The sequence below is a fragment of the Marmota flaviventris genome, chromosome 7, assembly GCF_047511675.1.
Source record: "Marmota flaviventris isolate mMarFla1 chromosome 7, mMarFla1.hap1, whole genome shotgun sequence".
NCBI classification, from domain to species: Eukaryota; Metazoa; Chordata; class Mammalia; order Rodentia; family Sciuridae; genus Marmota; species Marmota flaviventris.
Window position 1 is genome coordinate 125,070,779 of NC_092504.1, and position 288,358 is coordinate 125,359,136.

General features: G+C 37.7%; 3 protein-coding genes, 2 long non-coding RNA genes and 1 pseudogene across 6 annotated transcripts; 3 read left to right on the top strand and 3 right to left on the bottom strand.

Moving 5' to 3' along the window:
* The first annotated feature begins 54,159 nt into the window (after positions 1–54,159).
* Gypa (glycophorin A (MNS blood group)) lies at positions 54,160–82,853 on the top strand. 2 transcript variants are annotated; one of them, XM_027926762.2, is made up of 8 exons: positions 54,160–54,333; positions 56,155–56,232; positions 57,271–57,345; positions 74,505–74,594; positions 76,130–76,165; positions 77,592–77,677; positions 79,039–79,117; positions 82,365–82,853. In XM_027926762.2, exons 1-8 carry the CDS (start codon positions 54,291–54,293, stop codon positions 82,391–82,393), a joined length of 516 nt encoding a protein of 171 aa, XP_027782563.2. In that variant the 5' UTR covers positions 54,160–54,290; the 3' UTR covers positions 82,394–82,853. The 2 variants fall into 2 exon arrangements, with proteins under 2 accessions (XP_027782563.2, XP_027782564.2); XM_027926763.2 differs by lacking the exon at positions 57,271–57,345 and having other exon boundaries at positions 54,164–54,333.
* Positions 82,854–82,980: 127 nt separating this feature from the next.
* On the bottom strand, positions 82,981–87,475 carry LOC114085572 (uncharacterized). The gene is made up of 3 exons (XR_003581494.2): positions 87,403–87,475; positions 87,193–87,298; positions 82,981–83,145 (listed from the first exon to the last, which is right to left on the bottom strand). It is a non-coding gene; the product is annotated as an uncharacterized lncRNA (long non-coding RNA).
* Positions 87,476–100,287: 12,812 nt separating this feature from the next.
* On the bottom strand, positions 100,288–149,845 carry LOC114085539 (uncharacterized). The gene is made up of 4 exons (XR_003581491.3): positions 149,609–149,845; positions 108,541–108,618; positions 101,121–101,209; positions 100,288–100,710 (listed from the first exon to the last, which is right to left on the bottom strand). It is a non-coding gene; the product is annotated as an uncharacterized lncRNA (long non-coding RNA).
* Frem3 (FRAS1 related extracellular matrix 3) lies at positions 149,159–214,554 on the top strand. Its single transcript, XM_027926726.2, has 8 exons — positions 149,159–154,334; positions 155,694–155,783; positions 189,164–189,310; positions 193,201–193,431; positions 196,374–196,499; positions 202,898–203,149; positions 212,432–212,581; positions 214,343–214,554. The coding sequence occupies exons 1-8, from the start codon at positions 149,159–149,161 to the stop codon at positions 214,552–214,554; spliced, it is 6,384 nt and encodes a 2,127-aa protein (XP_027782527.2).
* Positions 214,555–221,218: 6,664 nt separating this feature from the next.
* Smarca5 (SNF2 related chromatin remodeling ATPase 5) lies at positions 221,219–254,271 on the bottom strand. Its single transcript, XM_027926636.2, has 24 exons — positions 253,640–254,271; positions 250,048–250,122; positions 245,914–246,080; positions 243,398–243,498; positions 241,976–242,076; positions 241,064–241,243; positions 239,895–240,050; positions 239,683–239,814; positions 238,723–238,791; positions 236,951–237,060; positions 234,648–234,874; positions 232,690–232,811; positions 232,457–232,609; positions 231,489–231,621; positions 230,042–230,190; positions 229,718–229,837; positions 228,707–228,817; positions 228,329–228,442; positions 227,859–227,981; positions 227,150–227,282; positions 226,198–226,316; positions 225,589–225,801; positions 223,112–223,219; positions 221,219–222,501 (listed from the first exon to the last, which is right to left on the bottom strand). Exons 1-24 carry the CDS (start codon positions 253,817–253,819, stop codon positions 222,436–222,438), a joined length of 3,162 nt encoding a protein of 1,053 aa, XP_027782437.1. The 5' UTR covers positions 253,820–254,271; the 3' UTR covers positions 221,219–222,435.
* A 29,487-nt stretch (positions 254,272–283,758) lies between these two features.
* Positions 283,759–284,078, top strand: LOC114085426 (transcription initiation factor IIA subunit 2 pseudogene; annotated as a pseudogene).
* Positions 284,079–288,358: the final 4,280 nt, after the last annotated feature.

Below are 288,358 nucleotides of genomic sequence, written 5' to 3' on the forward strand. Positions count from 1 at the left end.
AGTCTCCAAAACTATGAGCCAGTAGATTTCTGTTCACTATTATAAATTACTTAGTCTGTGGTATTCTGTTATAGCAACACAAAACAGATAAAAATGACCTCCAAAGAGGAGATACAGGCTACACAGGTACAGATTAATTAAAGAGACAGATCATTTAAACTCCCATGTTAACACATACCCAGGTGTTTATAAAGCCTAAACACAGATGTGACTTCAGAACAAGGTCAAATACCCAGGCAACCATGGAAGTCAGAGTCTGATATTCTAGCCCATAGCCCTCTTCTTCCCACTACCTCCATCCCACACCCACACAGGCTACCTTCAGCCTTGAAACAAAGAACACTTAAAGAGGTCACTTCTTCTCTAGGTTAGCAGAGGAGTGGTATATGTTGAATGTCTAGAATTTTTTTTTTTTTAGAGAGAGAGAGAGAGAATTTTAATATTTATTTTTTAGTTTTTTGGCGGACACAACATCTTTGTTTGTATGTGGTGCTGAGGATCGAACCCGGGCCGCACGCATGCCAGGCGAGCACGCTACCGCTTGAGCCACATCTCCAGCCCTAATGTCTAGAATTTTATAAACAACAATATATTTATCATTCTGGAAAGACTATCCTTGCAACCAAACTGTGCTCATATTTGTTCTTCCATGAGTGATCTTTTCATGACTGGACTATTTCTATGAATTACTGAATGCAAATGAACCAAAGGCTAAACATCACGAGACATATACATGCAAGTTTTTGCCTACTTCTTTACCTCCTTGTTAGAAGGCAATGACAGCATATAACATCATTTTCCTATGTGCTCTACTATAAATCCTTCTGTCCTACATGGGTGGTCAGGACAACCTATTCTTAGGAAGATTTATATCAAAGAAAAAAAAACATGAGAGAAGTTAAAAAAAAGGCTTAAGTTATCTGTCTTTTTAATTCAATATGTCATGGAATAATAGGAGTAGACAAACCCTAAAACTTTCCTCTGGTCCTGAGGTTTTCATTAGAAGGAGGCAAACTAGGGAAATATGAGTTTTTGCAAAAATTCCATTTCCCCTGATTTTTAACATCTTACTATTAGGCAGTAAAAAATGTCATTTCATTTAGGAAATCAGGAAGATTAAAACATAGCAAAACCATTGTTCATATTACACTTGGCAAAATAAAATACCAATTTTTCTATTTAATAGTGATTTAACTCCTCTTAATTTCCTAATCATAAATGTAATAATAATTTCCCTGCCAAACTCAGGGGTGCTGTATGGTTCAATTAAGATCATGAATATATAAGTAATGCAAATAAATATAAATATTTAACTTAATATATTGTTGTCAATTTTCATTGTTATTATGGAAAATAATTGGCTGTGTACTATAATCAAGAGGAAGCATGTTCGAGTGGAGAAGTATGGAATATATTTAACTCCATTAGTAGGATAAGTGTTGTTGAAGTTTTTAATAGGGGGCACTATTAATTCAACTTCAATCCAGAAAAGCTTCATGGGGGCTAGCTAATCTGGGAATGTTTGGGATTTATTTACAGAGACAAGGGTGGGGGGTGGGCTTTTCCATTGAGTAGAATTAACACGTGTTTAAAAAAAAAAGAAACAGAAGTAAGCAAACTTTCAATGTAGCATGGTGAAGGACCCACCCCGCTAAGGGGAGAAATATTAGGAGAAGTACTCAATGTCAACACATTAGGTGAAGCCAATTTGTGATGGGCAATGGAGGTCAAACTGGGCATTTTTACTTGCTTTGAAAAACAAAAAGGATCCATAGACTATTCTTAAGTTGAGGGGAAAGGAGTGGCATGTAGCAAGAGGTATATCTGCTTTATCATATAGGATGTATCCCAAAAGCATACATCAAGAAACCGTGGAGATTCTGTGAAGTCTCACTTTTTTAGGATGAGAAATGTTTTGAGCAAAAGTATACAGGAATGAATTAACTTGTCAAGAGAACACAAGAGAACTAGAGAATTTCAAAAAGAGATTAGAACATACTTTAAATTGTATGAGAATTTTTTAAAAGGCCATGAGAACTTGCACAGCTTTTTCAAGATAAGATTTCTATGCCTTATCATCATGTATAAACTAAGCTAACAAACTCTTGACATACGGCCTTCGATGTGTTTTTGCAATAAAGTTGGATCATATCTTCTACACCAGCGTGCATTACTAGTATCTTTCTTACTGGAAGATCATTTGGAGAACAATGACTAAGCAAAAAACTAAATAATCATTTTAAAAATTTTCTTTTCATCTCATTTAATCCTTTTTGTTTTGACCGATGAGAAACAGTGGGTACACCAGCCAAAGCACTGGGCTAGGAAGCAGGACACCATAGTCCCTGTCCTAGTTCTGCCACTGAGTAGCTGAGATGGAAAATCATTTCATCTCCTTGTGTCAGTTTCCATCTCCTTAAAAAATGATGTGGTTCAACAAGTTAATTTCGAAGTTTTCACTTTTACATTATGGGGTTACACAAGTTAACTTCCAGGAGTTTTTCCGGCTTTGAGATTCCCTAGTTTCATGACATTGCAGTGAATTTTTTTCCATGTGGTCTAAGACTGTCATAGATAAAAGTACTTTGAGGGAAAATTGAATCTGTCTGTAAGACTCTGGGAAACAGGATTTGTTTTTACACTTTTGTTTAAAACTGTGTTTTATGGGTGAGTTTCAACTTTATTCAGGAGATGAAAGCCATGGAATTAACTATTCTAAATAAAATTAAATACTAAATCACATTTGAATCTACGGGGAAAAATGCTAAAGGAAGGAAAGAATATTTAAAATAAGGTTCATTTTATAAGTTCCAATCTCTATGAAACCTAGAATTAGAGTCTGTGTTCCAACAAGTTCTGCTTGGAGAATATATTTCCATTAAAGATATAGTGTAAATATGGATGAATGGTATATGCACACATAGGTGCACATAAATGTGCAAAATAATTCATATTCCTTTGGGGGGGTAAGGAGGAAGAATGAGAGTATGCTCTGCATATTTTATAGAAAATACAATTGGATAGAGAACCTTTCATACTTGGAAATATGAAGCCTCCTGAACTGGCAAGTAAAGAGAGAATTGTAGTCACAAATAGATTTCATTCTACTAAAAAAAAAAATCAGAAGTTCGCATATTGAAGTTATTATATTTTGATGTCAAATATCTAATTGATGGTTTGCCTTACTTTTATAGAGAATTTAATATATTTCCCAAATTTAGACTCTTAAGAATATATCTAATATTTATTGGTTCTTAGAAAATTGTTTTAGGGCTATGACCTAACCTAAGATTCTGAGTTTATTGTGGATAACAGACTGAATTAAAAGATGTAATTCTGTTGTTATTTGGTTGGTTCTTGTGGTTATTTAAGGAAAGAAACAGTATGCTAAAATGTTTGACTTAGAGCTATAGTTTGTAGGAATTAGAAGGTAAATATCTAATCAGATTTATAACTTTACTATCCTAACATTGGATGCAGTTCTAAGCTGTACTATTTAAGCTGATTGGGGGGTTTAGATTAGACTCAGAGGGAAGAGCTGCAGGCATCAATGGGAGACACAGAGTGTGGATCAGAGTGTCCCACTCCTTCAGCCAGGGCACTCTCAGGGGCCACAGGTTATATGTGCTACAAGATATGGACTATCCCAGTCCTCCCAGCATTGGAGAGGGCCTGGAGACTTCTGCCTCAAGAAACTTCCTTCACCTATGCCAATGTACTGTACAAAATATTAGCATTTTCTTTCTGTTCCTTTTGAAAAAGATTGGGAAGTACTGGGTTAGCCTATATTTGAGAAATCAAAGGAACAACTTTAAAAGTCCATATGTGGAAGATAACTATAAAATATCAATCAAAGAAACATTTGTTCCACCTCCTTTCAAACACCAGGATGTTCTGAGTTTCTATTGATATCAGGTCCACGTGCTTTGGGGTTAGACCCCAGGTGCCCACAGACACCAAATGTCACATAGTGGGGGTCAGTTGCATCATCACTCAACAGCACAGACACAATAAACCCATCTCCCGAATGCATTTTGCAAATTCACACAGACATCAAGTTAAGCAAGACTTGACTGAATCTACCCCAAGGTACATTATGAAATAGCAGTTGGAGGAAGTCAGGAGAGATGGTGGGACTCACACTGAAGTCCAGCCCTCCCATTTTACTTCAGGAGAGCCATGATCCAGAATGCATCCCTGCTTGTTCCTGGGGTCTACACACCTGATCATTTAATAATTGGAGCCCTGATAGGGACTTGTTAGAATAGCAGTCAGAAGGGCAAAGCTTTGAGTTGTTTTCTAATTATGAAGTGGTATCCCGAGAATGTAGAACACTTATTAATAATGATCACATTATAAGAGCAAATTTTCCATTTCTCACATCAGAAAGATTTATGAATCTGTGTGGTCATGCCTTGTAACTGATGTTTCCAATGAAGGATAATTTAATTTCCCAGTGAAAATCATGCTGATGTGACCTAGAGACATTTCTGTTTTGTCACAACAGCATTTAATTTGAGCTGAAATTAGCCAGAATTACACCATGTTCCTGGCAAACAGTATGCTCCCAAAATGTCACCATGGTAACAGTGTAATCCATCAACAATCCCCTCTTGCTATTTTTTAAGGTCTCATTCTATTAATAATTCCAAAATGGATGAAACACTTGTTTTGTATCACCAACCTGTTGCTACAAGGTATTTGCAACTGAATTTAAATAGCATATAGGGTTTAAAAAAATATATTTCCTTTTACTTAAGGAAACATTTACTTGTTCCTTAGGCCAGATCAACTTCACAGATGTAGTGAGAGCTTCCAGAGATGTTTTATATGACCAAGTGCTGAAATTCATTTTCTTTTTACTGTTTCTTTCATCACCTTCTAAGAAATTATATGTTCACTCCAAGGAGTTAGGTCTCAACTGACCATGGAAAGGTAATTTTTAAAAAAATTTGCTTCTTTCAGCTAAGAGAAATCATAGAGGAAACACTGAACGTTCTCATTCTCAAAGAGGTCTTAGTTCTCACTTCAGCAAATGAAGGAGAAATGTCTTTTGATTATGTGTATGAAGCAGTTATAACTGGCCCTTGCTAAGTTTAAAGCCGTTCATTTCCTCTCTTCATCAGCTGGAGTTCCGAAATATTTGTGGAGGTAACCACGTGCACAGGGATGGATTTGAAAAATGATAATTAAATTTATTAAAATGCCCCAGGTTGATGAGGAGAAGAGAGAGAACAGTAAGAGAGGAAATTATATTTCAACACCACTGGTTCTTAGACACATGACAATTGGATTTTGAAGGGAAAAAAAAATCTCTTATTGGTTATCTTGAAAAATGAGTCAAAATTATGTGATACTAAACACAGTTTCTAGAGTTAAAAAAATAATGACAATAGAAGATGGGAAGTGACTTCAAAAAATTGAAGTTGGGTGAAGGACTGAGATGCTCTCATCTGAAGAAGCAGCCTGTTGTGAGAAGATCATGTGTGAACACTTTAGCTTTTGTGTCTAATAAGCTTCAGCTTGATGCTGTTAGGGATGAAAAAGATTGTTTTGTATGAAAAGATTACATTTGATAAATCAAGCTCTGGGTACAGCTGATAAATGATGAACTTGCCAAAGATGTTAGCTTTATCTTTATGTTTTTGTCACTGTCAGTAGATTAATGACCTTGAAAGTCAAACATTCCATGTAAAGTCATTTATTTTTCAGTTTGACTTGAACTGCTGAACCACATTGCAATTCTGTGTTGGGATTTTTACTTATAACAACATACTTCTTGTGCTCTGTTGGCCTCATTTGAAATAATTTTTGTTTGTTTTCCTCTATGTTGTTATCTTTCTGGTTGCTTGTATCTCATTCTATTAAGTTTATAGCAATGCGGACAGTGACCCATATTTTATTTCCTTTAGTACAATCCTTCTTCGTTACTTGATAAACAATCATTCATAACTTGTGGGAAACTTTGAAACAAACAAACAGTACTGTTTTTTGTTTAAACTCTGATAAGAGAAAGACTTTCTTTGATATAATGTCCATTTATTCAGCAACTGTTTAATAACTATGCAATGATAGGTCTTATGCATGTCAATGGGTAGACATTGTCTCTGCCCACTGAGGCAGATGTCAAACAAGTACATAGCGACATTTCCAGTGATTAATATTAAAATATTGTAATCATAATATCATAAATAGGGCCTGGGGCTAGAGAATAAGAGGATGGGGTATAATTTAGTTGGGAGAAGTAGGAAAGATCACCTTAAAATTTAATCTAATGCCTGAAGATTAGTCAAAACTTAACAAAAAAAAAAAAAAAAGAGTGGGCATGATACTAGTTGGTGAATTGGGCGTGGGGGGGGGGGCAGGAGTGTGCATCATAAGGAGGTAAGTCAGATGAGGTCAGAGATGGGTGGGGGTCAGAAACAGCAGGGTCCCCCAAGTCCCATAAAGAAGTATGGGTTTTATTCTAAGGTTGATGGGACAGAACTGGAGAATCTCCAGAGTAATGTGTGATGTTATCAAAAAATCATTCTGTGTGCTCTCTGAAGAATGGGTCAGAGGAAAGCAAGAATAGACTTAGGAAACCAGTTAGAAATAATAGTCCAAGAAAGCTATTATGGTGGATTTGATTAGAGACATGACAGTGAAGTCAGAAATGGGGAAAAGTGAGATGGTTTTTGTAGATAAATCAATAGGACTTGATGAGGCGATAAATCTGGGAAGAAGGCCACTCTTAGGTGCCTTATAATGGTATGCAGCCTCTGTGATGGCCCTTAATTATCTCCACCTCCTGTAATTCACCCTCACTGTCACAGAAAGGGTTTGTGGTCAGTAGGATGTGGCAGAAGTGATGCAGGTGGTTCCCCAGATCAGGTCACTTGCTATGGGGAAAGCAGACAAGGAAGAGGCCCACAGATTGGTCCCTGAGGACTCTTGCTAACAGTTCCATTAAGAAATTGCTTCCTACCAAAATCCATGTGAGTGGCCAGCTTCTAGAAGCAATCTGCCAGCTCTCCTCAGGCTTTCAGACGGTTGGAGCCCCAGCCTGTACCTGCAGGAGAGGCCCTGCGCCCTTCATCTGCTTCTGATGAAGGGCAAACATCAGACAAACTGTGAGATAGTGCATTGCTATTTTAAGTCAATCAATTTTGTAGTAATTTGTCACATAATGATAGATAAGTAATGCACTTGCTTAAACAATTGGAGGTACTGTTTTCTAAACTTCTCAAAACTAGGGATGAAATAGGAAAATATCTACAATTAGGTTTTTCAATTTATTTGAATTAAATTTATTTTAAACTGATAAATAAAAACAAAAATTTTGCATATTAATGGGGTACCATGTGATGACATCATGTAATGTTTAAATCAGGCTAAGCACATCTATCTCCCGAAACATTTACCATTTCTTTATGGCGAAAGCATTCAAATCCCTTTGTTCCAGCCTTTTGAAACATACAGGACATGATTGCTATCTCGAGTCACCTTCCTGTGCAAGAGCACACCATAACTAACACCTTACCCTTATAAAAGTTAGATTTGCACATGGAAAACTGCCCTTGAAAACATTCCTTGAAATATTCTAAAGTCAATGCCTCACAGAGAATAGAAGAAAGAAATATGGAGTTCAGAAACGTGATGTGAGCTGACAATATAAATTGGGGAATTATAAGCCTGTAGATGATAATTTATAAGGATAAATGCATTCACCAAGGAAGGGTGTGACCTAAGAAAGAAGAGGGCCCAGGGAACCCCAACTTCAGATATTTGTATATTTGCATTTCTTTTGCACCACTTTAGTCCATTTGACCTCTCTCTTATTCCAGCCACGGTCATGGAGGCCAGTCCTCTGTGCTCTTCAACAACCTTGGCATAGTTGAAACCAGACAAGGCTACTTGTGACCCAAACTGGGGCTTCTCTGGTGTGCTGCCTGGGACACTCTCAGGAACAATTCAGCACTCCGGCATGTGTCATCAGGAAGTGAGGAGCACTGACTGCCCATGCAATCACCATGGGAGATCAAGGTGTGAAGGCAAATGCTTCCTGTTTCCAACTCCAGGCAGACAGTTCTGAGAGGCATTTTGAGGAGTCCTCAAAAGCTCCTCCAGGACCTAGAACTAATTGCCCAAAATAGAGGCCAACTCATTATCACATTGGTTTCCCTCTTTTATTTCATTCCTCCTATTTCTCAACCCTGCTTCCTGGGATCACTGCCTAAATAAACTAATTACCTGCAAACTTTTATCTGCTTTCTGGAAAACCTAGACTAAGATGGTCTGGTAGAAAGGGACCAACTGAGCCCGTTCAGAGATGTAAAAGAAGTCAACATGGTGGGAGAGAAGCAGAAAATAATTGCTCTGAATGATTAAGGGGGGGGGGGATGGGTCATGTATTTGCATGATAAGATTAGACAGAAGGGAACTGGCCCCCTGCTTTACTTCTCTGGTGTGCTGCCTGGGACACTCTCAGGAACAACTCAGCACTCCTGCATGTGACTACATCATTAATCCATATCATGTGACCTTCACAGCAGTCTTATCAGGTGGGGAAGACAGATGTTATTAATATGAAGGATCAGGTAAGGTCATTATGTTCAGAATAGCTAAGTGATGTGTCCAAGTTCATGTGTTAGGTAGGGCTCCATGTGTCCTGACACTAGATCATTTACTTCCCAAGCCATTACTTACACCATGGTGGTCCAAAATCAGCTTCACTAAGTACAGACACAGGCCATCATTTATAATCTAATCACAGGCACATGTTGGCAAGATATAGTTTTAATCCTAGAAGTATTTTGAGAAATTTTATATAATGAAATGGGATGTTTTTTTAAAAAAAAAATTAATGACTAACAATCATAGAGTATTATAAACTGGAACTATTTTTTGGCTCCAAAAAAAGACTCCTAATGAAATGACAGGAAAGCAAAAGGATACACTTCATTCTTACTGAACATTGAAGACTGAGGCCACGTCAATTTGAGATTGATTTGAGTACTCGATTTTCCTAAAATAATTCTAAGCTAAATAAATCAGAGAGAGAACTTGAAAATCTGGGTTAGAGTAATCGTTGAGATTTGAGGATGCTCAAATCAATGATACCCCTTTTTCCCTGCCTAGGTTCCAGATGTGTGAAAGAGGAGCCAGATGGAAAAGAAACAGCCAACTTTAAGCAAGAACTAGATTAAAGAACATGCCTGATAAAATGCAGTCAGTGGGTTTTTGCCATTCAGTACCCCACAGTCCAGACCTAGGCCTTGTGAAAGTATATATCAGCCACACCCAGGATTGTGCACCAGACTGTTTAGTCAGGAAAGAAAAGTGAGGAAATCCCTGTATGCACAGCATTTTAATGTACTTTCCTTCCCTATTAAGAAATGTTAACTAATAGATGTTCCATACCAATCAAAGGGAGGAGGGGATAAGGAAAAGAAGTTAGCAGGGGTGAAACAAAAAGCCAGAATTATAACTCTGTTAAATGGCATTGCTCTTTAAACTAATGACAACTGAGGGTCCCAGGCTTGTCCACATCACCTAGAGCTTTATCCTACAATGAGAATGTTGGGGTAGAAACAAATACGTGACTGGACAGAAATAAGTTACATGCAGAATCCTACATAGCCTCTAAAGGATGCATAATTTTGGATGCACACAATGACACACAGAGAAACACAGAATTGGTGAACCAGGAGCCTCCTAGGAATATATAGTTCATTTGCTACCTGGTGGCGTGGCTTCCCATCAAACCCAGCATACCAGGTGTTTCTTTTTTCATGACATTAAACATCATCAGGAGATGATACCAAAATTTTCAATCCCATGAAGCACATCAGAAAGAACCATGTTTGCAAAACTCTTCTTTCATGTAATGAGTCCTGATACTCCAAAACAAACAACGATTTCATCCTACTAAACATGGGTTTCTCGGAACAAGAACTTGATTTTTTTTTTCTCCTTGACAGTAAGAAGTTCAGTCTTTTACCTGATTCTAGAAAATACAGTGTTCCTCGAAACAACACAACATAAAATTACCATTAAAAAATGACTGAAGCAAATGTAAAGGAAATAACAGAACACATAGTCAAAATAAAGAAAATCAAAGGAAAAATCCACTTTTCATTTTTCCTAATAGTAAAGCCTATATGGACTGAAAACAGTCTATCATTTTATCTATGCAACAAAACACAAAAGAAACAAACTATTTCTTCCTGTAGAACTTACATTGTTGTTACTCAAACTTCATGAGCAAAATTCAAGTCCAAAGAATACAGACTAATTAGTATCATTTTCTGAGGCTAATGACATATTCAAGTCCTCTAAATTTTTAGTAACAAAATTGAGACTGTGCTTAATAGTTTTAATTTTACTTTCAATGACTGTATAGCAAAGTACCCTGTACAGATTATGAAAGTTGATTTAGTTTAAAGATTAGAAGAAACACACACAATTGGATGCCTAAATGCAAATGAGGGAAAAGTACCAGTATAAATTTCTAAGTCAGTAAAAATTGAGAATCTGTCCCTGGGACTTTTTCCTGCCTTTAGAATCTGCCTAGCCACTAAGCAATACCCCAGCTCTTTTTATATTTTGTGTTTGAGATAGGGTCTCCCTAAGTTGCTGAGGGCCTCATTAAGTTGCTAAAGCTGGATTTGAACTTGTGATCCTCCTCCCTTAGCCTCCCAAACAGCTGAGATTACAGGCATGTGCTACCATGTCAGGCCTTCCTTTTCAATTTTTTTTTTTTTTTGCTATTACATTTTTTTTATTTGTCTGCTTATTAATTTTTTTTAAAAATTTTATTCTAATTTGTTATATATGATAGCAGAATGCATTACAATTCATGTTACACATAGAGAGCACAATTTTTCATATCTCTGATTGTGGGACTTAAAAACAACATACTAAAGAGACACAGCCACATCAATGTTTATTGCTGCACAATTCACAATAGCTAAACTGTGGAACCAACCTAGATGCCCTTTATTAGATGAATGGATAAAGAAAATGTGGTATATATACACAATGGAATATTACTCAGCAATAAAAGAGAATAAAATCATGGCATTTGCAGGTAAATGGATGAAGTTGGAGAATATCATGCTAAGTGAAGTTAGCCAATCCCCAAAAAACAAATGCTGAATGTTTTCTCTGATATAAGGTTGCTAATTCATAGTAGGGTTGGGAGGGGGAGCTTGGGAATTCTAGATGAACTCTAGACAGGGCAAAGGGGAGGGAGTGAAAGGGAGGGGGCAAGGGATATAAAAAAGATGGTGAAATAAGATGGACATTATTACCCTAAGTACATGTATGAAGAATCGAATAGTGTGAATATACTTTATATACTTACTTTTCAATTTTAACACTCAATGATAGAATGTATTTCAAGTCTGCATTGTTCATTGGCAAAAGAAAAGATTTCAAAATCTGTTAATTAACCACATTATGTTTAAACAAAAAAAACTTCCCTTGCCCATGAACACCTACAGGGTTGCTTTTTGCTGTTGCTGATGGATGGGTGCTACTTTCCCTACTCCTGTCTTACTGGTAAGAAATGCCCTCCCCTGAATGCTGTTTTCTAGTGACTACCTGATAGAGACAAACGTATGCCTTTTGGGTTTTTACAATTGCTCTCTGGTTTAACAAATAATTAGGAGTCAATATGATGGGACAGAATGTTTTACAGGAACCATGTTGGAGACTACTTGTGTAAACTGGGCACTTGTCTTTGAGTGCCGAAGCTGACTGCTTGTGCCCAGTTTCAGGGCAAGCTTCTACACAGAGTGTTGGTCACTGAGGGTCAACGGGTGGCCTACTCCTGCTCTTGCAGCTGATGTGGCCCTGGACATGTGATTACATGTGTGATGGTATTCCACATTGAGTGGGCTCACAACTCCTGCTTTCTGAATAGTAGTTTATTGTGCATTTTCATCATGTAAAAAGATTCAATCTGAGCTCCAGCAATAAGACATTTTATAACCTGTGAGGATTTCAAATCAATCAAAAACTCTACCAAACCCTACACATACTCTGAATTTGCCTCCATTCTGAAGGAAGTCTGAAAACCCTTTTAATCATAGTCCTTGACCTTAAAAAATAATCAACCCAGTCTGGAAGAAAGATGCATATGTAAATGAAGTAATGAGCAATAGAATTGCTGAATTTTGTACATTTTGTTGATCTCATTAATTTCTTAAATTTATCAAACAGCTTTTATGTATCTGTACTAAGCAAGTCACATAATGCAATGGTTTGGATAACTTTCCCCTAGTGGCCCATGTGTTAAAGGATTAGTCACTAAACCTTGGTGCTATTAGAAAGAAGTAGAACTTTTCAGGGCTGAGGTGCTATGATGAGGTTGTGATACCTTTAATAGGTAGGGGATCGTGGAAGGCCTTACGTCCTTTTGGGGATGCCCTTGCAATGAATAGTGGAATTTAGTCTCTTCCTTTCTCTCTGTTTCACATCCCATGCATGAGCTGGGTGTTTTCTATACCACATGTTCCCGCCATGATGTATTTTCCCCTCTACACACATATATACCACAAGTCTAAAAATAATGGGTCTACCCGAATGCAGACTAAATCTCCAAAGCCATGAGCCAAAATAAGCCTTTTTTCATTATAAGTTCATTATCTCAGGTATTTTTTATATTTAACAGAAAGCTAACACACATGCAATATCTCATTGACTCCTCATACCGACTGTCTGAGAGAGATTTTATTATTGGCTTTATATAATGGCCATGTTACTAAATGTGATCTCTAGATTCAATGCAATATCCATCAAAATACGAACGACATTCTTAATAATACTGAAAAAAGCAGTCTTAAAATTCACATGGAAGAATAAAAGACCCAGAATAGCCAAAGAAACTCTGAGAGAAAAAAAATGTTGGAAGAATCACAATACCCCATTCTAAATTATACTACAGAGCCATAGTTTCAAAAACAACATGGTATCAGCATAAAAACAGACACATCAATGAGTAAAGTAGAATAAAAGACACAGAGGCAAACCCACACAGTCATCTGATCCTTGACAAAGGTGCAAAATAAAAATATGGGAGAAAAGACAGTGCTGGGAAAACTGGATATCTGTATGTAGAAAAATGAAACTAGATTCCTATCTCTCATCATGCACACACACACACACACACACAAAAAAAAAAAAAAAAAAAAAAACTCAAAATGGATCAAAGACCTAGGAATTAGAACAGAAACTTTGCAACTGTTGGAAGAAACCCTAGGGAGAACACTCCAACACTCCAACATATACGTGCAGGCAACAACATCCTCATTAGGACTCTTAAAGCTCAGGAAATAAAACCAAGAATTAATTCTTATTAATTCAGTTTTCAATTCAAAAGCTTGTGCACAGCAAAGGAAAAAATAAAGAGCATGAAGATAGAGCTTATGGAATGGAAGAAAAACAAACAACCCAATCAATAAATGGATGAATGAACTAAATAGTCACTTCTCAGAAGAAGAAATGTCTAACAAATATATGAAACAAAGTTCAACATCTGTAGCAATCAGAGAAATGTAAATCAAAAATACACCGAGATTTTATCTCACTTCAGTTAGAATGGTAATCATCAAGCATACAAATAATAATAAATGCCAGCAAGGTTCTGAGATGAAAGAAATACCTATACACTCTTGGTGGGATTATAAATTAGTACGAACACTGTGGAAATCAGTATGGAGTTTCCTCAAAGATCAGGTGTGGAAGCACTAAATGAGCCCGGTATACTCCTCTTCGATATTTATCCAAAAGAATTGAAGTCAGCATTCTATAGCAACACATGCATACCCATGTTTATGGCAGTGCAGTTCACGATAGCCTAGGTGTCCCTTGACAGATAGGTGAAGAAAGTGTGGTACATGTGCATAATGGAGTTTTATTTAGCTATAAAGAAGAACAAACTTATGTCATTTACAGGAAAATGGAGGGACTTGAGATCATGTTGTGTTCAGTGAAATAAACCAGATCGAGTAAGCCAATGGTTATATGTTCTCTCTCATGTGGGGAAGTTAAAGAGAAAAAAAGGGGGAGAAGTGCGGATCTCATGAAAATAGAAGGGAGACCAGTAGAATAGAGGAAGGGGACCAGGGGTGAGGAAGGAGGGAAGAGAAAGGGGAAGGGCTAGGGAATGAAATTAACCCAATTATGTTTTGTGTAGTACAAATATGTCGAAATGAATCCTCAATTACACTCAATTACAATACACCAAGGAAAACAACTTCAATACATCTGCCTAATGTCAGTCAGCTACTACACATAAAGCTAAGACTAGAACACGGGTGTCTTCAGCCCTATCTGCTCATACCCTCAGCAACTGGCAGGAGAAAAGCAGGTTCTGGAGCTAAACAAAACCCACAGAGTTCATGTTCTGGATTCAAGTTCATGTTCTGGAGAAGCCAATGCCAGGCCAGAGTGTACTAAGGCACAATTCTAAGCTGTTTTGGTCAAAAGTAATAACAACTCCTGAGGAGGCAATACTGAGCCTGGTAGAGGAGATAATTGATCCCCAAAACATGTGGAAAGGAGGGAGACAGAAGCCAGGAAAGGCAGGGTATTTTCACGGAGTGTATTTTCTCAGGATCCCAGGGCTGTGGTACACACAGGCCACTAGGAACTCATACTGGACGATCACTCAATGAAACTCAAAGCAGTACTAACCCTAGTGGATGACCACTGAGGTCATGACTGTTTCTCTCCCAACAGTGCAGTAGGTGTGAAGTGTACCTGGAGTGGATAACAGGCGAAACGAGCGAGTCCTTTCCATATGTGGCTGAGCTCCTTACGATGACCAAAGTCCTCTTGGGACTTGGGGCTTTCCAAAGCCCCAGTAAGGCAGACCATCTTCACAAACTGCTCTGGAGGAAGGTGCCCGAGGGAACCCCAGGTCTGTGTGCCAGGTGCCTCTCTCTATATCATCACTGACCTGAGCCTATGGATGCTGTGTTTTACGTCACATTAGAAACCCCTAAATAGCCAAAGGACTAAATGCCTTTTAAGTCACAATCTCTTACCTCTCAACCTTCCTTTAGCAAGTCTCAGCTATTTTTGTACAATCTAATTCCCATCACTCTGAGACATTCACTTATTTTATATTGCAAATTAGTAAGACCATTTAGGATAATGCTTTTTATCCACTAATCCCAGTGATGGTCCTCTGAGCATGTTCAGGGTTTAAGGAGATCTTTTCTTCTTTGCAAGGGATTATTCTTTACATCCTGTGTTTGCTTGTAGATTGTGCTTCAGAGATGCTGTGGCAGGTGGGGTTCAGTAGCTAATCCTACCTGAATGCTAGAAATACCTGTGCGAGTTCCAGCACCTGTCCGTCATCACAGATCCTTATCAATGGGTGGCACTGACAATGGAGTGCTTTCAGTAGACATGGTCAGAGAAGAGAGAAGACCCAGTTTAGAAGACAAGGAACCTGCAGGTCATTCCCAGCCTACTGGCTCAGTATTTTCCTGGGAATCAGTGGCTTACCTGTGCTCAGATTCCTCAACCTCAAAGTCAGATGACAATAACAATTGACATATTTCAGTTTGTAAGTCTTTTCCTGACCTAGAAAATTGAAGTGATTTGTCCAAGGTGAAGAGTTCCTTAACACCCAGGCAGGGAAGGGGTCTCAGGACTCCTGTCTTGCAGCACAGTGCTCTATTGACAACACTGTCACCATGATGCTACCGCCAGACCTAGTTAGAGGAAAAAATTTGAAACAGTTTTAGCTTGCTTTGGCTGAATATTCAACTCAACATTTTATGAAATTACAGATCAATGTTTCTTTTAAAGGCAACTGTTTTTTAAAAAAAGTATAAATAATCTGCTTCAGGGTTGCAAGAAAGCTTTGTAAACTTGAACTTCATCCTTGTTTAGAAGCTGACTCAGACTGGATTTTACTCACACTCCTATTGCAGCTCAAAAGGAAAATGGTTCCTGAGTTAGCCTCTTAACACTTACACTTCACACTGGCCCGTGGGTCCTGGAATTACAGATATTCATTCAGTTCTGAAGTATAAAACAATACTCCAAATATAGGAAAGCATCCATCAGAGTTTGTGCAGCCATTGTTCGATACTGGCTCCCAGTGAACCACGCCTCTTCATATGCATGCTCTCCCATGGTCCCATCCCATGCTGACTCAGAGCTGGCCTGTTTGGTTTGCTTTTGGCAACAGAACTCTGGCAAATGGGAGCCATGCAGAGGCTTTAAAAATGCCTCTGAATTGGCATTTGCCTTTTCTCATGAAGAAGTCTAGGCTAGCATGCTGGAGACACAGGACTCAACAAACCAGCACCAACTTCCTGACTTGTAAGAGAGGCAAATGGGACCAGTCAGCTCCCATCCAACTCACCAAATGACCTTAAACCCTAGTCGGTTTCTTGACAAGAAAAGACAAGCCATTTCAGCTGAGCCCTGTCCAAACTGCTCAAACATGGAGTACTTTTTACCTTAAGGGGCCAGTTTCAAAGTCTTTTGTTATATAACTTAAGATTGCTTACAGCTGACTCACAGTTCTACAAGCAGTTAGAGCACCTTTGATGCCTTAACACAATGAATTTGTTGCTTGTGAAATCTCAGTCCATTGTTAAGTTGATGGTGGTGGAAGGAATCTCTATTCCACGTAGCCATTCAGGGATGCAGGCTCCTTTCTTGGTGTAATTTAGGTCTATGAAGTCCTACCCATTTCTGTGGCAGATGGGAAACAGAACGAATCATAGAATATATGTCTAGGGCAGGTCTGAAATAGGCATGAAATTTCCACTTTCATCCTGCCAGTTGGGATATGGTAAAGGAGATTAGAAAATGCTGTTCATCTGTGTGCCCTGAAAAAAAGAGAATGCATGTTAGTAGGACTGGATGCTCAATGGCTAAGGCAGAAATGTCTTATTCCACTGTATGTGTTCCCTGTGTGCAGCACAATGCCCTGCCTGTAGCAAACACTAAGTGAATGAAATAGTTGATGAAACTAAAGCATCATTTAAGATAAGGCCTGAGAACCATGCATGGAAGACATTTGTCTCATCTTGTAAATTTCTGAAGCACTAATTTTATGACAAAGCCCTTGCCAATTCAAAAGCCAAGGCAAGAAATAGAGGTCAATGTTTATTGTGGCTGGCTTCCTAATACTGAAGGGATGACATAATAGCTTTGTTTTATCCTGAAATCTGTAAGGATACCAAATTCAAAAGGACAAATTGGAAGTATTTTTAAAGCTAAATCTCTGAACCCTCAGTCTTCTTGCATATGTGTGTGTATACATACGTGTGTGTACATATTTGACAATAACACACTATTTAAAGAAGTTACCGGTAACCAGTAACATATGCACTTTTATATGAAATATCTTATAAGTAACATAGTTTCATCAATGTAGTGATATAAATTCCACAGCAAGTGGTATGGTATGTAAGCACCGTGAATTGAAAAGTCAAAGTCTTGGGTTGTAGTCTTTTTCTTATTATTAATCATTTAAATCTGGAGGTGGTATATTTCTCTCAGTTCCCTATCAGCTATGAAATCCTTTAATTCTCTATCATAGTGCATATATTATAGGTATCCATTTTTCTCTACAAACTCATTAAATCAAATAAATATAAATCAAGCCTGCTTAAGCTAACTTCAAAAATTATTTCTTTTTTGATTAATTTTACCTGAGAAAGGAGAGTGTGAGTAAATAGACTTAAGGTAGAGTCTCTAAACACCAAGAATCCAGGTGGGGAAGGTTCTAGGGACTCCAGGCAGCACATGGTGGACAACTGGGGCAGCTACTCCACCATGAGATAGGATTCCAGGGGACACTGGAAGCCTTCCTTTGCTCCCTAATAGCATCTTCACAGTGAGCCACTTATGATACATTCATATTTTTCAAGGTGTGGTCTCTCCAAGCATCCCATTGTGAATGCACACAAGAGGGCTTGAGTTAATTAATTATCATCGCTTTGGGTGATGGAGCACTGTTAGATTATCAAGTCCATTAGTAGGAGCTTCAGAGAAAGGAATGTGTTAGGAAAAGGGAGAAGACAAGGTATGTTATGGTAGTGTGCATTGCAGGTCACAGGTGTGATGGGCCTCCAGGGAGCAGGAAGAAAACCCTAGGCAACAAAGCAAAAGTACCAGGAACCCTGTGCTCCTGACTGCTCCCTGCACAGAAAGCAGAACACTAAGGACCAGGGAGCGAGTAGGAGGAGCCCATATATGAGACGCTCTTGGGCAAGTGGGAAGCCGGAAAAAAAGATAATGCTGCTGGCTGGGAGTAAGATGTATGTGGCGCAGAGATGAGAAAGGACACAGAGAGTGAGACGAAGGGAGTGGAGGTGGCTGGACTTATTCACCCATGCACTTGTCCTGCATGCAGATGGTACACCTTTCCCGCCAATATTGCCCTTTGTTGTGGTTTGGATCTGAATTGTCCCCCAAAAGTTCCTGTGTTAATGCAGGAGATGAGATGATTAGATTATGAGAATCACAACCTAATCCATGGATTAATATATTTGATTGATTAATGATTCAAGTGGATTACTGGCTAGTAACTGTAGGCAGGTGGCGTGTGACTGGAGGAAGTGGGTCACTGGGTGTGTCTTGGGGATCACATATTTTGTCCCTGGCTCTTCCTACTCTCCCTGTGCTTCCTGGTTTCCATGAGCTGAGTAGATTTCTTCTATCAGCCCCTTGTGCCATGATATTCCACCTCATCTTGGGCCCAGAGCAGTGGAGTAAGCCCACCATGGACTGAACCTCTCAAACCCATGAGCCCAAATAAACATTTCCTCTGGAAGTTGTTCTGGTCACGTAGTTTGGTCACAGCAACAGAAAGCTAAACTGCTTGAGAGAGTCCTTGTTCAACTTACTGCTAGACCATACCTATCACATTAACTTGTCAATTCAACGGAGCAAAAGTCACCCAGTTAATTCAAGGAAAAGAATTGTTTGCATCATGGTTATGTGGTTTGCATAAAGGTTTTACCTTTGATTGGTCACTTTGAAGTTGGTGGAAACAGTGATGATCCACTTCTGAAAACATTTGATGTTTGGAACTGTTTGGATGGTAGTGGCATTACTCCCTCATCTCCTCACTGTTCAGTGTGCTTTTCAAAAGAACTCTACAGAACAGATTAATGGGACGTTGTACTTCCGTAATTCTCCGGTTACTCTAACAGGATCGGGGTAAATTTAAAGAGAAAAAATGCAAACCAGCTTGAGGCAGCATTGCCCAATTTGATCAAAACTAAATGCAACCACCATGGGTTCGAGTTTGGTGGTCCAAAACATTGGAATGTTTCAAAGACATCTAAAATGCAATGCCAGTGTTGTTTTATTTGGTTTGGGGTTTTCTATCCCTTTATGTTAAACAGGAGTTTGGAGAAATTTGCACAAAAGACTCCCTGTCTATTTTCATGGATACCTACATACTAAGTAGCCAGTATTACTGATAAATGAAAACATCAAACAGGCCGTGAACAAAGTCTTCACTCACCTACCTCATGAACTTAGAGGAAGCTGAGGATGAATCACATCTGATCTTTATTTAGCATCCTACCGAACAACAGCCATTCTCTCAGGAACTCTGAGCCTCAGAACTGCACATAAAACAGACATTCACCTGCTGTGTGTCCCGTATGATACTAGTGATGAGTCGTTTTTGCATCAAGATCACTCTCTTTGAGTCTGGACCAGGGGTTGAATTTAACACCATGCAGATCTTCTTAAGGAAGATAAAGGAATTACATGCTGCCTTTGAACCCTGGAGAGATATTACACTATAATCCAGGACGAGGGGATTTTCAGTTCAGAATCCAGATCTGCAAATTATACCTTCGCAATTCACCAAAACATATTCTTCTAATAAACTATTTTTAAATGTTTTGTTTGTTTAGCACATATAGCAAAATACAGTCTTGTCAGTCAAGACAGACTTCAAACTGCCTGGTCCTGTTAGAAACGTTTCATTAATAACATGTGTTTACCATCGAAAGGAGCAGGCTTCGTGTGCTAAGATTTTGTTTGTCAGTCATTCATTGGAACCCCACTGTTAATAGCATACAATGGTTTGTGGTTATGCCACAATTTAACCCAGGTTTAAAAATACAAACTAGAGCCCTGGTGGTCTAAAGGAACAAGAGTGAGTGAAGGCATTGGCTCAACCTACTTTGTGGGCTGGTGGCTTGGAATGCTTTACAAACTAATCAAATTTATTGACTATGATCCTGAGGAGGGGGGAAAATCCCATGCCGGGGTGTGCATCCTGGGTTGACTGCAGTTTGGTGAGGTTCTGAATGTCTAAAGGGAGAAACAAGGCAACTATTTGGCATTCCTTTCCCCAAAGACAAATTAGAAACAGATATCACAGAATATGAGGTTTTTTTTTCCAGCAGCCTAATAAGAAAAAGAGGTTTTCCTCTATAGTTTTAATTCTACTGTATGTTAAAGATAAGTAAACAGAATTAATATTGCACCAGGCAGAATAGGCAGTGAAAATTCTATTGATTCAGTAGTTTGAGCAGCAAGAGTTCTGAGTGCAAGAGATAAAAGAGAACTGGTTTTACATGTAATATCAGCTTCCATTGATAGAGCTGTGTGAAGGGTATTTGCCATCAAACACTGCTAGCTATGTATGCATTTATTGTATATGTATATGTGTGTGTGTGTGTGTGTGTGTATATATATATATATATATATATATATATATATATAATTCAAGGGGAAATTTTACATTTTGCACAGATCTGTGTATAAAATGTTGAGTAAGAATACAAGAAAGCAAAGCATCTACAATAATGGGTAGAAAGTACTTTTGTGTTTAATTAAGCACCTCAGTTGTGCAGAAACACAGTGAACCACAAAGAGTAGTTGCTATAGAATGTGTTTATGAAATCTCATAGTCATGGAAATAACACCGTGATCCTAAACATTTGTGAAATCGTATATCACATGTGCTTAAAACCAATTTTCCAGTTGCTAGCAATTTATGCTTTAAAAATATTTATATTTCAAAATAAAACAGATCATATTTGGAGAAAATTTAACCCATAAGAATATTGTTTAGGCTGCCAGGAAATTATCTCCTTACACATTCCTAGAGGGAGATTTGACCTTTAAAACTTTTTAATGATTTGATCACTTTTTATATCAGAAAACAGAACATTTCTAGAGAGGAGAATTTAGTATTAATTGAGTCATTTTCCAAGTTCTGAGTAATTGGACATGTAGCATCATAAGAGACAATATCTGTTAAACTCATATCTTACATTTCAAAAGTTAAAGTTGACATTCACTTAAACCATTATAAATTACACATATATAAAATGGTAGGAATAAAGGCCTTAAGAAGAATGGAACCATTCTACCTTTGAGGGGATTGTGAATTCCCAAAATACAAACTTATTAGTTCCTAAATAAATTCTTGAAAGTAGGACAGAAAAATATTTTATTCTATTATTTTATATGATTCTCAGATATAATTTTTCTAATATTTCCCATGATATTTTTGTTGTTGTAATGGGACATTGCCTATAACCATTTTTCTCTAATTTACTACAATGGAAATATAAAAAAGGTACAAATAGTGTTTAGATAACTGGACCCTTCCCCAGGAAAGACAGTAGGCCTTGCACACCTGGATGATGAACTTGAAGGTCACTGGATGTATCAAGCAGCTGAATGATCTTTTATATCCAGGCTGAAGGAAAACCTTCTAGAAACGTTGCCCTCTGCTTCAACCCTCACCAGACCACAATACAGTTAGCTTTAATCCTAACTTCTAGCTCTTCTAACTGGTCTACTATAAAAGAGCATTTTGAGGTTGTAAAATGTTTAATAATATGACAAGAATTTATTTTGTGTTATGAGGAATATAATCATTTCACCAAATCACTCTAGAGCCAAGATTTTAAAATATGCCTTATATACCAGATTTCACATAGTAAATTGCATTTTTTCAGAGGAATGTGTTCTTCATTCATGTTATTAATCAGAGAGCTGTGTTTTTTCCAACACAGATCTTATGCTGGATTTAATTCTAGCATTGAATTCTATATGTTAAAATAATACCGTCTCATATCCTGACTTTTAAAAAATAAAAATATCACAATTATAGGATCATACAACTCCAGGGTCCTAGGAGATTCTTACAGGCAAATTTACAATTTAAAATATTAAACTTAATTGACATCTTCCCTGTGTTATTGGAAACTGGAAACTGATTTTTCAATTTATTATTTTCAGAAGAAAATAGTTTGAAGAAGTCTGTGGCTAGTGTCAACTTTTCAGGAAAAACTACAGTGTCTTGACTTTTCTAACCATCTTTACTAAGCTTTTTTCATGGTTCAAATATTCACATGGGAATTCTTTGGTGGTAATACAATTTTTAAAAGGTTACTCCTGTTATTCCTATGACACTCTGGGGGTAACTTGATTTCCCAACATAATGAATAGGAAGAGGAAAAAAGAAAAGTGGCTTCAAGAAGCTTGACAGGCAGCTCTACAGTGCTGGGAATCCCAGCCCTTCTTCCATTCATGGCCACGTCACTCCCTTTAACTAGTCTAGTATCATTCTTGCCTTAAAGCTGTGTCTAAGTATAATTAAAGTATATGTGCATCAAACTGCAATATTAAAGAATAAAAGGCCAACCCACAAAGTAGTAAAAGATAATGTGTGTGTATTCAAATAGGATTATATATATATGTGTGTGTGTGTGTGTGTGTGTGTGTGTGTGTATCAAAGGACTGTTATCTACAGCATATAAAGAACTCCAAAGCATCAATAAGACAAATGCAGACAACTCATAGAGAAAAAGGGTAAAAGGGCTGAATAGTGGCTTTATAAAGGATGGTATCCACCTGGTCAAGAAACATATTTCTGTATTCTCAAATTCATTAGTCATCAAGGAAATGCAAATTAAATCATAATATAATATCACTCCAGTCCAATCAAAACAATGAAGACAAAAATTTTCTAACTGTTGGCAAAGATATAAAGCAACTCAACTCCTACACACCTGGTAAAGTGTGAATGGGTACAACCACCTTGGAAAACTTTTTGACAGTATTGATTAATTCTTTCTAGTATGCATATGTATATATTCAACAAAAACACTTGTTTGCCCCAAGACTTAACCAGAATATGCATCATTGTATTGTGTGCATAGCTCCAAACCAACTGGTTACTGTGCAGATGTCTGTCAGAGGCAGAGCATAGAAATAAATTGTGGCATATTTATTCAATGGAATTTTTATACTGCAGCAAGAATGAATGGCCTACAAGTAGATGCAATGATAGTGTAAGTCTTACCAACAAAGCATTTAGGGAAAGATGTCGGACACAAAAAAGTATCTACTATATAATTCCATTCATAAAAATTCTAAAAAGAGACAGAACTAAGTGGTGCTGTTAGAAATCATAATAGCAATTAATTTTGCGACTAAAAAGGAGCATGGGAGGGTTTCCAGTGTGTGTGGGTTTTGCTGTATAAGTGCTATAGGTCTCTTCAGCTTGAAAAATACATCAAGGTATATACAATACACACAACACATATAATATATATGTTTATATGTACATCATGTGTGAATATGTGCATATATACACATACATGTATATACATAATACATATATATATATAATTTTTATATCAACTAATTTTTAAATACCTTATCTCTTCAGTTCACAGTGCTTAGGAAAACAATTATGATATATCTTCTACATATCAAAGTAATAATCATGAAAGATGAGTTTAATCACTGACAAAATGAAACACATGGACTTCTGTTTCATTCCTTCTCTATCTAGCTTACCTCCTTCCTTCCTTTAATTATTTAATCAGTGACTTTAAGCATACTTTGTGTAATTTGGAGAAATGACATTGTACTTGCCCCTTGATCTAGGTTAGTGTGATTAAGCTCTCCAGCCTACACTGGCTGCTTCTAAAGCCAGGGAAGAAATGACATTTAATCCTTGTGGTGGAGGATAGTACAGAGAAGCAGCAGAACTGGAGGATAAATATTTCTGTGTCCACTCCTTGATCAGGAGACAAGAATAAAACTCATATCCTATAAAAAGTCCCTCACGTATTAACACAGGAATCTACCAAATTAATTATTTTATAATGGACCTACTCAATCTGCAAAAAGATAAGCAAGAAATCACTGAGAGACAAGCATGAAGATAAAGAAGAAGTAATCTACTTCTTTTCAAGTGTTAATACAGCCATTGCAGCAAAACCAATTGTCACTGAATCTGACAGTAATTCCACAGGAACCCAAACAGCTGAGTCCAGGAAATCTCAGTTGCCTTTCAGGGAAAGGCAGTTGTATGTTCTTAATCCCCAGAAGCACAAGACACAATGAGAGGCAGATAAGAGTTGGTTTGACCTGATTAGAAATTTCCCACTACCTTTAAGTCTTTATTCACAAATTCCTCTTACTTGGCTCTTTTCAGTCACTAACCAGGGACCTGTTTCTACATCTAAAAGGCAAAATAGTAGTGATTCTCATTTAAAGAGTTATTTTCAAAAGAGTACTTTAAATCTAGAAGTTGAAAACTGGAAAAATAAGAAGTATCTCTGAAGTTTCTTCTCATTCACAGACTGCACAACTATTTCGAGATTTCCACCAAATCCTCTTCTACAATTTTCCTAGGCTGTTGTAATAAAATAGATGACACATATATGAAAATAAACAAATCGCCAAATTATAGAGGCTTGACCCAATATTTTTAAAAATTTTTTAGGCGCTGATAGACTTTTATTTTATTCATTTGTTTATATGTAGTGCAAAGAATGGAACCCAGTGCCTCACACAAGCTAGGCAAGTGCTCTACCACTGAGCCCCAATACAACCCCAGCCTCAGTAATTGATTTTCTATTTATTTAACATATTGGTGTTTCTCCTAAAGATAGCACATGATTTTCTTCCACATAGTGATTCAGAGATCCAGTTTCCTCCCGCCAACAGTATCCACCATGATAGGAGCTCATTTCTACTCTCTGAGAAAAAGAAAAAGGAAATATTGTGGAAAACGTACTTACTACTTCAAAAGTCATCCCTGAAATGAACCATACAACTGTTGTCCATTCTGAGAACAAATCATAGGGCTGCCCCACGATGAAAAGAGAGGAGTTTGGGATATAACCCTTCTCAGCTAAGAATTCACCTCAAAGCACTAATGCCCCATTATAGAAGAGTAAATGTGGCCATCTGTGCTACAACCATCTCCACCCAACATCAGTGATGAAAGTTAGCATTAGACACTGTGATGGTCAGCTCAGGCTTGATATTTCAGGTACACATGGACAGCCAAGGGCATTAGGCAAAGGGAAATGTTAAAAGAGAGAGTTGAGGCTGATTGTGATTTTTTTTTCCTTCTACTTCAGATTAAGTAAAATATTCTTAGTAACACATGTATTAATCTGAATCCAATATGTATTTATAGATTATCTTTTAAATGCTGGACACCAAGTCATCCCTGAAGTGCATGGAAGAGTAAACAAAACAGACAAAGTTCCTGCCACCACAAAGCATGCATAGTAAGGTAGAAGTCAAAAAATATGCTAATAGATATGGAGTGTTGTGTTGAAGTTAATGCTACGAAGAAAATTAAGGCCAGTGAAGGAATTGTGAGCAACAAAAGTCATAGTTTCAGAGGGGAGGTCAGGAAGGTCGTTTCTAGGGAGGAGAGTTAGAAACTGATTATAGAGTACAAAGGGAAAAAGCAAGATCCTCTGGTAAAAGCAAATTTGATCTTTCCAAGAACAGCAGAGTAGCTGATTCCATTTCAACCACGGAGCATAGGCCATTTCTTCCAGTACTGCTCAGGAAAGAAGCCTGGGAAGAGTAAAGAGAATGGGCTTTGGTGTACAAAGACATGTTTCAAAGATGGAGTCCATAATTCACAGTTATATTTGGCAAATCATTAACATATCTGACCTCTAACTTTTTTATTAGCAAAATGATACCTACTTCACTGAATTGCTATAAAGTTTATGTGAGATAATGCACACAAGTTACTGCTATAATATAATATGTTGCAAACATTCAATAAATATGAATTATTTCTTCTTTTACACATAGTGCAATGGTAGTGAGTGGGAGAAAACTCCTTTCTCTCTTTCCATTCTTCCTCATCATGCTGAACACATGCCTTGTCTTCTATGAGCTTACAAAATTATTTTCCCATCTCAGAGAATCTGCCTTCTTCACAATGATGAAGATGACAATAATAAGAGAGTACTTAACCATTTCAAAAAAAGATAGCACTTGCTGGGCATGATAGTACATGCCTGTAATCCCAATGGCTTGGGAGGCTGAGGCAGGAGGATTGCGAGTTCTAAGCCAGCCTCCGCAACTTAGCAGGGCCCTAAGTAACTTAGCGAGACCCTGTCTCTAAATAAAATTTTTAAAAAAGGACTGGGAAGTGGCTCAGTGGTTAAGCACCCTTGAGTTCAATGCCTGGTCCCCCGTCCCCAAATAAAAAGAAGAGAGAAAAGATAACATAATATCAAAGACATTGATAGTTGCCCATCTATATGCAGGCTCTTTCTTTGTAACTCATCTGTGTTTATACATTTAACGATTTGGTTGGACAAAGCCAGAGGTTTGTGGTTAAACTTGAAGATCCAGAGCTTGAAAGTTAAACTTCTGAGTTAGCCACCTCTCCATCTTCTTCTACGTGTGCTCATTATTCATTCATCTAATTTAAGCTCTCATCTAATTTAAACTCTGGGGCAGGTTGTCAGCATTTGGGGAGGTATGGGGAAAAGTGAGCTCTGTGAAGTTCTTTTTCGTCTCAGACTAATCTTTACATTGGCCTCATGACTTGAGCATGGCCAAGAAGTTTCTGCATTCCTTGGCACGTTGAGTTGGTCTGATTCAGTACAAATACAGACATAAAAGCCCTCTAGGCTTCCACTCAAATAGGCTTATATTAGTCCACAAACTAGAGTCTGAATTACTTTTTGTGCATTACTTTAAATGAAATTTTGAGTACACATGTCCTCTCTTTCAGGATGCATCCACTATCATAGCTTATACTGTACTAAATTTGACTTCTGACTTAGTTTGGTTTTTTTTGGTGGTGGTGGTGGTGGTGGTGCTGGGGATTGAACCCCAGAGCCTTGTGCACCAGAGGCAAGCACTCTATCAACTAAGCAATATCCCCAGTCCCTAACTTAGTCTTTTAACAGCACGATCTTCAAGGCATTTCTTCCTCTCTTGTAAGTCCTCAGATTTCTAAGGCCCAACTCAGTACTATCTATCTTCCAGGAAGTACCCAGAAACTCAAGGGTACACCACAAATTATTAAACATTTAACTATTTTATGTGTACCCATAGTCCCCTACAGCCTGGAGGTGCAAATCTCTTCCCAGTGGCAGTAGTTTTCTCATACAGGTAGCATTTTGAGACATGCTTATTAAGTTCTTTTGACAAGATTTGATAATTACTCATTCCTCTTACTTGCTTAGAGTTAAATCATTTCTTCCTTTTTCCACGGACCAACTTTTCGTACATCCAGGTCTCTTTATCTCAGACACTAAGTAATGCTCTGGTGACACTTCTTGAGAACAAACACATTATCTAAGAATGTCATCATCATGGGGACTTTTGGATTATGAAAAATTGAAAGAATACCAGAACTTTCCTGGCCTCTGGAACAGCAAGAGTCCCTTCTCAAAAGACAAAAGTGAAGTTGTTTCCTAGAGAACAGATCACGTTTCAGTAGCCTGCAAAGCCCTGCCCAGCTGCCTTCCTCTCTCTGCCCTGACAACTCCCCTTGAGCTCTGCCCCTTCTCTCGACATCTTGCTTCAAGTAAATCCATGCAAAGATGTTTTCAGGAACATCTGCACTCTCTCATGCGGGAAGACAAGCAGGGCGGACATCCTGCAGAAGGAAATACCAGTAAACATTAAAACACCAGGAAGGTCTTTGGTTGGGGTATCTACAGACACTGCTCAGGACTAAATGAAATGCAGATATGGTCCCCTCCAGGTAGCAGGCTACCGAAACTCTGTAAATGCTGCAGAAAACTTCTCTACAACTTTTTACATCTCAAGATGCCAACTTCTGGTGTGTTGGGGCAGGGCCTAGATTTCATGGTGCAAGTAAAAAATAAACATTTGCACCAACTTTTCTTTCCAAAAACACCGTCGAATCCTTCATGAATCTTGGGCTGTTGTACAGTTGACTAAGAAAGCACTATGCTTTAAATGCTTATTAAGCATTTAGTAAATATCTGATGAAAATTGATGAATTTTAGAGTTAGAAAGTTACCTTCGAGCATATTGAGCCTAGGCACAAAGTGCCCTTTTATAAAGCGAGAAAATTGAAAAACCAAAATAACTTAAGGGCCATCCACCAGAAGCTTAGTTATGATACTTAAATTCCTACAAAATACTTATGCTGGGGGAACATATGGAACAGCTCAAAAGGAAATCAAACTATAATCTCTTGATCCTTAGCTTAACTGATTGTATTAAATTAGTACACTACTTCAGTGTTTTTTAGGCAAGGACTTGAGTTTTATTGAACATCTTCACACCAAATGCAGAAATAATTAATATTAAAAGCTCCATGTGTTTTCTGAGCTTCTTTAACATTTGTGAAGACTATAAAGAGTCAAATAAATGTTAAGCCAAAATTGTTGCAAAATATCACAGACTAAAAAGAGGAAAATAAAAAAATCATAGCCATACAACAGAGATGAACACAGTTAATATTCTGAGTACATATTCAGTTAATATTCTGTTTTTTTCTTATTTTATCATTGTTTTACATTGTCTTCTTTCTCTGAATTTTTGAAGAAAGTAACTTTTTATGCCCTTTATTTCACTCAGTTGTTTCATCTTCAGCAATGCCCTACCTGCCATAGATGTCCTTGGATGATCCCTGCCTCCTGACATCCATCTTAGTCTCTTCCCTCATAGTATCAGGATTGGTCTATGTGATCAATGGCATTTGACAGAAATGGCAGATGTCACTTCTAAGATTAGATTAGCAATGTCTGTGGCTTCCGTATTGATTCTCTCCCTCTTTGTTCACTCTGAGGAAGCAAGGTGTCGTGCTGTGAGAATCCATACGACAGGGACCACATGGGGAGAAACCAAGGCCTCCAACCAGCAGCCAGAAGGTCTTCCAATAACCACATTGGAAAGCCTGGAAATGGCTTTCCCAGCCCCAGACAAACTTTTGGAAGACAACAACCCCAGGCCAACAGCTTAAAGAAAATCTCATTAGGCTCCTGGAGCCAGAACAACTAGATAAACCACTCCCAGATTCCCAATCTGAAAAATTGGGCAAGATAATGTGCGTTTGCTGTTTCAAGCTAATGTTTTGGTGTGATTAATTATGGCAGCCAAGGAAAAACTAATGGACTCACATTTTGAAAGATTCTTCAAGAAAACCAGGTTTCATGGTTGAATAATAGGCTGTTTATAGATATATTATGATTTATTTTACTACCTCAATGGATTTTTTTCAGGTGATGTCAATATTTTGCTCCTTTAATTGTTGAGGGATACATCACTGTGTGCATTTTTACATCTATGATTTGTTTTTAACCTTTCCATCGTAAAATTATTAAATAAAGTATCAATATTGTCAGTGTTCTTGACATTGATTACCATATTTTCCCCCAAATTTATTGTGCAAATAATGAGTAAGCTCACAAAGTTAAATTTTATTGATCATAAAAGACTGATCTATGTCAAAATTGAATTGAGTCTGTTTATAGTGCCAATCGTTCTTGGTGCATAGTGCTCTGTATTTGATTGCCTTTTATTTCAAATGCAATAAAATAAGTAAGTCTTCCTATCCACTTGCTTATTGGTTGTAATTCAGCCTGCCCCTCTACATCTGTTCTCTTCCTGATTTTTCTCATCTCAGGGAATAGCACCAACATCCTCCCAGTTCACCTAGACAGAAGCCTGGGAGGCACCTTAGCCCACCCCTGTATCTCACCCCTACAAATACTCTGCCCCTTTTCCTCAACCTCCCTCCCCTTTCCAGCCTCATGGTTACTGCCTTACTGCAAATCTTGGTCAACTCTCCACACACTGCCCTCTCCGGCTTATTTTTTAAATCTACTTTCACCCATGGCTTGATTTTGCCCTAATGGATTTGTTCTTGAAAGACCTTATGATAATTTGATTCTATTTTTTTATAATCACTTACTATTTTTTTCTTTTTAAAATTTGTTCCTTTTAGTATACATGACAGTGGAGTGATTTTAAAACATTATACAACATGGACTCTAACTTCCCATTCTTGTGATTGTACATGATGTGAAATTACACTGTGTATTCATATATGAACATAGAAGAGTTATGTCTGATTCATTCCACTGTCTTTCATATTCCTGTCCCCCCTCCTTTCCCTTCATTCCCCTTTATCTAATCCGATCAACTTCTATTCCCTCCTTTATTGTGCATTAGCATCCACATATCAGGGAGAACATTCAGCTTTTCAATTTGGGGTATTGGCTTATTTCACTTAGCATGATAGTCTCCAGGTCCATCTATCTGCCAGCAAATGCCATAGTTTCATTCTTCTCAACGGATGAGTAATATTCCATTGTGTATATGTACCACATTTTCTTTATTTTTCTGTTGAAGGGCACCTAGGTTGGTTTCATATCTTAGCTATTGTGAATTGAGCTGCTATAAACATCGATGTGGCCACATCTATAGTATGCTATAATCGCTTACTATTATCATCAATTTTTATGACTTCTTTACTGAACATTATGCTGTTAATATTTTATGTACCAAAGACATTTTTATTAAAAAAATGTCTGGATAAATTATACCTGTTGACTGTGAAGTCATGGACTTTGATAACCATGTCCATGAACCATCCAAGATGATTTGGTGATTGGGAATGTCAATCTCAGTGATGTCAAGACAGAATCTTCCCTGAGGGAGAAGACTCATTCCATTCTTTCTTCTACCTCTTCTACCTCCAGAGGTTTTGGATCCCCAGGGAACTCCTCACCTCCCAGGCAGATTTCACACAAGCACAGGCAGCAACAAAACATACACAGTAAGAAAAGTAGCATATTAAAGATAACGCCCCACTTTGCCATGTCTTTTCAGAGTTGCATGCTTTGCAACATTTTGGTGCTCAGAGGAAGAAAGATGACACATACTGTAAATAATAAAGTTTATTCTTTGTTATTATAAAATTTTTCTTGGAGAGAAAATAAATACTGTCTTAAATTTGACTTTGCTTATCTGTTAGAATTCTCAAGTTATCTATTTCATTGGCTGAAGCTTTCAGAGAACTGAATGTAGATCAAGTGCAGGCGTAAATGTATTTTACAGATATTTATTGGAATGCAGCATATTTAATATAGTGACTGTAGCTGATCAGTTTACAATAAAATTAAGTGTATTTTTAAGTGATGCCTTCTCCAGAGGTAAAAACAAATAGTTTGTTTAGGTTTTATGGGCACAAAGATAATTGTCACAGTTCAAATGATGAGACTTCTGTGCCGAGGTTGTTTCTATTTAATCTAACATGACTCTCATTTCAGGAGACATTTGAAGAGCATATTAGAATACAATTCCCATTTTGTTTGCTTGTTGTTATCTAAACCATCATTTTTCACTTTCAGTTAAAGATACAACAGAACATTCTTCTGGACAGCCCCCCTGCATTCCTAACATAGTTCCATAAAGGGCGCTTGATAGGCGATTTTTTCTTAATATTTTATTAAAAATATTATTTATCATCATAGCTACTTCTTGGGTCACAATGTCAAAACCTTTACATACATTTTCTTATTTCATCTTCCTTCCAAGGCCACAGGGTGTTTTATTATCGCCTTCTCCCTGATGAAGAAATTGAAGCTTGTCATTTCAGCAAGCTGACCAAAGTTACTAAGGAAGAGGCTGTAATGGGCTGGTTTTCATAGCAAGATCCCAGCTCCTTCTGTTCTTCTCTGTGACTCCTTGCTCAGTCATCCCATATCAGATTGACTTGTGACCTTGATTCTTCTAAGATAGCTTCTCAGACTTTGAACAAGTCTCTGTACATCAGGGCCCTGATTTATGAGGAAACACCCCTCCAGAGCATTAAGTTGGATTGGGTTAGTTCTAATTGCTTCCTGCTCACAGGAGAGGCCTCTTTGTTCTGTGCTCTAGTGACTTCTAAACCAGTTTCTATTTTTAGTGCCCTTCAGGGGTATACAACACTGCTTCTCCCAGGGGACTAAATTCTCAGGGCCTAATCCTCCAGGGGTATCAGTTTTTGCCAGGATCGATTCATCGAAACTTTTCTGACACCTAAGTGAAAACTTTAGGAATAACCTCCTGCTCCTCAAAAGTGTGCCTCCTCCCCAACAAACACCTTTTCCAAGCTTTTTTAGGGGTATGTGTCTAGCCATAAGTGTCAAATAAAAGTGTCCTTGAAACTAAATTACATTCTGACATGATTTTCCATTCCTTAAAGTGGTGACAAGTATAATCTATACTCACTCATCCTTCTTCTTCTTCTTTCTCTTTCTCCTCCTACCCCAATTCCCAACTCAATGTATTTTCTTATCTACTTCTGGAGCATTTTGGTGTCTAAAGAGAGGAAAATGGTAGCTATTCCAAATACTATAGTTCTTTGTTAATAATGTTTTCTCTCCTTGCAGGAAAATGAGTGCTCTCTCAAATTCGACTTTGAATTATCTGGTAGAACTTCTATATACGTTTTCAGACCATTTGTTTTGTTGGCTAAATTTCTCCCCAAAGAAATAAGTGCATATCAGCTATAAGTTTGATCTGGGCACGGTGGAACAAGCCTGGAATCCCAGGGATTTAGGAGGCTAGATAGGAGGTTCATGAGTTCAAAGCCAGCCTCAGCAACTTAGTGAGCCCTAAGAAATTCAGCAAGATTTAGCCTCTAAATAAAATACTTTTTAAAAGGGCTGGGGCTGTGGCTCAGTGATTAAGCACCCCTCAGTGGTTCAATCCCCAGTATCAAAAGCAGCAAAAATAACAACAACAACAACAACAAAACTATAGGTTTAAAATAATAATGTTAACAAGTGGAAATTTGATTAACAGTAGTTAACAGAGCATTTTTTTTTTTTTTTACAAATTATTAGTCATTTAACTGCCTAACAACTTCTGTGGAAGGAAAACAACTCCTATTAAATATTTTCATGAGCTAGATATTATGTTGGTGTTTTACATTTAGACTCTTGCTTAATTTTCATCACAGCCTTTCCAGGTACATATTATCTCCATTTAATAAATGATGAAATTGAGGGCTGGGGATGTGGCTCAAGCGGTAGCTCGCTCGCCTGGCATGCGTGCGGCCCGGGTTTGATCCTCAGCACCACATACAAACAAAGATGTTGTGTCCGCCAAAAAAATAAATAAATAAATAAATAAATATTAAAATTTTCTCTATCTCTTTAAAATAAATAAATAAATAATGAAATTGAGAGTCAGAGATGTTAAGTATAGGAAAGGGCATGGGGAAGTACTGGGGAATGAAATTTGCCAAATTAGGTCATGTCCATGTAGAAATATACCACAATAAGTTCCACTTATATATAAAATAATAACGCAATAATTAAAATAACAATAATAATAATAATAGAAGGGATATTAGTAAAGTAGAGGAAGTAGATAAGGGGGAGAGAAAAGGGGTGGAAAAGAGAAAGTTGTAGGGAAGAAGATTGAACAAATTATATTATGTGCTTATATGAATATGGCATAATGAATCCCACTTTTATGTATAATTATAATTCACCAATTTTGGCGGGTACCAGAGACTCAGGGGCACTTGACCACTAAGCCACAACCCCAGCCCTATTTTGTATTTTATTGAGAGACAGGGTGTCACTGAATTGCTTAGCATCTTGCTTTTGGTGAGGTTGGCTTTGAACTCATGATCCTCCTGCCTCAGCCTTCCGAGCTGCTGGGATTACAGGCGTGCAAAAACATGCCCGGCTCATAATTCACCAATCTGAAAAAAAGATGTTACATATCTCATCTAGTATCACACATTCTTAAGATTCCAACTAAGAGTGTAGAGATTGAAAAATCCAGGAGCGGCCCTTGACATTCCAACCTGCTAACATGGCTAACATGCCCCCAAGTCATTCCAAGGGACAAATCAAAGCCATGGGTGTCTCAGCCAGGTCTCATTCTACTAGCAACAATTTTCATGGAGCAGAATGAGCATAGAAGCTGACATATTTTTATCCGCATCACCACTACATCTCTAAATTCTCTTCTTTAAAGATTCTTCCTAACTTGCTCAATAATGCATAAACAAACAAATTTCTTTCTCTTTTTCTTACAGATATTCGAAGGAAGGGAAAGAACTGGGGCAGAAATGAGACCTTTTGTCTCCAGAGATATGAAGAGTTTTCAGTTTACTCCAAAAACTTTTTTTAAGCCCACGGTTGGTAACCGCACCGAGTTAGTGCATGCTTCACTGGTCAGGTTATATGTCTAATAACTACCTTGATTTGTAATTTGATAGGATCAGGTTTTCCTTGAAGAGATTTTAGCCCTTCTAGATGACCTGAAAGGTAACTCATAATTCTTTGCTGTTTTCTGGAATAAGGATGAGATAGTAACATGAATTGTCCCAGGACACCCTGCAAATGATCTAGCATACATAAATTTGCAGCTTTCTGTAGTAAAGGAAAGTTCCATTTTACACACTTAAGATGATAATGAAGTGAATGAAAGAGATAAATGATACTCAGGTGGACCAAATCTTAAAACTTCTCAATTAGTATCCTTTAAAGACAAATTTGTATAAACAATGCATAACTGATTCTATTTTTCCAGGTGATAAGTTCATAATACACTTATCATGTATATATGTGTACATTTATATATGAATCTCTTTGTTAAATATGACTGCCTTTATGATAATAAGAAAGTAGTCTCATAATGCAAGGTATAACAGTAAAATAAAAATTAGTGAGTGTTTGAGATATGGATCTGAATCACCTTATAAATATAAATGCAAACCCCAGTTTCTAGTAGAGTTTGAAATTCAGTCTATGAAATTTCATAAAGGACCTAAATTTAGATATAAGATCTCAAATATTAGAATTCCTATGTAAATGTTTTCTTTAGGTTAACAGCTATTTTGTGGTAATAGTTTTTAGTACATCATTAACTAGAATATGTAGTTTTGCATCTAACTAAATTTTTCACACAAATCTTACAACAGGTTCTCAAGATGTGTTCAACTGTGTCTCCTAAGATTCAGTGGAAAATGGGACTGTTATTTACAACTTAATAAATAACCCACTGATGTGAAGTGTTTTAAGTACAGCAATGTGCTACTTTAAACAAAGTAATGAAAATATATAACTGTCTAGTTGTTTTTACTTCTTTCAAGATTCAGATTTTCCTTGACTGCCTGTCTGATTTAACTTACAAATAAAAACAAAAAGGAAAGAAAAAAACATATGAAAAATGGGAACCTTAGATACTTCAAAGTTAACTTAGATCAAAATCAAATGAAGTCCACTGATGAAGCAACAAGACTGGATGCAAAGTGTGTCATATCTATACTGGCACATAGTAGCTTGGTGTATGGCTTGTACCAAAGTCTTAAGCTTGGATTTGTCAGGTATCTAAGCACTGGGAGTTCTTACAGAAAAGAATGATTTGCTTAGTTTCTTCAGGAGATCACACAAGCACAGGCTCATCCACATAACCTGGTAACTAATCTCATTATTGGTAACAAAATATTGGAAATGTGGGTGGCTTCTTGCCTCTTGCAGCCTGTTTTATTGTAATGGATGACAAATGTACACATTCTACACAGTTCATCTTGCTCAATTATAGAAACTTCATCTTTTAATATGAATCATACTCCCTTGGAATATCAGCATGCTAGGAACATGGAAACTAGTTTCTATATTTTTTCTGGCTCTGCTTGATGAACCCTTTGAAGTGAGGCGACTTTTCTGGATGTTTGCAAAATCCAATCTGGTTTTTGAATCTTTCCTTCTTCTTCATAATTGGGGGCTAATGTTGAGTTACAGAGAAAAAAAAATGCAGAATCGCCAACATGCAAAAAAGTAGTGTGGTCTGTTAGTCGAATGATCGAATGGGCGTTCTTGAACGTTCTGCTTCACTGAAGCCCTCTTTCACCACACGTTACCAGTAAAGGCACGATGCTTTCTCCTTGAAATGGCCCATGCTGTTTCATTTGAAACGGTGTGTGCTGCTGCTGGGTGTTTTGTGGTTCTGTCTCAACAAAGTTACTCAGAACTCACATTCAGCAGGTATCAGCCAATGGACCCTTTGGTATCGGAGCAGGAAATAAATCACATTCTCCAGAAACACCCATCTGTTTTGAATGGTCCCATAGATAGATGGCTGTCTGTTACAGGGAATATTTAATATGAGGGGGGAAAAGCTAGTCCAAACAGTTTACACTCTTTAAGTCTAAGCGGCAAGAGATATTCCAGTAAATGCTTAAAAGTGCATTAACAGGAGAGGCCAGAAACATCCCTCTGATTAAAAAAAAAAAAAAAAAAAAAACTCCATAATCTCTATGACTTTGGTGACCTCTAGCGATCAAAACGGAAAACAAACGCGATAAGTATGTAATTTTTTTGTAATTTTCTATTCCATCTTTAAATAAAACAACAGTAACTAGCTTATAAATATATCAATGTATCTATATATCTCAATATATTCTCAAGATAAATATTTAGTAATAGAAAGAAGAGAACAATCTTGCTTAAAAGTGTACTCTTTTAGTTTTATTTCTACACATTTGCACACAGGATTCCACAACACCAAAAGAAGGTCATTTCCACAGTAGGATCACACGAGACATAATATCTTTCAAGTTGTAGTGTTTTAACAGTATATTGTGAATAACTTTCTATGTTATTGTATATTCTTCTACCAAATTATTTTTATCCACTACCTAATATTACATAATAACTTATTTACATCTTTATTATTGATTATTTAGGTTGTTCTATTCCTGTCATATTAAATCTTTGCACACTTCCAGCATTATGGCTTTGAAGTAAAGTCTTAGAAATGAGATTTCTGCACAACATTATACATGTATCAAAACATCACAAGGTACCTTATTGATTAAAATGTACAACTCTGTATTTTTAAGTATCAGTTAAAAATAAATTTAATAAAACAGAAACAAAAATATATCCTCTGTATTAGATAATAAGTGGGAACCATCTCTATAACTAAAAAAAGAGAAAGAAATAAGATTTCTGGTTCAAAAATATGGAAAATGCAATGATTTCCAACACATGCTATTAAATTGCCAGGTAATGCTAAAGTAGAAATGATTGCCTAGATACCATTTCAGCATCTCCAAGGGAAGAACATGGCAAGCAGGAAACGCTTTGGCAGCCCATACACAGCTCTCCTTCAAGGGCCTGGGGCTAAAGAGGTTACCAAGAATAATAAAAAACGCTATAATATGCAAGCTGCATAATAACCACTGTAGTTAATTGAAGCGTAAGCCACTTGCAAAAAAGAAATAATTGAAGAGTTATCAAATTCCAAGGAACTTGATTTTGTAAATACATACAACATATGGTTCCCACATCAGCAACAGCCCCTCATTGTACATAAAGCCTCCATTCACTAGCTATCAGCCGAGAGTTGCATATGGAGAGTGTTTGCCGAAGGCTTAGTTATTTTTCTATGGTTTTTGTGTTCACTGATTAATGCACAGTTCCCCTTTTCTCATCTTAATTGCATAAATAACACCTGGCAAAGTTTGCAATAGAGGGATGAGAGGGAGAAGAGAACTACTGGGCATCTGCTTTTGCAATCGTCAAAGTAAAGCTAGCTCATTCTGAAATGCTTTGTGTGTATAAACTGGACTTCCTGGCTCTATTGTTTTATGAGTTTACACTGCAGGTGACGTATTATATTTAACACCTTCCCTTTCTCCTCTGTATATGTATCAGACTAGGGTGGCTGGGTAGTTTTTAAGAAGCATATTCATGTTCTCTGTTTTTCTTAATAACAGATACAGAAAGTAATGATCAATTTCAGGTGCTTTAAACCGAGGGTGGATAGCAAGGGCAAGTGGATGGGAGGGGCTAAGAAGATGGAAAGCCATTTATACAGACCATGTCTCAGGTAGGAGAGTCATTTGGTGAAGTTCAAGGATGTGGCCAAAAGTCAAGATGACTTGCCCTTGCTGTCCAGCCACACTCTAAGGGTACTGCGGACCCCCCCCCCCAACAGCTACAAATAGCCTCTCCCTGGCTACTCTCCCATGATTAACAAAAGCAGGAACATGAACTTCACATAGAGAAAGACTACCCAGCTTGTTAGTCTTCTCCCAAAAGCAAGAAGAAGATCTGAACACCATGAAATATCCATGCCTAGATGAGAAGATTCAGGCTGAACCTGAGCCTTACACTGCCAGCCACAATCTCACCTGTGAGACTCTGATTCTATGTCTCCTTCTCTGCGATGACCAGTGTCTTCAATTGCATTTATATTGGTTAGGGACGGAGGGTGGCAAGCAAAATAAATCAATGCTGGCTATTAGAAGACAAAATCAAAATAAACGAAAGAATAGCTCAGGGGTTCCAGATGATACAAAAGGTTCATCTTTCCAGAGCCTTGGAAAAACCAACTCAAGCCACATTCTGTGTTAAAACCCCCCTTTTCAAAATGCCCTGTGGGATGCACATAGGTATCTACTTCAACCCTACTCACTCAAGGGAAACTTCACATAGAGCCAGGGGGATTTTTTTTTTCTATTGCACAGTATGTATTATCAGAGGGGGACATTTATTCATGCTTTAAAGTTCTCCCCAGCTAAGTGATTACATCAACTAGGTGTCTCACTGCCCGTCTATGTCTTCTTAGAGAATATCTTTTAGCTTATTGCTGGATTCTAGTGTTTTTCTTTTTTACTAGACATGACATTTTGCAGAATCCTTAAAACAAATCTAGAAATATTAGACAGAAAACCCCCTCAAATTCCGTAGGAGCTACTGAAGTATTATGTTTCTGAAATCTTTCTTTCTTTCCTATGACATAATGTTGTCAACTCTTTAAACCTGTGCCTTGCATCTGTTTCACCCTGTATTAAAGACAGTCTATTAGATACATTACTTTATGACTCATTTATCAAATCAGAGATAAGGCCAGCAACGTAGAAATTAACTGGGTATTTGAAAAATCTCTTCTATCATTTCTTATTCTGAGACCCTTGACCTATAAGAAACAATATAAAAATTTTCAAGTAATTATTTTCTATTTCCTTGCTATATCCAGGATCTGGGGACAATGCCCAAATCAAAAGGGTGTTGCCTTCTGTTTTGTCACCCTCTTTGAGGATGACAAGTCACTGAAGACTAATACCGTCCCCTGACATAATTTAGGGCTGAAGGATAAGTGAGTCTCTTCTACCTAGAGAGATTGGAGGGAAGAAAAGAAAACAGCAGGATTTTCCAGGAAGAGACCAGTGAGGTTCACATGTCACCTAGGGGAGAGTGTGGCAGAGCTTCAGAGCACACTAAGGACAGTGCTAAACATCACCACTCGATTAGCCAGGCACAAAGGGGCCCCTTTAGTCATTTGAAACCAAATTATCTGCAGTGGCTTCAGCGAGGGCGGTCACCACAGTCTTTCCTTGTGTCATGGAGACTTGCAAAGTGGCTTATCTTGGTCCTTGGCCAGTTCAACTTGGCCTCAGCCTCTGCTTCATTCCATTCATGGGTCCCTAATTGAACACATCAGGGCCTGTCCCTGTGAAACTTTTTTTTGGTTACAAGTATCCCCAACCCACTTCAAAACAGTTTCCTGGAAAAAGAAAATTTGTTGGAAGGGTAGGCTACCACCCAGATTCCAGGCATCAGAAAGGGTGGGAACCCGGCAGTTTCATGAAGCTCGGAAGATTTTTATTGATATACACCTGAAAAAATTCCATTTATAGAGGTTACCTTCTGATTTCCAGCTCCCTGTTTTGTTCCAGGAAACAGATGGGCTCAAATTGTACCTGGTATTCTAGCATGCACCCATCAGCAATAGTCAAAATTAATGATCACATAATATATGACCACTGAGGGGGAAGGAAGTATAAGAAAATGGGTAGATTCTGGGTAAAAGATCTTTTAGAAGACCACTGGAGACTATTAAAAACCTGGTATTTAATTGACACAATATAGCCTAGGTCACCCCCTTGTTTCCAGTTCCTGGGACAAGGAAGAGAGAACTTCTGGGCCTGTTCATTCAGCCTGGAGACACTGCATACCTGGGTTTCCCCTGACTCCTATCAATTAGAATACAGTGAATGCTTCTATTCACTCTATGTATAGGTGGGTGGGTGACTGCCACATCACCACCTCCAGTCTAGATTACTCTTCTGAGTGCCAAAGTCAGTCATCCATCTTCCTCCTTTATCTCTTCATTAATGTGCTTCAGAGAGATTAAAATTCAACAAGTCCAAAATAAAATTCATGATTTTCCTTCAGAAACTCGGTTTGCTTCCAGAATTTCTCATCTTTATAATCAGGACCACTATTTACTTAGTAAAAAAAATAGAGGATGCAAACTTTAAGTTCCCTATGTTGGTCAGCTTTCTGTTACTGTGACAAAATACCTGAGATAAGCAACTTTAAGGATGAACCGTTTCTTTAGGCCTATGGTTTCCAGATTTCAATGCCCGATTCCTTGGCCCTCTTGCCTTTGTGCCTGTGGTGGCATTATGACAGGCAACATTATGTTGACAGGTACATTATGACAGGCAACCTATGGCAGAAGAGGCTGCTCATCTCAGAAGCCAGAACGCACAGAGATTAAAAAGAAGGAATCAGGGCCCTGATGTCCCTTTCAAGGCCATGCCTGCAATGATCTAACATCCTCCCAGTAGGCTGCATCTCTCAAAGGTCCCTACTGCCTCCCCATAATAACTTGGGATAGCTGTCAAGTCTTTAACACATGGCTTTTGAGTGACATTTAAGATCTAAATCACAACACTCCCTCTCTCGTCCCTCTTATCCACTTAAATACAAGATGATCCGATATTAAGTGCTAAAGTTGTTCAATCACTTCAACTGACTCTGCAAAGTCATATTGGATTTACTCCCGTTTCAACTTCTACAAGCTTCTTTCTGTTCTTGTCCCCAATCTCTCTTCTCCAACCTGTAGACAGCCCGGCTCTGCCCAGCTGCATGGCTGTCAGTGGCTCACCGGTTGTCATGACTTTTCCCACTTCTCATTCTTTGATCCATAGCCATAGTGAGCCAATATCACTCCTCTAAGCAGCATGTACCTGCCTGAGGATCCCGAGAGAGGCGTCTATCATTCAAAGCCTCTTCGCCCACCCCTGTACACAGCAGCGTCCTCATTCCAGTATTTGACCTATCCCTGCTGCTCTGAACAATGCTAACCGACTTTTTGTCACATGATCTCATTCAGCAGAAGGGAGTGCAGCTTACAAAGAATAAACCTGGGCTTGGATGACGAATGGCCTGGGTTCAAATCCTGGCTGTACCACATGCTGTGGGAATGGTCCCTACCACATAGAATGATGAGGAGGGATAATGTGTATCCCATAAGAAGTACTGAGGACAATGCCTGACATGTGGTTAATACTCAATGACATTTTTTTTTTTAATTATATGTTTGTCAGCAGCAAAAGTAACAGAGCCCACAGAGTAACGATGTGGTGAGCATTCCCTGCATTATAATCTAAAACTAAATGTATTACAATCTCTGGGCTCAGCAGAGTTTCAGGGTCTGGAGAGGCTCATTTGTATTTGTTGCCACCAGTTTCTGCCTTCTGACCCCAAAGCTGCAGTCAAGAAAGTGGAAGTAGGAAGGACATTGGGATCTATAGTCCTAGAATTTAATGAAGCATCACCAATTTCTTTGGGTCAGTTTTTAAAGCAACTGGCAGCCTGTCATTAAAAAATTACAGTAGATGGGATAGAGAGAGAAGATGAGAGGGGAGGGGAGGGGGGATAGTAGAGGACAGGAAAGGTAGCAGAATACAACAGTTACTAATATGACATTATGTAAAAATGTGGATGTATAACCGATGTCATTCTGCAATCTGTATTTGGGGTAAAAATGGGAGTTCATAACCCACTTGAATCTAATGTATGAAATATGATATGTCAAGAGCTTTGTAATGTTTTGAACAACCAATAAAAGTCAATTGAAAATTTAAAAAAAAATGAATAAAACTCCCACCAGAGACCTAAAAGCAGTTGATATACCCAATCATGTTCTGGAACTTCTAAAATTATGAGCCAAAATAAACCTTTTTTTTCATAAGTTAAAAAAAAAAACTGGAAATAGAAAAATGGAAAAAAAAATGACCCTTAACTATTTGCTGATTGATCATTGGAAACATAATATAACCACTCCTCTTTGGCATATTGACGAAAAAGGCAGGAATATCATCAGGAAAATTCCATCCCTTGCATCATAGAGAAGTCATAGGGAGGTTGCAGAGTGACATGGGGGACATTTCTCCTTTCCCTAGGGAGATTTCTCTTATTTGTCTCCCGTAGGAACTGAGTAGATTGTGAACAGAAGGACTTTTAGGGAGTGGGGCCAGGGGCTGGGGGGACAAACCACCAGAGAGCATTTGGTGAGTAACTGGAGCAGCACATCAGCTTAGGGACCAGAGCCCCAGCCACAAGGTTACTCTCCTCAAGGACACTTGCTGAGTGTTGGAATGGCACAGTAGGCTGGGAGGCGAAGTTGGAAAAACAGCAAATCCTACTAGAGGGGAGGGGCCTGCCGTATATCATGATGGATCTCTTCCCCACGACATTTCCTTTGAAGCTGCATGGTGGGGGGGGGGGGGCAAAAAAGAGAAGCTGGATGACCTACATGTGGGGCAAAAATCATTAGCCACTCAGAGACATAGAAAAGTCTGGCAAGTAGTCAAGATTTTTAAAAGTAGAAGCTGATAGTTGTACAACACTGTGAATACATGTAGTGTTGTTGATCTGTACACCTAAAAATTGTCAGAATGGGGCTGGGGATGTGGCTCAAGCGGTAGCGCGCTCGCCTGGCATGCGTGTGGCCCGGGTTCGATCCTCAGCACCACATACAAACGAAGATGTTGTGTCTACCGAAAACTAGAAAATAAATATTGAAAAATTCTCTTTCTCCCTCTCTCACACTCTCTCTTTAAAAAAAAAAAAAAAAATTGTCAGAATGGTAATTTTCATTATACACATTTTATCATAATGAAAACATGAGAATAAAATAAAAAGCTGAATTATAGGTATCTAGATTTTGGAATCAAAGACATTAAAATAGCTATAATGTATATGTTCAAAAAGGAGAGTAAAAGGTATCTAGGACAAATACGAAGAATTTCAAGTCTTAATTGGAACCTATAAAGTTCAATCTTCAATATCAAAAACCTCATGATATAACTTTAATAGCAGCTTAGACATAGTGGATAAGATTACTGGAGATCATTAAGAAGTACCCAAACTAAAAAACTATATGTAACAGTTTTAAAAGTTCTAAAATGTGTATAATTGAAGTCCCAAAAGGCAGTAAAAGACCTTACTTGAAAATATTTGAAAGGATAATGGTCAAAAATTTTTTGATGAACATATCAACCTACAAATTTAAGAGACTCAACAAATCCCAAAGAAAATTATCAGCAGACACATCATAATCATGCTCCTGAAAATTTAAAACAAAAAGAGAAATATTAAAGACAACCAAGGACAAGAACACACCTGGCCTTCCATGGAGGAACCAAAAGACTGAGTTATGTTTCAATCCAAATTGTGGAAGCCAGAAAATAAAGCACCAACGTCTCGTACCTAATGAAAAAAACTGAAAACCTAGAAATCTATACCTACTTCGGATATCCTTCAAAAATTCAAGAAAAGTAAATCTATATATTTAAAATGATAACATACTAGGTATAGCTTGTCTTATTCTAGGAATGGGTGGTTGTTTCAGAATTCAAAAGTAAATTTATGAAATTCATTCAAGTAAATAAATAAAAGAGAAAATCACATAACAGTTGCAATAGCTTCAGAAAAAAGCATTTGATAAAAGTTAATCTTTCATGAAAAAATGCTAAGATTAGAACTTCCTTGTTTGATAAAAGTCATCTACTAGCATCACTTTATGTGGGAGGCCGCCATATCATGTGACCAGCATCTTCCTTTCCTGATTGGTGAGGCTCTGTCGGTCACTTCCCATGATCTGGCCACATCAAAGTGGCCAGAGACAGTGGCCCTGACCCTGAAAGTCATAAAAATGTTGCCAAATGTGTCTTCATGCGTGGGCGTGCCTTCCTACAGCCCCAGGGGTTGAGTTACCTTACCTGTCCTTATAACCCGGCCCCTCTTGATCTTTATTGGATAGAAATTTCTAAAGAATGAGAGTCCCCCAAATAAAAGACCACTCCCGAACATGACATTCATCGCTCCCCCATTTGGAGGGCTTGAGGCCAAGGGCAGAGGAGCCCTCCTGGGGCTTGAATTAAAGGTAAATTGTGTGTCTGTGTTTTATTTGATGCCTTAGGAAATTCACTCCAGCGACCCTACTTTAGCTGCCCACGCTGGTAGGGGGCAGCAACTTTATTAAACATTTTACTGGTGGTCCTAGTGTTACGGAGCTGGGGCCTTCTAAGAAACTGAGGCAGCGTGAAGATCTCCTTTCAAACCCCAATTCTTGAGATCAAGTCAGAAAGATTTCAGACAAGTCACTCAGAGTAACAGGAATGAGTTAATTGAAAGGATAGGAAAAGGGAAAGGGGACACTCTCAAGGGAGAGAATGAGTCCTCTCAGAGAGGAAAGGGACAATGTGCCTCCCCCGCATTCCAGTTTTATTGGGGATCCCAGAGAAGTTTCCAGAGAGTCCCACCCAGGTCCACCTCTTGGCTTTTGGTTAACAGTAGGGTGACATCAGATTTTCAAATCCCCACTGTAATGACAACTCTAGGCCCATGCTGATTGGTTCTAATTGGATTCTTAACCATAAATTCATATATATATATCCTTATATCCCAGAGTCTCAGGATCTGGTCACAAAAGTCTCCTGGGTTCCTCCCATCAACATTATATCGAGCCTGCATTTCTCCTGCAGTAAATAGGAGGTTCGCTGAGGAATGTCACATATTCTTTCCATTTAAGCCAAGCAGGGCTGCAGGTAAATTCCTTCTTGGAAAAAGAAACAAAACATGTGGGGTCAGCACAGTGGGCACATTTGATAGAACTATTCTCTTCACCTCATGTTCCCACCATCCTCATCTATCTGTTATCTTAACACTAGGTAATGCAAAGTAGGCAACTACATGTGTATGTATAGGTGTGTGTGTGTGTGTGTGTGTGTGTGTGTGTGTGTGTTACATGATGTAAACTGGAAATATTGCAGATTGATAAGATTATGTATAGTGAACATACCAAAAAATCCATTAAAATTATTAGGATTAATAAGAGAATTTTAACAAGGTTGCTAGAAACAAAACTAAAATGAAAAATCATCATATTTCTTTCTATATACCTTTAACAAACATTTGAAAATTTAATGTTAAGCTCTTACAACAGCATAAGTTTAACAAAAACTGAGCAAGACTTCTATTCAAATAATTATTAAGCAATGATGAGAAAACTTAAAGAGGATCAAAATAAAAGGAGACAGTTACTATTTATAGATTGGAAAATTAATATTGTTTATGATTTCAATTCTTCCCCCAAAGATTTAATGATTTAATGCAATTCTCTAATAGATTCCTTTGGTGGAAATTGGCAAACTGACTTCTAAAGTTAATATGTGAAAGGACATCTTTGCCCCCTCCAAATAAAATATGTAAAATAAATAAGGCTATATCAAAAAAGAAAAGCAAAAGAAGGAGTCTGACTCTACAGTAAGGTAAGAAATCCAAACAATCCCATATGGGCACAAGAGCAGAACAAGAGTCAAGAAGACCCACCTGTTACAGGTCACCTGCTTTGCAACCATTAGCAATTCAGTGGGGAAAACAAAGGGTCTTAAGTTAGCTTGATAAACACAGGAATATAAAAGAAAGCCAAAAAAGCAACCCGAGTGAGTTTCTCAGGCCTTATATTAAGGAGGGAAAATGCCAGACACAAAGGGTTCATCCTGTACCCTTCAATTCCCATGAGGTTCAAAAAGAAGCAATGGTGTTAACAGAGGCAAGGGTTAAAAGGCAAAGAGCAAGAGAGAAGTTGCTGGGAGTACTAGAAATGTTCTGTTTTCTGATCTGAGTGATTGTATGTTGCTGAAGTTTCAGTCCTTGTCCCCAAGGCCAATCCAATAACAAGGACACAGTTTTGAGAAAAAGGAAAAAAAAAAAAAAAAAAAGGTTTATTGCTTTGCTAGCAAAGGAGAAACACAGGGGACTCCTGTCCTAAAGGATCTGATTCTTCCCATCAAGGGGGAACCGGAGGCTTTTAAAGAGATGATTTAAAGGCTACATTCAACTCTGTTGAAGTTGTAATTCACTTGTTAATTTGGAAGATAGTCATTTCTGAGCTCAACTGGTACCACCCCCAAAGTCTGAATTACTTCATTCCTATGGTGGGTGTGTACTCAAGAACAGATAAATTTGCCTAAAATGGGGAAGAAAAGTAATTGTGTTTCACCTGAGATTAGGGCCAGGGAGAGATTAGGGAGGAGAAACCAGAGAGGAAGAGAAAGAAACATGTCCATTTTAAAAATAAGTTGCATGGAGGAGCAGCAAAGACTGTATTCAAAGCATAAAGTCGACCACTGTTACATTTCCCACTGAAGATTTCTACATTCCATTTCTATGGAAAAATGGGAGACAGCATCTCCAAACTGCTTCCTGCTGAAAGGGGGCAAAGTTGGGGGAAGTGACTGTTGAGATCCACAGCCGAAGGGGCCCCAGCAAACTTCCAGCTGCCAGCAAACTTCCAGCTGCCAGCTGATGATTGGCTCACAGCGGCCCCAGCAAACTTCTAGCTGCCAACTGATTGGCTCCTCTGCAGTGATGCTCATTGGGCTGTTTCCCCGCCCTTTCAGACCACGGGGCTGCTCATTGGGGGACTTTTTTGGGGGCTCCGCCCATGCGACCCAGCCAATCGGCCTCAAGAGCAGGAGGAGTTGGGGAGGTTGAGAGGCTTATGGGAAGCCAGTGGTGGCAGTTGGGCTCTGAGGGGATTCCTGAAGAGCTGTGTGGTGCAGTGTGTGTGTGTTCTAAAAATAAAGTTCGTTTCTTTTGACAAGTGGCTCCTGAATTGTGCCCAGCCAGACTGCAGCAAGTGACCCAAAGTCCTTGTTCTCTATCAGGTGGAGCAATGGATAGTTAAGGGCATTCAGCATCAGAGCAGTTCAGAGGTCCACTGTGACTGATGGCAGGTGATTGGACAAAGGATACACGGTCAGGGATTATGCTTAACCAACAGTAAATAAGAGAGCAAAGCATTACTTTCTTGTGAACAATTAGCACAAAAGCAATTAGTATTTCAGTTAGTGTCTGAAAACCATGAGGACAGTAACTCTTAATCTTATCAGCTAAAAATAGGGATCAAGTTTATCAATGCAGGAGGTTAGGAAGGTGTGTAGATCCATGAGATCAGACTCAAATTAACTCCGGCCAAATTTGCAACTCTGGAGTCCTCTGAAATCATTATTATTAAGTACTCTCACACAAGAATTCTTCCTTTATAGCCTCCAGCTTTTGGTAGGGCTGAGACAAGTGTACCTCTAAGTTACATTAAGAAAACCATTGTTTTTCCTTTTAAATGTTCATGTAGGACTGTGCTTTTAAGTTGTACTCTCCTGCCAGGTGTTTAAGACCAAGTTGGTCAAAACTGACCTTGTTCCTATCTATTTTTAAGGGTCAACTGAGGGCTAGAATTGTGGCTCAGTGGTAGAGCACTCACCTTGCATGTGTGAGGCCCTAGGTTCAATCCTCAGCACCCCATAAAAAATAAATAAATAAATAAAGGTATTGTGTCCAACTACAACTAAAAAATAAAATATGTAAAAAAAAAAAAAAAAAAGAATCAACTGAGATTCCTCAGAGATCACTATTGCAAACATGTGTGAAGCCTCTCGGCTCCTTTAGCTTTCCTCTACCAGTGGTGCCATCTTCTAGGATGGATCAAGGTCCTGCTGACCACACGTGGTTTCTCTTGGAAGCATCCATTTCCAATGAACCTCCTCTTTGCAGAGTGTGCACTGATTGGCTTCCTGTTCTCTAGAGTCCTCTCGATCTCCCTGATCAGCAGATGGGGTGATTCATCAGAGTTGCAGAGCCCAGAGAGTCATCTGTCGTTCTCTGAGTCCTGGCTGACCTTAGAGGGTAAGGGCCAAAATGTTGGCTACTTTTTCCTTGGCCCTTTTACTTCCTTGACTTTGGTCTCCAAATTTTTGGTTTTAAAAGTCCAACAGGCCAGGTTCACCAGTTTTAAAGAGGGAATAACAGGTAATAACTTCAATATCTATAATTTTACAGTTACCACTTTCATTTAATTGGGGTTACTATTAGTACTGGAAGTATACTCCAGTTTTAGTACTGGAATTATATATTAGGTCCTGTAGGTGATGGCTTATTATTTCAAATTAACCCATGTTGTTTTATGATTGTTTGTTTGTTGTTTGAAGCAGTACCTCTGCAAAACAATAATAGGCAACAGTTATAAAGTTTACAAGGAAAATACAAAATGAAATTAATAGAGCAAAAACATATTCAGTTTGTGTAATCCCTATGAGCCAAGAAGAATGATTTTTATAATCTTGAACCTTTACTTAGTTATATATTACATCCCCTGTTTGAGATCACAGTAATCTTTACAACAAAAATCAATCTTTTGAACACAACTTTAACGTGCTGAAGTTTAGCCTATTTTGGAGCCATTCTAACATGGAGAGCCTTATCTCATGTAAGGTGAGGCTTTTCACAAATAACACAATACAACATTATACCCGAAACATGAACCGAAGAAAGGCTGAGAGCTTTTAACTTTCTTTTTGTGGAAAAAGTGGCAGAATGCTTCCATGTTTTACAATGTCACCTTTATACAGATCAGCTCTCATTATCTTCCAAAAATGCATTTAAATTCCAATTCCAGTGTGAATAGTAATACAAAATTTTACAAGGTATTTTTACCAGCTATGAAACATCAAATGACATAAATAAATCTCAACCATATTTGTTATTTCTATACAAGCTTGAGTCTTTTGCTACAGATACTTTTGGAGAACACCAAATTGGCAAAGTGCTTGTCTAAGCTTTTTATTTAAATAAGTTTAATATTTAAAGTACAAATTAGAATCCAGAGTGTATGGTAAAAATAATCACAAGTCTGCATGGGTTAATGAAAATCAAAGGATAGCCTTAAATCTTTTATACATTAGGAAACAGTGTTAATGATCAGAAATTGACTTAGTCAAAGCAAACAGATATAAAAGGTCTTCAAATGACAGTGTGGCCCTTCTATATAGATGCAATGTATAAAAGAGTGCAGTTATTGGTTATCTTGACTGTAAACTTACATAAGCTTTTGTTTTATAAACTTTTATATAACACTTAGACAAGGCTTAGACTGATACAGTTCTCAGATGCATACATACACATTTTCACATATACTTAGAGTGTCAACTATATTGTTATAACTTAAGTAACAGTTGTTTGTTTAACCAGTTACAAAGGAATAATTTATTACTTTAAACAGGTATAACCCTAATTCCTTTAAGACTTAGTTTCCCCAAGTAATAAAATGTAACATATACAAGAGAATTATCTTGATAAATAAGAGCAGATCAATGTTTCAGGCTTTGTTTTATATCAGTACATTAAAGTTCAAATAATTTTGACTGTGCTAATTACAGCCAATTGAATCACAAACACAAAGTTTTTGAGATTTACCTTGGACAAACCTTCTACAATTTGCTTCTTTCACAACTTGTTTTTGTTTCACATCTTTGTACTTTAGCTTGAACTTTAGCCCAAGAATACTTTACCAGACAAAATACTTTCTCATCCAGAAATATTTCTTTGACCTTATAATTTTCCATACTAAAATGTATTTATATACCTATAACCTTCTTTTATCTTTTCTAGTTTTGGATCCTTTCTTAAATTTATATTCTGAAACAATCCTTACAAATGTGACCTGTGAATCTAATTTCCCCAACAAATTTCATCCCAGGAGAGGAATCAAACAATCTGGAATATACATAAACTGTGTCTTCATCTTTTCTCTCTCAGGTGGCATTCAAGGGGTTGGCTGGAGTATAGAATATTTTTAAGCCTGGCCTGTTTGCCTTATCATTTTCACAATGCCATCAACTTAAGTGAGTTCCCCACTGTCGATTGTGCCCTGAGGTTCCTTTGGGGGCTTTTTCTTATATTAGGCATATTGATAATGCAACGGAGGAGGCCTTTCCATCCTTTTCTTTAAGGTTTCTTTAAAGATCCTTCTGCAAAGGCTACCTACAAAACACAGGTGGGCCTTAATTTCTGCCTTTTGCCTTTTCTGGGTGCAGTTATTTATTCTGCCAGTCTCCCCAGGCATTTAGTTTGATGGGACACTGTTATAGCTTCACCCCAATAATGAATACCCCTGGCCAAATGGGGTGTCCTATGAGATCTTAAAAGGGGAGACTATTCCTGACCCCAGGTCATAAACTAACAGTGCTGAAACCTACTAGCACATCCTTTGTGGCCACAGCCTCCACCTTCCATGGGCAAAAGGGGCTGGAAAGCAGGGCAGAGGCCAGGTTCTCTTTGGCCAGTTTTCTAGGCCCAGGCAGCTATTCTGGGATATTTTCCCCCCCAGTTTAGGACTCAAGTCCTTGACTCACAGTGAGATGATCTGGGGTTGCCTCAGGCAAGGCTGAGAAACAGTGCTGGGAGAGCCAGCTCTGGATTTAAAATAGTTAAATCTTTTTAAACGTTTCTTCAGGTGTCCTGCTCTCCTTACCCCATAGGTAGTACCTTTTGGCACCTTCAACTTAGTTCCTGATGGTTCAGACCCCTTATCCTGCAACTGCATCAATGCCTGTACATACAGAATCTCTTTCATATACTTTGCCCCAGACAGACAAATTTCAATGTCAAGATTGTATAATAATCCAGAAAAAAAAAACGACATTTAAAGACCATATTGTGTTGCTGTAAACCCTCCTTCTCTTAGACTTATCCCTGTAGGTGGCCCAGGCAGCCAAGATCTCTCTGTTCAACAGACTACTGGTAAGATCAATGCAGCATGGCCCACGTCTCAAAGGGCCAGTAACCGACAAGAACCCAGACAAGAGAGGACCACCAAAACCAGGGCTGACAGATGGGAACCTTTAAAACAGAGAGACCCACACAGACAAATTTCTTCCACTTACTTTACCTTTGACAGACCAACTCCAACTGCAAGATGGTACAATACTCCAGAAAGCTATTCAAAAGCCAGATCACTACAGTAGCACATTATCTTAGACAGGCTGATACCTATAGATGGCCCTCTCTTCAACTCACTTTACTGCTGGCAGATTCTTATTTCAAGATTGCACGAAAAGAAACAGAGAGAGAGACAACCAGAGAGGAGCCCCAAAACCATGACTGACAGATGGGAACCTTTAACTTGACAGTCAAGATCTTTCCCAAGAATACACATAGAATCAATACAGTGCTGGCCATGTCTTAAAAGGGGCAGTAACAGATACAAACAAAACAAACAACCAGAGGGAATTCCCAAGGCCAAGGAACAGATGAGAAACTAGAACGGATCAAAAGGGAGTAAATATCCCTACGTTCTCGAGCCATGCTTAACTGTGACTTCTATACCAGTGGCACTGCAGACATCCCTAGAAAGAGGGACTAAGTGTTCCCAAAAAGAAGAACCAGATGTGTGGAATCAAGAGTCTCAATGTGCACACCGGGGGACTTACCAAATGACCAAGTGTGGCAGGACTTTATTAAGTTCAGTTTCCTTTTTGTCAACGTGGACCATGATAGAGCAACCTGAACCATTCAGGGAGAGAAGGTGGTCTACTTTATGCTTTGAATTATAGTCCTTGCTGCTCTGCCACAGCAACTTATTCATATATATATATATATATATATATATATATATATATACACATATATATTCATATATAAATATATATATATGAATGAATGATAATATCTGTTCTACCTCTTTAACAGGGTTGTTTTGAGTGTCAGATTTGTCTAACTATAGAGTTGTAGATGGACACAATACCTTTATTTTATTTATTTATTTTTATGTGGTACTAGTGGAAGGACACTTGCAGAGTTGATACAAAGTCCAAAGACCAGTCCACACACCGGAATCTCACGCAAGAGGTTTATAGTCAGTAGAAGGAGACAAACCAACAAGGCTGTTCCTTTGGACTTTGAGTGGACTCTGAGAGTGTCCTTTCAGCTAAAGATCAAACCAACCCAGTGCCTCACAAGTGTGAGGCAAGTAAGTGTTCCACTACTGAGCTACAATCCCAGTCCTAACCTTATATATATTTTAAAACTTAAATGATATGCCAACAAAGAAGCTCAAAGGAAGTAATTAGACCACTCTGGCATAGCAAGATGGGCATTCCTAAAGACAAGATGGACATTCCTAAAGACAAGATGGACATTCCTAAGGTGATGAAGTACCAAGGAGGCTATTAATGAAAACCATTATGACTCAACTTTCCTACTCCTCCCTTGTTTCTGGGTCCTTCACACAAAAATAAAAAGCAGATTTCTCCAGTGGCGGATCAGATTAACAGACAATCGTCTTCAGGAATGACCTGGGTCTGAGCCTGAAATAGTTAGGAAATAAGTATAGGCAAAAATGAATGGTTGGGGGCCTGGAGTTGTATCTTGGCGGTAGAACACTTGCCTTGTACACGTGAGGTACTGCGTTCGATTCCCAGCACCACATAAAAATAAGCAAAATAAAATAAAGGACCATCAACAACTAAAAAAATAATATTTTAAAAAATGAATGGTTGGTCATGAAACAGGTGAGATATTATTCTGTGTTGGTCCATCCAAGTTGATTTTCTGGTATGATATTCTCCTCTTTCTGTTTGACCATGTCATAACAGTGACTCATCCAATGACAATAAGGAAAAAAATATCCTGAGGACATATAGTACCAAGAAATTTTTATGTGATTATCGTATTTGATTCAATGTTTCACAAGTATTTGCTGGTTTTGAGGCAGATTGAAAATTCTCTAAAGCTAGGCGGATTTGTCTAACACATTTGAATGATATATTTTATAGGCAGGATTTTATGATAATCCCGAACATGTGTTTTTGCAAGAATATAAAGGAGTCTGGGGAGATGTCTGAAAGTGAAAAGTGTCATCTGACCTGAATTTTTTCTTGTGTCTTTTCAGGCACACATTTTCCCTTGCATTATGCAACTATGCCACTAGAGGTCACTGTGCAGCTCTAGTCCACACCCCAGTGCCTGTTCTGGGTCTGACCTCTAATTTCCACAGAGAACCCAGCAGGGTTTGCCTTTCTTCAGTCCAGCCAGGCAGAGCCAAAATGCCCACTGGAAGGAGGCTACAAACCTGTGTTAAACCAAGGTTATTGAGAGTCGATTGGTCCTCCAGGGGACCTCCAGCAGAGCGTCCACTGCTGTCCTGGGCCCTATGCTCACGTAGGAGCTGCCTATGATCTATACTTTTTTATTCTCTCTTCCTTTAACAATGATCTTCTTAAGATTTCCACACCTGTGATTTAATGTGCTTTACAACAAGGTTTTCAGTTTGTCTGTTTTGGGTTTTGAGCATTTGCATGTATTGTGTCCGTATTAATTCATTTCTCTTGTGTTTCTTTTATTATTATTTGGCCTGTCATGAGTTTCATAAGTTTTTTAAACCTCAGAGCACTCAAATGGTAAATAAAGTTCTCAAACGACTTATTTCACATATAAGAAATCACTTCATCTTGGACCTCAAGGATCCCCACATATAAATGAGGAGATTCATAATTTCACAACAGCCTGGCTGGTACTCTGACCTCCGGCCTCTTCAGTCTGATCCTTTGTCCAATTGAGTGGGTTTTGGTGACTAATTCACCATGCCCACTTAACTTATGCAAAGTAAGTTTAACACATAGCAGCCAGTTTTTTGAAGATTTTTACTTACCACTTTTATAGTTACAGTTAAGCAGATATTTGTGTATCTTTATTAACAGGCACTTAACAACTATGCACTATTTAAAATGCCACCCACTACCTATCAACAGATGGTGGCCTCAGGATGGTGAGCAGGAAAGATAACAGAATCTAGGTGGGGCCAGATGCTGATACTTTCCGCCCTCATTGGTGGTTTTCTTGCTCTGACTTTGCAAGCCTGTTCATAATTCCAGTATGTTTTTGTATGAGAGAATAACAGTTGGATTACTATTGTCAGGTAAGAGACTTTTGTTTTAGCTTGATGCTTTTTTGGACAGGGCTCATGGATTAAATGTGAGATGCCCCCATTTTAGTTCTCTTACTTAAATAAGTTTAAGTGAATAGTATCTCAGATTCCGTTCTGGTAGATGGATTTTATTGGGATTCAACTGACCATGTGGGGCAGTGGCATAAGGGAACCCAGTACTGGGGGTGCTGATTCAGTATTTTTCAGATAGGAAAAGCTTTCTTCAATTCTTGCTGGAATGAAAAGCATTTTATCAGATATGAGAAATACCTTTGTGTGAATAAATTTGTGGCTTGGTTTGAGTTATGAAGAGATTCATTTCCAAATCAAGGAGTTATTAACAGAAATTATGGTCACCACATGGTTCTCTGTTTTTAGAAAGTGTAATTTCCTACTTCTCCTACCAAAAAATGGACAAGCCACGGGCTTAAACTCTGAAACCACAGGGAAGTCATTCCCTCTCTCTGTGGATCTGTTTATTGAGGTCTGATGCAGGAAAAATGAAAACAAAATACAAAATTTTTATTGACTTAAGTGTTATGTAGTTTGGTGAGAAATCTAAATCTATTCATTAAAATAAGGAAATTGCATGGAAGTATTATTAAATTCTATTAAATTAACCTTATTTGGGGCCTCTATCTGAGGACATTATAGGTAATGTCTGTTCAAATTCAGTGTATCTATGTTGGAAATACTAGCACTCAGCTTGTGAATAAGGAGCAGCCAGTTACTTGAAGTCTTTTTAGCCCATTGGCACATAGACATTGCCGTGACCTGTAAATATTAAGGATCTTTTGTAGACACAGGGAAGAGAGTCAGCATTGTCTAAGATATCCTAGGGGATGAAAGAGAGTAAGAGCACAGACAGAACTGCATTCAGATCTGCTTCCCCATTTGAATTGGGAAACCTTAAGGCACAATACTTACCCCTCTTTGCCTCAACATCCTCCTCTGTAAAATGCTGGCAATGTTGGTACCTGCCTCACAGCAATAGAAGAGGGATTGATCAAAGTATTTAGTGTAGTGCACTTAACTCCAGTGCTTCATATGAGGTCAAGTCCTATTTACTCACTGCATATTATCTACAGTAATTATCATAATTAACAAGTGTTAATAATATATATGTTATTAACACAGATATTGGTTTTGCTAATAACGATGGACTAGGGAGCAAATATGAGTGCATGGCTGAATAGTACTCTGTTAGGTACACTACCATGTTTTCTTTATCTATTCATCTCTTGATGGGCATCCAGGCTGATTCCATATCTCAGCTACTGTGAGGAGGGCTACAATAAACATGTGTGTTGAGGTATCTCTTTGGCATGCTGACTTCATTTCCTTTAGATGTATACCCAGCAGTGGGATTGCTGGATCACATACATGGTGGATCTAGCTTTAGTTTTTTAAGGAACTTATACTGTTCTTTATACTAGCTGTATCCATTTACATTCCCAACAATGTATAAGGAGTTACTTTTTGCCACATCCTTTCCAGCATTTATGTTATTTAAATAGCCATTCTAACCGGGGTGAGATGATATGTTGGGTTTTAATTTGAATTTCCCTGATTGGTAATGAGAGTGAGCATTCTTTCATATGCTTGTTGGCCATTTTTCTGAAAAGAAGAAATACATTTTGGATCATTTTCACATTTTTATTTGGACTACTGGGTTTGTTGTTGTTGTTGTTCTTGTTAAGTCTGTTGAGTTTCTTATATATTCTGGATATTAATCCTCTATCAAGTGAATAGTTAGACGGTATTCTCCCCCATTCTGTAGCTTTAAGTGATTTCTCCACCTCATCTTTACAGGTTACTTGTTAACAACAAGTGCCAATGCTGCACGTACAACCGAAGTTTCTTCAACTCATTCCCTACAAGCAAGAACAGGTGGGACCTATATTTTTACATAAAATTTTAGCCTTTGTTATCATATTCACATCTTTAAAATGTACTTTGTGCAGTTTTCTGATAAATGAGCTAAAACTAAAATATTGAAAAGAAATCCTCCAAAGTGATCTCTAGGTGATGGTATTGCAGGTAACTTTTTTCTCTTTTTTTTTGGGGGGGGGAAGGGAGGGATACCACGGGGATTGAACTGGGGCACTCAACCACTGAGCCATATCCCCAGCCCCTATTTTGTATATTTTAAAAAATAAACTGAAACAATTTCTGCTTGCTAAAAGGTCTATATCATCGAGCGCAGTGACAATGAACATAGAAAACACATTGCTAATAGTTTCCCCAGTTTCAGTTTTTGTAGGACTTGTTTCTATTATTCATTACCAAGCCTCACCTCCAGTAACAAAGACTATCAGGACATATTATTATCCAAGAAACTTCTACCACATCCCAGGAATCAGGCAGTGTTCCAGTCCAGCCTGCCTCAGCAGTGAATGACCCCCCTGGCATTCTGAATCGACAAAGCATAAAACATCATCCACCCTTCCCTCAATCTCCCGCCACCATGCTGGCCCCGGTGCAAAGGGTCATCTCTGCGGCTTTGTCTCTTTTGATGCTTTAGGCCAGAGTCAAATTCACCACTTTGTTTTGAGATTCCAAAGTAGAAGAGCTGAGTTTCTCTCCAAGGTGTGTGCAGCCCTCTGAGGGCGTCACTACATGTAAGCAATTAACCAGATAAAACAAGAAAGATTCATTGACCCAAGGAAGAAACGCTTAGATCCCTGGCAGTCAGCCTGGGGGACAATGAAGTTAAAGGTGTTTTCCAGTTTCTTCCAGTTCAATTTGAAAATGGACAACTGGGTTTTGTTGTTGTTGTTGTTGTTATTGTTGTTGTTATATCTGTTGAGTTCCTTATATATTCTAGATATTAATCCCCTATCAAGTGAATAGTTGGATGGTATTCTCCCCCATTCTGTAGCTTCAGGGAAGTACATTTTAAGTGATTTCTCCACCTCATCTTTCCAGGTTATTCTTTAAAAAGTACCAGTGCTATACAGGCAACCGAAGTTTCTCCAGCTCATTCCCTACAAACAAGCACAGGTGGGACCTATATTTTTACATAAAATTCCAGCCTTTGTATCTTATCCACATCTTTAAAATTTCATGTGGAACACTAGGCCTTTTAACTATCAGCCTCCTATAAACTCGGCTGGTCAAGGTTTCTTAACAGTTTTCATGCAGGTAGAAATTCCAGATCTTCCATTTTTACTTGTGAACCACCTGGGACCTTAGGCACTATGTATCCAGTGATTAAAAAAAAAAAAAAACAAGAAGAAGAAGAAAAAAAAGCATTCAGTGGTAGAGAAAATGAGTTCTCGACATCACAAACATCAGACATGAAGAAATTTGATTTTATTGCTTTTGTTTGGGAAGGGTTATGACCTATATCTTAAGATTTCATATATCTGTCTTGGAAAAATGAGAATTTACAGATATCAGTAGTTCTACCAGGTGCCATGCTAAGCCTTTTTACATGAATTATTTCATTTTATCCTGACAGTAACTCAATAAAGTGGCTATGTCCCCATTTGCACAGATGAAAACACAATTAAAAAAAAAAAAAACAGAAGTTCAAAAAGTTTTTTTAAAAAAACTTGTGTAAGGTCACAGAGCCAGTGAACAGTGAAACTGGAATACAAACCTAGACTGACTGGAGAACCCTTGTGCTTAACCAACAGCCTTCTCCAAAAGAGGATGACAATTATTTGGTATACTAGCTAGCAATAAGCCCTGTTGATATTATGGTACGACTTTCTCAGACACTTTTTCCTACATGTTTATTAATGTGTACTTACAATTACTCTTTGTAGTACTCTGAAACCTGCCTTTTCTTCATGCAACAATTTTTCAATATTACAAAATACACGTGTAGAACATTTTAACGGCTGTACCGCTGTAACATTAAAGCATTATGAATGTGTGCAGCTGCTGAATTTGGCAGGTCGGATTGGATAGACAATAAAGACATCCTCTTTATACAAGATGGCATTTATCTTAGTAATAATATGGAAGCAAGAGCAATAGTAAAAGTGATAGGTGAGCGCGGAGAAGAGAAGAAGCAGGGGTGGGGTGGGGGGGGGATATCCACCAGAACAGGAGGAGAAACACCTGATCATGTGTGTGGGGAGTCCCAGGGCAGCTATTCAGGGTCTTAATTAGGAAGTGCAGGGCAGAACATCCTCTTGGCAGTGAGACTCCAAAGGCTAATTGCCTAGTGGGGTTCCTTAAGTACAAATTAGAGTAAAGAAAGCCCAGCTCTAACAATCTGCATGACCTAGTGATCTCCTCAAGGATTGGCCACATCCTGAAGGGAGGGGGTGATAGCTTTGAGATAAGCGAATAACTGTGAGTTCTCCTGCATGAGCCAGTGAGTCAAACACACGGAGAAGTCAGCATTCTTTAGACACTCCTTTAAGGGTGGGTGAAGGTCATGGCAGGCATGTATTTCCCTTAGAACTTTAGCAGTATGACCTCTCACACACAAAACAAGTTGACTTTGCTTTTGAATATTTGTTTCTACTTCACTGTCTTTTAAACAACAGGGGGATGGGCACATTGGGTGACTCCTTTTTCTTCATCAGAGTCTGCACATTTTACAGGGTTTGATGATTACTACCAAATTTATTTCTAAAAAAAAAAAAAATCATCCTCACTTAGACACCCATCAGTGAATCATGAGAGTGTCCACCTCCGTATTCTTTTGACAAATTGTGAAAGACGTGTGTGCTTGCAATTCAATTTTTGATTTCCTTGATTATGAGTGAAAGTAAACCACAACTCTGTCGCTTTTTAACATTTAACATGCGGGCACTTGGATGCACTCATTCAGAGTGTAGCAGTCAGAACTGGGACCAGGTGGAGATGTGTTGTGCTCACTCAGGGTCCCGAATTCAAAGGGAAACCAAAAGCTTAATAAGGAATTGATGTTTTAATGCAATCATGCAGAAACCCAAAACTGATTTTTTAAATACTGGATACAATATTAAAAACTTCAAAACAGGATCCATCAGGGTCAGCTTAGAGTGAGGTAAGTCTAGCCAGGGCCAGCTCAGATCCTGGAAGAGGAAAGTGAAGGCAATCCATCAGCAACTGAGGGAGTTGCAGTCAGCATGCTGTCTTTTCAAGGGCTCATTCCTGCTTCCAGTCATCCCTCCTTCCAGGGATAGCGGAAAGCTGGTGGTGAATGCCAGGCTCCCCTCTCTCTGCTTCTCTCCACATGGGGTGCTTATTGTCCTGGGAACCTCTTTGACCCTCCCTGGGTTGTAGGTTCACCCAGAGTTTTCTCTTACTGTGAAAGGGGGACCTGTGTGCCATGGGCCAGCCAGCTCTCTCTAGAAACTAGGTTCTCTATTTCTCCAGTTTCAGAATCATTTGGGAAAGTTATTCTTTAGACACATGGTTGGTCCAGTGTTATCAGGATAGAAAAGACTTCAAGGAATTAATTATCATAATAAAATTATCACGATTTAAGTCTTCAAATCAGGAGCACGTCTTACCAGAGTCATGTCTTCCTAGATGTCCTCTGAAGAGTTTGACACTGTCTTCAGATAATTTTATGTATTTTCGTTTTTGAGATTTATTTCATCCATTTTGTTATTGTCTTAATTAAAACATCTTCTTTATCTTTTCAACCTGGTTGTTGATGACAGAAGATGAATCCATTACTCCACGTATGCTCATAACTAACCTTTATTTGTTATAATAGCAGTTTCTTTTCAGTTTCCCAACTAGACATTCATGTTCTTCATAAAGATGATAATGTGTTTCTTCCATTTAAATATTTATAGCCACTTCTTTTCTTATGTGACACTTGTTAAAACTCCTAAAACTATTATATAATGATATCATGATGATGATGTTAGTCATCCTTGTCCTGTCTGGAATATGAATGTCCTACCATTAGTTAGGTCTCTTACTGTGTGTGTGTGTGTGGTGCTGGGGATCAAATTCGTCTTATTTTCAGTAGGTAACCTTTATTATATACCAAGATTGCTCTAAAGTAAGAAATTTAATCAGGAAAGATATTGAGTTCTATAAAATAACAATATTACTACTTATTCTGTATCATAGTTGAAATGTCAAATGCTCAATCCTATGGTCCAATGGCATAATTAATGTTAACAATAAAGTTCCTGACAGCTACCGAGAGAGAGAGAGAGAGAGAGAGAGAGAGAGAATCTTTTATCCCCACTATATTAAAAACTCTTTCGAAGCTTTTGATTTATTTTCTACAAGAATATCTCTTAGCTTTGTGTTTATATTAGCCTCTATCAGTGTCACTATGTCTTCTTTAATATCTTATGAGTTCCATCAGTGGATATTTTAATATTGAACTATCCCTCCTATTCTGATTTAAATTACATGGCCACTTTACAATATTGTGCTGCAATCAATATTAGTTTTCTAAGATATTGCAGGGTTTAAATTTTTTTCCCTTTAACGATTTTTTTTCTTAACTTTTTTTTTCACATGAATTTCTCATTTTATTTATTGTACTATGGATTCGATTCTACTGTCTATGTGATTTCTACTTTGGGTTATTTATTAAAAATTTCTTTGTAACCCAAATTATTGTATGGAAGCACTGGAAAAGTAGGTGCAGCCTTTGTTTATAGTTTGACAAAGTTCTATAAATAGATATTTAATACACTTTGATATGCTCATGGCTGAGTCTGTTTGTGTTGGTATAACAAAATACTTGAGCCTGGGTAATTTATAAGCAATAGAAATTTATCACTCATGGTTCTGGAAGCTGAGAAGTCTAAGATCAAGGTGTGATGGGACTGGCGTGTGGTGAGAGTTGTTGTCTGCTTCAAGGTGTTGCCTTGTGGCTCTTCCTCCAGAGGGGAGGAGGGCTGTGTCCTCACATGGTGAAAAGAAACAAACCCAGTTCCTCAAGTCCTGCTATAAAGTCCCTAACCTAGAGCCCTCGTGAGTTAATCTCTCTTAAAGGCCCTGCTATCCAAGTAGCTAATGAATTTCAGTGGATGGATTTGGGGGTGCACAATCAGAGCCTAGCAGTTTTATGACAAGAGCCAGCACAAATGAAGCACTTACTTTGTGCCAGTGACTAACATACACTTACAGTTTTTAGTTAGAGTGAAAAGCGTATGACACAGTGTTCATCACTGTGACTACTTTTCAGTGTCTGGTTTGGTGGCATTTAGTAGTTCACTCTACACGTTTGTCAGCACTATCTTGTTTCAGAACATCTTCAGTATTCTAAAAAGGAAATCCCAAACCCATTATCAGTCTCTCACCATTCCTATTCCCACCAGCCCCTGGATCACCAATGATTTGCTTTCTACCTGGATAGATTTACCTGTTTTGAATATTTCATGTAATAGAACTGTGCAGTGGTAGCCTTTTGCACATGGCTTCTTTCACTTAGGATAATGTGTTTCAGGATCATTCATCCACATTGAAGCATACAGTATTCATTTGTTTTCATGGCTACGAATTGTCCCATTTTATGGATATACCAAATATGTTTATTCATTCATCATTGAGTAGAAATTCAGGTTATTTCTAACTTTGGGCTATTATGAATTGTGCTACTCTGAATATTCCTGTACTAATTTTATTGGAACACACATTTTCAATACTCCTGGATATGTACCTAGAGGTAGGATTGTTGGACCATAGTATTTTATGTTTAGCTTATTGAGAACCACCAAACTGTTTTCCACAGGAGTCTACTATTTTACATTCCCACCAATAGTGTATGAGGGCTCCAATTTCTCCACATATTTGCCAACCCTTGTCATTTTCCATTTTAAAAATTACAGATGCTGCTCTACTTACAATGGGAAACCTATTTTGACTTACAACGTTTTCAACTTACAATGGGAAACCCGTTATGAAAATAATACAAGTCAAAAATGCATTAATACATATAGAGCACAATTTTTCAAGTCAAGTCACTGATTGTACACAAAGTATTTTCACACCATTCGTATCTTCATGAATTGCATTCTTCCATCATGTATAATAAATTAGAATAAATAATTTAACTTTAAAAAGTATCTGAAAAGGGTAAAAAATATGCATTAATACAACTAAACTACTGAACATCATAGCTTAGCCTTTCCTACCTTAACACATACATTAGCCCATAGTTGGGCAAAACCATCTAACACAAAGCCTATTTTATATTATAAAGCATTTTGTATCTCTGTAATTTATTGAATACTGTACTGAAAGCAAAAAAAAAAAAAAAACCAAAAAACAAAAACAGGATTGTTCTATGGGGTGTGCTTTCACATCATCATTTGCTTAAAATCATAAGTCCACCCATCGTAAGTTGAGACTCTCTATAGCCATTCAATAGAGATTCTAACATGGAATTTCATTGTAATTTTAATTTGCATTTCTCTAATATTCATAGATGGTTCAGCTTTTCATATGGTTTTGTATTTTGAATATATTCTTTGGAGAAATGCTTGTTTAATTTCTTAGTCCATTTTTTTTAAAAAATGTGTCTTTTTGTTGTTGAGCCAAGAGAGTTCTTCCTGTGTTCTGGATATAGTCTATTGTCAGATATAGAATTTGCAAATATTTTTTTCCATTCTGTGGGTCATCTTGACTACTTTTGATGGCATCCTTTGATGCATAAAAGTTTTTGCTTTTGATAAAGTCCAATTTATCTCTTTTTTTACTGCTTATGCTTTTGATGTCATATCTAAAAAACTTTACCAAATTCAATGCCATGAAGATTATTCCTATGTTTCCTTCCAAGAATTTTATAGTTTTGATTCTTATATTTAGATTGTTGATTACTTTGAGTTAATTCTTGAACATGGTGTTAGGTAAATGTCCAACTTTATCCTTTTGTACACAAATATCCCAGTTGTCCCAAAACCACTTATCGAAAATTATGTTCTTTCCCCTCTTTATAGTCTTGGATTCTTTTTCAGAAATCAATTAATCATTGATTTCCTCTAGAACCTCAATCTTATCCCACTGAGCTTTAGTCTATCCATAGGGTGACAACAAACTTTTGATTACTGTTATTTCATTGTACATTTTGAAATCAGGAACTATGAGACTTCAAAGTTCATTCTTCAAGATTGTTTTGGGCCACTTGAGTTTCTAAAAGTTCTTTATGAATTTTAGGATTAGCTTTTCCATTTCTACAAAAATTTACATTCATTTTTAACTTGTTAGATCTCAGCTAGTCTTAGTTGGAGTAGTTTAAACCCAAGCAGTCTTAGGCTAGAGTCTGCACTCAGTGAATCCATTGTATTGAAAGTTGGCTCTTGTTTGTCTCACAACATTATCGCTTATTCTGCTTGTTTTCTCTAAGGTAATATCTTTCATAAGAGTTGATGGCCTGTCTTCCCCTTGAGGTATAGCTAATGGATTAAATATAATTACTATTTTAGGGGTTTTTTTTTTACATGAGCTAATTGCTTTTAAAATCTGGGGGCTTTGATGTTACCACTTATTTCCCTATGGTTATTATATTTGAAAATCAAAAGACAATAAACATAAAATGCAAAACATGAAAAGCACAACTACTCGAGATTCCTGGATCATGGCTCCATGAATGTATCATGGCATTGATATTGCCTCTTGTTAGGAGAAATACAGCGGAAATCCACCCCTTGTCTTCTTTCTGAACTATTCTGTCAGATACAGATCTCAAAGACATTTCATCAGGCAGTGCTGCCGTGTCCCTTCAAAATGCATATATGGGGTTGGGGGTGCTCAGTGGTACTGCACTTGCCCAGAATGGGTCAGGCCCTGCATTCAATTCCCAGTATTGAAGAGAAAAAAAAAAGGGACAAAGTGCATATATGTGAAATGTGGAAGGCATGATGAAGTCTACCCTCACTTATTCAGAAAGAAGTAGAAATAAGTAGCTTGTGATGGCAAGGCAGATATATTTCTGATCCTTTCAGTGGTTTTTTTTGTTTTGTTTTGTTTTGTTTTTTTAATCTGTCACAATTGGGGACATTTGTTAAAATTTCTTATTGTTATTATATTTCTGCCAATTTCTTTTTTCTTTCTTTTATTGTACCAGGGATTGAACCCAGGGTTGCTCAACCATTGAGCCACATCCCTAGATTTTTTTTTTATGTTTTATTTTGAGACAGGGTCTCACTAAGTTGTTTAGGGCCTTGCTAAATTGCTGAGGCTGGCCTCCTGCCTCAGCCTCCCAAACTGTTGGGATTACAGAAGTGCAGAACCATGTCCAGCCCAATTTCTTTTTTGCTTTCTTTTTTGTTATGGGGCTATAATAGGTCATATTTACCTGTGCAATGTCTCCTTTAACAATATAAATTTGTTCTCTTCTTCTTTCCAATGTCTTTGCCTTTAATCCTACTTTGTCTAATATTAACATTGTGATTTGTTGTTAAGTTCTCTACTTTTATTTATATAATATACCATTGCTCATTTTTAAAACACATTTAGCCTTCTTTTGTGTTCTTCATGACCTAGTATGCATCTACTGAGGGTTTTTTAACCTCTTTAACCTTAATCTAAAGGTTTATGTCTTTTAATACAGAGAATTATGAATTCATGAATGACACTTAGAATCCTGTTTATGTTATCTTTATTCCACATGTTAGTATATGGTTCCTCATTTCTAATCTTCATATATATACTCTAATTTATTTCTCTTAGCCTATAGTGTGCTTCGAAAGGTAATTAACATCACCATGTCAATTATCCCATTGTCTGACTTTATGTTTTTAAAAGCATCTATCTGAGAAATCCCAGACATTAATTTGCATCACACACACACACACACACACACACACACACACTTTACCTGCTCTCAGGATTCTGTACAGACTGGATAAAATTGTACATGTGCCATTTGGCCAATGGCTTGTGGAAGCCTTGGATGGATTTCAGGTGCATCATGAGCTATCAATTCTCTTAGCCAAATATTCAGATAGACTACACTCAGGCATATCAATCTCAACACATAAACAGGTATGGAGAAACAGTGAGTGAACACTACAAGTCATTAACACACATGCATATACATGTGCATGCACGAACCAAAGTCCCATGAAACGATACCTGTCCTTATGATGTGTAACATACTTTGATCTTGTCTGCTTTGTGCAACTTGATTTTTTTTTAGCAACAGCCCAGTGAACTTATCTCATGGCCCATTAGTGCAAGAATGCACTACCTTTTTATTTTTCATTAGAATTCTTTTCATCCTGTCCAACTTCCTTCAACTCAAAATGTGTGCAGAATTCAGCTACAGAAATGCCAATGTTGGAATCATCTCTGGAGATGCAAAAAGTACTGGGGATTAGCTTCCATATCCAGGGATTCTAATTGTACCACTGCAGGGCCCAGCAAACTATGGCCTGTGGGCCAAATCCAGCCCACCACCTGCTTTCGGACAGCTTTGCTAGTTAAGAATGATTTTTACATTTTAAAGTGCCTAAGAAAATATCAAAAAAAGGAATAATATTTTGTGGCACATGAATATTATGTGTTCATAATTCATCTTTGGGACATGGTCATACACATTCATGTGTGTTTTGGTTTGCATATCAGCTGTAGCTGCTTTTGTATAACAATTCAAAATGAAAACATTAACAATAGTTTATGAGTAGTCATAATAGAGAGCTTCTGGCCTGCCAAGCCTAGAATTTTTATTTTCTCTCCCTTTGCAGAAAAAGGTCCTATATATACTCTAATTTATTTCTCTTAGCCTATAGTGTGCCCTGCCCTAAGGGATTCCCCATCTATAATTTTAAAAGCTGAGTAGCAGGCTAAGGATTTCCAAGCAAGTTCCTGTGGAGATTCTTGAAGCTGCTCCCAGGTGGCAATGAGGCTCCAGGCTACATCCAGGTCAGCCTCCACCGAGCAAGTCAGCTTAGTCTGATAGCCACATTAAGGAGCTTATCCTTGAAAAGTGCTTAGTGTGAAATTGTGTGTGTGTGCGTGCATGTGTGTGTGTGTGTGTGTGTGTGTGTGTGTGAATATGCATGTGATGGGGGAGGATGTGATGAGGGAAGGGCTCTAGAACAAAACCACAAGAAATACCTTCATTTAAGATGACAAATGGTGGCCTGGGGATGTGGCTCAGTGGTTGAGTGCTCCTGAGTTCAATTCCTGGTACCAACAAAACAAAACAAAAAGATGGCAAATGGTGTTGTTTCTCCAAGTAAATCAGACCAATTGCACAATTGCATCCCAAAGCTGTTTAAGTTCTCAATAAAGGGAACATAAGAACCTTATCTTAGTTTATGTGAAGTTTCTTAACATAAGATTGGACCTTGAAGACCAGGGAAATAAAGTTTATGTATGCTAGTCTGGGCTGGAGCATCTGCTCTCATGACTGGCAACTCATTAGAACCCAATGCCTGGACAGCACAGCCAACTCCACTATGCAGGCAAGAGCAAGAATGTCTACCCTGGTTTCTATGTTGCTGTATGTCATTGTTCATCCAGCAGCAGGAAGTGTCCATTGGTGGTGTGAAGACTTTGGGATAAGTTTTTATTTTTCATTAAAATTCTTTTCATCCAGTCCAACTTCCTTCAACTCAAAACATGTGCAGAATTCAGCTACAGAAATGCCAACATCTTTTTAAAAAAAGCTGACACATCCCAAATAGGTGAAATCCCCTTTTGTTCTGAGGATCCTTTGATAGGCGGGAGGAACCAGAGTAGCATATGTTTGGCTGGAAAAAGGGAGATTCCAGTCAACAAATTACTGCTAACTAGAAATATCTGCCTTCCAATATGTGGCTTTACTACTCCAGGTCACCCTGTAATTCCGTGTTAGAGGCACGGCCCTCCCCTCTCTGGCTATGAAGAAGGTGAATTGTTTTATTTGTATCTTTTCAGTTATCCTTGACTTGCTGTAAGTGAAGCCTTGCTTGAGAGTTAGTTGCTTATCATCTGGGTACAATTTAAGCTACTTGTAAAAAAATATAGTTGGTGCCCTCATTCTTTTTATTCTGCATGAATCAGAGTAGATATTGGCAGATATTTTTTTCTTTAAACAGATCTGTATTCTGTCACTTAGCAGCTGCATGACCTTGAGCAAGTTAAGCAATGCTTCTGGTCTTTGTTTTTCTTTTCTACAAATAATAATTAATATTATTATTAAAAATAAACCCTCCACAGATTGCTTTGAAGGTGACAAGAGTGGGTATCTCCTGTGCACAATTAGTGTTAACTATATAATCTTTGTAGGCATACAGATTTTCACGGTTTTGAAATAGTGAGGTGCCTTAGAAGATCCATCCCATTATTCTCACATAAGTGGGGAGACAACTGAGGCCCAGATAAGTACAGCAACTTGCTCAGATCCTCTGGTCATTTGGTGACAACAGCAGAACTAGAAATCTGATCTCCTTTCTCCCTGGGACAGTGTACAAAAATCTCCCTTGCTTTCTCTCTCTGTACTGAAGGTGTACAGTTGCTGGGATTGCAGGCTGACTTTTCTCTCCAACCCTACTGCTCAGGTATGGTTTAGGACAATGAGGATGACCAGAAACTGGGCAGAACAGAGCCAAGATGTGAGGTTCAGGGTTTCATGAGGGGAGCTGCAGTCCTCCTAGGCCACAACAACCTCCAGCCAGTTTGGATAGAAAGTTATTCTTCCCCAAGTCAGGGAAGGCAGCAGTGTGATCAAATGGGTGCATGGAAACTGTCAACACATGCCAATCCATAGGTGAGCAGAAACTGGCTCACTGTATTTGGCAACTGTCCCACCAATTGCACCAATTAATAGGCCATGCTCTTCCTTAAAAGCTGTTGACTGGAGAGTTCATACAAAAGGTGCTGAGGGTGATCCAAAACCCATGGCTCCAATGCTAACACATGTACCACTTTATTCTTTAGAAAGTCCAATATTTCTAAAAAGCAATTGGCTGCTTCAGCTTAATAAAACCCTTCCTAAAAATAAAAATGAATGACAATGATATGGGCATCTACTATATTATTACAATTTGACCCAGACTGAGCTTGTCAATTTTGGGGCTCAAGAAAAAAAGATACCGCCCTTAAAATACTGCTTCCTGGCAATGATCTTCAAACATCTCTTGACACAGGCAAGATTCCATTTACACGCTCATTCTGTAGAAGGCAATGAGATCTGTCAGAAAAAGCATAAAGTTGGAAGTCAGTGGATACAAATTTTTGTCCCAGTTTTACCACAAATAAGCTGCCCAAAACTTCTACTGATAAAATTTGTGGTCAATTTTCATGGTCATCTTAATGTCAAGAAACTGTGACACTTTAGAACATAGAGTTATGTGACTTGGAAACTATGTATAGCATTTTCTACGCAGGGTGTATCCTTGGAAAGGTTTGCTTTTGCAAGATAAGACTTGTATCAAGTGCAAGTTGGGAAGGAACTAAAACTAAGCCAGCAGCTGTGTGACCTGACTTTATCATATTGTGACAGGAGCCCAGTCACTAGAATTATTGCCATGGAGAAAACTGCAGAACATTTGTCCAATAGTGCATTTGACTTCTATTCTTTCTAAATATATTTCACATTAGAAATGTCAATAGGGTGGGAAGGATGGGTGATCCAATGAATAGAGCATAAAACGGGGGGCTCAGAGTTGCACCACCGTTCTTAGTTGTATCCTTAATACAACTAATTCTGGGTCTACAATCACCCCATCCCCTCCTTGGTACCATGGAAATTGTGGCAGCAGCCTGCTCATGTTCCCTCCCCCACCATACAGACTTCACAGGGTGGTCAGTTTTTGTGAGCAAATGTGATTTCAGAGAAGTGAGGATAGACAACAGTAGAGGTGAGATATTCAGAAACACCTCTGATGTTATGCGCAGGAAAGTTGTAAGATGATGTAACTGTACACATTTGGAATATTTCATTTCCTGGGAGGTATACCAATTCATTTCACTCTTCCCAAACTCAAAATTTTATGATTCAGTTTAGGGCACAGATATGTAGTACTTTGTATAAAGTACCATAGCCAATGCCATTGCATTTGGGGACTGGGAATGTGATTTTAAACTAGGTGTTTGAGACCTTGCTAATCTGACCAAACCTACCCTTTTAATTTCTTTTTTTTTTTTCACTAATGTGTCTCTTGAGCCTTAAATTCTTACCAATCTCAAAAGGTTTTCTTGGCCTGATGGTTGCCTCCACATGAATGAATACACATTGTACTCTCCGGTCTCCTATTTTAGCCTGGGCTGTTTCTTTATCTAAATTCCACCCCCCCGCCCCCAGCCGCATGCACATCTCCATCTAAAACTCTAACCCTCCTTCAGTGTTCACTGACAGATATGCTGAAACATCTAAGAAATCTGGAAGGTGGGAATAACATTGGGAATCAGCAGGACTGAGTCTCAGTTCTGTCCTTACCTGCTAGAGAATCAGTTAATTTTTTTTATGATACCAAATGTCTTATTTGTAAAACCAAAGAGTTGGAGTAGGTGTTCTGTGAATAGCCTTCTAGCTGAAAGGTACATTCTGAATTCAGCAGGATAATATTTAAGCCAACCTTTAAACTGGGAACAATGGAAAGAAGTTTCTGAATGCTGTTTTAGGTACAGAAAGCTAGGAGCCCTGAGCACAAAAAATACCCAAAGGAAGAGAGAAATTCTTCAGGAAACCCAATATTTAAGAAGTTTAGGCAAACTACGTTTGTTTTTTAGTAGTTACAAATTTGCTTGGATGCTTCCTATGAGTTAGTAGAAATCCCTGTTCAAAATTTACATATTCATAAATATTTTTGAGCCATGCACAACTGAATATGTCCACAGATGTCTTTTAGTTCAGCAGAGACTTAGAACTTAGGACAGGCAGATGGAAGTGTGGTTGTTGCTATCAAGTGTAGTATTTGAACATAACTTGGTGATTATTGGGGGAACACATTGTAGGACTTGAGTTTCCTTCCTTACCTGCAATCTTGAAAGTAGCTTAAGCATCTGAGGTTGAATAAACAGATATTTCTTTTGTTTGTCCTTTCAGGTAAACTGTGGGTTTTTGTTGTTGATTTGTTTTTCCCAACCAGATGCTGGTTTACTTAATTTGAGGATTGTTGATAAAATTCTTTCAATTGTCCCAAGTGAATCTTATCTTGGAATACCTAGCAAGTTATTTAAGTTTTAATTAATTACTAAAAAAAAAATGTAAGCAGAAAGAAAAGCTTATTTTTGTGATTGGAGCTATTGTTCTTTCAAGCTGACAATGTTTTATAAAGTACAGATTTTCAATAACAAGTCTCTGTGCCCTCCTGTTACTGCTAAACCAAATAGGGGTATAATTCCTGTTGGAATGCTTATGAGGTTTTCTATCTTTCTCAGACAATGGAGGAAAAACTATGACCAAGATCATTTTATAGGTCAGCTACTGTTATTAGATTATTGAGAAAATGATATTAAAAATGATTAAAATAAGGAAATAAGCATTTGTGCATTTATTTCCTTACTGTGTTGACTTAGGTGACTATGGAAAGAAATTGTATCAAAGCAACTAAATCTAAAGAATTAATCAAAACAAGTATTTTTAGGACCATAAATGGTAAATTTCAGTCTCAAATTTGGCCACCGATCCATTTTGTTAAGTGCAAAGATAAAACATGACGTGCTCAGATGGGACTAACGTGTGTACAGTTCTTGGAAATTGCCTCAAGGACAGTGTTCCCCTAAAGAATGTGTTGCCTTCGATGTCAGAAAGTCCCCAGGTCTGACTAAAATTTAGAACCTTGCTAGAAGTTTGGGTGGAAGGTACCTCCATCTGAGTTGGAAAGACAGGCACTGTGGCCCACCACAGGACAGGTTTTAAAGCCAGTGTCAGAGTAGGAATTCTGCTCTGTAAACTTGGGCACAGTTTTTGATCTTTAGAACTTCAACTTCTACTTCTTTTGAACAAAATTTCCACTCAATGCTCTTTTTCCTCTGAAGAATATTCTACCTGTTTGCTAGGGGGTGAAAATTGTTTTGATAAAGTTCAAAACTTATTTAATGAGCTTTTTCTGTCTTTCTCCTGAACCATTTTCTCATTTTGTTACTGCCCCCCCCCCCAAAGTTACATATGCTTTGCTTATAAATGTAAAATATTCTTTTTACCTTCTTTGACTTTGTTTATACTTAAAAGTATAAAAGTGCTAGTTTTAAGAGATTTAGATTCTATTTGGGGGCATTGGCCATATTCCTTTTTATAAATGGCTATAATTTTCTGTCCTTCTAAGTCCCTAGGCTACAGGCCAGCTTCATGGAAGGCAACATCAGGTAGTGATAAGCACCCACTGTAAGGCCAGGGTGGTGGTGAGGTGATTTGTCCACACAGGGGCTGCTTATCTGGGCCACTCGTGATCACACGAGGGGTGCTCTTATGCAGATGTCTGGGCATGCTTTCCTTTGCCACACACTTGGTGGTTGTTGGGGGAACACATTGTAGGGTTTGAGTTTCCTTACCTTGAATTTTGAAAGTAGCTTAAGCAGCTGAGGTTGAATTCTTCTCTATGCTGTTGACCCTGGTCTTCTCCAAATGGAAATTTGATTTAAACCCCGATTGGCTTTTCATCGCTGAAGGATGAAGTCCACATTCCAAAGCCTGGTTCCTAACATGTGGTGCTTCACCTGCTTCAGCCTTGCTCTCTGCTGTGCGCCCACATCTCAGTTCTTTTTTGCCACACATCATGCCACAGCCACGAGGTCACTTGCAGTTCTCCCAGTTTCCAGTGATATCTCAAATTCCAGGACATTGCTGAAGATGCTGACTCTATATCTGCATGTCCAGAACAGTGAGCTTGGTGACATCCTACACCTCTTTCAAGATAAATTCAAAGAACATCTTTTTGAGGTCTTTCCATGGTTTCTCCATCAAATATTTAAGTGTTGTCTCCCTTGTGCCCCCACTTCTTTCACCATCCTAAAGCACTTTGGTAGACTTAAATACTTGTCCTCTACTGAGTTAGAATATCCTCGAAAAAAAAAAAAAAAACTTTTGTAAATGAATGGACAAATAAATGAACACAAAAGTTCTTCAATAGCCTTCAAGGCCTAAGAAACATACCTGGATTTGAAAGAGTCAGTCTTGAGACTTTATGGGGCCTTTTCCCTATCACCCTGAGCACTGAGGACTTCATGGAGATTTCAGATTAAATCTAATGAGGGGAGATCAGGGAAGTCCTTTTGAATGAAGTGATATTGAACCTAGACTTGAAAAACAGCTAGGCGAGGTTGGGGAGGGAAGGATTTCTGGTGCAACAAGAACAGGCACAAAGGTTTGGATATGGAAAGGACGTGAGGCTTGGAACATACAGCATGCTTCCACCCCCAGAGAGAGAGGAGCAGAGTGTCCAATCAAGCAGGTGTGGACTAGATAACACAAGGCCTCCTTGGTGTCCATGAAGAACAGTGAGGTTCCATTCCACAGACTGAATGCATCTCCCTAGTGGAGTCCCACAGAACCCCACTCGGGTGGTGCCCAAGGTCCTGTGGAACAGTTAGAAAACCTGGAAGAGGCATGTTCATAGTCACAGCCAGAACTCCTAGAGGGCCTCAGTTAAACGTTTAGCATTCAAACCGTTTAATACTCTGATCTTTATGTTTCATGCAAAGTTTTCATTAGATTTTTTTCCTTCTAGTTATAAAAGTGTGTGCTCATCATGGAAATGTTGAAAATGTTTTGTTCATCTTTTATGGACACAGATTTTTCTGATGGTTGCTCTCGTTTTCTATAACATACCCTTTGGCATTTGGCTTAATTCATTTTGTTCATTTGCAAACACAATCATTTCATCCTCTTATAATAATTTGATCACTTATAACTATTCATGTTTCACTGGACATCTTTCATGTTCCAGCACTGTTTAGTACTGAGGATATTCTAAACAAGCCAGCCCTGGAGTCTTGGGAACAAGTTTTATGTATTGGAAGAGTCCATTTGGTGTTCACAAGAGACTGTAGGTGTGTCCCCAGTGTGAATGACCTACACTGAATTGAAAGATCTACACCAGGAGTGGAGGCTCAAGGGCAGAAATCATAGAAGGGGGTGGTTGGGAATGGAAGGGCAGAGGAGGGAGCAAGCTTTATGTGCCTGTTTCAGTTGTATTCCTGTGCAGTCAGCCTGAGGCTGACCTTGAGTTCTTGTTAAAAGCCTGCCCGTTGCTTCTGACCTTCAACACATCTGATTTCTTTCTTCTGGTTATTTTGCTATCTGTTCTCATAACACTTTCATAGATAGATATAATTTCTCAAACTGCACACCTTTACAAAATACGATGGATAGCCCATATTCACCACTCTCTAGCAGTAGGTGGTAAGCTAAAGCTCATATCTAACTTTACTAAGAGATATAGTTTATTTTTCTTCATCCATTACTATTTTTATAATTTGGGCACTCTTTTATTGATTTTAAGGAAAATATTTCTTTTCATAATGATAATCTTAATATTTTCTGAACCTCAAAAATCCCTGTCACCAGGTTAGTAGTTAAAAAAAATATTTATATATTTATACCTGAATATTAAAGAAGAATTTAGAAACATTTAACAATTATTTTGCATGATATTTAGTTAATTTGTGTGGCAATTATTCATATATGTGCAGTGGAATCATGTGGAAAGCCTGATTTATATTCATTAGATAATGTGTCAGTCTTACCATTAGCAATTTCAGTATCTGCTTTTAATAACCCCGCAAGTATTCATGAGTAAGAAATTGGCAAAGCGTCCTACTAAGGGAAAAGGTGTGAGAAAGTGTTGAAAAGGCCACCTATCAACTTGCATAAGAAGCAGTGCATTTTTTTAAAAAATGTAGATCTTTTCCAAGTAAAAGAACAAGGTGAAGAAAAATGTTATAAGAAGAGAAAACATTGTGGACAGTTTGGGGACAATGAATCTTGTCTCCATGATTTGGGGGCAAACGGATTACTGGCAGCTGATTTGGGTACTCCGCCCTACAGAAGCAGAGGTGTCAAAGAAGAAGTGACAGTTGTCTGTGGATTTCCCAGGAAACTGAGCGTGCAGTGACACTGGTACATCCCAGGTGACACTGTCTCTGAGGAAGCCTGCAAAAAAAGCCTTCTGCCTCCAGGCTGAGGCAGGTGTTATCATTTTACAGCTGTTTAGAAAATGAGTCATACCTTATCTGTATGTCCCTGCTGGGTAGGGATTCTGGAGTTGGCCCTGGGAGGGATGTGGAATAAAACTGTCTTTGGCAATATGTTTTAGGGTTTACTCAGTCACCTCATTCTTGACCCCTTTCTCATTTTCTATTTCATACAGTAAATACTTCCCCAAAGGTCCCTCCTACAATGAGTGATGAAGAGGCTGCTGTCACCACCGTAGACCCCTCCTACCCAGGAGCAAAACAAGGTTTGTTTTTATTTTAAGGATTGGATCTGAAGTTCTTATGCTGATACAGTGCTACTTAATGGGACCTGACACTGAGAAGTACAGGCTAAGTAGACGCCTACTGCAGAGGAAGTCTCATGTTGTAGCTCCTCCAGGAAACTGTGCATCCAGCTAAGGAACCTAGGTAACGCTGAGATAGCAGTAGGGGTTAAAGAAATTAAAACTGTCTAACAAAACACAGAAATGACAAATGGGACCATTCATCCCGCACAAAGTGATCCCAGAGTGTGGTACTGAGAACACCTGTGGGCAGGTCCAGGGGCCTCAGAACTGGCTGGCCCTGTTCCCCTGTAGACCTTGAGTGAATAGTTTTGCAGGGCTTCCATCCCATAATGTTAAAAAGAAGCCAATAATGCTTGCCTCACAGTGTTTCCCGAAAGATTAAGTAGGACCTATGTCAAAGTGCATAGCTCACTGCCCTGTCACAGTGCCTCATAAGTGATAGCTGTAAACCAAGCTGCGTGCTGAGATAAGGGTTGGCAGGTGCCACAACTCTCTCCTGATGGATATTCATATGCAGTGCTATGCGCCATGTATTCTATAAGCAACGGCTAGCATGGCATTTTGCTAAATATTTTCAAGCATTAATTAATTTATCCTCACAGGAACCTGAAGAGATAGGCATCATAATCTTCTTTTTGTGGCAGGGGAATACTAAAGCACCCATAAATTAAGTGAGGCATCTACATTACTGAAAACCATCTGTTTTCCTCCAAAGCCTATATACTCTGCCACAAAGAAAGACAGGATAAGCTTCAATGAACCTGTATACAATGAACATGTACATGTGACTGCTAAAAAATGACAAAGCATAACCAAGTCCTTGTCCACATGATACAACATAGTGTGAAGTATGGTTTGTAATGGAATTCAAGAAAATTGTGTAGCTCTGGTAGTCAGAGGGCTTCATGGTGCCAAAGGGCATGTGGAGACAACAGAAAAAGAAATTCAAAATGTGGATGGATGGGGAAGGTTAAAGTGATTAGAATCCTCAGGCAGTTCTAGAAACTTCCACAGACAGGAAATCCAGGGAGTCCATTGGTAGAAGCTCCAGTGGGACACAATAAGGATTTGGATTCCGACAGCCCTGGGGCAGAGAGTTGGATAATTGACAGCCACAGGACCCCTCTTTGGGTTGAACTAGTGTGGAAGGCTGCTTGGTGTGTCTCCTTTCTTCTTGTCATTTTTACATTTGTTTAAAAGGCTCTGCTTCTTGTGGATGTTGATAGGTGGCTCTTTCAGTACTTTCTCACACCCTCTCTCTTAATTAAATAGTTTGCAAACTTCTCTACTTGTTAGTTAAAATTGCAAACTAAAATTACTAAGGTAAGACTGACACCTTCTAATAATTTTTATTAGCTTGATGTTAAAAATTGACCAAAAACCTGTAAAGCATGGTTAAGAAAAAGAACCCCCCCTAAACAATCTAATTTTAAAAAATGGTTTCTGAGACATATCTTACTTTTCTGATTTATGTTGAAATTTTGTCTTTTTAGGAAGAAATCAAATTATACACCCTTTCTCTGAACCAGGTACGTTTGCATTTGCTATGGAAAGATAAGAATTCCATTTTAAATTACATATTGCTGCTTTTAAATACCCAAGGAACAAGAAGTAGCCATATTAAAAAGCCAGAAGAGTCTATGTCCTTAACCTTAGCCACAGAAAGTTGTAAAAGCAAGTAAATCTTTTCATTTAAGAGTTAACAGAAGCACTTCTAATTTTTAAAACAATTTGGAAAACAATACATGACCTGATAATTTTCTCTTAAGAAAAACTTCTACTTGACCATGAGAAGAGTCTCCTCCCTTATAAAAACAATTGAACCTCCCTCTTCCCTAACATAAAGAAAGCAAGGAGCTTAAAAATCACCTAATCAATTGGCACTGTGTCAAAGCTAAACACACGCCCTTCATGCCTTAGTCATGATCCATCTTGGTCCTGGGCTCCCACACTGGGGGCTCCTTTTACCTCCACTGTAACTGGCGATGCTCCCTGCTCCTTAGGTGCTGCTATGGATCCAGCCAGTAAATTTATGTTCTCGTTTACTATTGTGCATTTCCAAGTCTTCCTTCACATTTGGCCCGTGTCCACATTTCACACGGGAAAAAAAAAAAAAAATGGAGGTAGAACTTCATCACCATTTCATTCATTAAAGCCAAGGGGGCTACACAGCATCAATGGGAGGACAGAACTTTTTTAAAAGCTGCTTTTGCTTTTCTAATCAAGAATAGACCTTTTCAAAATCAATTAGCCAAATAAGTACACCGTCTTCTCTTATATCCCCAGCCTTCAGTTGTCTTTACGAATATGGAGATTTCCTCTAACTTAATCGGTTTAAATTGCTTCATTCTCATAATGGATTTGAAAATATTTTTGGTCACTGTATCAGTGACTGTGCATAAAAATGCTATGGAAGAAACACAAGCTCAGAGTAGAGGTGACCTGGATTCCATAGCTTCCCTGGGCTTCATTTACTATTTGTAAACTGTTTCTGCCAGTTTCCTACCAAACTTATGATTCTGCAACCCATTGACCGACCTTGGATAGCCTTTGATACAGTAAAACATTGTTTTCTCTCGTAATGTTCAACTCATGAAAGTGTTTGTGGTTTTCCCCCTATCAAGGTAGATTTTCTACTTAGCACATCTATGATTATTCCTTTAAAGAGCACAGGACTTGAAATGAGAGCTCTGGGGTCTTGTTTCTGTCATTAACTAGTTGTGGCTTGGGTTAAAAAAAAAAAAGAATTTTATCACACAGAATTCTATTTTCCCAAAAGTTTATTGTAAAAAATCCCAATTTTTGAAAATAAAATATGCATAAAATTATGCTGTATTATGTATTTTTTCTGAACAGGCAAGGAGATATCACTCATTTTACCTGTTTGATTTTTCAATTGATATGTGGTAGTTCACTTCACACTTTTGTAATTTTCCTGCTCTTTTTCTCTCACAGTGATAATATTAATTATTTTTGCGGTAATGTTTGGTATCATTGGAACAATCCTTTTAATTTCTTTCTGTGTCAGGCGACTAGTCAAGGTAAGAATTCAGTTTTTAATTTTGCTTTATGTATTGATGTGAACAATTTTCGGTGGGCTTATTCTTCTGAATACAACTAAAACACATAGAGAAGCAAAACTGCATCAAACTCCAATTTTTTTCTCAATTGGACACATGAAGTCACTGAGTCACTCTAACAGAATTATTGCTTCTTCTTCCCCTCTGCCTCCTTCTCCCTTTCCCAATTTAAGGTAACCCCCATTTAGAAATCTATCCCCTATTTTCCCAAATATAGATAAAATAGTCATTTTTTTATTTATACTATTTACTTAGCCTACAAAATATTTAAAATAATATTATATATTTAGATGTGTTTAAAACTTTAATGCTTTACTATTCTCAAATTTCCCAAAGCAGATTTTTCAAAATCTACCCATGAATTTTTAGCCTGTGATTTTTAAAAATCTCTAAAGCTATTTTTAAATGCATGTGATACAGCTTCCCAAAATACATAACCTTCCACCTAAGACACAACATTTATCTGTGTAGTTTTGATGCTGTCCCTGGATCTGTATCCTACATCCTAAATTCCTAACTATATTAGATGGGTACAGTTGGGTGTGCATTCATCTTCTATTCTTAATCTCGCTCTGTGGTCTTTAGACCATAAGCACTATCTGAACTCTTTTTTAAAAAAGCTTATTCGCAGGGGTGACCACACAGCTGTGGTGGGGCCATATCAACATGAATGATGGCAAATCTACATACAGTGCTTCTTGTCTGCTTCCTTTTAAAGTCTTTCTCTAGGCAACTTTAATAATCACCCAACCCTATGATCTATGGTCATTTTCAAGTAAAGTTGTTTATTAACCTGAATTTTGAGAGATTTTTTAAAGTATTTGAATATGAGATGAATTCTCCTGTCTGAAGTATAAATATCAGAGGAAAATCATCTTCTATTTGAGAATACTTGCCAAAAGTATTCTCTTTTGGTCAGTGTTACAAAACCTGAAAAAAGTCAATGAAATAGTTGGCAAAATCTAGAGAATTTTCTACGTGTTTACAGAAGAATTTTGTTCTGGTTAACGTAACTAAGGAATCATACCCTCATTCTTTTTATTTCTATCTTCACTATTCATTACAACAAGGACATATGGAAGAGTCTGTATATGGGGTGCTATTGCACCTACTGAATATCAAACACATTTTATTTAGAAATGTAAATGTAAGTTTAAATCAATGTTTATTAATATCTATTAAAAAAAACTCTGCAAAGTGAATTTCAGCCAAAAGGAAAAAAATACTGTAGAAGAAATATTTTTAATCTGAGGTGTTTTAATTTTTATTGTCTTTGATTTTTAAATGTGATGCTAATGGTTTTCTGGTTTTTTTATTCATAGAAAAGTCCACCAGTCATAAAACCTGTCTCCTTGGAAGACACAGACTTGCCTTTAAATTCTGTTGAAATGGGACAGACAGGTATTTGTGTTGTCTTTTGCCTTTGGGGAGGGAAATTAATTAGTAAGCTATTTCTTTCTGAGCTGGGGAGGGGATAACCAATCAGAATTCATTTAGATTCTATTTTATTAATGTTACTTTTATAAGATTAATTTTTTGTAATGGGAATTAATTTTCTTGTAATGTGAAAATTGTCTTTATCTTAGTGAGATTCTTCCCTAGGCACAGAGTGTCTTTAAAAAAAGAAAGAAAGAAAGAAAAAGTAAATCAAATATAAGTGAAAGAGAAAAACCAAGTTCTTTTGTGTACTTCTTATTTCCCAAACTGCAGTGTTATGTATCTAGGAGACCCAACTGTGGATATAATTTGAATAATTCCAGACGTGAAGCTAGGAACTGAATTCAAATCCATATTCCAACATTTATGAGTGTTGCAACCTTAGGCAAGCTCCCAAGATAGTGAAGTATCAACCTTCTAGAGCTTAGTGAGGATTAAATGAGCTACCATAGGTAAATAAAGCCTTTAAAACTGTTCTCGGCCATTTTAAGTGCCCAGCCTGGGAGCTGCAGGCTCCGTTCCTCAGTGACCTCCTCTGCACAGCTGGCCCAGCTCTGGACCCTGTTGTCACTTCCACTCCAGGGTGTGAAGTCAATGTGGAGAATTGCAGGTACATTTTGTTCGTGCAGAACAGTATCGATCCACATAGTGTTTTTCAAAAAGAGAAGTTATTGCCAACCTTTAAAAAGTTGGAGATTTTTACATTTTGAAAACAAATCCAGATATTAGTATTCCCTTGGGGGAAAATGTACCCTCATATCATCATGACAGCAATTCATAAAAGCTGAGGAGTGGCTGCTGTTTCTCCTGCTTCTCTAAATCCCCAGTCCATTGCAATTATTTCATTGATTATGACCTGTCACTAAGAAACTGTATAGTGCGCAGCACATTTTGCCTGAAGTGTAAACCCAAGTAATATCTATTTTGGAAAAGGTCCACACCAAGAACAAATTTATGGAATGAGTTTGAGTGCTCAGCAAAAGGGATCTATTCTGCTTTCTACAAAATCAAGTCAAGTTTTTCCCATAATTATCAAAACTCATGCCAGATTGTGGATCCTGAAAACCTCCAGATTTCAGTTTCCACTCTGGATCAAGGACCGTCACCTTCTAAGAAATTGCTAGGTTTTCCAGACTTTGGGATCATAAAAAGTTAAAGTTTGAAAGATCTCTACCACACTACACAGTTACATGCAGGATTTGGCTCAGCAGAGTATCCTGTGAATTCTTAAAATTTAACAGTGATTATTACCTAATTCCACAGTCTTAGGAAGTTCCTGTTACTAGAATGAATGGAATAGCTGCGATTCTCAGTTAAAAGGATTAATTAAACTCCATCTGCAGATACTTAAAACAACAACAAAAGCTTTTGAGTCAGATGCCACATTCACTCTTGATTACCGTATAATAAGACCTGCAGCTGGAACAAATATCTGTAAAATAGCCCTCTTCTGTCTGCCTTATTAAAAAAGAAAAAAAAAAGTTTTGATGCAATTTTAAAAATGGAAGGATTGCCATCTAAATCCTAATATTTTGTTTCCTAAATTACTGTGCACTTTGAGCTACTTACTTATTATGGTGACATTATACCTTTTTATGTGGCGCTGAGGGTGGAACCTAGTGCCTCACGAGCGTGCTAGGTGAGCCGCTGTACCACAACCCAGCCCCGCCCCCCCCCCCCCCTTTTTAAAGGCAATCTTGACTTTCTGGGCAGTAGGCCATAAAAGTTGGGGCAATTAATACACCACAGTGTATTAGAATGCCCTTGTAAATTTAATTCAATTAAATACAACAAGCATGAATTAAATGCTTACTGTGGACTGGGTATTACACCCACATTATGTACTCATATGAATCTCTGTCTTAAGAAGTTGAGAGTCTAATGGAGGAAAGAGAAGTGGTTATTGAAGGGAGTCATTTTAAGATAGAAGAGTGACAGGCAGAGGTAGCTAAGGTTTCTGGAAATGGAATCACATGGGGTCATTCATGAAGAAGAGATGGATATGACCCAGGTCAGGTAGTTCTAGTGGAAGGGCAGCTTAGCAAAACCACAGAAGAAGACAGAATACAGTGTCCCCAGGAATCACATGCACTTCACATCAGTAGGATGAATGCTCTGATTCATTCTCTGTTTATGTCTCACATATGTGTAAAGGCAGTGCAAAGACAGGCGAACCAGTGTAGAATCATTTAACTTCCCTTAACTTCCCTGTATTTGTGTAAATGAAATTACCCGCAGCATCTTAGTAAGTTTGTGAAATGAGTTCTAAAACAGAATGCCCCCCCACAGGAAATGCCAGAGAACCCAAAATCATTGAAAATGTTTTTGTCCATTTATGAAATATTTTTCTAAACTGATTTACAAGTCAAAGGCATGAAAGGTGAGAGTGACTGTTCCTTCTCAACAAGAATCAATGTTAGGGAACAATTAAGGTAATGAACTACTTTAACCTCCTTGAACTTGCACGTGCTTTGTGCTTAGTGAGGAATGAGAGTAAGTCATCTGCCACATGTGACCCCAATGGACCATCTGTCATAGGGAATGTTTGGGGTATAGTTCCTATAGCACTCAAATAAGAGAAAAGTGGAAAATGCCCTGTTTCTATAATAGTAAAGACTCTCGCATCCCTTTAATGCGCTCTCTGGGACATAAAAATTAGTCCAACCTCCCAAAAAGAAGGTGAAGATTCTGGGTACAATGGGGAAGACCAGCTTATTTTTGCCCTTCTTTCATGCACTAGAATCAGAAAGGAACTCAGAAGTAAGTTTCCATGCAGGAAAAAAGAAAAAGAAAGAAAGAAAAAAAAAGCTATTCCTAAAAAAGATCTTATAGACTTGCGAGCTTGTCATTCAAACAGGCATATATAATTCAACCCAGTTACTTAGTAGCTTGGCATTCTGGTCTGCCTCATAGACCAGCTCTCTGTTACTTGTTAGCTTCCCAGCTCTTGAGACAGTAGGAGCAGAATAATTATATTTGTTTCTTATACAGGCTTCTAGAATAGATTTGCTAAAAAAAAAAAAAAAATCTGTGTTTTCTTTACCCCCACCCCCCAAAAAAACTCCAATACAGCTAAATTGCATGGAGATGCCTTTCATTTACTACTTATATTCAAAGACAACTGTAAGAATTTAGAATCCTGAAATTTATTTTGTGCAATGATTTCCTTATGTGTTTAAAAATAACCATGTCATGTACCACTCTTTTATAGCTCCTGCCTCTAATCCTTCTACAGAATAACCAAAGAGAATGTGCTCACCAAGCCAAATTTTGGAAGAATTCAAAGACATTAGTCAAGTGAAAAATGATCACAGAAATTGGAACCATCAGTAGATTATGTAGCTACCTACGTTGTACCATTTCAGGAAGCAAATTTCATCATAATGTGTTTCAGAGATTCAACCAAGAGGAAAAAAATCTTTGCTCATTAATACTTCAAGATAAAGAGTGTACATTTCCTTGCATGCTTGCTTTTGTGTTAGCATTATTTTTATAATTAATTGCTTTAGGATATCTGACCTAAAATTTCTGCTGAATTCATCTGCTATTTTTTAAGACTGACTTATTCTATCCTATTATAATCTTAATGATTGCACTGTCAAATGAAGGTCTTATAGCATCTCCTTTAAGTATAAGTTCTTCTCTTTCTAAACTCTTAGGTTCACTTTCATTGTTTTAAATAAACTACAGGGTCAATGAAGTCCTCATTGTTTTCCTTCATTGCTGAACAGACAAGATGTAGTATTGCATTAATGATGATAATAGTTTACTCACATGAATAAAGCTTGCACTGGAAAAATGCCATAAATTATGTAATAACACTCACATTTATACATTTATTGTTTAATGAATAAATCAATTAAAAAGACTTTTCCCATGAAAAACGCAAATGGCCCATGTAAAATAACTTGTCTGACAGCAGAGTCCAACAGAAGCTCTGGCTCTTGTGTTGTTCTCCACTGGAGGTGATTTGTGTGAGTGATCAGGGTGTCCTAAGAAAGAGAAGAATGAATAGAATTTTCTCATGAATGAAATTTAATAACTCTTAAGGGCAGCAAGATGTACAAACTTGACATGCTGTTTTAATAGCTGTCTCCATGTTTCCTCAATTAAATTCTTTAATCCATCCCATTCCCGTTTCTCTCATTAATAAAATGCTTTAAATTGCCTAAAAGAAGTTTCTAGATATAAGAGGCTAAGGCTTTGTGGCTATATAGCTGTCACTCATTTAGAGCCAAACTTAAAAAGTTCATATAAAGGTTAAGAAAGACCTTCCTGTGATAGTCTATTTTCCAAAAGAATAAGAATCAATGTTGCTTTACATTGCTGTGTGATAATTAAGTAAATAATTGTGTATTTATATCTGGGCCTGGAAACAAATTTATTTTTTAATAAATTTAAAAAAAAATCTAAATCTCATATTCTCAGAGAATGTTTTTGAATTAAATCACCTATTTAAAATAAAGAGTGAAAAGAGAAGACAACATGACTATTGGTATGTATTTTTGTGAAATAGCTTTAAGAATGTTATTAGGTTAATTTAATCCAATGAATGACCCAAGGGTCAAGGCACTTTCAAGTATACTTTGTAAAATAAACATAAAATGTTGAACTAAGAAAGGACATAAGACTAACCTTGTCTCTAAAGTAATTTATAAGTCACAGACAATAAGAGATGAGAGGACTGTACTGTCTCGACAAGAGCAACAGAATTCAGAGGATAATTAAAGTACAAATTGCTTTAACCTCCTTGAATTTTTCTGGCCAGTTTCTCTGTCCTTCTTGATGTGAACTTTTCACATCTAAATTTGGTGTTTGTGGGAAGAAATAACCTTTGCTCTCTTTGTATTTTTAATAATTAAATAAGAAAAAAAATATGTAAGACAGAAATCTTTCCTGGGAAGGCAGCGTGAGCCCATGAATGACTCCAGTTGAATTTCTTAAAACTGGGGACTGGGCTGGTGAAGTTGAGAGAACATCTTACTCTTGGGTGCAGGGTATTTTCTTGTATGGATGTGAGCAGAGGGTCTAATGAGTAGAGAAAAGTGAGGGACATTGAGAAGAAAAAAATATAAACAGCCAAAACAGTATGGTGACAGTGTCTCACTCACTGATACTGATATGAAGTGACTGAGCATTAGTCTTCTGGTTTATTCTAAGCATTTATCCTATCAAGCGTAGCAAATTTCTCACAAGTAATTCCCAAAAGCCTCATGTTGTCCAGATAAAAATAAACAATTCTGCCCAGCAGTCTGCCTAGGCCTGTGACTATCTTACACACTCTGGGGAACCTGGCTGATTGTGCTGGCCACCACAGCGTCACCTTCAGCTTTTAGAGTGAAACACGTCCTTGGGGCCTCACGTCACCCTACCCACGTTGTAGCCCGACTAGGATCTGAAGTTCACCCTCAGTTTAAGTGTGATTCATTAAGAGCAAGGACTTTAATTCATTATTTTTTAAATCCCTGAGAAGCTTAACAAAATTTGTTCCTTACTTCAGGAACCCTGTCCTAATATTTAAAATGGTCTTGTACATAACAATGTTATAAAAGGTTTAGTCAGGCAGGCAGGCATAGTGTAGAAAGAAAAGGAACTTTGGAGCCCAAGTTGGAATCTTGACTTTCTTTTTTGTTGGGGGTAGGGGTGAGGGTGAGCTAGGGATTGCACCCAGGGTCTTGCTCCTGACATACCCTACCACTTAGCGACATCCCCAGCCTCTGAACCTTCACTATTAATTCACGTAACTTCAGTTTCCTTATCTATAATACAAAGATTAATGTAGTTAAACTACCTTACAGAAGTGTCATGAGGTTTATATGAAATGAGGTCTGCAGGGTAAACCTGCACCACCCAAGTGTTCAGTAAATGGCAATTCTGATCATTGTCACCTGAGACCAATTCTTGCTTGTTACCCGTCAGGCAGCATACAGTTCTGCAGAGAGGTCACTCCGAATACGCCATGGAAATATTTAGCCTTGAAAGGCAATTCCTAGGATTCTTTTGGTCATCTCGTTTTTGTGCAAAATTGAGCAAATAATATTCTTTTATCATTATTATAATTATTACCTCATGTGAATCATACAAATTAATGGGTTTCACTGAATTGCTTACATCACCTTGTGATCATGTCCACGCCCTTTCTACCCTTTCTGTCTTCTCCCTCTGTTCCTCCTTTCCTTCCCTAACAGTCCTTTTTTACTATCAGGTAATTTTTTTTTTTGTTTGATTCCACAGATGAAAGAAAAATATGATACTTGTCTTTTCAGGTCAGGGTTGTTTCCTTAACATGATGCCCTCCAGTTCTACCCATTTTCCTGCTAATGACATAATTTCACTCTTCTTTATAGCTGATTAATATTCCATTGTGTATCTATATCACAACTTCTTTATCCATTGTCTGTTGATGGGCATCTAAGCAGATTCCATATCTTGGCATTTGCAAACAGGTCCACAAGAAACATGGACATGCAGGTGAATGCTGACCTCTTTTCTTCACAACCAACATTCTTTATCTATTGTCATCGGAATATTACCATATGCTCTTTAACTGAGTAGATGTACAAGAAGAAATGTCCACTCACTCTGGACATTTGCAATCTGATATATATATATATATATATATATATATATATATATATATATATATATATATATATATATCCTGCTCTCTAGAAAACCTAAGTGGCTCTCCTTTCACCTTAGAGAATTAATTAAAAAATATGTGGAGGTTCAGGGCTTTCATGAAAGAAATGCTTGCAATGTGTATATAACAGCTACTAATGGAACCAACACACAAATTAAGCACTGTGGAACTCCTAAATGCAACTGCAAGATACACAATTTTCCTTGAAAAAAAAAAACACTTAAAAAGTCAAGGCTGGGTGCAGTGGCGCAAGCCTGTAATCCCAGCAGCTCTGTAGGCAGAGGCAGGATGATCACGAGTTCAAAGCCAGGCGCTAAGCAAGTCAGTGAGACCCTGTCTCTAAATAAAATACGAAATAAGGCTGGGGATGTGGCTTAGCGGTCGAGGGTCCCTGGGTTCAACCTTCAGTAGTATAAATGAGTCTCCTCCCATTTCACTTCAGGTTGAGAGCTCTCGAGGTCTGTGGGTGAGCTTTCATGTGTCCTTTGAATGTAAGAGAAATTTGTCACTTGAGAAATCTGAAGGGGAAATAGGTAACCCTAGTCTTGCTCCGAAAGTGCATTAGGAGACATTATGAAGCTGGGAGTGACAAGAATTCTTGCAGGTTTGGGTGGTTATAGAGTTTCTTGTAGGCTTTATATGGTCCATGTGGGAAAAAAATCGCTGGTATGGGTTGTCTTTGGTCATGTTGAAAATGACTTGCTGGATTGGGGAACAGTTATTAATAGAAAGAAGAGTGTTGCCAGACACCTAAGGACAGAAGAACACAGGAGACACATGCATTTGCACAAGTCCAGAGAACTCACTGAGACGTGGGTTTGCACAAGCTCAGAGAATAGCAGGAAGGTCCCAGTGGTGGGAAAATTCTGAGCAACCCACAAAAGCACCTACAGAGGAAAGGTCTAGATAAAAATCTCTGCCAAGTGTAAAATGCTAGACCAACACCAAGATATCAGTCTAAACAGAACATTCTTCCTGTGTTCCAACTCCAGAGGGGTTAGAAGCTTTTTGGGTAACAAGAGGAAGAAAGAGGAGTTGACCACACTATCCACATCCTAAATCCAAGGAAGAACAAGAATAAAAACATTAATTTAAAATCAGAATAGAAATTTAGATTATGGTATTTATGTATATATTTTAATCAGAAATTGGTGGATCATTTGTATTGCCTAAGAGTAACCAGAATAATAGTGAAGTCTACTCTGGTTTTGACAGAGAAACAGTGAAAAGATCAGTTCTACAAAATACATTTTGAAGGACACAGGAAACATGACTAGAGTTATTTAGTTGTATTCTACAAGTCTTTTTCATTCAATATAACCAATATACTGTAGAACTATTAATGTAGAAAAATATTTTCTGATAAAATAATAAAGTATAATGGCAAAAAACTTACCTATGCATTGTTTGTAACTAAATTTACTCAGAAATAACAGAGCAATGTATTCCCAAATTCATATTTTGGCCCAGGAGTTCCATTTTGAAGAATATGCTTCACAAAACTGCAAAAAAACTTATAAATTATTATTTTGCAATTTATTTTATATATTAGTAGCAGAAAATAATAACAAAAAAATAGCCTTAATGTTCGAAAACTTAGTGTCACCTGTGTATTGTCATAATTAGTAGATTAACAAAATAGATAATTAGGCAGCCAGGAAAAATTACAAGTTTACATGTGAAAATGTGTGTATAAGTAGTATGTTTATCCTGAACTAAACAAAAATACAAGTGCATAAATTTAAAAGTTTGGAAAAAAATTGGTAGCATTATTCAATCATTTCTTCTTGTTTTTTAAGAACCAGCACTACTAATTTAAATGTAGTTCAACATCACTGGCTCCTGTTGAATATCCCAAAGCTAGGGCTCTACTTCCAAGCTGAAGACCAGGGACATCATATCTCACTAAGCATATGTTTTTTGGGGTGTGCTTAAAATGCACAGTGACTCTGCAAAATTAGCCTTTGAAAGCTGAAAAATGAATGTTTCTAAGAAAGGGGAATGGAAATATTTTTAAGTTTGCTCTAGGAAAAGGGTGATTTCTAGATAGGAACTAGACACCCATATTGCAATGACCATGGTTCCCATGGGGGCTTCTTAAGAAAAGAAAAGCAAATAGGTCTCACTGGGAACATTTGAGCAAAAGATGTGAGTTTTATGTTGCCTACATCCCCTGATGTAAGAGTCTTATTCACTTCTTAGGCTGACTCCAACCTTCTGAGAAATGATAACCATGTGATAATATTTTTTTCAATGCCAGGGGTGGAGCACAGGACTTGCTACCTGCTATGCAAGTGCTCTAACTCTGAGCTATTCCCTCATTCATTTGCAATTATTTTTCCAAAAAATCTTTAACAATTTGTTTTTTAGACACTGCCTTGAGGTTTTTATAAAATTTCCATCACATAGGCGCTCAAGGTCCAAGTATGCTTGCCTTATTCCTGATAAACAGCTAAAAATGTGACCCCAAGTAACATGTGAATGGTTTACTTTTCTCTTACTTCCCAGTGCTACCATGAGAGCCTTGGGGTGATGGCAAACATTTTCACAGCTCCTTCATGATGTCCAGAACAGAGGCCCCCTTTCTTATAAATCCTCCCCCAGAATTGGAAAGTGGACCTCAATTCTTACTCCTTTGCCTGGTTCCTGACCACCCAGGAAGCCCTCTTCTCCTAAGTAGGTTCTTCCCTGTATCCTTAGGTCCCCAACACAATCCCAAATACAAACCTGCTTGGCCTGTTTATTGCCACCCGTTTGAGTTTGGGCATGGTCATAACCTGAGAATACTGCTGCATTATCAGACCTACTTGATTGTATATAGTATTAATGAATGCAGATTAAGACCCAAAATGTAATTTTGCTAACACATAAATTTATTTCTTGCTCAGGTAATGGTGCAGGAATATTCCAGGACAGTGGGAAAGAGGAATTACCTTTTTATGAACATTTGTGGATCTTTATGATTCTAAGTTGAGAACATGTAGCTAGAAACCAGTATCTCTTGCTACTGAATAGTGTTCTCACTAGGTTGAAATCTAGTTCTTCATGGTTAGACAATATATAAACTAAGAAGACAAGTTATCCACCCCTTGCCATATCCAATACACAATGGTGGAACTGGGCTAATATATAGGCAAAAAAAAAAAAAAATCTGATTCAGTGGTGCATGCCTGTAATCCCAGCTACTAGAGAGGCCCAGGCAGGAAGATCCAAGTTTGAGACCAATCTGTGCAATTCAAGGAGAACTTGTCTCAAAATAAAAATTTTAAAAATGGCTGGAGATATAACTCAATGGTAGAGCCCTCCTGGGTCCAATATGCAGTAAAATATTTTAAAAAATTAAGATTCAAAAAGAGAGATGAATGTGAAAGACACATCAGTCATTGGATCATAGCAACGAGAGCCTCTATTGGACAAACATTGTGAAGACTCCTTCCCTGGGAGAAGAAGAAATACCCGCTGTTCTCCAGGCTTTTGGGCTTGCACTTGGAAAGTTTCTCTCTTGGTTGGTTTAATTCCATGGCCACATTTGTAGTGTTAGTGTGCTCTTTTAAGGAGCCATACAGATATTGCAACTCATTGTTTAATAGGGTTACAGTTGTTTTCTAGAGAAAATAGATAAAGACTTTTCAAACCAGACTCGTGGTTACATTGGCAATTCAAATTTCTTAGAAACTTCAGTGACTTCTAGTCAATTTGCTTTGTCCACTCCATTTGCCTATAGCTGCATGCAAAATTATTTCCAAAACACAGTTCTAAATCTCCTTATTTTTGTGTGTGTATTTGTATTCATCTTTGCCTCAAACAATGGCAGCTTCTCTGAGGCATCTGAAATAACTGGTCAGATTAAAAAATGATATATTCTGTGTCATCTTAGCCATAGGTTGAACGTTCCTTTGGTTCCTGAGAAGTTCTGGTATGTATTTTTCCTCTAAGCTTTCTTCAGTCTTATCTCCTACTGTTTTAGGTCCAGAAGCATTTTTGGTTTCTCCAACATTCTGAGATCTTTAATTTCTGAATATTTTTTCTTGAATTCATTTTTTTTTCTCAAAATATTGTTAAAAGCAGTAAATAACCATCAGCAAACACCAACACTTGGGCTCTTTCTAACTGCTCCTAAACTATAGGTACAAAAGACAAGTAGTGTTCCTTCCAAGCCATTGAGGACAAAACTCACTCTACAGCCTTCTCAGAAAAGCATGAATAGGCTGCTTTCCAGCATTTGAGACCAATTTTTTTGCTGATACCCAAATATTAGCCCAGTTCCACCATTGTGTATTGGATATGGCAAGGGTTGGATAACTTGTTTTCTTAGTTTATAGATTGTCTAACCTAGTGCCATATGTGGCAGGGTTTTGTTTCGGTGGCAACCCACTGTAACAAAAAGCCTGTTGTTTTCCAGGCTCTTGGGCAATAGGAAGGCTGAATGCTTAGGTTTGAAATTTAAGGATGCTGCACAATTAAAGTTGGTTGTTCTGCTTACATAATTCTCCAGTATGGACCCAGAAAGGGAAAAGGGAGATTTTGGCTCCACACAGTCACGTAAGGACCTGTTCTTATTGTGCCTCTTCAGGCTGCCAAAGTCACTTCGGACATCACCTTCCCAATTGGCTAGCAGTTGAGAGAAATAATGAAGAGGTGCTCATATGGGATTTTCTGGGTTGGACTGTGGTATGAGTATTAACCTTGGCTCCCATGCCTTGTGTGACAACATCAAACGGCCAAGGGCACTAGGAGCTGTTTTAGCCACTACCTCCAGTAATTACTTGAACAATAGCAGTGAGAGTTGGCATCCTTCTTTTCCCTTTTCTTAAAGGGATTATATCCAAACTAAAGTTTCTCCATTAAAAATGATGTTTACTGTAGATTTCTACTATAGAATTATTATTGCCTTAAGAAATTTCTTTTTAGTTGCTAATGGATTTTTTTCATCAGATGTAGTTATTGAACCCTATCATGATTTTTTTCCTGATGCTATGAAGAATTTATAAATTTAAGAATTCCTCTTGCAACTGTTATTTGAAGACAACTGTATTGAAGTCCAGAGTAGGTGTCCCCTCAACACACACACACAAAAAAATAACTTGGTAAAACTCATAAGAAACCTCTACGCAATATGGGAATGAAAGTATAATAGGAATAGTAATAATAAAAGCAAAAGCATGATGTCCACAGGGCTCTAGGAGTTGAGATAGGGAAGAGATCATACTCAACCGTGGATTTCAAGAAAGACTTGAAGTTTGCAGATGAGGGACAGGCATCCAGAATGAGGAAAATATGAGGCCTGCATAAGAAACTGAGTTCAAAAGCAGGGGTCAAGATTGGACAAGAAGGCTGAGATCAGGCCACAAGTCATACTACACAGACTCAGTGAAGGCCACACTGCTGTAGGTCCAGAGTAAAGGTGGGCATTTAGACCAAGAGGGCACCGTGAACAGGTGAGTTCCTATTCTCTCCTATGTGAAGTCTCCACCTTACAACAGCAAAGGATAAAAACAAAATGAAAAGAAGAGACGGAAGAATACAAGATGAATAGATTATAAGGATGTGGAAAACTGAAAGCAAACAAGAGGGTGTTGACAAAGGAGAAGGGGATGTGTACCTTCCAATTCCCCTTAAGATTGCATGCCCCATGGAGAACACCAAGCTGGCCTGTGGGGGTGTCGCCGTCTTGGCCTGGAGGGAGCAGCAGGAAGAGTTGGAACACGGAACTGTTGAGGAACAGTGGAGTGGTTAAAAAGACCATTTTTATGAGCTCTGCATACGGGTGGAAACCCAGGTTCTGCCACTTATTGGTTGTGAGGTCCTGGACAAATTATTCGACTTCTCTAGGACTCAGTTGTTCTTATTTGGAAAAAGGGATGATAATAACAGTAGTATCTTCTCAAAAGACTGTAGTGAGGCCTGAGTTAACACATGAAAAGCATTTAGAATGGTGCCTGGTGCACTGTTAGTGATCCATTAATATGGGCTGCTGTGATTGTAATGTAATTCCATGAAAAATACATTTGACTCAGAACAAAGATACTGCTTCTTTCCCCACCTCTCCCTCCTCATCGACCTCTGATAAATACCATTGTACTCTTGACTTCCAAATAAAAATAACAAAATAAAATACAAAATATTCACACGTACAGCAATCACGGTTTTGTTATTTCAATATTTTTTAAAACGTAGAGCCCATCACTGTAGGAGAGTCCTGAGCGAAGCAAACAACACAGGACAATGCAAAAGGGGAAGGAAGTCTTCAGGCTGGACACTGAGTGGCCCTACAGAATCAAAGGAAATCACATGTGAAGTATTTTGGAAAGGGAAGAACACAGAAAAACTAACACCTCTACAAGTAACCCAGAGGACTGGCAGCTGAAACTCTACTGTATTCTAAACAAGCCAAAGTCCAAGTTTATTATACTCTGAGATCTCCCAGGGCAAGGACTCAATTTCACTCTAATCTGTGTTTGAACCAGGGTTTTCAGTAAGACTTCCATTAATATCCACTGATCCTCTTTATAATTATTCACCTTCCTGGAGTTTAGAGTCTTCCCTCAAAAGAAAAAAAAAATGACTGGAAAGGGGTGAGAAAGGTCAGAAAGAGGCATGATCTTGAAATGCACTCACCCCCTCCAGCATAACAGATCCTGCTAAGAATGCTGGTCAGACATCTCTGAGGAAACTTAGGAGGCCCAGAATCTCAAGAACAGATCAAACCAAGGGACCCAGGGTCCCTTAATCACACTTTTCTGCCTTCCCACAGTCAGATACTCTGCCTGCCTTACCTTGCAAGTAAGGGTGTGGAGTCTTGAGGGTTATCCTCTCCCATCCTAAAATATAGGAAATGTGAGGCTCTAGCCTTTTGTCACATTCTTCCCCGCTTTTTGGAGGGTACTGGGAATTGAACTCAGGAGCACTCAGCCACTGAGCCACATCCCTAGCCCTAGTTTATATTTTATTTAGAAACAGGGTTTCACTAAGTTGCTTAATGTCTCGCTTTTGCTAAGGCTGGCTTTGAACTTGTGATCCTCCTGCCTCAGCCCCCCACCGAGCCTCTGAGATTACAGGCATGCGCCACTGTGCCTCACTACATCCCTTCCCTTAATTGACAATAAGAGGACTGTCACAAATCCATTCTGTTCAGCATCAACATGTGAATAAATGTATGTTATGACCACCAAAGTGACTGCTTTGGATGTAAAAGAGCATTACTTTACAGTGACCTCATGACAAAGTCTGCAAGTCCTGACGACAAGGAATGGTCCTTTCCATATGTTTAAAAGATTTCAAATGGGTTTTACATGGACAGCCTGTGTGTGTGTGTGTGTGTGTGTGTGTGTGAGAGAGAGAGAGAGAGAGAGAGAGAGAGAGAGAGAGAGAGAGAGAGAGAAAGAGGTGCACCAAAGTTTTCGCAGAGCTTAATTTTAGGTGGAGGATTATAGCTAATTTTAGTCTATTTGTTTTGCTTCTTTAAAGCCTCTTAATTTTCTATGGTAAGCCTGGATTACATTTTTATAGAGAAAAATATAATAGAGTCCATTGACTTTTTCAAAGTTAAAAAAATTATAACAAGATGGTTGCTAAGGGGATATATATCCCCAGGGGACAGTCTACATGGGGTCTTCCTTACAATGGACAACAATGGTCACCCAAAGCTCTGAACTGTTTGACTGTGTTCCACGTCTAACATTTCCAGCGACTGTGCAATTGTGGCTTATAGAGAACTAGGGCAGCTTAATTTAGGGATAGGAATTCCAGACTCTTATGAGGCATCCAAAGAGTTCTTCAATACAGAAGGAATTTTGGGAAGAACTACTGGGAATAGAACTTGAGATGATGAAAAGGTATTGGGTGTTTTCCATTATTCTTAGTGTGCTCTTGGTCTTGTCTGCCCCTTAGAGTCACTCTCTGAACTAATTTCATGCTCAGGTCAGTCATTTCACAATGAAGAACATACAGTTTCTCAGACTTCCTTGTTTCCAAGTTTGTGAGTGGAGTTCAACCCGAGTTCACATTATCAGTGGATGGGCATTACTCAAAGGAGCTTATTAACTCAGAGTGTTGTCTCCGTGTGGGTCTCTTCCAAGTGGTTCTGTCAAATGTGATCAGTGCATCATATATTAGGAGAATATGTTATTTCTGCCTCCACTTAAGTTACTCATAGATTGTCCTTGGCCCTTCTCTTGGGGATGGTTTTCTTATTACCATCATGCTCTGAAGACCTTTTTTATTCAACTGAATAAAACCGAAGTTGAGTAATGATTTCATATATTGCCAACCATGTGACAATGAATTCCATTCTCGGTTCAAAGATACCTTTAAATCGAAAGCAATCAGTATAATGTAAGTCTTATTTAATGTAAATCGATTAAATTCTCTCTCAGCCTACTAAGGCGTTAGGGCACTGAATATTTTAATTTGCTCAGATGAAAGTGTCCCTATCCCTGATTATTTTGAGATTAAGAAAAAGGTGACTACCATGATTCCTCCCTACTCTAGATGAGCTTGCCTGCAATAAAGAAAGAGCTCTGCACCTTGTCTCACTGCCTCTACCCTCCTTTTCTGTATTCCATCACAGGACAATCTGATCATTTTCCTAAAACATAAATGAGACCATACTTCCCCTCTGTGAACGCTCCAATGGGCTTCCATTGCATGAGGGTAGAATCCCGTCCCTGTGCTTATCAGAGATCAGATGTGACAGATCTGGGGCATGTGGACATGCCCAGCTTCACCTGAGCCACCCGCTACTCTCCCCAGCTCGCTCTCTCATGCACCAAGTTCCTGCCACTGAACTTCTTCCTGAAACTTCAGCATGTTCCTTGTTCCTTGTTCCCTTTTTCCAGAAGTTTGTTCTATTTTTTTTTTCCTCAGATCTCTTCTGAGCAGACTCCTTCATCTCATTCCCATCTCATACCTTCAAAGAAAACCATTGGGGATTTTATTTTTGTCTGCTTTATTCAAATGTGAATCCTCAAAGTCCCGAATCATGAGTGGATTACAGGAAATCTCAGGAAAATTCTGTGGAAGGAAATAGGTCTCTCTTGCCAACCCAAAGTAAAAGCAGCTTTATCTTTTCTGCCCTCATTAAATTCCACATTATTTCTTTTATTTTTTTTTCTTTATAGTGCTCAGTTCCTAGGGGTATTTTCTTTATTTGTACAACTAGTTATTGACATGCATCGGTTCAATTTTTTTTTCACTTAAGCTGTGTGGAATATACCTTTCATTTTCTGTATTCCTCTTCTTTTGAGAGGTAAATGACTTCCTGGAAGGCCTTGCCATGAAAACCCCAGTTCTGTTCTTCCCTTCTTGCTCAATTCAATTGTTTTCATCTGTGGACCCTATTGTCCAATTATGGAAGAACAGGAATAATCTTATATCCTGTTTTTCTAAAGTTTGATTTGTCTTAGTGGATGGCACTTAGCAGCTGTGGAGGACGAGTCACAGTCGGAAGAGGAAGAGGAGGTGTATGCAAAACTCTAAAGTCTACCTGGAAAGTGATCTTCCCTGAAGAGGTAGCAAGCTTCCACAGGAAAAAAAATTTCACTTGCTACCAAGGAAGATGATGATGATTAAGAAAAAGAAGAGATGATGATGATGATGATGATGATGATGATTTTTGATGGGGACAAAACTGTAGAAAAAACACCAGTGAAGAAAATTACATAGAACACTCCAGCCCAAGATGCACAAAAATCAAACAGAATGGAAAAGGCTCAAAGCCATCCACACCATTAAAAAGTCAATAACCCATCAATAAAAGTCAATAACCCATCAAAAGACAAGGAAAAAAAAAAAAAACCTCAAAGACCTAGTTCTGTAGAAAACATTAGACCAAAAATGTAAGCTAGTATGGGAATGGGGTTCTCATCTCGAAGTGGAAGCCAAGCTCATCAGTTATGCGAGGAATTGTTCCAGATGACTGATCAGGAGGCTACGCGAGATCCCTGGCAGTGGAGAAAGTCTCTTAAGAAAATAGTTTAAACCACTTGTTAAGATTTTCTCTAGTTTAATTTCTACAATAGCAGACATCTGGCTGTCCGTTTCACACAACGCAGGATGAGAACTTTCCCCGTCGTGCTGGGTAAATGCGGTCCAGGTTCCACTGCCAAGAATATGTTGTCCAAAATCCCGGTTCTGTTTTTAAAGATGCAACTCCACCCTTTGTTTGATTTTAATCATACAAGGATGTTAAGAAAAGTCATAGCAGCATAGGTCGGTAATCCCACATGGAAATGGCAGGAGGACAAGAATAACACATGGGGCATAAGCTCAGTATTTTAATGAAGTACTTTTTAAAAAAGAAAGCAACAAGTATTGGCAAAGATGGTGAGAAATTATGACACTTGTGTACTGTTAGTGGGAATATAAAATGATCTGGCCACTGTAGAACAGTATCGTGGATCCTTAAATATCAGATATAGAATTAAAATAGAACCACTTCATCCCACAATTCTACTTCTAGGTATACATGCCAAAGATTGAAAGTGGGGTCTCCAAGAGGCATTGCATGTCCACATTTATAGGAGCATTATTCACAGCAGCCACAAGTAGAAGCAACAAAAGTGTCCATCAATGGATGAATGGCTAAATAAAGTGTGGTAAACAGATAGAATGAGATATTATGTATGCAGCTGATGAAAAGAAATTCAGACACAAGTTACAACATGAAGGAACCAACGGGATATGACATCAAGTAAAATAAGTTGGTCACAAAAAGACAATTTCTGTATGATTCCCCTTATATGAGGCATCTAAAGTATTTAAATTATCAAATTCATAAAAACGGTGAATATAATAGTGGTAGCCAGAGGGATTAGTGGAAGGAGAAATGGAAAACTGTTTAATGGGTGTAGAGTTTCAGAGAAGTATTGGTATAGGGTGCAGGGTAGAAGGGTATAGGTTATAGAGAAGATGAAAAAGATCTGGAGATGAGTTGTGCAACAATACAAATATACTACTGAATTACATGCTCAAAAATGATTAAGATGGTCAATGTTATATATGTGACCCATCATTTTTTAAAAACTCTTAACATGGAAGAACTGAATAAATTGTGGATATGTGGATAGATGGAGAATATTTTATGGGATAGTCAGAAGGTCATGCATCGGGTAACCTGGCCTATCCTACTAGTTGTGTGGCCCTCAGCCTCACAGAAATTTCAGTCCCTGGTCTCCAAAAGAGATACCTTCCTCAGAGGTGTACTGCAAGGCCTCACTAAGCCATGTAGGCAAAACAAATGGCCCCTTGCTTAATTTTACTGCACATGAATCATGTAATCAATTACTCAATTATCATCTAATCTCTCACACACACACAGTCTTCTCATGAAGGTTAAATTTTCCAGAAATATCACATCTACTGTCAATATCAATTATCTGATTAGGAGCCAGAGTTCTAAATCACAATTACAGAATGACATGAATACAGAGAAGTGCCTTTCCATGCTCAGTAGTTTTTAATCTTTCATAAATGATTATGGAACAGTCATAGGTACATTATACAAAGACATAACTCTCTTCCTCTCCTGTAGGACACGAGTCTTTCCTGTCATTTCCCCATTAGTGTTCCCATGTCATCTGTTGAAGGCTGAAATCAATGTGTCTTGTAGGTGGTGGGAGCAGGAACTCAGATTTGATCCCTTGTGGCTCTGGAGGAAAGTATGTTTTGCCCTCTTTGCTTAGTGCAAAATGAAGCTCATGTACAGAGCAGTAATTCTAATTTGTTTTTGGCCATCTTTCTTCTAGGAAATTAAGCACATCGCAGTAGAACAACTTGGTACTAAATAACACTTTGTCTCAGTAGGAGTAGCTGGAGGCTCACTTCATCTTTTAATTTTTTTGAGACAGGACTCCCTCAGTTGCCCAGACTGGCCTTGAACTCAGCCTCCTAGGTAGCTGGGACTACACGCACGTGCTGTGGGGCTCACTCTGACTCCAGATGACTGCCGATTCAAACAGAAGTAAGAGCTATGGCTTCCTGGGACTGCCATTTGTTCACACTGTTGTAGGGACAAACGAGGCAAGGCACCAGAGTTAGCAGGTAACAGTTTTATTTGGCTGCAGCCAGGTTCAGAGGGTACAGCTTTTGCTATAATCAATTAATCCCCTGAACACCGAGTTCAGGGAGTTTCAGAGTTTTATACCCAGCATGTAGGGGGAGGGGCTCAGAAGTTCACAGTCTGCAGAAGTTCACATAAAAGCAGCTTTTTCTTTCACTGTTCTGGGCATGTTAACTCTTCAAGGACAACACCTGAGAAGGGGAGAGCTTCTTCTTCCCTTTCTTTCCTCCCCCTGCCAGCTGTTACCATGGAGCCCATTTGTAACTTATCTTAAAAATGTAGACATCTCTGTGAAGCTCAGCTCAAGGCCAGAGGCCTTGTTTGCACATTTCTTCAAAGTATTATACTGCATATGTTTGTGAAAACTAGGAAGGGAGTGTCCAGCACCTGGAGTGCTGGTATCTTCTCCGCCAGTGGCCAAGTAAAACAGGGTGACACGAAAATAGGAAGTTTATCTGCATTGAACTCTTTTGCAGAGACTCTTTTGCTGACAGTCCTAAAATCAGCCATGGTGAGGATGGCTTTTCTGTGGAGAAAGGGGGTGCCACTTCAACACCTCCTTGCTCCTTAGATATCCAAGGGGAAGTGAACCCAAGGGCATCAGTGGGATGTACCTGGTCATTAATATTGAGAATGTGTCAAATTCTGTCTGCATCTGCCAGCTTGTTCTGTTGTTTTAAATCAGTCAGCTTTGAGAAAACATTTTGGTCACAACAGCAAAAAATGCTGACTAAGATATCTGTTAAAATGCCAACAAATAAAAACAAGAGGACACTCCTGAGCTGACTCATTCTTGAATGAGCTATGAAGTTTCAAGGACAAAAAGACTAAAAATCCCCATGCTTCTCAAGACACCTCCTTTATGACCATAAAACAGACCAACAATAATACAAAGTTTGTTTTAAAAGTACCCAGACCTCCCTGTGAGTGGTCAGTGATTGAAACTGGAGTGGGGGGATGCCTTCTGCTTCCTGCTGCTTCCTCTGATCTAGACTCAGCTGCCTTCTTCCCAGAAGGAGCTTTCTTCCTTATTCCCTGTGTGGCGTGGCTCCCAGCCTCTTCACATCTGGGTAAGAGCTTGTCTGCAATGCCCCGCTGAAAATAAGGTGTCAAGTCGTGCTAAGTCTTGTTTCTATAGCTGGGACTCAGGTCATATTTGTATTTCGATGGTAGCCGGGTCATATGATTGGCACAGATTGGGATATATTTTAAATATTTGTATGTCGCTCCTAAAATACATGTGAAACAGTGGACGAGCCCCTCTCAGCACCTTTTCTGTTTCCCTCTGTGTATCACAGGTTTAAACTTACATACATTCTCTTAGATTTCATCAAGTATCTTGTGTATAAGTCTTTCCTAGCCATCATATAGATACCTTGAATACAAAGAATGTTAGATGCTCCCATATATTTTTCCCATGTTAAACGATGGTTTGGCACATAGCAAATTCTCAAAAACAAACAAAACCAAATCAGATTTGCTTAATTCCATGAATTTTACCTTACTTGTATGCAAACATATTTAAGACCTAAATATTCAACACACACAAAAAAAATAAGGCGGCTAAAGTAAACTAAGTTTTGCTCAATAAGAAAATGATCAAATAAATTGTGACACAGCTGTATGATTGTATACTCATTCAATAAAACTGCACCATAAACTATGCTCAATAACTTTAAAAGTTTAGGATATAATGCCATGTTTTAAAAACAATACACAAAAAATTAGGCATATATGTATTATTATTTACCCAACCAAGTTTGTTAATAATGGTTTCTAGATATAGTTGATGTATTTGTCCAAATTCTTGGGGGACTAAGCAAAAAGAAGAATTAAACAACATGGTAGTAGGCTATTTCATGTGACTTCATAGGAACAAGAAAGCATTGGGCTTCAGGAAAAACTGGAAAAATCAGTCGAGATGCTGCCAGGAGTCTCTCCTCTGCCTCCCTTTTCCTCTCTGCTAAATCTCTCAATAGCTTGTCAATTCTCTCCCCATACACTGAGCTTTCTCCACAAGTTGGCAAGCATGAATTACTGAGCACCCCATTGTCTAGCTCCTATTGAAGAGAGGGACTAGTAATCTAATAATTAAGATTTTAAATTTTCTTTTAAAATCAAATTTGCTTGACAAGAAAACTGTCAATCTGCTAAAGCCAGAAACCAGATATCAGTGATGCACAAAAAAAGATGGCCCCTGGGTCCATCTCTATGTATTAATGCTCTAATGCAACTTCCTGTCCATGGGGTTACACAGATTTTATATTGCAACAATGACGTTTCTAAGTATCCCACCATATCTACTAGGAGTATGCATTAGTGTCAGAAAGAAAAAGAAGAAGAAACCCACATTTTTAAAAAATACATTTTAAAAAGCTACTGTTTATGTTGTATGTAAAATATATACAACTAATTTATAACAAAATCAATAAATGTACAGGTGTATACGATTCATTAATCCAACATCAAAAACAGCAATATGAAGGTTTGCATGTTGACATTGGGCTTCAGGAAAAAAAATATTAAGATTTTTTGGCAGTTCTTAATTATCCAATTTTTAGCCTATTTACTTTATTGACTCAGTAATGCATGCCAATTGGTGTCATTTCTTTCTTAGAGCAAGGGAGTGGTTGTTGGAGACATTCCTGCTTTCTTGCACAGCCTCTTCTGTGCTCAGTGTCAGCCATTTGTAAGATGGGTGGTCATAGTCTCACATGAAGCATGGGGCAGGTGTGTGGCGTCATCTTTGATTTTCATGCAGTAGAAGCTTGATTCAATTTCAAGCTGTACTGAGACACTAGTTCAGGTCATGGAGCTTCAAGACAGTACCTTAGGGAAAAAGACTCTGCCCTAGAACTAAAAAAAAAAAAAAAATAGACACATCTTAGCAACATCTAAAACCAATTCTTGGCAAAAGACTTGACAATGTAACATTCACAATATGACTCAATAATAACAAAAAGCGTAAATGGGAGCAGAAACTGCAGATGACCCAGATATTGCAATTAGCAGAAGAGGACTGTAAAACAAATATTATTAAATGTTAAAAATGTTAAAAATTTAGTAAAAAGGGTGAACAGATGGTGACTGAATGGTGAATTAAGTCATTGGAAACTTGCAGACGGCTGCCTTCTCCCAGGGTGCTCAGATGGTCGTCCCTCTCTGCATGCATGTGTCTGGTGGCTCTGTGTGCACATTTCCTCTTTAACAACACCAGTCAGATTGGATTAGGGCCCACCCTAATGGCTTCATTTTAACTTCATTACCTTTTCAAGGCCTTATCTCCAAATATGGTCACATTCTGAGACTGAGGTTCAGAGAGTCAAAGCACAAATTCTAGGAGACAGGATGTATCCTGGAACACATCAGAAGAAATTAACAACAACAACAACAACAAGATGTAAACCTTCTCTAAAATATTACTGAGAGAACTTTTTAAAAAATAAATAGAAAGCTCTATCATATTCAAGATGGAAATGTTCAATCTTAAAGATTTCAGTTCTCCAAAGACTGAGTGCTAGTGATATCACAATCCCAGGGAAATTTGAAAATTCCAGTAAAATTTGAAACTTTGATTTATAAATTTATATGGAAAGCAGATATAGTCCAAAAAAGCCAGGTGTGGTGGCTCATGCCTGTAATCCCATCTGCTCAGGAGGTTGAGGCAGGAGGATCTCGAGTTCAAAGCCAGCCTCAGCAAAAGCGATGTGCTAAGCAACTCAGTGAGACCCTGTCTTTAAATAAAATACAAAATAGGGCTGGGGATGTGGCTCAGTGGTCGAAGTGCCCCTGAGTTCAATCCCCAGTACCCAAATAAATAAATAGATGTGTGAGTGTGTGTGTGTATGTGTGTGTGTGTTCAAAACAATCTTGAAGAGCAAAATTGTTGGATATGGACTACCTCATTTATGGTTAATTCACATTAATCAGTACAATGTGATATTAGCATTAGGACAGATCAGTAAATTAATAATAATAGACCCCAGAATTAAATACACACACATATATACGTGATACATTAACATATATTCTGATCATTTAAAGACATGTGGATTTTGAACTAAATTAATTCAGACTCAATACCTCTAAGGTAGACACCTCAAGAAGGGAAAGAACTCTGGAAAGAGACATCTGCATTTCTTTTTAAGTCCTTGAAGTGTATCTTTATCTGTATCTGTATAGTTACATGTGTGTGCCAGTCAGTTTTCCCTCACTATAACAAATGCCTGAGATAGTCAACTTAATAAGAGAAAAGGTTTATTTTGACTCAGAATTTCAGTGATTCCAGTCTACGGTTGATTGACTCCATTGCTTTTAGGTTTCAGGTAGGGGGCAGCACAACATGGCAGAAATATAATGTAGTAAAACTTCTTACCAGGTGGCCAGGAAGTGGAGAGAGAGAGAAGAGGGAGGAAGACGAAGAACCTGAATCCTACAGGACCCTTCAAGGGCACACTCACAATAACCTACAACCTCCCTCTAGGCCCCACCTCTTAAATCTTCCATCAACTCCCAGTGCCAAGTTGGGAATCAAGACTTTTAACACTTTTAAAGTCTTTTAATCAAGACTTTTAACTTTGGGGAAATTCTAGGTCCAAACTATATTAATATGTGTGTATGTAAATATTGTTTGATAAGTTAACTATCAATATCAAGATAAAGTCTTAATATAATTTAATATACAAAATAGGGAAATACACATAATTTCAATAGGTACCAATATCTTCTGCTCCAAAAATAGTCTTAGTAAATTAAAGAAGAAAATGCATTAACTTGTTGAAGACTGTATATTATTTCATCATTGATATTGTGCTTACTGATAAAATGTCACAAAGTAGTACTGTTAAAGCAAGGAATTGTGTCATTATCATCATTACTATAATCATTCAACATTGTATAAATATACAATGGAAAGAAGATGACACATAATTCTCATTATTTTAGTTGATATGATTGTATGTAGAATTGAAATTCTTAAATAATAAATTGCACAGTTTTAAGTTCTCTCTGGAGTAAGATTACAGATGATTCTTTATTTTTTGTTTATCTGTAGTTCAAATATTTATCATGAAAATTATTATTTTATAATTTTAAATATTTTAGAATTATAAATATTAAATACTTACCTGAAGTGCAGACATAAAAAAATCTATGTGTACATTTATAATTTCAAGTTTTCATGTTTCACTTAAGCATAAATTCTAAAGACCAAAATGTTAAGAGTTTAAGAAGTCAAAAAGAACAAATAAAAACATGTTACCATTAAAAAGAATTAGTTAAAAATAAAGAGTTAAAGAAGCATTTATAGAAAAATGTACATTGTATTACATTTATGTCATACATATAAAATTGAATTTCTCACCATTGGTTGAAAGTTTATTCTATCTCCCATTTTTGCAAAACACTAACATGATTTCTTCATGGTAAAAACAAAAATATTAGTGTTTGGGCTGCTGTCACAAAATACCATAGACTAAGTAGTTTATTAAAAAGAAGAAGGAGAAGGAGGAGGAGGAGGAGGAGGAGGAGAAGGAGGAGGAGGAGGAGGAGGAGGAGGAGGAGGAGAAGACAGAAATTTAATTCTTACTGTTCTGTGGACTAGGAAGTCCAAGATCAAGGTGTCAACAAATTTGGTGTCTGATAAGAGACCATTTCCTATTTATAAATGATACCTTCATACTATGGATGGGAAGCGGTCTCTCTGTGTTTTCTTTTATAAGGACACTAATATTATAAGAGCAAAAACCTCATGACCTAATCACCTCCCTGTGATACCATCACATTGTGATTAGATTTCAATGCATGCATTTGGTGGTGGTGCATAAATGTTCAGACCACAGCAATGAGGCTCTCTTACATTTCAAAAGATACAGTCCATTTAAAAGAAATGCAATTTTAAAAGATTATGAGGGAAAATGCACTGGTATAGTTGAGATTTTTAAATGTCTCCCAAATGTCTATGTGTTAAAGGTTTGGTCCCTAGGATGGTGTTTTTGCAAAACAGCAGAACATTTAAGAAGTAGAATCTAGTGAGAGGTATTTAGGTCATTTGGGATGTGCCCTTGAAGAGGATAGTGGGACCCTCTTCAACCTCTTCCTTCCCAATCATTTTCCACTTTCATCATAATGGGCTACCTCACCCAAAGCAATGAGAACAAAAGTATGGACTGGAACCTTTTAAACTATTAGCCAAAAACAACCTTTTCTTTTTGTAAGTTGATTATCTCAGGTATTTGTTATAGTTATGGAAAACTGACTAACACATTCACCAAGTATATCTTAAATTCAATAAATTTTGTCTCTGTAATTTAATAATAATTTATAACATTCTACATTCCTTCAAAATTCATCCCCTTCTGAATTAATGTGAGCAAAGGAGATATTTTTTGATTCCTGACTCCTCTTATTTCCCTTTTGGCCTGGGAAAGTGGTAAAACTATCTTTCATTCCCTTCAGACAAAGTAGTCTGATAAATTAATGATGTGTCTTTAGTGACATAAAACTTAAAGCAGTTGGCAGTATTGAGGTTTAGATAATTTAGATTCAGTGTGGTGAGGCTAATGAATGATGTCTCTCTGGTATTCAATGACATCTTTTATTCATGACACTTGATCTGTAAGGGCAGTTCACAATCTGAATATTTCTCTTTTGAAAGTAAATCAGCATATTATTTAATTTTGAAAATCCATGAAAGTTCCATAATAGAATATTTGTCATTATAGTTACAAATTGCATTTAAAAATAATATTTAAAGAAAAATGAACTAACTATGCTATAGTTCTCTAAAACCTTAAGATCAAGATTCAAGCATGGATAGGTATCTCTCCAAATCAATGTTGTTTTGCTTTTAAAGCACATCTAAAAGTCTTCCATAAGAAAGCCTTTAGTGGACTTTTTTGGTCTATAAACTTATTTCAAATTCTCCCTCAAATTTGAATGATTGCTATTTTGATATTAAGCGCTAGTCAACTTCTTATCCTTTAATGCCTCTTTCTAAAACAAGTGCAGATTTACAAGTGCGTTGAATGTATTTTTTATTGAAGTCCTTTGCTCAATAAGTTTTTTCATATTTCCATTTTTGAAAATCTCTTGACAGTGAGTGAGACTAACTCTAAAAAATAAATGCACACACAGTTCTTTTATAGCATAATCAAACCCTATCTCTGCACTCTGTAAATTTGGGGTCTTTTAATGTCACAGATGGGTCTATAAGGCCTCATGAACATCTAAAAATTTGGGGTTGAAAGCATATTTTTAACAAAAATAGTCCTTAATTTTCATCCAATTCAAAAATTATCAATGACACAAAAAATTGTAAAGATAATCATATTTTGGCCAAAAGAGTGATCTTTATTTTATACTAACACTTTTCTGACTCCCTAGAATAACAATTTTGACCAGTTCTATAATTTACTATATAATTTTATTGCTAATACAGGGACAAATTCATCGTGCATTTAGAATTTTGCTACAGTGTATGATAGTGTTTCAGATACAACAACAGTTCCTTTATGACTCTCTTTACAACTTTAAAACTATATTCTGTGTTATTCGTATTTGCATGATGCTTCTATCATCTCTAGCATGGATCTTATCCATATCATCATGAAAGATAATCAAATTTCATCCCCTGCCTAGATGTTTCCTGTATATAGAACTCTCTGGATTTTGAGTTCTTCCAATAAATTGTTGGTAGTTCGAATTATTAGGAAGGTATCTCTTCCATAGAACCCACGAATTCAAATTTTATTCTAAAAATGAAAGGAAATCATTAAAAGGTTTTAATCAAGAAAAAAAGACCAAATTTATATATTAAAATATACTCTCAAGTGCAGAGAGTGAAATGAAGCTTTAAAAAAACAGTCAGTGAAGAGGTCATTTCAGATACTCACGGAAAACATCAGTGTTGTATGGATAAGGTTGGCAATAGAGAAAGAAATTTTAGAAATTTTTTAGAGGCTAGAAAGTACCATATTTGGTAATTGGATATAATTAGAGGGGGAAAGACTAAAAAAAGATGACTTTCAGGTTTCAGAGTGAATAGTGGGATGATAACTGAGAAAGTCAAGCAGATTTGGAGAATCATGATGAATTTGTGGCAGCTATAGGACATACATGAAACTCAACCAACAAAACTGTATACAAAATATGTATTTCAGAGTCATAAGAACAAAAATATAACTCAAGTCTTAAAAGTGGTTGAGATTACAACTCAACCAGACAACTCAATTTACAAATAGGCAAAGATATAAATAGACATTTCTCCAAAGATGAAACACAAATGGTCAATAAGCTCATGAAAAAATGTTGACCATCACTAGCCATCAGAAAAATGAAAATCAAAGTAACAAAGAAATACTATTCCACCATTTTATGCTAAGATAATTATAATCAAAATACAGATGATAACAGGTATGGGAAGAATGTAGAAAAACTGGGACACTTGTACGCTGTTGGTAAGAATGAAATATTTCAGCCTATGGGCCATCAGTTTGGAAATTCACTAAGAAGTTAAACATAGAGTTAGCATACTACCTGGCAATTGCACTTCTGAACATATACTCAAGAAAATGCAAAAACATGTCCCCACAAAAGTCTTAGGAGTATTATTCATAATTGCCAAACTGTATAAACAACCTAACATAAGTAATCTGATGAAAGGATGAATAAAATGTGGTAGATGAGGACAGCAAATATTAATATTCTTCAGCAAAAGGAAGGAATGGAGTACTGGTACCTGATACAACATGGATTAACCTGGAAAATATTTTGCTATGTAAAAGAAGACAATATAGAGGACTGCATATTATATGGTTCCATTTATATGGAATGTCCAAAGGGCAAACATATGGAAACAGAAAGTTGATTAATAACTGGCTATGGTGGAGGAGGACAGGAAGTGGTGAATGGGCTCTAAGGAAGCTTACTCTGGCAATGATGAAAAATGTTCTGAAGTTGATCGTGCCAGTGGATGCACAACTCTGGAAAAACCACATTGAATTGTACCCTGTAAGTGAATGAATTGCATGAGAGGCAAATTACAAATCCCTTTAAAAGAATGAACAAGATTATTCAGGAAGATCTATCAAGTGAAAGAAAAGGAAAGCCTAGGGCAGATAACTGAAGAGAAATGATGTTTAAGAAATAGGCAGAGGAGGGGAGGCCACAATGCCTACTGAGCAAAGTGGATTAAGAAGCCAAGGGGAAACGCAGCTGTCCGTAGTTCACTGAAGGCAGCTCCGGGAGAACCAATTGTTACAGATTCATGAATGGTGGGAGTGTTTATACCAAAGAAATGGGCAAATAATACAAATATGGCTTCCATTTTTTAACAAGCCAGTTTACCAGCACACCCTTGGCTGTAACTTAAGTGGTTCTGAAGTGCCGAGCATTATGGAATCACCTTACATTCATTCCTTCATTGAATCCCCACTTTCTATAAGGAAATCAGGCTCCAGAGATGTTAAGTGACTTTACTGAAGGTCATAAAGGTAATGATGACAGAGCCAGGAGTTGAGGCAGACAGACTGACACACAGGAGAGTTCAGCAAGGACAGGAGAAGAGCTGTACTTAAGAGGGCCAAATGCTTTGAAAGGTCAAATAATTAAATATAAAAAGGTCAAATAACTAAAGGTCAGATAACTCAAGTCATCAGTCACCTTAGCCAGAACATTTTCAATGGCATTGAAAAGATGTATTTTCTATTAAATGAAAGAGGTTGAAGGATTAAAAAAATTGTGTTGCCTCCCTAATTACTTCCTTCAGAAACCCCGGGAAACATCCCCTCGTTGAAGACAGGTAGTTAAGGAAGCCTACAGGAGCAAGAAGCTCACAGTAACAATAGGGAAGTCGCCAATTTTGAAATCAATTTTGAAATTCGATTTTGAATTGAAGGAAGTAGAGTTAAAAAATAGTTTATGACCTTTTAGATCTCCTAAGCAATGCACTTATTTATGATAAGAAACCAGCATGTATCAAAGACACAGCTAAACAATTTAAACACGTTTGAAATGATTATCATATATTTAAAGTGGAACTATTTATCATGCTTTGGAAAACAGATTGGATCCATTATCTTTAGGGGAAATTTTATCTTAGTTAATAGACATGATTTGTTTATTCATTTTTGAATGAAAAAAATGTATGGATCCAATAATGTCAGAATATGTTTCAAATATTTAATTCCTTGCATCAGTCTTATGCCCAAATTAAACTAAAATTCCCATATGCCAATACTAGCGATTACCAATAAAAGAAGAACTTACTGCCTAGGGAAATTATAAAATTAATTATATACATAAATATGCACATATGTGTCTACACATAGATATATATGTATATATAGACAAAGATACTGAAGCAGAGAAATATAGCCACAAGGGCAAAATTTTAGATATTATTTATGTGGCATTCACAAATCTTTTAGCAGCTTTCAATTTTTCTTTTCTTTTTTTTTTTTTTGGGGGGGGGGGTCTAGTAATATCACTATTGGTAATAAAACCAAGGAAAAAATAATTCAAAATACCAACATAAAATTTTTGGGAAAAAAAAACAGTTAAAATTTAAAGAAACCAAAATATGCTTGATATTTTCTTTTGATCCACAAATGTGGCACACGTGCACACACACACACACACACAAACACACCAACTCCACTGGCCTGCTCTGCCCAGCGGGAAGCTGACCTGTTCCAGTTGTATCAACCGTCCCTTCTACTCCGAAATTCAGTTGTGTGAAGTCAATGGGAGGCACAGCAGGGGGACCTTCAGGAGCAAGCAGAAGAAAAGGTTAGAATATCTCTTGCCTGAATCTCTCCCTTTTAGGTCTCCAAACCTTGCCTGGGTTCCTGTGACCCTCTACCCAAGCCCTTAACTCCACAAGCAGCTCAATCCATAGAGCTGCTTCTCTTCAGTATAATTTTCCTTCACTTACCCCATCAATAGGTGCAGGGTATGATGCCAATCCTGGCTTGTTCTCTAAACCCTGCCCACATCATTATAATTCATACCTCCATAAAAATCTTCCAGTGGGCTGAGGTTGTGGCTCAATGGTAGAGTGTTTGCTTATCACATGTGAGGCACTAGGTTCAATCCTCAGCACCACATAAAAAAATAAATAAATAAAATAAAATTATTGTTGAAAAAATCTTCTGCTGAGGATAGGAACTCTCATTCATTACTGGCAATGTATATCATGGTATATCTAGTTTAGTTTTGCATCAAAGTAAGTGTATTCTTACTTATGTATGATCCAGGAATCATAATCTTAGATATTTATTTACTCAATTGATCTGAAAACATTGTCTACAGAAAAACCTGCAAATGAATGTTTATAGCAGCTTTATTTCTGTTTACCAGAAACTAGAAGCAATCAAGATGCCCTTCAATAAATGAATGGATAAACACAATATGGTACATTGTACAAGGGAATATTATTCAGCAATAAAAAGAAATGAGCTATCAAATCTCCCCCCAAATGAAGTAATCTCGTTTGCATACTGCTAAGTAGAGAAGACAGTCCAGAAAGTCTACAGACGATATGATTCCAATGATATAATTCTGTATTCTTCTTTAAAAAAGAAGATAAAATTACAGATAGAGTAAAAATGACCTGTGGTTCTAAGGGATTTGGCGTGAAGGAGGACGGCATAGATGAATCACAGAGGACTTTTAGACAGTGAAACTATTTGGCATGGTGCCATAATGGTAATTACGTTGTGTAATACATTTTCCAAAACTTCATAGAACTTGATAGCACAAAGAGTGAATCTAGTATGCACATCTTAAGACATTTGTTTAGGAGATCAGTGGATCCTAGGATGGAGTGCAGACTGTGACAAGAGATTGTATCTGATTGAAAATACATGAAATGACCTCAGTGAATGGAATGGGAGGGAGGGTGCTGGCTTAAGTAACTTTGTGAGTGGAGTGTTACGGTTTAGATGGGAGTTGCCCCCACCAAAAGCTCACGTGCCAGACAAGTTCAGAGGTGAAATGGTTGGGTTAGGAAAGCTTTCGACTGATCAGTGCTTTAATCCTCTGATAGAGATTAACTGGGTGGTAACTGTAGGCAGGCAGGGTGTGGCTAGAGGAAATGGGTCACTGGGGGCATGTCTTTGGGGTGTATATTTTGTCCCTGGTAATTGGAGTTCTCTCTGCTTCCTGATTGTCATATTCTGGGCTGACTTCCTCCCTCACTCCTTCCACCATGATGTTCTGCCTTACCTCAGGCCCAGGGCAATGGAGTCAGCCTATGGAATCATGAGCCCCAAATGAACTTTTCCTTCTTTAAAATTGTTCTTATTAGGTCTTTTGGTGAAAAAGCTGACTAAAAGAGTGGAGTCTATGAGACTAAAGGCAAAAAGAACTACTCATAAGCACTGCATTCTATTTGATAAGATTTCCTACATGGATATAGGTTAATAATTCTGATAATTAGAACAAATTAAAAAATTGCAGAACCTAAACAAATAATAATTCTGATACTGCTATATAGATCTGGAACTAACAGTAGAGTAAACAGATAGTAGATGCTGGAAACCATGTTCCTCATGGTTGGAGTGGGAATTTATAAACAAGGGGAAGAGTCTAAAATAAATCATGGGGTAATAGAGTTAAGACATTAGTACAAAGTCATGTTCAACTTAATAAAAATACAATTTACATAAAAAAATATGTATAGATATGTGCTTATGCATAAGTTGGCATGCCCCATGTTTCTTTGCTTTGTTAGTTGACTCAAAAAGAAACATCCCAATAATAAGGAGCATATATCTACAGATATACTATTAATTAACAACTATTATTAATCTTAGTTGCTAATACTATTCTCCAAAGAAAGGAATCAGGGTTCCTTGGGGAAATGACTGACTATACAACTGGGACAGGCAATCTGCAAGATGAACCCAGAGTATTTTGTGGTGTCCAAAATGAAGGAAGAGCTAAAAAACAAAACAACAACAACCAAAAAAACCTGACATTTAAGGGTATGTGTTACAAAAAAGCCATTCACTCAGGATTTTCAGATGCTCCAAGAGAGAATCCAAGCTCTCAGATTCATCAAGAAGAGATGACTTGTTTGAGAAAGAGTCTTCTCAACCCAAGTCTAGCCGTGGTGCTTTGCCAAAATGACCAACTGTGTAAGAACATGATCTTCAATGAGAAACAAGGTGACATACAGTTTATTGGTTGTGAATATTCTGGGTACTACTACCTGGCATATTGGAGGTCATTTCAATGAATTTGGAGGTGATTCTGGTAGTCTATAGGCTCTATTTATACAAAAAACACAGGGATTATGGCTGCATTTTTTCCTTGAGGCCTACACAGAGTATAAGAGCTTTGGCACTGACATAACTGAAAAGGAGGTAGAAATGTTCTTTATTCAAGTCAGCTTACATTGGCTTCTAATTTCTCTTGGAATTATGAACTTTGATTCAAACTAAGTACTCCACTAAAAAGTTAATTTCTTTGAGTTATGTTTTAGTCAGCTTTTTTGTTGCTGTGACCAAAAGACCTGACAAAAACAATAGGAGGGAGAAAAAGTTTATTTGGGGGCTTATGGTTTCAGAGGTCTTAGTACATACATAGCCAACTCCATTGCTCTGAGCCCAAGGTGAGGTAGAACATCACGGCAGAAGAGTGTAGTAGAGGAAAGCAGGTCAGGACATGCCCACCAAGAAGCAAAGAGAGAACTTCACTCAAGGACAAAATATATAGCCCAAAGGCATACCCCCAGGGACCTGCCTTCTCCATCCATCCCTACCTGCCTGAAGTTACCACCCCATTAATCCCCATTAGGGGATTAATGATTGGGTTAAGATTCTCATGACTTCATCATTTCATTTCTCAACTTTCTTGCATTGTTTCAACATGAGCATTTGGGAACACCTCATATCTAAACTGTGGGAGACCAACCTCGAAGTGACTGAATTAACTCCCCTGAGATGTGGCATCAGGTGGCAGCCATGCTGCTAGACTGCCCCGCTCTTCTAGGGTTCAAGGGACTGTGTCTTTGTGCAGGGGCGTGGCTTCCTACAGCCCCATGGGTGGAGCTATGCTCACCTGTTCCTTTGTAATATTACCCCTTATCTTGTTTGGGATAGAATGTTCCATGGAAACACCTTTTGTATGTCCCCTTCTCTTACTGTGCCCTTGGGTGTGGCCTACCTAGATGTCAGTCAACCTGTTGACAGTGGACATCATGAAGCTAGACTCAGCCCCTTGAAACCTGACCCCTTGCCTCATTTGAATAGCTTCTCCTCAATAAAAGGGGTCAGCCCTTTTGGGCTCTCTCACTCTCTTTCTGCAGACCCTTAAGGTCAGAGGAGCTGTCAGAGCAACCCCAAAGAAATAGGTATTTCTGTTTCTTTTGTGGTTATTTTGCGCACAGCCCAATTAGCCCAGTTCCCCTGGAGTAACCCCTGAGTGTTTTAGTCGTGAGCAACCCGGCACTAAACCATAACAGGTGTGCAGTTGTTTTAACCAGTACTTCAAAATAAATAAATAAAATGTGGTGAATATAGCTAATAGTTGAAGACTGTCCATTCCCACATTGCTGGGAGGGTGCCTCTTGAATGTTCTTATCACAGATGACTCAAATGTTTGAGGCTGTCAATATACAATATAAAAAATAAGTAAAAATGAAAATTCAATTATTGAAAAGTAGCTGGGAAATCCTTGTGTATCCTCTCTTAAGGAATACTGAAAAGCCAACATTATTATAATTCTATTATTTAATTTGATTATCTTGCTTTAAAAACCATGCCTCCAAATAACCAATCTGGCAGCCATTCTGAAGTCAAACAACAACAAGTGCTGGCGAGGATGTGGGGAAAAGGGTACTCTTGTACATTGCTGGTGGGACTGCAAATTGGTGGGGCCAATTTGGAAAGCAGTATGGAGATTCCTGGGAAAGCTGGGAATGGAACCATCATTTGACCCAGCTATTGCCCTTCTCGGACTATTCCCTGAAGACCTTAAAAGAGCGTACTACAGAGATACTGCCACATCGATGTTCATAGCAGCACAATTCACAATTGCTAGACTGTGGAACCAACCCAGATGCCCTTCGATAGATGAATGGATAAAAAAAAAGTGGCATTTATACACCATGGAGTATTACACAGCACTAAAAAATGACAAAATCATGGAATTTGCAGGGAAATAGATGGCACTAGAGTAGATTATGCTAAGTGAAGCTAGCCAATCCCTAAAAAACAAATGCCAAATGTCTTCTTTGATATAATGAGAGCAACTAAGAACAGAGCAGGGAGGAAGAGCAGGAGGATAAGATTAACGTTAAACAGAGACATGAGGTGGGAGGGAAAGGGAGAGAAAAGGGAAATTGCATGGAAATAGAAGGAGACCCTCATTGTTATACAAAATTACATATAAGAGGTTGTGAGGGGAATGGGAAAAAAAACAAGGAGAGAAATGAATTACAGTAGATGGGGTAGAGAGAGAAGATGGGAGGGGAGGGGAGGGGAGATAGTAGAGGATAGGAAAGGTAGCAGAATACAACAGTCACTAATATGGCATTATGTAAAAATGTGGATGTGTAACCGATGTGATTCTGCAATCTGTATTTGGGGTAAAAATGGGAGTTCATAACCCACTTGAATCTAATGTATGAAATATGATATGTCAAGAGCTCTGTAATGTTTTGAACAACAAATAATATAAAAAAAAACCAATCTGTTTTTAAATACATTGAATGATGTCAGGAAATATGCCTAATGCTGTCAGTATGTGACAGAGTAGAAAATTGTTACGTCTAAAAATCAATAAAAATGCCAGTTCAATTCTTTCTTTGGAAATTTCATCTGTTATATGTGAATATGTTGTTATAAAGTTACATGATTCTATGGCTGCTTTTACTTGTTTTATCTATTTGTTGAGTATAAACAATGAAAATGTTTCAGCATATTTTTTTTTAATTTTACTTGAATAAGATTAAACATTATAGGTGTCCAGTAAAAGACTTTAATCTTAATGCACTAGAAGTAAAATAAAGCATTAACTGCTAAAAAAAATCAATCACTGATGTAACTTACCTAGATGTTCTTATAAAAATATGTATTTAGGAGGGTGAAGCAAGTTTCCCTTTAATGTTGACAGCACATCTTTTTTTAAAATATAAATTTCAACAGTGTCTTTTAGTTATAGATGGACACAGAATATCTTTGTTTATTAATTTATATTTTTATGTGGTGCTGAGGTTCAAACCCAGTGCCCCACATGTGCAAGGCAAGTGATCTACCACTGAGCTACAGCCCCAGCCTCAAAGCACATCTTTTTAAATTGAATATTGGGAAAGCTTTTTTGGGGAGGGGTCCTATCTTTGGGTTAAATTCCTCTCTCCCTTTATGTCTGGCAATAGAAATATTAATATTTACCGTATTATCCCAGATAGATATGATGAGTTAATACTATCAAAATCCATGTTAAATAATGTTTTCATAAGCAAGTATGATCATTTAGGTTCTTAGTTTCAGTTTTTAAAAAATTGTATTCTATTAAATTATTTCTAGCCAGAGATTTTGCTTTACTTGTCAAACTAGTTTAGGGTTTTTTTGTTTGTTTGTTTGTTTGCTATTATATAGCAACCGGTAGAATGATTGTTAATTTTTGAAGCCAGTTTAGCAATTTTGTCATACTTGGGGATATTTAATATCATTAGAATAATTATTTTTTACCTTTTCTACTTTATTCCTTGTATTTTGGTTTCATGTTGTAGTTTGATTCTGTATCTTTAGAAATGATAACAGTGATTATTTACTACATGTAAGGTCAGATTAATATGTTGAGGCTGTTACAAAGATTAAATAAGGAGCATTTAGGGTATTGATCCTGTACTCTTAAACTCTGATATGACAAAATGTGGATTATCAACATATAGTGGGAGGATGTCTGCTCTATTGCTTAGTATTGTTTTTGCTGAAGTACATATTTTATTTTGCTTGGGAATAAAGTGGATGTAATTAAATGGAAGAAAGTTGGACCTTTGGGATAGATAAGTATACTTCAAATTTGAAAAATTGCTGGGTGGGGGAGGCCAGCAGTCATATTTAACTTTATTTTGAATATTAGTCTGACAAGATTTATATACATATAAATGCATATGTACAAAATTGGCTTAATAGATCTGCATATTCAGAATATGCAACCACAAATTAATTCACCGAGGTATCTGGAGATTTTGATGCATTATTTCAAATGACTTATATTCTCAAGTGTTTTAAAATACTTGGTTATAAATTAAATGGTTATATTATGTGCATATACAAATATATAACAACAAATCCCATTATTATATACTACTATAATGCATAATAAAAATAAAATACTTGGCTATTTCAAACTGAAGCTAATAATATAAATAGAAATAGCTATAAGCCATTTTTAAATTCTAGTTATATAAATAGGATCTTAAAACTGTATATTTATACCAATGTTAGATCAAAAATTTTTGTCTACCTCTGTTGTGTTACAAAATTTTATTTCCGTTTTTATAACCATATTACACTAGGATCAATAGAATAATGCCTCATTGTTTAAAGGAATGAAATCAATTAAATGGCTACTTATAGTCAGAGTAAACTTGTGAATGTGTTTTTGCTGGATTTTTCATCTATGGTTGGAAATTTTTCACTGAACCATGAAGGCTATGCAATACTCTTGATATTTTTGCCTACCAACCTATGAAACTATACTTGCACATATATTGAGGAGCTATGGGAAGAAAGAGGATCATTCTTCTATTTTACTTCTTATTACTTCTAACCATTTTGAATGGAACCATTTTGCTGACTGAGACACAATTTTATAGAAGCACTACATAAAGGTGTATAAACGTGAACTAATGGAAAAGGAGCTCTCGCGTCTGCCCCAGGAGGATGCAGCAGATATCAGGAACAAGTGAAATGTCTAAGATATTGCCCCCATTCTTGGGTGAGATTATGGATGTTGAGATGCTCTTACTTTCTGCACAGGGTTTTGGGATCATGGTGCAGGTTGGAAATAGGATTCAAAACTGCTTCCCTTTGTATTTTCTGTAAAGGAAGATAAATTTCAACAGTGTCTTTAAAAATCCCTCTAAAACTTGTGGCTTGCTGAGATGACTTCATCTGTTAAACTACGCCACCATCTGATAACTCACATGGTGGTTTACATCTAGTTTGTAAATATGAAAGGGATTTTTAGAAGTGGCATTTGTGTATATTCAATGTCAGTCAATAGACTATAGTGGCTTGGGTGCTTTTACAAGCAACATTTTTCAATTTTTTCTCTTTTTCCTTACACATTCCTATGATCTTAATGAAATTTGATTGTTTTTCTTCTAATACCATACTACTATCATTTTCTGGAAATCAAAGTGTTATGGCAGATATACTGTTCATCTGTTCATCTGAAATCAACATGAACATAAAGTTCATTAAACAGATCTGCCTGGGGTGTCTATAAAACGGTATATATAAAAATTAATAAATCAGTATAAATTGTATCTTATATGGGAGCTGGGTATTAGTTTTCCTTCTCTTTTCTCTTACAAAAATTATTCTGAAAGGAAATGATGAATATTTTCATCATTCATATGTATATTCATATGTATATTGACACATATATTTATACATATGTCTATCTATACATTACCCATACACATATCCAAACAAATATCCATATGTGTTTATTCATATACATATTCATATCTATGGTTCTTCTCCCCTAACCAGATGAGGGCATGGTGATCTACCCCCCTCACAGAGTGAAGGACACAAGGACCTACACCTCCCAAGCAGACCTACTTCCTTCATGGGAGTGGAAGACACAGAGATCTACTCCACTAATCTAGCTCAGAACACAGGGATCCACTCCCCATGCTGAGCAGAGGGCACTGGGATCCACTCCCCTCATCAGGCATAGGGCATGGAAATCTACTGTCTTTGTCGAATAGAGGACATGGGGATCTACTGTCTTCACTGGGGAATGCACTTCCCTCATGGGGCAGAGTGTACAGGGTTATACCCCCCTGTAGCTGGGAGCAGGGTACACTACCAATAAGATGGTAGAGAGAGAGCTGGGAGCCTGCAGAGAACCAGAGAGCTGGGAGCCTGCAGAGAACCACCTTCACTAGTCTATACTGCAAGGAAAGCTAGTGTGAATTTCCAAATGCTTCATTCATCTATGTGAACATCATCACCTGAATTTACAATGATGATCTTGCAATTGAGTTTCAATCAGGCAATAGATCACCTGAGTCTAATACTGAACTATAACTTTGGGTTAAACACAACTAACCTACTACTATTAAATTAAAACTGTTTCCTCAATACATACTTTATTGAAACTTTGATTAAAACAAATCTCAAATTTGAAATCTAGTTGATAAATACAAAGGCTTCTGCTTGTGTTTTTTAAATGCTACAGGTTAAGCAAGTTTCAACTATAGATTCACTATATATTCATCTATATCATCTTCCCCAGTTTCATACTTTTGGGTTGGAATTGGAATATTCTGGAATGTGATCTCATAAGATGCAGGGGTTAGGGATTAGCTCCCAGATCAGATCAAAATACATAATTTTAATCCACTGACCAGATGGGCCATCGAGATCTACTCTCCTCAAGAGTGAAGGCCTCCAGGACTAACCCCCCATGGAGACCAATAGACCTCATGATGCAGAGGACATGGAAATCTACTCATCTAGTAGTGAGCAGGGTGATCAATTCCCCATATGAGTGGAGGCACTGGGAACTAATTCATATATTCATATCCTTATATATTCAAATGTATATTCATATACATTCTCATATACATATTCATATATCATATTCACATTTGTGGGCATAGAGATTTGTTTTAATGTACATGTACACATTCTGATCATATTCATGTATACATACATATTCATATTCATAGGCATATCCATAATCACAAGTACATACTTATAGTAATTCATGCACATAAAATTTACATATTCACATACACATATTCATACTCAACACATATTCATGAACATGTACATTTACACATTCATATTCATGTATATGCACACATTCACAATAATCTATATATTCATATTCATATACATGTTTGTATTCATATTCATGTACATATTCACATTCATAATGTTCCTGTGCATGTACATATTTATATCCATATTAATTCTCATATGTGGACATGGACATGTTCATATTCATAGACATCTTCATTTTAATATTGACATGCAAATATACATATTTATATATATTTGTATTCTTGTTCATATGTATTTGTGCATATTCATTACATGTTCATATTAACATATTCATAAATACATATTACATTACATATTCATATTAACATATTCATAAAGACATCTTCATATGCATACATAAATACATATTCATATACCTGCACATATTATACATTAATACATATTCACATATATTAATTCCTTCTCCATTCATACTTTGAGGTAGAAATGGAAAATTCTGGACTGGGAAGTCATCAGAAGGTCTGTACAGAAATTAACTCCACGGATCAGGTGGATTATAAATGGTTCTACACCCCTCACCAGGTGGACAGCATGAGGACCTGCACCCTTCAGGGTGTGAAGGACACAGGGACTTTCCTCCTCCAAAGGGAACTACTCTGCTCCCTTGTTGGAGGGCATGGAGATCTACTTCCCCATCTAGGGAAGGGCCCAGTGTTTCATTCCCCATACAGAGCAAAAGGCTTTGGGATATATTTCAGATTCATCGATAGATTCATCTTTCGATTTAGTGATCTATTACTTGAATATCACCATTAGTCATATCCTGTCTTACTTTATGAAAGAGGTATTAACTGTAATGCTTTATCCAAAAAAGAAACATAAACAATAATTTGAAGACTATGAAAACAATCACCCTAACAACTATTTAAGAGATTTGTCTTCTCTTAAAATCAAGTGTATGCCAAACTATGGAACCAACCTAAAAGCCCTTTAACAGATGAATGGATAAAGAAAGTGTGGTATATATACACAACTGAATATCACTCAGCCTTAAAGAAGAATGAAAATATGGCATGTACAGGTAAATGGATGAAGCTGGAGAATACCATGCTAAGCGAAATAAGCCAATCCCCAAAACCAAAGGCCAAATGGTTTTCTCTGATATGTGGATGCTAGTTCACAATAAGTGGGCAGGGGGCTGGGGAAGAATAGAGGTACTTTGGACTAGGCAGAGGGGAAAGGGATGGGATGTGGAGTAAGAAGTACAGTAGAATGAATTGGACATTAATATTCTGTGTGCATATATGCCTACATGACTGGTGTGATTCTACATCGTATACAACCAGAAGAATGAGAAATTACACTCCATTTATGTAATATGTATCAAAATGCATTCTACTGTCATGTATAACTAATTAGCACAGATTTTTAAAAAGAGAAATCAGTTGTAAACACTGTGATATACACATTTCATAAATGCCAGAGGTATCACACTTTATCATAATGTCCTACTTCTTTGGCTTCTTCACCTGAGGAGGTCATATCCTTTTGGATTCCAGAGGGCTGGGGTCTTCTCTTCAGAGGTAGATTCTTTTCATTTCTGATTAAAAGCTAGAATTTGACTTTTTTTTTTTTCAATGATAACAACCCCCGCATAGGCTTTCTTCAACAAAGGCTTGCCTAAGTCACATCTCCTGTTCCAGTGTTATGCAGAGGTCATTGCCACTGGTGGCTTTGATTAGGATACCAGGGCTCTCTAGTTGATAGAGCCACTTCAAGAGATGAGGATGTGTTGCCTAGAAAGTCAGTTAGCATTAAGCAGAGTAGGACTCACCTTCTCCCCCTTTATTCTTTTCCATTTTTTGAACTATTCCTGAGAATTTTAGTAATGGCATATGGAGCATGATAGAATTAAAAGGCAAAAAGGAGGAATTCCCTTTTTCTAGAAGCTGTTTATCTTCTGCTCCAGGGATTCTCAACCACGGCACTACTAACATTTTGAACTGGGCAATCCTTTGTCATAGGAAGTTGGAGTGGGCATTGTGATAGAGCTTCACCCCCTAGATGCCAGTAGACCACACACGTCCCTCCAGTATGCCTCTGAAATCCTCTCTAGACACTGCTGTTAGAGTCTGTAAGCAAGTCAAAATAACACCTGGCATTTTGCCAGGGAATGTTAGAGTTCGTGAACAAGTCTGGATGGTGCCTGGCAAAATGCCAGAGGGAGTGGTTTGAGAAGTAACAAAAGCAAGCCATTAAGTGTGGAGATTCCTTATTGGTTGACTGATGTATCTAGTTTATGCTAATTAGATAAGCTGTGTGGAATGTATAAATACTGCTCCTGTCCTGCAATAAACGGCTTCCACTCCTGCTGTATCAACATACACAAGTTGTTCGTCACCCCCCCGGTTATTTTGCTGCAGCCGGACTGCGGCACACTGCCAACTCCATCCTGGGAAGGGAATTGCCTCTGCTTGAGAATTACTCTCTAACCTCACCTTTTGTGATAAATTACAAATACTTTAAATATAATGGTACGTATATAAGAATGTATTGAAATTACTCAGAAAATAGTAGACCAATACCTTTCATACTAGACCAGAATATGTCAAAGGTTTTTTTCCAAACTATGCTTGTCCTCTCCCATATATTATACAACTAGATCAAAAAATCTCCTGTCCCTGAAGTCAATCTCAAAAGAGAAAGAGAAAGACTCTTACAACTAATAAACAGCTGCACCCTCTCCAGGCCCCTGCTTTGGTCAACCTTGATTTGAAAGTAAACGGAAGATGCCCAAAGAGCACATAGGATATTTTCACTGACTTTAGTTAGCAGCATCAACTTCTTCCAGCAAGTTAATAAAAGTGTTCTAAAAATTATCAAGTTGAAAGCTTTTCATATTATACACTGTGAAACCTTGATTATGATCTAAGGTGTTCTTGAATTGAAAGCTGTACTCTATGTGAGCTGGGGGTGGGGAATCAAGGGCCTGAATAGTCAGCCAATGAAACATGCATACAGAATTCTCTGTCCAGGAAAAGGTAATGAATAAAAATCTCAGAAATATAACAATGCATTCATAAATATTTTGCATGTTCTCTTTGTTCTGTCTTCTTTCCTGTGGATCATAAAAATTGTTTCAAGGAACCCAGATTGTGGGGACATAATCATACCCCTTAGACTGAGAAAGTATCAGCACATGGAAAAGCATTTTGATGACCCTGGAGAAAAATCTGAAATTTTAGGGCCCTGTTTCCTGCCCAAGAGGATGGCAAATCTCATGCAAAAGAGAAGCAGCAAATTGGAATTTTTAGTTTTGTAAAATTTGTCCTTGAGTTAACCCTAGTCCATCTTTGCCCACTCTGAGTCTAACCCCAGTTGTGATCCTAGCCTGCTATTTATTTCAGCTTGAAAACTTGCAGCACTGATTTCTTGGTTGACCTTCACCTTCAGACCACTATTTTATCTCTCAGCTTAAAGTCAGTCTTTCAACAAATGCTCTAGAATCTCAAACACTGGGGAGCCAATGAAAGAGGAAAGAATGGCCTCTCAGAGAAGGTAAAGATTCAGCAATGACAATACAGATGAATGAATATTGTGAAAAGAAATTTAGGAGATGTTCTGGCTTGTGTCCCCACAAAAGAGTTTATATACCATATATTATATGTTATAATATGTTAAAGTCCTAACCCCCTGATACTTGTAAATGAGAATTTATTAAGACTAGATTAAGATGAGGTCTAGGGTAGGCCCTAATATAGTATGACTGATATCATCATAAGAAGAGAAAAATTCAGATGGAACAGACAGAAGGCCACATGGTGACAGAGGCAGAGATGGGAGAGATGCAGCTGCAAGCCAAGGAATGCCAAGAATTGACCGGTGCCACCAAAGGCTGTGACGAAGCAAGGAAGGAACCTGCCCAGAGTCTCAGAGGGAGCCCGGCCATGCTGACACCTCCACTTTACACTTCTGACATCAAGAACTCTGAGACAACAAAGTTCTGTTGATTTGGCCACGCAGTGTGCAGTATTTCCTACAGCAGCTGTAGGAAACACAGAGTGTCACAGGAGCACACAGAAGAGGTCCCATCTAAGATAAGATTCAGAACTGTTTCCTAAGCTGGATTCTAAAACATGAGTTTAGCTCAAAGAACGGACAAGGGGAAAGTACTCCAGGCAAAAAGCACAGGCTATAGAAAAGCCAGAAGGCAAGAAAAAAGCTTCCCACTACAGCTTCTGCAGTGGGAATAAGTGTCTCCCAAAGGCCTATGTGTTGGGGACTTGATCCCCCAACACTTGGCACTCTTGGAAGGTGGTGGAAATTTAAAGTGGTGGGGCCTTGTGAGAGGTCCTTAGGTCACTGGGGCATGTGCTCAAAGGGGATCATGGGATCCCAGCCTCTTCCACTTTCTTGTTTTCCCAGCTGTGAGGTGAGTAGGTATGCCCCTCACCACAGACTCTTGCCATGTTGTGTTACCCTAGGTTCAAAGAATTGGCACCATGTGATCATGGACTGAAACCTCTGAAACTGTAAACAAACAAACAAACAAAAACTTTCCTCTTCATACATTGGTTATTTCAGGTATTTGTTATAGTGACAGAAAGCTGACTAATACAGTGGCTAATGGCCAAGTGTCCCCCAAAGTGAGCAGAGATGAATCTGGAGATATGTACAGGATCCAGGTCATGAGGGCTCTTCATGCCAAGAAATATTCATTTGATCTTAAAAGAAGACAATAAAACATTGAAAAAAGTGGTGTCATCAGGAAGCATGTTTGGTATAATAAACCCACTGCAGCTACAATGTGGCGAATGGGCTAGAAGGAGCAAGACCTGAGGAGGCAGAAACAGAAGTATTGCAGTGGGGTACACAAGACACAATGGCCACCAGGGACAGGGCAGTAGTGACAGGAATGGATAACAATGGACAGATTTAAAGAATTAAGAGATTAATTTAGAGCATTGCATGAAGTGAAGTTGATGACCACCTAGATGTGGAGGTAAAGGAAAGGGAAAAGGACTCACCAATGGGTCTCAACTCGATGCTGGTGATTTGTTACACAATAGTAGATGCTTATACGGAAGCTGGAAGTAAATAACATTGGAAACTGACAGAGAGGACTGTGCATAATTTGCAGCTCCTGGACCCTGAGCTGGCTGCAGAATGGATGAGACTGTTTTATCCTCCCACTGGGAGGCATGGAGGTATCTGTGGGTGAAAATAAGAGTGACATAAATACTCAGGAAGTCCTTAGAGGTACAATTCCTCCTTCTTCCTTTCAGTAATAGAAGCTAGTCACAGGCCTGCTGTCTAGCAACCACATTTTCCACTTCTCCTTCCATGTAACCAGGTTCAAGTTGATGGACTATGAGAGGCCATCCTGTGGGCAGCTTCTGAGTCATCTCTTTCATGGAAATCTGCCTGCTCTGGACTCTTTCCTTCCCCTTCTCAAGGTCAAAGGAGCCTGTGGGTAGGAAAACCAGCCTAACCCACTCAGACAAGGACAACTATATTGGATAGCAAAGTAATACACTGAGATATTGTATCCAAACAAGGGCTAGACTGTGGATGAAACTGGCTTTTGTATTTTTTTACCAAGATGGGTGGAGCTGGAAGATATGGTTCAATTTTTATCAACATATGAAATAATTCAAAGGAACATTGTTGAAATTTTGTAGGTCTTTATCCTTCATCTCTTTTAATGACTGGCATTTTTTAAAAGCCTGTCATTGGTAGACTCGTTTTATTTTTTGATGGCATTAAAATTTCACTCACTTTCTTAAAAATGTCATTTAAAGTGATCACTTTGCTATGTATTTCCCTGAATCCATATCCTTTCTTATTCCAAGTCACCACTCATCCTGAAACAGATTTAATTACCTTCAAAATTTAAAGGAAGAGAACTGTCCACAAAATCATCGTGGACATTATATATTCCAGATATATAAAGTTTTAAAAGCTTTTCCTTGTGCAAGGGCATGCGATAAGCATACAGACTTACTACATGACATATGCCTCAGTAGAATTCTGTGCAATAGGCAATAGTAGGATTGAAGAAGAAACTCCTAAATCAGACAGATGAGGAAAGGGCTTTAACTAAGGCTTGAAGATGAACATAAATAAGCTAATGAGGAAATAGAGAAGGTGTGACATCATAGGGCACCGTCAAATAAAGGCCAAGAAGGTCATGTGCCTGGACCAAAGGGTAAGGGGGATACAGTATGGTAGAAAAGGTAGTCAGGAAACTATATTCTGATGATGAAAACATATACTGAGGCTACAGTGGTGGTCTCTTCCCCTGTATGTCTGGGAAGCTCCTAAAGGATATGAGCCACATGTTTTAGTCATCTTTTTTTGTCACTGTGATCAAAATACCCAACAAGAACAACTGAGAGGAGGAAATTTTTATTTTGGCTTATGACTCCAGAAATTCAGTCCATGGCTAGCCAACTGCATAGCTCTGGGTCCAAACTGGGCAGAATATCATGGAAGAAGGATATGATGGAAGAAAGCTACTCAGTTCAACAGCCAGAAAACAGAGAGAGCTCCTCTCACCAGGGACAAAAATATGTCCCACAAAAGCTCACCCCCATTAACTACCTTCCTTCAACCATGCCCTACCTGCCCACTGTTACCACATAGTTAATTCACACCAATGGATTAATCTACTGATAAGGTTACACATCTCATAACCTAATCATTTCACCTCTGAAAATTCTCGCATTATCTCACCCACGAGCTTTGGCGGGGATACCTCATAGCCAAATCGTATCACCTCACATGTATCACCTTAGCTCACATAGCTGGTGTGTAGTAAGTCTGAAGCTGGATACAGGAAGACCATACAGACATTTCTTCAATTATCTAATTGAAAAATCACGGTGAGTTGAATTAGGGATGTTCCAGAAAGGCAAAAGAGGAGAAAGAAATATGAACACACTGAAAATATAGGATATGAGACATGATGAAGATCTGGTGGTGTTAGAGAAGAGAGCTTCCAGATGGGGTTCTGAGTGTCTCAGGCCATGTGTACTCCAGGGAATGCTGTGGAGGGAACAGATTCTCCAAGGAGAAAGAGGGAGATGATGACTTCACATGGATGTATTGAACTGAGGTGTCTATGAAATTTGCAGCTACAGATGGAACAGTGGAACATTTATTAGAGGATAAGAAACTTGGCAAAATCATGAAAGGGAACTAGAGGTAAGTGATAAAGTTGCAGCACCATCCCTCGAGGGACTGTAATTCAAAGCAAACTGGGCCCATGAAAAGGATTTCCAGACTGACAGCTTAGCTGAGACCAGTATCACGAACAAGTCAAGTTACGACTTGGTTCACTGTCTAGTCACCCCCCACCCCATTGCTCAGAATCCGTGCCTGCTGGAGGGCAGAGGACTGAGTAACCTCTGGTTGGCAGTCTACTGAGCAAAGGCACAAGGAGGAAGGAGCTAAAGGAGCTAGAAGTGCCAACACCATTGACAAATGTGATGGTAGGGTCTCCATGGGGAAGGAGATAGTCACTGACTTTGTTACTAGCAAGACGGAATAACTTTTCCTGTTACTGTCTATTGGAATTATATTCTCATAAAGGACCTAGTTTAAGTCCTTTGCTCCTTTTTCTATTGGAACATCTGTCTTTTTCTTGTTAATTTATAAGTATTCCTGATATATTCTGGAGACTAGTTCTTTGTTAGCTATATATGTTGTGTATATCTTCACCCATTCTGTGACTTATCTTTCTCTCTTTCTAGTGTTATCTTTTTATGTGCAGAAGTTCTTAATCTTACTGCACTATAAATTATCAGTTGCTTCCTTTGTGGGTAAGAAAACCTTACCTACAGCAAGGTCACAACTATAACTCCTTATATTTTTTTCAAAAAGCTTTATGGTTTTGCCATTTACATTTAGATATTTAAACCACCTGGACCATTTAAATACAGATGCTGTCTTAGGTTGGGTGCTTTGGGCGCAGTCTCTAAGGTGAAGATTCCTTTGCAGATGATTCATTAAGGGCATATTCCTAGGGAAAGCTAGAAGAAGAACAAAAAGGAAAAAAATGGAAAGAAAGCCAACCAAGTGTTAGACAAAATCCTAAAGAAAGTAGCTTCAGCTGAGTCCTACTGAAAATCCTCTAGAGCAGTCATTTTCAAAAGGGGGTGATCTTGTTCTCCAGAGGATATTAGGCAATGGATGAAAGTGTATTTTGATTGTCACAAGCAAAACATCAGTAGTGCCAGGGCCAAGAAACCCTGCTCTAGAGGGTACCTTGTGTCCCAGAGCTCTCAGACAAGACATGACATTCCTGTACCTTTCCGTCACTCATTAAGGACTGCCAGTAAGAGATGGCACCGGGATGGGAAGACACATTTCCAGGCTTTCTTGGCTCTTTAAATGGGGTGGAGTAAGTCCAATTTAGTTCAAGTTCAGTCTTCCAGAAAAAAAAAAAAAGTACACCGAACCTGGTGCAGAAATAGTAACACACCCATCAACAACCTCTGAGCATCACGCCAATTTACCTACTACAGTCCACTCCGTGAACTGTGCAGATGCGTTTGTATTTCAGTCCACCCTGTTTTATTCTTCAAAATGCTGCTGCATCACAATTTCCAGTGGAAAATTATGAGAAGGGTTATTAGCTCAAGCTACAGTCCCCATTGCTACAATTGGCTCTAAGGCTGAAGCTAATTTTACCACCCACTCTACCCTTCCTCACTGTTGGCTGGCACGACTGCTGTCATTAATTGCTCACCTGGTGGAGTGATCCTGGCCATCATTCTGGGAGTGGGAGAGGGAACAGGGTTGCTGGTTATACTGGCCTTATCAGGTAGTGGTTGCTTAATGGCTTATTCACAATTAAATTTAGATTTCAGAGGCTGGAGATAGGCCCCTATGAATCCCACAAATTCCTAATGGCCAAACAATTATTATAACAGCAATTATATTGCCTCATAATGGAGTAAATTGGCTCCCTCTACAAGGAGACCAAAGGGACCAGAAAATAACTGGAGTTTTAGGCTTAGTAGGATTCTTACCAAATTCCCTCTCTGGGTACCAAATCTCTTCACCTGGACAACCTAAAGCTATTGAAACAGGAAGCAAAAATTTCTCCCAAGGAATCACTGTGAGTGAAGGCTAGGTCACGCATATGTATTTAATGGACCATTTTCCTATCTTGGCAGTTTCAGGGGTGTGTGTAGGAAGGGGAGGTCAGTTTAAGGAACTTCCATTTAGTCTCTCCCTATACTGCTAACTTTTATTTCATGAATCTATGAATCAAAATGAGAGTTCTTCCATTGATAAACATGTCCATCCCTTGTCTAATGGCTCAGACCAGAAATCCATTTATCCTCTGACTCTATATGCCCTACTGTAACAGAGGTCCTTGTTGGTACCTTGGGCCCTTGGTATCAATGTCAGCTAAGACCCTATAATTGAAAGCCTTCAAAACAGTTAGTGCAGAACACTTAGTGCATAGTTACTAGGTAAGTGACCATAGACCTCCCACCCCCAAAGACTGAGGGAATTACTACTGTATGCATTTGCTGTGGTATTGAGAGATCTTCTTTAAGGGGATGTAACTACTTACTCCACGTGCTTTGTGTCTGAGAACTGGCTCATTTATTCAAACCAATGAGGGTAGCTGATATTTGAATTAAGCTCATCCATTCTAATATCTTTCAGTTATAACCAGTAAACAATGCCCTTTCAGGTACCCCAGGAATATATGGTGTATTGGCCATTAACATGTATCAATCGGTCAGATCTCCCTGGTTGCCCATCTGACCTAATTGCCAATACTGATCTCCATCTCACCTCTATGGATCCAATCCTACCATTTGGCCTCTTCTATTCTGAAATCCCAACGTTTTTAGTGTATTATCCAGACAAACACCATAACAGAAAATCGTAATAGCAGCCCTTTTTATATAATTTTATATATTTTTTTATAATAAAAAGTAAATAAGAGGTATTTGTAAAGGAAAGAAAGATTTAAATTTAGGTCTGATTGTTCAATATGAAGGAACAATCAGGAATCACAAACTAAAAGCCTCCAGGAATCGCTCCACTTATATTCAGAGGAAATAGAGACTTTCCACGTCCTACAAAAGTCAGTTATCTGAAATCCTGCTTTGAAAGAAAATGAGGCATAATAAATATATGTTCCTAAAATATAGTATATCCCCCCAAAACCTTTCATTAATAAATGAGTCACTACTCTGCATACCACATCAAATATTTTATAACACTTCCTCATGACTTAGAATACCTTTAATCCTTGAGATGAACTCCAAAGCATAATTGCCTTATGTTAAACTCAATTATAGTATTGAAATTCTGCTGTGCAGAGAAAAAATATTAGAACAGCATAACAAGGAAGTGCAATAAGTAGTTCTTGATTGGATTCTGAAGAAAACAGCTTCAAAAGACATTTTGAAAAAAAATAGCAAAATAAAAGGAAGGACTGTTAAATGACATTGGGGGGTTGTTGGTTTTTTGGTTTTTAGACTGCTATTGACAAACATATTTCCTTTACCATATTAAATCAATCAGGTAAATTATCTTTCTTCCACAAACTATCTTTTCTTATGAATTTGAGATTTGGAGGGTCAAAATCTGTTAACAAGGGCTGGGGTTGTAACTCAGAGGTAGAACGCATGCCTAGCATGCATGAGGCACTGGGTTCAATCCTCAGCACTACATAAAAACAAAATAAAGGTATTGTGTCCACCTACAACTAAAAAAACAAATGTTTAAAAAAATCTGTTAACAACTGCACTTTAATTACTTTAGGAGGATCTCCAGGGACTTAGATCATGAAATTCTAAGATTTCTAAAATATTGAAAAGAGCTCTGTTTGACTCACTATCTGCTTAATGTTTTCAGTTTGCAACAATTGAAACATTAATATACACATTCTATTATCTCAATCATTTTTTATTACATGATGAATGAACTAATTTAAGCCAGCCCTTTAGAAAGTGAATTTTTTCCTCAGTTATTTTAGCAAAGTATGAGAGCCAAGAGTTTTAGCCAGCATTTTTGTGAGTGAATAAATATTGCTGCTTGCTCACCATGTGCCAGACAGTGTAGAACACAGCAGAAGTCCTGAGTATACAAATCACATCAAGTCCCTACCCTCAGAAAGCTTACATTTCTGCAGGAAAGAAATTTTAAAAGATCTGAAGGTAGTTAAGTCATTACCAGTTTTTCATATTTTTTGAAATGTAAATCAAAACCACCCTGAGATTTCATCTTGCTCCAGTTCAAATGGCAAGCATCGAGATTACAAATAACAATAATGCCGGAAAGGATGTGGGATGGGGGAGAACTCTTATACACTATTGATGGGACTATAAATTAGTATAACCACTATGAAAATCAAGAAGAAGTTTCCTCAAAAACCTAAAAATAGATCTACAATATGAACCACCTATACCACGTCTTGGTATTTATTCAAAAGGACTAATGTCAGCACAGTTTAGATATACACACATACCCATGTTTATTTCAGCACAATTGACAATAACAAACTTATAGAATCAACTTCCTGTCTGTTAACAGATGAGTGGATAAAGAAAATGTTTATTCAGTCATAAAGAAGAATGAAATTCACTATGAAGGCAGTGCTAAGAGGAAAGTTCATTGCATTGAGCTCACACATTAAAAGATTAGGAAGTCAACAAATAAATGACCTAATATTACATCTCAAAGCCCTAGAAAAAGAGGAACAAATTAATATCAAAAGCAGTTGAAGACAGGAAATAACTAAAGTAAGAGCTGAAATCAATGAAATTGAAACAAAAGAAATAATCCAAAAAGTTGATAGAACAAAAAGTTGGTTTTTTGAAAAAATAAATAAAATTGATAAATCCCTAGCCATATTAATGAAGAAAAAGACATAAGAAAACTCAAATTACTAAAATTTCTGATGAAAAAGGAAATATCATGATGGACACTACTGATAATTAGAAACTGTTTCAAAAATTTATACTTCAATAATAGAAAATCTTTAAGAAATCAACAAATTTCAAGAGACATATGACCTACTCAAACTGAATCAGGAGCACATAGGAAATTTAAATGGGTAAATTTTAAGCAATGAAATAGAAGATGCCATCAAAAGCCTACCAATCAAGAAAAGTCCAGGACCAGATGGATTCTCAGTCGCATTCTACAAGACCTTCAATGAAGAAGGAACACCAATACTTCTCAAATTATTCCATGAAATAAAAAACGAGGGAACGCTTCCAAACTCATTCTGTGAGGCTAACATCACCCTGATACCTATGCCAGACAAAGACACATCAAGGAAAGAAAACTTCAGACCAATATCCCTGATTAACCTGGATGCAAAAAATCTGAATAATATTCTGGAAAATCACATACAAAAATATATTTAAGGGGCTGGGGAAATAACTCAGTTGGTAGATTCTTTCCTCCCATGCACAAGACCCTGAGTTCAATCCTAAAAATAAAAAATAAATTAAAAAAATCTAAAAGATAGTGCACCATGATCAAGTGGGGTTCATCCCAGGGATGCAAGATTGGTTCAACATACAGAAATCAATAAATGTAATTCATCACATCAATAGACTTAAAGACAAGAATCATATAATTATATCAATAGATGCAGAAAAAGCATTTGACAAAATACAGCGCTCCTTAACATTCAAAACAGTAGAAAAGCTAGGGATAGTAGGAACATATCTCAATATTGCAAAAGCTATCTATGCTAAATCCAAGACCAAAATCATTGTAAATGGAGAAAAATTGAAATCATTCCCTCTAAAAACTGGAACAAGACAAGGATGCACTCTTTTACCACTTCTATTCAACATAGTTCTTGAAAGTCTAGCCAGAGCAATTAAACAGGAGAAAGAAATTAAAGAGATACTAATAGGAAAGAAAGAACTCAAAACTGTCACTATTTGCTAATGACATAATTCTATATTTAGAAGATCCAAAAAATTACACCAGAAATCTTCTAGAACTAATAAATGAATTCAGTAAAGTAGCAGGATATAAAATCAACACCCATAAATCAAATGTGTTTCTATACATCAGTGATTCTAGAAGAGAAATTAGGAAAACTACCCCCATTCACAATAGCCTCAAAAAATAAAATCGAATATTTGCAAATCAATCTAACAAAAGAAGTGAAAGACCTCTACAATGAAAACTACAGAACACTAAAGAAAGAAATTGAAGAAGACCTTAGAAGATGGAAGGATCTCCCATGCTCCCAGATAGGCAGAATTTTAATATTGTCAAAATGGCCATACTACCAAAAGTTTTATATAGATTTAGTGCAATTCCCACTAAAATCCAATGACATTCTTCATAGAAATAGAAAAAGCAATCATGAAATTAACTTAGGCACTAGAAAAGAGACCCTGTGCCTAAATGAAGAAAATGTAGGCCCAAATTTTCACCATGTTCACTTAGGATCTGACTTCCTTTATAAGACACAGAAAGTACAAGAAGTAAAATCAAGAATCAATGAATTCAAACTAAAAGGCTTTTTCACATCAGAGGAAACAATCAATAACTTGAAGAGAGAGCCTACAGAATGGGAGAAAATCTTTATCACATTCAACTCAGATAGAACATGAATCTCTGGGATATATAAATAACTCAAAAGGCTATAAATGCTAAGTGAAATTAGCCAATCCTAAAAAACCAAATGCCAAATGATTTCTCTGATTTAAGATGTTGATTCGTAATATGCTGTGGGGGTGGGGAGGGGGGATGGGAGTATTAAAAGAACTCTAGATAGGGCAAAGGGGATAGGGGGAAGAAGGGGAAGGGAGGGGCATAGGGTCTGGAAAGATGATGGAATGTGATGGTCATCATTACCCTAAGTACATGCATGAAGACACGAAGGACGTGACTCTACTTTGTGTACAACCAGAGGTATGAAAAATTGTGCTCTATATGTGTAATATGAATTTTAATGCATTCTGTTGTCATATACAACAAATTAAAATTTTGAAACACTTCTTTAAAAAGGCTAAACACCAAAAAAACAAAAAAAAAAATCCAACCAATAAATGGGCTAAGGAACTGAAAAGGCACTTCACAGAAAAAGAAATACAATCAATCAACAAATATAACATCTCTAACAATTAAAGAAATGCAAATCAAAACTACTCTAAGATTTTATCTCACTCCAGTCAGAATGGCAGTTATCAAGAATACAAGCAATAATAAATGTTGGCGAGGATGTGGGGAAAGGTACACTCATACATTGCTGGTGGGACTGCAAACTGGTGAAAGCACTCTGGGAATCAGTATGGAGATTCCTCAGAAAACTTGGAATGGAAACAACATTTTACCCAGTTATCCTACTGTTTTGTTTATACCCAAAGGACTTAAAATCAGCATACTATAGTGACGCAGCCACTTCAATGTGTATAGCAGCTCAATTCACAATAGCTAAACTATGGAACCAAACTAGGTGCCCTTTAACAGATGAATGGAAAAAGAAACTGTGGTATATATACACAATGGAATATTACTCAGCCTTAAAGAAGAATGAAATTATGGCATTTGCTGGTAAATGGATGGAGCTAGAGAATATCCTGCTAAGTAAAATAAACCAATCCCAAAAACCCAAAGGCCAAATATTTTCTCTGATATGTGGAGGCTTATTCATAATAAGGGGGTGGGGTTGGGGAAGAATAGAGGTACTGTGGAAAAGGCAGAGGGGAGTGCTGGGAGGGGAGGGGGTGTGGGGTAGGAAGGACAATAGAATGAATTGGACATTATTACTCTATGTGCATATATGACTACATGACCAGTGTGATTCTACATCATGTACAACCAGAAGAATGAGAAGTTACCCTCCATTTATATATGATGTGTCAAAATGCATTCTATTGTCATGTATAACTAATTAGGACAAATTTTAAAACACACACACACACACACACACAAATGAAATTATGTCATTTTCAGGAAATGAGTGGAACAGGAGAATCTCATGTGAAGTGAAGTGAAAAAAACTCAGAAAGAGATATAGCATATATTTCTCTGATATGTGAAACTTAAAGGAAAATAAGGTGCTTCTTGTAATTAGAAGAGTGACCAGAGGGCATCCAGTGGAGAGAGAAGGGGAAGGGAGAAGGTATTAGGAAAGGAAACTGATAAAATCATGTTTTTATGAATGAAAAAATATGACTCCATAAAACCCACCATTCTGTATAATTAATATACACCAATAAAATTATTTTTGAAAATCATTATATGCACATAAAATGTTTCATTAAAATGTGATCTAAATGGGCTTCTGTGTGTTTAAGAAAATGCATAGCTTCTAAGGGCTGGGATGTTGTTCAGTGGTTGAGTGCTTGTCTATCATGTGCAAGGCCCCAGGTTCAATCCCCAGCACCACAAAAACAAAAATAAAGAAAAAAAAATAAATAAAGAAAATGCACAGCATCTAACAGAAACAAACTGTATTCAAGTAATGTTGCAAAAAGAAGAAGAAGCAGAGACCTTCTGAAATTATACAATACAGAAATGATAGTATCTTTGTCACATTTTCAAAGTGAATAATGCCAGGAAGGAAAAAAATATATAAAGTTGCATATTTGGCAAAATAATTAAAACCAAAGAGAAAATACCTTAAAAGATAGACCATAAGCCCCCTTTCTGCTGGTTGGTAAATGGAAGTTTAACTCACACACAAGCAGAAGCGCATACAATATTAAAGATAAGAATTTTCTTCAGCACATTTGGCTCATGACATTTTGCCAAATTAACTGATATAATCCAAATAAAACTTTTCCATTCTTATCAGTAGTCTACATTATATAAAATAATGCTACACAAAATCATGGGAGATTGCATCATTTGAAAATGTAACACAAATAACCAAAGACCATAGAAAAGGTCTATTCCACTTATAAATATCTAGATTTTATTTCATGGTTCTTTAGTTCTATGTCTTCTTCTAGAAAGATTAAACATGCTCATTCTATCTGTTCCCAAGAATTCAGGGGCTTATGTTTGTTTGTTCTGGGGTTTTTTTTTTTTTTTTAATAGAACATTAAAGATATAATTATATATTTTTTCCTTCAGCAGAAATTCAATATATAATTTCTCCTACTTGCTTCAGGCTTATTCTTTTAAAGAGTAAGTAGAAGCCTTCCAATACACATCTTAACTCACTTCCATACCTCAAACATAGAAACTGAGGCAAAGACAGCATTGTCTTCATAAGTTGTCAGTGTCATGAGTTGGGTGAACTAAAATCCTTTCATCTGAAATCTTGAAGTGTTTTTTAAAACACTTTTTTAAAGTGCTTCTCATTTCCAAATTGGGAAAAAAAAAATGACCCGTTCCCAGCACTTTCTGGAACAGAGTAAAATTTCAGTTCCAGGCATTGGCGATCCAGAGACAGATAAATTCTCCTTATATTTAACATGCAAATGCTAATGGGTAAACTGCGTTCTTTGTTAGCTATGATAGGCTACATCAGGCACAGCATCTAAGTTCAGAGCCCTTCATCAACGTCTCATTTCTGGAATACAAATAACACATCTCAGGCCAAAAGTTCAAGGCTCAACAGATGTCGTCTCGGGGAAAGAGACAGGGTGGGGAACACTGTAGGGAGAAGCACTTGTTGAAGAAAAAGGAGAGCACCACAAGTAATGAGAAATTCCCAGCAGCCAGGGGACAGAGGGCAGTCCCAGAGGCCGAGGTCAGTTTGTACTGGGGAACATGGGAAGGAGGTGTGACAGCATTTCTGGGAAGGGATTGTCAGGAGTCGCTATTTACATTATGGAGGACTTCATGGGTCACAGAGTTTTCTCAGTCTTGCTTTTGGACCACAGGATGGGGAGGCAGGTATTATTAACTACACATTACAAACAGTGGAAGAGAGACTCAGAATGGGCACATGCAGGGTACAACGACGTGGCACTTGCCCAAGAGAACATAACTAACAAGCAGAGTGCAGGTCTTTGAACTACAAGACCAGTGTTCTCCCAGCACCTCACATTTGGACCCCACGGTCATAACCAGAGGCAATACACCTTCCTGTGGGCAGCTGTAACAACTTCCTTTACCTACTGTGCTAGTTAGCTTTCTGTCCCTGTGACAAAATACCTGAGATAAGCAACATAGGTTATGATTTAGATCTGGCATGTTCCCAAATGGCTCTTGTGTTAAAGGTTTCATCTCCAGTGCAGCAATGTTCAGAGGTGGGGCTCTGGGAAATTGATTGGTTCATAAGGGCTCTGATCATATCTGTGGATTAATCCATGATTAGATTCATCATAATTTTATGGCATTATTGGGAGGTGGTGGGGGCTAGTTGGAAGAAGTAGGTCACTAGAGGCATATCCCTGGTGCCTCTCTCTCCCGGACCTCTTTCTCTCTCTCTGCTTTCTGACTGACATGCTGACGTGAGGTAAACAGCTCTCCTCCATCATTCCCTTCCACCATAATGTTCTGCCTCACCTCATTCCCAAAGCAGTGGAGCCAGCTGGCTGTGCACTAAAGCCTCTGAAAGCATGAGCCAAAGTAAATTTTTCCTCTTCTAAGTTGTTTTCCTTGGGATATTTGTCACAGCAACGAAAAGTTGACTAACACAATGCATAAGGAGGAATGATTTATTTTGGCTCAGGGATTCAGAGGTCTTCGTCCATGGTCACTTGGCACTGTTACATTTAGGCCTGTGGAAAGACACTACGTGGTGAAAGAAACCTGCTTTGTGCAGTCAGGAAGCAAAGACAGAGGGGGTAGGAACCCAGCATCACCTTCAAGGATACAACTCCAATGACCTAATACCTTTCACTAGGCCTTACCCCCTAAAAGTTCCACCACCTCCAAGAGCACCACAGGCTGGTGACCAAGGTTTTAGCACTTGATCTTTGAGGGATAGCTAAAATTCACACCAGAACATTCAACCCCTAGCCACCAAAGGCTCATATTCACCTCACAATGGAAAATTCATTCAGTCCATTACCAAGAACCCCCGAAAATTGTAATTGTTCTAGAATTGCTGAAAAGTCCAAGACCAGGGTCTTCTCTGAGACTCAGGGTAAATTCTTGGCAATAAACTCCTGTAAAAATTTTAAAAACAAGTTATATACTTCCAAGATATCATAGCATTGGGTAAACATTCCCATTCTAAAGCAAAAGAATAGGAAAATAGCAAGAACAAAACGAAACTGAAACCCAGTGAGCCAAACATTAAATCTTCTAGCTCTCTGTCCAGCATCTGGGACACCTGGTGGAATGATGTGAGCCTTGGTTTAGGCAGCTCTGCCCTTTGGACCTTGGAAGCTGCAGCACACACAGCCTCTCTGTTGAGCTGGCTCTGCTTATGGCCTGCAGCTCCCCTTGGCAGATATTTCAAGTTCCTGGCATCTCTAATTTCCTGGGGTCTCTACTGCAGCATCAGCTCCACTGTCATAATTTTGCTTTTCACCCTATCAAGGGCTTCCTGTAGGGAATTCAACCCTGCCTCAAACTGCAAAAGCCAGTTACCCAAGCTTTCCTTTGACATCTCAGTGGAACTTCCACCATCACACAACTCTCGAGATCTGCATGCCTGCAAAATCAGCATCAGAGGGAAATTGCTCTGTCTTCCACCAGCTTCTGCAGTGGCCAGACTTACTTGTACCATGGCTGCAGCAGCCTCTGAGCATCTAGAAAGCTAAACACAGAGATGAATTCCAAACACTTCCTTCATTGGTTCTCCCTGCGTGAGCTGGGTATCATGGGTTCTCTTTTCAAACAAAGTCTTTGAGCTGTGATGAGTCGGATCTTGCTAATTCCTGATCTGCCCCCAGTCATCTTTCCTACCATCCTGGTTCAATGTACTTAGCTTCTTTTGAATTGCACTAATCTCTTTAGCAACCATACCTTCCTTGGCCATAAGTTTACACAAGTTCTTCTTATGTCCAAACTGCAAGTTTTCTAATTTTTCCACTGTTCCTCTTTGCTCCTGATACATACAGTAAATTCAGCTAAAAGCAACCAACAATACCCATATCACTGCCTAAATGCTGTGCTACCTTGAAATCTCCCCTGACAGATAAATTAGTCCATTACATTTTTTTTTTTTTTTTTTGGTACCAGGGATTGAACCCAGAGGTGCTTAACCACTGAGCCTCAGCCCCAGCCCTTTTTTATTTTTTATTTTGAAACCTGGTATCACTAAGTTGTTGCTGAGGCTGGCTTTGAACTTGCAAACCTCCTGCCTCAGACTCCTGAGGCGCTGTAACTACCAGCATGTGCCACACTCAGCAGTCCATCACTTTTAAACTCAGTCTCACACAACACACAGTTGTCTTAGGGAATGGACAACATGGTTCTACCTAAAGATTGTCGTCTTCAGCCCAGTTCTGAGTAGAGTTCCCATTTCCATCTGAGACCTCATGAGCACAGCTTTTACTGCTCTCATTCCTCTCAGCATTCTGATGTTCTGCATTCTCACCACAATCACCCATTAAGCTATTTACAGCATTCTAGGACTTCTCTTGCTTGCTTCTCTAATTTTTTCCAACGTTCCTCCCACAAAACTAATTCCAGATGCTTCTGAAACACATCATCCCGTATAGTCATTACAATGACTCACTTCTCAGTACAAATTTTCTGTGTTAGTCAGCTTATCATTATTGTGACAAATTACCTGAGAAAAGCAACTTAAAAGAAGGAAAATTTATTTGAGCTCATGGTTTCGGGGGTTTCAATCCATGGTCACTTAGCCCTGTTTCCTTGGGTCCTGAGATGAGGTAGTACATTATAGTGGAGGGCATGTCACAGATGAAACTCATCACCTCATGGTCAACAAGGAGCAAAGAGAGGAAGAGGAAGGGACTGTGATTCCAATATTCAGTCAAGGGCACACCCCCCATGACCTAACTCCCTCCAACTAAACCCCAGCTCCTAAAACTTCCGCCATTTCCAATAGTCCCATAGCTGGGTACCAAGCCTTCAACATATGAGCTTTTAAGGGACATTTAAGATCCAAACCATAACACTGAACAAATAAATTTTAGCATATTTCCTCGGTTTAGAATTCAGTTTCTTAAAATTTTGCTTTGATTGCAAAGTATGTAAGAAATCTAATTCAAACAGACGCACCGTTGTAAATGATAGCTGTTTTTAAAATAGCTTTTCTTGCAACTTCAGAAAAACACCAATTAAACAAGGATAACAGGAAAATCACTTTCTAATAACTGCACAAAAAAGAGTTAACCTGGCAACACAAACTATTGCATCGACAGTCTCTGATACGTTAAGTACAGAATTCAATTCCATGTGCCTGTTATTTTTATGGCAGAGTTTAAGTAGCGCATGTGTGTGTGTGTGAGTGTGTGTGTGTGTGTGTTTCTAGCATCCATTAAAAACATATTAGTCCATGAGGTAATTAAACTGGGAAAGAAAAAGATGCACTGATTGTACTTTGTCTGAAACTGCAGAATCAAAAGTCTCATTAGGCAGGAACATCATTTGGCCATGTTAAACATCCAGAGGAATAATAAACATCCCTGGCAATGGCGCCTCAGACCTCAGATTCCAAGGACGGGTAACCATGCCAGACATAAAACATGGAGACACCTTAGACTGTGTCACAATACAGAGAAACAGGAACCAAGCTGTTACCCAAGGATTACTACTCATTGATTTAGCTATTTTAAGATTTAAAAAAATATATATTCCAAAATCAGATTATTTTGTTAGAATTGATCTACCAATTTTTCACCATTTTTTCCTAATGCTCCTGTGGGCTTTTTTAATAGAACATTCTCTAGTTCTGCCAAGTCTGAAAATGGTATCCATTTCTTTCTCAGACTACAGTTTGCAAACTTAGCTTGCAAATGCAAATAACTAACTATGTAATTAACCAAACACACCTTAATTTACAGCATCTGACATTTTTTAGGCACATTTGTGAAAGAAACAGTATTGAATGCTATAAATGTCTTTATAACAAATAAACTAATAAAAATGTTACTCAAGATAATGTGCGCACTATGAAAACTCACAGAAGATTTAAGATATGCTTAAAGCATCTACCCAAAACTTGCTTTTACAGTCACTATAAATGAATAATAAACAGGTTACTTCACTAAAAATAAACTCATTCAACTATAACCACACAGAGAGCAGCTGGGAAGGAATGCTCAGCTCTCACTACAGCTGTTTTGTATTATTAAAATTCACATTTTGCAAACAAAACTAAAGCAATCTAGACTTCTTAAAATGCTTAATTGGTTTGAACTACTATACAATTTTGTCTCATAACTCAAAAGTATAACATTTTAAACTTAAAAACCTGAATTTTAATCTCCATCTCATGATGGTTGTATACGCTCAAATGAAATGAATAGTCAAAAGCTTAATAAACTTTACATGCTGCATATTCAAATCTGTTTACAAGACTTCTGTTGCAAGAAGTCCCCAAGTGAGTAAACAAAATCTTCAAAATACAAGCTGTGTTCCTCTACATATTATATAGAAAATAAGGTCAAATCTAGAAAGATCTATACACAAAATAACAGATAATTATGTAAAACAGGATAACTGAATATAAACTATGGAAAATTTTGATCTTAAAAAAATCTTATTAGACACCTATATGTGTTGGGCCCCAGGGGAACACATAAAATTTTAAAGCCAATTCTTGCCCAAGCAAGACAACAACAGACGTTAGATTGCCTAGATGCCTAGAAACCAGGAACTTCCTGGGTATCATTCCATTTCTCACTCTGCGTGTTCTGTCCTAGAACCTTCTTCCTGCCTGTGGTCTTTCTTTTTCTTTTAGTTGTGTCTTCCCCTCCAATTATCCATCTCTGTTTTCCTTTCCCTCTCTTTTTGTTCCCCTAAAATGTGCTAATTTTTCCCACACATCCTCCACAATAGAATGATAAAGCTCTGAGCAGACAGAGGTCCAAGTAGATGGCTTATATACTCCATTGAAGACGAATCCATGTGCCACACCCCTGTGGAGCCCATTCTGGCTGACTGGATACCTGCTTGGCTTCTTTGCTACCCCTACTATGGAATCAGTACACACAGCTCTATGCAAATGGTCATTTCTGATGATTCCTATTTAAAATAAAATTGAACATGTACGAAGTTCCTTTCTCCCTGTACCGTGTTACAACATACACCCAAGTGTGCTAAATACTACCTTAATTCCTTAAAAAAGAACCATCCTCCAAAAACTCTCATATCTTGGAAAGAAAAAGTTACACTGTGAAACAATATTGTGTCCTTCAGATATGAAAACCACAACTGAATGTAAAGCATACACTTTATGTTAACTCAATAGAGACTGATATGTAATCTCTCTCCTTTTGTTTCTTTCACCCAGAGGCTTAATTAATATGTGCTATCTGTGTAACTCTGTAAGTAGTTGAAATTCGAGCCCCTTCAAATTCTCAAAAGACAGAACAAACATATCCATCAATCTTGGAAACCCTCCAAATTCCCAGTGTCACTTGATTTTAATGACTCAAAATTAATTTCTTTCCTAAACCAAGTTTGTTTGTTTTAGGTTTTGGTCTTTTTGTTTATTTTTTTGTTTTGTTTTATGGTTTTTTTTTTTCTAGTGCTGGAAATTGAACCCAGAGAAGCTCTTCCACTGAGCAACATGCAGCCCTTTTTAAAAGTTTGAAATTTTGAGATAGGTTTTCACTATGTTGCCCATGCTGGCCTCAAATTCACAATCCTCTAGCCTCAGCCCCCCAAGTAATTGGGATTACAGACATGCACCATAGCACCTGGCCTAAGACAAGTTTTCAAAGTAACTCCAGAGCACCCACACCTATCCTTTAGGGAGGTGGGGAAGATGTCTGCTTGTGCTTGCCCCTCTTCCCAAAAGGAGCCCTATCTATGGATCTCAGGGAGGCTGCCTTCACCATGCCCAATATTCTTATCCCTGCACCAGAAGAAGGAATGTGCATACATACCCACATGCAAATTTAATCCCATTTGATCATCCTACTACTCTTAGCATTCTTCTTTGGAAAAATACTTTTGTCATGGCAATTATAAATTAATTTTAACACATGATTAAATGAGTTCCCTTTGGAAACCTTAGTAGAAAAATGTTTGATAAACCTTGTTCAAGTTTACTGAATGTATTGTAAGCGCTCTTGAAATAAATTCACCATTCGAATTAAACAGAGTTCTCCAGAGAAACAGAACAAAGAGATTTCATTCATTTTAAAAGATAGAAGGAATTGACTTATGCAATCATGGAGGCTGAGAAGTCCCATGATCTACTGTCTGCCAGCTAGAGATGCAGGAAAGCTGGTGTATAACTCAGTCTGAGTCTGAAACCCTGAGAACTAGCAGCCCCAAAGGCAGGGCAAGATTGATGTCCCAGCTCAAGCAATCAGGCAGGAAGAGAAAGAGGTGACTTCCTCCTTCCTCCACCCTTTTTTTCTATTCATTCCTTTCACAGAGGGTATGATATCCACCTCCATCAGGGAGAAAATCTATCAATTCAACGGCTGGCTTCATTCCATGCAGAAAGACACTCATAGCCACACCCACAAGTACTGTTTATTGAATCTGGGTACCCATGGTGAAGTCAACACAGAAAATTAACCATCGTGTGGTTTTTAAAATATTCTGAACATCATGGTTAAAATTTCTTTGCAGTTACTCCAGATGACATTTCAAAGACAACAGATCAACTACCACAGCAACATTCTAGGACACCTCCTCACCATTATCCCTGGAATAATTGATATGGAAAAATTACACTTGCTTTTAGTCCAACTCAGTGAGAACACATATATCTATAACCTGAGAATTTTCAATATGTCAACTTGGAATTGCTTAATAATTTGATTCTGTATAAGGAAATCATGGTAAAAATAAATGTGACTACAAGCCATACTAATGATAATTCTTATTGTCATTATTTCTGGAATGAGCCTAATAATAAATGATAAATTGCTCTCATATATGAAGGCTTCAGAGTTGATTTCCTACCTGACCACTGAAACAGGAATTTATAACAAGCATAGGCTTGACTCTACAGATAAACAAATCAGCCAATTATTAGGTAGAATTCAAATTAGATTTTTTTTCTCCTTCAATTTGCCTGGCAAAAGTTTTCCTACCATGTTAGAATTCTTTATATAACTATTTCAGAATATTGTCACATGCACAGTTTTTGCATTTATATTTGCATGTGAATTTTCTTTTGGGTATATATTTATGAATTATCGATAGTCAGTTTTGCTAACTATGTGAAATAAACTGGGAAAATTTCCCATTTAAAAAAAAAAAAAAGAATATTGTCACATGCCCAGCCAGGGATCAGGGAAGAGCTGCCACTTGGGAAAGTCTGGAGAAAGGGGCAGATTGAACACCCAAACAAAAAGGATTAGTCTCAAACCTTAAAATCTAATGGAGTTTTCTCCATCAAGTTCAGACTTGCTGGGGACCCATGACCCCTTTTTTCTTTTTTATGTTGTCCTTTCAGAATGAAAAATATCTACTCTATGCCTTTCCACCATTACATTTTGGAAAAAGGTAACTTGTCTGGTTCCGCAGGTGCAGAGCTGGAAAGAAATTTGGCCCAGAGTGAATCATAGTCTAAGTCTTATCCACCATAGATTTAAGTGATTTAGGGAAGATATTTCACACTTAGAGTTGATTTTGCATCTGTTTAAGACTTGGGGTGAATGTATACTGCATGTGAAGAGCATGACTTTTGAGGAGCCAGTGCAAGAGTGTCATAGATTAAATTCTGTATCCCCAAAATTCATCTATTGAATGAAGTCCTGATCCCGAGTTTTTCAGAATGTGACCTTACTGATAAAAAGGGTCTTTATAGAGGGAGTCAAGCTAAAATGGTGTCACCAATGTAGGCCCTAAATCAACATGAGTGATGTCCTTAGGAAAAGGAGAAATTTGGCCACAGAGATGCACATGGTGGGAAGACAAAGTGAAGAGGCAGAGAGAAGAGACCACCATCTACAAACCAGGGAGACAGCCCTCAGAAGGAACCAGCCCTGCTAAGACCTTGACTTTGGACTTCAAGCCTCCAGAACTGTGAGACAATAAATTTCTATTGTTTAACCATCCAGTCTTGGCATTGTTACAGGAAGTTGTAAGCTAACACCGCATCATTTAAAAATGACAATTCAAGCAAAGCACAGTGGCACACATCTGTAATCCCAGCGGCTCTGGAGGCTGAGGCAGGAGGACCGTGAGTTCAAAGCCAGTCTCAGCAAAAGTGAGGCCCTAAACAACTCAGTGAAACCCTGTCTCTAAATAATATGCGAAATGGGGCTGGGAATGTGGCTCAGTGTTCAAGTGTCTCTGAGTTCAATTCCCGGTACCCCACCTCAAAAAAAAAAAATGACAGTTTAATACTAAAATGTTGGTATTTTCCAGCTCTATTGAGATATAATTGACAAAATCATATATACTTAAGATAAACAACATGATGTTTTGATGTACAGACTGTGGGAGACCAACCTTACATGTGACTGAGTCATACTCCCCGGCTGGGTGCTGAGGCGCTCAATCACAGAAATGTGGCAGAGCTTTTCCCAGCCTTCTTGGGTTTGAGGTTCAGTGCATGGGTGTGTCTTGCTACAGCCCCATGGGTGAAGCTACGCTCACCTGTTCTTTGTAATATAGCCCCTTGCCCTGTTTAGGATAGAATATTCCATGGAAGTGCCTTGTGTGTGTCCCCTCCTCTTACTGTGCCCTTGGGTGTGGCCTACCCAGGTGTCAGTCAACCTGCTGACAGTGGACATCATGAAGATACTCAGCCCCCTGAAACCTGACCCCTTGCCTCATTTGAATAGCTTCTCCTCAATAAAAGGGGTCAGTGTGTGCTCTCGCTCTCTCTTCCTTCAGACCCTTAAGGTCAGAGAAGCCATCACAGAGACCCCAAAGAAAAAGGTATTTGTGTCTCTTGTGTGGTTATTTTGCACAGCCCAGTCAGCCCAGTTTACCTGGAGTGACCCCTGAGCCTTTTAGTCTTGAGAATAGAAACCCGGCAACAGACATTATAAAGTGATCATCACAGTCAAACTAATTACCACTCCCATCATCTCACTTAGCTAACATGTATGGTGAAAATATTTAAAATCTATTTTCTTAGCAAATTTACAATATACAAGATTACTAACAACATGCTGTACATTAGATCTCCAGAACTTATTCATCCTGCATAACTGACTCTTTGTATCCTTTAACTAACATCTTCCAAAAATATGCTAATACTTAAACCATAACATTTATGTGATATTTAAACATCTATTCAACAGCTATCAATCATATTTTTCAGTAAGATATTACAGAAATTTTCATTTTCTTAGAAAACATATTTAATGAAGGTAGAATCATATACTCATGTTTTCCTAATTCATATTATACACTTTTATTTTTTATCAAAAATGGAAAAAAATCAAAGTAGAATACTCTGAATGGATATGCAAAACAAAAAATAATTGAGAAGATATTGTACTTTTCTATTTGACAAATATACAAACAAGTCATTTTCAGAATTTAGTTGAACTCAATTTCAGAGCTAAAGTCATGACTGGAATATGCAACGAGTCCAATAAAAATAATTCTTAATCAGATAAAATTTTTACACAAGAAAATAGAACCTAACAGCCAGGTTTCCATTTGAGTGACTCAAATCGGATTCATGGAAACTTCAAATACCAAGCAAAATTGTGTCATTTAAAAGTCATTCTGAGTTCAGATTCAACTAAGAGTTCTCCAAAAATACAATGACAATTACACAAAATATCACTATTCATCACAAGAGTTTTTACTGCCAATACTTGTAACAATATTACAAGAAATAAACATTGTTCCTACACATACAATAAATAGAACAAAGCATTTCAGGTGGGTTAAAAAAACTCTCAACCTATTAATTTTGATTCTGGCTTACGTTTGTTCCTAGTGCCTCTCTTTGAAATTAAAAAAAAAGTTACTTCTTTTATATGTTGTATGATTTAAAGTAAGATGATCAATTATCATGTCATAAATTAGTTCTGAAGAATCCCTTTCATTCTCCCAAGGTCTTATTGCAACCAGGAATGAGGGAGCTTGAATCGACTCTTTGTATTGGTGCAGAGCAGCAAAAAAAATCTTCTCCATCTGCCTTCCACCCACTTCCCTGTTCTTGCTGCCTGTCATTTTCCCTGAGCAGTAAGAGCCTGAGGAGATGCTCTGGAAATCAGGGATCAGGCACCCAACAGCCTCAAGGATGACTCTCTCTTCCCGATGCCAGTTGATCTCTCAGAAGGACAGGCAAAGCATTGATTTCCCTTCTCCCTCTCCTTTTCCACACCACCTAGTCCAAAAACACTCTGACAGCATCGGTGTACCTTGATTAAACCACTTCTTTAAAGGGAACAGTTACAATTTCATTGGGAAATTTTTAGGTACATACTGTGTAGTTACTCTCATCTTCTGTTTGCCCCATTGGATGGAGCCTGCCCTTAATAATGTCCTGTCACATACACAGGCACAGAGAACAAGGGTGTCATCCTGCAGTGCATGGAGAACCTGGTCTAGATCTACACAAAGACACGGCCCTGGGATACAGTGAGTGAAGTGCAGCTGTAGCCATTGCATTCTTCAGACTGGGAGAAACTAATCAGAAACAGGAGCCCCCTTGGTTATGTGTGTAATGGGGACAAAGCAGATAGGCTGTGTGACTTGGCTACCTTCCCTGCATGCTGCAGTCCTGACAATAACCTACACAGCTCATAGATGCCACTGTAAGGTTTCACTTTGTTTTGTGTTTTACTCATATCCTCCCTGGAGCACATTCTTCAATGTTTAAGAGTCCATCGGGGGGCCCAAAGCCAATTACAGCAAAGCCTCCAAGTGTAGCTTAAGCCAATTCAAGGTGATCGTCCTCTGATAATCAGGGTATAAGAACTTAGCCTTCCTCCAGCTGGTAGAGAAAAAAATGACTTCAGCGATGATCAGGTTGATTAGCTGGTCGTGGCTGCTTTCGCTTGGGGAAGTAAGAATTGCTGTTGTAGGTGTCCTCATTCCTGAGGCAGGAACGGAACGTTTCCCACCTGTTCTGTCACTTTCCAGAAAGCTGAATATGACTTTGCTAAAAATGGATCATCACTCTGCCAAAGCACATGCAGAATATTTGGACACATAGTCTCTTTTTTATTACCTCCTGAATGTCATTTATTCTGTGAACTCCAGGGCAAAGCCAATTATTTAAGAAATGGGACAAAACAGAAAGTCCCCCTGGAGTGTCAAGGGCATGGAGGAGTCCTTCCCTGTAGGTTACACTTTTAGTGATAGTGGGATTAATTTTCAAGGTAAAATTTTTCTACTTATCCCCTGTAAATCTCAATTTAGTACTTATCAATTTTCTACTTATCTCCTGTAAATCTCAATTTTCCATCTATAATTATAATAGTAACTTACATTTATTGAGTGCTGACTGTATGCCAGGCATTATTCAAAGTCTTTTATGTGTAGTAATCCATTCAATTCTTATAACAGCTACATAGAGTGTAGCTCTATTATTGCATATAAATTACGAATAAGACTCATAACCACCTTGCAGGGATTTTTCAAGGATCACTTGATGTAGAGCTTATGAAAACCCTGGGCACAGAGCATAGTTTACAGTTCTTTTCCTTCCTGCTTTCTGTTACACTTGTAATGCAGCTCAGGCTTAAAAGATAAATTTGGGGTGGTGAGATTTAGAAGGGCAATATGGATAAATAAACTGCTCCATGGAAAGAAGAGATCGATAATATAAATTTTGGCTAAAATCAAATTTGCATTCTCTAACCAGAGCTGACAGCAATCTTAAAGAACTGGCATATTCTAAGGATGAAAGGAAGTTAAGCTTCACCTGCATCAATCCCTTCACTTAGCACCTAGACTGCATGATGTCAGTGACTATTTATTATGCTCTTGCATCTATCTGTTCATTCAGTCAACACATATTTATTACATTCCTGCTACATGTATGCTACATGCCAGTCATTAGCATAAGTTCTGGGCATTAATGGTGAGCATTGCATATTCTCTGCTCTCAGAAAAAAAACTCAAGACCAGCCCAGAAATTTTCAGACCAGTGAATGAATGGATATGAAGTTAAACAGAAATTTAGTAACATGCCTCAGGGACCACATGGAAAAGTCTTCCTGAAGAAGTGGGACTTAACTGGAACATAGGAGGAAAACCAGAAGGGTGCAGCAATATGGACCAGAGGAGAGGGTATCATAGTGTTTTGCTACATGTAGGTTAATAACCCGAGAAAGAGTTTTGTTGGTGTGTCTCAGATAGAAACCAGATGGGAGTGTCCTCAGAGGCAAGTGAAGAAATGGATACATTATGGGGGTGGGGGAACCTTTGAAGACATTAGATGGTGATGAAGGGGAGAGGGAATTATGCCGGAAAAGGCAAGCCAGAAAACCAAAATATAAATATAGCAATTTAGTCTTAGCTGCTACCTCAAATTTTGTCTTTAATGGAAACAGTACATGAAGAAGCTGCTGCCCCAAAGTGAGTGGTGCTGGTTTCAAAAACAAAAACTACACTTACACAGGAAAATTCACTTGGCAAAATTTAATATATGCAGACTAACAAGTGTTCTTTTGTAAAAGCTCATCCTTGGGCAAAGCAGTAGCTTTATGAAATAGCAATGCCTCTTTCCTTTGTAATAGAATTTTATCTGTATTTCAATTAAAAATATTTTAAAATAATATTTTCTGCACACACTGAACTAGGTTAAACATACATTATTTCAAATATACTAGCTCTTAAAATTCTGTTATGTGAACAAATTTGTGTGCTAAAGAAATGTACTAGCATTCTACTTTAGTGGATTATATAGAGCACAGCATTTCACTGGATGATTAAATTTAATATTTAAGAGAAAATTAACTCTTTCAAGGTACTAGCACATTATTCTTACTTGGAGAATTGGCAGCAGCTGCTGCTGCTACTACTATTAAAGCTACTAAAGTGAATAAAACAGGCATCTGCAACATTGTTTTAAAAAATGAATAAAATTTAGGGGGGATTTGTATTCCTCTTGAAACCATTTTTATCAGTACAATTTTGTATGCCTCCATTTTTACTGTGACCAAAAAGTAGCCCTGGTTCATATTAATTGCATGAGAAAATACATTACCTAATATTTTTTTTTGTAAAGGAAAAGAGTGTTCTGCACAGTGACCAGACTCTTCTAATACTTAAAAAATTAAGATGAATCTGTACCTAACAAGACACCCACAGAGGGTCTGAGAGTCCGATTATGGGGTTAAATGGATTGATTCATAGAAATGAATGCAAGTGTCTGTGGTATTTTCTCTGCTACTGTTTCTCTTGATATCTTCCCTTCTGGCTACTGTATATTTTTTTTTATACAAAGAAAGGAATTAGGAAACAATACGTCTAATAAACTCACAGTCTCTGTTGATCAGAGATGGAAGCCACATGCTGAAAAAAAATGGACAAAAATTGACCTGTACACTGGATTGCTTTATGTGAGACCCACTGATTAGAAACAGATTACAAGCTATTCAAGTTTGCCAGCCTGAAGGTTGTTCCCTTTTCCCAAAAGCTGAGTAGGAAAAAAAAAAAAATGGCAGGGTTGTTTTGGAAACAGGGAATCACAAAACCTGGAATAAACTGCTTCATCGGACAGCTAGAAAATCCTATTTGCAAAATAGCTCCCGCCAGCTTTTTTGAGGTCCAAAGTGAGACTCAATTTTGGCAAGAAAATGCACTCCTGTCAGCGATAAGGAAGAGGAATGGTGTCTCTCCGCTCTTTCAGAAACACCATTCCCGAATGAATGGACCACGCCACAAGAGCGGTGTCTCCCACGCGTAGGACTGACCCGGCTACAGTCTCTCTCGGTTTCTCTCCGACCCCTGAGGGACAATCCCTTTGTGGCACTCACTGAAGAGAGTATCCGGACCAGCTTGGTCCGACGCAGGCAGTCTGGGGCTGCACCCTGGCCGGTCACCCTTCTCTGCGCGAACGTCTGTAAGGTAGCGGGTAAAGCCACCCGGAGCGGAGGACAGAGCGCCTGCACCCTCTCTAGGTCTCCCGCGCTGGGGAATATCTAGGCGGTCCCTGGCGCCAGCAGAGGAGAGACTTGGGGCCCGGGCTGAGCAGGAGGTGGACAGATCCCCTTCCCCAGCTACTACCTGCCGCAGCCAAAAGGCAGCCGCTGGCTCTTGCTGGATTCGCGCGTCCGCACCTGACCTGACAGCAGCCACCGCCTCCGCCTCCTGCACCTGCGGCTAAGTGGAACCCCTCTTTGGATAGGGCACCCTCCAGGCATCCAAAAGCCAGGGTCTCATCTCTGGCTATGGCTGGAGATTCTCGGGCCCCCTCTGGGACGCCCCCACAGCTTGTCGTGGCGCTCTCTTGCCTGCTCCTGAGTTGTGGAGCGCTGCAGAGACAGGCATCCTCTCCGGACAACGAGACGCAACCGGTGTTCTACCTGCCTGCCTGGGGAGCACTCAATGGGAGCAACCAGGAGGGCCCCAGCGTCCTGATTGCCAACCCCGGGCTCCGGGTGCCCCTGGGCCGCTCGCTTTGGCTCGATCCACACCGAGACCTGGAGATCCAGGTGCAGCCGGGAGATCGGTGCGAGGTAATAGTGCTGGACGTCCTGCCACCGTTCCAAGGCTCGCTCTCTCCTCGCCGCTTCCCCTGTGCTTTTGGGGCTCGCCAGGTCCAGTACACTCACTTCGGCTCGCGCAGCCCCAGACGCGCCCGGGTGCGGCTGCAGCTGCACTACGACGCCGGTACTTACGCGCTGGTGCTGCCCTTCACGCTGGCTGTGGACGTGGTCTTCTCCCAGCTGGAGCTGGTGACGCGCAACAGGCCTTTGACGGTGTTCAAACTGCGGGGCTGGAGTCAGACCATTGACAGGAGAGTGCTGGACTTCGCCTCCCCCAAGTCTGGAGTCCCGGCCACCCGCAGGTGCCGGCTCACCCCGCTTCCTCACGAGGGTGACCCATTGCCCAGGTACGGGCGCTTGGTGGATGCCACCGGAGATCCGCTCCCCAGGGGCAAGCCGATAGACTGTGAGGCATTCGTCCTGGCTGGAGTGCGCTACCAGCACACCCCCACCACCTCCTGGCCCAATCGGGACTATGTGCCCATGATGGTGGAGCTGCTAGGACGAGAGGGCCCAGGTGCTGGCTCGGCGGATGTGCTGATCCGTGAGCACTTTCATCTTCTAGTGAGGATCCGGAAGGGAGCGGAGAACACGGCGCCCAGGCCCAGCTTAGCGGCCCTGATGATGGTGGAAGTTGATCAGTTGGTGCTAACAGCCCTGACACCGGATGCCCTGGCAGCAGAGGACACTGAGTCAGACCCTGATGACCTGGTCTTCCACATTCTCAATGCCCCCACAGCCCCACCAGGGCACCCAAACCAGCAGGGCTACGTGGTCAGCACTGACGACCCCCTGGGCCTTCCAGTCTCCTTCTTCACTCAGCAGGAGCTGAGGGAGCTGAAAATCGCCTACCAGCCCCCTACAGAGAGCTCTGACCGGGAGCGCATCTTCCAGCTGGAGCTGGAGGTGGTGGATGAAGATGGCGCTACCTCAGACCCTTTTGGCTTCATCGTGGTAGTGAAGCCCATCAATGCCCTGGCCCCAGTGACTAGCTATAACAGGGGATTGCTGCTTTTTGAAGGTCAGTCAAAGTCCCTGTCCAGTAACCACAACCTTCAGATTAGTGATAGAGATAACCTGGAAGAGGTGAAATTGACTGCAGTCAGAGGCTTGAGACATGGACAGCTGGTGATACTTGGCGCACCTGCAGGATACAAGTATTTCACACCGGTGGACATGGCAATGGGGCGAGTGGTGTACCAGCATGATGGCAGCAACACCTACAGTGACAACATAATCTTCCGGATGGAGGATGGGCACCACCAGGTGGAATTCCTCTTCCCCCTCACCATCATACCTGTGGATGATGAGCCCCCAGTGGTCAGTGCCAACACAGGACTCTCACTGACCAAACAGCAGGTGGTCCAAATCTCCCCCTTTGTCCTAAGTGCCAAGGATATTGATTCTGAAGATTCAACCATCCGCTTTGTGCTGGACGACCATCCCCTGGAGGGAGAAGAGGAAGAGAGAGAATGGGATCTAGCCTCTGGTTCCTCAAGTCAGTACCTTGGGGAGATGTTGCTGCAGCAGGCTGAACCACCTCTGTCCCCTCTAGATGACTGGTACTATGTGGAAGAAGAAGGACTTTATGAGAAGGTTGTGACTGAGTGGCTGCAGAAAGACATAACAGAAGGGAAGCTCTTCTTCCGCCATCTTGGACCACACAGCCCTCAATCTGCAATGGTACGGCTGCCTTTCCATGTGCAGGATGACCACGACCCACCCAATCTATCCAAGCAGCACTTCTTCACCATAAATGCCCTGCCAATGGATATGCTAAGTCCAGAGCTATATCCAGGAACTACCTTGAAAATGACTGTACACGAATACCAACTCACACACTTTCAGAAGAAATTCCTCCAATACATTGACCAGAACTTAGATGATCAGAAACTTTGGTACACCTTACTTACACCCCCAACTGATACAGATAGCAACCACCACGTCCAGACTGGAGAAATTGTGCTTGCTGATTCACCAGACATTCCCATCATGCACTTCACCCAGGCCCAGGTAAATCACCACAAGATTGCTTACCGGCCCCCACAGGAGAAGCTGGGTACTGCACCTCGAGTTGTGCAGTTTACCTACCAGGTAGAAGATGCTGCAGGCAATAGTGTACCAGGCACATTCACATTGTTCCTGCAGCCTTTGGACAACCAGCCTCCAGAAGTCATCAATAGAGGCTTTGTTATCTTAGAGGGAGAGAGCTTTATCCTCAGCAGTAATGAGCTGGATATTATAGATCCTGACACAGACATTGACCAAATTGTCTTCACACTAGTCTGCAGTCCCCAACATGGACATTTGCAGTATTGTAAAAAACATATGGTCCCAGGGGAATCTTTCATGAGAGCTGATATCATTAATGGGAGTGTCTCTTACCAGCATAGCAAAGACTCGAGTACCAGTGATATCTTCCATCTGGAGGTAAGTGACGGGGTACACAGCATACCCATCACTGTCCAGATTTCTGTACATCCCACTGTTAACAAAAGTCCCAGGATCTCAATCCCAGGTAGTCCATTTTTGGATATTTCCATAGATGTACTGGAGAATAGTGCCACAGAAATCACCACAGGTGTTATTCATGTCAGAAAAGACATGAACAACTCAATGCTGTCTTTCATTGTGGAGAATGGTCCCAAATTGGGCATTATTCTGGTGAATGGTTTGCCCACAGAACAATTCACCCTAGAGAACCTCATCAGTGGGGCAGTAGCCTATGTCCACACTGGAGGTGAAGTTGGTTTCCATAAGCAGCTTGATGTCTTCAGCCTCCTCCTCTCCAAGGATTCTTATCACTCATTAGTGGGGGACAGCATAGTTGAGAGGGTGCAGGTTCAAGTGACTGTGCTTCCAGTGGACAATGTGGCCCCCAAGATCTTGGTGGGGGAGTCCTTCATTGTCTATGAAGGTGGGAAGGTCCCCTTAACTTTGCAACATCTCAAGATTGCAGATGTGGACACACCCCATGATAAAATCCTGTGCATAATAACTGGTCAGCCAGCCTCTGGCTACCTGGAAAACATTGCACCAGCTCCTGGTTCAGATGTGTCACGGGTTGGTAGCCCCATCAGTGCCTTCTCCATCAGGGATGTCCAAGTGGGGCATATCAATTATGTACAGAGTATCCACAAGGGGGTCGAGCCACAAGCAGACAAATTAACCTTGTATTGCTCTGATGGCATCAACTTCTCCCCAAAAGTCTTCCTCCCTGTGATCATCTTACCCACCAATGATGAGCAACCTGAACTTTTTACCCGAGAGTTTGTGGTATTAGAGGGGATGAGCTTAGTCATAGACACCCTACTGCTCAATGGAGCAGATGCTGACCTACCACCAAACAAGCTCCACTTTCAACTCACAGCCCTCCCTCGGCATGGACAAATCATACAGCAGCTGGCCACAGGTAACCAGCCTGTCTACAGCTTCACATTACAGGAGATCCAGGAGGCCTCCACCATTGTGTATGAGCATGATGACTCAGAGACCACCGAGGACAGTTTTGAGGTCTGGCTGAGTGATGGCAAGCATACCACCCATAAGAAGGTCCCCATTGTGGTGATCCTGGTGAATGATGAAACCCCACAGCTGACCATCAACAGGGGTCTGGGAGTGGAGCCTGGACACTCTAAGGTCATCACAAAGCAGGTCCTCAAGGCCACAGATCTTGACTCAGATGATAAGAGCCTCAGTTTTGTCCTCCATTCTGGACCACGACAAGGACTTCTGCAACGACTAAGAAGGCCCAAAGGAGAAGTGAGGAACAACCTCACTCTGGGGATGAACTTTACCCAGGATGAAATTAACAGAGGCCTCATCTGTTATACTCACACCGGCCAAGAAGAGGTTGTTGACCTTTTCAAGTTTGATGTGACTGATGGGGTTAACCTTCTGATAGACCGCTACTTCTATGTCACCATTGGCAGCTTAAACAGGGTCTTCCCTGAGGTGGTCAGCAAAGGAGTCACTTTACAGGAAGGTGGCAGAGTGACTCTTACCACTGAAGTGCTTAACACCAGTGACATCCACAGCCCTGATGAACAACTTCACTTTAGCATTACCGTGGCTCCTAGCCTGGGTCACTTGGAAAGCTCTAACCATCCTGGGGAACCCATTGTATCTTTTACTCAGTTACAATTGACTGACAACAAAATATCTTATGTCCACACTTCCACTGATGGGATAAAGACAGATAGTTTTGAGTTGAGAGTGACTGATGGACGCAACCCTGTGTTCAGAACCTTCAGGATCTTCATCAAGGATATGGACAGTAAGAAACCTATCTTGACCATCTATAAACTAACACTCCAGAGAGGAGACAGGAAGCTGATCACCCCATTTGAGTTAACAGTGGAAGACGAAGATACCCCAGATGATCTTCTTCTCTTTACCATCATCCAGGTCCCCACCCACGGCAGGGTTTTGTATAATAGTAGCCATCCTGTGACCACTTTTACCAAGAGAGACCTGAACGAGAATCTGATTAGCTACTGGCATGATGGCAGTGTAAACCCTGAAGACAGTTTCTCCTTGACTGTGACGGATGGCACTCACACTGATTTCTGTGTCTTCCCAGACACTGCCCTGGAGACACACAAACCCCAGGTAATGAGGATTCAGATAAGCTCCGGCAACAGCAGCCTCCCCCAGATTGCCATTAACAGGGGAGCCCCAGCCTTGAAACGCCTTCACACTGGGCACATGGGCTTCCTCCTTACCAGCAAGTCTCTAAAGGCAGAAGATCAGGACAGTCCCCACAGACTCCTGAAATATAAAGTGACCAGAGGACCAAAGAATGGCTTCCTCATCAATACTGGCCTTGGACACAAGAGCACTCGTGTGTTTACACAAGGTTAGTCACATTCTTCCCTGATTCTTCTGTCTGTCTCCTTCGGTGCATCAGATCTCTCAGCACTGTGTAAAACTGTTCTGACCTCAGCTCATTTGCAGTAAGACTTTGGTTCTAATAAAACACAGTGGGATGCAAAATTATTCTGAAAAAAAAAAAAGGCAACAAAGCTTGTAATTATACCTTAAAATTATGAAACACAGGAGAAGGCATTAGCTTCTGAAATATTGTAAGATAAAGCTGCATTCATTTCAATAATATCAGAATGGTTTTGAATGTTAAGAAGACATATTGAGAAATCCTTTGCATCATTTATTAGTAAGTTCAGATTTTTTTGTCTGCTATCTGGAGTTTGGATATAAATAATTATACTGCATTTTTAGTGTACTAAATGTAATTTCTGCCTCTTAAAAACAAAGAATAGAATCAAGTCCCTCTGCTTTTCTAGGTGATGTGACACCTGGTGTCTTTTGGATATTCTTTGTGTTGTCCTACATCTTCTTTAGGTACCCCTGTGCATAAAGATGCATAAAATTTCCCAAGTATAATGCATTTAAGCCTGGATTCAGTATCAGTAAATTTATGGAAGGTGTTTAAAACACAATTTGGTTACATTTGCAGAATTGCTTCTAAAGCAAATGAAATCATGTATGGTTCCCTAAGAATCGTTCTCATAAATAAATTCCCCCTAATAAAATATGAATAATTGGAGCTGTGGTTTTGGCTCAGGGGTAGAGCGCTCAACTAGCATGTGTGAGGCACTGGGTTTGATCCTTAGAACCACATAAAAATAAAAATTAATAAAAATAAAGGTATTGTATCCAACTACAACTAAAAGATTTTTTCTAAATATCAATAATTACCAATATGAAAAAATACAACTACTGATCCAAGGAATATGTTTTTTAAAAATTCAAGAAAATCAATAATATGAAAAAAACACGATTTTATTCTCATTTTCTGTTTTCCTTGAATATAACTGTTACTCTTATTTCAATTCATTTTGACAAATAGTTAATGCGTATCCACCATGATGCCAAGCTCTATATTCATGCTGAAAACTTAAAACCCAACAGACCTGACTTTCCATTGAGCCAGGATGCTATAAAGCATGCCAACTATAATGTCCTCCTTTTTGACATTATGCCAAAGATCATACACATAGTAGGTCTTTAAAAATTCTAAAGCTTTGTTTTTGTCATTGTAACTTTAAGAAACAGATTCATGTTCATTTCATTGTTACTTCAAATTTTATTTATTGTAATATTTATTTCCATACCCTGCTGAAACACTGAAGTTGTTAAAATCCCCATTTTCTGTTGTGCTAGTGTGACTTAGTGTGATGTTTGCTCTGTCTTCAAGCTGACATTGATGAGATGCATGTCTACTACATCTTGAATGAGGGCAGCAAGGCAGCAGAGGACATCTTCTACTTCTCTGTTGAAGACAATGGTAAGTCAACAGTATAACCTTAAAAGAGACCCATCATGAATTTGAAATCAAGGCAAGGTTAAAAAAAAAAAAAACTATGTCTTTTATATAGGCAAAACAGCCAACGATGTCATACCTCATACCAACAAAGGAATTCTTTTGGTTTTATTTGTGGTCCTGTGCTCAATGCTTCTTGAAAAATCAATGTTTCAACCCACTTGAATCAAAGTGTGAAATATGATATATCAAGAACTATGTAATGTTTTGAACAGCCAACAATAAAAAATTTTAAAAAAAAATTATAAAAATTAAAAAAAAATCAATGTTTCAGAGGAGAAAGCAATGAGGAATTTGATGAAGGAAATGTGAAGAATGTTTCCTGGTAGCTGTCCTGGATTATGTGTGACATCCTAAAGGCAACTGAATCCTATCTTCAGGGGACTCTGAGAAACAGCTACTGGTTTCTATCATTTTGAAATAAATTAGAAAATCTACCTTTAGATTTCATTCAGATTTCAGCTGCAGAAATGAACCTTAGGGCTCCCTGACCTTAGAATCGTAATCTTGGGTGGGATAAAAAATGTGTTTATTGGCATAGAGGAGAATATGCAAAAAAGCTGCCTGTTTCTGCTGTACTGTGTCTGTCCACTGTATCTTGAAAGTCACATAATGGGTAGCAACTGGTTAACAAAAAGTTCTTTCTTTCAACAGCTAAGGATAGGATAATTATGTGGTCAGAAGAAAAATCATTTTTCAGTATGACAGGATAACAGCAGAAATTATGTCCATGTGCTGCTCACCACTCAATAACCTCTTTCAGTATAAATCATTACCCAGTCCCTGCCAGCAAGGAACAAGTGTTTTCTGCCTAAATCATGTAATCAGTCAAGAACTGATTTATTGCAAATAACCCTATGTGAGAAGCCAGATGGTATGCTGCATTTGAATCCTAACTTGCTCTATGCGACCTTGAATGAGTTACTTTGACCTCTTTGTCATTCATTCCCCATCTATAAAATGATGGTCTTCATGCCTAATTCAAGGGGTTCACTAAGAGGATCAAGTGAGATAATTTTATTAATGGCACAAAGCAGGAAACCCTGATCCCCCTCTCCATCTTCTCATTTAAACTTGAAAACAAATCTTTCTTCCCTTCCCCAATTTCTCAAGAATCACAGTTCTAAAATGATGAATTTATGCATTTAAAATTGAGTCAAAAGGAAATAAGAATATTTTATAATGAATATTTTCCTTTCTGTTTTTGAGGATGACACCTTCAAAAATTCTGACACTGCTTTGTGTGCAGTGCCAAGAGCAAGAATGATCTGTGATGATATTGTATGTGAGTTGTGTACATTTTTTTAGTGTTTTCTAGGACTGATTGTGTGTGTGTGTGTGTGTGTGTGTAAAGTGACTTTTAATCCCTACGATATTGTGATGTGAATTGGAATCTTATTTTCACATAAAGGCACTGAGGTTGAATAACTTGTCTGAAGTCATACAGGTAATAAGCAAATGAGCTGGAATCAAATCCAGGTATTGCCAGTTCCAAAGCTGGGACTCTTCATTATTAATGCTACAATACCACTGCTTCAGGAATCTGAAATCTTGGAAAGTCAGAGAACATGTCAAAGGTGGCACTTTCTAACCCAACAAAGAAGCACTTGATAAATAAAAATGATAATAATGATCAAGAACAGACTCAAAAATATTTGAGGATCCATCTGTTAATAGTTGGTCTTAAAACAGATATTAAATTTGCACAACCATGAGTTAATTAAATATGTGTGCATTCATTTATTTGGGGGATTTTAAAATTTCCTCTTAATGCTATGCACTAAGATCCATGTCTTAAAACAGCTTCCACCAACTGATGAAAAACTCCCTTTAAACATTTTTTATCTGATATATTCAAGTGTTTATGAATTCATCTCTTAACAGTAGCCAACTTAATCTTTTTATTCCTTTTAAGATATCCCCACTTTTAGATGATGATTCCCTAAATGGAATGTTTCATGAAAATTACAATTTGACCTATTAAAAGTTTTCTTTCCTGAAAGTACATAGCAGTAACAGAAGGTACATCCCAGTCATTTAAGCTATTTTAGCTGGACAGACTTCTAGGGATGAATTTTTCACAATTAGATGGAAGTAGAATGTGGTGGTATTATTGTTGTTGTTTTCAGTACCAATATTCAAACTCTGAAGAGGTTATGAACTTTCTCCACGCCTATCCATCAGGCTTATGTCTCGGGTGAGCTCAGGGATCCTACAGGTGAGGGTCCTGGCAAGATGATCCTAGAGCTGCAATTTTACCAAAACCCCAAGCTTGATACTCCAAAGGCTTCCAGTTCATGGGTCCTGAAGCCAGGCAGCCTGCATTCAAATCCCAACTTCACCCCCACAGTAGTGGCTTAGCTTTGAGAAAATGTCTGTGCTTAGTGGTCTGTGAACTGGAATCCTAAGCTCTCCGTGGAATTATCAGAGGGTTCTGTTAGTTTCCCATTGCTGAAGTATAACAAGTATCACAAATGCAGAGGCTTAAAACAAAATCTGGCGTCTTTCTGTTCTGGAGACTGGAAAAGCAAAATGGCTCTCGCTGTACTAAAACCAAGGTTTGGGTGAGGCTGCATTTCTTTGTGGAGGAGCCTTTCCTTGCCCTTTCCTTGCCCTTTCCAGCCTCTGGAGGCTGCACCCTCCCCTATTCCCCAGGGCCAGCTTGCTCATGCTGCATGACTCTGGCACCCACTCACTGTCTCTTTCACTTCTCTGTAGACCTGTGATTCCATTGGGCCCGCTCTGATAATCCAGAATAATTCCCCATCTTGAAATCTTTGAATCACATCTACAAAGTCCTTCTTGGTATGTAATGTGACATTCACAGATTCCAGGGATTATGATGTGGATATTTTTAGGGGCACATTATTCTGCCTACCACAAGTGCTAACAGAATCAACACACACAAGACACTTAGAAGAGTGTCCAGAACACAGCAATCACTCAATAAATACCATCTTTAGCATTTTCAGCTGGGTTATATGAGGCTAGCATGAATCAGTTGCTCAATGAACTTGTGCTCTCTCCTTTCCTCTCACATGCTGTGACCATAACTATTCTCATTTGGAGAGTTTAGCAATTTAAATGGAAGATTTTTGCCAATGTGACTGATTTATTTGTAGGTTCCATCAATTTGTGCAGTTTTAAGTAATCCAGACTCAGGCTATTCCAATGTAAACTCTCAGTCTTCTTTTTAACTTTGGAGGCAGATTTCATTACATTCAAGGTTACCATAAAAGCCACACGCAGAACGGGGAATACATCTTAGATTTCTAAAGCTCTGAACTGTGCCAATTAAATCTACTGTCAGGTTCGTTAATCTTCCTCTCTCTAGGTCATCATGCTCAAAGATTCATAGATTTGAATTGAAATTTTGCCTATCTCTACTATACCTACACCAAATGGGTCTTTTCCACTTACCATATAATATTATCTTAAACCTGTACAGCACTTAATATTTCTATAAAGTGTTTTACAGTGTTCCATTAGTTTTATCCCATTTGATCTCTTACTACAACCTCCAAGATAGGGATAGGAGTTATTATCTCAAATTTTAAGATTAAGAAATTAAAATGATAGACATGAAGGAATGACCTAAAGGGACAAAGTAATTCTTTTTAATAAGCCTCAATGAATAGTTAAATACAAGTAAGATAATATTAATTTTTGATGTACTACAGATATTTAACTTTCTTTGTAAGACTTGAAACATATTTTTTAAAAATTTTCTCTTACATTATTCAGTCTCTAAAGCCAATTCAATTAATGCTATGCATTTTGATATTTGAATCTCACCTGATACTTGCCTCATGGTCCATAAGAATATCAATTTTCTGTTCAGGAGAAAAGTATGAAAATACAATAATAAGACCCAAAGAAGTGTTAGGACTGACCATAAATCCAGTGAGTATGCCCATATAGTTAAGTGTCACACTTATTTAGAATTTTTAACTCTCTAGAACACATCTGAGAATTCAAAGGCAAGACAGAAATGTCTCTCAGTAATCAAATTATCAGATCCATGGCCTAACATTTTCACACTTGACCCAAAGAAGCCCTACCTTGGAGTCTGTCTACTATTATTTTCCTGATAGTTTTAATTTTAAATTAAAAACAGTGGTAGAAAAGCATTTAAGTTATACCAGCCAGATTATGTGTATGTATGAATATGTAACAAATCCCATTGTTATGTGCAACTATAATGCACCAATTTTAAAATGTGGGGAAAGATTAAAAAGGAAAAGAAAAAGTATATAAGTTAAAAACAAAGAGAATTCTGGAGATGAATAGAAATGAGCAGATACAGCTTTAAAGAAGAATGAAACGGTGGCATTTACAGGTCAATGGATAGAGATGGAGAATATTGTGCTAAGTAAGCCAATCCCAAAAAACCAAAGGCCAAATGTTTTCTCTGATAAATGGATGCTGATCCATAGTGGGGGGAGGGGCGAGGGAAGAATGGAGGAACTCTACTCTGGATTGGGCAGAAGAAAAGGAGGGGAGGGGAGAGGGCGTGGGGAGAGAGTGGAATGAGATGGACATCATTGCCCCATGTACCGGTAGGATTGCACAAATGGTGTGACTCCACATCATGTACAAGTGCAATCAGAGAAACGAAAAGATGTGCCCCACTTGTGTAAAAAATAAAATTAAATTTTAAAAAAAGAAATGAGCAGATAAAAAATTAAAATGCATTAGAATCCAAGAGACAGTGTAATTAGTGGTGGGACAAAGTGCTCACATGTATTTCCCTAGCTCCTTTTAACAGGGGGGAAGGTGTAACTTTATTAAGATTCTAAAACATTCTTTGGGCCTTTGAAGATGATATCATAGTAAATCCGAGTGTGCAAATGTGGAAAGAGGTTTTCAGAATGTTACTAAATGAAGAAAACCATGTAGAAAGCATTGTGTAAAGGTGTAAGGAGATTACATGAAAACGTAAGTGTATATATATGCATAGAAAAAGGTCTATAGCATCTATATAACAAGATAGTAAAATTGACTTATAATGTCAATGATGGCTTATAAGTTGTTTGTATTACTTTTTTAAAAATTCTTGTGTAAATGCTTTACAATAGCCACTCTTATTATTAGAAAAAAGCAATTTCCGTTTAAGAAAAAAGGAGGGCTCAAATACTTCATAACCAACTTGGTTCAATAATATTGATTACTATGACTAACCACATTCTCCTGACTTGTATGAACCTCAGAAATGTCTCCCATTAATGATGTAATGGATTCCTTAACCTAAACACAGGCAAATCAGGATAGATTCTTTTCAGGCAGAAAGGATCAACAATTATACTTATTGCTGACACTTTCCTTCATAAAATAAAACATGGGGTTCTATTGTCACTATAATTTAGTTTTCTTAATCATGTAATTCCATGTATGAAAATAATCAGCTTGAGCATGCAGTAACCTAAGAAAGTGATACAAGAGAAAAAAAAAAATCTCATTTCCAAAAGTCACTAATGAAAAGGGAAAATAGTTTTGAAAGAAAAAGAAACATTGTGAATGATGTTCTTTTAATATTCTTTATTAGTAAATCAGTACATATTATGCCTAGATTGCCTGGTTGTGTTATCTTCTGCCTTTGTCTTCTACTTTCTAAATATCCTGACTACCATATGCATGAATTCAAGAACCATGGTGCTGCTTGAAAACAGAGCTTATTGCTTGAAAAACTCAAATTTATTCTTATTTTGAATTACGTAGGCAGGATGTTAAATAATCACTTCAGGGATGAATTTAAAATTAAACTTTGCAGGCCAGGCACAGTGGTGCATGCCTGTAATCCCTCGGGAGGCTGAGACAGGAGGATCACAAGTTCAAAGCCAGACTCAGCAATGGCAAGGTACTAAGCAACTCAGTAGGATCCTGTCTCTAAATAAAATACAAAATAGGGCTGGGGATGTAGCTCAGTGGTCGAGTGCCCCTGAGTTCAATCCCTGGTACCAAAAAAAAATGAAAAAAAAAAAAATTAAACTTTGCAACTGCAAGATTAAGTCCTAAATTCCATGTACATATACATGTGACAAGTAAATAATTATAAATAAGTAAATATGTGTGAGTGTGCACATACATATATGTGTGTATATTAATATTTAGGTATGTGTATACATACAGTTCTCTTAAAAATAGGGAAAAGGGCTGGGGATGTGGCTCAAGCAGTAGGGCGCTCTCTCTCTAAAAAAAAAATAGGGAAAAATGAACTCACTTGGAATGGCTAGTTAACATATATCAGTCTTCCTGATAATAAGGTAAAATACTGTCAAATTGAGGCTCAGTACTTTCTGAACACTTATCTCAGATGTTATACCTTGCTTCCTGGTTATACCTTACTTCCATGATACATTGTGACGTGGGTGTTAGCCACCACCTTATAGAGAGAAACCAATATTGATGAGGTTGAATGAAATGGTTATTATTCATGTGATCGGCACTTAATCCAGGAAGTAATGTGGAAGGATAAGAAAATTATAAAATCTTAATCCTTCTGAAAGTAGGTCAATATTTAAAGTATCCTTATATGTGTTGATCTACTACTAGCTCAAAAGTGGCATGCTTCTCTGGAATTCAAAAAGATAATTTAAAGCAAAAACTACAGGCATGCTGACGTTTGTATGTAGTACCTGCACAAATTCAAGTCCTTGGGTAACATTTTTTGGGGCAACAAACTGAACCAGGAAGGTAATTGGGTACATTCACTGGAGTTACATAAAACTTCCCATGAAATTAATGAAGAACTGAAAGAATAGAATCATAATCTGTATAAGAGAATTCACCATCATGCACCCCAGTCCCTAATGTAGTTAGTTTTTCTATTTCATTAGCCTCTCAGCCTTAGACTAGCTTTTTTCCTAAAAAAATGAAGCCATTCCTGAGTTCTTGCCCCAATAGGCAAGTCACACAGATGCCACTGAATGATGCCACTGCCACTTCTAAAAACTGAGAACCACTGTTTCCAATTAGTGTGGGTGACTCACCCTCAGCCTTGATTGTCTGGCTTCTCTGGAAATGGTGTTTTTAATGAGAAAACTGTTTGCACATTGCATTCCGGCTGAGCTTCCACTCAGTCCGCTGCTGGGCATTTTGCTTGTCATTCTTAATCAAGACAGACACTGTGTTGTCCCCATGCATGACAATGATTCAGGCTCTGTTAAAGTAATTTATAAAAAGTTGGAATGATACATGTATCCATCTACGTATTTTCCCTCAGCCTATATTTATGAGAAGGTAGTAGAGAAATTGAATATGTGTAAGATGCCCAGAGTGGATATCAAGCCCCGGTCTCATCCGCAGCAGATAATATAGTAAGATATGCACACCCAGTGCTTCAGGCTGGTCAGATTTCCAGAGGCCCATGCACTAGCAATAGTGCAAAAAGGGGAAGCCAGTCAGAGTGGTGTCAGCCACTGGAGGAAGCTCAAGACAGCGTGAAGGGAAGGCCTGATCCAGTGGTCAAGGACACAGAGAAGGCGTGGCCTGATCAAGTGTCAAGGACACAGGGAAGGCATGGCCTGATCAAGTGGTCAAGGACACAGCACTTTGTTAATTAGGCTTGTTATTAAGTACCACATGCAAGTAAGTAGTTGCTTTTGCTTCTGAAAATTGTTTGGAAAGGGAATTCAAGCATGAACTGTCATGCAGTGTGGCATGAGCAGTGGGCAGTGGAAAACTCACGGCCTCCAGATTCTTTTTTTTTTTTTTTCCTTCTCCTTCTTTTTATTTGGTACCATGGATTTAACCCAGGGGTGCTTAACCACTGAGCCACATCCCCAGTCCTTTTTTAATCTTTTTTTAAATTTAGAGACAGGGTCTTGCTGAGTTGTTTAAGGGCCTCACTAAATTTCTGAGTCTGGCCTCGAACTCATGATCCTCCTGCCTCAACCTCCCAATCTGCTTCCTCTGCTTTTAATTCCTTTGGTCTGCCTTGTAGAAGTAGCCGTGCACGTTCATCACATTTATCCTGTCCCTTGGTTCTTCATTCTCTTTCCCACGACACACTCCACTGTGACTTTATTTACCTTCTGAATACCTACTTAGGTCTTATTCTTTCATTCTGCAGAATAGTTGTTAGAAAATATAAAATCCCTTGATGTATTTATTAAAAATATCTCTATAAAGATAAGAGTTCTACTCTTAAAGCAGTCTCCACGTCATATACTAAACTACTTTTATTATATCTAGCCATAAATGTGCTGAGGAAGGTGTGCCATTATATTATTTCTAGAAGTAAAAATTCTTTGAGTCAGAATGACTTGTCATGATGTTTGCTTTAGAAAAGCTAAGTACATCAGAAAAACTCTACAGAAAAGAAATCCTACTGAAGGGAAGAAAATGGAATTCCCTTTGAGACTGGTTATGTGAAATGTTCATTCTCACAGTGAGTTTGCAGGAGCCAGACACCCTCTGTCTTCCCTTCATCCGGGAAGGTGCTCTGTGTAGCACTGGCTGTATTACAGCTGGAAGGAGCCCGGCATGGGACAGCCAAATGAGTTACTCAACCAAAAAAGTTATGACATTGAAAATGGCTCATGGTCTCTGAATATGTGCCAGTTGGCCAGAAATCAGGAGGAAAGATGATGACTTTTTAGTCTTTTTAAGCGACTGGATAGAAGTACAGGAGTTAAACCATTATTTGGGGGAAGACTGGCAATAGGTTTCCCATTTCCTTGTTTAAAGGTAGTTTGATTTAATAGCAATATTAAATATGTAAGTGCCACCCACTACTAGAGTGTCAGTTGCCAAAATTATTCATGGAGATGAATTACAGAGAATAAAGGCAAATCAGTTTCCCGCTAAGTCTTTATTTTCAGTACAATGAATCTGAAGATCTTAATCCAAGAGATCTGTAGAGAGAATTGAGGAAGGTGGTGAACCCAGATGAAATAAAGAATATTTTTATTAATCTCCACTTAAAATGCAGCATTTCCCCTAATTATATATAAACATAGGGAACAATAAGTGACAGTACCATCAGGAGCACCTTTGACTTTGCAACCAGTAGAAATATCAAATTACAGGCACCACAGAGATGTCAAAATATCCATTCTCTTCATCATTACTTTGAAATTTTGGTAAGTACTCCATCATAAATTTATTTTTTAAAAGCTTGCAATATAATTCAAATACCATACCATTCATCTATTTAATTTATAAAATTTTATATTTTGAGTATGTTGTCATTAAATTGTTTAATTGGCAGTAACCCTATATAACATAAATTTTCCCATTTCAATCATTTTTATACAATGTATATAACCATCTAGGTGTATCTCTTTTCAAAACTTTTCATCACCCCAAACAGAAATTCCGTAGTAGTATGAAGAGTGGTAACTCCTGGGCTAGGGATGTAGCTGGCTGGTAGAGCTTTTGCCTAGCATATGTGATGCCCCAGGTTCCATCCCCAGAATCACAAAATAAACATAAACACAAACAGTACCTCCCTGCTCCTTCTCTCCTGGTAACCTCTAATATACTTTATGCCTCTATAAATTTTCCTCCCTAGATATGTATACAGATGGACTCATGGCAACACATGTCCTTTTCATCTGACTAATTCACTTTGCACGGTGTCTTCAAGGTTTTTTATTTTGTAGCATGTGTCAGTACTTCATTTATTTCTGTGGTTAAACAATATTCCTTCCTAGGTACACGCTATATTGTGTTGATCCATTTATCTCTTGGTAGACATGTGGGTCATTTCCACGTTTCTGGCTACTGCGAATGATGTTATCATGCACATTAGTGTACAAATATCTTCACATCCTTGCATCCAATTTCTTTGGGAATATACCTAAGAGTGGAATTGCTGGATCTCATTTGGTAATTCTATCTAACTTTTCTGAGGAACTGCCAAACTGATTTCCATGACAGTCACAGAAATTCCTTTTGAAAGATTCTGAAACCTGTGTTATCATTGTTTTTGTTTGTTTGGTTGGTTGATTGGTTGTTTGGTTGTTGTTGTTGTTTTTTTTTTTTTTTTTTTTTTTGTGTGTGTGTGTGTGTTTTACATAATCCTGTGCATTTTCTTTAGCATTTAGAAACATGCTTCCAACAAGGGGACCATAGGCTTTCCCAGGCTGCCAAAGGGCTCCATCCCACACAAAAGATCCAGAACCTCTGCACATTATTTTCTCGTTCATCTAAGTCAAAATAATTTAGATCTGAAAAACTCTATCAGTATTTACAGTCTGAAATTAAAAGGGGCAATCACTATAAATATAGAAATTTGGCATAATCTTGAAAGTTCAGAATAAGTAAGTTATGCTAATCACAGAGCCAGCAGGCAGCAGAGCTGGGCCTGTCCCTTAGGGCTCCTGATCCCCAGGCCTATACATACCCACTAGGCCCGTCTCTTGATACATCATGACAGCTGTGATGATCATGAAGGAGGTTTTCATTCATCACTGGAGCAGCAATCGCTATGGCAGCACTTTTCTGTTGTACAGTGGTTAGCAGTTCATAAAGGGTTTCCACGTTCATCATTTAATCAGTGCCTCGTCACTATGAACTGAGCAGGAATTAGCATCTGTATTTTGTAAAGGTGTTCAAAAGGGTTGTACGATTTGCCCAAAGCCACAGAGCTAGAAATGACTGGATCTGGAATGAGAACTTCATGCCCAACCTTGTCCAAGCTGAACTCATTATTCTCTGTCACTTTGTCACCCAGTGCCCTTGCCAGGAACCTGGGGGCCACTTTTGACTTCCTCTTTTTCCTTCTTTAAACTCAAAATCTGTTGATTCCAATTCCTGTAATTAAAATAAAACCCATCCTCTTCTCTCACCTCTTTCTATTTTACACTTCATCTCCCCTTTTCTAACTTTGCCTCTGTCAGCAATCTATTCTTCATACTTCAGAAAAAATTATGTGAACCAAGTATAATGAGTGCTACAGTCTGAATGTTTGTACCTCTCTGAAATTCAGATGTTGAAATCTTGACCCCTAAGGTGATGGTGTTGGGAAGGGGCCTTCAAGAGGTGATTAGTTTATAAGGACAGAACCCTCGCTAATGGGATTAGTGCCCTTATAAAAGGGGCCAGACAGAGACCCCTCACACCTTGCACAATATGAGGACACAGAGAGAAGTCACCACCCATGAACCAGGAAATCGGTCTTCACCAGACACCAAATATGCCAGTGCCTTGATCTTGGACTTCCCAGTCTATAGAACTGTGAGGGATAAATTCCTGTTGTTTCTAAGCCCATGTTTATGATATTTTGTTATAGCAGCATGGACAGACTGAGAATGTCTAAACCTTTCTACTGGTCCTTCAGTGCCCTCAGGTGAAGTCTGCTGACAGCATTTGTAACATCACTCCTGCCAGACCTCTGCTCCTGATCTATGCAGAGTGAATTCAAGCAGTTCCCCTAATTTCCTGTGCTCTTTCTCCCTTTATTCCTCTGCACTCATCTTTTTCTTTTGCTTCTGTTTGGCTAACTCCTACTCATTCAGGTTGTGTCCACTTTGAGATATTAGAAATAATGCTATTAAGAATATTCATGCTCAGATTTTTGTGTAGAGGTTAGTTTTGCATGGATTTATTTCTCTTGGGGATACACTTGGAGTGGAAGGCTTCCTCTCAATTTTAAGATCCCAGGACTTCTTGATATCTACTGTCATGGCTGCCCTGGGCAACCTTTCATTCCAGTGAGAAGAATAATAAGAGTCAATTGATAGAAAATCAATTGGATTTCTTTTGAAAACACATTTAGACTTGAGCCTTTTTTTTAAGTTTATAACTATAATGAGGTGAGAAATTGTTAGTGCTGTGCATTGGATGGGTTTCCTAGGAAACTTCATAGCTTCATTACCAAGTCTTCTAAGGAATATTGGTCATTTCATATAGGGGTTTATCCATGAGATGGTGACTGTAGGAAGACTCAGCAAATCTGACACATATTCCCTAAGAAGAGTTTTACTTTCATGTTAATACAAATGCTTATATTATGAAACAGAATACAGAATTCACAGGGAATTTTTAAGATATCTCTGAGACTTCAAAGCTCATAGCCTCTGGCTGTGCTTCAAGCCCCTAGGACTTGCCCCTCCTTAGGACAAGTTCACTCTCACTTGCCCTTAGCAGTATTTCAATTTAGGGTTGGAGAAGCTCTGGTGGAATCAATCTTTTTTCACATGGATTTGATATGAATTCCAAATAATTTAAGTGCTATTTCCTAAATGGAGTGCTATGGAATTAGCAGGTGCATAGGTGTTATACTAAAAGAAAAAAGAATGTTGTGTTTATGCAACTTTGAGAAATATTTGTCTCTCAGAGTTTCTTTAATTTGAAATTTGTGGGTTTTTTAACTTAGAATTTCTCAGACACCAGAGTTCTCTCCTCCACTGCTCAAAAATGAAAGATCTAGAATTATCTTCTACAATCTTCAAGCTGTGACCTCTGTCCATGGGTACTTAAGCATATATAGCGTTTTGGCAAAATTGCACTTTTAATCTCCAAAGTTAAATTGTGAAGTGATCAAAACAATCTATTAGGAATCATCCTAATGATAGTTTTAGAGACTGAGAAGAGATTTCAGTTTTAGAGGACTGAGAAGAGATTCCTGAGAGGGCTCTCTCTGGGGGCAAAACACTCCTGTTTTGTTAACCACTGAATACAGTGGCATAGGCCTGCAGTGGTTTTTCCTCTCACTTTCTCAAGTGTAGCTGAGTTGGCTGGGCAATGTTGTGTCCCTGACTGTTTAATCTGAGTTGTTTTCTGATAAAATGGCTTCTTTCTGCAGATATATTTTCTGTGATTAATTACGCATGAATAGGTGATATTTTTCTATGTAATTTCACCTTTGATTTTTTTTTTGTTCTTTTGTTTTTTGAGAGAGAGAGAGAGGGAGAGAGAAATTTTTATTATTTATTTTTCAGTTCTCGGTGGACACAACATCTTTATTTTATTTTTATGTGGTGCAAGGATCAAACCCAGTGCCCCGTGAATGCCAAGCAAGCGGGTTACCACTTGAGAGCCACATCCCCAGCCCAACCTTTGGTGTTTGTAATTGACTATTCTCTGCAACCTCCGTTTTTCCCTCCTGTGAGCTCATTTGTAGGAAAAAGGACTCCTAGGCAGGACACTGTGCAAGTGGAGACATTTGGAAGGGAACCCTAGCTGTCAGATTTCTACTGGGGCTTCAGGTCCTTTCCACAACCTTGCTACCACCACACCCCACCCCTCCTCGCTGACCTCTCCAGCTCTGTGAGGCTCCTCCCGTCAGCCACTTGTCCTCCATGCCCACGCTGAGTTCTTCACTTGCTATCAGCTCTTTAACTTGTTTTCTTTCTAGACTCAGTGTTCCCTCACTTCCCAGTAGGATGACATAATAGAAAAAAAAAAAACCACACACACACACACACAGGTTTGGAAACCCAGTTAGGGGTCATTGTATGGCAAGGGGAGTCTTTTATCTCTTTGGCAGGAATTCTAATTGCCAAGGAAAATGGAGACGCTGGAGTTTAGTGGGCCATTGCTTCATTCACAGAAGTTTAGGAAGGAATTTGGTGTGTGTGTGTGTGTGTGTGTGTGTGCGTGTGTGTTAGAGCAAAAAGTGTAGCTAGGAGATGTAGCTCCTACTGTAGCTAGGAGACGGTATGAGTCAGCCTTTCGTAGAGAAGCCCTGAATGAGGAGACCATCAGAGTAAATCAGGGTCACCCTTTCTCAGACTGAACAAATAGAAGGAGTTTTCAAGAGTGAAGAAGCAACTGTAGAGAACACTAACGTGGTCATGCACCCCTAGGGAAGCCTTCTGCTTTCACTGATTCCTCACCAAAGGCCCAGGGCACTGGGTCCCTCTGCTCTGAAGGTGGGCTTCAGACCCGCAGTCACCCTGATGGGCTCATGCATACAAATAGCGTCAAGCTCTCACTCAAGAAATGATTCTCCTCTCTTCCTCAGTGATACAGGTCCCTCCAAAGTCATGCCACTTTTCTTTGTCCAGTGAAATATATGGGAGTGAAGTGATTCCTTACCATTTTAATTAGAAACAGGGGAAGAATATATCGAGAAACCTCTTTGCAGGTGCTACTTATTAAATAATCATTCTTATGTTTTAAATTTTTAAAGGAGAGTACGTACAAATACTAAATACTAGTCTTCTAGAAACTGGCAAGAGCTCACGTAGACACAGAGACAAAGAAGGTAATGCAGATATGTGGAAAGGGTAAAGATAAAACAGGAAGAAAGGCCCCGCCGGGGTAGGTCTCCCTCCTGATCCATCCTGATCCACACTGTAGCAGCCTTCTGTAGGCTGACTACAATCATATGCTTTTATACATAACAACAGGAGGGGTGTGATAACCAGCTTTGCATCACTGTGGCCAAAATACCTGACAAGAACAACTTCAGAGGAGAAAAAGTTCATTTTGGCACACAGTGTCAGAAGTTCAGTCCATGGTGGCCCAACTCCATTGCTTTAGGCCCAAGATGCAGCAGAACATCATGGCGGAAGGGTGTGGTAGAAGAGCTCTGCTCGTCTTACGGGAGCTGGGAAGCAGAAAGAGGAAAGGGGGACGAGGCCACAGGGAAGATGTACTCTTCCAGGACATTCGCCCCGGTGACCCACCTCCTCCAGCCACGTCCTACCTACCTACATTTACCACCCAGTCAGTCCATCCAAACCAGGATGGACTGGTTAGGTTACACCCCTCATAATCCAATGATTTTTCCTCAGAATATTCCTGCATTACCGGGAGTTTTGGGGGTACACCTCTTATCCAAACCATAACAAGGAGAATAAGCCTGAGGGAAAGACATGGACCAAGGGCCTGGATGATTATTTTGTGTGATTTTCCCAGTCACATTTCTTTCCCTACCTGAATGTTCCTCATAACTGTATAATTATATGCTGTGTCAAATAATGCAGCAGCATAATTCATAAAATAGTATATAGAATCTAGTCTTTAAAAACTCTTTTCATTCTAGTAAAATATATTTTAAATCATTCTGAAGCTACTTGTTTACCGTGGCTGAAGGCAGTATCCAGGTTCAGGATACCACTGAACGTGATTCAGCTAGGACCTATTCTGCCATCTCCTATTTTTGCCACTAAGAGCATCATTCAAAATGATGCCTAAGAGACCCAGTCTGTTTTCCCTAAGCATCTGGGAGATTTATGGATTTGATAGTGGATTGCTTTAGTGGATCCCACTGGGATCATTTATAGCTTGTGCTTTTTTAAAAGGCTCTTTTTTTTTTTTCTAGAGAAAAGAATGTTTTACCCAAGAGTTTGTAAATTGAGTAGAAGCTTTTCATTTATCTAGCCATTGTTGATTTATGGTCTGGCAGGAAGGAATTGTTGGCAAATGGAATGCTTCCCCTGGAAAGAATAGCTCAGTTTATAGTCTTAGCCTGATAAGTGCTTGCCAAGAACTAGGCTAATGACATCTGTTGAATCCCTGGCTTGACCACTTTTATAGTGTATGGACTAACAATGGATCATTGCTGCAGAATTTTCCCAACCTTTTCTCCCTAATTATTATTTTTATCAAACCTCAAACTAGAGGTCATCTCTCCACTTGGGCAGTTCTAAGGTTTGGCTGAACCCACTTACAATAGTTAGTGAACCCCCCTCGGTTCCCAAATCTGACCTGTGATCAACAGAATTTTATTTTATGCCTCCCAAGATTTCTCTTATCTTCTTTGTTTCATGTGGACCTTCATGTGGATCTCCTTTTCCTAACATGTGTCAATCAGATGGCTCTTGGAATCTTGAGCCTTTAAGTACACTATGCATATAAGCAGAGATAGGGATGTGACATTTATCTCTATGCTCTTAAGAGAATAAATGATTCAGGCTTTTATATCCAGTACTTCAGAGCCACTAGTCACTGACATCAACACGAACACACTGGGAGCATATTCTGTGTTAGACACCCATAAGGAAGTGTCAAGACTTAGTTCATTGAGGGATCCCGCCTTCCTAAGATATACAGACTAGTATGGCTTTCCAGAAAATATGCATCTGTGAAATTCTCTCTTTTCTGATGTCAGTCAAATACACACTTACCTGACCAGGGTGACATGAGCAATTTATAGAAGACTTTTTAAAAAGCAGACTGTACACAGCCACATCAATGTTTATAGCAGCACAATTCACAATAGCTAAATTGTGGAACCAACCTAGATGAATTTCAGCAGATGAGTGGATAAAGAAAATTGGTATACATACACAATGAAATATTATTCAGCATTAAAAGAGAATAAAATCATGGCATTTGCACATAAATGGATGGAGTTGGAGAATATAATGCTAAGTGAAATCAGCCAATCCCAAAAAACAAATGCTGAATGTTTTCTCTGATTTAAGGATGCTGATTCACAATGGGAGGGTGGGCATGGGAGGATTAGATGAACTCTAGATAGGGCAAAGGGGAGAGAAGGGAGGAGAGGGGGTATGGGGGTAGAAAAGATGGTAGAATGAGATGGACATTATTACTCTAAGTACACGTATGAAGACACGAATGGTGTGACTCTACTTTGTGTACAACCAGAGATATGAAAAAATGTACTCTATATGTGTACTATGAATTGTAATGCATTCTGCTGTCATATATAACAAATTAAAACTTATTTTAAAAAGCAGACTGTGAAAAAACTTAAATATTATATGCAATAGAAATTATATACGTCTAATTTTTAAAAGATTTCTTTAGAATAATACTCAAAAATCAGTTCACAGCCTGAAGGTCCACACAGTTTTGTAGAAGCAACTCTAAACTAAGAATCCAAGAGCCTGGCTACAGGAATTCCCTGTTGCGAACTAGAATAATCTTCATCTTCATGCTATGATATTCCTAGAAAATTTTAACCCTTATTCACTTGTGAAGCAACATATTTACAAACTGTACATAGATTAAATTATTAGCGGTGCTCATTCCATATTTCAATCTATATTGAGGTCAGGTTTTCTCCAGGAAGCATTCAGTCATTCAACAGGCATTTCTGAGCCCCTGTTAACTGCTGGCACTGTGCTACATGCTCCAAGATGAAAAGACATGTGCAGGCTGCTCCAAATCTAGAAAGAAAATAACATGCAAACAATGAACCACAGGTTCCTGAGAGCTGCTGCCAAAGAGGTCAAGGATGCATAGAGTTTGAGAGCTTTGGAACAGCACCTTGAACTTGACAAACTGCACATACCTTGGTATAGCCGGCTTATCAGCTCCAAAGGCTGAAAAAGGAGATAGGAGATGATGGAGAGGTAGAAAAGGATCCAGATCATGGACTTTGCATATCTTTGGATATAGTTACTAGTTCTGTAATCACAAATGAGGCAGTTACTGACCTTCAGATACTTTTGTCAAATGTCAAGTATACCCACTCTCATTTTTGAGTGGTGCTAAGGATTGGATTTTCGCATGAGATAATGAATGTGAAGGGACCCCATGACAATGTGCATCCAGGGTTTAGGTGGCACCTCTAGATGTGCCATTACACTTCTGTACCCAGACAGTTTGTGTGCCTTCTGGAGAACCCAGCTCCTCAAACGTGCTAGGCCTCTAGAGAGCTAGGAATTCACATTTAATTTCTTAAATCATATGGATGTAGGCTGAGTAATATTGTTTGCCCACGCTGGGAAATAAGTTAACTTATTTTTTCTTGGAAATAGCGCTGTGTACTAAGAAAATAACATGCAAACAATGAACCACAGGATCCCAAGAGCTGCTACCAAAGAGGTCATGTAAAGAGGGCAGAGACAAGCCATTGCTCAAGGAAGCTTCCTTGAATGACTGTGTTCAACTTGGGCCTTCCCAAGAAGTAAGTGCACCCACGGTTGCCTCTAGGTAGTGTCACCGAGGCTTTAACCCAGGTCTCCTCCTTCTGAGTCCAATCCTCTTCCAGTCACCTCTCTATATGTGAAGATGAACCATGTGAAATTGCTGACATTCAACCATTTTTTTAATTTGAAAAGAAAAAAATTCCTATGATTCATTTCAATAGGACTCACCAATCTGCCCAGCTTGCTCCCTAAATCCTGATCTCCTTCCATGATCTCTGCCAACAGAGAAGCCTTCTTATCCCACTCAGAGCCTTACAAACTTCAGTTTAGGGAAATTCAAAATTTTCCAAAACTTCCATATCCAGCATCACTTTTGATCCTTTTAACAATCTTAATACAGAAGGGGAGAATCCCAAGAAAAAAAGGTAGCACCAAATTAAGATTTTGGAAGTGAATGTAAATAATTTCAAACAGTATTCAGCAGAGTAGCTATGGAATCGATGATACTAAGGATAGGCGATGCACCTGGACTTGGCACTTACCCAAGCAGAACTGGTTCTCAGTGAGCCTGATGGGCATGCTCAGCTCCCTCTCAGTCTAGCAGGCAGTGCTGTATCCCTGTCTTCTTACCAGTGATATTTCATGATGGTCATGGAAAAAAAAATTATTTTGCTAATTGACTAAGGACACAACAAGCCCTGGTGTCCCTGGCTCCAAAGTAGAAGGATCAAACATAGTCTTAACTTCCAATAGGGAAGAAAAAGAAAACAGAGTGAGATAAAAATGAAGAAAAGGAATCTAATTCCGTATATAAAATACCCAGTCACTTTCTCTGGACCAACCTAGACTACATCCAAAAATGAGTGTGATTATTTTGATTTCCAAATAGAAAGTTGTAAATATATGAAAAAATGTCCAACATGTTTAGCAATTAGAGAAATGCAAATTAAAACCACACTGAGATTCATCTCATTCCCAATCAGAATGGCAATTATCAAGAGTACAAGTAACAATAAATGTTGATGAGGATTTGAGGGAAGAGGTATACTCATACATTGCTGGTGGGACTGCAAATTGGTTCAAACACTCTGGAAAGCAATATGGAGATTCCTTAGAAACTTGGAATGGGACCACTATATGACCCAGCTATCCCATCCCTTGGTATATACTCAAAAGGCTTAAAATCAGCATACTATAGTGACACAGCCACATCAGAGTTTATAGCAGCTCAATTCACAGCAGCTAAGCTAGATGCCCTTCAACACATGAATAGATAAAGAAAATGTGTTACATATACACAATGGAATACTACTCAGCCTTAAAGAAGAATGAGATTATGGCATTTGCTGGTAAAAAGATGGAACTGGAGACTATCATGCTAAGTGAAATAAGCCAGTCCCAGAAAAAAAAAAGGCCAAATGTTTTCTGATATGCAGATGCTAACACACAATAAGAGGAGTGGGGAAGGGAAAAATAGAAGTTAATTGGATTAGACAAAGAGGAATGAAGGGAAGGGGGTGTGGATCTAAATAGGAAATACAGTGGAATAAAAAGGACATAACTTTTCTGTGTTCATATATGAATACACGACCAGTCTTACTCCAAATCATGTACAACCACAAGAATGAAAGTTATACTCCATGTATGTATAATATGTCAAAATACATTCTACTGTCATATATACCTAAAAAGAACAATTTTAAAAGTTGTTTTAGTTTATCATATAGCATAGTATATACATTCTCTGGAAGGAAGAGTTTGTCTCTGTGTCCTCCTTAAATCCTGAGATGGAAGAAGGCACAGTGTTTCCCCTGCTTCCAGTTAATCCATGTGAAGCCCCAGCTCCCAAACAGACATGGCTCATGTATTAGTCAGGTTTCTCCACAGGAGTAAAAACAATAGAATATGTATGTAAATCTACTTTGGCTTCCACAATCAGAATCTGAATAATCCCACAGTGGATGTCTACAGTCTGGAGAGCTGGGAAAATCAGTAGCTGCTCAGTCCAAGAAGTTGAAACCTCAGAACAGGAGCGTGCCATCACATAGCCCAGATAGAAGGCTGAAGGCATGGATGCCCCCTGGAGAGTGGCTGGTACAAGTCCATGTCCAAAAGCTGAGGTCTGGCATCCTTGGGTGATGGCAAAGCAAAAACCTACCTGCTCAAGAAGAATCGGGCATGTCCACATGCACGCTATTCCCCTTCCTCTGTCTTGGTCCCCAGCCTACTGGATGGTGCCACTTACATTTAGGCAGGGACATCCCCTCTCAGTCGCTGACCCACGTTTCATTCATCTCTGGAAACACCCCCCCCCCACACACACACACACACACACAGAAATATGCTTTACCAATTTTATAGGCGTCTCTCAATTCTGTCAATTTGAGGACCAAGAGTAACCACTGTTCATATGGCTACGAGAGGGGGACAGTTCTACTTGCCAGCGAATGGAAAACTTCTGCCACAACAGTCTTACAAAGTATTTGATTTTTCTAAGGTTCTGCTTTGAGGACTCTTTGGGTTTTGTTTCATGTTAAAAGCAGCCTGCGATGCCCCTCAAAACAAAAAGCGCAAAAGAATCCAAGAAAATCTGTGTTCTTCATTGCTTCTCACTGCTCCTACTCTGCTCATATTGAAGAACTCTATTTTAAGAAGGAGAAAAGGGCACAGAAAACTTGAATTGTTATGTATCCCAGTAGCATGTTGATTTTTATTCTTTTTTTATATTTATATATATATATATAATTATATATTTTTATATATATTTATTCTTATTTATATATTTTTATTTACATATATTTATATAATTTATATTTATATATAATATATATTTATATATAAATATATTATTATAGAGAGAGAGAGACATATTTTTTTAGTTGTAGATTAACCCAGTAACTTTATTTATTTTTATATGGTGCTGAGGATCAAACCCAGTGCCTCATACATGCAAGGCAAGCACTCCACCACTGAGCTACAACCCTAGCTGGATTTTTATTCTCTAAAATAGAGAGCCAAACATATCAAGACCATCTGGGACAACTCCAAAAAGAATATACCAAACACCCCTTTTACCAAATTAGAGCTGGGAAGCTTTGTCCCCTGACACCCCCTGTTGTCCCACCCACCCACTGACCATGTGAGCACAAAGAACCCTCCCTCCTCAACCACCTGCTCCCACATTTCCACAGGTGGCAGGAGTGGATTCAGGAGCCTAGTCTGAGGGTAGCATCTTGTAGCTTAGGATAGAACCAGAGAAATGACAACAGATATCTATCTCTCTGTTATTTTTTAGTTTGTGTACTAGGTTTTTTATTTTTTTATTTTTTCTTCTCTTCTGAAAAACCTGATGTATGGTTGCATGAAATAGGTTATTGTTCAAAAATACAGTGCCCCTGTCTGTAATGATGCAGACTCCAGAGGGCTACCTCTCCTGCCCAGCCCTGGGACACAGGTAGTTGCACCCTGAAGCACCAAGTGGAAAGAATCATGCAGGCCCACGGCAGAGTTGAGTCAAAGTCAGAGAAATAAGAACGCACAATCAGCTGGAACTGTATCCTTCTCAAAAAGGAAATAGGGCATATTTCACCCAACTGGGTATGTTTTTGAAATTGCTAGGGGAAAAAAATGGAGACCTAGCAGATATGCAATTGGGCTTTTCTCTTACTTGATTGGTAAGTCCTTCTATCTCAAGTTACTTTTTCTCCCTCAATTTATAGCTCTACTGAGAAGAAATAAGACCATTGTATTTATAATCTGTTGACATGCAACTGGAGCTGCAAATGTTGAAACCAATTCAGAGTAACATATTTTCTTACAATGAGGCCTTGTTGCAGTTTCTTCCAAATGACGCTGATATTCACTATGTGACAATGGTTAATTATAGACATTATTTCCAAATACACGCTGAATTGCTACTTTTGGATTTCAAATACATTTTTAAACTATACTATGGTGGGAGCTGAAGAAGTTAAATGCCTATGACAATGAAACTATTTGAAAATGTCATAGCATATTAGAAAACATAAAGACCTATAATGTTAGCCTGTCATTTTAATCATCAAACACTTAAGATCAAATAGCCTATCCTTTTCAACCAAATTTTTTCAAGCTCAAGGACAAAAAAACATTTAACATTTGACAATGATTACCATTTTATCATTTGGTATTCGATTTTATCTGTTTGGAGTCAGCATTTATTGAATGAATTTTTAAATTTTTTATTAGTGATATGTAGCCCCCTTTTTAATTTTAAAACTATTGCATTTTTAAAAGAAGAGATTATTTCCAAAACTAGAATTAGTAAATAAACAACATCAAAATTAAATCTCAAATATAATTTTTTTGGAGTTTTTGAGATATAATATTTGTACATCTTTATGGGGTATGGCAAGGGTATGATGCATGTATACAGTGTGAAATTGAATACAATATTTAGCTAAAATATTTCACATATTTTCTTACTCTTTATGAATTTGAGGGGAAATTGTAGAAATTTAAATGTCAGTGTACCCTTATTGAGAATTATAGAAATCAGGAAATGATCAAAGTATGATTTCACAAATTATATGGTCTATTGCCATACAAAGAAAATTTTTCTTAGGTCCACAAAGCTTAAAGAGGAGGAATAATGTGAACAAACCTTACAGAGAATCCACTTAGTAAATGAGGTATGTTAATCATATAGTGAGTCCCAAAATTATTAACCTAGTTGCTCAGTTAGGAAGGAAACCAGCTTCTACAGAAAGGAAATTAAATGAAGTTTGAGGAATAGGTATTATTTCCAACTGTATGTGAGTAGATGTTTATAGAATTCAAATATATCTTAAACTGTACTATGATAAGAGTGGTAGAAATAAACACAACAATGAAGCTATTTGAAAATGCCATGTGATATTAGAAATCATAAGTCTAATGTCATATTTTCATTTGAATTATTAAGCACTTAAGAGGAAATAGTCTGTTCAATTAATTTTATTTTGTACTGGGGATTGAACCCAGAGACACTTTACTACTGAACTACATCCTCAGTCCTTTATATTTTTATTTTGACATAGGGTCTCACTAAGTTGCTGAGGGTCTTCATCAGTTTCCAAGGCTGGCCTCAAACTTGTGATCTTCTTGCCTCAGCCTCCCAAGTCACTGGGGTTACAGGCACGTTTCACCACCGCTGCCTCAACTGAAATTTTTTTAAAAATTTAAATGTGTGACTCTGTTTTAGTCAACTTTTGTATTGTCGTAACTAAAAGACCTGACAAGAACAATCAGAGGAGGAAAAGTTTATTTAGGTCTCACAGTTTCAGAAGTCTCAGTCCATAGATGCTGACTTCATTGCTCTGGGTTCAAGGTAACAATCATGGCAGAAGGGCATGGTGGAGGAAAGCAGCTGCTCAGGACATGGGAACAAGGAAGCAGAGAGAGTGCCACTCACCAGGGACAAAATATAAACCCCAAAGGTACACCCCTGGTAACCTACCTCCTCTATCCCCTGCCCGGCTATAGTTACTGCCCAGTTAATCTGTATCAATGCACTGATTAGGTTGAAGTTCTCATAACCCAATCATTTTGCTTCTAAACGTTTTTGCATTGTCTTACACATGAACTGTCAACGGTTCCCCAATGACAGAGGAGGCTCCTCAATGTTAGAGGACAATACCAGTATTGGTAAATGAGGCTGTATCATAATTAGTCCAAAATTTATGTGTGTGTTTTTTAACCTTTGCTTGTCCCCCTATTATTCCACACAGCCAAGTATCTGATGAATTTTTCCACTTATTACTATCATTTCAAAAACAAATCTAAAATCAAACTCCCAAGTTGCCTTCTCTCCTGAGTTCTCTCTATCTGCTGGTATTACATCTTTATTGCAAGGATCCAACACGAGCTGCTCACTGAGCTCTCCGAATCATCCCCAACAGCCCTTATCCCTTGTTCTCATCCAGTCGTCCCCACATCCTGTCCATTTGTCCTTCATTTATCTCTAACCCTCTACTGTCACTGCCCATGCTTAAGCTCATACTGTCTTGTGAAGACTGTCCACATCCTCTCTGAAGAAACTATACCCACCATGTCTTTTGGTCCACACCTCTTAGCAAAACCCATAGCGTTGGGCCTGATATATTGTTTGATTGCACAATCATTATTTATAGGTTGTGTAAATGAGCAAATAAGTGGTTTTCTGTACCTAATCAATTTATGCATTCAAAAATATTGATTTGTACTTACTTTCCCCTGCTTCCCCATTAAAATGTGTTTATTGACATCAATATCACCTTAATGTTCCCGGTTTCTTGTTTTAATCATTTGCAACTTCACTATCCAATGTAGCCTTTGCCACTCTGTGAGGAAGATATTATCACTGTTGTCATTATTGTTAGTGTCCCTATTTGGCAGTCAAGGAATCTAAAACCCAAAGGTACTTTGAGGCTTTCTTGAGTTAATATAGTTAATTAATGGCAGGTGGCCATTTGATTTTATTTCCAAAATCCCTGCTATTCCTATCCCATTTAGCTTCCATTTGTTATCTGTATATTTTACTTTGGAGATCTGAATATAGAAGAATTATTAGAGACAACACCGCAAAGGAACTTCCAATTTTTCACCCGGTTTCTGGGTTCTCTTGTAAAGATAGATGCAATTTGTGTTATCTGGTTTTTGGGGGAGTGGGGGATAACTGGGACTAAACCCAGGGGCACTCAACCACTGGGCCACATTCCCAGGCTTATTTTGCATTTTATTTAGGGACGGGTCTCAGTGAGTTGTTTATCACCTTGCTTTTGCTGAGGCTGACTTTGAACTCACAATTCTCCTGCCTCAGCCTCCTGGGCTGCTGGGATTACAGGTGTGCGCCACCACACCCAGCAATTTGTGTTATCTTGAATCTACAGGCCTTCTTCTCTGAGAACTACCCTTCTCCATACCCTGACACTGTAGCCAAGACCACAGTTAACTGCACCTCAGCCAAGCAGAGCCAAGCTTGACCACTGAACTGCCAAGATGTTAAACTTTTTTAGCTGGTTACATGAACCAGAAATAATCAAACTCACAATGAATGCGACCATCTGCATGGAGACATGGAGAAGGCAGGCTCCTCTTCAGAGATTGCAGAATGTAGCAAATGCCCACCAAGCAGTCTTAACTAGAAACCATGTGGCTCTAGGGGGCTGAGATTTAGGGCAGTCTTTTACAGCCTAATGATAGTATGTTCCTAAGCCCAGTTTCTTGAGAAATCCAGCTCTACTTACCCCCTCCCCAAATCTTCTATTTTGTGTGTGTGCCTTCCTATTCCTTTACAACCTCAACTAAGAGAAAAACAAGTTCACTGGTGTATGAATCAGGTTTCTTAGCCGCAAGTCTACTGTAGCTATTTAGGCCAAGAAATAATTCATAATAGAGTAGAAGTGAGCTTCAGTAGCATCTCTAGGTCAGAGAGACATTGATAGACTATGCAGCAGAAAGGATGCCAGCTGCCTCGGCCAATAGGCACAGTTTGCGCTCTTGTTCCTAGACACTTGACCTCTACCACCAACACCTCTGGAAGACAGAGACCTTCACTGCAACCCTCTCCAGAATATGAGGTCCAGGCAGCTCCGAATCCTCACATTGCCCCCTTCGGAACCATCATCTCAAGCCACTGGCAAAGTGTGTGTTATGTGCTTATGCCCCACCCTAAAGAAGGCGGCAAGATGACACTCTCTGACCTCTTCCTAGAGGACGTGGGATTCATCCACAACAAATTGTCCAAACATAGACAGGGAGCTCCAAGGCTGATGGGTAATAGAAAATAAAATCGTGCTAACTTCATGGCTGTATTGAACACTAAGGGTCTGAAAATGATACTCTTTCTAAATGCTGATTGACTGGCAAAGAATGAAAAAGGCACCAGAGGACACGGCTACAGTAGATGCTGGTCGTGACAGAATGTGGATTAGTTTTAAAATGTGGACATATTGATTTTGTAATTGCTCTTCCCTCTGCTTAGAATATTCTTCCCATTTATTTATTGATTCATTTACTTTGGTACCGGGGATTGAACACATAGGTGCTTAACCATTGAGCCACATCCCCAGCCCCTTTTTATATTTTATTTAGAGTTAGGGTCTCACTGAGCTTCTTAGGGCCTCTCTAAGTTGCTGAAGCTGACTTTGGACTCACAATCCTCCTGCCTCAGCCTCCCCAGTCACTGGGATTGCACACATGAGCCACCACCAGCTCTTCCCCCTAATTTCTAATAAAAAAAAAAATCACCCCTCTAGGAAAACCTCACCTGCCTAGTCTATATAATTGTCCCTCGGATTCTCCCAGCCATTCTTTATCCACCTAACCTACTTTTCTTCATATTGCTCATCACTACCATCACGTCACATGCTGTTTGCTTATTTACTCTCTCAGGAAAGTAAGCCCGTGAACAAGGATCCTGTTGCACTTCTTGCTGTGTCTTGGACACTTGAAACAGTGAACAGCATAATAAACATGGAGTAATTGGATGAATCACCGAATTGATCAATTGTAATTTTTCATCAATCCTTCAAAAACCTTGAATGTAACTTAGGTCTATGAAGGAATTCTAGACTTCATGAAAACACTTTCTTTCTATAATTTTCAAACCAAGAAACTGAAAGAACCTTTAGAATGTGTTTACATGATCAGGATTGCTCTTATTTCGGTGAATGGGTTCAAGTATTTTGATGGTGAGAAACTCCTCCACTTTCAGAGAAATACATTTTCTATGCATGATTTGAAGATTTAGATGCAGGATAGGAAAGAAATATATTCAGTAATTGATTTTTCAATACTGCACTCCTCATGGATCACAGGTTGTTCTTTTCCTCAAGAACATGATGATTATATTAACTAAATCGTTTACTGAGCATCAATAGGGAAATATTAAACTTATTCATTACTCTGAATAACCAATATATGCTTCCTTTGTTTCACATAGAATTTAAGAAGTCCAAAGATGGGCTGAAGGGTTTTCATAAATCCCCTGGAATTGCAAGTAAAATTGGTAAATATATGGGTTTTGGTAGAGAAATGTACTACTATATGCCCCCCCCCAAAAAAAAAATCTGTAAACCCAAAAAGTTTTAGACTGTCCTAGGTATAAATGACCACAGGTAACTGAGCAGAAGGTAAAATATTTACAACCAAACAGCAATAAGAAATTTTGTTTAAAAAAAAAAAAAAAAAAAGAAGTACAAGGAAGCAACAGTAGATGGAAGCTCGATTCTTCCTGAAAGGTTCTTGATTGCTGCTGTGATATTCTGAGGCTATCACACTCTGCCTCCTTCACTCTTCCAAAGTGGACTCTGCCAGTGATTCTCAAGGGAGTTTCCAGAAGCCATCGGTATCCGACTGGGGTAGTACCATTGATCCCTCTTGTTCTGAGGCTTCAGCCTCTTGACCTATACAGCTACTAGTTCCTCCAGCTCTCCAGCCTGCAGATGGCCTTTATGGGCTATCCAGCTTCTGGTCATGTAAGCCAATCTAATAAATCTCCCTTTTTATTAAAAAAAAAAAAAAGAAATTTTGTTGCCTGGTACAGTGGCCCACGCCTGTAATCCCAGTGGCTCGGGAAGCTGAGGAAGGAGGATTGAGAGTTCAAAGTCAACCTCAGTAACTTAGTGAGGCCCTAAGCAACTCAGTGAGACCCTGTCTCAAAATAAAATAAAAAAGGGCTGGGGATGTGGCTCAGTGGGTAAGTGCCCCTGGGCTCAATCCCTGGTTTAAAAAAAAAATTGTTGTTGTTGCACTTGTAACACCTAGTTCTGATTGTCCTTAAATGTTTCAAAGTCCTTTGCCTAGGATAGAAAGTTGGAAGAGTTATTTGGTGACAGAAAACAAGAGCATTCAATGTGAATCATGAGGCATGGATCATCACTCATAAGAGATCTTAGAAGAAAAAAATGTATGTTAGTTGATGTTGGCTTTGAATAAAGAATTTTTCCATTGACTTCATTGATTCAAACTTCATGACAAAGTTTGAAACCTTTGCTTAGAAATTTTAAATAGCTTTCTAAAGCCGTTAAATAATTTTTAAAATTACTACCTTCAGATTTTACTCTAAGACTCATGACTACCTATTCTAAGTCTGTACCACAAATTACAATTCTTTCAGGTGACAACTGTTCAATCAAATAATATTCTAAGCTTATTTTGGTTTTGCTCCTGTAACTTGCCAGGTGTTTCAGACAATCTGCAGCTTCCCAGTAACTGATCCAGCGATACAGAAAATGAGGTCCATTTTTAAAACATATTTGGAAAGGAAACTATTTGTGTTGGAAAACAGTCAAAGAAAGGCGTGAGGGATAGCTGTGAATCCCTTCTGAAGGATTTTTCATGCTTTATCTCATTTTACTACAGAACACTGCATTACAAGTAGCTGAGAAGGTACCAGGCATTATATGACCCCAGACTCTGCTACCCACAGGGCTGCCCTCTTCTCCTTCCACATTAAGAAAGCCTCTACCTCTTGTCCACAAAGGAAATGCCACCCATTTTTCCAAGTCCACCCCAGCCCAGGGAGCCTTTCCTCATTTCCCTTCATCTATTTCTAACCATAATCGTATTGGCCTTGTGTTACCATTTAATGGCTTCACACAAGCATGACTTATTTTCTGGTTGGATTGGAGAAGAATAGGGCAGTACCCTCGATGAGGAAATAAACATATAGATATTATCATTACTATATTGAATGACTTTTACTTAAAGACAGCATTACAATAACACAACCTTTCTGAATGTTGAGTTATTTCATGGGTAAATTGGCATTTGCAATGGTAGATCCTTTAGAACTTAAGTATTATGTACTAAGCCAGTCCCAGGATCAAATAATATTGTGTTTGACACAAGTTCACATTTAATTCAAATATAATAATGTCTTTTTAATGCAGGGCAAGGAGTGGGTATTTAAGATCAATAAGTCCAGCCATGATGGTGCATGCCTATAATCCTAGCTAATTAGGAGGCTGGGGAAGGAGGATCACAAGTCTGAAGCCAACTTCAGCAACTTAGCAAGACCCTGTCTCAAAATAAAATTGTTAAAAAATGGCAGGGGATACAGTTCAGTGATAGAATGCCCCTGGGTTCAATCCTGGGCACTGGGAAAAAAAAAAAAAAATCAATCTGTAGGATATGACCCATACACCAGAGGGCCATTAATCTCTTTTTGAGTTGTTTTATAGAAAGAAGGAAAGAGAAAATACCTTTAAAAAACTTTCTATCACTGTTCAGTTCTTTTGACTTTTCAAAATCAGCTGTTTTGGTTGTTTTTGTTTTGTTTTTTCTATAATCTCCCAATGCATGTACTTACTACATGTTAGCCACCAGTATTTTTAGGCCAAAACTGGACCGAGTTGCTTCCTAGATATTTGCAGCTATATTTCTGGGGTTGATTTTATTTAGCAAAATTAATGACTATAGCCTTAAAACATACATGGACGAACTTCACCTCTGGGATTTATCTAGAACTAGAAAGAACTTCTGCCCAGTCTGTTCCTCCTAACATGCTTGGTTTAAAGAGCCTTTCTTTTAAATATTTTCATGCATAGACTATTACTTATTTAGTCAGACTATGTTTATATTTTTCATCTCTTTCCAAGTAAATTGATAAGAGTGCCTAGTTGCAATCACAGGCTTGCGGAAGCATTGATGTGCTAAGATGTCAAGTTACAACACTGAAGCCCTCACGTTGAAAGGTGGGAATACATTCGCATTTTCTTATCTTACTCAAGAGCTAGGCATATTAAAATTAAAGCAAAGCAAATGTTCACGGTATTAGGTATGGGGCAGACAAAATGTAGGTGAACAGCAAACGAATATGAAATGTAATAAGAAACTGCTTTAAAATTGAAAATATTACAATAAAAGTAGAAGCTGTTCCTATGATACCTGAATTTAAAAAAAAAAAAAAAACAGAGAGGAATAAGTTGGCCAAACAGCTACAGAATATAGAACTCTGTGGTACCAACTGGGTTCCTTTTGCTTTGTGAAGCTGCTACTCTACAAAAGAATTTTACAGTTTGGGTCTAGTCATGTATTTGATAAGACCTGAGTGTTACAAGCTGCTCTTCCCCAACTGACAATTATCATGTTCTGTTCTAAATTCATCCATTGATAGCTTTTGCTTTCAAGTTATCATCTATTTTCACTGACATTTGAGAATCTTGTTTACAAATGATGATTCCAGGGTGGAATCGAATGCTTTTATTTATTTTTTTTAATTTAAAAAAATTACAGCAGTTGAAAACACCCCAATTGTTGTGGCTTAGTGAACTTGTTTTGCTCTATTGAGAAAAGAATGAAAATTGGCATTTTAAAATATGTTTCTCGAAGCTTAAACACAATTTTCAAAAGTTTTTACTTGTATTTTGCTTCTCATACAGTCAAATATTCAGCTTTGTTTTTCATGGTTTCTGGTATTTTCTGAAACATCGTAATAAATTTGGAAGAAGAAGGAGGAAGAAGAGGAGGAGGAAGAGAAAGACAGCCTAGTCTAAATCAATTCTGTGTTGTTTCAAAGTTATCATGGAAACTAACCACAGATGTTGAACACCTAATGTGTGCAGGCACTTTGTAGAACAGCTTCTCTGATCCTCACAACAGCTCAATAGAGCACATCATGTTGTTATCATACTTATGGATGAGGAAGCTGAGTTCCATAATGTGTCCATGATTGTGATCACATGGCTAGTAAGTGGCAGAGCCAGAATTTGAACATGGGTCCATTTGACTCAAGAATTTGTGCTTTTGACCAGATTTGCAAATAGCTGTGTCAAGAGTACAGAATGGTTCTGTCTCTCACTGTACACACTCTCTTCATTGTTTTTTTTTTAAATTTTTTAATTTTTTAACTACACGACAACAGTGTGCCCTACACATATAGGGCACAATTTTTCAGATCTCTGTATATAAAGTATGTTCATGCCAATTTATGCCTTTATACATGTACTTTGTTGCTCTTTTTTTTGCATCACAATTTTTTTTTCACACCTTCATGCATGTATTTTGAATAATGATGAGGGTCTCCTTCCACCATCCTTGCTATTCCCCTTCTCCCTCCCTTTCCCTCCCACCCCTCTTCCCTATCTAGAGGTAATCTTCCTCCCTTGCTCTCCCTCCCAACCCCATTTTGAGTCACCCCCCCTTATATCAGAGAAGACATTCGGCATTTGTTTTTTCGGGTTTGGCTAACTTCACTTAGCATAATCTTCATTGTTTTTTATTCAGACAGTCCAATCTGTAACAGATTCTGCCCAGTTTCCTTGTGCAGTATTTGAGGAGCATGGATTGTAGGAGCAGAAGCTCAGAGTCAAAAACAGAGCCCTGCACTCTGAATCTGGGCTTGGCTGGCCTAGCCACTAACCAGGGTGGACCTGGTCAAGTCGCTTCATCATCCTGAAACTGTCTGATTATAAAATGAGACTAATATTTACCCTATCTGTAATATGATTGTAAAAATAAAGATTAACAAATTAAAAAATAAAGAGCACATGAAACAATTTAGAAAAAGACCCAAAAGTAAACACAACCTATTATTTTGACTCAAGATTTCAAAATCCCAGGATTATATCCATGCAGAATCAAAATGGTCTCAAACTGTCAATATTTTTAAAATAACAATAGAATTTCTGGTATTTATTTTGTCATATTTTTTTCTGTATTTATCAGAATATCCAAACTAGTATCAATGATATCATTTTTAAGAGATAGAAGACAAAGAGTAAACATATGAAAGTACGCATTTCTCCTGGGGTTATGCATCAGTATGTCCCTGGCATGCCCAATAAGCATCATCTGTAGTGAATCCAATTATAATTGTGGCTGTAGGTCTTTTTAGCATTAATCCAATGGTGGTAGCAGGAGGAAGAGTCTTTCCTTTCTCTTCTTTCTACCTTTCTGATCATCATCATATCATGAAAAAATAAATCCTGTAGACATCATGTTAAATAAAAATAACAGTACCAATCTGGTCATTAGAATTCACAGTCCCAGGCAGTAAATAGACCTGAGAACTGTTTTGTGTGGGACTTTCCCTGTAGCTGTGGGCTGGACCTGCGATATGGAAGGAGAGCTGAGGCCAGCTTCACCCTTTCCGTGGTCATGTTCCCCTAGTTAACTAGCAAAGGGTGGCCGCAGAGAGAGCAAGAGAAAGAGCAAAGGAATGAGGGGAACAGCATAGCTGGTGTGAGGAGTGCTGTTGCCCCCCAATATCAGGGCCTCCTGGGTGACCGCTGTTAAAGGGGGCTTTTAATTTATTTGGTGCTTCATGGGTTCCTTGAAGATTCCTGTCTCCTTGCCTGTAGCTCCTTGTCTCTTTCTGCTCTGTGGTTCATGGAATCTGGCAGTCAGGTCCCAGCATCCTTCCTGCTGGGCAGGCCGCGGCCTCCTTGTCTGGCCCCACTGGGTGGTGACCCACCTTGATCCACCTGCATGCTCCCTTGTCCCACCCCTATGCTGCTGAATTACACCAGTGCAGCCCCCTCACTCTCTCTCCCCAGCCAAGGCCACTTCAGCTCTCTAGAGAATGAGTCATTCACTTGGGTCTCCACCTACAGTTCTGGTACTGGTCAGTAAAACTTTCCTTGATATTCCTACAGAAGGTCATGGCGCACTCTCTGAGAGGGTCATTGAAACCCACTCCCTCTAGACTGGAGGTGGACCCTGTGGCACCAGCCCACACCCTCTCCCTTCTGAGTGATCAGTGAGATCCCCACCCTGGAGCCCGCCTTTCCTAAAGTATTCTCTTCACCAAGCCTCCTTTCTTGTCCGCACACGGCCCCCTTTGGCTGTTTGATCTGACTAAGGGGTTCAGGAGTTCTGGAACTGGTTAGTAAAGCTTTCCTTGATAAACTTTTCATATGATGCTTTGTCCCAGGGTCATTTGGTTTTGGACACCTCTCATGGGCCCATCAGTAGAAACTGAGTTATAGAGAGACTCATTTCAACATCATTTTAGAAGTGAGGATTTGCAGCTGCCGCTCCCCAGCTGAGGAAGAACTGCCCTTTCTTCCAACCCACACATAGTGCACCCCAAATAAAGGGGCCAGGTTGACCTTCCCCAAAGAGGCATGGTGTGGACAAGAAGAAATCACAGCCTTAAATCCTTGTCTGCTGCCTCTAGGGTAGTTTTAAAACATTTAAGTATCTGAGTTCAAGGCCCCATGCTAGGCCCTGAAAGTGATAAGTCAACATAATGTGAGCGCTGCCTTCAGGGAAGTGTGAGCACGTGAATGCCCCGCAATGCAAAGAAGCACACATCAGAGAAGAGGAAAAAATGGGGAAGGAGAGGAGGAGACAGGAAGAGAACAGGGAGGCAGGAAGAAAGGATGAAGGTCATACAACCTGCATTTAAAGCTGTCAAGCTGTGGTTCTTTGGAGCCCTGGTGCATAAGTTGCTTTAAGAAAAGACTAGCTCCCTTCACATCCAGCAGGGATTATAGGACTTAGGATGATCTCCTTGATGTTCTCTAGAAACCCAAAGAATCTTAGTCTCTCTTTCAAAAAATAAAATGTCTTGAAACCCATGGCTTTGGTAGCAAAATACATACCCTGATCATTAATTTTACCAAATACTGCCACTGAATTCCCCATTACACCTGTCAACTACAGGAGGAAATAAACTGACAAACCAGCCTTTCCACCTACACTGGGCTTGGATTTCTTTGGAGAAAGAGTACTACATTGTGGATGAAGACTCCGTGTTTTTAAAAGTGACCCTCCAGCACAGAGGCTACCTTGAAGAAACATCCTTTGTCAGTAAGTTACTTGGGATTGGCTGTTGGCAAACGGTCAGGGAACGATGAAATGCAGGCTTAAAAATAATGAGAAGAGAATAGATTGAAAGAGGATCAATAACCATCTTGGGTGCCGCAGTCCGGCTGCAGCAAAATAACCGGGGTGTGTGTGTGTGTTGGGGGGGGTGACGAACGACTTGTGTACATTGATATAGCAGGAATGGGAGCCATTTATCGTAGGACAGGAGGGGTATTTATACATTCCACACAGCTTATCTAATTAACATAAACTAGATACAGCAGTCAACCAATAAGGAATCTCCATACTTAATGGCTCACTGGAGTTACTTCATAAACCACTCCCTCTGGCAAAATGCCAGGCGCCATCCAGACTTGTTTACAGACTCTAACATTTCCCCCTTTTGTTTAATTTAAATAACGACCATAGTGGTTTTTACAAAAACACCATAAATAACCTGCTACAAACAGAAAGGGAGGATACAAAATGCCACAATACCAAGCCAATTGATGGCTCCATGCAAGAAGCCCTTGGAAAAATTATACCAGCAATGACACCATTAGCAAAGATACCAAGTTACAATTTGTTGTAGATTACAGTTTGTCTCAGTCCAGATAAAACAGTGTCTCAATAGATTAACTTACAGTCCAGGTAAATCATAGTCCAGGGAAGTTCACAGTCCAGGTTCTGCAGGCAGCTAGCTTGATCCAAAGTCTCCTCCGTTTCTTAGCCGAAGTCTCGTCCGGTTTTCAGCAACACTGGAAATTCTTCCACCCTCGTCCTCACCGGCACTGGGACGAAGGCAGGAACTCCTAACTCTGGCTAAAGAAAATCCTGTAGTATTCCAGCAGGCACTAAGAAAACAACCTTCTGAACAATTTAGTACATTATCTCAAGGTTTTTTACATTTGAAATAAGCCTTAATAGTGCTCATTATTCATCAGCCTCCAGGTGTGGGAGAACCATTGTAGCTTAGTTATTGGCATTGAAAATGATCAAACTTCAGGGACACAGGCCATCTTCGTCCTGCATTGTCCCGGGCAGCCCCAGATGGCCCCGGGAGAGTCCCCGACTCAAACTGCTTCCGGGCACAGGGAGCAAAAGCTTGCAAGACTGTGCCTCCGGGTCAGGTTTGGATTTGGGCTCTCACAGTGGCATCCGGCTTCCCCGGGCGGGGGGCGGGGAAGAGCCGGCTGCTGCAGCTTGGAAAGTCCTTGCTGCGCTGTGACCCGCTTGCGCACGTGGCAGCCGCCATTACGCCGATTCATGCACCCTCTGGTAACGAAAAGTATTTAGTAATAGACTTTTGCTGCAACTTTTTTCCTGATAATCCTTCTTCTTCTGAACTTTCTTTTTCTTTCTGACTAGAGTTCCCGGGCTCTTATCAACACATGCCCTAACTATTCTTGGTTCCACTGGGGTGCCTTCTTCCCTTAGTAATTTACTTAACTCCCCTTCCATATTTTTGTCACAAAGACAATACAATACACTGAGACAAAACAAGACACAAACATACTGTATCAATCTTCTCCATTTTCTCAAAATGGCCATTTTTCCTCTCGCCCTATCTACCTAGGGATGAGCAGATTTGCTCCCGTCCTATCTTCGGACTGGCAGCTTTTTTTTTTTTTTTGGTCACTTACCCTCGAGTGTCCCGGGGCTCTCTGGACGGGCCACCATCTGCCGCAGTCCGGCTGCAGCAAAATAACGGGAAATAAGGGGGGGGGGGGGTGACGAACGACTTGTGTACATTGATACAGCAGGAGTGGGAGCCGTTTATTGTAGGACAAGAGCAGTATTTATACATTCCACACAGCTTATCTAATTAACATAAACTAGATACAGCAGTCAACCAATAAGGAATCTCCACACTTAATGCCAGCACCTCTGCCAGGCTCTGTCCCCTTGCCCTGCACATAGATCTTTGTTGCACTAACCATCCCCAGGCATGTTTAATGGGTCTGTCTTCCCAGTAAATTTCCAGCTCCAAATGGTCAGGAACTCCATTTTAATTATGCCCCTTCCCCTACAACGTAGGGCATATGAACTGTGTCACCCAGCATGTGCTGTGGCACGAGCTATAGTCAGCCTTCTGTTCTCAACAATACTGCCTAGAACCACATCCACACCACAGATGTGAACCTCCAAAGCATCTCACTCAGATGCTCCTGAAAGTCCTCCAAAGAGTCCCATCCTACCCCAGGCCAGGGCTAGTAGCAAAGCACAGGATCTAGATGAAAAAAAGAAATAACCATGGAGTTTGGCTTCCTGTGTTGCCACTTACTCTTTTTTGCAATGATCCAAAGAGCTTTCAGTTTCTTTATGTGTTGATTACCCACAATAAGATATGTGATATAATATGTGCATAATACATGATAATAATTCTAAATACATCTAGCATGGTTCCTGACTGTTAATCTGATAGCTACAGTTTATTGAGCACAAAAATAGTACTATTATTATTCTATGGCATTGTCAAACAGAATTGTCATCTGCTTATCTCCCCATATCTAAATAACATCTAGAGTAGTGGCTGTGCCTAATTCTGGGTGACATCCTCAGCTCCGTGCACACAGCCAGTGCTCAACAACTATATTAAGTAAACAACCATATGCCTGCTTCGTTCCTGTAGCAACGCAAATTGCTCTACATAAGCTTCAGCTGAGGACATGAACCATCTTCCTTATTGTCTCCACTTTCGACATGTGGTCAAAAGAGATTCTTCCCAAACTGGACATTTACTCTTGGTTACCAGACTATATGAATACACACTTCCTTTAGCAGTTTTGCAAAGACAATACTAGCTGTCCTGCCTTAGAAATTATTTTCACACTTTACACCTTTGGATATCTTTTTCCAGGTTTTGGATTATTGGAGAATCAGACAAAGGGCTGTTAATCTCATTTTTCACCATAGCTAGTATCAGCTCATGTTTGACTTTACACATTCAAATAAATGCAGACCCTAAACCTGACAATGATACCTAAAGTATTCCTGCTTCATTAAAACTTCACTAGGATGTTAAAAATTAAAATAAAACAATGCTAGAATGCTGTTCAAACCTTCTGTACTGAGGGAAGTATTTATTCAGTCTTGATGGGGTAGCACCTTTCATCTTCATATCTAATATTGGACATTTTAACACAATTGTTGTTGTTTAGTCTCTTTGGGTACTCATTAGTTCCTATTTCTTAATTCAGAATATATATATATATTTTTTTTTTAATTGAGTTCCAACTATGTGCCAGGTTCTGTCCCAGGAATTCATAAGTGAATAAAACCACCAAAGATCCCCACCTCCATAGTGCTCAATTTAAATATCTTCTATTTAGACTATGAGCTTTCTGAAAGATGGGGTGGTATCTTATTCATCTCTGAATCCCCAGCACCCAACAGAGTTGGTCACATCAGAGGCCCTACTATACAGAAGCTGAAATATATAAGCTCATCACTGTGTCCTCTTCTTTGTTACTCCTTCCTCCTGCTTTCCCCTCAATTTGGTTCACTTCCACTTACTTAAATCCTTTTAGCCAAGAAGCATCATTTATAAGTGTCTTTTAGAGCATTAAAAGAAGCCATATCTGGTGGTCTGTGCCTATAGTCCCTGTAATTTGGGAGGCTGAGGCAGAAGGTTTGCAAGTTCAAGGCCAGCCTAGGCAACTTAGTGGGACTGTGTCTCATAATAAAATTTGTAAAGAGCTGGGGATGCAGCTCACTGGTGGAGCACTTGCCTATTATGAAGGAGGCCCTGAGCTCAATGCCAAGTACCACGAAAAGAAAAAAGAAGCAATGTCTGTGTTATCTACTTTCATTAACAATAGAAACCACTTTGAAAGGAGAATATTCCTTTAGTCCCTTGACTTTATATTTATGGTTTCCTGATTTTTATTCAGGCATTGGAACCAAAGATGAAACTGCAAAGAAAGATAAAGATTTTAAAGGAAAGACCCATCAACAGGTGCAGTTCAACCCAGGACAGACTACAGCCACATGGAAGGTGAGAATTATACCCGACAATGAGTACGAGGCCTCAGAAACTTTCCAGATCATTCTATCAGAGCCCGGCATGGCTGCACTGGAGTTTCCAGAAATGGCAACAGTTGAAATTGTGGACCCTGAAGACGGTATGTGACATTGATTGATGTGTTCTATTAGTCAGTCTTGGCTTGTGGGTCCATGTCCTGCCTTCATGTCTTCCTCAGTCTGTTATCCTGTGGATGCATTCATATTCATTTATGATTTAATATGAGGTGAATCGCTTCAAGGCAGTAATCGCTTTCAGGAATTTTTTTCTTTTTTTGGACCAGAAGTTGAACTCAGGGGCAATTAACCACCGAGCCACATCCCCAGCCCTTTTTTGTATTTTATTTAGAGACAGGGTCTCACTGAGTTGCTTAGGGCCTCACTAAGTTGCTGAGGCTGGCTTTGAACTCACAATCCTCCTGAGCCACTGGGAATACAGGCATGCACCACTGCTCCCAGCAGGATTTTTTAAAAAGAATGTAGAAGATGAAAATAGAATCTTTACCAGGACTCCTTTAACATTCATAGGATCCTTGCTGCAAGCTTCCAGCATACCACTGGCCCGAGAGGGTTAGTCCACAGGGCTTATTCCAGGCCTCTTTTCCACAGGCTCATTTTTTCCCTGCAGCCTCTGCAGTCCACTCAGCAGCTCAAGTGGAAACTTAGATCTCCATTGTCCTCGATGTGGCTGCTGGGTACATGCCAACCCATTAACTTTTACATGTGTTTCACACAGTTCTGTTAAAATTGTGCATCATATTCTTGAATTCATCAGCCAATTTTATATATTCATTCATTCAGCTAATATCCAGAGAAATTAAACAACCAAACAAACAAAAAAAAACCCTCTAACTAGTAATTATACTATTTGCTGTCCCATTTTGGCCAAGTAGATGATTCCCTAAAGGGGGCTTTTAATATTCATCTTTGAAGTAATACTCAGACATATTTATTATCATAGTAGTCAAAAAAATCAAAGTGCACCTGGAAGTGCAGAATTTACAACCAGGAAGCTGGCCTTGTACTCCACAGGGCTCTGGGAGAAATTCCCTGTATTAACATGCTCCTAACCACATCAGCGAATGTTAGCATAATAGAATGTCTACTTCAGAGGGGTGGAAAACTTCCCAGAGCAAATAAGTCTAGGAACTATTTCAATCCTCCTCAATCTTGAAAAATCCTAATTCACATTAGCATATTAAGGATTCTGAGATACTCTCTTGCAAACAAATCTGTTTAATTTTGTCTAACCTGGTTTCCCCAAACTGCACTATGGATGTTTTGTTGTCGTTTTGTGTTTGTCCTCTCCGAGGAATATTCTTTAAATTCTCTGAGTTCTACTTTAATTGAAACACAATTTGAAAAAAACATCATTCTCTATGCTCTGCACGCACTTGGGCCAATACCAAAGAAAACACAGCCCCCACCACCCTGTGAACAAGTGTCGGGTCAGTGTTGTTTGTAACGATGCTTAGAAACATGAATCAATTATGAGCCAAATATAAGACAGATGGGGAAAGAAAGGATGTGGAGCATTCACCATGGCCCAAAGTATTAAGGTTCATGGAGGAGACAGGGTTTGAGGAGAGGCTTGGAAAGCAAGTGGGCTTGATTACCACAGTGGGTAGGAGCAGGTTTTCCAGATTGGAAAAGCAGAATGTGACTGAAGAACTCAGTCCTCTGCCCATCGGTTTTGTCACATGACATCATAACTTTAACTTGGTTGAGCTCCTTCATGATGCCAACTTTTGATATTGAGAGATGTAGAGGAAGTGGGCCATGTCAGGGGGTATTAAACGGAGGAAAGAAAATCACAACTGGCTTTTTTCCCCTGTAACTCAAGACCTGTGTTCTCCTAAAAGCTGATAGCAGTATGGTTAAAACTAATTTGGGGAAGAAAGTAAAGAGGAAAAAAATGTAATACATGATAAGTAGATAATTTAGCCCTGAATTCTAGATTAGTATTATTTCCAAAAGAAGGAAGGATGATCTCCTACAACATTTTTCCTTCTTGCTCACGTTGCCAAGGGGAAAAAAAAATCTAGCTACATACTTGATATGGGGAAAAGACCTGAGGCAATTAAATGTGGTATGATCCAGATACCTACTTCAGTTCTCCACTGGACACTGTGGATCCAACCTTCTTTAAGTTCTTGGTTTTTAAAACAAACAGAAATTTTTAATGTTTTTTAGTTGTAGATGGACACAATAACTTTATTTATTTATTATTTATTTTTTAATGTGGTGCTGAGGATCAAACCCAGTGCCTCACCCATGCACGGCAAGCATTCTGCCACTGAGCTACAGCCCCAGCCCACAAACAGATATTTTTAATTGCACAGTGCATGCTTAATGAATGCCTTGGAAACATTAAAAATCTCAGAGAAGAATAGTGTAATCATTCTGTCAGGGAGACATGACCAATACTCATATTGATATTTCATGACAGTTTTAATGGTATGTCAAGGTATGTGTACACACACAGCCCCACATACAATGCACAACTCTGTGAATTATTTTAAAAATTGAGGACAAGACCTGTAACTTATTTTTCTCTGCATACTAAGTGGCCCATATCCACAGTGTCTGTTCAATAAATGTTAAATAAGTTATTTACAGAATACTGCAGAAAGGTATTTTTCTTCCTTAATGAATTAGATTACCCGATTGTTAAAAACATATTTTTAAGTGAGCCATAAAAGTAAAGACAACAATATTAGATCTCTATTTAAGAGATCTAAAATTTTACCTAAAAATAAATAAGAATTGCAGCAGGATTTTCCTTTCATTTTAAAAGACCTCTGAAAAATATTTTTAGCAAAAAAAAAAAAAAACATTTTTAGCCTTTTAGAAGGAGTCCTGTATTCCAATTTCACTGCTGTTCTAGGGGAATAATACTTCCCACTCTCACAATATTTTTAATATTGTTGATCATGTTGGAAAATGCAGGGGTCAAAGACTACGTGTATTTCTGCTCAGATGTGTTAAAATATTATCAACCCAATTTAAACCCTGTTGAAATATCTTCTGTCATCTTTTCTAGAATCAACAGTCTATATTCCTGAGGCAGAATATAAAATACAGGAGAGCACTGGGGAGTTCCTGATTCCCGTGAGAAGGTCTGGAGATGCAAGCCAGGAACTAAGGGTCATTTGCTCAACTCATCAAGGTAGGAGGCTGGGGGGGGGGGGATCTTGGAGGCAGGAAGTAGGTTATTAGAATGAGACTGTGGTGGCCCTGGAGTTGTGCAGGTGGCGATGAAGCAGAGGGCACTCATCATCTAGGGCTGCGGCTAACCTCCCTTGCTGACCCAGCACAGGAGTCCTGGCTGCTCTGAGCTGGTCTCAGATGAATTGTCTTTCAAAATTGAGATGAAAACAACTTTTTCTACTATCTCACAAAATTTTGTGAGAGTGAAATGAGACACTGTATATGAAAACTGTTTACATATGATGGTGAAAATATAAATAAGAATGATTTGTATTTATAATAGTCTGAATTGCCTGTGGGCAACACTGTAAAAGAGTCTTCATATACTATTCAGTCTCTTCTCTTCCCTTCCCATTTTACATCTACAAATGCATGCTTACAACCTTGGGACCAGGTGTCCTCCCATCCCCAAATAAGCTTCCATTCTTTCTGACTTCTATATAGTCAGAATTTAGCACCAAAACCCTACTCCCTTAAGCTCTTAGTCTCTAACTTATTAGTAACTGCAATAAAGAAAAATTGTGGAAATAAATGAAGACCATCCAAATGAGAACAAGAAAGGTGTTTTAGTCTACTTTTTCCCTGCTGTGACTAAAAGATCTGACCAGAACAATTTTAGGGAAGGAAAAGTTTATTTAGGGGCTCACAGTTTCAGAGGTTTCAATTCATGGACAGCTGGCTCCATTCCTCTGGGCTCAAGGTGAGGCTGAACATCATGGAGGAAGAGTGTGGCAGAGGCAAATGGCTCACATGATGATCAGGAAGCAGAAAGAGAGATGCCACTCACCAGATACAAATATAGACCCCAAAGCCACACCCCAATGACCCCACTCCTCCAGCCACACCCCACCTGCCTTCAGTTACCACTCAGGTGATTAATCCCATCAGGTGATTAATTCACTGATTAGGTTAAGGCTCTCTCATAACCCAATTATTTCTTCTCTGAATCTTCTTGCACTGTCTCACATGTGAGCTTTTGGGGGACACCTCACATCTAAACCATAAAAAAGGGCTATTTATTCAGAGCTTGCTAGAACAAGATGAGTCAGCCACTGTCACTTGCATTTGGCAGAGACTCAAAGGCACAAGAATGAGAAGTTTTTATAGCAGAAAAAATAGAGGGTATCAGGCAAGCCCTGACTGGCAGCTGTTGACACAGGGGAAGGTAGGCTCAGAAGAAGCAGAGCTTCCTACATGATTTGTAAGAACATATCTGGCTTTCTTCTGTTAGGCCTGTTAGGCGAGGAACAAAAATCATGGAGGCTGACAGTTATTAGGGCCTGACTATTTGGGGCTGATTGCTATCAACTGTGGCTTGGCTTCTGGGATCATCGCTGCAGACTGTGTGTGGGTGTCTGCCTTTATCAACAGTATAGCTCTTGTCTGCTCATATATTCAGTCTCGAGATTGATGCTCTTACTTACTGAAAAAGCAATATTGGAGAAATCATTCTTGTAGCTCTTCTTTCTCCCCCACACTTTTTTTTAATACTAACCCCCCATGTCATGGTCTGAAAGTACTAATGATGGATATTTCCATCAAATAGCAAGTACAGGTTATGTCTGGGCACACAGAAATTTTAGTGGTAGGGCCTTGAGAGCCTATCAAAGCTGAGCAAAAAAAAAAAAGAAAAGAAAAGAAAAAAGAAACAAGAAACAAAAATCTTTGTTTCCTTTTTCAATTACCTATAGCCATGTGTGGTAGCTACACATTATTAGTAACATGCAAAGCATGAGCTTGCTCTCCATTCAATCATTAATACAGCTCAAGCATATTTTATTCATGACATAATTGTTAAACATTTATTTAACAAGATTTCCAAAGAGGCTTAAATCACCAAATTGTACTTCCATCCTCTGAGAGGGTGAAGTACCTACCCACAGGCTGGAGGTAAAGACAATGTCACAGTGACAGGCAATATGAGAAGATTCACAATTATCAGTCTCTCATAATTCCACAAAACGTGTCAGGGTACTACCATACACACCGTGGTGAGTTCTCCAGGAAGGGCCCCTGACCCTGTTAAATCCTTGGTTTTTCACTGCAAGTTTGACCTGGGGAATCCCAGGTCAAAGCTCAGGTGTCAGACAGTGTGAGTTGGGTGGCTGCTGTGCACAGAGTTTTCTGGGAATGCCACCTTCGCCCCTGGAGACCTGATGGCAAGTTGGGTCCTACAGAGGAATCCCATGAGAAGCTAAATGTGGGTGTGGCCCTGCCATGTGGTCAGGGGATGGGAGGAGGAAGCCACTGCCCAAGTGGACACCAGCAGTTCAGCAATCTCCCGTGATCCACCAAATAGGCTGTTTACCACCTCATTTCTCCCATTCACATCTGGGAGACCCTCTGGTTGTAGATAGAGACTGTGTCATGGTATCAAGCTGCCCAGCTTGAAGCCCAGAGAGAAGAAAGTGTTTTCTACAACAGCTGGGTGCATTCTCCCTGGGATCCCTGGGCCGCCAGCTGGGGAAGGAAGGAGCCTACAGGGAGTACTTCACCCCACCTCCTTTCTTCTTCTTCACTTTTCAATTCCCAAATGGAGTAAAATCAGGTTAAAACTGAGAATTGCTAAAATGTACATGATGCTGGCAGTACATGGACTTTTTCTCTGAGTCGTGCTAAGAAGGAGATGGGAAGCAAGTTATTCAGAGAGGGTTCCAAGCATATCCAGGCAAAAAACATGCCCTCTTCTGCCTTTTTAAAAAACACGTGATATGTTGATTTATTTGGTTATGAGTATGCTTTTAGATAATAGAAGTCATGCCTTGCATCTCATAGGGTCCTGGGGAACCATTTTCTTTTTTCTGAAGTACAAACAATGTCATTTAAAAGTTCCTTTTCTGTAGGTCTGCTGAAGATAAACTCAGTTTTCTATTTATTACAATACAACTTTATCTCAACCCATCTTTGAACTTCTAGGACGGTAGTAATCTTCTCCCAGTGTTTTGAACTCATTACTCCACTCTGTTCTGGCTTCCAATGTTGCTATTAAGAAGTTGTTCAGGGGCTGGGGATATAGCTCAGTTGGTAGAGTGCTTGCCTAGCATGCACAAGGCCCTGGGTTCAATCCCTAGGGCGCGCATACACACACACACACACACACACACACACAACAAAGAAGTAGTCCTTAGTCTAAAAGTCATCTTTGTAGCAAGGACATTTTTACATGTTTAAGATCTTCTCACCTGTATGTGATCAAAAGCTGTGGAAGTTCTGTGGAGCTTCTCTTGAAGAAGTTTTTTTCTGAGAAGGATGTGATTGCTTCTTCCAGAATTGACAGGGCAACACTCAGAAACCCTCCTGCAGCCCCAGGTCCCCAGGAATCATCAACCACTCCACAACAGCTCCTTGAGATACCCAGATGAGGCCCAGGCACCCCCTGCTATGCTGGTGTCCCACATGCTCAAGGGAGGAGACCAGTTTACCATTGAGAGACCCTCTAGATTATCTAGATTATCAGGCTCAAGTTTTGGGACATTGGGTTTTTTTTTTTGTTTTTGCTGTTGCCCCTAGGTGATTTTCCTTGCTTCCTGGGAATACAGAAAAGCCAGTATAATTATTTCTAGTTGTTTTGTTGTGTGAGAGTATTGCAGGGTACTCACTGGCCAAAGGCTGGGAACAGAAGTCACAGAGTCTTCTGGATGGAAGCCCCCATGCTGTGCAGCCCACCTCTCCCAGCTGCCCTCCTCACCCTTTATTCCTCCGCTTCCCTCCAATCACAGAAGAATTTTATCTCCACTCTGGGGATTTTTAAATTCGCTACTGATAAAATAGAAATTTTTAAAAACTTAAATAAATGCCAGTACTCTGTGTTCTTGACCATAGAATGTAACTTATCAAATGATTTCCCAAAATAAATTTTCTGGACTCCTAGGAGGAAGGGGTCATATATTGACAAAGAGATTTAATCATTTTATTTAATTTTATAAAGGCATTATTGACTACTATGTGAGCCTAGTGTATGTCTGCTTTGGGTATTTATCTTGAGGAGCTAAGCATGCTGCTTCTGACAGGCATCTTTTTTTTATGTCACCTGCTTGATGACGAGGCACAGTAAGAACGTATATTCTCCAACATAAAGTCCTCCTGTGTAAACATCTAACTCTTTTAAAAAATATTCCAAATGATTACTATTAATCATAGGTTGTAAGACTTAAAACCTTTTTTCCTCTGTGTGTGTGTGTGTATGTGTGTGTGTGTGTGTCCTGGAGTGACTCACCCCACCTGCCTTCCTATGTTGCTGGCACTTGTCCCCATTCCCTTCGTAGTGGGAAAGTGCCTACCTCTGTCACTTAGTCATAATGCTCACCTTTGCCATCCCAAGAACCAGCCTCTCCTGGCTGAGGAGCTCAGAGAACTCTTGGAGGCACAGGTTTTTGGGGGAGATAGAAAGAATAAGGTTTCAAGGCCCCAGAACCACATTGAAAATTAGCCAACCGACCACCCAGTGAGAGTCCCCTTGAGCCAGACATTAATCACAGTTTCTGCCCTGGCCCTAGTAAACAGGTTTTATTTTCTTCAGTTCTCCAGATTAAAACTTTTTATATGTTCCCACACTAATAAAACAATCAATAGGTGACTTTCTGATTCTTCTAAAATCTGGTTTGGTTTTTTTAAAATCGTTCTGAAACATTTTGTAAGCTGGTGCCCCTTTGAAAAAAGCCTCTGATGTCATTTTGGAGACAACTTTTTAGCAAGCTGTCCATAACTTTCCTTAATAAAAAGCATACAGCCATAGATACCAACTCATATTCGTGTTTAGAAGACATCGGGCACTGACAGTGTCTTGCATTTGCCCACGTACCATACCACAAACAAGAAAGGCCCTTACAAGACCAGAGTATCCTTTCCAGAATCTTCCTGCCACATTCCCATTGCTTTTTATTAAGGAAAGTTATGGTGGGAAATATTTAGATTTTTCAAATATCACTTATCTAAAATATTGTACTAACTCACTTCAATTACTGTGGCTGATTTTCACTCTTTTAGCTCTAAAACTGTGTTGCTGTTAATAATACAGAAATGCACTAAATCCTAGAAATCCCACTCCTGAGTCCTTACTACAGAGAAATGAAATCATATACCCACTCCAAGACCAATAATAGAATATTCATAGCGGCGCTGTTCCAAACAGCTAAGAATGAGAAAGAACCCATTATCAGCTCATAGATGAGTCAACAAACCGTAGGAAGAGGAGTCCACAGTAAAAGAGAAGGAAGTCATGATACATGAGAGAGTCTCAAAGTGAGGTGCTAAATGAAAGAATCTGGCCACAAAAGACTACAGAAGTACTGTGTGTTACACTTGTATGACATTCTCATAAAGGGAAATAAATCTTGGGGCTAGCAGTAGAGGGCTCTCCTAGCACATGCGAAGCACTGGGTTCGATCCTCAGCACCACATAACAATAAATAAAATAAAGGCATTGTGTCCAATTACAACTAAAAAAAATATTTTTTAAAAAAATAAATAAATAAATAAATAAACCTAGGGTGACACAAAGCAGATCTGTGGTTTTTGAGGGCTGGGAGGCAGGGAGGGAGATGGACTATAGAGGCTACAAGTCAACTTTTATGGGTAGATAAAAATGTCCCACATTATTATTTTGGTGGTGATCTTATGTACTTATCAAAACTCATCAAGGGGGCTGGGGTTGTAGGTCAGTGGGAGAGCACTTGCCTAGCACATGTGCAGCACTGGGTTCAATCCTCAGCACTTCATAAAAATAAAGAAAGACACTGTGTCCATTTACAACTTGTACATGGTGTATTGACATTGATGAATCTTAATATAAGTAAGTTGTTATAATAAAACTTAAAGTATAGTGGACCTAAACTGAAATCCCCCAATCAGTCCTGCATGCCTAGTAAACTAACAAGTAGCTTTGTGGCTATGTTATGGTGTCATACAAGGAACTCTAGTCAGAGTGAAAAATTAGATTATGTTCCTAGTCCTCACAGCTATGTCTTGGACAGTGCAGGGGCAGAAGAAATTCTGTAGCATTATCATGCTATGGATTTTCTAGTTTTATTTCTCTGCCCTTTAGTTTTTCCATCTATTACATGAGAGATTTGAGCTGAGCCAGCTCTGACAGCCTACAATCCTTCAGTTCATTTAGCCCTTAATCTTAAACTAACCATACTCAATACACCCTATTGAAAGAGCAGTAAATCTGGATCATGCCAAAATACCAGAGTCTATTCTGAAAGCTTTCTAATCACAACTTTAATATTGGTGCCTGGAAGAGATGTGTGCCTTGTAATTCAGAGAGCTATCATCTATAAATAGTTTGAGGAACCAATAAGGAATCCCCATTTGGAATTCTCCTCACCTTCCCTGCTCCTTCTGACATTCCTGTAGGGTCTGCCACAGGCATGATTCCGTCCATGGCCTTATCTTTCTCTGACTACATCTCACTACCAGAAGACCACACCAGCATCCTCCTCTTTGACAAAGATGAGACGGAGAAGAGCTGCCGGGTTCTCATCATCGACGACTCCCTCTATGAAGAGGAAGAATCCTTCAGTGTTTCACTGAGCCTGCCTGTGGGAGGGCAGCTGGGATCCAAATTCCCCACCACCAAGGTGATCATCCTGGCTGATGCTGAGGATGGTAAGTCCGTTTCCCGCTTCCCTACTTTTGGCCATAGCTGTCTCTTGCTCATGTATTCTTTCAGCAGTTAAAAGGGAAATCTAACTTTATTTATCTTTTAAAGGAATGTTTGATGTTCTTCTTTCTCCAAAAGTGGTATCTTTTCAAATCGATAGACATCACCAATATCTACAGAAAAATAGCAACACGGGAAGATTAAATATTTGTGTATGACTTTATTTTTAAGAGGAAAAAAAAGAGTGAATACAGGCCAAGAAGGTGACCCAAGACTTAGAAGGAAGCCAAGAAGTGGACCTGAGTCAAGAATCTATGTTCCCAACCAAGACAGCCCCACAAAGGCCCTCACTTGAGCAGCACGGGGATCTTCTCTGACAACAGTGCATGAGAGTCTTCAAATGGCACAGGGTTTATTTGTGCTATGAAGGAGCTCCATGTGTAGGCATCTGGACCCTCTCTTCCCAGGGCTCTCTGGCAGGAAGTTTGGCTCCTGTCCCTGGGGAGCCCAGCTGAAATTCAGCCAGAGAAGAGAGGAGCTCCTCATTCCTCAACACCAGCCCTTCCCTCCCTGATGTGATAAGAAGTATCAAGCCCAGTATTATCACCCTAAGTTTCCATTGTTATTTCTATAGGGAGCATTTTTGAAAGTAAATGGTACTCAAGATGGCCAAGATGAGACTATTTTATGATTTATCTCAGATTAGTTGCTTCATCTCTTAACCAAGCCTCTGCCTGGATTTGAAAGGCTGTGGGGTACTGTGCTCAGATCAGCCTGCTACCAGAGATCCAAAACTAATGTGAGTGCTTTTTCTATAGTCCCACACCTCCCATAAAACTGAGAGCTATGCCCAGAGAAACAGTCTCTTAACATTTTTTTCCTCTTAAAAATGACAAATTTATCATGTATTATAGGACAATTCCTGCTTGAATTTTTTTAAAACAACCATAGAACAGAGGTAAATATGAGTGAGGTTAAAAATATTTTTTTGTGTTCTATTTGGTCTGCCAGTCCATGACCTGTCAAGGTCAGAGGTCCAAAACTGCATTTTGACAGCCAGCCTAGAGACAAGATACAGACCCCTAGGAGATGGATGTGTGAGGACAAATGCCAAATTATAAATTACAGTGAACAACCAAAGTCAAAGAGAACTAAAAATCAGAGTCCTTCATTCTCTCTTTAAAGAAGGCTCTACCTGGATAGCCACTGTATAAACAGATGATTGAGTAACAGGTGTGAGGTATTAGCAGTGCTATCTGACCAAGATAGCCATCTCTGCTGGGGCAAATAACTGCCCAATGTCCAAGATTTGTTAGTAAAGATAAACATATAGCAATACAGAATAAAGTACTATTATAATTTTGTAATGGTAGTGGGTAAATCATTTCTAAGTCTAGAATAAAGATTAAGAGACTGAAATATTAAAAGTAATTACAAATAGAAATACAATAATGAATATAATTTTCATAGACATAAATTATGACATCCATTTCATAAAGTATGGGGAAAAGTCAAAGTGTAGAGTTTTTGCATGCAATTGAAATTAAATTGTTACCAGCTTAAGACAAACTGTGATAATCATAAAATATCTTATGCGAATCTCATGGTAACCATAAAAATACTACCTATAGAAGTTAAGAGAGAGAGAAAGGAATCAAAGCATACCCATGCAAAAAAAACAAAAGGGAATACATTAAAAGACAAAACGAAGGAAAAAAGAACAAGAAGACAAATAGAAAACAATTAATGACTGGCAGGGGACAGGGGTATAGCTCAGCGGTAGTGCGCTTACCTAGGATTCTGAGGCCCTAAGTTCAATTCTCAGCACAACAGCAGCAACAAAATCTGTTAGACAATATTACATTTTTTCCTATCAATAATTACTTTAAATGCAAATGGATTAAATTCCTTAATTAGAAGACAGTGGCTGGCTGGTGTGGTGGTACACACCTATAATCCCAGAAGCTCAGAGGCTGAGGCAGGAGGATAGCAAGTTCAAAGCCAGCCTCAGGGTGAGGCCCTAAGCAACACAGTGAGACCCTGTCTATAAATAAAATACAAAACAGGGCTGGGGATGTGGCTCAGTGGTCGAGTGCCCCTGAGTTCAATCCCCAGTATGCCCCTCCCGCCACCCCCCAAAAAAACAGTGACTGAAGGACTCACATAACCTGAAAGTAATGGAAGGCAACAGTCCATACAAATGGTAATGAAAAAAATGGCAGTGGAGGCTGTACTTAAATAAGGCAAAATTAAAACCCCTTAGTTAGAAACTGACCCAACAGACAAGAAGGGCATTATATGATGATAAAAGGATCATTTCACCAGGTAGTTATAATAATTATATATGCACTCACCATCAGAGAACAGAAATGTATTAAGAGAAAATTGAAAGAACTGAAAGGGAAAATAGCCATACAATAGTAGTGGGAGACATCAACACTCTACTGTCAATAAAGAGGAAACAACCAGAGAGAAACCAACAGGGAACCCAAGCAACACTACAGACCAAATGGACCAAGCATTCCACCCAACAGCAGTAATAGTGAAACCCATGCAGAATATTCTCCCGGAAAGAGTAGATTCAGTTAAAGAGTAGACATCACAAGTTTTAGCAAATTTTAGGAGGTTGAAAACATGCCAAATATCTTTTCCCACCACAGAGGAAAGAAACTAGAAATCAAAACCAGAAAGAAAATTGGAACCTGGTGCAAGGGTGCACACCTTTAATTCCAGCAACTCTGGAGGCTGAGGCAGGAGGATCATGGGTTCAAAACCCATGATTAGCAACTTAGCAAGGAGCTGAGTAACTTAGCAAGACCCTGTCTCTGAATAAAAAATAAAAAGGACTAAGAATGGGGCTCATTCATTAAGCTTACCTAGGTTCAATCTCTTATACCAAAAATAAAAAAATAAAATTGTAAAATTCATAAATATGTGGAAATTTAAAAGTTCACTTTTGAAAACCCCAATGGAGCAAAGAAAAAAAAATCAAACAGAAATTGAAAAATACTTTGAGACAAATGGGAGCAAAATACAACATACCGAAACTTATAGGATATAGCAAAAGCAATGCCAAGAGGGAAGTTTACAGCCAAAAATACTTGCCACTAAAAAAAGAAAGATCCCAAACTACTTTGCATCTCAAAGAATGAGAAAAAACTAAGTTGAAAGTTTACAAAATGATAGAAACAAAGATCAAGCAGAAACAAATGTAATTGAAAGGAGAAAAACAATAGAAAAAAATTAATGAAAAAATTGATTCTTTGAAAAGATAAAAAAGTGACAACCCCTTATCTAGACTAAGATAAAAAGAGAAAACTCAAACACATAAATCAGAAATGAAAGAGTAGCTGTTATAGCTGATGCCATGGAAATAAATATCATAAGATACTATGACACCAACAAATTAATTATAGTTCAATAAACTGGGTAACCTAGAAGAAATGGATAAATTCCTAGAAACATAATAACACACCAAGACCAAATCATGAAAAAATAGAGTGTCTAAGCAGACCTATAACTAGTAAGAGACTAAATCATTAATTAAGCTTCCTAACAAAGAAAAGCCCAGAACCAGATAGCTTCACTGATGAATTCTACCAAACATTTGAAGAATTACTGTCAATGCTTCTCAAACTCTTCCAAAAAATTCAAAAGGATGGAACATTTCCAAATTCATTTATGAAGCCAGCAATACCCTGATTACAAAGCCAAAGACACTGCAAGAGAAAACAACTAGGACAAATATCCCTGATGAACATAGATGCTAACATTATCAACAAAATGCTAACAAGCTGAATTCAACAGCCAAGAAGGACCAGACACTATGTCCAAGTGGAATTGATCCCTGGAATGCAAGGATGGTTCAACACTGAAAATCAATTAAAAGGATACACTTCATTAACAGAATGAAGAAGAAAAGTCATGACTGTCTCAATAGATGCAAAAACAAAAGTTCATTGTATAAAATTCATCACTAATTCATGATTAAGAAAAAAATCCTTAGCAAATAATAGAGGGAAATTACCTCAATGTGAAAAAGAGCATATATGAAATGCCCACAGCTAATATCATATTCAACAGTGAAAAACTGAAAGATTTTCCTGTAAGATCAGGAAGAGGACAAGGGTGCAACCCCTCTACTTCTACTCAAGATCATCCTGGAAGTCCTAAGCAGAGAAATTAGGCAATAAAAAATAAATAAATAAAAGTCATCCAAATTAGAAATAACAAAGAAAAATCACCCCTGGATCTTCTATAAAGAAAACTCCAAACAAACAAAACAAAAGAAGAAAGAGGAGATAAAAAGAGAATAGGAAAAGTTGTTAGGACTAATAAATGTAAAATGGCAGTCTACCTATTAATATACAAAAACCAATAGTATTGCTTTATGCCAACAATGAATTATCTAAAAAGGGAATTAGAAAAACAACTTTAACATGAATAAATACTTGGGAATAAACTTAGGAATTGAAAGACTAGCACATAGAAAATTACAGTCATGAAAGAAATTTAAAAAGATAAAAACACATGGAAAGATATTACAGACTAATTAAAATGCCCATACTGCTGGATATGGTGGCACATGCTTGTAATCCCAGTGATTTAGGAGGCTGAGGCAGGAGGATTGCATGTTCAAGGCCAGCCTTAACAACTTAGTGATACCCTGTCTCAAAATTTAAAAATAAAAAATAAAAAAATGCCCATACTAGGCAATCTACAGATCCCATGCAAACCCTATCAAAATCTCAATGGTGTTTTAACAGAAATAGAAAAAACAATTATAAGATTCATGGATCCACAAAAGACCACAAATGGCCAAAACAATTGAGAAAAAGAGCAAAGCTATCATGCTTTCTGATTTCAAAATGCTTCACAAAGCCACAGTGGTCAAATAGTACAGTACTGGCATAAAAACAGACAGTGTTGATCAAACAGGCTTTTGTGCAGAGTTTTCACTGGGCTCTACAGTTCACACCATGCGGCTGACCGTGTCCTAAGGTGCATCTTGATTCTTTTGCTGCTGATCGCCACTGTCCACTCGCACACTGCTATCTTCCTGGATGTGCGTGCTGTATTGACACCCGGGCTGCTCATTTTTCTAAAATTCTATGCTCTCTACTCTCTTTGTTTCTCTGCTTCCCCACACTGCCTCCCCACCCACCCAGCCATGTCTCCAATTATTTTTTGTTTGCTTATTTGTCTATTTCTTTTCTGGAGGGCTCCTGTCTATCAACCTGTCTCCCTAAGGGTTGATGTCCCCCACCATGATTCCCATTGGATGATGTTACTTTCTTATATGAAATTTCGCCCTCAACTTTTGAGCTTAGCCCTCCCAGATCTCATCTCCAGCCCTAGCTAGATTCTTGAATTCTAGATTGACACATGATAGTGTTTCTGCTATCCATTTAGAGATTCCATAGGCAACTGAGACTCCACATCTGTAACTGAACTCATCATCCTTCCTTCTCTACTCCCATTCAACATCATTTCTCCTCCTTTATTCTCAACTGAGTTCCTATGGTGCCTCCCTTGCCCACTTTCCACATTTTAAGCTTGTAGGGCATCCTATACCCAATCACTGGGTGTTGCTCAAGTCACTTCTGCCACCCTCCTCTCCCCCTCCATCCTAATACTGCTTAGTTCAAACTTGGGGGTGCTCAATAGATGTTTGTTGAACTGAACTAAAAGAAAGATTGAGGGTGCTGTGCCACATGCCTGTAATCCCTGTGGCTCAGGAGGCTGAGGCAGGAGGATTGCCAAGTTCAAAGTTGGCCTCAGCAACGGCGAGGTGCTAAGCAACTCAGTGAGACCCTGTCTTTAAATAAAATACAAAATAGGGCTGGGGATGTGGCTCAGGTCAAGTGTCCCTGAGTTCAATCCCTGGTACTAAAAAAAAAAAAAAAAGAAAGAAAGATTGAATTTGACTTCACCTCAAACAGTATGTTAAAGATTCAAAATTGATTCATATGCATTTTCTTTCTTTTCTAAGAATCCAGAACCTGTTCCAATAAGTAGCTCTAGAATTTTTCCAAAGACTAAGTTTACCAGTCTGTTTCTAGAATCTGTATTCTAGATGAGGAACTGAAAAAGCATTTTGGCTTCCACCTTGTGATACTCATCCTGTTTGTGGTGGTTTCTCAAAGTTGACAGAGTGTTTCTGTCACCTCTTCTACAAGCCTTGGCATTAAATTTCTGTGACTATGGACACTAAACTCCTTTTAAATCATGGCCATGTCTTTTGAGACCTTCACTTTGCACCTTGTCATATTGTTTTTCCCTGTTTCTCTTTTTTAAAATATTCTCTTTTCAGTGAGATATACCTCTGGCTGTAGAAGTGTAGAATTCACTGAACACAGGTGTGATATTCAATCAGATATTTCAATCAGACTTTCCTAATTGCCTGTCCTGAGGAATCATTGCTAGTGTCTCAGATAAGGACTATCTGAAAACCATGCTAGGAACTGTTTTCTCCAATCTGACAAATCTCCTAATACAAATTAACATGGGGCATCTCAGAGGAGCTTAATGATTTTTTTCCAAATGACAATATCCTCCTCTCACATATTATATTTTATTATTCAGAGAGGCTTGAGGGCTGGGAATGTGGCTCCGTGGTAGAACACTTGCCTAGCATGTGTGAAACCCTAGTACCACAAAAATAAGGAGGTGGAGGTGAATTCTTACTTCTGCCCCCTTCAAACAGTGTCATAACTGATCCAAATTTTTTCTTATCTTTCTTGCTCCTTGCCCTTCCTCACAACCACACAGTATAATTTCTCTGTCAAAAGCAGGTTACACTGGGTCTGTAGCTCACTTGGTAGAGCACTTGCCTAGCATGTGTGAGGCACTGGGTTCTATTCTCAGCACCACATATAAATAAATGAATAAAATAAAGGTCCATCAACATCTAAAAAATTTTTTTTCAAAAGCAGGTTACTTTGTCCAAATTTTAAAACAACTTTGTAATAAATTTAAAATATTTTATAAATTAGTTAAAATTATCTATTCTCCAGTGAATTCTTGAATGCTGAGAATATGCTGGCCACCGTGTCACTAAGTATACAGGGATGTGGGATGTGGCCCCTGAACTTGGGAAGTCCATAGGCCTTAATAAGAACACAAAACACCACGATAGAATGTGGCTTCAACAGTTTCCTTTTCCAAGAGTTGCTAAATCAAGAAAGGAGACTAATTGGGACGTCATGCGTGTCACCTGCAAAAAAAAAAAAAAAAAAATGTCATGTGCATGGAGAACAGGTGGACTGGAGATGGAGTCTGGCTCTGCCTGAAACATCGCTGTGTGGGAGATAAGCTAGTTAGCTGCTGTCACAAATGAGCAAACAAAAGGGACTGTATTGGGATTAAGCAGTATTCCTAGAATTTATCAAGGCAAAGGAAGCAGGAAGGTGCCATCAATCAGATGTGAGCTGCACATGAAAGAGAGCAGCAAGCTTGGGCTTATCTGAAGTCTTGGCCAAAAGTGCCATCTAGAGGGCTGAATGGTCCTCAGCAGAGGTGGTGCCAAATGCACAGGAGTTGAGAAAGGATTAAATAACCAGTCAGAATATTGACATTTCATCTGTGTCTAGAGACCACAGAAGAGATATCCAACTATGGGAGGGACAGGTCTCCAAAGAACCCACACAAAAAAAGCCCATGGAAAACAGAATCAGCTTTTCTTCCATCTTCCAAGACTAGAGAGTATTGATCACCATGAAGATACCCATCAAGAAAAGAACTTTCCTGCTATCCTGCCTCTCCCATCCCAACCTTGGAGACACCAGAAACATCATTGGCAAGAATGGGGAGATGAAGTGGAAGGTTCTTATATGGAAAAAAAAAAAAAAAAAAGAGAGATGACCTTAGCACCTTTGCCAAATGCAAATGGCAAATGGAACCCATTACCACAGTGGTAAAATTACGCCAAATGTTAAAGAGGTATGGGGTAAAGAATGCTTAGTTTCCTGAAAGAGTTAGATGTGGCTTCCCTGGGACAGGTAACTCTAACAAATTCTTAAAGCATGAGTCAGCATTTGCCAAATTGTCACACTCTAGCTCAGACAACATCACCAGCAAAGATGGAGGCTCCAAGCACCTGCTACACTGGATGCATTGTGAGCTGTTTGCAGCAACTGGGAAACAGGGCACAGTGTGGGGCAAAGTTGCAGATGATTCCAGAAAAAAAAAAAAAAAGGACTCAATTCAGATTATGAGAGGTCTTGCATGTTATAGTAAAATTTTTCTCAGCATTTACAAACTATTAAAATACATCCTAAGCAAATTAAATCTGATTTTTACCCTCCAAATGTTTAAGTCAAATATGCTTCTTTGTGAAATATATTTGTGAAGGTGTCATCTCTGTAACTTTGATTTTCCATTTTCCAATTTCAGAGTCATTCCTCTTAGGGGAAGCTGCTTCTCAATGTTTTTTCTTTGGCAGCGGCGGGTTAGAGGGGACGCGTGTTTTGTTTTGGTTTGGTTTTTGGCCTCCAGATGTCATAATTCAAACAAAAACATTTATTTCAAAATATTTTTTAGGACAGCATATGTCTAGTATAACAGCTAAGCCTTGTAATCTTTAAATGGGCAAGTTTGTAGGCTACTTTTTAGAACAGAATGAATCAGGCATATTTGCATATTTGTTTGGCCAAACCTCAACACTCATTGTCAAATGCTCCTGCCTTTTGGAAGATACACGTTTGCCCAAGCCGTGACCTGCTCTGGCCTCCTTCAGCTTTCTTTCCAGAGAGCCACTTCCCTGCATCTATGGGGAAAAAGCATCTGGCATCTCTGCTAACAGGATCCTGCCTCCCCTCGATTAGTGTCTGTCCCTGTGATCACCAAATGCCTTGGGAAAATGCACAGCAGCAGTCCCCAAATTCAGAACCCTGCCTCAACATCAAGAACAGTTTCTACAGAAGAAAAGACTCCCTAACTCCCCACCATCTTTTCCGAGTCACTGACTTGTCCGAGTTAGAGTCAATTGGCCAATTTCCCCTCCTTTTTCAAAGAGAGCTCTTAAAACAGAAAAAAAAAAAAAAAAATGAATAGGGTTCCAACTGATTTTATCTCCAGGTACTTCCTGGAGTCAAAGTCATGGCATGTTGCTCTTTGACATGGCTTCTGGGAAGTTTCTGGGGTTTTTCTCCCTGAGCTAAATATTGACAGGACCTGTAGGATCTGTCAAGTCTTGCTCTTGTGATCAATACCCAGGCTCACACCAGGCCAAAGAAGAGGGTTCTCCTGGGAGGTGGAAGCATTCTTTGTCCTTTGTGCCTCTGCAGAGCCTAACCTGCACTTTGGGGATGCAGAGTATCATGTTGATGAACGTGCTGGCTACGTGGAGGTGTGTGTCAGGAGAGCAGGTGCCGATCTTTCCCAGGCATCATCTGTCACCATAAGCTCAAGGAAGACTGAGCAGAAGTCAGCAGAAGGTAAGAGGCCATTGAATGGATACAACATTATAATATGTGTTTTCAGTAGGGTCCAGCCTAGCCTTTCTTGACGGGCATCTCCTACCTGAACACAGAGATCACATGCGTATGTAACAATTTCTGCTGTCTATAAAATATATAGAATATTCAAACATCATCATTTATGATTCATTCATTACCCACTTGCTTCTAATAAGTTCAGATTAATTTTCTAAAGTTCAGAATATTTGTAGGTAGTTAAGCAGTTCATAAAGAATATTCCAGATGATGGCACCCCCAGAATAGCTGAGCAAGTCCCAACTCCTGGAGGAATCCAGTCACATCTGAGGAAAAGGCAGCTCCATCTATGCTGCACTTACATGTTCACATTTGCAGCTGGACCTTTTGGTCTCCTGGGACATGGACAGCGAGCATAGCTCTTGTGTATCCAAAAACCTCTGAGAATATTTTAAAATAAAAGCAAAGAAAAAGCAAAACTCCTGTAAATAATACCCAGTAATCTAAAAAGCTGCACTAACTGATGAGGCATACGAAGAGTAAAATGCACATTTATGAATTAAAAATGTAAAGCCAGTTTCATCATGCATCCAGAAATGTTAAAGTAAATAAACATGGCCATTTTACTTACACTTGGAAGAATTCACACATTAGAACTCTAGCGAATTGCTCGTCTGGCATGTGTGCGGCCTGGGTTCGATCCTCAGCACCACATACCAACAAAGATGTTGTGTCCGCCAAAAACTGAAAAATAAATATTAAAAATTCTCTCTCTCTCTCTCTCTCTTAAAAAAAAAAAAAAGAACTCTAGCGAATTATCTCAGGACATTGTACATGAAACCAGTAATGATTCTTACCAGTTTCTTTTTCTCTTGATTTCTTTCTCTTTCTTTTAATCTTCATAGAGGGTCATTCTTACTTTAGGTATATACATGGAACCAAAGACAAATAGACCAATTGATTCATTGGACTTTTTCCATTTAAATTTGTTTACAGGAGGTGTTAATTTTGATCACGTGATTAAGGTGGTATCATCCAGGTTTTCCCACTATAAAGTTATTTGTTTTCTTTTCAATTAATAAGCATTTTATGCACAGTTAACTTGAGACCATATAAATATTATCTTCCTCAAATTATTAATACATTCATATTCCTTGGGGGTTTCTAGTTTCGGTTCAGCGCTTATCACTGTTGGTATCATAACAGGTGATGACTTTTCAAAAAGTAGCAAAGAAGCTATATGGTCAGGGGCAGGAGCTTGCAAAAGTGATTAACAACCCAGAATATGGCAGGCACAAGCTCTAGGGCTGAGTAAAACTGAGCAGAAAGTTGCGCAGTTAAACCAGATGTCTGGCAAAGGTGAATGAGTGAAAACGCATCAAAATAAAATTCATAAGGTTAGCTTCCAGGTTAAAAATTAAAAAAGGAAACCCTTTCATTTCTAATTGAAGCATCCCTCAGAGAGCTTTTATTATATTCAGTGGATTCTTTGTGAAAGTGATTGGAAAATGATGTGCCACTCACTGATTGGAAAATGATGTGCAAGTCAAGGATAGCACATGGATATAGGATGAAGAACTACATATATGGCATTTGGCAGGATATGAAAATTTGCCCATTCTAGGGATTGAGCCCACAATATGATTTTGAGTGGGTGCTGAGGACAAAGGCAAATGCTGCAGAGTTGATGAGCCATCTCATTTTTCTCTGAAAAATACAACAATGAATCCTAGAGTCTCACCAGTGCCTTTTCCTTGCCCCTAGCTGGAGTTGATTATATTGGTGTCATCCAAAGACTGGACTTTGCCCCAGGAGTACACATGCAGACATTCCGAGTGACCATCCTCAATGACTTGGGACAGCCCGTCTTGGAGGGTCCAGAGAGGTTTGAATTACTTCTCCAGGTGCCTACTGGTGCAGTGCTTGGAGAACCCAATAAAACCACCGTTATCATCAATGACACCATTGCTGACTAAAGAAGAGTGCCTGTAGTTTCTTTGACCAAGAGGCTTCCTGAGAAATATAAGCAGCCAAAACATGTGTCCTCACCACAGAATAAAGCTCCACTGTCACTAGAGCTTTGCAACTCTGGGATAGTAGTGCTGTTGTAGTGCCATTGGTGTTATAGTTTTGGTGATATGTGCAAAAATAGTTTATGCAACTGCATGGAGATAAAAATATGTATATACAAAGAATGGATTGAGCCCACAATAAGTGAGACTGTGCTTTTGTTGTCCTATTTCTATTTTCTTTTACTTTGTTTCTAAGACCAGTAAAACCATTTATTGTCAATTAAATCAAAACCGAGTACCAAAGATTGACCTCTCTTTACTGATTGAGGCTGAAAATGAAATACTTCATTTATGAACATACACACACATGATCATTATCATCATCATTCTATTTTGAATTTTCTGGGTTATTGGATGGGAGTGCAGATATCTGAAATTTGCAGACAAGTTCCTCTTGGCCATTTGTTCAATTTCCCTCCACAGCCCTTCATCAGAGCTACTTTGGTAGGGATGTCATTTCATCAACAAGCCTTGCTTTTGCACCCCTTTGTAAAAAGGGTAATAAACAGTAAGGTGATAAAAATATAAGTATCCGAGAGGAGAAAAAAGAAAGTTTAAAGATTTGCATAGTTCTCAAACTGCCCAATTAGTTCTTAACTAATTTTGGAATGACAATATTTATAGTCTTTAATGTACCTCACACACATCACATAAATCATTTCAAGTTATTACGAAGCCACATCTTTGTATCCTATTGCTATTTTTGAGGTATTTATTGTGCATAACTTGTAAAAATGTGTTTCAGACATTAACCTATTTCCAAGCCAACCTGGTGTTCAACAGAAACCATTCAAGAAGTCTTTCTCCCAAACATGGAGGAGGGGTAAAAAGGCTCTTACTGTAGGCAACCTGCACAGATGGGCGGAGATGTCCTTGTTCACCATCAGCCTGGGCTTGGCTTCAGTGCTTGACTTCATTTCTCCCATCCAGAGAAAACATTTTTCTAAGCTACTTTGTAACTCTTAACTTTGCTCCTCCTTCTGTGAAATGAGAAATTTGGATTCAACTTCTAAGATCCCTTCCAGTTTTGTCTGATTCTTTTCTGAAGGAAGACAAATTCACCAAAAGAATATAATCCTCCCTCATCATACAATTTGCCCAATTACTGGGGTCAAAAATCTTATAAACTCAATTAAATTTAACAACCATGTATTGGACTTCTTCTAAGATTAGAAAGATACAGACCCTTCACAAATGTTAGGGAAAAGCTATATACAAAATATACATGGGCCAGGATAACTCTCAGATATATCCCTAAGCCTCACAATGCCCTGAGTCAGCCCTGCCAAGGCCTAGACTTTGGCCCAGGGACTTGGACTTCTGGAGACCTCCAAAACTATGAAAGATAGACTATCGTGATAAGTCATCAAGTTTGGGACAGTTTGTTACAGCAGCCACAGGAAGTTAGTACCCAATGAGAGATCTGCAGAATTTGCTGATATTGGCAAAGTAAACTAGAAAGTACAAAAAATAAGACACTCGGTGTTTGTGAGGTAATGTTTGTGGAAGCAGCTGAGACCCTGTCTTGAAGACCTGACTCAGTCCATTTGAGAGTGCTGCTGCTTCCAAGCAACATCAACACATGCACTATGTCTAAAAGCCATGGGAATCCCAGCCTGGACCACGCAAACCTGTATTTAGAAAGAAGTTGTAGGCAGTCCTGTCCCTAAGCTACTCGTCATCCACATATTAAGGAATGTAATTGACAGGCATTGCTCTACTCTTAACAGTTCTGACACCAAATGTGTTGGTTTTCTCCCACACCAACAACAAATCCTCCACCTCTCTAGACACCTGCTGGGTGTCCTACAACATCTTCCCAGAGTTATGTGAGACCCCACAGGGCTCTGCAGTCCCGCAAAACTTCTCCCACCTCAGTCACCAGACATAAGCTCCAGACCTCTGATACTTCTGCCAGCTTGGCTACAAGTCACAAGCTCTTACAACCCCTTTCTCAGGTGTGATAGTTTGATAATTTGCTCACAAAACTCAGGAAAATACGTAGTATTTTGCTATTACTGGTTTATAATAAAGAGTTCACATGAACAGCCAGATGAAGAGGCACATAGGGCAAGGTCCAGAAGGGTCCCAAGCACAGGAGCTTCTGTGCCCTGGAGTTTGGGATGTGCCACCCTCCTTTGCCCATGGTCGGTCACCAAGCCAGTTTTTATGGAGTGGTAGATCACTCACCTATCACATGAGTTCTTGGGTTCCATCTCCAGCACTGCAAGGAAAACCAACAAACCCTCAAATGTCAGTAAGAGGGGAATACCATGGTCTCCAGGAGCAGTGCTTAATTTGTGCTGAAATTTTCTAGGCTTTTTGAAACAAGGGGCAGAACTTCTATCATGTTTAATGAATATTGTGTGTTCTTGTTAACTGGGCTCTGGAAAGACTGCTGTTGTCTGCAATCTGCCCTTCCCCAGCACCCAGGCACCTTTGTCTTCCTAGGGTCTGACCTTCCTGGGGTCACCTTCATGCTAAGCCTCTGTAGGAGAGACCCGCCCACCTTCCAATTCCAGCACAGCACTGGAGTTGCGTCTAAGGTTTCACAGCAAATTGTTTTGAGGACAAAATTGGGTTTGGAATGAAAAAGAAGTTTCTATCATAAAGTGCTTTTTATTCAAATTCTGTTTTCAGTGACTAAAGAAAAGCTTATCATCTCATGAATCAAAGTAGGAATTCACAATAGCTTAAGGTGAAGAAATAATCTCTATTTAGCTCCACTTCTTTCCCCAATTTATGAAACAACCTATATACATAAAAACACCCTTGGGTTATTTATACCCTCAAAGACAATGTGCTTGAGAAAGAAAAATATATGCTTAATTATTGACTTTGCAAGTGTATTAATAGCCTTTTTGCTAATGTGGTGATTATCTTGTTTAAACAATAAAGCCTTCAGCATTGTCTCTCTTATTACTGAAGATGGATGATATACAATATTAAGCATTGGCATCGGACCAGTAAGACCCGTACATCTTGGATGCTAGAGAATTAATCACCTCCTCAGTTCAAAATTTAGAGGCTGGGAGTGTGGCTCAGCGGCAGTGCACTTGCCCAGCCTGTGAGGCCCAGGGTTCCATTCCTAGCAACAAAAACAACAAAAATGTAGGTGACTCTCAATGTGGGATATTCCTATGTATACAGAAGATGGGCACATTCCCAAATACAATCCAGAAAATAAGGAATATGGCTGTTTGGCCAACTCACCCTCACTACTCTACAGGTCCAAAATCCCAATAATTCTTGTTCATGTTCACTCTATTGCCAGTAGCCTACTACCTTAGGGACATAGAGGGGAATTACAACCAAAGAATATTGTTGCTACTAGCAAACAACATGGCTGGTCAAGGAGGTATGTTGAACACATTTATGAAATTGATTTAATGCTAATTTTTTAAATCAAAAGTTTAAGTGTTTAAGTCAGGGAGAAGTAAATTGAGACTATTCTTTTATAGTACTAGAGTTTAAAAACTAATATCAAACACCTCATACCACCTGTAGGATAAAGCTCAATGAAAGACTCAAATCAGAAAATTTGGCAATGTGAATTTTGATGCTTGGTGAGCCTCAGACCAAAAGGATTTCCTGTGGTAAAACAGCCACAGATCTAATGGTTTCAGCTTGTCCTCTGCTGCCCTTTCAGGCACATGTCCTATAATGCATTTTAACAATAGCCTCCAATTTTCCCACGGTTCACTTCTCATGTTTTGTGATCTTCCTCAAAGCAGATCTTTTCTTTTTCAAGGGAGGCAACTGGAAGAGAGTACTATATCCACACAATTTACAGTCACTGCTTGTTGCGGGTTTAGAAAGAGAAGCCTATTCTGTCATCAGTCCACTGTATTCTTCGTTCTGGGCACAATCTTAAAAACATAAGGGCCAACAGGAGTGCCAACTCTATCTCCAGATGTAGGTGATTTAAAAAAAAAAAAAAAACTTACAAGACCCAGAGGCACTAATCAATCTCCAGTATGGACTGAAGAGGTTTTTTGGTTTGTTCTTTGATGCTAGGGACTGAACCAGGGCCTCTTACATGCTAATTATGTCCCCTCAGGAGCTCTATCACTGACCTATACCACCAGCCCCAAGAGAATCTTTTTTAGCAAGCTCCCAATTATTGCCACTGTTGCTGGTCTTAGGACACACTGGAGAAACGAATCTTTGATATAATTAAGATATTATGACTTAAAAGCTAGTATATAAAAAGAGACCCTGGTAAATCTGCATAAATTCAAGAAAATGCATTCTGAAATATTCATCCTACATTTAAAAAAAATCCAGGTTGGGGTGGGGGCACAGGGGGAATAGCTCAGTGGAAAAGTACAAAAGGCCCTAGGTTCAGGCAATAGCCACCCCAAGATCCGTATTAACTTGATCACCATGTTAATTTTGAAAATGTCTGGTTTCAGTTTGCTTTGGCAAGATATCTTAAAACAAAGCTTTTTAAATTTTTAAAATATTTTTTAGTTTTAGGCAGACTCAATATTTTTATTTGGTGCTGAAGATAGCACCCAGGGCCTCATGCATGCTAGGTGAACACTCTACCACTGAGCCATAACTCCAGCCCCAAGCTTTTTAAATTTTATTGCTCATATTGAACACCTTTGAGGTGATAAAAGACTGATTCTAATTCAGATCTGGCACGAGGCCCAAAGTTCTACATTTCTAACAAACTCCCAGGTAAAGGTTTTACGGCATATCCCTGGTAGGCCCAGAGGATTACTGTGACCTCAATTTTCAAAACACACTACACTTAGTGACTTTTTCTAGTAAAACTTGTTGTAAGCTACAAAGGTGGTTTTAAGGGAAAGCATACATGAAGATAGTAGAGCGCTACCCAACCACTGCGTCTGTCAAGGTTTACCTAGGTGACTACATGAGGCCCAGGCAGTTTAGGTCCAAATATACTGAAATACAAGTTGTATAAAGCGCTGCTTCTTTCTTTAAAATGGTCATTGAAAAAAAACTTGTTTTACTATTTCTGAAACAAGTGCATTATTTTGAGTTCAACCTCTTCATATTTTTTCAACTCCTACAACTTAAATCTGCCTACTGAATTCATTCACCCACAGAAATACTTCATAAGAAAAAGTGTCAAGTATTAAGGACTGTAGGCTTTTCAGCATGGGAGTTAATGAACATTATCTGAACTAAGGACTCGCAGATCTCTAAAGGGAAAAACAAAATTGACATGGCTTTTTAAAATACTGTATAAATTATGGAATCCAACACCATACAATAGGATTCTATTTAAGAAAATTTGAAACCTACCAACAAATTAGTAGATTAATTGGTTGTGTGTCAAATACTTATATTGAGCCACTTATTCCTTTTTGCTATTACTTTTTACCTCTTAACTAGATACTAGAATTCCATAAATACATTTAACTAGACACTTTAGAATCTTGTAAGAGAAAAAAACAAGATTTAGATGTCCATGAATACAACTATTAATTATGACTGGTTAGTACAGAATTCCTAATAATTTTAATTCGTCATAACAAACGCACATAAGCATTGCTGTAACATTATGCACATTCGAATTAACTATATTAAGTGGCTTAAATTAAAAATAAAGCTTGTTATTGCAACATTTTCCATTCTTTTTAAGATTAACATTTATATTGGGAGTAGAAAATAGCAATTGCATTTTATTTAGTAACAGACATTACCTTCCCAACAGAAATTACATACACAGCCTTACTCATTAAGTAAATGAAATATTCTAGATAATAGATTGCTGTAACACATCACTATGTCAACACTGGCTCTTCTGGGTTTACTTCAGGCACCATCCTACCAGTATGGGATGGGCTTGTTTTCCAATGTTCAGTCTATCTTCACCGTTAGTTCTTTAAGACAGAGGGGTACTTTGAACTTAGTTACCATTTTTCCTTCCCTTAAATAGCAAATAAAAATGTGATTTAATTCTAGATGAACATGCAACAGTGGTATCTACATTCACTGATGAAATAATTATCGCCTCTATTGGCAAAACTGCAATGCTAAATACAGGCATTATTAGTTTTCATGCTTTTCCCAAGTCCATTTTTCTTCATATTAATTTATTTTATATTTGAGTCTGCAAGCTCTCAAGGACTAGTACTGTATTTAATTCAGTCTATATTTCCACTCTTTTAACTCCTCCCAATTTTTCTTTCTCTGAAAAACATGACTTTAGTGACCTCTATAGTTTTCTTTCAGCCTTGCATTTTTTCTCCCAATTATTTTTTTCTAAAATGAGGTCACAACTCTTATTTAAGAATCCAATGTTGTTTAGAAGTCAATTTAGTTTGGGGAACATGTAATAAATCCAAACTACTCTATAATTTACCATAAAAACTGTTTTGTTTGATATTAGCATCAGCAATCCCATATTTCACAAAATTATGCAGTATGAGTAATACTAATCAGAATTTTCAATTATATATGAACAGATGAAAATATCTAATAGAAATATGAGAGGAAGCAATCTAAGTATAGGGAAAGAGAGAATGTCCTAAGGAAAAAAAAGTGGAAAATTAAGTGAGAAAAAAAACTTTTAATGGAAAGAAAAGACCACTTTGAGGATTATAAAAGTTATATTTATTCACGATGCTACATTTATTGCATTCCCTTAGAAAAATGGAGAACTGTTTATGTACCCAATTTGCACATATAAAACTTTATACAAATTATGTGTAGCACATAAAGGCCTCTGGTACAGCTAAAATCCTGACACTACCATTTGGGTATTCCTGCTTCAGGGTCTCCAGTTTATCAAGTCTGTTCCATAGAAAATAAAAACTGGAATTATACTCAGTCTTGCTGCTAACCCTTAGAAATTATTTTAAAATATAATAAAATAAAATTTTCATTTACTCTAAAACTCAAAAAATACTATAAACTGGGAGTGAATACACTTTGTTACCAATTTTAACAACATGACAAATTCACACCTTATTGTAGTTGGGTCTTTCTAAATTAAAAAAAAAAAAAAAAATCACCTTAGTTCTGACATTATCTTTCTAAATTGTGGCTGTTTCAGAAGGTTATTTGTCAAAATATTTACCAAATACTTAAAAAATAATAATAATAATAATATTCCTTTTACAAAATGGTACAACACCTTAAGGAACCAGAAAATACTAAATGTCTTTGGCTATACAACTAAAAGGCCATTCTTCCAACAGAATAGGGCATATTCGCTTCAGAACCAACTATAAAACCAGAAAGCATAACAGAAATATGCATAGAAATTAATAATAATTTGACTTGCCTTTTTCCCCATTCTATAATAAGCAAGGAGAATGCAATTTACATAATCTTTCCAGATGAAACTCAATAGCACTACAAAGAAAATACCCAAATTTCTGCAAAGGCAAAGTGAATTAAAACAATTACACAACCAAGTGAAGACTGAAGGGACAAATGTTATTTGCAATTTTTTTTTTACTTGTTTGCTTGTTTTAAAGCCTTACAAGTGTACAAATCATAGCGGATAAACAAAAAATCACAATCTTCACAAATGGAACTATAATAGAAAAATAAATCAAATGAAACATTTATTAATAAATGAAGCCTATTTTATTACTTCAAGTGTTAACGATAAAAAAAATTTCAGCACAGCTGTTGCATTTAAAAAAGTGAAACTACATACTATATTTCTAGCTCAGTAAACAGATGAACCTGATGTCTTTGAATGACATAACAATTGAGCATTGTACAGTACATCTTATGAAGACCCGTAAATTAAAGAACTACTGGTTTAAAGTTAGTGATTATGAAACAAATATGCATTCATAGTTTCAGTTTCTTTTTTCTTCCTCGGCCATCAGGTGCTCCGTCCATTTTACGTTTCTGTGTCTACAAACAAACAGAAGGATTATTTTTCATGGCAAGACTAATACCAACATGAAATAATCTGCAGACATATGATGGCACTTTAGTTATAACTGCTACATAGTAACAGTTAAGTACAAGAATTTTTTCCCCCCAGACTATTTAAATCTTTCAAAACAAACTATCAAGTCCCCAAATAATCATATTATTATTAAGTAGCAATATAATTTTCTTCCCTTTATAATGCTTACCTTAACATTGCTAAGACCTCACTAGGACAATAAACCAAAAGTTAAAAGCTAAAGCAAAGGTTGTGATGTCATTGTTTTCCTAATATTTCTTAAATTATTCTAAAATTATGACCTGTATTCCCAAAACGACTGTGCACTCTGGGCATCCAGGAGACATACCTTTGCATTTCTTCAGGAGCCCCTAAATAAGAAAACATGATTTTCCCTACACAGTATAGTGAAGTTTCATTTATACTTTCAAAGAATTTAACTATTATTTTAAGAAACAAAACACTAAAAAATGAGAAAACTAACACATTAATGATAGTCAAGTAATATTCAAATACTTAAAAATAATGAACTTTACATGGTCTGTACACCTTCACATATTCACGAATACTTACTGAAGGCTTTGGTCCTCTTTTCTTTTTCTCTGCCTTCTCCTTTTCTTCTAGTTCCATGTTTTCTCTTTCAATTAGAGTAATTAAGGTATTACACCTCCTTTGGAGTTCCTGAGTTATAAACATAATTACATGATAAGCTTATATTTTCCATCTATAAGTTGTCCTAATTTCAATTTTTAAACTAAGGTTATGTCTTAGTAGGATAATATAAAACCACTCATAAAAAACTGACAGTTTAAACAAAAACAAGCAAAAGAAATTTATTTTCATGTAGAGTCCATGCTGAGGATTTAAAAAAGATATGATGTGATGTTTTTACATCATACTGGTGAATACTCTTCACAAATCCTTCCTACATTTAGGAACTGAAGCAGTGAAAATGAACATCTCAGAATATATGCAAATATATGCAATACTGTTAACTTTACTATGACTGAGAACTCCATGCTATTTATACCACAAAATTTTTAAAAATCAATAATGAATAATCTGAAGGTGAAAATCAGCTGGAACGTTAACATATGCATAATCTTTCCCTTCAAAGCATTATCAGAGCCTGGTGTGGTGGCACACACCTATAATTCCAGAGGCTCAGTAGGCTGAGGCAAGAGGATTATGAGTTCAAAGCAAGCCTCAGCAAAAGCGAAGTGCTGAGCAACTCAGTGAGACCATGTCTCTAAATAAAATACAAAAATAGGCTGTGAATGTGGCTCAGTGGTCAAGTGCCCCTGAGTTTAATCCCTGGTACCTCCCTGCCCCCGCAAAAAAAAAAAAAAAAAAAAAAAGAAAGGAAAAAAAAGGGCATTATTAGAATTAAAGTAGTAAAAGTAGCTCATGCTACCTTTCCCAATTTTGAAAAAATGACCATGGAAGCCTTATGAGTTCTACCTCTCTGTCCAGCAATCTATACATCCTCCAGAAAGGGTTTTTTTTTTTTTTTTAGAAAATTTTTAATATTTATTTTTTAGTTTTCGGCGGACACAACATCTTTGTTTGTATGTGGTGCTGAGGATCGAACCCGGGCCGCACGCATGCCAGGCGAGCGCGCTACCGCTTGAGCCACATCCCCAGCCCCAGAAAGGGTTTTAAGTCTAATGGAGAAGTAGTAAACAACACTACAGGAAACCTAAATCCATTTGAATCAATGGTAACAACTCCATTACTTACAGAGCAAAAGTAACTCTGTTCCTGTAATAAATTAAACTTTTACATAGACAACCACAATACAATAATTTAAATACTATACAGAAGACACCATACAAAGCTTAGAAATATGTGCAGTAACATAGAATTAGAAGGCAATAACATTAAAATTGTTTCCTTTAACAGTTATATCAATGTATTACAAATATGTGTATAAATCCTCTGGGCTTCTAGACAAGAACTACGTATGCCTCAATTATTTATCACCAAGGGGCTATATATATCATGACTGTTGTGAGCTTTAATATGAGACATGCTAGAAAGTAATGCAGTTTTTAGACCATAGTATTATATGGTATGTGACACTCTGTCTCTCATTACAGACCCTATACAATCATTATTCCTAATTAATCATCAAACTGTTTCTACTTAAAGACACTGAAGAGCTTCCACCTAATTACATGTTTATATAGTGGTTTTTTTCCCCTTCAAAGTAGATCCATGTTAATTACAACATTACCCTAATTTGGGTATCATAAAATAGTAGCCCTTCTTGTTACCCTGTGAAAATTTTTTTCCATTGATCAAATATGAAAACACTGAACACTACCCAGTGCCATATAGAGTGGCAATATACCTCAAATACTCTGAGAAATCCTACTACATATTTAGAGTTTGCTTCTCCTAGCATGTCTCAAACCTATTTTTACATTTTCATCATCTTGAAAAACACTAGTTAAGGTTAAAAGTTCAAAGGTGATGAAACAATGGAAGAAAAGGATCAATCCACCAAACCTAAACTTTTCTGAATTCTAATTTTAGGTTGTTAGAAATGGAGAACATTGGTCAGATACAGCCAGGCACTGGAAATAAAAACAAAACTGAGCATTAAATCAGTACTAAAAAATAGTGCCTTACTACATTCAGTCATTTAAAAATAACCCAGATTCAGTATTTTGATGTACAAATGCCTGCATGCAAAAAGTCTTTCTACAGAAATATGTCCACTTTCAAAATCAAAGATATCACATTCAGAAGTTGAAACTGATGGCAACATTGCCTCCCACTCCGTACCAGATTAACATTACTATCAAAAATTAGTTCTATCATATATTACAATGTTAAAAAAATGCATATTAAAGAATTAGACCAATAAACATTTTATGATACTAGATTTTTAAAATGTTGATGTGATTAGTTTTCTAAGAAAATGGTTTAACTTCTGATACTACCAAAAAATTACGACAAAAATCTATATCAACAAATTTTAAGTTACCTTAAAAGGACATTCAGTCTAAACTCTGCTACACTACACAAAAACCCTGAGCACTCACCATTGCAGTTCTGGACTTCAGAAACCAATCAAATCTGAACTGAGGAGAATTGCGAATACACTGTCGCAATTCATCATAAACATTTTCCTTGTCAAACCCAAGCTTATGAAGCATACAAATGAGAAAACGATCCTCTTCTTCTGTATAGTTTTTTCCTTTGTTAGTACCATATGATATTCTCAGCTGATGAAAAGGTGCTTTGTACCGTCCAATCTATAAAAGATATTATACATAATTTTATTTCAAATTCAGCTTTACTCTAATTAGCTTGAAATATTATATCTCAAATCAAAATTTTCTATCCAGAGAACCTCAAATGCATTATATAACCTGTGTTCTCAAGCCTTTATAGTCCTTATTATTATTACAAAGAGAAATACAGACTCAAGACTTCCTTACACTACTTAAGAAGGAGTCAATCTTGGCAACTTTGACCCAGATTAAGTCAGTCTAATACTACTCAGGTAAATTACAATAACATCTATAACGTTTGAATGCTTTACTTTGAGGAAATTTTAAATGTTAAACCTTCACTGCTTTTCCTTTTAAAAAGTTACTTTAACTTTTCTATATTACAGATAGTACAATTTTTATTAACATAAAAAGTACCTTTGTATCAAGTGCTTTTTTGATACTTATTCTTCTCTGAATTCTTGCCTCTCCCCTTTCAATCTGAGCCATAATCTTTTCTATGTCCTGGAGCTCATTGCATCTTTCCCAGAACACAGCTTTAAAAGAATAAAAGTTGGTCAGATGGGATGAGTGCAGGAAGCATACATGTTAACATGTTGTAATTTATTTGCAAAGGACTAAGAAACATTCCCAATTATCCCACACTTAATACTAGAAAGCAAGTCACTTATAATTTCTCAATTTCCTTAAATGAAAGAGATAAATGGATGATTTAAATTACCTACCAACTCTTTATTTAAACTTCCACTCATCTAAAATTCTAAGCATTCTCAGCACAGCATAACTACACATATTCAATCTGACATTTCCAACTGACCTCAAAAAACAAAAGCATACTAATACTTGAGAACTGAAAGAAAAATAATAAATTGAAAATTAAAGCACACTAAAAAAAATTTTTTAAAGCACAATTATTTTGTGTCTATTTTAGCTTTCTTGGCTATAGTTTTAGCTATAGTTTAAAAAAGAAAACAAAACAAAACAAAAAACCAGACAATTATTTTAGGGAGGGAGACATTTTTTGTTTCAAAAAGCACAAAGTCAGGCTAGGGTTGTGGCTCCGTGGTAGAGTACTTACCTAGCACATGTGAGTCACTGGGTTTGAGCCTCAGCACCACATAAAAATAAATAAAATAAAGGTGTCCTTCTGCAACTAAGAATATGTATTTCTCTCTCTACATTTATATATACATATATGTGTGTGTGTGTGTATATATATGTTCATATTCTTTAAAAAAGCACAAAACAAGGCACTAAAATGGAAACTTTAGCTGATCAAAACTATTCAGAATAAAAATTCAAAAACAAGAAACTTCAAACAGCTCTTGCAAGACTTATAAAATATGTATTAAAATAATAAAAGAATTACCAGAGTATTCAATGACTTCTTCTGGAGTTTTTCCTTCTACTTCTCTTGCTATATTTTCAATATCATCACGACCCCACTTCTCATTAGCTTTGATAAACTGATTAAAATCTCTCTTATTCCAATTGGTAAATCCCTACATAGTAAAAGAAACAAAATATTTCATTATAGCACATTAAACATGGGAAAAATGCTATTATACTTTACCTACCCTTCCAAATACTACACAAAATGTTTCTAATTGCTTAGATACCCAAGCAATAACTCAAAGTTGGAGACAGTAAAATATGCTGTATGAAAGGGGAAATTTTTGCTGTTGTAGTTTGCCCAAAGGAGTAAATAACATAAGGTAAAGGAAAGCTTTAGTTAAAGAGCACTCTGAAAGACCTTGAATGAATCCCATGTTTTAAAAGCAGCAAGCAGAATTTTATAATTGAGAATAACTTGGTAGCAATGTGGAAGATTCACAGGAAAGATGGGAACACTGAAAATAAGGTGTTCAAAATTACACACACTCTACCAAGTGCAAATCTATAATCTTCTTGACTACCTCAACTAATGACAATTAAAATGTAGCATTTATCCATGTTTTACCATGTTCAACTATTCTATCTCTGTATAAGAAGAAATATACTTTGTATGCCAACACGATCTCACAGGATATTTTATAAAATTAACAATTACTAACTTTTGAATCGATTGAAGACTATACCTGTGTCAGAAGCTTCTCTTTTTCCTCTAACTCTTCATCATTAAGGGGTTCAGCTTCATCAATTTTCAGTTGCTCTTCTTTCTGTGCCTGTGCTGCATTAGGAAGGTCAGGACTTCGAGGTACCTAAAAGATATTTTCCCATGCCATCAAACAATATATTTTAAAGAGCATGTGATGAATTACATTCTTAATCAACTAAACTACATTTCACAAATCCCAATCTAATCCAAGAGAAAACATACTAATACCCTGCATTTATTATATTAAAAATAAAGATTAGTCATCAAAGTTTTTTCCTTTCCTTTTAATGAAGAACAATTCAAACATTATGTGCTAGGCATATACAGCTAGGATACATACATAATATTCTTTTCTACTAGGCTCAAAATAGTTAAACAAACAATAGTTAATGTTCATACATTTTATGGTTTCAGGGTGGAAGAGGACACAAAATGGAGAACTGCAATTACCTTGTACCCAATAGTTTTTCTGTAATACAGAATTTCTTTTTCCAGTAATTCAAACAAACGTGGGGGAAAGAACTGGAAATCCTGAACATTGGGTTGTTTTGGAGGTCGAGGAGCCTAAAAAAAAAAAAAAGAAAGAAAGAAAAATAAATCATAACAGCCAATTCTCCAAGCAACTCAGTATATCTTTCAATAAAACTGAACTGACATTAATCAAATTTTAAACACACAACTTAAAAATTAATTTTAACAAGTGTTAATTGAAATCTGAAGAGGATATTCTATACAAAGTATAATATTCAATCTTATTTTATTACAAGAATTTTTAAAAATAATTTATATTTTCAAATTTTAAGATACTTTGATGCTATGTCAACTCACTTTAGGTGCTTTAGGTTCACTAACGCGAAGAGCTTCCCTGAAATAGGCATCAACAGCATAGTTGGCTTTTCTTTCGCGTTTGGGTGGTTCAATCCACTCTGTGAATGCAATCTAGTATGTGGGAAACAATTAAAATCATCAACTTGCATTATTAGTGTAACAAATTATTATTGAGTGATGTTTATGAATTAAAAGATACTGAAAAAAAAATCCTGTACTTTGACGAGGGTAGGAACTATGATGTTTTGCTGAATACCATGTAATTAACACAGGACAATGTCTAGTAAACAGCACAGGTGTTCAGGAAGTATTTCTTGCCCAAATGAATAATTCTGTTGGATGTGAGAGAAAATGCTGCAGAATGTTTGCTATGACCCAAATTAGGAGGAAAATGGAGAAACACATTTAACCTAGGAAAACTTCTAGGGATATATGTGCCCAAATGTTAATAAGGAAAACTCTAGATATGCTCTAGGTAGAATTATATTTTCTTTTCTATAGGTATTTTCTAATTTCTACATTAATCAAGTATTACTTATGAAATTAAGAAATTATTCCTTTTCATATTACCAAGCAAGTCTGTTTAAAAAAAACCAGCTGTGACTTTTTTGACATTATTTTCATTTTCAAATATCCCAAACACTATATTCTCTTGTTGCAAGAACATACTTAACTATAACCATATACAAAAACATTTCAGCACTTACAAATGTAAAATTTTCCATAATGAAAAAAATTTAGATACATTTACATACATCTAATTAAAAAACTACTGTTTGAGACACAATTACAAGGTATTACATCTAGCACTTAAAAATTCACCTTTCCAGGAAAATAAAGCTTCATTACTAAATCTTTTTTTTTAATTAATTTTTCGTTGCTGTTGATGGACCTTTGTTTTATTTATTTACATGTGGTGCTGAGAATCAAACCCAGTTCTGCACATATGCCAGGCAAATGCTCTACCACTGAGCCACAACCCAAGCCCCACTAAATCTCTTTCTAAAATACCTTTTGTTTTTCTCTGTAGTCTTCTCCTTCAAAGTTATAAACACTTGATTCTGTATCCATTGTAAAGTTTCTAAGAGAGCTTTCACCCATCTTGGAGAGTTTTTCATTCATCTCTGCAGTCTAGACAAAAGAAACATCAGAATGAGAAAGGAAAAAAGCACTAGACATGCAGTCAAAATGAAAAGGACTTCACCGAACACAAAAGCTGCTTTTTACAGTAATACAATAATAATAAAAATTATCTATAAATTCACAGAACAGTCCCTCAAATAGTTTTGGTCTGTAACACTCATTAAAAGCATTATCATTTAATCTGCATCTCACCTTCTTTGCACCTCTTTCTAAAATTCCATCAATATCTTCATCAGTGATCTCACTTTCTTTTGAGGCAAATACATGCGTTGCCCCATGTCGAATCATTTGAAGCATCTCATCTTTCCCAATTTTGTTCAGATTCTGATCCACGAGCCTCCCTGAGATAAAAGTTTGTATTGTATAAGGTTAGCCAAACAGACTTTATTTTACTGGAAACTTGAAATTCTAAATGTTAGATGTAATAAACTTGTACTTTTGTCTCAAACATCAATCATTTCTGTTTACTGGTAATTCACATCTGATCATTTTCCTATTAAACTCAATGCCAACTTTTCAGCTTTGAAATGTTTCTAAAGCTTATGACTTATGTAATGTCACCTACTATATATTATCTCAATGATAATCTCTTTTGTGGAATAGATACACTACTTGAGAATCAAAATTACTGGGGAAGAAAAAACTCACAAATTTAAATATAAGTGAGCATTATAAACAAAAAAGTTTCTGATGAGCAAAAAAAGATATCAATGCAAATCCCTTAAGTCAAGTTTTTCTCAGAAAAGTGAAATACAAAAAAACCTTCATGAAATCAAACTTTATGTAAAAACTGAAATATGTAACATCAGTTTCTAAAAACTTCTCTCTGAAGAATTCAAAACTCCTGAAAATTTATTTTGATCAGAGATGAAATTTAGCATTAATAAAGACCTTCAATTGGTAAGTATTGGCCAATCTGAGTAGCTCGTGTTTTCAAAAAATATAGGCATCAATATTGTGTCTTCCTTAAAAATGCTAATCTAGAATGGGAATTTTGAGTTTCATTTAATCAATCCAAAATAAAATTCCATTTTTACCCTCTAATCTACTCAGTGTCTCACTCCCTCCCACTAAATATAGAACCTGAAAGTTAGAAAACACCAATTTTATTCATCAATGTATTTTTGGCAAAGAATAGTGCCTGCCATACAAAGGATACTCAATAAGTAGTTTTTTAGTCTTATAAAAATAAGACTCTGATTTTAATTTTTACTTCTTCGGTATCTCCCCAAGTAAGCAACAGTGTTTACAAAGCATAATCACTCTGCTCTATTTAATAAGTATTATGCTGAATATTAGCTATTTTATATACACATTCTATTTAATTCTTGAAAATTCTAAGCAAGGGACTGGGGCTATAGCTCAGTGGTAGAGCTCTTGCCTTGCAAGAGTGAGGCACTGGGTTCGATCCCCAGCACCACATAAAAAATAAATAAATAAAGATACTGTGTCCACCTATAACTAAAAAAATAATTTAAAAAATAACAAAACTAAGGTTTAATCTTTGGAATTCAATCTATCTCTACTGGGTGCTAGCTTGACTCAACAGATGAGATTTCTCCTTTAAAAAAAACAGTCGTACAATCAATCACTCATTCTATCAATCCAACTTGTAAATTTTTAAAGTTCTAGGGCCCACCTTGTTGAATAACAATTGAATCCAGTCTGAGTTTCATCTCAGCCCTTTCTACTATTCTTTCTTCTACAGTATTATCAGTTATAAAACGGAACACTCTGACAGTCTTGGTTTGTCCAATTCTATGTGCTCGGTCCTAAGTGAAATAACATGTTATTTTGAATATACTTAAAAAGTCATATAAATAATATATGAAAGTACATACTGATAAAATATTCTTAAATAGAAGATACTTTCTATTAAAGATGTGACATGAAAAAAATAAATTTCACCAACAATATAAAGATCCTATTCTTTAAATATTACTAAATTTATAAATAGAGAAATTTGCACATTTGAAAATTACTTTGAATACAATTTTCTGTTTATCATCTAGTAAGTCTACAAACCACATTCCCACAAAGCATTTCTTATTTGTAATAATTATCAAATCTTCCCCAGTTATCAGATTTAATAAAGTTGGCTTAAGGGTCACCAGTATCACAGACTGAGTCATTAGCATTATCAAACAAAAATCTGTAAATCTTCATATTAATCTACAGATCATAATGCTGAGCATAATAATAATTTGCTGATCCAGCCAGACACTCCCATATACAAGCATGAAATTTAAGCATGTAAAGTAAGAGAACAGCGAGGTATTCACCAAAGTAGTTAAGTTATGCTACATTTCAGTTTTGGCCAATCACTGTGGGAGCACTTTCAGGTCTGACCCACTAAACATTTCCAGGGCAATCCTTACTCTTCCCTATTCTGCTATCAGGGTACAGAAAATACAGCAGATGACTCCTACATCCCAAGTTAGGACAGAGCCGTAAGATGAATATACCCTTAGATGGTATTCAAAACACCCTCACTAAACCATTGGATCAGAGAAAAATCAAATTTACTGGGTTAAGACACTGACATTGGAAGAATTAGCTTGCCTAACTATGAAATCTATTAAGCACAGAATGTTTGTTTTCTCTTACCATAGCCTGAAGATCTACTTGGGGATTCCAATCTGAATCATATAAAATTACTACATCAGCAGTTGCAAGATTGATGCCAAGACCACCAGCACGCGTACTTAACATGAAAACAAACTTTGAGCTATTTGGTTCATTGTATGCATTGATTGAATCCTATAGATATAAAATAAAGTCAGGATCAGAAAATTGTATTATCTGATGTTTTTATCTCTCCTTCCCAGAATTTCACTCACTTGTCTCTCATCATGGGGTGTCTGCCCATCCAACCTGCAGTACTCATAATTTCTCCACATACAATAATCTTCCAAAATGTCCAATACTCTGGTCATTTGACTGAAGATTAGTACTCGTGACCCTGTTAGAAAATATAACAGCCTGCTATTAAAGGCTTCAATAGTAGAAAAATCTATTCCAAAAGCTAAACAAAACTAACATATTACACCTTAATTTCAAGTTATCTACTTGGTTTCAGGTAAAAAATGACATGATTAACTATTCAAATCAGTAATTTCTTACCTCTTTTCCATCATGACACAAACAAAAAGGATAATATTTGGGTAATGCACTAAGGCAATCAAAAAGGCTATCTATCTCCAGTTTGGGAGATCTTGCCAACCCAAAGCCTGAGAGAATCATTAGCTTGTTACCTCACAGATATTTAAAATAATCTTCCACTAATCAACAACAATTCTTCCATTCACAAAGCCTCCCATATTCCACAATGGACACCAAATATCCCTGGTCTCATTCTAGTTTCAATCAAAGGACCATAAACTTATGCCTCTTATCTACACTTAAATCCTTCCACTTATCCACCATGTCTCAAATTATGTGCTGCCTATCATCTCTGCACAATCTTCAGCAGAATGAAGGAAGACAAAGGGACCACTTTGAAAAAATAATGATTATGAAATAATTTTGTTTTCAGAAGCTAAGACTTATAATCTTCTACCATCACACATTCTAGTAACCCAAATGTATAATGATCTTCAATAGTCATTATCTTCCCTGCGGAGTTTAATATAGCTCACATCAATACCTGAGGAACTCCTACCAAACTCCTGCCACTCCTCCCAAACAATTTAATAATTACTTTGTTTTCAAGGAAAATATTTTAGAAACATATTCCACACAAAGGTGTAAGAAGGAAAAAGAAAAAAGTAACTATTCACAAACTCTTATGTTTGTGATAGTCAATATCACAGAGATTCATCATCACACAGGAGATTCGTCAACTAGTTCGATTATCTTTCCCACCAAAATCATGAAGAGAAAAACCAAAGAAATTTGAAAAATGACTGTACATCTGATATTACACAATCATTAAATTTTTAAAAATGTGACACTCTTCATCTTTAATGAACATCCTTAAGAGCTACATAATGAATAATTTACAAAATACTATAATGCCTGGGATTTGCTTCAAATAATCTATAGAGTAGGTACATCATAGATAAAACAAGTTTTACATAGGTGTTAACTGCTAAAGCTGGCTTCACACCAAGTTCTCCATATTCATGTAATTTCAATATACCAATACAAATACCAGAGATACACATCTATTTTTGTATTTACAAAATCAGCATACTACAGATAAAAATGTTGAGTCTATGTAAACTATATTTGATTAAATTTTTAAAACCAAATAATTGAAAAACAATACTATGACCATGACACCATTATCTAACAAAGGATCTGGGATCTGTGTAGGGGTGGAAGGAGAATTTCTAATACTTTAAGATTAAAAAGCTGAAATTTCTAGGAAAGTATATATAAAATGGAAACTCAACTGGGCATGGTGGCTCAGGAGGCTGAGGCAGGAGGATCAGAAGTTCAAAGCCAGCCTCAGCAACTTGATAAGGCCCTAAGCAACTCAGGGACACCCTGTCTCTATATTAAAAAGGGCTGGGGATATGGCTCAGTGACTAAGTGTCTCTGGATTCCATCCCCATTACCCCCGCCCCCCCAAAAGAAACACACCCAAATCCAGGAATTGTTTCTGCCTCTACTACTTTATTACCTGCTAAGAGACTTAAGGCCTACTAGGAAGTGAGGGGAACCTCAGATAATAATGGACAGAAAATTTTAGAAAAGTGTCAGAGCTGTCATTTCAAAAGTATATTGTTCCCTTTGTTTTAACACTAGCGTTTTAAGTTTCCATTATTTCTCAATTTGATGCAAGTAACAATACCTTGTTCTTTTAATTTAGGAAGCAACTTGTCTAATACCACCATTTTGCCACTATTGGTAACTAGATGCATATCTGTTGTATAAGGTGGACCAGGTTCAGCTCCATCAAAGAGATACGGATGATTGCAGCATTTCCTCAACTGCATCAGGATGTTCAATAACCTCATCTTGTCCATCTTCCCTGCTGAGTTTAGTATGTCTATATCCTTCATTAATATCCGAGTATACCTATTGAAAAGAAAAGTATTTTTAAGGACTCAAATATTCCCTGCCACTTTACATACTCCCATTCCCCAACTCAACTCTGAAATACCTGTAAGAAACAAGCCATCAACTTCTAAGGTATGGTTTAGAATCTATCATCTGTAATCTTTTTTCTGCTTTTTCTTTATAGCCCATAGTGTGCTACTGTCTATACTTATGCATTGGACCTTGAGGACATCATTATTTTAAAAATACAAAATAGTCTCCTTGGATGGGATTAAACATAGCAGTATAATACAACATTTTTGAGTAATTATAATTTTGAAACATAATTTTAGTTTCTAGTCTTGCAACAGAAAGTACCATTACTCATTTATAATTATGCACTACATAATGATGTTTCAGTGAGCACAGGCAGCAGTCCCATGAAATTACATCATCTAGTAAGTTCAAAGCTTTGGGCAAGTACACTCTATATGATATGTACAAAACAAAATCACCTAAACCACATTTCTCAGAACTTGTCTTGACATTAAGTGATGCACAACTGCCTCACATACCATGTAGCTAGTACAGCATTTGAGTAGAACCCTAATCTGAGAAGGAAGAAACATGAGAGGTAAGGCAGGAGGATGAAAATGAGATGAATACAATGTGATTTAAACATCTGCTTAAACACATAGGGAGAGGGAGATATGAGATCTATCAATCTACAGCCACAGGCTAAGGCAAATTATTAAAAAAGCCATGAATGCATACACAGAATTTCAGTTTACTGAAAGAATAAGTAAACACTGAAGTTTCAGTGAAACTTTGAATCCCTTGAGCAAAATAACTTAAGCAACCTAAGGAATCTATGTTTAACCTCCATCCTGGAGCATAAAAACTACTCAAGGCAAAGTTCATCATCATTCTGATTGATACAAAGTTCACTCATGTTTAACTAAAAAAAATACTTGCCTTTTGTTTGTACTGACTCATGTCTTAGTTCTATAGGATATATACAAGACAAGCCTAATATCTTCACTACTTTGTAATAGCCTTTCAAAAGTTTTGAGGACACTGAGGATAGCTCACTTTCTACAGTGGACCTCTCTTTCTTAGAGAGCATGCTCAGATCTCTATATATCCCTTTAGCCTTTTTGCTACTCCAATATTTTGCAAATATGTTATCGAATACATTTGAAATATGGTAAGACTAGTAAAGAGGGCAGCTCTTATTTCCCTCCTCTGAACACAACTTATATTAACATATGCTAAAGGAAGACTATCTTTTTCTATAGCCATTTCACACTGTTGAATTCATGTTGTATGTTCTTATAATAAAAAAAGATTTCATACATCTATAAAACCTTAAAAAATGAGGAAAAATATTTTTTTTAAATTCACTAAGGTCTTCAACTTTTAATACTGCCCTATACAAATATGTAAAAATAGATATCAGGCATCATCATCATCATTTCTCAAAAGGACATTTTATTCTGCCTAAAATAAAACTTTGGTTCAGAATAGTGTTTTAAATACATGGAGTCTTATGGGATAAAAGAAAGCACGTAAGCTTTACATGTCTATAATCTACAATTTCACCAGAGGCTAGCTAGCACAAATCCATGATCCAATTACTTATTAACCACCAAGTTAACCAACTCTATGTCTCCCATTTGTACCACCCTACTCTCCTCTTAAAAACCAAAGTAGAGGATTAAGGTTGTGGCTTAAGAGGATTAAGGTGTGGTACAGTGCTTGCCTACCATGTGTGAGACACTGGGTTCAATTTTCAGCACCGCATATAAATACATAAATAAAAATAAAGGTCCTCAACAATTAAAAAAAAAAATCCCAAAGTAAAGGGTTTTCAATGTATTGTTGTTTAAGTCCCAAATAAGTCTCAGTTCATAAAAAATGAATTTACTATGTTTCATCATGATTCTCTCAACTATACTTCAAAGATTTTATATGATATATATGCTGAGCAAGCCTCTTTTCAAGATGAGTTCAATCCAGCAAACAACAATTCCATGAAGGCACAAATTAGTAAAACAAAATACTATATAAATGAAATTTTGAGAATAGTGATATCAAGTATCTTAGAAAACATACCATTCCCTTTGCATTTTGCTGAGACCCACATAGATTTTTACTTCCTTCTTGGGAGGCAAACTCTTTTCAACATCAGCCTTAATCCGACGAAGGAGGAATGGACGCAAAACCTTAGAAAAAGCAAAGAAACAGAGATGACCTTACCTGTAATACTAGTATTTTTTCAAAATCTTAAAATCACCTATTAAAAAGATGGTGGAAGGAGATGGACATCATTACCCTAGGTACATGTAAGACTGCACATAGGGTATGACACTACATCATGATGCTACAACCAGAGAAATGAAAAGTTCTGCTGCAATTGTGTACAATGAATCAAAATGCATTTTGCTGTCATATGTACCTAGTTAAAATAAATTTAAAAGAACAAAAATCACCCATTAAATATAGACTAATGTCTTTACCAACATTTAGTCTGCTCGAATATCAAATGATTCTTAGGACTTTTCCATTCAAACTATATATAATTTATCACTACTAAATTCCTGAAGGGTAATAATAGAATTTTGTTATTTAACCAACATACAATTACACTCATAAAACACTGAAAACAGTAGTACACTTTAAAGATGTTGTTTTCTACAGTGACTGCCTTCCAGGTTTAAAACTAGTTACTTGTATCTTTTTCTGCAGCCACTTCACACTGCTGATTTTATGTTGTACCTTCTATTTAGAAAAAAAAAAAAAATAGGAAGTACAGATTTCATACGTTCATAAAACTTTTTAAAAATAAAGAAAAATATTTTTAAAATTAACAAGGTCTTAAACTTTTTAATTTTGCCCTTATACAGTGCTTAAAACTTGGGAGGTCCACACTCAATTCTTTATGAATAGCTTTTAAATTTATTATCCTAATCTATGGAAGCAACCTATATGCAGGGTATACAAATCATGAGTGTACAGTTCAATTAATTTTCATCAAGTAAATATATTAGAAAGGTCAGGTCACAGGGGAAAGGGCACAGAGCATGACTGTGCCTTCCAGGGGACATTGGCAATGTTTAGGGTCACTTTTTCATTGTTACATCTACAGGCATACTATTACTGGCATCTAATAAGGAGGAGACATGTCAAGGGTGTTACTAGGCATACTAAAATACACAGGGCAACCTTCTCTCCCCTACCCCTCCAATTCCCCATCCCCAAAGAATTATTCACACCAAAATGTGAAAACAAGTTCAAAGGTGACAGGTCACAAGGGGCTTTCCACAACATGTTTACAAGGTCCTGCTTTCTCCTGCTCACCAGGTATGTTTCTTTATCTCAGATTTGTTAAGAGGAAATTTCTTTACCTACCAACTTTCACTTGTGCATTGTCCTAGAAAGGAACAAAGCTACACATCAAAACAAAAACCACAATACCAGCTCTGCTCACACAATGCAATATTAGTTGACTTATATATTGTCACTAGAATTCCAAACAACAGATGGATCATCTGTCTTTTCAGAAGTAACTTATTAGAGTCTATAGAATTTAAATAGGACTAAGCTTTAAAAGTAGTTTATATTGGTCATTAAGTAATGCTTTTTCCCTCATTATACCTTTTTTTAACTGCAATTACTTTTTCCCCTCATTAAGTTAAAATCCCATCCTAGGTTCCAACACTAAGCCACTACACATCACTCCATATCCCCATTATAAGATCAAATAAGATCCAAACAGATCTGATTCTATAGCTATTATGCTTTTGTTAACTAGAATATAATCTAATTTTAATCTTTATCATTTCTTCTTATTAAAAATATGGTTAACACTACTCCAAAATACTTACCATATGAAGCCTCTCAACTAGTTTTTGATCCCCAAGACAGTTGTTTGTGTCAAACCAGGAATCAAAGTCCTAGATTAACAAATAAAACATATCTTAAGGTTAGAGACAGTATGAACAACAAACTTCCAATAATCCCAGATAAAACAATAATTTCTAGAATTAGTATAATATTTGAGTTGTGATCTACTAAAACCATTAAGTTCAAGTCCGTATTTTTTTCTTTTTTCTTGGTACTGGGAATTGAACCCAGAGGCGCTTTACCACTAAGTCCCGTCCCCAGGCCTTTTAAAAATATTTTGAGACAGGATAAAGAGGAAATTTCTTATTGGCATCTAATTTGCTTTAGGGCCTTGCTAAGTCACTGAGGCTGGGTTTGAACTTGCAATCTTCTTGCCTCAGCCTCCCAAGCTGCAAGGATTACAGGTGTGCACCTATGCACCTAGCTGCTACCATCATTTCTTAATGACTTACGATAAATATTATGACTTAAAGATAAATATTAAGTTCTGCTTATTAGAATATCACATAACAAAGGTTAGGCAGATTTTGTCATATTTGAAAGTCATGTCTGAGCCTTAAAACATAAGCAATATGAGATACACAAATTCACCTGGGAATGCTTAAAGCAGCACCCTGAAAATACAAGCAGTCAACCCAGACAAAATCATTGAAACAAAGTCAGACCAACATGACTATCAACTAGGATCGTCATGCCAATGGCAACCTATGCCAATGCACACAAAGAAAACAATGATTTGAAATGAGACTAAAACCAAAAGGCTCAAAAATAAATTCTAAGAATGCACAGACAATTAATAGGTTAACACCAGGTTTAACTACATAAAAGAATGAGAAATTAATGACTGCCTCAAATAGCACTAAAAGGCAGGCCAATTCTACTATAAAAATACATAAGTATTAAACAAAATTATTAACCAGAAAACAATTAGAAATACTTACATCAGCTGAATTAAAGACATCAGGCAACAAAAAATTAAGAAGTGACCAGAGCTCATGCAAGTTGTTCTGAAGAGGTGTTCCAGTTAGTAATAGTCGATTTGTAGTCTTGAATTCCCTCACTATTTCTGATAACTGAAAGAACCAATCCCATCATCAGAATATTTGTAATATGGATTAAATTCTCAGATACAATGTTCAGAATATCAAATTACCTTGGATTTTTCATTTTTGATCCTGTGAGCTTCATCTATAACTAAGTATCTCCAGTTAAATTTTTTGAATACAGACTTCTCTTTAATAAGCATTTCATAAGATGTTACACAAACATCCCATTCTCCTGGTAACAAAACATCTCTGACAAAAGCAGCCTGTGTAGCAAAATTAAAAAATAACAACGTTCAGAAATCAATTATACATTAAACTTCTGGATGACAAGTAATCTAATCCATAAAAGGGAGTGGGAATATTAAAAAGGGATAGAGTTGCTATATCATGTAAACATTCAGAACTAGCTTTCCTACCACTGAAATAATCAGTCATCATTTAGATTTCAGAATCATTAGGTTTAAAAAAAAGACAAGACTGATGAATACAAACTTCAAAAGGTCTTCGTTCTACAATTCCACTAAGTCCTGGAATACTTAGGAGACAAGTTTTTAATATGAAGAAAGGAAGACTGAAGGACTGTTGTTTGCAGTAAACATGTTCATTCCCCTCTTCAGATTCATAAATGTATTAACACATTGCTATTTTTACTCTCATTTCACAAGTAAGAAAACCGAAGCAAAGAATGGTTAAGTAAGTCCCAAACAAAAAGGAATCTGGTAACTTAACATAACCCTTTGGTTACCTATAAGGGAAAACAAAAAGCAATTCACACTCATCACTGAGATAAAGGAAGGGAAAACAAAGTAAGCACAAAGTCATTTAATGCAGTATGAGTAAGTTTCCAAATCTGACCTTTACATTCTTCATGGTGTCATTATTTCCGCGTCTTCTTCCCAAAAAGATGTTATTTATTAATCAACATTGTAACTTATGCAATAGATATCAAAATAGCTGGCTCAACTCATCTTTAAAAACTACTGTTCTCTCTCTATATATAGACTATTATCACTATACACTAACCTAAAAATCTGGTTCCTTAAATTTCCAATTGCCTCTCACATTCAAAATCGTTTTTAAAAACAAAATACTGCTGAAGGGCACAGGTTTTGATTTTATACAATCACCCCCCAAAATGTGAGGGAAACCATATTCTTAGTCTCTATATACTTCTGAAGACCCTTTCTCTTTTATCCTTCCTCCAGCAATTCCTGACCCCAAGCCTGAATTCAAACTCCTTTAATATGAAAAATGTAATGAAATACTAAAATCTTACTCTTTGTTCTTTATCTCCTATCAAACAAACAGACCGAAGTGTTGGTACCCATCTCTTGAATTCACTCATCCAGTTGTGTAATGTAGACTTAGGAACCAAAACCATATGAGGACCAGGAATGTTTCTATAATGTTTCATGTAGCCAAGAAGAGAAATTGTTTGAAGAGTCTTTCCCAGGCCCTGAAAGAGTTCAGAGTAATCATAAAACAATAAAAAAACAAACGCAGTGTTCCATATTTATACTGCCCAACATATACAGAACATTTAAAAGAAATGCTATGTGTTTATGATAGCTAACATATAACAAAAACTTAACATCTGAAAGCTCACAGTGTTATATCACATAATTTTCACAAGTCTATGACAGAGGTATTATTATCACCCCAGTGAGGCTCAGAAAATGTGATTCTCCCCAGGTCACGTAGCACAGTTAGAACCAAAACACCTTTCCTTTGACACTATACTTTCTTCAACCAATTAAGTATTTTAGCCCTACGGTAATAAGGAATCTTTTTAAAACCTTTATTATATAATTAATAGTAGTAAACAAGAGATAAAATCTTTTATGAAACAAAACTGTACAAGCTGCCATTCTAGAAAACAAAATTAATATTTACAGGTGATAAACATTTAATGACCTCAGTTTGTTTTTCATAAAAATGGAGGGAAATGGTTACACAACGGTACTACAAAAGTTTTTTTAAAAGTTTCGAAAAATGTGTTATTTTTAAATCTACTTTCATAGATAATTCCTCACAAGTGAAGACTTCACTAATGCAATTATAAAATAGTCTGAAGGAAAATTAGTTACTAAAAATTCCAGACTGCCATCAACAAAACATGCTGTATATCTTAAACTTCTATAAAATAAGTTACAAAACATGCCTTCAATCAAAACTACCAATCACATACCATTTCATCTGCAAGGATACCATTGATGCCATTTTCATACAAAGAAATAAGCCAATTCAGTCCTCGGACCTGATAATCTCTCAATTTACCCCATTTTACATCTGAGAACAAGAGAAAACCCACGGTTACATTTTAAAGGCAGGAAATACAAAGTAGCCCCCTTCATCTGATACCCAGAGCTTTAACTATGGCTTACATTTGCCTACTGACTTTGCTTTCTTTTCTAGGATATTTTTACATGAATTCTGCAAATCCCAAATCATTAGAGGTAGCTGTTGGAGTCTGCAATGGAGTAGGAGCACGAATGATGTGAAAGATAACCAAGTCCTAATAACATGATTGGGCATTAGAGTATTCATCCAAATCATTCAATTTCTGTTATTCATATATTGGTCCTAGACTCTTTAACCTCTTTCTCTTTCTAACCTTACCAAAAACATTTGTAATCGAACGCTTTCATCTTTCATAAAGATCAGACACAGGTTCTCTGGAGATTTTATTTTCCTCCTAGTAAAAATGAGATGATAGGAAATTCCTTTTCCTTCACCATTTCTCCTAAGCTACTTTCCCAATACATCTTAGACTAATAATACGCTTTCAGGGTATACACATTACTTATTTTGCCTGCCAAGTCAAATCACTGCTTAAGGATGAAAAATAACCAGTGCTAGTTACAATGTAACAATGTGAGACAAAAATAATCCAAAATTTCCTTTCCCCCTATGACATACATCTGGCTCTGGCCTCACTTCATTGGGATAGAAATAGACACCAGGTGCTCAGTAAGTAAAAAAAAAAAAGGAAGCCTGAAAGTGTACACCTTAAACCAATTGCTGAATTTCTAACTAGATAAGTCCAGCTGAAGTTCAATTAGATAAGAGTTCACGTAAATAAAGCAGCATTAGAGGAGGTTTGGAGGGGTGGGGGGTGGGGGGGATGCTAGGCTTCAAGAGAATGTGTAAGTCTCTAATGCCAACAGACAAGAAAAAAGGACTATACAAACCTATTTAAATACTCTTCTTTTAGAAAACCACTGAAAACAAATATATGTCAAACAAATTAAAGCTACTATAACAGCATGAGTAAGCAAAATTCTTCATGAATTTTGTTTTCTTTTTACAAATTAGTTTTCTTATCCAGATCAGGTAAAAGGCAAAATCATACCTACTTTTACATGTATCTTAGAAAAATAATAAACTCAATGGCATTTTATACACCTCTGAAATCCAATATCACATTATATAACACATTACTACCTCCATTTAAAAAAAATCTGAAACTTATTCACAACCAATAAATATATAAGATTATGAAAAAAGTCCCTGTACAAATTATAGCCAAGACAAATCCAAAACATTAACCGAAGGATGTCTCAAAGTGAGATCTTTCAAAAATCAAGTAATTTAAGTATGTTTAACATACATGATGGAGAATCTTCAAATCGAGTGCAAACATTGGTTGCTTTGGAGCTTTCTGTTAACAGTTCTTCATCCTCCTCTTGCTCTGTTCTACGATGTCGGTAGCTATCAAATGAAAATAAAATCAAATGATTTGAGTTTTGGCTTTAACTACCAACTACAATTCAACATAGTAAGTCAAGTGGCTGGCCTCAAGAATCCACAGTAATTTTTAATTTAAAAAAAAATTAAATAAAAATAAAATGAAGGACAAAACAATTGCTTCCACCTCTTAACAGGATGAACTGCAAAGAAACTGTGGCTATATATAAATTATAACTGTTTAGGGAATATCTTTTCACTGATTGTATAAATACTGCATTTGAACATTTTACAACCTTGGTTACATCAGTTTATGTTATCAATTTATAGAAGTAGTTTTTTATATTTTTTGGTACAGATACAACCAATGTCACTTTTGGTTATTTTTTATTTTTTTTAAAGAGAGAGGGAGAGAGAGAGAATTTTTAATATTTATTTTTTAGTTTTCGGCAGACACAACATCTTTGTTTGTATGTGGTGCTGAGGATCGAACCCGGGCCGCACACATGCCAGGCGAGCGTGCTACCACTTGAGCCACATCCCCAGCCCCACTTTTGGTTATTAAAACTCTGTGAGGGTGTGAAATCAGAACAAGCTTCCAAATCCTCCTGATTTTCTCTTCATTGTGAGGTTCCGCTAATCTGTGAGATTATATGAATTCCTAAAACATCAGATACCCATATTTATGCTTCAGAAGAAAAATTAGTCCCATGGCAAATCTCAAAATTTGGGGGAGAGGTGTTACTGCCATTTCCTAGTTGCTGTGTCTCAAATCTTATAGCCTTAAAAAAAAAAAAAAAAAAAAAAAATCAATTTTGACATCTCTATTTAGAAAAGAACTCACATAGAATAAAATAGGCATGGTTATGGAATTTTTGTGCTTTCCTTTTTTCCTTATTATTAAAGTACAATGAACTCACAAAAAATAAAAAAATAATAATAATTTTTCATAGGCATCTAAATTAACCTAGAAAGTGAACAGTAAAAGGGCTGGGGATATAGCTCAGTTGGTAGAGTGCTTGCCTCGCATGCACAAGGCCCTGAGTTCAATGCCCAGCACCACACACACAAACACACACACACAAGTGAATAGTAAAAAGTTACTAGTAAATATAAATCTAAAATGTTTTACAGTTATCTAAAATATACAAAAGCTGTTATTAAAATAACATATATTAACTACAACTTCATAAGCTCAAATTGCTTCACCTCTATAGAGCTGAAGTGAATAAAACCACTTTCTTCCCAATTATGAAGCTTCCAACTTCAAGACCTTTTTACTTTCAGTAAATATCTTAATCTAATTTAGAAAGCAGATTATGGCCCTACCGAGACCTCTAAATCATCTTCCCCAATAACACTATTTAATGATGAATAAATCAAATTGAATAACATTATATATTTTCAGGGGGGCTACCTTTATCTTTTAGGTTAGTGATAGAAGGGTTTCTTTAATAATATTAATATCCCATAAAAGTATTTGTTATAGTAGTTCCCATTTCCAGTATATGACACTAATATATTTAAGTAGATATAAACTTCAATTCTAAAGCAATTTAAATACATCTGATATACAAAGTTGACTTTTAAAAAGTTTCAAATATTAAAATAGCACTTTAGACACAACAGACAAGGTATAAGACATACTGAAAAATCAGAATACCTCAAATAAAATGAAGAAATTTTGCTTGCATGGTAATTCTGTGAATTTAACATTGTTAAGTTTTTAATTTCTTCTTTTAGATAATCTGATGTATTACAATTACTGACCACATTTTTTTCACATTGGAAACTGCAGCCATTCCAGGGAGTCAAGATGCCCTAAATCTATTAATTATTACTAAACATCCTAAGTTATCCAACCAACACAAAAATTCTGAATCTGATAAATTTAACATGTATACGTATTTTCAATCACCACCAAACGATGGCATACAACTTGACACTTCAATTTTTAGAGGAAGACAACTGTTTAACAAAAATGCTAAACAAACTTCTGTGGCATACATCATTACAATATTCCACACACCAGCACAAACTTCACATAAAAGTAATACCCTCAAGGCGTGTATATGGTTTTGGAGATAAGCATAAGCAGTTCAGATCCAAGTTCAAGCCTGGATTATTCTAAGTACTTCTATGTGATGCTAAATAAGATACTTAACTTATGCATTTGTACCCTCTGTAAGAAACAACATTAATATCTGACTTCCCTATTCAATATTACTGCTGCAATCCATAAACTATATAATGCTATAAAAAATAAGACACTACGCAGGATTTTAAAATACTTACACATTTACGGCTACATCCTACCAAGCAATGGGGCCAAATACACAATTGTATTAACTTTTTTTTTAAATAAAGTAGATTTATGATTCTAATGAAAACCATCGATAATAAACAAGGTTGAATTATGAAGTATAAACTATTACTCACTCGCCAACTGAGAGCAAGTTCTGTTTCTCATCCTTTTTTATTCGTGGGCGCCCTGGTTTCATCTTCAAAGGTGAGGTTGGAGTCTTCTGAGCAGCAGGCTGAATGAAATGTGCAAACAACTCGGTTTGCTTTAATAAATATTCAAATCTATTTGCACGATCAGTTTGCTGCAAAAAAGTTTAAGATACATTTCATCAAAACTTTGGAAATCAGTTTCAACAAGCCTCCATATTAAGAATTCAGGAATAAAAAGAACAAACTACTGACACATGCAACATGAGTCTTAAAATTTGCACTTTGTCAAGGGAAGACAAAACACAAGTCTACAGTATATGATTCCACTTACAGTGTATGAAATACTAACTACAGACACAAAGCAGATGAAAAGTGGCAAGAGGTTAGGGCAGGAACTGCCTACAGAGGGACAGAAGCTTTTAACAGGATGGAAACTATTCTACATCATGACTGTAGTATTATTTACGTGACTGCATATACTTGCCAAAACTCAAAATCATTTTATGTAAGTCATACTTTAAAATAGTTGACTAAAAAATATATTTTTAAAGACGTTAAAAGGCATTGTGCATTACAAGTGAATTTATTCAAAAGTTGGAGAAAAGGCACTGGTCATTCATCAGTTAGGCTGGTGTCAAATTTTAAAAAGATATCAGGCTTAAAAACCATGAAATATTCATTAACTTAATGTAGTTCAACACTATTCCTGCCTTTCATTATCTGCTATCTGCCCCTTTGAATGTTTCCTATTACCACACCAAAAGAATGAAAATATGTATAAACCAAAAAAAGGGTAAGATCCTTGAGAAGTTTTCATTAAAAAAAAAAAAAATTATAAAATCTCAAGACGTTAGGCAACCAGACTTTAGACAGGATAGTTTGTTTAAACAAAGAGAAACTAGACAAGTTCAACAGATAAACCAGTTACCCAACAATGCTGCCATAAAAATGTTTAAAATGTCAGTTTTAGAGATTTACAAAATGACCCACCAAAGCAAACACTGAAGGTATCCAAACACCATTTATGTTATAAAAACCACATACTTTAAAAGGGAAAACGGTTATCTTAAAAATCACACTAGTGTAAAAACTGAAGCTAAATTTGCCATCAGGAAGTGGTAAAAGTGTTTCAGTGGGTCATAGTAACAGTCATAGAAGCAACCTGATATGCACAATTCGAACAGGCTGTCAACATGCTCCTCCCTGGCAACATCCTATAAATGATGTGCCTTAGTTTATGCTTTTCAAGATTACAAACCATTTCAAGTACAGAACTAAGATAAGTAGATATTTATTTTCAGGTTATATATATTAAAATATATAACCTCTGAAAATAAATCCACAGGTTAAATTCTAGACATGCAAGGTAAAAGCTATTGTATAGTATTCAAAATTTATCAAGTCACTATTATTGTTCCGATTATTAGGGGGAAAACTAGGCACCTTGCTGCTTAAGGGAATTAACAGGCTAAAATGAAAATAATTTTAAGATCCTAAAAGGTTAAAAGTGGTAAAAAGGAAAAAAAAAAAATTGATCCTAAAATGCAGCAACTATTAACACAGTAAAATTAGGGAATTGAATGAACTCAATGAAGATTATATTGAACAACCATGGACCAGCTTTTTTCTGAGACAGGAAAAAACAAGGCATCAGAGACTATATATATGATTGAAAATACACAGTAAATAGGATAAGTGTGATTTTGTGTGTGTGTAGAAAGCCTGAAAATTAGGGTTAGCAGAAATAAAGTAGAAAGATACATCCAAAAACTTAGGGGGAAAGGAGGGTAGAGTCAAGTCAAGTTTTAGGTACTAAAAGCCCAAGAATAAAAACCATAAATCTGCAGGGCGTGGTGGCGCACACCTGTAATCCCAGTGGCTCAGGAGGCTGAGGCAGGAGGACTGAGTTCAAAGCCAGCCTCAGTAACTTAGTGAGGCCCTAAACAACTCAGTGAGACCCTGTCTCTAAATAAAATATAAAAAAGGGCTAGGGATATGGCTCAGAGGTTAAGCACCTCTGGGTTCTACCCCCAGTACCTCCTCCGCAAAAACAAAAATAAATTTATTCTGTCTTTGGAAGTAGTGCTCAGAATCCCAGATTCAAGAATGAAGAGTAAATAATGGGGACTTACCCATGCTATGGTTAAGAACTAGCAGATGACATGGGAGTTTGTTTAGAAGAAAACTATTCAAAGGAAGATCATGTCACAAAATGAAATGAAGCTTGGAAACTGAAAAACTTAAGAGGCAAAAAAAAAAAAAAAAAAAAGTGCATGCATGCAAAATAAAAGAATATTGAGCTAAGATGAGAGGGAAAAATAAAAAAGAAAGATTTATGACAGTAAACAAGTAAGAAAACAAAAAGTAGGAGGTATTGTCACAGGCATCTTGGATATATATTGAGAAACTTTCATTCACTGAAATAACATTAAATATGTGTGTAAAGTAAAGATTGTGAATTCAATTCTGCATATTCTCAAATTAGAGGTCCCAATGTGATTTAAAAGTAAATGCCCAACAAGCAATAAGAGGTATCTGGGCTCAAAATAAAAGATTTGAAAGTATTCCATTTAAAGACAGCAAGTGAAATCCAGTAGTAATAATCAAGCTGTCCAGGAAGAAATGTTCAGAATGTAACAAAGGACAAAGGCACAATCAAATAGGGTATCAAGGGAGTAAAAGGTGTCTCAAGGTAAGTAAAGATTTTTTGGGGGGTGGTCAACAATGTCAAACATAAGCGAGATCAAGAACAATGAAACTAAAGCCAACAAACTTTAAATTAGATTCACTAATACAATGTTAGTGTCAGAATCTAAATTGTAAAGGGTAAAAGGGGTATTTACTTTAAAAGCACATTATTTGTTTTAAAGTGTACTTATTTTTAAAGGCAGGCTATATGTATATTTTTTCTTTAAGTTGAGCAGCAAAACAGTAGCTATTTGGATATACAAAATGTTATAGAAATCATATATAAAATCATATGTAACGCTGCACATGTATTATGTATATTACATATGTACATATAAATTTACATGTATACATAAAACATAACAATTTTAGGATTCATAGTATTTAAGAGGTTTAAGAATATCTGCTGATTTTGAAGAGAATATCAAACGACAAGGAAAAAGTACATTTAAAAATATATATAAAGCTCTACTATGTGCCAGATATTATGCCGGGTGCTGGACACACACACAAGAAAATTAGGATACTCTTGTTTAAGAAACATACTATAGTGTTATTAACTGACACATTTCACCTTAAGGATTTCAAATATTATTGTGTTTATGCTACATAAAGGCCTCAGAACAGGGTTTGATAGATCATAAGCATTTGCTATTAAAACTCATTTAAAGCTTTGGTTATGTCAAGTCATGTTAAAAAAGCTGTTTCCTGGGCTGGGGTTGTGGCTCAGCGGTAGAACGCTCATCTAGCACATTGATTCTGGGTTTGATCCTCAGCACCACATAAAAATAAAAAAATTAAAAAAAGTTATTGTGTCCAACTACAACTAAAAAATAAATATTTTTTTTAAAAAGTTGTTTCCTAAAACATATGGGATGTGAACTTTGTCTTTAAAAAGTGTGTCATGTTTTCTTTTTGTAAAAATCCCAGCCATGGCCTAGGCAGGTAGTTCAGTGGTAGAGCACTGAGTATGTGCAAGGCTCTGGGTTCCACCTCCAATATAAAAATGGGGATGAATATACACAGAATAACTACTTCTCTGGTCTTCACCTCATTTCTTCTTTTTTTTTTTAAGTTTAATCTTTATTTTATTTATTTGTTTTTATATGGTGCTAGGGATAGAACCCAGTGCCCCATACATACAAGGCAAACACTCTACCACTGAGCTACAATCCTGGCCCCTCACCTCACTTTTGATGCTGAAAATCTCAAGGTGTTAGCATAATTAGACAATTACATCATGTTCACTAATTCACAGAATATCAGATTTGGTTTATTTAGGCAAATAAAAATAGAAATTATAGTACTCCAGGTTACATACTTCATTGAAACATCTGTGCTCTAAATATAAAAGTTAAACATGGATATTTAGTATATTTAATCATCTAACAAAAAGTTTCTTTACATACTCTATACAAAGCCAGAACATACCATTTTTTCTTCATAGGTCGGATCTGGTTCTTGAATTTCTTTTTGCTTTCCAGGAGATGCATCATCGAATACTTCCTAACAGAAAGGAAAAATCATGGAATTGTTCTTCAGAATAGTCAATTCACCATTATACACTGATTTCAGCCCAAAGCACATTTCAAATAATATACTCCTTACCAAACTCCCTATACACTTAAATGGCTGTCATCTAAGCTGAAAGGAAACCTGATAAGGATAAAATAAAATACTATGGGGATAATAATCTGTTTAACCCAATTTTGTAAGCTGTCTGGCTGCTGCCAAGATTGAAACAAAATATTACCATCAACATCATTCTCAAATAAAATTACTTATCAATGCAAGTCATATGGGCAAATCTACACTCCTTTCTTTATATTTTAGTTGTAGATGAAAACAATACCTTTATTCATTCATTCTTATGTGATACCGGGGGTTGAACCTTGCTAAGCGCCTCACACATGCTAGGCATGCCCTCTACCACTGAGCCACAATCTTACCTCTTTTTTCTAATAAAATTATGAAACCAAATTAAAATAGTATAAAACATGAAAAGAGTTCCCCTTTTTATCATAAAATTGCATCTATCTAACTGTGCTTTTACACAAATGTACACATGGAAGGGAGCGTTAGTCACTCTAATTTCCATCATCTGGAATATTACAAAAAAGGTATCCTGAAGCCTAATTTGAATACTCTTTAACTACAGTGTGATTACTAACTTAGTATTAAATGTTATCCTTACAAATGATTATCCTAGCATTCAAATGCCACAAAAAAATTAGCACCAATTTTTACACTACAAAGTTCCATGCAATTGAGCTGGGGTTGTGGCTCAGTGGTAGAGTGCTTTGCCTAGTGTGTGTGAGGCACTGGGTTGGATTCTCAGCACCATATATCAATAAATAAAATAAAGGTCCATTGACAACTAATATATATATACACACACACATATATATTTTTTTTCAAGTTCCACTCAACCATTTAAAAAAATTAGCAGCTGGTAAAAGCATACTTTTTATTAATAATGTCCAAATCTGTGCATGTCAATACATACTATTATAAAGCTATAAATGATCACAAAGTATAGGAGACAAGAGCTGTTGGAATTTAGAAGAAGAGCCAAAATGACCTAAATTCAAGTCTAATTCATTGCTAAGGCTTTTAAGCATCAGTGTGCCCTTATATCATCATAACTCTCTGGTCTTTGTAGATAAAAGTGACAAACTAACATCTACTTCAATTAACAAAATTCCTGATAGAATACTACCAAAGGTATACCCAAAGAAAATCAAAGTGCTTTCCACAATTGTCATTCTTTCTTCTACAATAATTTTTTAAAAATTGAATTTCAGCCCTCTTAAGGGCACACAATTATTGGCACATAGCATGTCTATCTATGTCTGGTCAATGAGGTTGAATAAATAAGGTGAACACTATCAAAAACATAACAACTAAAAAAAATGGAACTGTTCCTTGACGTATTACTGGGAAAAAAGCAAGAAGAAAAATTAACTGAATACATGGGAAAGCCAACAATTGTTTTATGGGAAAAAGAGATTTGTCAGAAAAAAGATCACCTTAAATTCTACTTTCAAACAAGAAAAAGGCATTTAGAATATCTTTTTTCCAAATGCATAACTAGACTAAGGTCTTCAGTCATGAAAAACATCCTGAATCTCAAATGATTCTGAATTTAGCTAAAGAAGCAGCAAAAACTGACTGGTACGTTTATTTTAAAAGACAAAAAAAATCACTATGAAACGTAGAGAGAAAAAAATAAAAAAGATAAAAATTAAAGTTACTGATATTCCTAACATAATGGTAAAAGTAACTAAGTCATTCTTCCATAACTGAAACTGCCAAGCATCTTAAGTACATGACAAAGCAAGATGTGTGGGAAAAGACTCACTTTTGGAATCAGACCTGAGTTCTAGCAAAGGTTCTACTGATCAGCAGATTGGATTTCCTCACCTGGCCAATGAAAATACTACTGATTTCAGGAGTTATCACTCAAATTTAAACTTCAATTCAATTTTAACTTTAAAATGTGAACTCAAAAAGTCAAAATATTTATTTAAATTGCTCTCCTTTTTGATATTTAAATAAGGCCTCTGGTAAGACATTTGTTATCCCAAATTTGAACAGAAGTCCCTTTGGAAACCAGAGGATAACTAAGTACATCTCTTTGTAGGGGAACTACATATTTAATCACCCAATTGCTTTCAGCGTCAAAGGTTTCCAAACCCCTTACGCCTTGGAGCTGGAATTCAAGTTAAGCGATCCGATGCTAATACAAGAGAACCATTTAAAACTTTAAAGGGAAAATAAAAGAACACTGAACACATTTTACTGTGAAACAAATCTTAATCACTGAAAACTGCAGAGTATTAGCATGTATTCCACTGAAACCTACCCTCATCACTTAAAGTTCTTTCTGTTTCTTTACCCCACCCTAGCTGTCCCCGCCTCAAAAAAAAAAACAACTATCACTTCAATGGTAAGCTCCATTATCATTTCTTTATTGTGTTAATTTTGACTTAAGGCTCATTTTAAAAGCAGTATTACTTTCATTCTGCCTTAGTATGGAAAACCCCAGAAATCTTTGGGCTGGAGCTACAAAATATCTCCAAACAGGTCCAAGGCCAAGAATAAAAATTGGAAACAATCACTTTGTTCCCAGACATCGCAAAGCCTAGAGGCATACCCATGAGACCCGCCTGGCAGGTCCCCCATCTTTCCACATTCGCACACACTCAAAACCAGGGTACTGTCACCACCCCCTAGCCAACCCAGGCCCCAAAAGGCTCAACAGCGATTGCTTAAGTTTTTTTCTTAAAGAGGCCAAAACCCCAAAAGCCCGGTACAGAAAGCCAACCATCTGCCCTGATTCTGTAATACATTCATCCACCCATCCAGACCCCCAAATTAGATGGGGACTCAAGACGGCTGCTGCTGCTGCAGCCAGGCTCGCTTCCCTCCCGGTGCAACAGTGCCTGGGAGGGGCCTCCGCTCCCTTCACAGAAGCAGCTGCGCCCCGCTTATCCCCATTGCGCATTTGGCCATCCAGCTCTCGCCATTGTTTCTGCCCAGAACAGACAGATACCGCCTCCGCAAGGACCGGAACGAAGAAAGGAGGCCCAAGTCCTCGGATGCGCCGCTTTTAGTTGCCGCCCCAACCCGCCTGCGTATCCCACTCCTAAAGGGCATCTCCCCCGCCCTCCCCCGAAGTTTGGTAGAAACTAAAACCTAGATTCGAGGAGGAGAGAGGGAATTATGGAGGTGGAAGGAATAGGTTTCCCCCGGACACAGTAATCAAGAACATCTGCTTAATAAGAGCGTTCGAAGATTTGGCAAGATTCGCAAAAGAAACACAATTTAAATGTAAAGCACCATTTACTCATTTGGATCGGCTGCACTGGGTTAACGCAAGGGCGCAGGAGTCGGAACCTCACTCCGGATCACACGGTGCCCAAAGACTCTCCACGACTCTGCGCGCGATCCCCGGCACCACGGCGACGGAACCAGCTCTCCTCCCCTCTGCGCCCTCTCCCGCGCCACGAGCCGCCCTCACCTCCATCTCGGCGTCCGCGGGGCCGGCGCCGGCCGCAGAGGGAGCCGCCTGGGCCGCGCCGCCCTCGGGGCCGCCTTTGTTGCTGCTGCTGCTGCTCCCGCTGCTGGCGGCAGAGGTTGCGGACTTGGAAGGCGCGCTCTCGGGAGGCGGGGGTGGCGGAGGCTCGGCCGCGGACGACATGATGTTCTGTCTGCGTCACCCGCTGCTGCCAGAGGCCTGGCCGGCAGGGACGGAGGAGGCGGCCTAGGCGCGGGTGGCTACGTCGCAACGGACTGATGGAGCAGCAAGAGGCCCACCCGGAACCTCGCCCGCGCCGCGACTCCGCGACGGGCCTGAGCCGGGCCCAGCAGCTTCCCTTTCCTCGGCGACCTCTTCCGCGGGGCTCTGGGTTCGACCGGCGCTTACCTCACGGCGGGAATCACGTCGACGAGGGTGGGCGGGGCCAACCAGGTCACTGAGGTCAGAGAGGGCGGGCTGACTTAGAGGAAGGCGGAGGGCTCGGGGAGAGGGAAAGGAAAGCGAAAGAGAGACTGAGGCTGGGAACTCGCTTCACCTCCTCCTCTTCTTCCTCTGATAGATAGCATCTACCTCGCTAGCATCCCAGACAACTACCTACGCCACCGACTTTCAACCCTCGCGAGATTGCTAGTTAGCTCATTGGCTGATCCCAAGCGCGCATGCGCATTCTCTTCACATTTGGCCACGCCCCCTTCGGACCTCTAGCGGGCTGTAGAGCGAAGGGTAGGAGGGGCCTCGAGGGAGCGCTCAGAGACGTAGGTTGTGCGTCGGGACCTTGGCGTGACGCGAGCGTCGTAGTAGGCGCTTTCTTAACGGTTTGCTGTCTGCCGGCGCGGCGTCTTAGGGTCTAGTCTGGGGTACTCGGAACTGGTTGACACCTTTACTAAGTTCTGCGCTTCCTAAATTTAGAGGCTTCTGTTGGCCTTCCCACTTCCGCCGCCTTTACCATAAGGCGTGACGTTTTGGTTATCCCAAGTGACGTCTCCCTTTTTTTGTTGTGTAAGAAAAAAAATCCGTTTAAAGAGAGAACGCGTGTGTGTGTTTGTTTTAAGTCTGTGCATGTAAATCTACGGCAAATCATTTCTAAATACCTTCTGCCCCTTAGGTACAAAGTAATATGATGTTTCCAATGAATTTATCTGCTGGAAGTTGAGCAGATAAGCTAATGTGCACACTACCCAGTAAGGGAGAAACATGCATATCAACAGATGAGAAAGACAGGTGATAGGATGTATCTTTTTTTTTCAAGTATCAAACATAAAAGTGCACATTCTTCTCCAGAAAATGTTAGCAAGTCAGGTGTAGTGGAACATGCATGTAGTCCCAAGGAATGAAAGGCCAAGGCAGGAGGATGGGAAATGCCAGGCCAGCCTCAGCAATTTAGCCTGTCTCAAAAAGGTCTGGGGATGTAGCTCAATGGTGAAGCTGTCCGTGGGTTCAAGCCCCAGCCACACACACACCACACATTGTGTTGTGTTTGATAACAAATCTGCGTATTACAGTAGACAGTCCGCACACCCTTCCCTACTCATCAGGTCTTTTTGTCTTATCCTCTCCATGTCCAGTATTATATCAATATTTGTTGAATAAAAAAGACATTTTCAAAAGTTGAGGGTTGAGCCAACTTAGTTATGTTAAATTTCAAACAGAAGGAATCTCCTTTGAATATATAGACTGCAAAATTTTTAAGCAATTGAATTCTTTGATCAGACTTGAGATTTGGAAGCTGGTGTGGTGACCCTGTTGTCCCAGCTACTGGGAAGGCTGAGGCAGGAACATCACAAATTGAAAGCCAGTCCCAGCAATTTAGCAAGGAACTCCTTCCCAAAATAAAAAAATAAAAAGGACCACAGTTGGAGCTCAGTGGCAGAGTGCCCCTAGGTTAAATCCCTAGTATCACAAGGAAGAAAAATATGAATAATGAAGATAAGGAGAAATGCACCCCCCACCCCGTTAGAAATGCTGTTTCTGAGATTGTTTACAAATGCCTATGTATAACATATAGAAATAAATAAGTTTATAAATATCTTCATATAATAAATAACCATCTTCATATGTACTTGCAAAAACCTGACAAAAATGCTTGAGATTCCAACATATAATCCTAAAACTATTGCCCAACCATAAAATCAACTATTAACCTCTAACAACCATTAATACAGAAAAAAGTTTATTATGAAGTGTTACCTGAAAAAGAATTTTAGCAATTCGAAAATGTGTAAAAGTTTCCAATTATATTTATATAAAAGTATTGAAAATGAATGTTGTTGGTATGTATATCCTACTTTTGGTCTCCATTTCTTTTTCTGAAATAAATTTTCATATTGTATTGGGAAAACTTTTGAAAATTTTTCCAGCTTTATTGAGATATAATTGACAAAAAATATATAGACTTCAGGGTATAACTCAATGGCAGAGCACTCTTGCCTCACATACAAGAGACCATGAGTAAAATCCCCAGCACTGCAAAAGATAAAATTATATATATTTAAGGTGCATAATATGATGTTTTGATACACAGATGTACTGTGAAATGATTACCTCCACCAAGCTAATTAATGTCCCTCACCTCTCATCGTACCTTTCATGGGGTGGAAGGATGAATATTTAAGATCTACTTCTAGCAAATTTCAAATACACAGTATTTATTATTAACTACACTAACAATACTGTAAGGTACTTGCTTAGCATCTGGACGGCCAACTTAAGTGACCACCTCTATTTTAAGAAAAAGTTTCGCTTACCCGCCCAAGGGCATTTCTGAGAAAGGCTCACCATTCCCTCCTACCAACACAACCTTTCACCACCTGCGTTAGGACCCACCAGGCTCAAGTCCCTGAGCCTGCCCCCAAAAAGTCTAGGAACCCGAGGCTGTATTGCCATTATGATGGTCTTTATTTGTCAGCTCTGACAAATAAACTCTTGTGCATATCTCTGCCTGGTCTCCATCTTTCATTTCTTGCTCACCTGTCTCCCCAGTTCCTCACTTTCCTTTCAAATACTGTACATAAGATTCTCAGAATTTATTTCATCCTGAATAATTAAAACTTGGTAGCCTTTAAACATCTTCTTGTTTTAAGAAAATTTGTCTTTTATTTAAAAAAAAAAGCTTAACAAAAAAAAAGAGTGTGGAAGAGTAAAAGGGTAGTGTCTAGGGTGTCACCTGACATATACACACTCATAAATAACTATTGAAAAAATATTAAAGATTTACATTGTTAAGTAGAATATAACATTTAGTATTCAGAGTATTTCCTTACTCTTTACAGTTTTAGAAGAAGTCTTGGACTGATTTGTAAACCCTAAAATTATACATAAGTATATAAATGAAAGGACTTGACTGTGATAACTATTTAAGGAAAGAAATAAATAGCAAAAAAAACAGTGCAAATAAATAAATACTGCCCGCCAAATTGCAGTTACCTTTTAAACATGTTTGTCTGTATGTATTTCTCATATGAAAGGTGTATAAGGAGAATTATTGAGGAAAGAATCATAGAAGCTAAAAGGGTAAAACAATGTTCACATTTTAGCCTAACATAAGGGACAGAAGAAAAGATTTGGAGAAGGGTCTAGAATGAGAGAGGGGTAAGGGGAGCTGCAGAAAAACAAATAAAAACCAGGATGACTTCAAACTGAGTTCTTAGGGACATTAGCTGTGTTAATGAGGTAGATGGCAGTACTTACCTGGTGGAAAAATCAAAAAGGCCTGTTTTGCTTCAAAAGCTAAAACTATTTAGCTTTTCTCAAATTGATAGCAGAATGTAAAATTAGTGTAGTTCATAAGCAAATAGACTGGGAATTTAGGCAAGCCTAGATTCATGCAGGCACTAGAAATTAGTTGTGTAAATATGGGTAAGTTTCAATGTCTTTGAAATTGGTTTCATATCTTTTTATTATCACACTGAAATAATATTCTTATAATTAACATTCTTATAGTTATGTAAATATTCTTATTATATAATTATACTGAGATAATACTTATAATGATGTCATACGAATTAAATGAGATAATAGTGCATGTCAGTTGCTTAATATAGTGTTCAATGGGGAGCTCTGGGTTCAAGTGTTACCTATTTTTAATTGAAGAATCACAAGGCTAAGAGTCAGAGTCTAGTTGGAAGAAGGGTCTGGTTTTTTAAGAAGGCAGAAGGTAAGATGAACTGTGACAAGAAAACACCAGAGGGATTAGTGCTTTAACCATGCTCCTAGCGACAGAATGCTGCATTTTAAAATCATGTTAGTGTTCTATCTCAAATCCATAGATACACATTGTTAACATCTGAAGTTCCTCTCTAGACTTAGTGTGCAAGAACAGCATATGCTGTACCAAAACAGTGGACCAAAGAAACGATGCCAGAGGGCAAAAGATGTCAAAGAACCAGGGCTCTCTTATGACATTGAATGGTAACAGATAGGAATTAAGATTTGACAAAGGACAAAAGTAGGAATGCTGCACCTTTCTTCATTGCAAACTCGTTTTATTTTATGAAAACCTAAGAAAATAAGTTAGAGAAACATTAACCACACTCTTAATAAATAAGTAAGATTTAAATACATTCCCTTCATATTTGGCCATTAATCCACAGCAGTGGGTGACTATATCTGTTAGATGCACGTAACACTGCTTTAAAGTTGTTTTAGTTCTTCTCAAAGTTGTTTTAGTTCTCTCTGCATTTTCTTCTTCTTAATTAGATTAAATATAGGTAAAATACTCCTAAGAACCCAAATATTATGGCCTCATTTTTTTTTAATTAGTTGCTAATGGATCTTTACTTTATTTGTTTACATGTGGGGCTGAGAATCCAATGCAACATACTAGGCAAGTGCTCTACCACTCAGCTACAGCCCCAGCCCATGGCCTTAAATTTTAACTACTATTCTTGAAGCATTTTTTGGAAGAATTAACTATAGTTAAAGCTATAGTAAAGAAATTTGGGTTTCATTTCCTCAAAAGGTTGGAAGTAAAAAAATGTAGAAAGATATACCACAAAAACAATTAAAATAGCACAGGTATGGCTATATCATTATCAGGTAAAATAGACTTTAGAGTGAAGAAAATGGCCAAAGAAAAAAATCGTGTAATGAGAAAATCATCAGTCCACCAGGAAGATATAGCAATTCTAAATGCATAAACATGATGCAATCAAACTTAAAATCAATATTCAAAAGTTAGAAGGAATATGTCCAGATGAAATGGCATGCTTCTAAATAGTCCACAGGTCAAAGAAGAAGTCTCAAGAGAATTCAGACTAACACACTGAATGGAATGAAAATACAATACATCAAAATTTGTGGAACACAGTTAATATGCTGCTTAAACAGGAAATAGCACCAAATCTTACATTTTAAAAAAGCCTTAAATCTAAGCTTCCACCTCAAAAACCTAGGGAAAAAAAAGCAAAAATAAACACAAAGTAAGTAGAAGGAAGGAAAGAATAAATACAAGAGTAGAAATCAATGAAATTAAAAATAGAGAAAATAAAATGTAACAAAGAACTAGCTATTTGAAATAAAATAAATTGACAAACCTCTAAAAAGACAGAAAAGAAGACATAAATCACTATTATCAGTAATGAAATAGGACCCATCACTATAGACCCTGAGAACATCAAAAGAATAATAAAGGAATGTTGCAAACATAAATTTAGCAACTTAATATACAACTTCCTTGAAAAATACAAGCTACTATAACTCAGACAATATTAGATTATGTGATTATCATTATAATTACATAATGTAACTTTAAAAACTCCCCAAAAGAAATATCCAAGCATAGATAACTCAATAGAGAATTCCAACAAATATTTAAAGAAACATTAATGTCAATTCTACACAATCTCCTACAGTATATAGAACAGGAAAGTATATTTCCCAGTTCATTTTATGAAGTTAACATAATTCTGATACCAAATGAAAGACAATACAAAAAAAAAGAATGAAATAAAATGGCAGACCAATATCACCAATGATTATAGGTGTAGAAATCCTTAATAAAATATTAGCAGATGAGCAACCTGCTGAATGAAATAATTATAGAAAACTTTCCAGAAATAAAAAAGGAAACAGATATACAAATTGTAGATGCATACAGGACACCGAGCATACAAAATCACAGTAGACCAACACCAAGACACATTGTTATGAAGATATCCAATATACAGAACAAAGAGAAAATATTAAAAGCTACAAGAGAAAGGAGGCAGATTACATTCAGGGGTAAACCAATAAGGTTAACAATGGATTTTTCATCACAGATGCTGAAAGCGAGAAGATCCTGGAACAACGTATTTCAAACACTGAAAGACAATGGATGCCAACCAAGAATTTTGTATACAGCAAAATTAAACTTCAGGTACGACAACAAAATAAAAATCTTTCATGATAAACAAAAGTTAAAAGAATTTGCAGCCAGAAAACCAGCATTGCAAACCATCTTGAGCAAAACACTACACGAGGAAGAAATGAAAAACAATAACCAAAACCAACAGTGGGAAGTGCCTCAGTAAAGACAGAGGGCGGGGGGAAAGCTAATCATGGAGAAACAAATTAAATTAAAAAAAAAAAGATAAATAATCAAACATGGCTGGAAGCACAAACCATATATCAATAGTAACTCTAAACTTTAATGGCTTAAACTCTCCAATAAAGCGACATAGGCTGGTAACATGGATTTAAAAAACAAATCCAACAATATGCTGCCTCCAGGAGACACATCTGATTGGAAAAGACATACACAGGCTGAATGTGAAAGGTTGGGAAAAAATATACCACGCACACGGTCCTCGTAAGCAAGCAGGCGTGGCCATTCTCATATCAAATAAAATCGACATCAAGACTAAGTTAATCAAAAGGGATAAGGAAGGACATTATATACTGATAAAAGGAACCATTCACCAACAAGACATAACAATTATCAATATTTATGCACCAAATAATGGTGCTGCGACGTTCATAAAACAAACTCTCCTCAAGTTCAAAAATCAAATAGACCACAACACAATAATTATGGGTGACTTCAACACACCTCTCTCATCATTGGACAGATCCTCCAAACAAAAGTTGAATAAAGAAACTATAGAACTCAATATCACAATCAATAACCTAGACTTAACTGACATATATAGAATATATCAACCATCATCAAGTGGATATACTTTTTTCTCAGCAGCACATGGATCCTTCTTAAAAATAGACCATATATTATGCCATAGGGCAACCCTCAGTAAATATAAAGGGGTGGAGATAATACCATGCATTTTATCTGATCATAATGGAATGAAACTGGAAATCAACGATAAAAGAAGGAAGGAAAAATCCTATATCACATGGAAAATGAACAATATGTTACTGAATGATCAATGGGTTACAGAAGACATAAAGGAGGAAATCAAAAAAAATCTTAGAGATAAATGAAAATACAGACACAACATATCGGAATCTAGGGGAAACAATGAAAGCAGTTTTAAGAGGGAAATTCATTGCCTGGAGGTCATTCCTCAAAAAAAGAAAAAACCAACAAATAAATGAGCTCACACTTCATCTCAAAGCCCTAGAAAAGGAAGAGCAAAACAACAGCAAATGTAGCAGAAGGCAAGAAATAATTAAAATCAGAGCAGAAATCAACGAAATGGAAACAAAAGAAACTATTGAAAAAATTGACAAAACTAAAAGTTGGTTCTTCGAAAAAATAAATAAGATTGACAGACCCTTAGCCATGCTAACAAAGAGAAGAAGAGAGAGAACTCACATTACAAACATACGGGATGAAAAAGGCAACATCACAACAGATACTACAGAAATACAGAAGATAATTAGGAATTATTTTGAAAACCTATATTCCAATAAAATAGAAGATAGTGAAGACATCGATAAATTTCTTAAGTCATATGATTTGCCCAGACTGAGTCAGGAGGATACACACAATTTGAACAGACCAATATCAATGGATGAAATAGAAGAAGCAATCAAAAGACTACCAACCAAGAAAAGCCCAGGACCGGATGGGTATACAGCGGAGTTTTACAAAACCTTTAAAGAAGAATTAATACCAATACTTTTCAAGTTATTTCAGGAAATAGAGAAAGAGGGAGCTCTTCCAAATTCATTCTATGAGGCCAACATCACTCTGATTCCGAAACCAGACAAAGACACCTCAAAGAAAGAAAACTACAGACCAATATCTCTAATGAACCTAGATGCAAAAATCCTCAATAAAATTCTGGCGAATTGAATACAAAAACACATCAAAAAAATTGTGCACCATGATCAAGTAGGATTCATCCCTGGGATGCAAGGATGGTTCAATATACGGAAATCAATAAATGTTATTCACCACATCAATAGACTTAAAGATAAGAACCATATGATCATCTCGATAGATGCAGAAAAAGCATTCGACAAAGTACAGCATCCCTTTATGTTCAAAACATTAGAAAAACTAGGGATAACAGGAACTTACCTCAACATTGTAAAAGCTATCTATGCTAAGCCTCAGGCTAGCATCATTCTGAATGGAGAAAAATTGAAGGCATTCCCTCTAAAATCTGGAACAAGACAGGGATGCCCTCTATCACCACTTCTATTCAATATAGTTCTCGAAACACTGGCCAGAGCAATTAGACAGACGAAAGAAATTAAAGGCATAAAAATAGGAAAAGAAGAACTTAAATTATCACTATTTGCAGGTGACATGATTCTAAACCTAGAAGACCCAAAAGGGTCTACAAAAAAACTACTAGAACTAATAAATGAATTCAGCAAAGTGGCAGGATATAAAATCAACACGCATAAATCAAAGGCATTTCTGTATATCAGCGACAAAACTTCTGAAATGGAAATGAGGAAAAACACCCCATTCACAATATCCTCAAAAAAAATAAAATACTTGGGAATCAACCTAACAAAAGAGGTGAAAGATTTATACAATGAAAACTACAGAACCCTAAAGAGAGAAATAGAAGAAGATCTTAGAAGATGGAAAAATATACCCTGTTCATGTATAGGCAGAACTAACATCATCAAAATGGCGATATTACCAAAAGTTCTCTATAGGTTCAATGCAATGCCAATCAAAATCCCAACGGCATTTCTTGTAGAAATATATAAAGCAAGCATGAAATTCATATGGAAAAATAAAAGACCCAGAATAGCAAAAGCAACTCTAAGCAGGAAGTGTGAATCAGGCGGCAGAGCGATACAAGATTTCAAACTATACTACAGAGCAATAGTAACAAAAACAGCATGGTACTGGTACCAAAACAGGCGGGTGGACCAATGGTACAGAATAGAGGACAGAGACCAATCCACAAAGTTACAACTATCTTATATTTGATAAATGGGCTAAAAGCATGCAATGGAGGAAGGATAGCATCTTCAAAAAATGGTGCTGGGAAAACTGGAAATCTATATGCAACAAAATGAAACTGAATCCCCTCCTCTTGCCATGCACAAAAGTTAACTCAAAATGGATCAAGGAGCTTGATATCAAATCAGAGACTCTGCGTCTGATAGAAGAAAAAGTTGGCTCCGATCTACATATTGTGGGGTCGGGCTCCAAATTCCTTAATAGGACACCCATAGCACAAGAGTTAATAACAAGAATCAACAAATGGGATTTACTTAAACTAAAAAGTTTTTTCTCAGCAAAAGAAACAATAAGAGAGGTAAATAGGGAGCCTACATCCTGGGAACAAATCTTTACTCCTCACACTTCAGATAGAGCCCTAATATCCAGAACATACAAAGAACTCAAAAAATTAAACAACAAGATAACAAATAACCCAACCAACAAATGGGCCAAGGACCTGAACAGACACTTCTCAGAGGAGGACATACAATCAATCAACAAGTACATGAAAAAATGCTCACCATCTCTAGCAGTCAGAGAAATGCAAATCAAAACCACCCTAAGATACCATCTCACTCCAGTTAGATTGGCAGCCATTATGAAGTCAAACAACAACAAGTGCTGGCGAGGATGTGGGGAAAAGGGTACTCTTCTACATTGCTGTTGGGACTGCATATTGGTGTGGCCAATTTGGAAAGCAGTATGGAGATTCCTGGGAAAGCTGGGAATGGAACCACCATTTGACCCAGCTATTGCCCTTCTCAGACTATTCCCTGAATACCTTAAAAGAGCGTACTACAGGGATACTGCCACATCGATGTTCATAGCAGCACAATTCACAATAGCTATACTATGTAACCAACCCAGATGCCCTTCAATAGATGAATAGATAAAAAAACTGTGGCATTTATACACAATGGAATACTACGCAGCACTAAAAAATGACAAAATCATGGAATTTGCAGGGAAATGGATGACATTAGAGCAGATTATGCTAAGTGAAGCTAGCCAATCCCTAAAAAACAAATGCCAAATGTCTTCTTTGATATAACAAGAGCAACTAAGAACAGAGCAGGGAGGAAGAGCAGGAGGAAAAGATTAACATTAAACAGAGACATGAGGTGGGAGGGAAAGGGAGAGAAAAGGGAAATTGCATGGAAATAGAAGGAGACCCTCATTGTTATACAAAATTACATATAAGAGGTTGTGAGGGGAATGGGAAAAAAAACAAGGAGAGAAATGAATTACAGTGGATGGGGTAGAGAGAGAAGATGGGAGGGGAGGGGAGGGGGGATAGTAGAGGATAGGAAAGGTAGCAGAATACAACAGTTACTAATATGGCATTATGTAAAAATGTGGATGTGTAACTGATGTAATTCTGCAATCTGTATTTGGGGTAAAAATGGGAGTTCATAACCAACTTGAATCTAATGTATGAAATATGATATGTTAAGAGCTCTGTAATGTTTTGAACAACCAATAAAAAAAAACAAGGAGTATTGTGACAAATGAACAAGGATAAAAAAAAAATTAGCAGATACAATTAAGCAATATAAAAATAAACTTAAGCACCCTGGCCAGATAATATTTAATCCATAAATGTAAGGCTGGTTTAGTATCTGATAATTGGTCAATATTATTGACCATATTAACAAGTTAGAGAAAAAAGTCATATGATTATATCAATTGATGTATCAAAAAAAAGTATTTGACAAAAGCTCAATAACTATTCCTAATAAATATTCTTGGACAAAAAAAAAACAGAATAGGAACTTACTCTACTTAAAGATCATCTACAAAATACCTACAGCTAGCCAGTCATGATGGTTCATGCCTATAATCCCAGTTACTCAGGAGGCTGAGACAGGTGGATCACAAATTCAAGGCTAGCCTAGATAACTTGATGAGACCCTTTCTCAAAATGAAAAGTCTTGGCATTTAGCTTAGAGGTAGGGTATTTGTCTACATGTGTGAGTCCTTAGGTTCGAACCTCAGTACCACCAAAAAAAAAAAAAAAAAAAAAAAGATAAAACTTACATCTAACATGATGTTTAATGAGGTAATATTTTCCCTTTAATAACACAAATTGGTGAGGCTATCTGCTCACATCATACATATTCAGCACAGTCCCTGAAAGAAATAGCAAAACTATCCTTATTTGCATATGATGTAATCATCTCCATAGGAAAATCTCAGTAAATCTACAAAAATTCCCATACCTACAAATAAGATCTGCAAAGTTTTATTATAAAAGAAAAATGAACAAAAATCAATTGTATGGACTGTAGATGTAGCTCAGTGGTAAAGCACTGGCCTAGCATGTGTGAGGCCCTAGGTTCAAGGCTCAGTGCGCGCGCGCATGCACACACACACACACACACACACACACTCAATTGTATTTCCATATACTACCAATGAATACATGACCTCAGAAATTAAATTATCATATCAGTCAGAATTGTTTTACAAAATTAAATACTGCTTGGTAAGATGGCACATGCTTAAACTCAGAAGGCTGCATCAGGAAGATCACTTGAGCCCAGAAGTTTGGGGCCAACCTGAACTACATAGTCAGTCTCAAAAAAAAAAAAAAAAAAAAATATATATATATATATATATATATATATATATATATATATATATATATAACTTGAATGCTGAAAACTACACAATATTAGTGAAAGAAGTCAAAGACAATCTAAATAAAAGGAGAGACATACCATGTTCATAGATTGGAAGGTCCAACATAGTAAACAAGTAAATTCTTCCGCAAATTGATATGCAGGTTTAATTCAATTCCAGCAAGATTTCTTAGTTATAGACAAGATTGTTGTAACCTGAAAAGTCAAAGGAACTACAATAGCTTTTAAAATAGGGCAAAATAATAATAATAGAGTAGGAGGAGCTTACCCAATTTCAACACTCATTATATAGCTACAGTAATTAAGAGAGTTCAATATTGGTGAAGTAATACATAGATCCCAGATATCCAATAGAACATAATAAAAAAAAAAACCCAGGTAGACTCATGCAAATATATCCCTTTGATTTTTGACAAATGTGCAAAAGTAATTCAACAGAGAAAGAACCATTTTCAACATATTGTTAAGGAGAAATGGCATGTCCACAGTCAGGAAAAAGATGAAAATAAAGACAAAGAAGAAGCTTGCTATAAGTCTCAAACCTAGTATAAAAGTAACTCAAAATTAATAATAATCTGGGCATGGTGGCACACATCTACTATCCAAGCAACTCGGGATGTTTAGTCAGACAGATTGCAAATTTGAGACCCTGTCTTAAAATAAGAAAACAAAAAGACTGGAAAGTATCTCAGTGGTAGAGAACTCCCTGAGTTTAATCTCCTGTACCATCAAAAAAAAATTAATAATAGACTTCATTAATAAATAGACTTCAGTAAAACTGAAAATGGTAAAACTTTTACAAAAAAATAACATGAAAGAAAATTCTCAGGACATAGCACTAGACAAAAGGTTCTTTTTTATTTTAACCACCTTACTGAAATGTAACAAATAAAGTTGCATATCTTTCAGCTACCCAATATGATCTTTTGATGTACATATAAATTGTGAAATGATTACCAAAATCAAGCTTGTAACACATCCATTACCTCACATACTCACCTTTGTGTGTGTATGGTTTGTTTTGTTTTTGGTTTTTTGTTTGTTTGTTTTTGAGAATATTTAAGATCTACTGTCCTAGCAAATTTCATGTATACAATACTGTATTATCAACTGCAGTAACCATGCTATAGTTTAGATCTCCAGAAATTGATCAATTTGAATAATACAAACTTTCTACCATTTTTCTTTATTTTTTATTTTTAAAATTTTTTTATTTATATATGACAGTCGAATGAATTACAATTCTTATTACACATATAGAGCACAATTTTTCATATCTCTGGTTGTATACAAAGTATATTCTCACCAATTTGTGTCTTTATACATGTACTTTGGATAATAATGATCACTTTCTACCTCTAAACATCTCATTTCTCTCACTCCACAACTTCTGAAACCACAATTCTACACTCTACTTCTATAAATTTGACTTTTTAGGTGTCCATATGTAAGTGGGGTCATAATATATTGGTCTCTCTGTACTTGGCTCTTTCATTTAGATAATGTCCTCCAGGTTCATCCATTGATGTTGCGAATGATCAATTCTCATCCTTGTGTTTGTGTGAGTATGAGCATGGGCATGAGTACATGTCTGTGTGCATTTATGAGATTTTCTATATCCATTCATCCATTGATGGACACTTAGATTGAGTCTATGTTTTAGCTATGAATAATGCTATAATCAACATGGAAATATAGATCACTCTCCTAGGCCCTGATTTCATTTCTTTTGAATATCAACCCAGAAGTGGAATTTGGGGATCATACGGTAATTTCTAATTTTAATTTAATTTTTTTGAGGAACATCCATACTGTTTCCCATGATTGCTGGTATGGATTGGGTAAGTATCCACCAAAGGCTAATGGGTTAAAGTCTATGCCAGCTTATGGCACCACTGGGAGGTGGTGGAACCTTTTAAGAGATGGGGTCTCATGGGAGGACATTAGGTCACTGGGGGTTCCCTTTAAGGTTGGAATAATAGTTCTTTCCTCTCTTTTTTTTTCACCAGCTGCTGTAAGATAAGCAGTTTCCTCTGCCACATGCTCCCACCAGTCTTGCAGCAGGCAATGGGCCAACTGAACATGAGCTGAAATGTTCAAAAATGTTAGCCAAAATAACCTTTCCTCTTTTAAGTTGATTTATCTTAGACACTTGTTAAAGTAACAAAAACCTAACACAATTGCTGTAGTAATTTACATTCCCCATCAACATTTTAGGAGGATTCCCATAATTGCATGTTCTTGCCAAAACTTACCTTTTGTCTTTTTGGTAATGGCCTTTCAAATAGGTATAAGATGATATCTCATTGCTATTCTGACTTGCGTTTCTTTAATGACTATTAATGTTGAGTATGTGTTTATATGCCTGATGATACCTGATGATAATTTGTGTGCCTTCTTTGAGAAATGTTTTTTCAAGGTCTTTGCTTATTGCTTTGGATTATTAGTTTTCTTGCTATTCAATTGTTTGAATTCCTTACATATTTTGAATAGTGTGTGTGTGTGTGTGTGTGTGTATACTAGTAGTAGTAGTAGTAGTAGTAGTAGTAGTAGTAGTAATAGTAATAGAAACCAAACCCAGGGCCTCATACTCACTTGTCAAGTGCTATACCACTGAGCTATGTCCCCAGATCTGAGCTTGTTACATATTTAGGACATCAATCCCTAATCAGATATACAGTTGACAAATATTTTTCTCGTTTCATAGGCTGTCTCATTACTCTGTTAATTGTTTCCTTTGCTGGACAAAACTTTTTAGTCTGATGCAATACTATTTACCTATTGTTTTCTGTGCTTTTCGGAGGGGGGGTCTTATAAAATAAAACCATTGTCCAGATAATGTGAGAAGCTTTTCCTCTGTTTTTTTCCTGGTACTTTCATGTTTCAGATTTTTCATTTAGCATTAGTCCACTTTGAGTTGATATTTGTCTGTGGTGTGAGATAAAGTTCTAATTTCATTCTTATGCATGTGAATATCTTATTTTCCCAACATCATTTATTAAAGATCCTCTCCTTTTCTCATCATGAGTTCTTGGTATTTGATTAAAGATCAGTTGACTGGGCATGTGTGGATTCATTTCTGGGTTCTGTATTGTGTTATATTATCTGATATGTCTGTCTTTATACCAGTACCATACTGTATTGATAACGATAGTTTGGAGCATATTTTGAAATCAGGTAATGTGTGAGTCAGCTTTTTGTTGCTATAACAAAGATATCTAATAAGAACAACTTAGAGAAGGAAAAGTTTATTGTGGTCCACAGTTTCAGCCATCTTAATATGTGCTCATCTGATTCCATTGCCCTGGGCTCTAAATGAGACAGAACATCATGGTGTGGCAAAGGAAAGCTGCTCAGCACATGGCATATGGCCAGGAAGTGTATATATGTGTGTGTGTGTGTGTGTGTGTGTGTGTGTGTACACACACACATCTATATATATGTACACATATAAACATATATAGAAAGAGCTGGGGTCCAAGCCTTCAACACATAAGGCTTCGGGGGACATTCCAGATCCAGTAACAAACACCTCCTTTGTCCGTGGTTTTGCTTGAGAGAGAGAGAGAGAGAGAGAGAGAGAGAGAGAGAGAGAGAGAGGAGAAAAGATAGTTCAAGGGTATGCCCTGAGTGACCTACTTTCTCAAGAAAGAACCCTACCTACAATTACCACACAGTAGTCCATTCCAATTAATCCATCAAGTGGATTACCCACCAATGATGTCATAGCTCTAATCATTGCTTAAAAACCCTACCTCTGAAACTTTCTGCATTGGGGATTATGCTTTGAAAACATGAGGTTTTCAGGGGATATTTCTAGATCCTAATCATAAAAGGTAGTATAACATCTAACTCTTTTCTTTTTGCTTCTTGTTTTGGTTATTTGGTGGGAGGGTATTTGTGTGTGTGTGTGGCTCCACATATATTTTAGGATTTTTTTTCTATTTCTATGAATAATTCCATTGGAATTGTGGCAGAGATTAAATTGAATCTGTATATTGCTTTGGGTTGTGTGGACATTTTAGCAGTAGCAAGTCTTCTAATCCATGCATGTGAACTATCTTTCCGTTTATTGGTATCTTATTTGATTTCTTTCATCAGTGTTTTATAGTTTCCAGTGTACAGATCTTTCATCTCTTTGGTAAAATCCCTCTTTCATTTATACATAAAGCTTTGCCCAGTGTAGTACTCTTGGCTGTCAGCTTTGCTCTTTTAGCGTTTTGAATGTCTTACTCCACTCTCTTTTTCCTTCATGGTCTCTGCTGAGAAGTGATGGAGTTTCCCTTGTATGTGACAAAATGTTTTTTACTTTATGCTTTCGAAATTCTCTTGTCTTTAACTTTTGAGAATTTTATTACAATGTGTTTCAGTGAAAATCTCTTTATATTTAATTTGACATCTTTGGACTTTATCATTTTTTTGTGTGGGGTGAGGTAACAGGGATTTAAATCCAGGGGCACTTAACCACTGAGCCACATACCCAGCCCTTTTTTATGTTTTATTTTGAGACTGGGTCTCATTGAGTTGACAGGGCCTCCCTAAGTTGCTAAGGCTCGTTTTGAACTTGTGATCCTCCTGCTGCAGCCTACTGGGATTACAAGTGTGTACCACCATTTCTTTAAATTGACTTTCTATCCCTTTGATATTTGTCCCATGGTTTCAGAGGTTTTAGGCCATAGTTGGGTTGCTTTTAGGCCTGTGGTGGTGCAGAGCATCATGGCGGGGAGTGTGTGGTACAGCACAGTTTCTCAGCTCACAGCAGCCAGAAACAGAAGACAGAGAAAGAGAGAGGGGATAAAGTCCCAATACATCCCAAGGTCATACCCCTAGTGATCTACTTCCTCTAAGTAGGACCACCTCCTAACAGCTGGACAAGCTGGGGTTCAAGCATTCAACACATAAGGCTTCAGGGGACATTCCAGATCCAGTAACAAACACCTCCTTTGTCCGTGGTCTTGCTTTCCACAGCTTTCAGTTTCCTGAATTCAACTTCAGTCCAAAAAATATTAAATGGAAAATTCCAGAAATAAACAATTCATAAATTTTAAATTGCTTGCTATTCTGCGTAGCTTGGTAAAATTCTGCACTGCCCCACTCCATCCCAGTTGGGATGTGAATCGTCCCTTTTCCCTTTGTATCCATGTTGTAAATTCTACCCACTTATTAGTCACAGTTGTCAGGCTAACTGCTGCTATGCTGCAGTGCTTGAGTTCAATTAACCCTTGTTTTACTCAATGATGGCCCCAAAGCACAAGGGTAGACATGTTGGCAATTTGGATATGGCAAGAAAAACCTGTAAAGTGTTTAAGTGAAAAAATGAACATTGTCGACTTCTTAAGGAAAGAAAACATCATATGTTGAGGTTGCTGAGATGTGTAGTTAAAACAAACCTTCCATCTATCAAATTGTGAAGAAAAAAAAAAAGAAATTCATGATAGTTTTGCTGTCATATCTCAAACTGCAAAAGTTATGGCCATAGTGTGAAAAATAGTAATTAAGACAAAAAAGGCATTAAATTTATGGGTGGAAGACATGAGGAGAATTGTGATGCAATTAATAACAACACCTGGTGACCTAGACCCATCCTAGTGCAAATGGCACTAGCAGAACTGAGAAGCCGCTCTCAAATTTCCCCAGGAATGACTCCCGTAAAAACTCAGCTGACTGTTAACAATAGATAGAAACAAAAGTCAGTTTGACTGCTTCATCTTAAACACTTAGCAAAGACAGGTAAAACCAAAACACAGTCATTCCTGGACATTTAAAATAATAATAATAATAATAATAATAATAATAATAATAATAATATTTTAAGGTGTACACTTTATGTTAGCCTCCCAAAATAAGTAAGACTGGAGGCTACAAAGAAGGATTCTCAGACAGAAATGCCTGATAACTATCAAAAAGAAAGCCAGAGTAGTTTTTAGTTTAAGGCCTACAGCTATTTCTAACTACATAGGTAGGCTTGGTGTTTGCTAGTATGATTATCCAGCCCTGAGTAACAAGATTAAAGGTTTCTCTATTAGACACAGAGGTCATACTAGAAAAAAGATTTTGCAAGATCAGATGACATTAAATTATTAAACTGTATCTTAAGAAAAAGGACATCTATAACCCTAAAAGTTAAATGTTGTGTTTACATCCCTGACAATTCTGGCTATGTGACAAATATCCTTAAAGATTTACACGCTCAGATAGAAGCCATGTCCTCATCAACTTTGTCATGGGAACAATATCTTAGCTCCTGGTCCTCTGGTACTTCCTGGCAGAAAACATTGTTAGTCTCTTGTCTTTGGCATCATACTCATTGGCATATTCCTGTGCTGTGGCATTTATTGCTGCATCAATCTGGTTCCAGTACTAATGAATTCTTGTTTCTCTTATAGACCACCCATCACTCAAATGGCCCTCCAGCCTGTTACTTCTCAATGGACTTCTACCATGGACCACTCGATAGACCCGATTTTTAAAGGGGACTCCAAACTGCTTGCCCAACATCGTCCCCTTTCAGCCTGAAGAAGCCAGAACAATCTTCGCCCCCTTTCCTTATATCAGTAAGGAGTTCCCAAAATTAGAGGGGGGAATGAAGCCAGATTTAAAGTTAAGTAGTCAGTGTAGTTAGGTAAATCGGGTCTAATATCAAGTGAGATCTAAAGGAGGCCATGAGAATAAATTCCCGAAAAAGTTGAGCAACTCTTGAAATGTTAATGAAGTCCTGAGAAAAGCCCTAGGCCCAAAGTCCATCGCAAAGAAATATTAATGAACAGCCCCAGCAGATTTAAAGATAGCCCATCCCAAAGAAGTGTTAATGAAGTCCTTCCTGTCCAGATTACTTCTTTGGCCCACCTGTGTCCCAACCCTTTGGGCCTTCCCACCTACATTCCATCCCCAAAAACTATAAAATGGAGAGACAACCGCACTTCCATGGATTCCATCTCTTGGGTCCCCTTCTTCCTCCGGGAGAAGTCTTTTCTGCTGTCCTTTAATAAACTTCTAATTTCTACTCTGAAAAAAACAACAACAACACCTGGTGCCAGAAAGCATTGAGCCTGTATGAAGACTTCAGCAGGGATCCCCTGAGATGAGTGACACCAAGCCATTTACTGCAAAGAAGAGACAGTTACACGAATTCAGGACCAAGCTTTCAATGAGGAACATCCTGAAGCTGGTGCATCTGCTGATGAGGCTGCTGCCACCACATTTTCAAAAGAGTTGAACAAGTCTGACTAAAGAGACAGATCATCAGAGGGTCGATAGCAGAACAACACTGTCACAATGCCCCATCTTTCAGCCCTCTCCACTCAGCATGTTGGGTCGCATCATCTCATGATGACAAGAAGGGTGAGTACAACACAGTGAGAGTTCAGGAAAAGAGGGCCCATGTCCACGTATCTTTTATAGTAGCACATTGTCATAATTGCTTTATTTTATTAGTTATTTTTATTAATCTTGTACTGTTCCTAATTTATGAATTCAAGTTTATCATAGGCAAGTATATACAGAACACACTCACACACACATACACAGGGTTTGGTACTATCTGTGATCATCTATCAGGGGTCTTGGAATGTATCCCCCAGGGATAAGGAGGGACCACTGTAAATCCACACTGAAATGGATCTTCCCCACCTAATCTGCTTAGACTCACACACTTATTACTGCTAGAAATATCCTTACAGACAAACCCCAAAATAATGCTTTACCAGATTTCTAGGTATTTTTTAATCCAATCAAATTAAATCACTATACTTTTATTTTGTCAAAAACTGAAGGGTAGATATTGTGAACTGTATATCATACACTGGCATTTCAGCAGATTAGGAGCTCAGGAATACACATGACAATTTTAGTACAGCCACACACATACAACTGCTCAAAGTAGCAAAATTAAGCACATTCACTAACAGACCCAAAGAAATAGCTTCTTTATAGCATTTAAAATACAAAGCAAAAACATATAAACTGAAAATTGTACTTAGCAACAAATGTGTCCGTGTTGTATCTTACTTATGATGCAGGATTACAATGAATACCTAAAAACTAATTTAGTGTAAGTCCAAGGTTTTAAGTTCCCTAAAGAAATTAGCTTCAAGTTGACTTACATAAAATTAAAATACTGTTGAAAATCAGAATAATGATTCAATTTAACTAAACACAAATTTATAGTTTTTACAATCTTAAACATAAACTGGAAGTAAGGCTAGTTTACATAAATTTTGAAAAAAAAACATTCCCCATCAGAATTAAGGCAGGATCAAATTATACTTAACACTGATAAATCAGAGAAGACACACCTAATTTAATTAAATGAAAAGATATTCAATTAGTTTTCTTTGTCAAAGATATACTTCTGTGAGCTTGGTTTCTTAAAATGTTTCTTGCTAGTTTCAGTAAGAACAATTTTCTTTCCTTTTAGATTCTAGCACGTTTATAGTCTTACAAATTGGGTGTGGTGGCACATGCCTGTAGTCAGGAGGCTGAGGCAAGAGGATCTCAAGTTTGAGGCCAACCTGGACAACATATTAAGGAAGGCCCTAAGCAATTTAGAAAGACCCTGTCTCAAAAACATAAATGAAAAGAACTGGGGATGAGGGTCAATGGTTAAGCACCCAGGTCCAATACCTGAGGAAAAAAAGAAAGGAAGGAAGGAAGAAATAAATAAAGAAAAGTTTTCTGGGAATTTTAGGGTCATTTAATCCACTTAAGATTTTTTTTTTTTTTTTGTATCAGGGATTGAACCCAGGGGTCTTAACCATGGAGCCACATCTCCAACCCTTTTTATGTTTTATTAGAGATAGGGTCTTGCTGAGTTGCTTAGGGCCTCACTAAATTGCTGAGGCTGGGTTTGAACTTGAGATCCTCCTGCTTTAGCCTCCCAAGTCACTGGGATTACAGGCATATGCTACCACCCCCAGCAAGTTCTTATTTACTTTTATCAATCAATTGGAAAAAGGCCCCTTTAATAATGACTTTATAATCTAATTTATTGAAAATATGCTCAGATGGAAAATATTACACATTTATGCAATAAAAACAAGTGTCTCTAAATTATAAACATATGTAGACAGAGGGCACTGAGGGTAACTCTAAAATTTCAATCATGGATCCAGAATAAACATAAAAAAAAAAAAAGAACTCTAAGCACAGGGCAAGTTTTCAAGATAAAATTAGCCACATACTATTTACTTTTCTGTTCCCAGACTTTAATTTTTTTTTCTTCTGTGGTTTTAGAGATGGGGAAGAGAAGGGATTGGAATTAGTGACTCTCCCTGCCCCTTCTTAGTGAAAGATGGAAGGATGTGAAATGACCAGTGGTAAGCACAGGGGAAACCTCTTTTCCATTTGTTAACTAGGTATCATTACAGATGGGAGCTCAGCTGCCAGGAGCCTGAGGAGGAACAGGCCTGTGGAGCCCATTTGTGCCTCCTCACTGAGGGCTGCAGCTCAAGCGGCTGCGTCTGTCCATGGTCCCAAGCTTAGCACCACACAATTAGAAAGGACATTTAACACAAACTATGTTCCGAGCACAAGAATGAAAAATACAGAGTCAGAAGAGAAATCACTGAAAATTAAGCACATCAACAGGGACATGTCAACTCTGCTCCAAGGCAGAGTAAAGACAAGACTCAGGCATCCTGGCCTCACCCTGGAAGTCAGGCAGCCCCTTATGGAGCCACTATTCAAAGGGCAAGAAACAAGGAGATTCCAGGCCTGCAGTCTCTTTGGCTGAATGGAGCATGTTAATTGAGTATGTACCAAGGAGTCCTCTAGCATTGCTGTCCCTGAATTCTGGGGCATCACCTGAGCCAGGTACCACACCAACCCAAGAAAGTTAAAAATATTAATAATCCATTCAGTTCCAAAAGAGAAGTCAAATGCTTAGTGGTTCTAAATTTTGATAAAACTATTCCCCCAAGTTGGGGATATTATTGAATGCTATCTACCTTGGCATAGAAATGAATGTGACTTTGTGTTTCTTCTCTATAATGACCTTGAAATTATCACAGAATTCAAAATTTAGTGTGCTGATTTTAATTACTTACAACAATGCAAATATTTTGGCTAAACATGACCAACTGGTTAACTTCTCATTGTTTGATGGAGAAAAGTAAAAAAAATTAAGTATGAAAGTTTGAGGGCATAACTACATGCAGTATAAATATTTCAGTTGCAATTATAATAAATGTGATTGATATATTGCAGGTTAATCCTTATGAAAACTAAACAATGTTCCAAAAATAGACCTCCCAATTTGTTCTACTTAGTTATTTTAGATCAGGTTTTTTGTTGTCTTAATACTAATTAATTATATATACTAATTAACTTCATTGGCTTTTAACAATTGAGCTAGTTCAATAGTAAGATAATAAATATCTGGATTTAGTAAAGATCCTTTTAAAATTTTGTGACTCAACAATGCCATCTATAATAAAAGACCAATAAACTTACATTGTCCAATAAAAAGAGTTAAATGACAATTCAAGGTCTTGTACTTGCCTTTTTGACTATTCCATTGTTATTTTAGGTTAATTTTATGGTCTTCTATGTAAAGTGTTGCTATGATATGATTGTACCACCGCCGTCCCGATCCCAGTTGAAACTTAATCCCCAGTGCAGTAATGCTGGCAGTGTCATCCGGGAGGTGACCCATTCATGAGGGCAGAGCACTCATGACTTGGAATGTCACGAGTGCTCATGAATGGAATTAATGGTCTTACAAACGCCCTGTTTATAGAGAGATTCTGTCTGCCCCTTCTCTCATTTGAGGACACATAGGAGGTGCCATGAGGAATAAGGCCAGACCCCAGATTTTCTGGCACCTTGATCTTGGAGGTCCCAGCTTCAAGAATTGTGAGCAATAAATTTCTGTTGTTTATAAATTTCCCAGTATTATGGTTTAGACACTAAGTGTCCCCCCAAAGCTCATGTGTGAAATGATGCTAGAAATTTACAGATGAGATGACTGGCTTATGAAAGCTTTAACCTAATCAGTGCATAATTCACCGACAGGGACTAACTGGGTGGTAACTGTAGGCAGAGGGGGAGTGGGTGGAGCAGGTGGGTCCCTGGGGGGCATGACTGTGGCTTATATATTTTGTCCCTAGTGAGAAGAGCTCTCTCTTTCCTGAGCTACTTTTCTCCCCACACCCTTCTGCAATGTTCTGCCTCACCTCAGTCACAGAGCAATGGAGTTGGCTGGCCATCTTTGGACTGAAACCTCTGAAACTGTGAGCCCCATGTAAACTTTTCTTCCTCTAAAATTTTTCTTGTTAGGTCTTTTGGTCACAGTAGAGAAAAAGCTAACTAAAACACCAAGTCTGAGGTATTTTGTTACACAGCTTGAACAGACCAAGACAAGTATTTTCTGGTTTTGAATTCTCCAGTGTGTCCTATGGGAAGATAAAAATTTCTTTCCTATTTTAAGGTATAAGATATTGTCTTTAAGTGCGAATAGGAAGCAATACTTAATATGTGCCGGGCATGGTGGTGCACTCCTTTAATCCCAGCAGCTCAGGAGGCTGAGGCAGGAAGATGCAAGTTCAGAGCCAGCCTCAGCAATTTAACAAGGCCTTAAGCAACTCAGCAAGACACTGTCTCTAAATAAAATATAAAAAAGGGCTGGGATGTGGCTCAGTGGTTAAGCACCTTTGGGTTCAATCCTCAGTACCAAAAAAAAAAGAAAAAATAATAATGTAGATGAAATAATTAAAAAAAAAGGTGGTTGAAACAGTGAGACATGCAAAACAGGAAGGCCAAATACATGCTAGCTGTGGGAATGACTGGGAGACTGAGCCATCGATCTTGTTGATAGCATTCTAAATTCTCTTGATTACATTTGCCTGTAAATATTTTTCTCTATCCATGTCTCCCTAGATACAGAAGCTCCCAGCCAAGTGGTGTTGCTCTAACTGCAAACAACTCTGGGTCTTAAATATAATACCACAAACTTTCTTGCTGCAAACAAAGCTAGTCCCTAACAAGTATTATTTTACACATCATGTTTCCAGAGCTGGTTACTACCTGAAATATTGTGCTGTCCTGCCTGTCATTAGAACCCTTATTTTTTCTTATCTTGCTCTGGAGTGGGTGCCCCATTGCCTTACTAGGTGAATCTTTCATAAGATAGACAATTCACAGTTCTCTCTGGAAAATAAATACTACTTTGTACTGATGAGGCTTAATTTCACATCACAGATAATTTTGGTCAAAATAGGTAAAACTCCAAACAGGAAATACAAAGATATAATTGCAACCGAATTATGACTTCATGTTAGTTTTCATGTTTTCCCTAACTTCAGTTCAAGGGAAATAATAAAACAACTTTCAAAATGTTTTTTAAAAAATCCTGATCCAGCCACTGTAACCTTGTAAAACTGAATTAAATTTTGGGATTGTGCCCAGTGCATATCCTACATGGATCAAAACTTGTTTCTTACCAAAATACTAGCCAGGTTTATATCTGGGCCCTAAATTACTGGATTTTCTAAGAGTTTGGGTTTGCACTAAGCCACCCTTCCCTAAACAGCTTGATATAACTTATCACGGAAGGCTTATTTTATAATTCAAGCCCCTGAAAGATTTTTGTCTCTCAGTTGTTTACATTATAAATGGAATAATAGGGACACCATATGAATATTCAGGTTGTTCTTTACCCAGATGTGATAATGTTAGGATTTAAGCTGCCTGTGGGTGAGGCACCGAGGCCTTCTGCCAACAGCCTTATGAGGGAGCAGCTCTGGAAGCAGATCTCCAGTCCCAGGAAGGCCTCCAGAACACTGAAGTTCACACTAATACTGTGGCTGCCATCTCAGGAGACCTCTAGGATCAGTTAACTGCATTCCCTCCAAATTCCTGATCCATACAAACTGTGGGACAGTGACTGAAGTATACTGTTGCTTCAAGTTGCTAACTTTTCAGATAATTTGATAGATAGTTAGGTAAATAGCAAGAGATAACTAATACAGATGTTCTTAATTATTTCAGACAAATTGTATAATTGTAGTGATAATTTTCCAACAGATGGTACTAATGTATCTCATCCCACAAAATCAGTATAATTATCTAGCAGATTAAAGTGAAGGGTTGTTTTCTAATTTGACTGATATTTTTCATTCCATTTTGTGAATGAGGTGCAAATTTGATAATGGAAAAATCTCAATGACTTAATATCTAAGATAATCTGTGTTTATTGACAGAGAGCTGTGTCTTCTGGCTGATGTAATGATTATCAAATGTTTTGAAAATTAAAAAAAGAGAAATAAATTTCCTATTGGTACTGGTACTCTTGGCTAAATTTGACATTTTTTTTTTTAAAGAGAGAGGTGAGAGAGAGAATTTTTAATATTTATTTTTTAGTTTTCGGCGGACACAACATCTTTGTTTGTATGTGGTGCTGAGGATCGAACCCGGGCCGCACGCATGCCAGGCGAGCGCGCTACCCCTTGAGCCACATCCCCAGCCCTAAATTTGACATTTTATATTGGAGTTCAGATCTTCCATTTGTTTGCTGTACCAAAATGTTATTGTTGAGTCAGTGAGTATTAAAATTAAGCCTTAAACCCATAAGTATTTCCATTATAAAATAGGTCATCAGTAATTAATTTTAAAGTACTGTTATAATATATTTATTCATAATATAAATTTGAATAACATATAGTGATATATTATCATTTATCATGTGTATATAATACATGCATGTATAAACATGTGTGTAGAATATATTTATTCATAAATATAGACATAAATATAAAATATATTATGAAATAGCTTAACATGTTATATGTATTATATGTATGGTTTATAATAGATGTATGTCATATATGTATATATTTACTTATAAACAATCTGTAAAATATGTTACTTTTTAAAAAATATAACATTGTAAACAAATGTTAATATTTCTAAATATACAGTATAAATATATATTTACATTATATAAATATTTTTAACTTATAAATTTATTATACAGATATGTTATACATAAACCCTTACTATACAGTTATAAGTGAGTGATTACTATGTAATTGTAGGAATTTTTTTATATATATTTAACAGCAGAATGCATTACAATTTTTTATTACATATATAGAGCTCAATTATTTCATATCTCTGGTTGTATACATAGTATACTCACACCAATGTGTGTCTTCATACATGTACTTTGGATAATAATGATCATCATATTCAACTCATTAATTACCCCATGCCCCTTCCCTCCCCTCCCACCCCTCTGCCCTATCTAGAGTCCGTCTATTCCTCCTGTGCTCCCCCTCCTTATCCCACTATGAATCAGTTTTCCTTATATCAAAGAAAACATTCAGCATTTGGTTTTTTAGGATTGGATAACTTCGCTTATCATTATCTTCTCTAACTCCATCCATTTACCTGCAAGTGCCATAATTTTATTCTCTTTTATTGCTGAGTAATATTCCATTATGTATATATGCCACATTTTTTATCCATTCATCTATTGAAGGGCATCTAGGTTGTTTCCACAATTTAGCTATTGTGAATTGTGCTGCAATAAACACTGATGTGGCTGTGTCCCTGTAGTATGCTGTTTTTAAATCCTTTGGGTATAGACCAAGGAGAGGGATAGCTGGGTCAAATGGTGGTTCCATTCCCAATTTTCCAAGAAATCTCCATACTGCTTTCCATATTGGCCGCACCAATTTGCAGTCCCACCAGCAATGTATGAGTGTACCATTTTCCCCACATCCTCGCCAACAATTATTGTTGTTTGTATGCATAATAGTTGTCATTCTGACTGGAGTAAGATGAAATCTTAAAGTGGTTTTGGTTCGCATTTCTCTAATTGCTAGTGATAATGAACATTTTTTCATGTGTTTGTTGATTGATTGTACATCATCTTCTGAGAAGTGTCTCTTCAAGTCCTTGGCCCATTTATAGATTGGATTATTTGTTTTTTTGGTGTCTAGCTTTTTGAGTTCTTTATATATCCTAGTGATTAGTGCTCTATCTGATGTGTGAGGGGTAAAGATTTGCTCCCAAGATGTAGGCTCTATTGTTTGTTTTTACTAGCATATCTTCAGTACAAAATTTAGTTATTATTAAATTTTCACCTGTATATTGCTTAGATATTACATTAAAATATTATAAATTCTAAGTTAAAATGCTTGATTAACCACCAATGATGTTTAAGATAGATAAAATATAATATTGGCATTATTGAATAAGCTTTTGGGAAAAAATGTGAAATACTTTATAAAAAGATTAATCTCAGGCTGGGGCTGTAGCTCAGTGGTACAGCACTTTTGTAGCATGTGTGAGGCACTGGGTTTGATCCTCAGCACCACATACAAATAAATGAATAAAATAAAGGTCCATCAACATCTAAAATTTTTTTTTAAAAAATCACTCTAGACAAAACAAATTTTAAAAAAGATTAATCTCAATGGAATATATCACTGATACCACATCAGTGGGACAAGTTAAGCTTTTATCTTCTACCTATATGTCAACTATAACTGAAAAATAACAAGAAAAACTCCAAATGGGGAAAAATTCAGACTAATCTTTCTAGGTAATGTCCAACTAATTCGAGTGATAAAAAATTGTACACTCTTGTTGAAAATTATCCACCTTGTGTACAGAATTTTAGACTTTCAAAATATAGTTCAGACTGGGATTTTTTCAGAAACTTTCAGAATTGTAGATCAGTTCTCCATAATGGTGAGGGAACAAAGCAAGGAATAACTTGATCCTTATTAATTTATTTTACTTTTTATCTTTACTGCAATACTTTTTGGGAAAGGGGCAAAAATCACGTAAAGAGTAAGAATGGACATAAAGATGAGTAGATTTTGTATCACATTCTTATAATCATGAGGTGAAGTGAACATTGCAATCAAAATTGATATAAAATCCAATGTCTTTGCAGCAGTAGAGATCATCCCAGTGTGATATTGTTAAGGGCATAATATGCAGATGCAGTTTTTGCCAAGGCTGTTCAACATTCAAAGGATCAGGTAATAAGCATTTGAGTGAGATAATGAGAGTTTTCTTCATATCACAGAAATCACAACAAAAACTGTGCATGATAAGGTATATATTACATAGATTACAAACACTGGCATCAAGTAATGTAGCACAATATAAAGGGAGTTCAATACATAAACAATTTAAATTATAGCAACTGTGATTAATAAATCATTTAAATAAAGTAAACCATTAAATATTATCGAATTATTTTTCAGATTCAACCCTAAGTGTAGATAATTAAAAATTGTTAGATATGTGGGTTTTTAAAAAATGCAGATATTGTTACATTGAATAGTTTGCACCAACCCAGAGGTGTTCTACCTCTGAGCTATCTCCCCAGCTCTTTTTATTTTTTATTTTGATATATTGCTCACGCTGGCCTGGAATTTGTGGTCCTTCTATCTCAGCCTCCCAAGTAGCTAAAATTACAGGCACGCACCAGCTTATAAGGCTCTTTTATAAAAATTATTGATGATATTAATAAAGATGCAAATTCTAGAACTCAAGACAGGTATAGAGGCTGGGGGTGGAGCTCAGTGGTACGGCATGTGCTTTGCATTTCATGAGGCCCTGGATTCAATCCCCAGCAACAAGAAGAAAGAAAAAAAGAAAAGCTCTAGGCATAAGTTGGAAATACCCACTTTAAACACTCTCTTAGGACTAATTTGACATAACATTTTTAGTCAAAAAGTCAATCAAAATGATGCAGGACTAAACTCAGCATAAATGATGTCCTTAAAAACATCAAAAGAATTAAGAAATTCTATAAAGGCAAATAAAGTAATGATATTTACAAAAGCATATACTATTGTGCTTGCTTTGGCTGCATGTGTGCTAAACTTACAATGTTATTTGATGGGTATAGTTTCAGGTTTATGAAATGAAAATGTTATGGAAATCTGTTTCACAATAATGTGAAGATACTTAACACTACTGAACTGAAGACTTAGAAATGGTTACGGAGATAAATTTCATGTTAATGTTTTTTACTTCAATGAAAAGCACATATTGGGCTGGGTTTGTGGCTCAGTGGTAGAGCGCTTGCCTTGCACATGTGAGGCATTGGGTTTGATCTTCAGCATCACATTAAAATAAACAAACAACAAAAAAGCATGTATTATCAGTTCTAAATAAAGCATTTGATATTGATGCCAATTTTTCCAGCATAAAAAATCTAGAAGGTAGCAGTCTAAGCAGTCTATTAAGTCTTTCTTTTCTTTTTCTTTTTTTTTTTCCATATCAGAGATTGAACTTAAGGGTTCTTAACCACTGAGCCACATCCCCTCTTTGAGATAGGTTCTAACTAAGTGGCTGAGGGCCTCACCGAGTTGCTAAGGCTGGCCTCGAATTTGTGATCCACCTGTCTCAGTTTCCTGAGCCCTGGGATTGGAGGCATTTACCACCACACTTAGTTTATCAAGCCCTTTTTGATCCCATATCAAATAACACATTCGTTTTATTTCTACATTAGATATAATATTATATTTAAAAGAAAGATTGTAATGGTGATTTCCCAGATTAATACATATGTCAGACTCAGATATCTATTTATACACTTTAAATACTTCTTATTCTATGTACATGAATTAAACCTCAGCAAAATTGTTTTATTTTTTTCAAAATAAGAGAAGTTTACAAGACTGAAATATCATAGCTTGTATAGTTCACTGCTTTTAAAACTTTGAAGTACATGTGAACTTCCAGGGATATCATATTAAAAAGTGGATTCTGATTATATAAGTACAATAGCAATGGTTCATTAATGTGTCATTATATAAAACCTTAACTTATTTTCTAAAGTCTAGTATGAGTCCTATGAATTATTATAAGAAGTCAGGTGCAGTGGCATGTGCCTGTAATCATAGTGACTCTGGAGGTTGAGGCAAGAGGATCACAAGTTCGAGGCCAGCCTCAGCAACTTAGCTAGATCTTGTCTCAAGAGAAAAAATGAGGATTTTCCTGCAGCATCTGAAGAGGTGGTTGGCGAGGTGGGCACCTCCATCCAGGCTCCTGGTGGCTCCTCTTCTGTGAGTTCCCCAGAGCGAAGAGCCTTGCCCTCAGGACATCAATGCAAACCTGAAGCAAAACTGGTTTCTTCCTCCTAAGCCATGGCACACCAGTTATACAGAAATACCACTTTGGGAACCAGTCTTCAGGAGAGCCTAAATGAGCTCATAGCGTCTCAACAGATCTCCCCCAACTTGCCCTTCAAGTTCTACTTCAGTTTGATAAGGCTATAAATTCAACATGGGCTCAGAAGTTCAGGAATAGAGTCAATTTCAGGGATCTCTAAATATATATAGATAATGTGTGGACTTTTGTACTGAACAGTGTTGAATTCAGAGAGGTGACAGAACTTATTAAAGTGGATAAAGTAAAAATTGTAGCCTGTGATGCTAAAAATACTGGCTCCAAAACTACAGAATGAATGGGGAAAAATTGACCTTTTCAGGCCATCTTCTGTTATTATTCATCACTTTTTGAAGAGAAGCAAAGAAGAGACTTTTTAAATTTTATTCTAGCATTACATAAATGACTAAACTGTACTGTACTATCGGAATTCCAGCAAAAAGAAGCTTATAACTACATTCTCTTATATTACCTTTATTATACAGCATGAAGAAATGTAATTTTTTTAAATGACTAATCAAAAGTTGTTGCCTTCTTAAGAACATTCTTTAACATACTCATTTTAAAACTAAATAAATAATGGCTGGGTTTTTTAAAAATTTTTTTTATTCTAATTTGTTATATATGACAGCAGAATGCATTACAATTCATATTACACACGTAGAGCACAATTTTTCATCTCTCTGCTCCTAGACAAAGTATATTCACACCATTTGTGTCTTTTCCATAATGTACTTAGGGTAGTAATGTCCATTTCATTTCACCATGTATTTTTTTTTACCCTCTTGCCCCCTCCCTCCTTCTCCTTGCTCTATCTACAATTTGTCTAATCTTCCCATGCTCCCCCTCCCAACCCCACTATGAATCAGCCTCCTTATATCAGAGAAAATATTTGGCATTTTTGGGGGGGAATTGGCTAACTTCACTTAGCATTATATTCTCCAACTTCATCCATTTACCTGCAAATGCCATGATTTTATTCTCTTTCATTGCTGAGTAATATTCCATTGTGTGTGTGTGTGTGTGTGTGTGTGTGTGTGTGTGTGTGTGTATATAACATTTTCTTTATCCCTTCATCTACTGAAGGGCATCTAGGTTGGTTCCACAGTATAGCTATTGTGAATTGTGATGCAATAAACACTGATGTGGCTGTGTCCCTGTAGTATGCTGTTTTTAAATCCTTTGGGTATAGACCAAGGAGTGAAATAGCTGGGACAAAATGTGGTTCTATTCCCAGTTTTCCAGGGAATCTCCAAATTGCTTTTCATTTTTCATTTCAAATTGCTGAACCAATTTGCAGTCCCACCAGCAAAGTATGAGTGTGCCTTTCCCCCCACATCCTCAACAACACTTATTGTTTTTTGTTTTCTTAATAGCTGCCATTCTGACTGGAGTGAGATGAAATCTTATAGTAGTTTTGATGTGCATTTCTCTAATTGCTAGACATGTTGAACATTTTTCATATATTTGTTGATTGATTGTATATCACCTTCTGAAAAGTATCTGTTCAGTTCCTTGGCACATTTATTGATTGGGTTATTTGTTATTTTGGAGTTTCACTTTTTGAGTTCTTTATATACCCTAGAGATTAGTGCTGTGTCTGATGTGCAAGTGGTAAAAATTTGCTTTCAAGCTGTAGGCTCTCTATTCACCTCACAGATTGTTTCTTTTGCTGAGAAGAAGCTTTGTAGTTTGAATCCATCCCGTTTATTAATTCTTGATATTAATTCTTATGCTATAGGAGTCGTGTTAAGGAAGTAGGGGCCTAATCTGATATGATGGAGATTTGGTCCTACTTTGTCTTCTATTGGATGCAGAGTCTCTCGTTTAATTCCTAGATCCACTTTGAGTTGAGTTTTGTGCATGGCGAGAGATAGGGGTTTAATTTTATTTTGTTGCATAATGGATTTCCAGTTTTCTCAGCACCGTTTATTGAAGAGGCTATCTTTTCTCCAATGTATGTTTTTGGCACCTTTTTTTGTCTAATATAAGATAACTGTAATTATGTGGGTTAGTCTCTGTGTCCTCTATTCTGTACCATTGGTCCTCTATTCAGTCTAATTTGGATAGTTTAAGGTCTGGTATAGATGTCACCTGCTTCACTCTTCTTGTAAGGATTGCTTTGGCTATTCTGGGTCTCTTATTTTTCCAGATGAATTTCATGACTGTTTTTTCTATTTCTATGAGGAATGTCACTGGGATTTTGATTGGAGTTGCATTAAATCTGTATAATGCTTTTGGTAGAATGGTCATTTTGACAATATTAATTCTGCCTATCCAGGAACAAGTGAGATCTTTCCATTTTCTAAGGTCTTCTTTAATTTCTTTATTTAGTGTTCTGTAATTTTCATTGTAGAGGTCTTTCACTTCTTTTGTTAGGTTGATTCCCAAGTATTTTATTTTATTTTTTTGAGGCTATTATAAATGGGGTAGTTTTTCTCATTTCTCTTTCAGAGGATTTGTCACTGATATACAGAAGTGCCTTTATGGGTGTTGAATTTGTATTTTACTGAATTTGTATTTTACCCACTATTTTACTGAATTCATTTACTATTTCTAGAAGTTTTCTGGTGGAATTTTTTGGGTCTTCTAGATATAGAATCATATCGTCAGCAAATAGTGTTAATTTGAGTTCTTTTTTACCTATCCATATCCCTTTAATTTTTTTCATCTGTCTAATTGCTCTGGCCAGTGTTTCAAGAACTATGTTAAATAGAAGTGGTGAAAGAGAGAATCCCTGTCTTATTCCAATTTTTAGAGGGAATGTTTTCAATTTTTCTCCATTTGGAATGATGTTGGCCTGGGGCTTAGCATAGATAGCTTTTACAATATTGAGATATGTTCCTGTTATCCCTAGTTTTCCTAGTGTTTTGAACATGAAGGGGTGCTGTATTTTGTCAAATGCTTTTTCTGAATCTATTGAGATGATCATATGGTTCTTATCTTTAAGTCTATTAATGTGATGAATTACATTTATTGATTTCCATATGTTGAACCAAACTTGCATCCCTGGAATGAACCCCACTTGATCGTGGTGTACTATCTTTTTGATATGTTTTTGTGTTCAATTTGCCAGAATTTTATTGAGAATCTTTGCATCTATGTTCATTAGAGATATTGGCCTGAAGTTTTCTTTCTTTGATGTGCCTTTTCCTGATTTTGGAATCAGGGTGGTATTGGCCTCATAGAATGAGTTTGGAAGTGTTCCCTCTTTTTCTGTTTCCTGAAATAAATTGAAGAGTATAGTATTAGTTCTTCTTTAAAGGTCTTATAGAACTCAGCTGTGTATCCATTTGGTCCTGGGCTTTTCTTGGTTGGTAGGCTTCTGATGGCATCTTCTATTTCCTTGCTTGAAATTGATCTGTTTAAATTGTGCATATTATCCTGATTCAATTTGGGCAAATCATATGACTCTAGAAATTTTGATGCCTTTAATATTCTCTATCTTATTGGAGTACAAGTTTTCAAAATAATGTCTAATTATCTTCTGCATATCTGAAGTGTCTGTTGTGATACTTCCTTTTTTATCACATATGTTAGTAATTTGAGCTTTCTCTCTCCTTCTCTTCGTCAGCATGGCTAAGGGTCTGTTAATTTTATTTATTTTTTCAAAGAACCAACCTTTGTTTTATCAATTCTTTCAATTGTTTCTTTTGATTCAATTTGGTTGATTTCAGCTTTGATTTTAATTATTTTCTGTCTTCTACTGCTTTTGGTGTTTGTTTGTTCTTCTTTTTCTAGGGCTTTGAGATGTAGTGTTGTCATTTATTTGTTGACTTTTTCTTCTTTTAAGGAATGAACTGCATGCAATGAACTTTCCTCTTAGTACTGCCTTCTTAGTGTCCCAGAGGTTTTGATACATTGTATCTGTTCTAATTCACCTGTAAGAAGTTTTTAATCTCCTCCTTGATGTCTTTTGCAACTCACTCTTCATTCAGTAGCATATTATTTAGTCTCCAGGTGTTGGAGTAGCTTTTATTTTTTATTTTATCATTGATTTTTAATTTCATTCCATTTTTTAAATCCAATCTGCCAGTCTATGTCTTTTGATTGGTGAGTTTAGGCCATGAACATTCAGAGTTATTATTCAGACATGATTTGCATTCCCAGACATTTTTGTTTATTTTTGGTATTTAACTTGACTTGGTTTCTCCTTTGATTAGTTTTTCCTTTAGTGTAATACCTCCCTTTGCTGATTTTCATTGTTGTTTTTCAATTCCTCTTCATGGGATATTTTGCTGAGGATGTTCTGTAGTGCAGGCTTTCGAGTTGTAAATTCTTTTAACTTTTGTTTATCATGGAAGGTTTTTATTTCATCAACACATCTAACGCTTAATTGTGCTGGATATAAGATTCTTGGTTGGCATCCATTTTGTCTCAGAGCTTGATATATGTTGTTCCAGGATCTTCTAGCTTTCAGGGTCTGGGTTGAAAAATCTGCACATAATCGAATTGGTTTCTCTTATATGTAATCTGATTCCTTTCTCTCGTACCTTTTAATATTCTCTCCTTATTCTGTATGTTAGGCATTTTTATTATAATGTGCCTTGGTGTGGATCTGCTGTGATTTTGTACATT

What these genes read in the sequence shown, in the direction of transcription:
- Gypa (XM_027926762.2), top strand. Translation starts at nt 54,291, where the DNA reads ATGTTTTTGTATGAGAGAATAACAGTTGGATTACTATTGTCAG. An exon ending in TTCCCTACAAGCAAGAACAG is followed by an intron (nt 56,233 to 57,270) that starts GTGGGACCTATA and finishes TCATCTTTCCAG; the next exon opens with GTTATTCTTTAAAAAGTACC. An exon ending in CTACCCAGGAGCAAAACAAG is followed by an intron (nt 74,595 to 76,129) that starts GTTTGTTTTTAT and finishes TTGTCTTTTTAG; the next exon opens with GAAGAAATCAAATTATACAC.
- Frem3 (XM_027926726.2), top strand. Translation starts at nt 149,159, where the DNA reads ATGGCTGGAGATTCTCGGGCCCCCTCTGGGACGCCCCCACAGCTTGTC. An exon ending in TGAAGAAACATCCTTTGTCA is followed by an intron (nt 189,311 to 193,200) that starts GTAAGTTACTTG and finishes ATTTTTATTCAG; the next exon opens with GCATTGGAACCAAAGATGAA. An exon ending in CATTTGCTCAACTCATCAAG is followed by an intron (nt 196,500 to 202,897) that starts GTAGGAGGCTGG and finishes ACATTCCTGTAG; the next exon opens with GGTCTGCCACAGGCATGATT.
- Smarca5 (XM_027926636.2), bottom strand. Translation starts at nt 253,819, where the DNA reads ATGTCGTCCGCGGCCGAGCCTCCGCCACCCCCGCCTCCCGAGAGCGCG. An exon ending in TCAAAAATGAAAAATCCAAG is followed by an intron (nt 239,815 to 239,894) that starts GTAATTTGATAT and finishes TGGTTCTTTCAG; the next exon opens with TTATCAGAAATAGTGAGGGA. An exon ending in AAGAGAAGCTTCTGACACAG is followed by an intron (nt 227,283 to 227,858) that starts GTATAGTCTTCA and finishes TTTACTATGTAG; the next exon opens with GGATTTACCAATTGGAATAA.